At 33.5% G+C, this 213,258-nt stretch overlaps 22 protein-coding genes across 39 annotated transcripts; 9 read left to right on the top strand and 13 right to left on the bottom strand.

The window, feature by feature from the left end:
- The first annotated feature begins 8,772 nt into the window (after nucleotides 1-8,772).
- LOC110667440 (NAC domain-containing protein 37) lies at nucleotides 8,773-13,181 on the top strand. The gene is made up of 4 exons (XM_021828275.2): nucleotides 8,773-8,896; nucleotides 10,785-10,961; nucleotides 11,178-11,449; nucleotides 12,414-13,181. Exons 2-4 carry the CDS (start codon nucleotides 10,796-10,798, stop codon nucleotides 13,011-13,013), a joined length of 1,038 nt encoding a protein of 345 aa, XP_021683967.2. The 5' UTR covers nucleotides 8,773-8,896; nucleotides 10,785-10,795; the 3' UTR covers nucleotides 13,014-13,181.
- A 5,443-nt stretch (nucleotides 13,182-18,624) lies between these two features.
- Nucleotides 18,625-20,886, bottom strand: LOC110667444 (histone H3.3). Its single transcript, XM_021828280.2, has 5 exons — nucleotides 20,746-20,886; nucleotides 20,527-20,603; nucleotides 19,262-19,338; nucleotides 19,066-19,156; nucleotides 18,625-18,975 (listed from the first exon to the last, which is right to left on the bottom strand). Exons 2-5 carry the CDS (start codon nucleotides 20,596-20,598, stop codon nucleotides 18,805-18,807), a joined length of 411 nt encoding a protein of 136 aa, XP_021683972.1. The 5' UTR covers nucleotides 20,599-20,603; nucleotides 20,746-20,886; the 3' UTR covers nucleotides 18,625-18,804.
- Nucleotides 20,887-27,186: 6,300 nt separating this feature from the next.
- Nucleotides 27,187-28,240, bottom strand: LOC110667443 (histone H1). The gene is made up of 2 exons (XM_021828278.2): nucleotides 27,997-28,240; nucleotides 27,187-27,906 (listed from the first exon to the last, which is right to left on the bottom strand). Exons 1-2 carry the CDS (start codon nucleotides 28,138-28,140, stop codon nucleotides 27,442-27,444), a joined length of 609 nt encoding a protein of 202 aa, XP_021683970.2. The 5' UTR covers nucleotides 28,141-28,240; the 3' UTR covers nucleotides 27,187-27,441.
- A 3,092-nt stretch (nucleotides 28,241-31,332) lies between these two features.
- LOC110667439 (uncharacterized) lies at nucleotides 31,333-42,712 on the bottom strand. 13 transcript variants are annotated; one of them, XR_009144830.1, is made up of 13 exons: nucleotides 42,440-42,712; nucleotides 41,125-42,155; nucleotides 40,967-41,056; nucleotides 40,417-40,881; nucleotides 39,800-39,914; nucleotides 39,552-39,716; nucleotides 39,184-39,440; nucleotides 38,903-38,996; nucleotides 38,749-38,801; nucleotides 38,587-38,664; nucleotides 38,102-38,167; nucleotides 32,918-33,009; nucleotides 31,333-31,778 (listed from the first exon to the last, which is right to left on the bottom strand). XR_009144830.1 is itself a non-coding variant. In XM_021828273.2 (11 exons), exons 1-10 carry the CDS (start codon nucleotides 42,663-42,665, stop codon nucleotides 38,602-38,604), a joined length of 2,559 nt encoding a protein of 852 aa, XP_021683965.2. In that variant the 5' UTR covers nucleotides 42,666-42,712; the 3' UTR covers nucleotides 37,438-38,167. The 13 variants fall into 13 exon arrangements, 3 of the variants coding, with proteins under 3 accessions (XP_021683965.2, XP_021683966.2, XP_021683964.2); XR_009144829.1 differs by lacking the exon at nucleotides 31,333-31,778 and adding an exon at nucleotides 32,560-32,820; XR_009144832.1 differs by lacking the exon at nucleotides 32,918-33,009.
- Nucleotides 42,713-73,483: 30,771 nt separating this feature from the next.
- LOC110655946 (6,7-dimethyl-8-ribityllumazine synthase, chloroplastic) lies at nucleotides 73,484-83,969 on the bottom strand. Its single transcript, XM_021812456.2, has 8 exons — nucleotides 83,599-83,969; nucleotides 83,393-83,511; nucleotides 82,507-82,602; nucleotides 82,302-82,397; nucleotides 82,094-82,172; nucleotides 74,530-74,576; nucleotides 74,385-74,444; nucleotides 73,484-73,722 (listed from the first exon to the last, which is right to left on the bottom strand). Exons 1-8 carry the CDS (start codon nucleotides 83,726-83,728, stop codon nucleotides 73,684-73,686), a joined length of 666 nt encoding a protein of 221 aa, XP_021668148.2. The 5' UTR covers nucleotides 83,729-83,969; the 3' UTR covers nucleotides 73,484-73,683.
- Nucleotides 83,970-84,495: 526 nt separating this feature from the next.
- Nucleotides 84,496-87,556, top strand: LOC110655945 (uncharacterized). The gene is made up of 6 exons (XM_021812455.2): nucleotides 84,496-84,655; nucleotides 84,751-84,834; nucleotides 84,921-85,008; nucleotides 85,909-85,997; nucleotides 86,822-86,933; nucleotides 87,112-87,556. Exons 1-6 carry the CDS (start codon nucleotides 84,617-84,619, stop codon nucleotides 87,333-87,335), a joined length of 636 nt encoding a protein of 211 aa, XP_021668147.2. The 5' UTR covers nucleotides 84,496-84,616; the 3' UTR covers nucleotides 87,336-87,556.
- An 848-nt stretch (nucleotides 87,557-88,404) lies between these two features.
- LOC110655944 (GDP-mannose 4,6 dehydratase 1) lies at nucleotides 88,405-89,795 on the bottom strand. Its single transcript, XM_021812454.2, has one exon. It carries the CDS (start codon nucleotides 89,704-89,706, stop codon nucleotides 88,585-88,587), a length of 1,122 nt encoding a protein of 373 aa, XP_021668146.2. The 5' UTR covers nucleotides 89,707-89,795; the 3' UTR covers nucleotides 88,405-88,584.
- Nucleotides 89,796-93,891: 4,096 nt separating this feature from the next.
- Nucleotides 93,892-99,729, top strand: LOC110655942 (zinc finger CCCH domain-containing protein 30). Its single transcript, XM_021812452.2, has 4 exons — nucleotides 93,892-94,253; nucleotides 97,680-97,889; nucleotides 98,050-98,174; nucleotides 98,259-99,729. Exons 1-4 carry the CDS (start codon nucleotides 94,194-94,196, stop codon nucleotides 99,508-99,510), a joined length of 1,647 nt encoding a protein of 548 aa, XP_021668144.2. The 5' UTR covers nucleotides 93,892-94,193; the 3' UTR covers nucleotides 99,511-99,729.
- A 2,527-nt stretch (nucleotides 99,730-102,256) lies between these two features.
- Nucleotides 102,257-105,221, bottom strand: LOC110655943 (peptidyl-prolyl cis-trans isomerase Pin1). The gene is made up of 2 exons (XM_021812453.2): nucleotides 104,807-105,221; nucleotides 102,257-102,643 (listed from the first exon to the last, which is right to left on the bottom strand). The coding sequence occupies exons 1-2, from the start codon at nucleotides 105,039-105,041 to the stop codon at nucleotides 102,519-102,521; spliced, it is 360 nt and encodes a 119-aa protein (XP_021668145.2). The 5' UTR covers nucleotides 105,042-105,221; the 3' UTR covers nucleotides 102,257-102,518.
- A 2,412-nt stretch (nucleotides 105,222-107,633) lies between these two features.
- On the top strand, nucleotides 107,634-111,211 carry LOC110655941 (peptide methionine sulfoxide reductase A5). The gene is made up of 4 exons (XM_021812451.2): nucleotides 107,634-108,076; nucleotides 108,252-108,364; nucleotides 108,447-108,591; nucleotides 110,653-111,211. The coding sequence occupies exons 1-4, from the start codon at nucleotides 107,648-107,650 to the stop codon at nucleotides 110,848-110,850; spliced, it is 885 nt and encodes a 294-aa protein (XP_021668143.2). The 5' UTR covers nucleotides 107,634-107,647; the 3' UTR covers nucleotides 110,851-111,211.
- Nucleotides 111,212-114,361: 3,150 nt separating this feature from the next.
- Nucleotides 114,362-115,062, bottom strand: LOC110655856 (auxin-responsive protein SAUR50-like). Its single transcript, XM_021812321.2, has one exon. It carries the CDS (start codon nucleotides 114,938-114,940, stop codon nucleotides 114,641-114,643), a length of 300 nt encoding a protein of 99 aa, XP_021668013.1. The 5' UTR covers nucleotides 114,941-115,062; the 3' UTR covers nucleotides 114,362-114,640.
- Nucleotides 115,063-129,845: 14,783 nt separating this feature from the next.
- Nucleotides 129,846-136,263, top strand: LOC110655940 (probable small nuclear ribonucleoprotein F). The gene is made up of 5 exons (XM_021812449.2): nucleotides 129,846-130,001; nucleotides 130,199-130,286; nucleotides 130,383-130,420; nucleotides 131,019-131,083; nucleotides 135,980-136,263. The coding sequence occupies exons 1-5, from the start codon at nucleotides 129,996-129,998 to the stop codon at nucleotides 136,047-136,049; spliced, it is 267 nt and encodes an 88-aa protein (XP_021668141.1). The 5' UTR covers nucleotides 129,846-129,995; the 3' UTR covers nucleotides 136,050-136,263.
- Nucleotides 136,264-137,156: 893 nt separating this feature from the next.
- LOC110655939 (uncharacterized) lies at nucleotides 137,157-140,485 on the bottom strand. Of its 2 annotated transcripts, none has more exons than XM_021812446.2 (3): nucleotides 140,266-140,485; nucleotides 138,356-139,229; nucleotides 137,157-137,616 (listed from the first exon to the last, which is right to left on the bottom strand). In XM_021812446.2, exons 2-3 carry the CDS (start codon nucleotides 139,213-139,215, stop codon nucleotides 137,442-137,444), a joined length of 1,035 nt encoding a protein of 344 aa, XP_021668138.2. In that variant the 5' UTR covers nucleotides 139,216-139,229; nucleotides 140,266-140,485; the 3' UTR covers nucleotides 137,157-137,441. The 2 variants fall into 2 exon arrangements, with proteins under 2 accessions (XP_021668138.2, XP_021668139.2); XM_021812447.2 differs by having other exon boundaries at nucleotides 138,356-139,222; nucleotides 140,266-140,478.
- Nucleotides 140,486-142,744: 2,259 nt separating this feature from the next.
- On the top strand, nucleotides 142,745-145,915 carry LOC110655937 (endoglucanase 24). The gene is made up of 7 exons (XM_058138325.1): nucleotides 142,745-143,040; nucleotides 143,193-143,473; nucleotides 143,567-143,850; nucleotides 143,940-144,377; nucleotides 144,580-144,727; nucleotides 145,151-145,317; nucleotides 145,391-145,915. The coding sequence occupies exons 2-7, from the start codon at nucleotides 143,227-143,229 to the stop codon at nucleotides 145,721-145,723; spliced, it is 1,617 nt and encodes a 538-aa protein (XP_057994308.1). The 5' UTR covers nucleotides 142,745-143,040; nucleotides 143,193-143,226; the 3' UTR covers nucleotides 145,724-145,915.
- A 1,130-nt stretch (nucleotides 145,916-147,045) lies between these two features.
- On the bottom strand, nucleotides 147,046-147,742 carry LOC110655936 (uncharacterized). The gene has a single exon (XM_021812444.2). It carries the CDS (start codon nucleotides 147,709-147,711, stop codon nucleotides 147,187-147,189), a length of 525 nt encoding a protein of 174 aa, XP_021668136.2. The 5' UTR covers nucleotides 147,712-147,742; the 3' UTR covers nucleotides 147,046-147,186.
- A 580-nt stretch (nucleotides 147,743-148,322) lies between these two features.
- Nucleotides 148,323-152,967, top strand: LOC110655935 (RNA demethylase ALKBH9B). Of its 2 annotated transcripts, none has more exons than XM_021812443.2 (6): nucleotides 148,323-148,608; nucleotides 148,836-149,432; nucleotides 150,758-150,843; nucleotides 151,752-152,062; nucleotides 152,232-152,303; nucleotides 152,402-152,967. In XM_021812443.2, the coding sequence occupies exons 1-6, from the start codon at nucleotides 148,437-148,439 to the stop codon at nucleotides 152,673-152,675; spliced, it is 1,512 nt and encodes a 503-aa protein (XP_021668135.2). In that variant the 5' UTR covers nucleotides 148,323-148,436; the 3' UTR covers nucleotides 152,676-152,967. The 2 variants fall into 2 exon arrangements, with proteins under 2 accessions (XP_021668135.2, XP_021668134.2); XM_021812442.2 differs by having other exon boundaries at nucleotides 148,324-148,608; nucleotides 148,833-149,432.
- A 5,290-nt stretch (nucleotides 152,968-158,257) lies between these two features.
- Nucleotides 158,258-159,772, bottom strand: LOC110655934 (WEB family protein At3g51220). The gene is made up of 3 exons (XM_058138573.1): nucleotides 159,599-159,772; nucleotides 159,302-159,518; nucleotides 158,258-159,065 (listed from the first exon to the last, which is right to left on the bottom strand). The coding sequence occupies exons 2-3, from the start codon at nucleotides 159,443-159,445 to the stop codon at nucleotides 158,559-158,561; spliced, it is 651 nt and encodes a 216-aa protein (XP_057994556.1). The 5' UTR covers nucleotides 159,446-159,518; nucleotides 159,599-159,772; the 3' UTR covers nucleotides 158,258-158,558.
- Nucleotides 159,773-164,456: 4,684 nt separating this feature from the next.
- On the bottom strand, nucleotides 164,457-166,544 carry LOC110655933 (pentatricopeptide repeat-containing protein At4g31070, mitochondrial). Its single transcript, XM_021812440.2, has one exon. The coding sequence runs from the start codon at nucleotides 166,467-166,469 to the stop codon at nucleotides 164,592-164,594; it is 1,878 nt and encodes a 625-aa protein (XP_021668132.2). The 5' UTR covers nucleotides 166,470-166,544; the 3' UTR covers nucleotides 164,457-164,591.
- Nucleotides 166,545-175,302: 8,758 nt separating this feature from the next.
- Nucleotides 175,303-178,748, top strand: LOC110655932 (uncharacterized). Of its 4 annotated transcripts, XM_058138131.1 has the most exons (5): nucleotides 175,303-175,731; nucleotides 176,741-177,599; nucleotides 177,673-177,733; nucleotides 177,904-177,963; nucleotides 178,058-178,748. In XM_058138131.1, exons 3-5 carry the CDS (start codon nucleotides 177,689-177,691, stop codon nucleotides 178,232-178,234), a joined length of 282 nt encoding a protein of 93 aa, XP_057994114.1. In that variant the 5' UTR covers nucleotides 175,303-175,731; nucleotides 176,741-177,599; nucleotides 177,673-177,688; the 3' UTR covers nucleotides 178,235-178,748. The 4 variants fall into 4 exon arrangements, with proteins under 4 accessions (XP_057994114.1, XP_057994115.1, XP_057994113.1 ...); XM_058138132.1 differs by lacking the exon at nucleotides 176,741-177,599; XM_058138130.1 differs by having other exon boundaries at nucleotides 177,673-177,963.
- A 3,445-nt stretch (nucleotides 178,749-182,193) lies between these two features.
- Nucleotides 182,194-183,917, bottom strand: LOC110655931 (uncharacterized). The gene is made up of 3 exons (XM_021812437.2): nucleotides 183,741-183,917; nucleotides 183,156-183,604; nucleotides 182,194-182,936 (listed from the first exon to the last, which is right to left on the bottom strand). Exons 1-3 carry the CDS (start codon nucleotides 183,823-183,825, stop codon nucleotides 182,418-182,420), a joined length of 1,053 nt encoding a protein of 350 aa, XP_021668129.2. The 5' UTR covers nucleotides 183,826-183,917; the 3' UTR covers nucleotides 182,194-182,417.
- Nucleotides 183,918-186,691: 2,774 nt separating this feature from the next.
- On the bottom strand, nucleotides 186,692-187,546 carry LOC110655855 (snakin-2). The gene is made up of 3 exons (XM_021812320.2): nucleotides 187,319-187,546; nucleotides 187,166-187,220; nucleotides 186,692-187,070 (listed from the first exon to the last, which is right to left on the bottom strand). Exons 1-3 carry the CDS (start codon nucleotides 187,400-187,402, stop codon nucleotides 186,889-186,891), a joined length of 321 nt encoding a protein of 106 aa, XP_021668012.2. The 5' UTR covers nucleotides 187,403-187,546; the 3' UTR covers nucleotides 186,692-186,888.
- Nucleotides 187,547-206,682: 19,136 nt separating this feature from the next.
- On the top strand, nucleotides 206,683-209,284 carry LOC110642838 (naringenin,2-oxoglutarate 3-dioxygenase). The gene is made up of 3 exons (XM_021795014.2): nucleotides 206,683-207,235; nucleotides 208,193-208,621; nucleotides 208,802-209,284. The coding sequence occupies exons 1-3, from the start codon at nucleotides 206,876-206,878 to the stop codon at nucleotides 209,102-209,104; spliced, it is 1,092 nt and encodes a 363-aa protein (XP_021650706.2). The 5' UTR covers nucleotides 206,683-206,875; the 3' UTR covers nucleotides 209,105-209,284.
- Nucleotides 209,285-213,258: the final 3,974 nt, after the last annotated feature.

The raw sequence follows: 213,258 nt of genomic DNA, 5'->3' as shown, positions 1-213,258 counted from the left end.
TATAGAAAGCAGAAAATATTAAACGGGTGTATGCCACAAGTAAGTTTCACAAATAAAAAGTTCTATTATCATCACATACTGGCATGTTAGTAGATTAATTATAACTTATTAACGTTCATTTTCACTATTAATAACCTGTTTATATATGGATTGGATGAGCGTGGGAGAATTAATGCTTAAGATTCAATGCAGTGTGATTAAGTTTTGGATAAAAAGACAATTACATGATTTTTTGTTACTTTCATCATTGTATCAATTTGACAAAACCAAAAGAGCACAAATGGGATGGTTTGCGAAGCCCAAAAGTTTTAACTTTAAGACATTTTTCCAATTGATTATGCTCGTTAGGGTGGTTTTTATTATAATAAATTGGAGATGATTAAGCTCATGACTTCGAGGAAAATTTTTTTAAATGCAAGCTTGTGGTTATATTTAGGCACACGTTGGTTTCAGATATACACTGAAACCAAGCAGATATTGGGGCCAGAAATATGTGTAGGAGACCAATTGAAGCACCAGTTATATAGAAATAATTACAATAGCTATGTGGACACCTCATAGAGGAGTAATTATTCTATTTTTGCTTTTTGTGGCATTAATTAGTAATGAGACAACTCTATATAATGATAAATGGGATCATCCCATCAGTCTCGAAAAGAAAAAGAAATTTTCTCTTTGAATTTGATATGATTATGTATAATATATACAGTTGATGAGTTTGCATGAGTAAATTTGATTCTGATGAACTAAACATGACCTCATTTTTTTTCTAAAATCTATTTAGTTTGAAATTAATTATTGAAATGTTTTTTTCTAATACATGCAAAGAACAAATAAAATATTTGAATCAAGACCAAATAAGAATAATTAATTAATATCCTTAATTCGAAGAAAAATAAAAAGAATAACTATTTAATATAAAATTATTATTTCATTTTCATATTATTTCATGGATCTTAATTAATCAACTTTACTTCACTAAATTTGATTTGTCTACATCAAAGTTATTGCACCAAATCAATGAAAACTAAATAAATCATTAAAAAAAAAGAAAAAATTTCAAATTTTCGTCAATATAGAACTAATTTTTATTAATGTAATATTTTTCTATTGCATTCTTTTCACCTCTTCGGCCCTATTTTGCTGATGTTTACAGCAGCTCGTGGCTTGGGTTTGTCAAGAAGCATGATGGCATTCAAGCAAGAGGATGGATGCGTCGATTTCCCTAGTGGCCGCTTTGTTCTCGGCTGTTATGTTTTCAGAGGTCTGCTACTATTTTGCCTTTTCGCTTATTTTGTTAGGTTTATTTGAGATGTCTTTAATTTTGGCTTTCAGTTTACGGTTTAAAGACTCTGGTTTTTTGTTACTGTCTCGGTGCTCCATATTTTTCAAGTGGTTCTGTTGGAGCATTCTTTTTTTATCGATTTTTTCATTTAACATACATTATTTTAGGATGGATATTGTTTTTGGGACTGTGAGGTTAATTATTTAAACTCAAACTGAAGTAAAACAAAGCAGAAGGTAAGTAATTAACACAAGTACAAATAGCATAAATGCAAGTAATTAATGTGCCTTAATTATATCAATCATTATGCATATGCAAAAAGTTTGATTTGATAATAAGAAAGTTCCTTGACTTGAAAGATCATAAAGGAAAAAAAAATGAGAAGCTACAAGAATCTAACCTTTTCACAAACCAGGCAGAAACATGTCTCATGAGGAGGGCAAAATGTATATTTCTAGAACAAGAGATCACGTAAAGAGCCCGTGTCTGCGCAAGTGAAACCCACGCAATAGGTATGCATCTAAGTTGTTAATTCCTACACGTTAATCATTGATGTGAAATTTGGACGCCGCCCCCTTCACCACCCCACCACCCCCACCCCCCGGTACTCAAACCAAGCCTTAGAGATTCATCCATCACTGGCCTAGCTAGACCTTCTCGTTCTTGCACGACCCCTCAGCTCACCTGTGACCATCATTGGCACCTATATATTTCCCATTCTTTCTCAATCAATGGTCCATCTCAGCCCCATTCTTGCTTTAGAATTCTTGTTCAAATGAACTACCTCTATATATCCATCAACATCATAATCTTACTTTCTTACTGTGCAATATTCTCCTTGCCATATAGACCAATCAACACTTAGCACATGACATGTACCCATTTGCGTCGAGTGGGAATTAATTTTTTAGTACTTATCATAGAAATGGACTATTTGTGTCAAGATTTAATAATTTAAAAGAAAATTAGGTTTTTATGACCGACTTATAACACATGTATAACTGGTATAACATGAATATGCCTTTTGGAGTTTTTGCCTTCACGTTAATGTCTTTAGTTCATCATGGAAGCAAGGTTCATCTTTTGGAAATCATTAAAAATCTGGAACTCTCTGTAGCTTTATTTTATTCCTTGTTTCTTTTTGTGTTTCTCTAGCTTCTTATTAGGTTTATTTGGGATGTCTTTAATTTTGTGTTTCCCTGAAATCATTAAATATATATATATATTTCTTCCTTGTTTCTTTTTGTGTTTCTCTAGCTTCTTGTTAGGTTTATTTGGGATGTCTTTAATTTTGTGTTTCCTTGAAATCATTATATATATATATATATATATATATATATATATATATATATATATATATATTTTAAGGAGGAGACAAAGGAAGTGAATATTAAAATCTGAATCTATCAAGTGAGTGATATGCTTTTAATCACTAGATCAAGTGAAGTTAAGCATTTATGATTATTAACAAAATTAAAAGTGCCACTCTTTGAGAAAGTGTATATACATTTGTTGCAATTCTGAATCAATAACTTGCCTTCTCAAAATATGATATATATCAGAATATATATCGGCTCCAAAATTACATGATGATCAATCATCATCTCATAGAATGACAAATTTATAGTAAAAATTTTTTTGTCTTCCTTTTTTCTGATTAATTCCATCAATCTAGAAAAGGGTACAAAAGAATATTTCTATCAAAATTGGTCAAAATAATTTTTTGTTTGTTGTTGTTTTCAATCATAGTCTTCTTAGTGTTTGATATTAATAGAAGGTCTAGAAAAGTAATCTATTTAATTTCATTTCAATGGGAATGTTAGAATTAATGCCTATAAGAGGGTGTAATCATAGTTCATGTCCCCTTTGAAAGAAGCTTGTGATTCACACCTCAGAATAAAACTGGAGTGCAGATGAAGAGTAGTTTTGCTAAGACTCTCCTAATCTCTCTCTCTATAAATATATACACACTTTCATGGTGATTAATTTCCATTCATCAACCATCATTTTTTTTTTGTTTAAAAAATCTTAACTAATTAACATAAAATTAATTGTAAAGGGTGTTTATAATTAAGGTGATAAAGTAAAGATATTGAAGAGAAAGGAAGGGTTGGAGAAGGGTCTGTGTCAAAAAGGGTTAAGATCCTAGCAGGACCCTCAAAGGATCTCCTTTACCTGTTTACGCTAACTCTTCCAGTCTATCTGTCTCCATATCTCTTTTTTTGTTTTATATTTTATGAATTATACAGGGAACAGAGAGAGAGAGCTTGAAGTTTAGCTCCCTCACCGCCCCAGCTTTGAGAGGGTGGTGGTGGGGAGTGGGGACCACTTAAGGAAGAGTTGATGACTTCAATGATGCGGTCCGCCGCATGATCGGTGGCCAAAGCCGACCACCACCACCGTCCTACGTGTACTACGCGTCCACATCCTTCCCAGCCATATATATTCTTCTCCCCTCTAGTACCCAGCTAGTGTTTACTTTAATTTCTCTTCTCCTGATGAATTTCCACAATTACCCATCCATTTCCATATGCACCTTATGTACACATTCACGGCTTACTGCTGTAATTGTGTAAGCAATTAACAATCCTGTCCTGATGATAAAGGTGAATTAGTTTAAAATAAAAGCAAGTGTGAATATTCGAGTTTATATATAAAAAAAATGTAAATATTCGAAGAGAAAGCAAATGAAGAAGACAAAAATGGATTATGTATCCAATTATTTGAGCAGAACAAGAAGAAACATACAAGGGAAAATAGTTGGAAGCGAAATTAGCCAATTAGGGATTGAATTAAATGACACGTGCCAGAAAGCTTATTAATTCCGAAAAACACAAATGATTTTAGATGCAAACGAGTCAACAAATTGTAGAAGCCGCAGACCAATGAGAAAGAGCTGAGCAGAATTCAGTTCAAATTGAAAAATTAAATTGAATCGAATCAATTCAATTCAATCGATTTGATTTTAAAATTTTATCGATTTGATTCAATTTTACATTATAAAAATTTTAATTATTTCGATTCAGTTCGATTTTGAAGAGAAAAAAATTAGTTAAATCAAATTGAACTGAATAGTAATTTATATATTGAAATTGAATTAAATCAAATTGAATCGATTTTTGAATTGATTTATTTTTATAGGAAATTTATGAATTATATTTAATTTTATATATATATTAATTATTTAATTTCATTGATTAATAGTTATTAGGTTCAAACCAAAGTTAAAATTAGATCAAATAACTTGAAAATCAAGACTAAATTAAAAAATCAATCAAAATTTAAAACTGATCGATTTAAATCGAACCGAAACGAAATAGAACGATTCGATTCAATTTGATTTTTCACCCATTTCGATTCAATTCGATTTCTAAAATTTAAATTTAAATTTTTATAATTTAATTTGATTCGGTTCAATTCGATTCGATTTAAATCGAATGCTCACTCCTATAAGGAGCCTATCCATCTCCATGGCCAACACCTCACCTATGGCTATACCACAGCGTGCACTGTTCCCTCAAATCATTCTCTGTTTCTCTTTTTGCGGCACTTATTGTCCCATTTGTTTGGATTCGGATTTGGATTATTTCCATCTCTCTAAATTCTAATTCCCAAGATTTTTCTTTAATTACCTTTCTTTCTTTCTCTGATTATTACTGTTTGCTACCAGCCGATTACCCCTCTAGCCCCTATCTACGACATGTGTAAGATAAGAAATTTCAATTAACAAATTATTAAACTTTAAATTAAATATAATACAAAATTAAAATAAAATATTTTTATAAGGTAAAGGGAATAAAATCAAAACCGTGCTTATATAAAATTTATTCAAAATTTTATAATAATTAATAAGTCTAATTGATTTTAAATAAAATTTAAATTTAAAACTTCACAGTTTTTTTAAATGATTAATTCTTTATATAATTGATGTCACAGTTTTGTAAGTTAAGGCTTCTTAAATTGATATGCAACTCTCCATGATTGATCTCTAGGTGGATTCTTTATATGATTGCTTCTCAAGGAGCCAAGTGGGAGGTATTTTGTAATGCTTAATTTAGCCAACCTTGATTAAGATTTGTCAAAGAAATTTTCAGTTTTCTAATCCTTAATATGATATTGAAAGGTATTGATCAGTAAAAAATCATATATTAAAAAAATTATAAATATATTACTAAACTAATTAAAATTAATTGATATTTTCGCTTTTATATACTTGAAATGATTCACTCAGTTGAATTTGAATATTATTCCATGCTATGAAATAATTATTCTTACGAAATGTAAATTTCACAAATTTAAGAGAAACCTGTTTTATATAATAATCACCACAAATTTTAAAATTCTAACCAAAAGTTGAGATCCTGAAATAATTATTCTATTTCATGTTATTTTATGAATAAAAAACGAAGCGAAAAAGGTGAGTTGGCAAATCAACAAAGCCCCACATATATTATTTATTAGAGTTATATTTGTGGATTAGACTAAAAGGTTTTTGGCAATGATTTTATTTTAAACGAATTAAATACATAATACATTACTGGTGCAACGAAATTAAGCAATCATCTTCTCTATTTCATTCGTCAGCATATGCTAAGATGGATTAGTGCTCCAAAAATCTACCTTGTGGCGTAAGCAGAAAGAATCACCATCCAAACTCTAGTGTCAGAGATATTTTAGCTACAGCCGACCATCAACTAATTCCTTTGTTAAATATAATAATAATAACTATATTTTATATATTTTCACTGAGCTCGGCCTTCCAAAGTTATATATATACTAAGTAATTTAGCACAGTGAAAAAAAAAAAAAGATAATGCCAAGAAAAATAATATTTTTGTGATCAAATGGTGAAGTCATTTTGATTGAAAGAACAAGTGGGGTTCCTCATCATCAGACGCTCTGCCCTCTCCCATATAGTTTTGTCTTTTACTTTGTTTATCTTCTAAGTAAAGTACAAAACTCATTTCCAATCACTGTCAGCCACGTGGACTCCACTGTTCTCCTCAGAGTACGTTTTCCCTGCTTTCCTACGTATTTTAAAATTTCTCCTTCCCAAATTTTTACCGACAAATCATTCTGAGGCCGTAAAATGTAACTCCCAAATTACTAAAGCGCCCCTGAAAGCGACTCCTGAGACAAGCTCCATGTGCTGACGTTAACGTACGCTGTCAGTAAGATTGGGTTTAATGAAAGTGGAAGGGTGTTTTTGGCAATTTAAGTCTCTAGAAAATTGCAAAGCCGGTTAAGAAGCCATGTGAGCCGGGGGAGAATAGCTCGGCTTACACGGGCTGTCGAGGGCATTTGGAGGCAAAACGTGGCGGCAGATTGTCTCGTTGCACCAGCGTGGCAGCTGTGTCAGGAAATTTGAAAACGAAAAGTGAAATCGCGAGATAATATCGCGAAATGATATGAATGAAATAAAAGTAAAAGTAAAAGTAAAAGGAGTTTCTGAACTTTGCCATTGCGGCACGTGACAGTAGATGAAAAACTGCACAGAGATCAGTCGTCTTCGCCGGTCCAAATTACCACCGGCGATTATAGAATCGAATGAAAAGCTCTGCTTTAAATGGCATGGGATAAATCTCAATAATAGAAAAATCATCATCAATTAAATTATAACTTACTCTTATATATGAATTAATCTGTCAATGGTCACTCTATCTAATGAACAAATAAAAACAGTGTCTCAACCTTCCAATAAATTTCATAATATCTTATAAAAACTTTGTACTTTGCCTATATTGGAGTTTCATCTTTCTTATTGAGTTATCATCCAAGTCAATATATTGACTTTTTTACGCGATAATTGGTATGAATAAGTGAATAGTAATTGATTATCTAGCAATTGATGGATTGTGTTAGTGTTCATTGGTTAGAAATTAGGATCCAAAGAAAAAGGGAATTGAGTTTCCTCAAATTTTCTTTTATTTTTGTCATTTCTTAGGCATCTTGTAGATCCTCCACTTGATTTTTTCGTATAAAAAAAATTTGATATCGAAAAATTTAAAATTATATGAAATATTTGTTGAAAAAATATAATTGGGATATTATTTAGAGAGCAGAGAAATTGAGAGAATTAAGAAAATATTAATAAATCCATAAATGTGAATTAGGTCAGTATTTATAGGTATTATTTTTTTTTTATTTTTTCAAAATACTTCAAAATATTAGAATGGATAAAATTATCATTTATAATTTTATTAAAAAAAGCCATTGATTTCTTAAAAAAATAAGTAATTTTATAGTGAAATGGTGGTTTATGTAAGCAAGTTATATGGAATGAAAAATCACTACAAAATTAATATATAAATAATTATGGTTATTAAAATCAGTGTAAAAAAACTGCATGTTGTTATACTTTTGTGGGATTCGTATATATATCTCTACGATATTAATTGAATTACTATTTTATGTTGGTTATCCTATGTGAAATCATAGATGTTTTATATAATTTCTTCGGTGATAGTAGAAGAGGGATAGCTTCTCTAATTGTACTATGTGGCACGTGCAGATTGGACCATATTATTATTATTATTATTATTATTATTTAACTTGAGCTAAACTGTGGGTTAATTATAGTCTATTTCAAATCGGAGAGAGATCAAAACTTTGCCCTTAGGAATCCTGGTTTCAAATTGATTCAGAATCACAAACCAATCAATAATCTGGAGTCCGAATTTGATTGGTTAAATTCTAATTAATCCAAACACAGTCTCAAACCAATCGATGGCACGGATCTAGTCCAAATGGCCAATGGTACTAACAAGTTTTTTACTTTTATTTTGCTGTCGAATTGGATATTTTGACATAAATATCATGTAATTTTTTCTTTTTCTTCAAACATATTAAATAAATTCATTCATTAATTATAAATTAATTCAAATTTAAATTAATGCAAGTGCTTTGCTTTTTTTTTTATTAATTAAATTTGAATTGGGTTCAAAACTCATAATACCATAATTTTAAAAACAATTTAAATACTATTAAGTCCAAATTGATGGGTTATATAGGAAATTTATAAAATGCATTCATTGCACTAAAATTTAGTGCATCATAGTTTTTGAATTAAGCTCAATGTGAGAGAATATGTACTTAGTTATAGTAAACATATTTTTAAACAAGTACTAATTTAATCATATAGTAAAAAAAAAAAAATAAGTGTTTTATTACTAGGTTATAGTGTAAAATAAATTTATAGAATATTTTCTGTGTATATAAAAATAATATATATTTTTTTAAAATATAAAATCTTTTTATAATATAAAAAGTAAGTTTCATATCGTTATAAAAAATAATGCATGTAAATTGATATCCCTGTTAATCTATAGATAGATGATACGATACGAGAGAAAGGACATGAGAGAGAGAGAGAGAGAGAGAGAAAACAGTGACGTAAGGGGATGGGGACAACCATCAACCCATGCGCAATTGAGCGGTCCTCCTTCCCCTTCTTTTATATTCTCTTCCATTTTGCTCTTCTAACGAAAATTTTCTTCCCTTTTCTTCTTTCTTATTAATTTCGCTTCCTCATTTCGTCTCCTTTGTCTTCCTCTTTATTAATATCTTCTCTCCATTAAAACACTCCAAGACGTACCACTCCAGCTTTCTGAGGTAAGCTTCGCACTTGCATGGAAAATTCAACTTTCATTAGAAAGAGTTTCATTAAAAAATATTGAAGATGCGTGCACATTTGCTTTTTTCTCCTTCTCTATGGCTTTCAAATGGGAGGTTTTGCAGCAAAATTTTCTCATACTCATCCGGAAAAGTAAATGGATTTTTTCATTTGCATATTTTGATCAATGGGTTTCTCTCAGGAACTTTTTTGCTATCACCTCTTCTTATCTATCTATACTATTACCAAATATATATATATATATCAAGAAAGAGGTAGCCCTAGCACATCCCTTACGTAGGCATTAACAGAAAAAGAGTCAAAAGATGAACAAACACCTGAAGAATAATCAGAAGAAGAGACTAAAATTTGGTAAAAGATTGTTGGAAAGTTGATTTCTTTGCTATGATGAATATAGGTAAACTCTCAAACTCATCATCCTTCCTCACTGTCTGTGCGTTCAAAGAGTAGTCAGTTGATTTCTCTCCTTCTTTCTCTCTCTCTGCCACAGAGAAAAGCACCTAGTCACTAACACCTTGACAAGAAACCCCCACCCCTAATATTGGATGAGTGTTACAGGTCATAGAGTATTGATCATTTCTTGATTTAATTTAATGGTAGGATAAAGAGGAATATATTGGCATAACTAAGTATTTTTCATTTTCTTTTTTGGGTCTGTATTTTCTTTTCCTCTTTTTCTCTCTGAGCGAGTCTATCAGAGAAAGAATAAAGAGGTTGAGAGGGGCAGTTTCTGCCATGGAAATTCTCGACAAATAGACAAAATGGACAGAGCCCGTTTCAGCAATGGGACGCAAACTCTGCAAGAGCCTTAAGAGTGCTTTTCTTTTTTCCTTTTAATATCCATCTCCATTTTCTTTTCAGGCTTGATCCAATACAACTTAGTGTCCCTCTTTTTCCCTTCCCTCTCTTCTTCGCCTTTTCTCTTTCGAGAAACGCATGCTAATTTTGTGCTAACGTCATCCTCTCATCTCTCTCTTTCCAAGACCCAAATATAAAACACTAATTTCCAATTCTCTAACAAGTTTATGTTCTTTTTCTTTTCTCTACTTAGTTTTCTAGCATTCAGCATAATTAGTATCAGTTTCCAAAAAGTTCTTTTTTTTTTTTAATTTGATTTTTTTCTTTTGCCATTATTTTTTTCTAAGAAAATTATTTGGGTATGTTAGTTGTGCTGCTACATATAGTGTTTTTTTTTTTTTTTTTTTTAATTTTTGTATCATCATAATGGGAACCCCGTTCTTAATGCATCATTCCTACCATTCACCAACAGAAGACAACATCATTAGCACAAACCTCTAGTTGTCCCTTTCTTGAGACCTGCACAAATAACAGAGGGCTAAGTTCCTCCAATTTCCTCTCGGGTTTTATCAAACAAATATAATACAAACTCTCATGATTCACTTCTTTTGTTTTTCCCATCATTTTCACCTTGTTAATTAATTCTTCTTCTTCTTCTTCTTTTATCCCTATAAAAATCCATCATTGTACGTGAAACACTGTGTTTTCTTCTCGTTTTCCCTTTATAACACGCGCTAATTTCCTTGCATAGATAAATAGTGTGACTGTTGCTCACCACCAAATCAGTTGATGATTATTCGTGATAAAACTTGTCACCTTTCTAATTGGAGGTTCCTTGATTTTTTTCTTTTCTTTTTCTCTTCCTTTTACCATTTCACTATTGATGATTTCTAGCTTCTTTCTTCTCATCCCATCTTTCTGTTTTTCTTGTAGTTTATATATATATATATATATATATATATATATATATATATATATTTATATTTACAAGTTCACTCACATTTATTATAATTTGAAAGATGATACATGAAAGAGCATAGTGATGGTAATGGGGTGAATTTGATGCAGGACCAGCTGCTATGATGGAGTCAATGGAATCGTGTGTCCCACCTGGATTCCGGTTTCATCCCACGGATGAGGAGCTTGTTGGGTATTATCTGAGGAAAAAAGTGGCATCACAGAAGATCGATCTTGATGTTATTAGAGATATTGATCTATACAGGATTGAACCATGGGATCTACAAGGTATATTTTTGCTATTTGTTTTTCTCTTGTTTAGGGTTATATTGATCGCGTTAGGGTTTAATACTGAATGCACTGTGCATTTGTACTTTACTTGTAATCCCAGATACTATATATAGCTTCTTTCATCACTATTTCAGTTTGTTTATTTGGTCATGTTTGGTATCAAACTTTACATATCTACCATAATATAAATGTGGAATGTTTTGCGATGTGCAGAGAGATGCCGGATCGGATATGAAGAGCAGAACGAGTGGTATTTCTTCAGCCACAAGGACAAGAAGTATCCGACAGGGACGAGGACTAATAGAGCGACCATGGCCGGGTTTTGGAAGGCAACGGGGCGAGACAAGGCAGTCCATGACAAAACGAAACTGATTGGCATGAGGAAAACCCTTGTTTTCTACAAAGGAAGAGCTCCAAATGGGCAGAAAACTGACTGGATCATGCATGAGTACAGGCTTGAATCCGACGAGAATGGTCCTCCACAGGCAAGCATGATCTCATCGTTATCATCCTTTCTTATCATTATTTATTAATCTCTCTCTCTCACTCACTGGCTTTCTTTGACCTAAATATGGGGAACTCCCTCTCTCCCATCTTTTAAGAGTCTATAAAAGAAATTTGTTAGGAATCCATTACTATATATCAGTTCATGTATAAATTCTAAAAGTAACACCTGCGTCCCTCTCTCTTTCTTTTTCTAAGGGACAAGATAATTAGCAGTTGAAAAATTCTTCTTGGCAACAACCTAACACAACCCACATCCATTCTCAATGGGTGAGATTCTTTCTTTTCAATTTACGACAAATAAATTAAAAAGAAAAAAAAAACATTACATGTATATATTGCTTTCCATGCATTAGTGATTGAGTGTTAAGAAATCATTCAACATAAAAGATAAACAATTGGGGTGAAATCATAAGAATAATTTTAGGTATCTAATCCCCACAGTGTGAGCAAGGGAGGTCGGTATTTAAACTTTAAATCTTTTTTATCTTAAAAGGTTATAATTTCATATTAAGAAATTACTCCATCAAAAAGTTTGAACTTGTAAGTGAGAATTATAAAAATAATTTAAAATCTTTGAAATCTAGCACGGTGTCATCTCTAAGTCAAAAGTTAGCTTTCTTGTTCCAATTCCTTTTCTGGCATGAGATTGTCTCTCTTTTCTGTTCGTTTTGTCAAAAGAAATATTCCAATTCCCCTCTCTTCTGGTTCATCAATTACCTTTGACTAACAGAATTGCATACCCACCAAATTAACCTCTCTTTATAAAACAACAAGAAACTTAAAAAGTCCAAAAGAAATTTCATGCAAAAACCTTTCTATAGTTTAACGAAACTTTCTGAGCTTGTCAAAAACTAGAAATCAGATTAAAGAGAGAGAAAGAGAGAGAGAGATTTTGATATCTATAAATGTTAATTATAAGGTTTTTGGTTTAAGTTATTGCAGGAAGAAGGATGGGTAGTTTGTCGAGCGTTTAAGAAGCGAACAACTGGGCAAACCAAGAACATTGAAGGGTGGGATTCAAGCTACTTTTATGATGAAGCAAGTGTGGTTAGCTCAGTAATTGATCCAATCGATTATATATCGAGGCAGCCTCCGAATTTCATGGCACAGAGTTTCTTGTGTAAGCAAGAGATAGAAGCAGATAACTTAAGTTTTATGCGGACTGATAATTTTGTACAGCTTCCTCAGTTAGAGAGCCCATCTCTGCCATTAATAGAGAGGCCAAGCTCGATCTCTCTGATATCGGAGAACAACAACAACAATGAAGAAGAAGAGCAAGCTAGAGGATGCAATATCAACAACAGCAGCAATAACAACAAGAAAGTAACTGACTGGAGAGCCTTTGACAAGTTCGTAGCCTCTCAACTGAGTCAAGAAGACAGATACGATGGTGACAATGCAGTTCCAAGCTTTGGGGGAGAAAACAGTTCAGACATGTCATTGCTGTTATTGCAGAGTGGTAGAGATGATGAGAAAAAGTTTAATGGATTTTTAAGTTCAAGCTCTGACTGTGATATTGGAATTTGCATATTTGATAAATGATGCAGGAGGAGGAGGAAGCTGATCAAAAAGAGGTTTCTATTTGTAGTAGTATAATTATTATATAATGGTATTCTTGTAAAAATGTGGATGTGCATGAGTGGAAAATTAATATATATAAATATATATTCTCTCCTTCTCTTCATGGATGAGAATATCAATATTCTGATACTTAATTGTTTGTTAATTGCTAAATCAGAAACAAGATCGACGTGTCTGCCTAATGAACAGAAAGATATAGAAGAAGGGAGAACCCTCAAACTAGTGAAGCACATTCCCAAGCATAAACATAAAGGAAGGCTTTGATTTCTTCAACATATATATCTCAAACACAAATCTCTCTTAGGATAATTCATTCATTCACAGAAATTAGAACTTTATTTTTTATTTTATAAGCATTTCTTTTATTAATAAAAAATTCAGGAGAAATTTAACATGCTTTGCTCGTCTAAATCCTGATCATCAGGTCTCTCCAATACAATCAACTTAGAACAAAACATGCCAAGTGAAAAAACCAAGAGTACATGGAAATTAGAACTTGATGCATAGTGCCTACTGGCCTACATTCTCATCAGAACAGCTTTTGTTATCCCTAATGATGTGTCTATACGCTCATCTCTCTTGCCTATCTCTTGCAAGTGATGAATACATATAGGGTGATCTAACCATGCTCAGTAATACAAAGCGTAAAAGTATCAATGACCAAATAAAATTTGGTGATCCACTATGCCTAATTAGTAATAACTCTTCTTGCCAAATTGCAATAGTTTATGAGTTGATAGACTAGTTGACATAACTATTAGAAGGAATCGACGTTTATGAGTAAGAGAAGAGAAAGCTTGAATTTGAACAGAATTTGATAATGTAGAAGTGGAAGAAGCATGGGAATTCGTAGGTGTGGGCTTGGTGGGCCAATGGGTTGTCTGGCATGCGTTATCCTGTTAGGCATGCTTTGTCTCTATTAACATTTTTTTTTAATCGATGCCTTAGCTTCACATGCATCACTAATGAACTGTGGAGTAAGAACTGATCATTTCTTTAATTAATTAACTACTCCGTTATTTATTTCCAAAAAAAAAAAACTCCGTTATATATTAGTCTTGAAATCATTAGGTCTGATCATATGGGAGAAATTTTTATTTTAATCCTCTTTTTGACTAAATTAAGCATGAATATATATTTTTAATTAAATTAATTGTGAATTAATTATTTTTAATTAAATCGAAATATGAAAATATATAGAACCTGAGACATTCTGGTGTCTAATATTGGTTTTTTATTTTTATAATGAAAAAAAAAATGAATGGAAAGCTTTCTATGTTTATATCCAACGATTCCTATAAACAATTGTTTTTTTGATTTTCAAGGGTATGTTTGTGCGAAAGATTCTTCTGATTGGAGAAAGAGCTACGTTTGTGAGATGGCCTTTTCACACTGGGCAATAGGTGGACCACTGACGGTTCAGATTAACTTTCTAATATGGGTCCACTACATATGGTTGGCTACGTTTAATAATTCTTGTCATATTTTCCGTGCCTTCATCAAAATTGAACAGCAACTCTCCTTACTGACAATATCAAAAATTGCCTACATCTTAACATATTTATCTATCCAAACCCATAAATTATATAAGTTTGAAAATAATAATAATAATAAAAGTATGCTCGACATAGTTGTTGAAGTGATTGAGGTGAGAAAGGAAATTGGAAGAAGCTTCTTTGATTTCAACTAATTGATAGATGTAATGTAATAAGGTCCTTCCCATGAATTGGATCCCCCACAAGCAGGACCTGCTTCAGTGTCAAATGTGATTAAAAAAAAGTGCAGAGTCTAAAGGAAGAAAAAAAAAAAATTCACACTTTCAATATAGAAATGGCTACACTCTTTACTCCATTAATACTTAGGATTTTTTTTTTAAATCTGATTTATTATTAATTTAAAATATAAAATATATGGTGAGACTTAATTATTAATTATATGAATCTCATATATTTATACCCTTGATCATAATAAATCGAGTTTAAATAAATATTTTATTATATTTATATCATAATACATTTCAATAGGACCGAGCATTATTGAGTTTGAACCGAATAAATTGAATCGAACTGTTTTAATTCAGTAATTCAATTTAATTTTTAAAGAAATTTGGTTCGGTTCAATTTTAAATTTTAAGAATTTCGATTATTTTGATTTGATTCGATTTTGAAAAAAAAAGTTGATTAAATCGAATCGAACCAACTTACTTTATTGATTTTTAAATTGCTTTATTTTTATAGAGAATTTATGTATTATATATATCTTTTTATATATATAAATTGTTTAATTTTATTAATTAATGATTATTAAGTTCAAATTATGATCAAAATCTGACTAAATAACTTAAAAATCAAGACTAAATTAAAAAAAAAACCAATCAAAGCCCAAAAACTGATAGATTCAAATTGAACAAACCAAATTAGGATGGTTCGTTTTTTTTTTATGCATTTCGATCAATTTAGTTTCTAAAATATGATAATTCAATTTTGACGATTTAATTTAAGTCAATTTGATTTAAACCGAATACATAACCCTACATTTCAATAATAGGCATCAAAAGTTATATACATTTTCTTCAATAGCCAATAAGAATGCGACACATGGGTAAGTAATTGCCTTTCACGAGGAATGATTATGCCACTTTCGTCCCCTTAAAATGATTCCAAGGTTAATAATCTCTATTGAGAGTGAGGTGATTGATAATCAAACTAAAAATAGACATTGCAACCAAATATAATTAGTGTTCTTCTTTAATTCAATATTACCACCACATATCACGCAGCCACCTTTTTTAGGTTACTTTTTATTCAAAAACAAAATCACAAAACTAATTAATTCATATTTAGACTTATCAATTTTAGAATTAGAGGCTTTATTTTTCTTATATGTATTATTTCTATGTTATCGTCATTGCTTTTCTAGCATAAATATTATAAATCTAATTTTAAAACATAAATGATAGCATAAAAGATTCTAATAGGACATCAAAATAATTTAAATTACCTAAAATTCTAAATGAAAATAAGATTGAAAGTTTAATCTAATTATAAAACAATCCCAAAAAAATGTAAAAATAAAGAAATTTAACTTTGAAAACCGCTTTAAACAGGTACCTGACCCATATGTGTTAATTGTTATGGATCGGAGTTGTAAGTAATAATTTCTTTCTATATGGATGAAGGGAACTAGGGAAGGTTCCTCATAATCTTTTTATGTCCAATCCATTTATATATTTTTAATGTCAAAATATTTTCTTCTAACTTCATTCAATTTCCCCCAGTGGATCCTTTGCCGACACCTCCATGCGGAAAGGTTCTAATTAATTAATTAGAAGAGTGAATTAAATGTGACTTTTTACTTCATAAATATTGAAAATATTGGATACAGCAATAAAATTCACTATATCTTTAAGGAAAATTTTAGAGAAAGCATTATTGAGAGGGATAATCATGAACAACGCAGAGGATTAATCTTCAACGTAAAATGTTGTGTTAAGGTTTTGAGTATGTACATGGGCGAGAAAAAAAGGATGAGAACATGGATGGCAACCAATTAGTATAATGGTTGACCGAAACAAGCTTCTTTTTGGAGAACAATCATGCCAATAATGGCGCGCATTAAGGGCAAGGCAGCCACTCTCCATCTTTTTTCTGACCTTTTCATGCAGACATGAACCTCTCGTCTATCCGCACTGCATACAAATTTTTAATGAATTATACAACAATAACCAAAAACAAAATCTCAAAAATATTACTTATATAATTTTTTTTTAATTGCAGAAAAAGAATTATATTTAGTGAGATTTGAAAAGGCACTTGCTATTTCAACCAATTTTATTGGGAAATTATTATTTTTTTAATTATTAAAATGCTGCAAGAGGAACAGCTTTGCACAATTTGCGCATGGAGAGGAGCCTGACTACACTTGCTTCTTCTTTTTTTAAATCTAATTTCAATCTCCTTCTTGACATTTTTTCTTTAAAAAATGGAAAATCTCACGCTTTTCTTTTTTTTTTTTTTCCCACACATATCTATAGAGTCCACTCTTAGATTCTGTTCCCATTAATACATTTTCAATGCGGGAGTAAGGTGTTTAAATTCCGAGGGTAAATGTAACAGGCTAAAATTTTAAGATTGAATTAGAGTCAAATCAATATTTAACGACTATACTGTAAATATAAATTAATTACACTATAAAGTTAATAATATATTATTAAAATAACAATAATTTATTATTAGAAATAATAATTTACTATATTTTTAAAATAATTATTAAAATAAATTTAATTAGATTTTTAATATAAATATTTTTTAAAACAATATTTTAAAATTTTCAATTGAAATTTTAGATTTTAAATAATAATATTTTATACTATATTATAAAATAAAAAATTAAATAAATCAAATTAATACAATAATAAAATAAATTATTAACACAATTAATTATTCAAGTCATAAAATGAATAAACTCTCAATTTTGTTTACTATTGTCATGGTTATTAATTCTTTGATATTAATATAATATAATCTAAATTAATAAAATAAATGAGCCGGTCCAATCCGGTTCTGAAAATAATGTACGGGAAACAAGCTATTAACTAATGTCCTGCTTTTCAGGTTTCCATTGAGATCTCAGGAAAGTGTGTTACGTTTGAGAAAAAGAGTAGCAGTTCTGGTACCCATATACCTGCATTACAAGCTATTTGTGAAACCCTCGTGCAGTTATGCTTCACTCTTTTGTCTAAAAATTGTCACTAAGATGGGGTCTTCTCTGCAAATCTGCAGGTGAGATCGAGATGTCCTACGATGAGGATGAGAACAAAGATCCCTTTATTTTGATGGAATTAAAAATTCTTACTTTGGAACTGCCAAAGGGCAGCAAGCAAATTTTTTCACAAGATTGTAAAAGATTGAATTCGTAGTTTTCTTGTTTTAGTGGAGACTAAAATTAGCGAAATTCAAGAGGATAAAAGTACTGCTAAGCTTGAGCTGGTGGTATTTGGCTGCTCTGGAACAAAGATTGACAAGTTAAGGTGTTGAAAAATGGCATTCAATTTGTCCATGTTAAAAAAACAAATTCTGGTTCATTAGTTTGGCTCTCTGCTATTTACGGGGGCCTTGCCCCCAACATTCGGAGATAAGTGTGGGGGATACTTGGCGATATTCAGCAGGGTTGCACAAGGCCTTGGTGCTTAGCAGGAGACTTCAACTAAAATATTAAATTTCTCAAAAAATAAATAAGAGGTTTAAAATCTCTTGAAACGAGACGGTATTGGTAAGTCCATATGCCTTATAACATATCCCAGGGCAATGTTTTATCGATGTCCATAAAATAAGTCCATTTGGATATGAATATGGATTTGCATTTATATATGTTTGAAATGAAAATCATAAACTTTCAACATGATGTGAAATTCAAATAATCCATCATCTAAAATGCACAAATGGAAGCAAACTCCCACAGCCACGAATTCTTCCAAGGAGCAGAAAATGAAAAACAAAAGACAGAACGGGGGCCCTATGCCACACAACTAGACCAGTCAACGAGGCAGACATGAAATAGTAGAAAGCAAAGCTTAAAACAACAGAGAATATATGATATAGGGGAATGATAATAACATAATTGTCATCTCAAAGAAGTGAAATTATACAATTAACAACATTCAGTAAGTAGACTGGATCCATATTAGAATAGCACATTAGAAATGAAAGTAGCTATTGAACAGTGACCTAAATGAACCAACAGCAATTAAAATTTAGGCCCTTTCCCCGCGAATTCGCCTAGCAAGTTGGATGTCCTTAGGCATGATAGTGACCCTCTTGGCATGGATGGCACAGAGATTTGTGTCCTCAAACAAACCAACAAGGTAGGCCTCTGCAGCCTCCTGAAGTGCAAGGACTGCATGGCTCTGAAACCTCAAATCCGTCTAAACAAAAAGCAGAATAAATTAATGCTCAAATTACATAGACAAACAATCAAATTATTAAACTATAGTGGTTTCTCTAGAAATTAGTACTTTGAAGTCTTGTGCAATTTCACGAACAAGACGCTGGAAAGGCAGCTTGCGGATCAAGAGTTCAGTGCTTTTCTGGTACTTACGGATCTCACTATTGAAAAAATGTAGAGATACACATTAATTTCAGAATAGATAAAATTCAAAAGAATATTTTAAACAGGGCACAGGAATCATATAGTGAAGATGAACCCCCTACCGAAGAGCCACGGTACCAGGGCGATAACGATGAGGCTTCTTGACTCCACCAGTGGTAGGTGCAGACTTTCTTGCAGCCTTCATTTCAATACAAGGAACAAATTACAGGATAGTGAATTTTCACCATACAAATCATAATTACCCTTATATAGCTAATGCAAAAAAGATAAATATAAGTAATTTCTCTTTCTCTTAATAGATAACACTGATTGCTAGAGTTTGAAACTGCAAACCAATGACATGATCAGCATCTAACACCCTGGTAGTGGAATACACTTGTTAATTAGTAGTGCAACATGTGGGGATAACTGTGAATCATATGACTCACCAAAATAATGCCTGGATTCTTTCACCATGAGAGTGGTTTAAATGTGCTTCACTTTGTTAGCAATAACACAACATAGAATAAGAAAAGAACATGTGCTCCAGAATAGAACTGCTATTTGCTTAGATGTGCTTCCCTATCATGAGTTTCTGCACAAGACATACTGGACAACAGCCACCACTAAGTAAAACAGGAAGGGAAACTATCTTTTAAGTAGTGGTATAAATGAGAAACTCAAGTGAATTATCAAAATTATGACTAAGAATAGACAACAGAAGTGTAGGAAAATTGGGTGGTGTCGAGTTGGGTAGTTTTTGCATTTCAGGTTTCTAAATTTTGCAATTGTAGTTGATACCATTGTTGTTGCAGTTTGAGAATGACATAACGTGCTTACATGTCTGTGAGAAATGTGGGCAGGCACTATAAATCATGCCTAAGTTTAAAGGAACTTCTAATATTTGGAGGCTAGAATAATGAAAAGCATCACGTGTTTGGCCACACCTGAAACTTGAGTGGCCTGCTTTTCTTTTTTTTACTATCCCCTTAAGTGAGAAAAGGAGAACCCAGGAAAAAAAAAAGGGCACAGGTGATTACTAAGGAAACTCAGAATACGCCACAAACAAATTATCTACATATATTCTCACAAAATTAATATAAAAGCCACAACAGACAGTTCAATGTACATCAATTAAATTTCTGTTAATCACTCATGAAAATATCATGAAAATAGGTTTCAGGAACCTAAAAATTTGTAGCATTTCAAAATAAGAAGGAAAAAAAAAAGGTCATAAGGAACTTCAAGAAGGAAACCAAAATCAAACCCTAACAAAATGAAAAAAGCACCAAAATCACCGCATAACATAGATATGGACTCCATTTACATAGAAGAGCAAAAAATTAAAAAAAAAAAAAAAGATACATAAAGAGATAGAGAGACATGCCTTAGTAGCGAGTTGCTTTCGGGGGGCCTTCCCGCCAGTAGATTTGCGAGCGGTTTGTTTGGTACGTGCCATTTCACCTGAAAATGTAAACCACAAGAGCAAAGCCCAATCAAATTACGGAAAATTGGAGAATAATTGAGCAAACATTCTACCATATCAAAGATAATACACTGAAAATCGATCGTTCTAGGGTTTGTAGTTACTTCGGAGTTCGGATACCTAGAGAACAAGTCTTCTAATTTCGTATTTCGAACGCGGCGAGCGGCGACCTTGAAGGGAAGGATGAGCGGGATTGGCTTTCATAGGCTGGATTGGTTTGTATGAAACGACGTCGTGGTAAACGAGGAAATAAAAATATAATATACCTAATTTTAGTATTTCTTGCGCTTCCCTATTTATGAATTCTTTTATAAATATGAGAAATGATTCTTATATTTATGTGAATAAATAAATAATAATCCCAATGAGTTGCTATTTTTACTATACTAACTTTTATTTTATTTTTTTCTTCAAAAATAAAATAGTATCATATTAAATATATAAAATTCAAAATAAACACGAGATTTACTTGCAATTCTTGAGTCAATGATCTCTATTTGTTAATATCCTCTCTTTATCTTATTTTAATTTTTAGTTAATAAAAGTTGGATAAACCTTCCTGCATTGCTTAATTATGAATTTTGTTTTGAAACACATATAATCATAAGTAAGAAAGTTGTTTTATGTACAGCCTCGTTATGAAGGGAAAACATTTATACCTTAGAAATTAAATTCATTTCCCTTTAACTTGAGTAGTATCAATATGCAACATTTCATTATATTTGTTAATGAAATTCAATTATGATGATGCAATTTAATAGTATGAATTACCAAAACAAGGGAAGTATTCAATAATTATGGTTAGAAATATTTTTAATTAATGTTTATATGATCACTCTTTCATATTATTTTAAATTCGATAAACACTGTTGATAAATCTTATTTTAAATTAATTCTGACGATTCAAAATTGGAAAAGAAGATTCAAAGTTGAGTTTAAGCAATTTAATTCACATAACACTTTTCTATATTCAAACTATATATTTTTTTTTGGTCGATAATTAAAAGTACATTTCATAAATAAGAAGTATAAATTAAGTCCATTACAAATAAGTCCATGACCAAAAGCAAAGGAAACCTATCTACCCTGTAATCGTAGCCCAAAAAACAAACCCACAAGCCCCAAACAAAGACCACCCTAGGCTAGAATGGGTCTAAACAATTTGACCCAAATACCTGCAATATTAAGCATGATTAATTATTAAATACATCAAAAATATTAAAAAAATATTTTATTTTTCATAAAAAAGTGTGCTTTTTTTAAGAGTGAGTCCTACATGTTTGTGATAGATAATATATATATACACCAAATGTACTTAATAGTTTCTCCACTAAGCATCACTCATCCTTAACTTCAAGCATCGTTGTAGTAGCGCTACTCAATAGTAACATAGAGTAAGGGCATTTCCAGTTGTAGGTTAAGCAAGGAGAAAGCTCCATATCGCAATCAAGCAAAGTTGCAATGAACAAAACCATCAGGAAAAAGCCAAATAGGCATCCTATCAAAGCATAGAAGACCTAGCAGCCATGGAAGCGAAAGAAAATATAGAAGATCAACATATAGGAAACTCATAAAAAGGCTGTATTTTTTGACTTAGTTGATCATAAATTTAAGATACAAGATATATAGTTGGACTCACCAATATTGTATCTTGTTTATGGTAGTTATCCATAGTAAATTAAGTCTAAACAAGAATTTTTCATAAGACTTGACAGAGCTTTGACACTCTCACTCTCTCTTACAGTTGTTGAGGGATCAGGACACCTTCAAAGATCATCATGAACATCCCCAAAATGACCAACCTTGGTAGGATACCGTGGATCCAACTATAAAACTATACACCAAGGAGGAGAAACAGAAAATAATGTCTCTCTCTGACACATATTGAAAACAAACCCACACATATACATCTCAAAAAAAAAAAAAAACCAAAATGAAATATATACATATATATAACCCACCGAGAGAAGAAGAGAACAAGACCCACTTTTTTGAACCAAAAAATCCTCTAGAAGACAAGAACAATCACTATTAAGAGCTGGAGAAAACTCTAGAAAACTAGAGAGAGTTTTTCTTAATAGGAATTCGGTTGTGCAAGCCAAGGGTGCGTTTGTTTTTTTCTTACAAAAAAAATTGTTCAGTTGAATGTTGCGTTTTTAATAATTTTTGCTACTCTCGCTTTTGTTTCTAAATTGAAAACGGTAAAGAAAAAACAAGAACGGAGCACTAAATATTTAGATTCTAGTTAGTATTTATTAAATATTATGAACATAATGCATAATTTATTTTTTCCCAAATATTTCTTTATTTCTCACTAGTTTAATAATTTTACATTTAATATTAGACTATAAAGTTTTTATAGTTCAAGATTTTAATAAATATTTATTTTAAAATATTAGAGTTCAAGCTTTTCAAAATATAGGTATTATACTTTTTAAATGGGGAAATTACAAAAAAAGTATCTTGTAGTTTCGCACAATTTTTACTTCAGGGTCTGAAGTTTAGTTTATAACAAAGTGATACTTTATGGTTACGCGTCGTTATCCAATGAAGGCATTTTTACTAACGCCATTTAAATATGCTGATGCGGCATAAAACATAATATTATAATATTTTAAAATAATTTTTATTGTTAAAAATATATACAAATAAAAAATAACAATAGATTCCATTTCAAGAACTTCACGCAAGCTCAACTACCCATACTCCAACGACGTTGCCAGAGTCTCCATTTCAATTCAAGCCCAAGAACTCTAAACTCTGAGAAGTGAGCTTAGCCATTTCCAGATGCGGCCTTCCAAATTTTTGAACAATTGGCAGTAGTTGCTACCATTACCTAATATCCCTCTTTAAGCAGATTGTGAACTGAAGATGGAAGGAATGGAACCATAGAAAAATGAGCGAAGCAATGATGGAAAGATTGGAGCTATGAATTGAAAAGTGCTTGACAGAAGGATAGGAAGGGATAAGTTTGAGGTTTTAAATGAGCTTTTCTACACCACAGCTATCACGACCCAATTTATGGGCCGAATTGACATTAGGACTTGGGTTAGCATAAGGCCCTCGAAGCCCGTAGTAAGTCTAACTATTCCTAACCCAATCATAAAGTCCATAAATATAGTCCAATTTAAGAACACAAACAGACAGAGTCTGGCCATGAATTAGACTATCCAATGGGGAGCAATAACTCAACCAACCTGTAAACACAAAATATCATAATCTGAGGAGCTCAACTCACCCTCACAATCCTCAAAGCAGATAAATAATCGAATGGGAGCTCAACTCCCTCATCCAAAAGAATAATCATCTCATAGATCCAATCATATCCATATGATAAGTTAATAACACCAAAAGATTAAGTTATGACAATCCTAGACAAGATTAATATACTACTGGTACATGCGGAGTTCTAGAATATGAATCAAGAAAATAAAAACACAATTAAACTTCTTCTGGTAAATCTGCAAGAAAGTAGGTTATTCTCAAAAAGTCCACCTGTCACTTGAGGAAAAATAGTTGAACAGGGGTGAGCGTTCGACTCATAAAGTAAAATATTGATTTTAAATACAATTTCTATAACTATCTAGAACTAATGCATTACCGGATATGAAATGCAGCATAGTCACATTGTATTAAACAATTCAAGCAATATTCGCACAAAAAATAGTTTGGAGCACACACACATGCCTATGTATTACATTAATATGTATACATATAAGAGTTGATCTTTTATACAACTCTCTTAATTCTAACACCTGCCAGTGAGGTTAATTCAAGCCGGACTTTCGCTTAATAATCTAAGTGCGGGGGTCAGCGAGATCAACTCAAAGCCATACTCACCCTGACTTGTCAATATATAAGGATCGGGTCCCTGTAAGTCAAGCTCCAGCTGTGACTACCCGTCTTACCCATATCCATATCCATATCCACACCACATGCATGCCAATGCATACACACAGCTCCAAATTACTTTAAGGCAACATTCACAATAATTTCATCAATAAGATATACAATATAAGGGCATGCCTAGCATATATATATATATATAAAAGTGAAAACATGAGCATGTCTTGAATATATAATAATATTAAAAGTATAAATAAAATCAATATTTACTCACAGAACAACCGGAGATCATTGAGGTGGCTAGGCGAAGGAAGAATGTTGACTCGGATCACCTAAACAATTATATCCTAATTCTATGTCGAAAATCTGACAGAAAATTTTTTTGCTCCTAAGACATACCCAATTTGCAAAGCAACTCAAACAACACTTCTAAACTGAAGGGCCTCAGAGCCACATCACAACAATATTATACGACCCTGCTGGGCCCACCAAACTAGCCAAAACTCAAGTAACTATACAATTCAGTTATAAAGTTTAAAATTAACATTTTGCAAAAACCAACCAAACTGACCTAAAAAAATCTGTAAACATGCCCCACAGTTCTTAGCAATGCTATTATACTATTGCAAAAAGAATTACAATTTTCTTACTATCCATGGATATTTTATGAATTTTATTCTAAACCTAGTATTAGACAAAAAGAGTAATTTAGAGATTTGGTTTACCTACACCAATTCTGACATGTGAAACACATATAGGGTGTCTAAAAATGGTGGAAAATACTATAATATTAATCCCCTTCTGAAGCAAGTCCAGTAACTTGTCTGTCCAGCCCAAAAATGCAGTCCTGGTCACTAGTAGAATTTCCTTAAAACGATAACACCTATGTGAAACCCACAACACCAAGAGTTAGAATATAATTTATATTTGATTAAACAAACTCATTAAAGGCTCGAAAAATCACTGCTAAGCTTGTAGGACTCACCAAAATTTCGGTGTCAAAAAAATTTCAAATTGGTGTCGTTGCAAAGCTCTCAACGAGTAGAGCATGTTGGTGGTCTTGAAATCTCAGTGGGGTTCGCAGTTTGAGAGAAATCTAGCACAAAAATCAAAATAAACTAAAACTTTTCAGGCTTGATTTAAACAAATAGCCCAATGAAAATTGGCAAAATAAGTATCTATGGAAAGCTCTCGAAGAGTAAAATACAAAAGAAACTGGACACAGTCCAATTGATGGCCTGATCGGCTGGAATCGGCCTAAGAAGTTGAAACGTCGAGCGTGAAAGGAGGAGGTTTTGGGCCCATTTTTTGGTCGGCTGGAGGGGCAACACCGGCAAGGGAGGGTGGCTGGAGGTGCACTAACATGTGGGGGAGGTCGGGGAAGGGTCGGCCGGCAGTGGGGAAGGGAGGAGAGAGAGAAACAAAAAAAAAAAAAGAATAGAGGGAGGGTGATGTGCACAGGAGAAGAGGGAGGGGAAAAAAAGGAAGGTCGGTTCGATTCGGTTCAGTTTGATTAGATCGGTTTGATTTAAGATACTCAAAATTTTATTTTTGCTTTGCCTTTGGACCAAAAATAAAGCTTGAAAATTCTGAAAAAATTACAGAAAACTCGAAAGAATTTATAGAGTCTAAATATATTTTTAAACTTGTCACGTGGTTTTTAAATTAATTTTTAAAAATCATTAAAATTAATTGTCTAAAAAAAATAAAACCTGATTTTGAAAACCTAAAAAATTCAAATTAAATATTATAGTATTTAATATATTAAAATATCATAATTTACACATAAAATAATTATTTAAAAATTTATGGCGTTACAACAGCTAGTGCAGTCACTGAAATTCGATAAAGGGTGGGTTATATGGCACAAAACATAAAGAAATTGGATGTGGTGTATGTGTGTACATATATAAATAAATAAATAAATATATATATATATATTTATAGAGAGAGAGAGAGAGAGAGAGAGCAAATCTTCCATTTTTTATGAGAAAAATAGGATAGAACGTAGTGATTATGTGGCATCATGTGGTGAACTAGATAAGGTCAAATCTTCATCTATGTGAGAGAGGATACCATCCATACTAGTCATATCACGTCCTGCTAATGTATCAGGGGCTATGCACATTGAGAAGGAAAGGAAAATACGAAACATCTACAAGTTCAGTCGGATTAAGTGGTTGATCTAACATGTCTAACTCCACCTGTTATATTCAAATTGAGCAAAACTGTAGCCGCAAAAGAGGTGCCCACATAATCCTCAATAATAATAGTCATTTGATGAGACGAATCCAAAGTGGTTATAGCACCTGTTTCTTTCTCATTTTGCTTTTATTTATTCCACAAGCTTTCTTTTGAAAATATTATAACTGTGCGAAACATTTCACCTATATAAAATGAAAAAATATACACACAAATACACATAGTGTAATCGGGCATTTTTCTCTAGATGTCAGGTCAAGAATGGGAAAAGTAAGATCAATTGAAGAGTCAAGGCCACTAAAAGATTCTAAATCATTATAAACCAAATCCAAAGCAGACTCCTAATCATCCGCATAGCAAACTTCTAAGAAGTACATTTTCATCTGTCGCTTTTGAGTTTAGAAAGATGATAAACTGGACTCGATCCAGTTCAAAGGCCTGAAACGGCCCTGTCCAAGTCGGTACCAAACAAGAGAAATTTTAAGAACCATAGATGCAAAAAATTCCTGACGATAACAGGCAAAACAGGAGAAATTCTTGCCATAGATGCAAAAATCCTGATATCATGATCATAATCACAGATTGCGAACTGCGTGCGCAAACACAACGAGGAGGCTCCACGTGGCACAACAGACTCAGCTTTCACACAAAGCACCCTAATTTTTTTGCACAGATTATAAACACACACGTACATATCCCTTATTTACGGAAGACGACACAACCCTAACACTAATTATTATCATCGTCACTCCCTAATTTTGTTTACATCTAAGAAGCAGAAGCAGCTATTGCAGTTTTCTTGATTCTCTTGGCAGCAGGGGATTTGATTGACTTGGGCTGTTTGGGTTTTGCAGTGGTTGATTTTTTTGCCTTCTTTGCTCCCACTCTCTTCGCTGCTGGCTTCTTCGCAGCTTCAGTTTTGTTCGCAGATCTTGTCTTTCTAGTGGTGGGACCAGCTATTGTTTTGGCTTCTTTAGGTTTCTTTGCTCTGTTAGCCTTTTCCTTTGGGACCTTTGCTGTGCTGTTCTCTTTCTTGCCTGCCTCTGATAGCTTATAAGAGGCTTTGATCTTGATCAGATTTCCTCTGGCAGCAGAGTTCTTCAATTGTAAAGCTAGAATTTTCTTGAAATTTGCAGGAAGGACTGCCTTGTGCTTCTCTTCCATGTACTTACCTATGGCGTACGGACTCGATCCACTCTTCTCGTTTAAGGCCAACAGAGCCTCTTTGATCATCTGGGGAATCCACAAATTAAAAAGATTAAAACATAAACCAAGATTCTCTACAAGTACGTAGAAATATATTAACCAGAACATATAACATACCTGAAAATATGGAGGATGAGAAGCAGTTTTGGGCTGTTTAGGCTTCTTCTCCTTCACTGGCTTCTCCGTCGGCTTGGCCTCCTCCTCCGTCAAAGGCGGCTGCTCAACGACAGCCGCAACCTCAGGTTCTTTGTCGGCAGTCATTTCAACTCACAGAGACAGAACAAAAGAAGAAAATGAAAGCACACAGAATTGCTTAATGGAAAACCACTCGAAAAGGAAAGACCAGTTGCTTTATTTATAGCGAGGGAATGTTCTGTTAGAGAGTGTTTTGTGATTGGTTGATTTGATGAGTTCCAGATTGCCAACGTGTACAAGGAGAGATCTATGACGTACACGTTGAGCTCAAATCGTTGTTCATCATGCATTTTTTCATAGTGCGTCGCTGTGGATAGGATAGTGCCTAGGTTTTTTTTCTGGTTTTCTTCATGAAGGATGTGTTTTTCGGTTGGATTCGTGGATAAATTTTTCTGGGGTTTTTAGGATTTTTAGAGTAGGAGTATGTAGAAATTGAAGATCAGAAAGTGTACAATCTATGATGCTAAAATAGGATAAAATGGTTGCCATTTGGGTATAATATGAAGCTTTTTGAGAAAAATAGTTGTTGTTTTGTTTGTTTTGTCTCAATTTTGTTCATATTTTGAGTTTTGAAATTCTGTGGTAGACGTAGGCATGGAAAAAAGAATTTTTTTTTATCACAATAACAGAATAATTATTTAATTTTACAATACATTAAAGCCATTTAAGATTGTGTTTAATAGTGTATAATATAATATAATTAAAATTATAATATAATGTAATTGTCATCACATTTTTTAAAATAAAAATATAAGTAATGTGGTATAATAATAATTTTTATTGACAACAATAGTAATTAAATGGTGGTAGTGGTAGCGGTAGCGACAGCGACAGCAGCAAGGTGAAGTAGTAGTAGTGGTAGTGACTAGATGATAGTAGAAGTGACAGTAGCTAAGTGATAATAATGGTAATCCAATGATGGTAATAACAATAATGATAACAGTATTGTGGTTGTGGTAGTGGTGTGATGGTTATAGTGGTGCTGATAGAAAAAGAGTAATGGTGATAATTAGGGGTGGTCACGGTTCAGGATTCGCTAGTTACGGTTCCTGAATCGTCGATTTAAGTTTAATGAAATTATGAACTTGAACCAAACCGTTATGGGACGGTTTGGAAGACGATTCCTGAACCGTCGGTTCTGGCTCGAGCTTCGATTTAAAATGATTTAAAGGACGATTCGAAAAATGATGGTTCAAAACAGTTTGGAAGCGGTTTAAGGGTGGTTTCAGAATAACTTAAAGGAAAAAATTAGAGAAAAGTTTTATTGATTTAAAATTTGAGTTATATTTGTAAAAATATTTTAATTTTTCTTAGAAATCTTTCAATCAAAATAAAATAAAATAAAAAGAATAAAAATAATTTATTTTTAAGAAAAATTTAATAAGTAAATACTTGAACTTATTAAAAAACTAGAGATGAAATTAATTTAAAAAAAAATTAAAAAAATATGTATAAACTTAATTTTGCCTATGTATCCCTTTAGAATTTAGAGGAATCAAAATTTTCAATTATAAATTGAGAGAAAGGAGATTGAGGTGGTTTGGTCATGTGAAGCGTAAATATAAGAAAATTCTAGTTAGACAAGTAAAGCACAATGGGTTAGAGGATAGAAAGAAAATAAAAGGTAGACCTAAATTGACTTGAAGGAGAATAGTACAATACGACATAGAAGCATTACACATTTCCAATGATTTAACCCAAAATTATTTAGAATGAAGAAAGATAATTCATATAACCGATTCCAATAAATTTTTGGAATAAAAACTTAGTTGAGTTGAGTAATACTTGCCTTTTTTAAAAAATTATATGATAATTGATAATTAAAAAAGAATAAAAGAAAAAAAATTAAAATAAAGGGTATTAAAAATTTTATTGAAAATATAAAATAATAACAGAGAGTAATTGAGATAGTATTAAAAATTTTAATGAGCATATAAAATAATAAAATAGGAGAATTATAAGAGTAATAAAAACTAAAAGGAGTGTAGAAAATAATTATTTAAAAAATTTGAGAGAAATTGAAAGAATATTAAGAATTAAAGAGAATGTAGAGAATAATTGATATATATATATATATATATATATATATATATATATATATATATATATATATAAATTATGAGTGGAGTGAAGTATTTATTGAATTCTTTTGTATTTAAATCACCGATTTGATTAGGTTTGAAACCGTCAGTTCAATCCGATTCAGAACCGTCGGTTCACGATTTCTAAAAAATATGAACCTAAACCAAATCGTAGAAGGACGGTTTCGATCCGATTCGAAGCCAATTTTGATTTTGACTTATTTTGGTTCGATTTTGACCGAACTAGTTTCGATTCGGTTCCAATTCGAAATCAGACCATGGCCAACCCTAGTGATAATAGGAGTAGTTGTCGAATAAAGCTAATAGTGATAACATTGACAATAAATAAAAAAATTAAAATAAGTAATTATGATTATATTAATTTTTTTATATAATGATCATTACGTTACTTTAAGTATAATTAATTATATTATATAATTGTTATTTTATTTCGTCAAAATTTTTTTGTTATCAAACAATATAATCAAATATATAATATAATTAATTACATTATAATTTTAATTACGCCATACTAAATGATCTAAAATTATAGTTTGAAGGATTTTGTCCATAAATATTTTATTGTTCAAATAACACTAAAAAGTGTTCATTAGTTAAATTATAACACTAATCATTCTCAAAAGAAAGTAAAGTTTAACATTGGTAGAAGATTTTAAAAAATTAAATTATTTTTAAGGATAAATTATAACACTAATTATTCTCAAAATAAAGTAAAGTTTAACATTAATAGAAGATTTTAAAAATTAAATTATTTTTTAAGGATAAATTACTGTAAAATCTATATATTTTTTCTAATATTTACGACTTGATCACCTTATTTTAAAAAATAGATTAAAAATTTTCATTTTTGATATCATCAATAATTTAATCCCTAAATTTATTCTTAATTAATTTAATAATATAGTATAATGAGAGAAAATATTTTCCAATGACTACCCTAATTCTCATAATATTAAAATAAACGACTATTTAGTTTTTAAATATTACCATTATTTATCAAATGTTCCTTTCATTCTCTCTCTTCCATCTCCCTCCCCTCCGTCTCTCTTTCCATTCATATCTCTCTCTCCAACTCCAGTCCCTCTGCATCTACAAAAGAATTCCAATAAATCACGAAATTCCAACAAAAAACATCATCAAATTACAAAATATGCAATGAAGATAAATCTCCATCTGCATAATTTCATTTATAGAATTTCAACCATAACAAATCAACAAATTACAAAAACAAAAAATTTCCCATCTGTAAATTTCAATTACAAAATCAAAGAAAAACAAATTGACAAAGGAGATTATGAACAATTCGAAAGCCCATCCCTCCACCTCGATCCCGAAACAGCCACCCTCTCCGCCCTTAAACACCACATACAAACAGGCTTTCTATAAAGACTCCTACTTGTGAAGTCCCGTCCATCAACATTCAACGCACCTTATCGCAATATCACAAATGGAGGTCACGGAAGACCAAAGACCTAACAATGCCCTTCAAAACCATATTTAACAACCTGGTCCTCAATTCAAGTCGCACTGCCAAATACCGTATGATGACATACAGCTACGAGTGATTGAGACATGGAAGCAAGAATTTGAAAGTGATTGATGCTGCAAGGGTAAAGGAGATATGGGTAGTTAGAGCTTGAGATTGAGGTGAAAGTGGTGAAGGAGTTGGAGTTTAGGTTGATGGTATAAGTGCAGGAGACAATGGAGAAGGAGCTAGTGTTGATGTTACAGTGGGTAGAGTTAACAGAGAGGCAAGGGAAGCGGAGGAACACTGAAAAGAGAGGTAAACTTTTTAATCTATTTTTTAAAATATAGTAAACTCGTGAATATTATCAAAGCTTAGGAATTATACAATAATTTATCTCTTTTAATTATCAATTTATTGAGTAATCATTAATTTATTGGTTGTTCACAAATGCATACACGCATAAAAATTTTTGAATTGAGCTAAACCAGGAGTCGAAATACCTATACGTCTTTAGTTGGCCAAGAATATCCCTGATACATACCTAACTACAATAAAGAATTGGTTTTGATTTTTTAAAATATTATAATTTTTATTATTTAATCAACCAGGGAAAGGTAAAAGAAAAAGGAAATAAAACATAAATAAACAATAAAATTTAATAATTAAAATTCATCTACAGACAAAAGAAACTAAAATAAAAGTCATCTCGGCAAATAATCGGCGACATTTGCGCCTGCAGGGGTACATTTATCTTCGACGCCTTCAAACGGATAAAAAGGGACGGATCAAAGCACCATGTTTAGAGCTTCAATCCAGCAATTTCATTTTTGCAATGTAGAAGAGAATTATTATATAAAAACCAAGTCAATCATATGCTGAATAATACTTGGTGAACATATTAAGTTGAGAGGCTAATGAATCGAATTTAAGTTTGCTCTCTTTCCAATAATTTCAATACAGATTAAAACAGCGGATATACATGCAATATGATTTGTTTCCAGTATAATTCCACCCACCTGCTCAGCAGATTGGCTTAGATTAAATTACAAATTCATCATTTTCAAGAAAACACAATCTTTGTGGCCTAGCCTAGTTTCACATAGTGATGCGGCTAAAAACATATCACTTATCTGATAGATTCAGATTTAAATTCCCATTCTTTCAAATTCTCCAGTTCTAAAAAAATGAAAAAAAGAAACTCCTAAAAAATTAAAAAAAAAAACTCTTGTGATTGGACATACATATATGCTGTAAGACTGAAAGTTCAGCTTACTTAAATATATCATGAACGTTCTCTAAGAACACCTTGCCTCCGGCGAACCAGCATGTCTCTAACCAGTACTAAAACAATCTTCAAGGCATTATCTAGATCACAACGGTTCCAGAATTAACATCAAGATATTTCTTGAAGGGCTAACCTAGAAAATACTTTGTTCATGTTTAGTATACTGTGATAAAGCTTAATGGAATTACCAAACCATGTAATCCATAATATTTCTCCATACCAAGCCATAGAACTGAATTAAACACATTTAATTACAGCAAAGCCATCAAACCAGAAAAACTAATCGACTAACAAATCAAAATTACATAAAAATCAATTACAAATGCCAATACCACTAATCTGTCATAACACAGATCACCCACCATCTTTAACAGTAACAAAGCCCGAAGACAATAAAACAACCAGCTAAGACATACAAAGAAACATAAAAATTGCTGCAACTAATTTAAATAAAAAAAAAGTACATACCACCCCAAATTTGGGTAACCAAGTCAAAGACACCTTTTGGGACCAGGGCAATTAACTAGAAAATAAAAGAATTGTTTACACTTCTGAATTTCAGCTTACGCAAAACTAGTAGGATTGCTTCAAACCCAAGAAACTGTGAATAAAAACCATAGTGACTTTTTAATTCAAATGATCGCGGGTGATGGTAATAATTGTAGTCACAATAGTAACAAGGATGGCGGTGGTGGGGCAATGCTGGTTATGGAATAGCAGAACAGTGATAATTGTAGTAGTAGCTTGTCAATGCAGTGATAATGAAGATGGCAGCATCATCAAAGAGTGGTGATTATGGTGCTATAGCAACAGTAGCAACATCAAAGATATTATGGCAGCTGAGTGGGGAGAGAAAATAATGATAGCAGTGCTGACGATGTTAGTAACTGCAGAGGTGGGATCTAGAAAAAATTTTTCCTGGGGTCAATATATAAAAAATTAAAAATATAAAATAATTGGACCCTACGAAATCTAATACCCTTAAAACAGTAAAAAATTACATTACTATTAATATTATTAAATATATATTTCTTTGTATAAATAACAAAAAATCATTATTGTGATACCATTTTATAATAATGAAGTTTATTATTGAAAAATTATAGTATAATTTTAAAAGTAAATAAATTTTTCAATACACAACATACTTTTTTATTTCAATTAATTTTAAATTTTATCAAAAAGAGGGTTTAATGATTAAATTTGTTGAAATTATAAATCTCACATCGGAAAAATATAAACATAAAAGTGTTAAATATAAATTGTTAGATTTCAACATTAACTTAGCTAATTATTTTAATGTGTAAAGTAATTTAATTACTTATATAAATCCAAATTAAAATAAATTAAATTGTAATTTAATCAACACTCTCTCCAAATTTAACATGGTATCAAAGCCGATGGTTCGGCAAGAATGAGTATGAAAACGGTGGTCGATGATTCTCGTAGTGCTCTGACACGTGGATGGGAAGAGTCAAGAGACTCCTGATAGACCCAGTGGAGCAGGAAGGCACTCTTCTAGAGAAGAGCAGATCGATGGAGATGAGACTCTCGGTACATGTGATGGCAGAACGCGTGATGGCTCTAGCATAACTCTTAGAGGCGCATGCTCGAATGAGTTTGGTGGAATAATTAGGACTCTTGGTAACACCGTAATACTTAAGTTAAGAAGACTTCCATTTGAGGGGGAGCAAGCCCAAAAAATCCAATGTAAAAGAGATTTAAACTTGAGGGGGGGTTGCTAGAAATATACAAGCGTGAAATTCTCACATTGGAAAAAGATGGGATGAGTGAAAGACATATAAGTGGGAAGAAGCTATAAACCCATTATCTTAAGGTTTTGGGTTGGATATGGTGTCAAGCTTATAAGTGTGTTCTTTCATAAGACAGATCAAGAATTCTCCCCAGACGCTTTGGGCTCAATTCATAGAAGTACACATATATACAAAAGAATTTTAAAGAAAAAGTGGGGTCAATTGACCCCTCATTTTCTGCATTGCATCCTCCAATGGGAGTAACAAAATCAATGAAGGGTAGTGAACCCAGTAGGCAAAATATTTAAAAATGTTCCTGTTTTATGGACAACACAATAATGCAACCATCTTTTTCATCACAACCATAATGAAAGACAAATAATAAATCAAAGGAACACTGAAATCAGGAATGTAAGCAAGTGAACTTAAGCTAATGAGGTTAGACAGAATGCAGGATGGGTTAAACAGTGTAAAGAGTGAGATCGAGTGGAAAAACACAGTTTGAGAAATAAAAAGAGATGTTAAGTGACAAAGATTGAAAGCCTAGGAGAAAGAATTGAGCAGGAGTTTTAAGAAAGAGAATGAATTCAAGATTTAAACAATTTTCAGATTGAGCAGGTTTATGTCTAGCAAGACAAGACAGAGTAGCAGGTCAGGGGTGGACAATGAGAGAGAGAGAGAGAGAGAACGAGTAAAGGCTAGCATTCAGACAGATCTTGATAGTTTTAAATTAGATTAAAAATAATAAGGCAGTCTGTCTTGAACCCACAACCTAAGATTCAAAAAGGAAGACTAACCAATCTTCATAAAGTATATATAAGTGTGTATAAATTCATGCACCAACACAAGCATGATCAATAAAGTCATTTAACAATAAAATTTTAGTAATGCTTAGACCAAAAAATGAAATTGATTAAATAACCAAAAAATTGTAACCGGTTTTTTCAGTTTGATTTTCAATTTCTGTTCACTCTTTCTTTGAAATCCATAATCTAAGCTGTTTCCTAAACAAAAACTGGCCGCCACCTAAAAAAGACCGCTTCAGGATTAAACTTGGAGTAGAAACAGAATATTGAAGGATAGTATACTCTATCACTCTGTTAAACAAGCCTAACTCTTCCTTGCTATCAGAATTATTTCCCCAATTTCTAATGATATAGAAGAGAAGTAAGTTGATACTATAAGTCATTCGCATAAACTGATGCTTGCTCCGTGAAATAGTCATTAGAGTGTCATATGCCCAAGAAATAAAGAGCTTAATCTTTGCTCCAAGCCAAGCAACATTGCGTCAAGCAATCTACTAATATCAAGCACTGTGCCTGGAATCAAAAACCAAATGTGCAGAAAAGAAAGAACTAACCAATCTACTAACACCAGTGCTAGTCCTGTATTAATATATAATATGTGTCAGTCCACGCACACAAGCTCGCACACAGATACAAAAGGGCTCCAAAAAATCTATTAATACCAAGCAATGTGTCCTGAACCTACAACCTAAGGTTCACAAAAGAAAACAAGAACCATCAACTTTTAACAAAACTAGTCAGGCAGTGAAATTATGTACGTGTGCTTACGAATATGCAAATTCACACACAACCACAAACATAATCCCTTTTTCATGAGTAAACCAAATTGAAAACCTGAAAAATCAAAAAATTCAGAATGAAAAACCAAACCAACCAATCAGACGAGTATCATAATGCCCAAGAAAATAAATGAAAAGCTTGATCTTTGTTTGAACCCAAGATACCTCAATGCAGCAATTCCTGTTGATCACCTTGGCTGTGAATTATATAGTCGAGTCTTATAAGAAACATGAAGATCAACTGATAGCTAGCTACCCCTAACTCCTAATTAGGTTGTAGAGTGGATAGTAGAATATTGAAACATAAAACAAAGAGATCAAAAAAATCAACCAAACAGGTTAATTTTCTGGTTATTCCTCCACATTTCATTGGCCGAAGTTTGATTAGTTAGAATCCTTACTTCTTGGTAATCATGAATTAAAGGATCCCTTCTGCAGTATCATACCAATAAGCAAAATAACAGGTCCATACCACAACCAAAATGCTTGAAAGAGAGATCAAAAAGATCAACCAAAGAGTTTGATTTTCTGGTTGCCGAACCAGGAAAATAACTATCTAGTTTTCCTCCACATCACATAGGCAAAACCGCCAAAGTTTGATTAATTAGAAAATAATAACTTCTCGCCAATCATGAATTTAAGGAACCCTTCTCAAGTATCAAACCATTAAGCAAAATTACAGGTCCATACCACCACCAAAATGCTTGAAAGCTTTGACAAGCACTTAAACCATATAAGTTTAGATGGCCTAAACATTTTACCATCAAATTGAGTTACTTTGCTGGCACACCAATGTCATTTCCCTATATAACAATCAGAATAAGATGCAATTTACCCCTAAAAACAATTCCTCAAACGAGTCAAGTCTGTCTCACAAGATGTCCCCTAATCAAAAGATTCTGTTTAGAATGTATCATAAGAATCTCTCCCAAAACACATAAAACTTGATTTGCTAAAACACCAAGTGACATAATGAACCCTATCAATTATTTATGCTCCTCAGATACAAGAATTTGAAAAATGTTTTTAAAATCTTAATTTTACTAGGGGCCTATGCACCTTAAAAAGCTTTGATTATAGGTGCAAAATGGTTAATGAAGAACCAAAATATACTGTATGCGACAAAAGATTCCAAGCAATACTTTAATCAGATATCAACAGAGATGACATCAACATCAAATGGCCCCCTCGTAACTCAAGTAACCATTAATAAACATTAAGCACAATTCCATACCAATTCATTACAAACTCAGATCAGATGGTAGGTCTCAGCTTTTATAATTCATACATGTTAGCCATACAAGCTCTAAACCTTTTTCATTTTGTCACAAAAATCTTCAAGGTAGTCTCCACAATGCCTCCATCAGCATGTTTAATATTTTAACTTCTGCACCTCTTTTCACTGTGAAACCACTGATTTAAGATTTTTTCTTCCATAAAACAAAGTCACCAATCTGTTTTACTTCAGCTTCAAGAATAAGGACTCAAAAATAGATTATCTGTGATGTAGATCATGAAGATGAATGGAAACTGGTAGCTACAATTTAGCAAAATTTATTCTGAAAGTCCTCAAGCAGTTCAAAGTTCAAACCTAGATCACAGGGCAAATGCCTACTCCAACCTCCAAAATACAGACTGTTCGACTTAGTCTATGTCCTCTGAAGACATAACCTAAACTAGACATTTAAAAACTCAAAACATTGCACCATATAATTGAGAGAGAGAGAGAAAGAGAGAGAGAGAGAGAGAGAGAGCGATAGAGAGCAATGACTGGGAAATTCACAAGGAAAAACAAAGAAATCATTGAGAAGATAAAGAAAAGGTGACTTCAACTGATTTTTCTTCAACAGCAAGCCATTTTCTGTGACCAACGAAGCGCATCCTGCTTTCCAAGTCAACCTATACACAATTAAAGTTAAAATCTTTAAAACAACAGTATTTAAGTGTTTACTTTCAGAATAGAAAATCTACGAGTCGTTTGGCATCAGTTCTGTTTTCTGTTTTTGGTTTAGGGTTTCTTTGGCATTGATTTTTGAAATGTTGTTGAAAAAAATATGTCAAAAATACTTATTAAAGAACATCACATTTTTATTTTAACTTAAATTTGACACATTTTAGTCATAACAACTTCAAAATAGCAAAACAGTTATTTCAAACTTATTTTTTCAATAGCATCTAAAAGGGTGCTTTTCCAGAAAAAGGAATCTCAACCTCAATCCCAAACAAGCTCTTAAGGTTTTTTTGGCAATTGAACAACAAAAACTAAAAACAGAATGGATACCAAACAAGCCTTAAGAGTGCAAGAAAATTGGTATTACCAAATGTTAAAGCACCTAATAGTAGTAACCACCTCCGTATGGACGATCATTCCTGTAATAAGGTGGATATGCACCATACTGCAACATGAGCAAATAATAACATATTATAAAACTGTCAACAGTTGGACCCGAAATGAGAAAAGAAAGGGAATGATTACTTACTTCAGGACCATAGGAACCATGTGGGTAAGGATCATTGCCTGCATCATAAGTATCTAAAAGATAAAACAAAAATGATTATAAATATCACAAACAATACACCATATACGATAAACCATGCCAAAGGAAAGCAACAGTAAGCATGAATTATCCCTACCATAATAATGTGTTCCATGCAATGAAACAGCTGGATCATTGTAATCTAATCGGGGACGGAGCCTACTAGGTTGTGCATAATCAGGATCATGGTCCTAACAGCAAGAAAAAAAAAAATTTTACCTCCCAGAAATATTAAGGGAGGCCCCAAAGACAACAGGAACAAAATCTATACAAACAACATCAACTGGAAGTCAAAAACAGGAAGAAGACAGAGACAACCCAACTCACTGTCAAATTTAAGCAACCAAAAGAAAAGGCAAAGAAGATAAAATAACTTACAGTCATGAAAAAAGGCCGCTTCATCCCATGTGCACCATCATCGTAGAAATAAGGGTCATCACAGTGCCTTCCAACGTAAGGTCTATCAAAGGCTTCTTCTGCAGAAAATGGTTGCCTCCTAGAGGAAGCATGGTTCCCATGCCTTCTATCAGAGGCATCAAACCAAGGTCTATTGAAATTATACCTTGATGGGCCAGCAGCAGTAACACCTCTTCCAGCAGGGTGATAACCACCTCTTAGAGGACCTCTTCTTCCTCCTAATTTTGTATAATAGCATACATTAGATTGCTAATACAACCTAAAGTTCATTTGTGCAGATGTGTGCGTAGCACATACATTATGTGCAGGGAGAGAGAGATCGAGAAAACCTCGTCCAAAGAATTGCCTCCCATTGAACATGGCATTTCGGTTATTGAAATCATATTCATTGGGACCCATTCTAGTAGAATGACCATGTCCTCGTTGATAGAAACCCCTATCACGCTGGAAATTTGCCCAGTTGAAGTGGTGTCCACCCCGCCCAAAATTCCTTCCTGTTGAACAATGGATAACAAAATTAAATGGAAGTAACTTGCAAATGATAATAAAGATTCCCATCATCAAAAATAAAGAATACCAAATCTTGAAGAGTTTCCAACGCCAGCACGATCAATCAGAAAACCACCACACATTCCACCCTTCACAGCCTGAGTTTTAGGCATAGGATTTGACAGCCTTGCTTTGACTCTCGTCTGCCAGTACATGACAACACAATGAGCTCAGTTCACACAGCATCCACTTGATGCTAGTTGAAATATTTATCATAAACCCATACAAATCCATATTGGAATATAATTACTTTTATTTCTGACAAATTGTGCTTGATATTATAGGTGTCTACACTAAAAATATGAAGGATACACTCAATTGACATTACAACACAATGCGCACAGTTGCCAAGCATGCTTTATTGAAGTCTACCAGCATTAGGCAACAGAAAGAAACGAAAAAGAAATTAGCAAGAGTGACAAATGAAAAAGAACCCTTTACCACCTCTGAACTCCTATCTTTTTCAAGATGTCCAGAATTTAAAAGAAAATGAGACCAAAAAAATATAAGAGATTTTCCAGGTAAAATAACTTATGCTATAAAGGAAAAATGAACATAGGAGAAAGAAAAAAAGGAAAAGGAAAAGGAAAATCCTGAAAAGCACTTGAAACCAAAGTAACTGAAAGATCAAACCACAGAGCAAACCTTTGAGTTCCCATCACCCAATTCTTTGTTGTTTATTCTCTCAATACATGCAACAGCAGCTTCATGGGAAGAGAAATCAACAAACCCAAAATCCTTCCTCTTGGCAGTTGACATATTTCGCGCCAGGACAATTCGCACTATCTCCCCGTAGCCTTGCAAATGCTCTCTAACACGGTCTTCATCCCAGTAAGGAGGAAGCCCATCAAGAAATACCGTCTTCACATGAGCCATAATTTCTGGATCAGGCTCACGTATAGGTTCAGCAAATGCTACTTTGGCAGTTCTCTCCGAATGACCAAATATAACATCTGGCTTCTGAAGCCTCTTGTATGCATGCATGGCATCAGCATGGCAAGAGAACTCGAGAAATGCAAAACCACGGCTCCTCCCTTCATGTTGAACATCTGGGACAAGAGTGATGTTCTCAACACCTTCAACGCCATAATCTTTCAACTTTTGTCTAATCTGCAAATCAACATTTTATCGGGCATCGATGAACAAATGCAGGAGATAACCATGCAGTCATGCACCACATCTATGAGATACTTACAGCTTCCTTTGTCCATGTGTTGCATATGTTGCCCAAAAACAAAGTATCATTGTCCTCGCTTGGTGCTGTCCCACACCGCTTTCCACAAATCTACAGACATAAAGAGTTAGAACAAAACCTAAAATTACTTGTAAACAAAACTATAAGTAGATTGATACCACTGGGTTTTTCATTTCGGACAAAGCACGTTTTGCATGCTCCTTGTTTGCAAATTTCACAAATGCATATCCCTTACTCTTACTCATCGAAAGATTCCTATGCAAACGAACTTCAACTACCTCACCAATCTTCTCAAAAACCTTTCTCACATCATCTTCTGTGGCTTCTCTATCTAGGCCACCAACAAATATTTCATACTCTTTCTTTATCTTGCGTTCCTTAGCAATAGCTGTTAATTCTTTGCGTTCCTCTTCTAGTGCCTCAGCTTCTTCAACAGGCTCCTCTGGATCATCTTCTACAAAGTCATCCTCAACATGATCTTCAAAGTCCACTCGATCACCATACTCCTCATATCCCTCATCAACACCGTACTCATCCTGCACAGGTTGAGTATCTTCTACCTGCAACTCACCTTTGCTATCTTCTTCTGTGTCAACAGCCTCAATTTTGTTCTCTTCCTTATCATCAAATGTTTTTGTCTTAACCTCCTTCACTTCCTCTGATTTGTCTGTACCACTGGGTTCTTCATTTTTAGAGACCTCGGCAATTTCATGAGAAGGCAAGTCCACAACCATTGCAGTTTGCTCCTTTTTGGGCTCTCCAACAATTTCTGTTATTGATTGATTCTCCTCTGCAGATTCAATTACAGACTCTTCCAGTTCCATTGCAGCTTTTCCCTTCGCTATGGATTCTGCAACACTCTCAAAAGGTTCTCCCACTTCATTAGTAGTTTCTTCCTTCTTTGGGGATTCTCCAACATTTTCAGTAGCACATTCCCCATTATTCATGGAGACAAAATCCTTCGCATCCACCATTTCCTCCTTTGTTCTTTCTTCATCTTGATCCTTTACAGATTCATCTGTCTTTGATGACTGGCAAGAAGCAACTTTTGCTGCAGGAGTTTTAGTCTTCCCAGACGTTTTCCTAACAACCTTGACTACCTTCTTCACTACTGTTTTCTTGCGTGGGGTAACTTTTGCTTCAGGTGTCACCAAAGTTGCATCATTAGATGCTTTTGTTTCTTCAACTACTACAAAAACACACACACACAAAAACAATAATAGATAAAATAAAAAAAATAAAAAATATATATATTGCATGAAACACAGTAACCTCAATGAAAAGGATATCAATCATCAATAATTAGTATAATAGCCCTCAAGCAATATAAATTAGGGTCTATTTCCGACCTAATGCTGAAATTATATAATTTTTTTCATGCTTAAATTGGAGATTCAAAACAACTGCTCAATTAACCATAATAGCATTTCTCTAAACATAGAAATGCCCTAAAGCTATACAATTCAATCATACCTGTAGACTGTTCAGGTTTTGAATCGGAACTGATGATCGGCAAGGGTGAGGCTTCGTTGTTCTTTGCCTGCTTCGCTTTAGCTGCAGCACCGCGCTTCGTCTCGGCGGTTTTTGGAGTGGTTGATTCCGTCACAGGATCAGGTGTGGTTTTGGTGGCGGATTTCCTCTCCGTCGTCGTCTTTTTAGGGGTCACCGATTTGGTAGCGTCTCCATTCCTAGTCCTCATGTTCGTATGTCGTTTATGACTGATTTTCTTCACTAGTTTTTCTGATTGCAGGCGACAGGTTATATAGGAGGAAAAGCGGAAGAGGTGCATACAGTGGATTGAGGTAACGAAACGTTGTCGCTTTCAGTGCTGTTTGAAAATGGTCGAATAATGAATTAAAAAAATTGAAAATTAGTAATTTTTATATAAAAACTAAAATGAATGGATTCCAATAAAAAAAATCGAATTAAATTGAAATATTCAATTTCATAATTCGGTCCTCAATCCATATATTCCGTTCATTTTATTGTTTATCAGAAAATTTAATTTTTATTTTGACCAATAATATAATAAAGAAAAGAGAAAACAATTAAAAAAACTTATATTTTATTTTATAATAAAAATTTACCAATTAAATCTTAAATTTTTTATCCGTTAAAAAAATTATTAACTTACATTCATAGAAATGTCACATAAAATGTAACATTTTTAATTTTTAAATAATTATTTTATATATTTTTTTTATTCTAACTCAGGTATTGTGGACTTTACGTGTATACTTTCATTTCATAGAAATTCGATGGTCGCCCGGATCTGTAATTTAGGGCTGAGCAGATAAGCTGCTGTAACCATTTTAGAACCGAGTCAAGATTATAGGCTACTCTACCATTTTCAGACGTTCTGGACGCGTTTCAGTTGTCAGATTTGATATAGGTAAACTCGAACTCTACATTACTCAATTTTTGCCATGTATTGGGTTAGAATAAAATTTATAAAATATTCGTGGATGATAAGAAAATTACGATTCTTGTTGCAATAGCGTTATAATATTGTTAAGGACCGCGGGGCAGGTTTATAGAATTTTTAAAGTTAGTTTGGATAATTTTTAAAAAATATTAGTTTTTAAGTCTTATAATTGAGTTATCTGATATTGTGATTATTGCTTAGTTTGGAGGGCCCAGTATGGGCCATATAATGATGATGAGACATGGATTGAGTTTAAAAGTGTTATTTTAACCATTTTGTAGGTTGGATAGGTCATAGGTATAGGGGATACTCTGCCAAATTTTCAGCACAATTTAGAGTGTTTTTGATCTTTTCTAAACTTGTATTGAGTCAAATATATTAAATAATTATAATAAAATTGTCAGGTGAGCCGGGACAGCCTTCCTCTCTGCACAGCCGCCGCAGTGACATTAGTTCAAGTTTGTGAGTAAAATATTAATTTTAATTGTAATATTGAAACACCCTAGGCAAATCCCACATTGGCAAAACACGGGAGAAATGCTGGGTTTATAAGTTGGTGGTTCGTAACCCCTAGTAAAGCATTTTAAAACCGTGAGGGCTTCGGCCCAGAGCGGACAATATCACTAGTGGGTCAGGCGATTACATTTGTGGTATCAGAGCCGCTCCGCGTGCAACCTTGAGCGATGGTGGGGCAAACCTCAGCGAGGACACTAAGTCTCATAAGGGGGATGGATTGTAACACCCTAGGTAAATCCCACATCGACAATTAATGGGAGAGATGCTGGGTTTATAAGTTGGTGGTTTGTAACCCCTAGTGACGCGTTTTAAAACCGTGAGGGCTTCGGCCCAGAGCGGACAATATCACTAGTGGGCCGGGCCATTACATTTGAACTTTGTCACGACCCAAAATTCTGAACCATGACCGGCGCATAATTTAAGTATTCTTAAATCATGCAAGCCTTAGCAGAGTATCTTGAATGAATATATTGTCACTTACTAATCCCAAAAATAGACAAAATCCAAATAAACAAAATGCTGAATAAACATCATAAATATCCCATAAGTAAACTGCGGAGTCTCTACAGATTTCAATAAAAACTTAAACTGTTCAATAAACTAAACTAATTATTAGCCCGAGAAAACATGAATTCGGGCATACCATGAGAACAAATCAAAGTTGTCCCTCTCTAGAAAATGGACTGAATATTTGGATCAGCTGCAGAATTCTACTGATTTGAAACAGATAACAGACAGAGAAAATGTGATTTGAGCTAAATGCTCAGTGAATGATAATTATAGCACACAACAGAATAGGAACAGGCAGACGCTTGATTAATTTCACAATAAATTTTCTATTCAATAAAATCATGCTCATACTGTCAAAATCATTAATAAAATAACTTCATAAATGTCACACTTTACCCCTCTATAAGGCATAAAATGATCCTGTAGAATACCTAATGAACTACCGAACTTCACCTACCGATAACTCATTAAGTACCCTACAAGGGATTTTAAAACAATTTTCTTATTTTTGACAAGTGGTGAGCATTTTCTAATAAGTACTTAAAACATTTAGTTAAAATTAAAACTAGTTAATATTTTTGGCTCATTTTATTTTTACACAAATTTTATAAAAATTTTGACAGAGTTCCCTCTGTATTTTGAGAAACCAATTCTTCAAATACCTGTAAAAAGCATTTCTAAAAGTTTTTCTCAACCACTACTTTGATTTCACAATCAAACTCAATCAATTTCACAATCATTTCAATAAATTTCTCAAGTTCAAAATTCAATCATCCTCAGCATACTAGCAATACATTTCATTTAAATTAAATAAAATAGTTGTACTCATATTTCATTAGAGACAACACAATTTATGTACATTCTTACAAAAATTTACATCAAAAGAAATACAAACTAAACTTTATTACAAATTTTTAGGGTATAAACTTCATACAAATTTTTGTACAAGCTGCTCAAGACCCATTTGCACGTCCATACATTTATATGCAATACATACATGAAAAGAAATATTTACAATTAGGGTATAAATTATACCCGATGACTTTAAGCTGATAGCTCTTCACACCTCAGCAGCTCAGTCTGCTGCTCCTCTAGTCTCTGTATCTGCGACAGCAATAGAAGCCATCGCTGAGTACTAGGACTCAGTGGTGCACAACATACTAAAATAATCTTTATGCAAAACTTAAATCACATTTATTCAAAAAATTGGCTGAACATAAGAATTAAGTACAAATCACGCATTGTGAGATTTTAAATGCAAACCAAGTTCATTTCAAAATATCAAAACACATTTCATAAAACCCACAATTAGATCATGCCATTCGAAACAAATAGAATCTCAATAGCCAGAGGCTAAGAGAAATCACATCACAAGGCTAGCTAGCTCAAATATATGGATATCCATTCACATCCTCTTCTACTGGCACACCTCAACACTTCTCCAGAGAAGGAATTAAAATTCGAAACTAATTACCTCCACTAGTCGTGCTAGTGAGGTGTTCAAATATATGGTCATGACACTGTGGTTTCAAAACTTATCTTAACAATTTGCTAAACATTGTCATTTCAATATACATAATAACTTTCAACAATTTAAATCAAAACATCATAAGAATGCCATAATTCAATATTTCACATTATTCAAAATAGTATGCAAAAGATGATTATAAAAAGTATACGTTGTGCACAAACCTCAAGCGAGTCGCCTCTTGGCCTTGACTCGGTTTCTCGGGTTTTTTCCCGGTATTCTTTTCAACTGAAATACACAATTTTACAATGTTTCAGTACTAGAACTTAACATAAATCCAAAATAAATTTAGCTTCACATTTACCTAGTTCTAACGTGTTAAATTCGACGTTCACGAAATTTTTGTGTTTCGGGTTACTATTCACTGCACTATTCAAGTCAAATAGTTGACTTTCTAAGGCTTAATAGGTATGGAAACTCTAACTTCACCCACATACCACATTTTGGTCACTAAACTTGTTGGTTTTGGTTGTTTACTCAAATCCTAAGTCTTTTAGGCAAATTTGGTAAATTTCAGTTTCGGAGTCCTAAGTTGCACTGTTCCATTGGTCACTTTATTGTTGGAATTTGGCAAAACTTTCTTCATAGAAAATGTTCCTTATTGTCTTAAGTTTATTCTCCTTTTTAAATCACTCCAATTGGAGTTTTGTAGCTCAAGTTATAGCCAAAATACAGTTACTGTTTACGTGCACTGTTCATGCTGCAATTTTTGGTTCTGGCAGATTTTTGATCCAACTTCGTTCAATAATTTGATTAAGTTAAGTCCATAATTTGGTCTAATTTCCTTCATACGAAATGTTCTACTATGTCTTGGGTTTCCATCGGTTCAAGATTCACCTAAATCGGAGTTTTCTAGAGAGAGTTACAGCCATTGAAACTTTACTGTTCAAATGGCAATTCTGCAGTTTTGCAGGTTCAGTAACTCAACTTTGCTCAATAATTTGATTAGGTTAATGGTATAATTTGGGTTGGTGTTCTTCATGAAAGTTTTAGATCTATATCTTGTCTAATTACTGGTAAAATTTCAGATCATTTTGACCTTCCTAGCTCGAGTTATGACCAAATGAACAAATACTGTTCATTTGGTTAGTTTGTGCAGTGGCAGACTGCTCTTAACCAACTTTGGTCAATTAGTTCACTAGGTTTTGGTCAGTTTTTGGGCATGGTTCCTCAATGAAAATTGTGTCATTTTATGTCTATTTTCATCCCCAATTGGTGGCATATCAATTGGACTTGTAAAATTTCCGTTTTGGTCCTTCAAAGTTGGCTTAGTCATGCTGCTTTACCCTACGAATTTGACTTCCATTCTAACAATTCCCACACATCTCCTTTGGTCATTATTGACCATTTTTTCACTTCAGAATAGGTCAAACATGCCATTTACTCATTTTTCCAAATTTTGCCTCAAAACCCTAGGCCTCCAAACCCTAATCACACTAAAATGTTGCATTTATTCACATTTATGCATTTCCATCTTACTACCATTCTCATGCAAGTTTACTAACACATTTAAATCCATCAAACCATACAAAATCATACTCCCCTTCAACAGAACAAAATTTCAGTTTGGTCCTCCCCCCATATTTTTATTTCATTTTAAGTTTATTTACAAGCTCTTGATGCCATAGAAACACTAATTAAACAAAAAAAAATTGAAGTTTATATTACTAACCTTGAGCAGAATTTTCTTCCTCCTTTTCTTCAAATTTTTCTTCTTTCTTTTCCTTGAATCCTCTTTCCTAGTTGCCCAAACAAAGTCTAGTTATGGTAGGACAATTTTCTATGGTTGGATTTTAGTTCTTCAAGCTCAAAAATGAGCTTTAATGGTGGTTTAAGTGAGGGAGAGGGTGAGGGAGAGAGAGTGACATTTTGAAAAAGAAGAAAACTTATGTTTTATTTATTTTTTTTATTTTCTTTCTTTTTATCTATTTTGCTTATGGAAGACCACAAAATCTAATTTAATAAATAAATTAATTTATTTATTTATGGCATCATGCATGAGGTCATGCATGATGTCATCACCTTTTTACTTTTTCATTTTCCTCTCTTTTTTTTTTTCTATTAGTTCTTTAATTTAATTCTCAATTCTGAAATTTTCTTTTCTCCGTTTTTATTTGACAGTTAGGTCAGAAGTCAGCTCTCGGGGTCATTTGACCAAATTGCCCCTCGTCGGTTCATCCCGGTTTACAATTAATTCCATATTTCTTCCGGCTCCCTGACCTAATATTTGACTGGCTTAACAGATCTTTTTCGTGATTTTCTCTTTTCCACTGTGTTTATAAGGGTCCTAAGGACCGCAACGTCACTTTTTACGGTTCGAAATTTGAGTTTAAAATGACTTCGCAGTCATTCCCGAGAAAGTCACCTATCGCTGTGACTCTCGGCTCGTTTAACTTCTTATGTTCTATTTTTCTTGTTTATACTTAACTAATTGGACATTACTAATTATTTGTGTTTATAGCTTCTCTAGTTGTCTTGAGTGTGGTTCTAATCCCCTTAATTGTCCGGACCGACACCGGTCACCGAAACAGTGAAATATACCAGGCTATGCAATTAGGGGTGTTACAATTCTCCCCCCCTTAAATAAATTTTGTCTCGAAATTTTACCTGGTATCAATCTCTGAACAGCTGTGGGTGCTGTCTCCTCATGTCCTCTTCTCATTCCCAAGTAGCCTCCTGTCCCGAATGATGGTTCCACAGCACTTTTACCAACGGTATCTGCTTGTTTCGTAGCTGCTTCACCTTATAAGCCAGAATCTCTATGGGTTCTTCTTCATATGTGAGGTCTAGATTTACTTCAATTTCCTCTACTGGTAGTACATGAGATGGGTCTGATCGATACCTCCTCAACATAGACACATGGAAGACATTATGTATCTTTTCCAACTCTGGAGGTAGTGCCAACCGATATGCCAAAGGACCCACTCTTTCCAGAACCTCATATGGCCCAATGAAACGAGGACTCAGTTTCCCCTTTCTGCCGAATCTCATAATTCTCTTCCAAGGAGAAACCTTGAGGGATACTTTCTCACCCACTACATACTCAATATCCCTTCCTTTCAAATCAATGTAGGACTTCTGACGGTCCGATGCAGTCTTAAGTCGATCTCGGATCACCCTGATCTTCTCCTCAGTTTGCTGAACAATTTCGGGTCCAATCATCTTTCTTTCACCCACATCATCCCAACACAACGGGGTTCTACATTTTCTGCCATACAAAGCTTCATATGGAGGCATTCCAATGCTTGATTGGTAGCTGTTGTTGTAAGCAAACTCAATCAAAGGTAAGTGTGTATCCCAACTGCCCTCAAATTCAATCACACAAGCCCGTAGCATGTACTCCAAAATCTGAATTACCCTCTCAGACTAGCCATCTGTCTGTGGGTGGAATGCAGTATTGAAGTTCAATCTAGTTCCTAGGGCTCTCTGAAGACTACCCCAGAATCTAGAAGTGAACCTAGGATCTCTGTCTGATACGATGGATACTGGCACTCCATGCAGTCTCACAATCTCATCAATGTACAACTTGGCCAATCTTTCTAAACTGTAGTCCATCCGAACTTGCAGAAAATGAGCAGACTTGGTCAATCTATCAACAATGACCCAAACCGCATCATGACTCTTCTGTGTCCTCGGAAGTCCCATTACAAAATCTATCGTTATTCTTTCCCATTTTTATTCTGGCACTGGTAGTGGATGTAACAACCCAGTTGGTACTTGATGCTCTGCCTTTACTTGCTGACAAGTCAGGCATTTGGATACAAACTCTGCCACATCTCTTTTTAAACCCATCCACCAGTAATGCTCCTTTAGCCCTCTATACATTTTTGTGCCACCAGGGTGCATGGCAAAAGGAGACTCATGTGCTTCCTTCAAAATGATCTGCCTCAATTCAACATCATTAGGAACACACATTCTGCCCTGGTGTAGCAATAGACCATCATCTCTTATTGATAATTCTGGTTTCTTGCCCTGCCGGACTTCTTCCAACAGCTTCTGATACCTTTCATCATTCTGAGCAGCCATTCTGATTTGATCAATCAACACTGGTTATACATGCCATGCAACTGCTGTCTTCCCATCATCATTAATCTCTAAGCTAGCATGCAATGATCTTAACTCATGTACCAAAGACAAAGGAGTAACCCGTAGACTTGCCATAGTCTTGCGACTTAAGGCGTCAGCCACAACATTAGCTTTCCCTGGCTGATAGTCTATCAGACAATCGTAGTCTTTTATCAACTCTAACCATCTCCTCTGTCTCAAATTCAGCTCTTTCTGGGTGCCCAAATACTTTAAACTCTTATGATCTGTGTAGATGTAACACTTTTCCCCATACAAATAGTGTCTCCAGATCTTAAGAGCGAACACAATGGCTACAAGCTCCAAGTCATGTGTCGGATAATTCCTCTCATGCGGTTTCAGCTGGCGTGATGCATAGGCAATGACATTTCGATCTTGCATCAATACACAGCCTAACCCATTATAAGAAGCATCACTATAAATTGTATATTCTTTACCCGGAGTAGGTAAAGTCAGGACTGGAGCTTCAGTCAAACATTTCTTCAATTTATCAAAACTCTGTTGGCATTTATCCGTCCACTAAAATTTTACATCTTTTCGGAGTAACTTAGTCAATGGAGATGCCAACATGGAGAATCCTTTCACAAATCTACGGTAGTATCCAGATAAACCCAGAAAACTGCGAATCTCTATGACATTTCTGGGTGGCCTCCAATTAAGGACAGCTTCAATCTTACTTAGATCTACCTTGATGCCTTCTTCTAATACTACATGCCCCAAGAAAGATATTTTCTTCCAGCCAAAATTCACACTTCGACAATTTGGCATATAGCTATTTCTCTCTCAAAGTCTGCAGTACAATCCGCAGATGTCTATCATGCTCTTCTGCATTCCTCGAATAGACCAATATATCATCTATGAATACCACAACAAATTGGTCGAGGTATGGTCTGAAGATAGTGTTCATCAGATCCATAAAAGCAACCGGAGCATTAGTTAACCCGAATGGCATAACCAAAATCTCATAATGGCCATAGCGGGTTCTAAAGGCAGTTTTAGGAATACTTTGCTCTTGTACCTTCAGCTGATAATAACCTGATCTCAGGTCAATTTTGGAGAACACAGCTGCACCCCTCAACTGATCAAACAAGTCATCAATACGGGGCAATGGATATCTATTCTTTATTGTTACCTTGTTCAACCGCCGATAATCAATACACAAGCGGAGAGTGCCATCTTTCTTCTTTACAAACAACACTGGCACTCCCCAAGGTGACACACTAGGGCGGATAAAGCCCTTGTCAAGCAATTCTTGCAATTGCACTTTCAACTCTTTCAATTCTACTGGTGCCATTCTATATGGTGTTATGGAGATTGGGTCCACACCAGGCATAACATCAATTTCAAACCGCACCTCTCTTTCTGGAGGTAATCCTGGCAATTCATTAGGAAATACATCCGGAAAGTCACATACAGTAGGGATGTCTTTCAGTGCTGGACTCCCCACTTGGGTGTCCATCACATGTGCTAAGTATGCTTCACACCCCTTTCTGATCATCCTTCTGGCTAATGCAGCTGAAATGATGTTTGATGGCAGTAAATGCCTCTCCCCATGTATTACCACATCACCGTACAAAGGGAGACCAAAAGTGACTGTCTTTAGTCTACAGTCAATCATGGCGTGATGCCTGGCTAACCAATCCATGCCCAGGATAATATCATACTCTCTAAAGGGCATTTCAATCAAGTCTGACAGGAAAACATGTCCTTGGATCACCAAAGGACAGTCTCTATAAATTCTATTGACCCGGACCTCTTGTCCTAATGGACTAGTTACTAGCACTTCAAAATCCATTTGCACACATGGAACAGCAAGTGAACTGACTATGCTAGCACTAACATATGAATGGGTTGAACCCGAATCAAACAATACAAATACTTCTTGATCAGAGATAGAGAATGTACCAGCTACCACATCAGAAGTCTCTTCCTCTTCTCGCTGACTCATTGAATAAACCCTAACTGAAGCACTCCCTTGTGTCGACTGACCAACTGTGCCCTGACTGCCTGAAGCAGTGCCTCTACCTCTGCCTCTTCCTCTGCCAACAGACTGTGACCCTCTGGGAACAGGACTCTGAATAGGTCCCTCGGCAGTAGTAGGAGCTGGACCATATCTCGAAGAGGAAGCACTAGTGCAGTCTCTTGCTAAATGACCCTTGTCTCCACAGTTAAAGCAGGCTCCAGTGGCCCAATAGCACTCCCCCCCATGAATCTTGCCACAAGTCTCACAAGGGCGGGTAGAATGTGAACCCCTGCTCGACTGCTGACCAGACCTAGGGGGTCTCTGTCCAGAAAATCTGCCTCTACCAAATCTTCCACCTCGACCCCTGCTGGGTCCACTATACTTCTTTTTCTTTCCAGAGGTACCACCAGAACTCAGCTCTACTGACTTTTCCCCCTTGTCTTTTTCTAATTTCTCAGCTTTCTCTGATTTTTCTTTCACTGGGGTTGCTTTTGATTCAATTCTCTCCAGTTCAAGTGCTTGAGACATAAGTTCTGAAAAATTGCTGTGTTGAAATCTCACAACTTGCATCCTTATGCTGGGCTTCAAACTCGTCTCAAATCTCTTGCATCTTGCCTTGCTAGTAGTAAGGAGACTCCCCGCATAGTGACTCAGGCGGGAGAACTCCCTCTCATACTCTGCCACTGATCGATTTCCTTGTTTTAGACTCAGAAACTCTTGTAACTTCTGATCAACATATGCATCTGGGATGTATTTGCATGCGAACTCTCGATGAAGTTGTCCTGTGTCAAGATCGTGGTTCAGCCAAGCTGTGGGGGATGGTCTTCCACCAATCATATGCATCCCCTTGCAGTAGCGACACAGAATACTCAAACTTCAACACATCTTGGCAGTGCAGCTTCTTAAATACTCTGTCCATTCTTTCAAGCCATTGCTCTGCCTCTAGAGGGTCCACTGTACCCTTGAATTCTGCAGCCCCATACTTCAATAACTTGTCATACTGTCTGGCTGGAGGCAGTGGTTGTGCCACAGGTATCTGGGGTGGAGCTTGAGCAGGCATACCTTCAGCCATTTGTTGAAACATCGCAGCCATCTGCTGTGCAAACTGTGCAGGAAACTGCGGCATTTGTGAGGCTGGTGCTACTGATCCACTAACATTCTGTAAAGCTGGGGCTTCTCCTTGCGCCTCAGCTTCAACAGACTGTTCAACTGAGCGATCCCCTTCTTCCATTTCAGTCTGAAGTTAGGGCCTCTCCTGAATAAGTAACACATGGAGATTTCCCTACGTTAGTTCATATTTATAATGTAATGCATTGTATGTAACAAATATGGACATTGAGCAGTTGTACTTAACAAAGAAAGACACAAATTCTCAAGTTAAAACATACTTCAAAAATTTTGCTCTGATACCACTAAAACATGTCACACCTTACCCCTCTATAAGGCATAACATGATCCCGTAAAATACCTAATGAACTACCGAACTTCACCTACCGATAACTCATTAAGTACCCTACAAGGAATTTTAAAACAATTTTCTTATTTTTGACAAGTGGTGAGCATTTGCTAATAAGTACTTAAAACATTTAGTTAAAATTAAAACTAGTTAATACTTTTGGCCCATTTTATTTTTACGCAAATTTTATAAAAATTTTGACAGAGTTCCCTCTGTATTTTGAGAAACCAATTCTTCAAATACCTGTAAAAAGCACTTCTAAAAGTTTTTCTCAACCACTACTTCGATTTCACAATCAAACTCAATCAATTTCACAATCATTTCAATAAATTTCTCAAGTTCAAAATTCAATCATCCTCAGCATACTAGCAATACATTTCATTTAAATTAAATAAAATAGTTGTACTCATATTTCATTAGAGACAACACAATTTATGTACATTCTTATAAAAATTTACATCAAAAGAAATACAAACTAAACTTTATTACAAATTTTTAGGGTATAAACTTCATACAAATTTTTGTACAAGCTGCTCAAGACCCATTTGCACGTCCATACATTTATATGCAATACATACATGAAAAGAAATATTTACAATTAGGGTATAAATTATACCCGATGACTTTAAGCTGATAGCTCTTCACACCTCAGCAGCTCAGTCTGCTGCTCCTCTAGTCTCTGTATCTGCGACAGCAATAGAAGCCATCGCTGAGTACTAGGACTCAGTGGTGCACAACATACTAAAATAATCTTTATGCAAAACTTAAATCACATTTATTCAAAAATTTGGCTGAACATGAGAATTAAGTACAAATCACGCATTATGAGATTTTAAATGCAAACCAAGTTCATTTCAAAATATCAAAACACATTTCATAAAACCCACAGTTAGATCATGCCATTCGAAACAAATAGAATCTCAATAGCCAGAGGCTAAGAGAAATCACATCACAAGGCTAGCTAGCTCAAATATATGGATATCCATTCACATCCTCTTCTATTGGCACACCTCAACACTTCTCCAGAGAAGGAATCAAAATTCGAAACTAATTACCTCCACTAGTCGTGATAGTGAGGTGTTCAAATATATGGTCATGACACTGTGGTTTCAAAACTTATCTTAACAATTTGCTAAACATTGTCACTTCAATATACATAATAACTTTCAACAATTTAAATCAAAACATCATAAGAATGCCATAATTCAATATTTCACATTCTTCAAAACAGTATGCAAAAGATGATTATAAAAAGTATACGTTGTGCACAAACCTCAAGCGAGTCGCCTCTTGGCCTTGACTCGGTTCCTCGGGTTTTTTTCCGGTATTCTTTTCAACTGAAACACACAATTTTACAATGTTTCAGTACTAGAACTTAACATAAATCTAAAATAAATTTAGCTTCACATTTACCTAGTTCTAACGTGTTAAATTCGACGTTCATGAAATTTTTGTGTTTCGGGTTACTATTCACTGCACTATTCAAGTCAAATAGTTGACTTTCTAAGGCTTAATAGGTATGGGAACTCCAACTTCACCCACATACCACATTTTGGTCACTAAACTTGTTGGTTTTGGTTGTTTACTCAAATCCTAAATCTTTTAGGCAAATTTGGTAAATTTCAGTTTTGGAGTCCTAAGTTGCACTGTTCCATTGGTCACTTTATTGTTGAAATTTGACAAAACTTTCTTCATTGAAAATGTTTCTTATTGCCTTAAGTTTATTCTTCTTTTTGAATCACCCCAATTGGAGTTTTGTAGCTCAAGTTATAGCCAAAATACGATTCTTGTTCACGCAATCGCTCATGCTGCAATTTTTGGTTCTGGCAGATTTTTGATCCAACTTCGTTCAATAATTTGATCAAGTTAAGTCCATAATTTGGTCTAATTTCCTTCATACGAAATATTCTACTATGTCTTAGGTTTCTATCGGTTCAAGATTCACCTAAATTGGAGTTTTCTAGAGAGAGTTACAGCCATTGAAACTTTACTGTTCAAATGGCAATTCTACAGTTTTGCAGGTTCAGTAACTTAACTTTGCTCAATAATTTGATTAAGTTAATGGCATAATTTGGGTTGGTGTTCTTCATGAAAGTTTTAGATCTATATCTTATCTAATTACTGGTAAAATTTCAGGTCATTTTGACCTTCCTAGCTCGAGTTATGACCAAATGAACAAATACTGTTCATTTGGTCAGTTTGTGCAGTGGCAGATTGCTCTTAACCAACTTTGGTCAATTGGTTCACTAGGTTTTGGTCAGTTTTTGGGCATGGTTCCTCAATGAAAATTGCGTCATTTTATGTCTATTTTCATCCCCAATTGGTGGCATATCAATTGGACTTGTAGAATTTCCGTTTTGATCCTTCAAAGTTGGCTTGGTCATGCTGCCAGCAGCATGACCATTTACCCTACGAATTTGACTTCCATTCTAACAATTCCCACACATCTCCTTTGGTCATTATTGACCATTTTTTCACTTCACAATAGGTCAAATATGCCATTTACTCATTTTTCCAAATTTTGCCTCAAAACCCTAGGCCTCCAAACCCTAATCACACTAAAATGTTGCATTTATTCACATTTATGCATTTCCATCTTACTACCATTCTCATGCAAGTTTACTAACACATTTAAATCCATCAAACCATACAAAATCATACTCCCCTTCAACAGACCAAAATTTCAGTTTGGTCCTCCCCCCATATTTTTATTTCATTTTAAGTTTATTTACAAGCTCTTGATGCCATAGAAACACTAATTAAACAAAAAAAAAATTGAAGTTTATATTACTAACCTTGAGCAGAATTTTCTTCCTCCTTTTCTTCAAATTTTTCTTCTTTCTTTTTCTTGAATCCTCTTTCCTAGTTGCCCAAACAAAGTCTAGTTATGGTAGGACAATTTTCTATGATTGGATTTTAGTTCTTCAAGCTCAAAAATGAGCTTTAATGGTGGTTTAAGTGAGGGAGAGGGTGAGGGAGAGAGAGTGACATCTTGAAAAAGAAGAAAACTTGTGTTTTATTTATTTTTTTTCTTTTCTTTCTTTTTATCTATTTTGCTTATGGAAGACCACAAAATCTAATTTAATAAATAAATTAATTAATTTATTTATGGCATCATGCATGAGGTCATGCATGATGTCATCACCTTTTTACTTTTTCATTTTCCTCTCTTTTTTTTTTCTATTAGTTCTTTAATTTAATTCTCAATTCTAAAATTTTCTTTTCTCCGTTTTTATTTGACAGTTAGGTCAGAAGTCAGCTCTCGGGATCAATTGACCAAATTGCCCCTCGCCGGTTCATCCCGGTTTGCAATTAATTCCATATTTCTTCCGGCTCCCTGACCTAATTATTTGACTAGCTTAACAGATCTTTTTAGTGATTTTCTCTTTTCCACTGTGTTTATAAGGGTCCTAAGGACCGCAATGTCACTTTTTACGGTTCGAAATTTGAGTTTAAAATGACTTCGCAGTCATTCCCGAGAAAGTCACCTATCGCTGTGACTCTCGGCTCGTTTAACTTCTTATGTTCTATTTTTCTTGTTTATACTTAACTAATTGGACATTAGTAATTATTTGTGTTTATAGCTTCTCTAGTTGTCTTGAGTGTGGTTCTAATCCCCTTAATTGTCCGGACCGACACCGGTCACCGAAACAGTGAAATATACCAGGCTATGCAATTAGGGGTGTTACAATAAAACATATATATATAAGAAATTCATTCAATAAAAATTTTATGGTATAGTGCACCAGGGTGATGATACCCCACATCACCAAAGGCCAGATGGTAAGCGCACTACCAGATATTAGATACATTCCTCCTCCTTCACAGATATCAATGCATATGATACTAATGCAAACCATAAACTGCAATGATGCATGACTCGACAATGCAACCTAATACAGTGATAGTCCACACGGCGGGGCCAGATAACAGAAACAGATACTGGGCACTGGTACCAATTCAAAATAGAAAATCAATTTGTACAAATCAATCAAAATCAATAAAAAATTTCAGATAGCAAATAATAACTGATAGTGCAATTCCAATAGTGTATTTCAATAGTTTCAGAGAGTCAAATCAATCTCAAATTAATTCAGTTTAACACATTGGTAAATTTTATAGTCAAATATCAATCAATATAAATACATTAAAGGTCTATTTCCGAAATCTTAATAGGTCTAATGCAGAGATAATTGACAAAATTAATTATTTAATCAAAATCGAAATAAAACTCAATAATAAAATGGTGCCATGTACTATAATTACCACTCACCTGTAACCTCCAAGAGAATAGTTATTTTCAATGCAAGAGAGACAATTTCAATTGACTGATTGAATATTCAAATCTCCTACACACCCAAAATTTAAAAAACAAATATCAAAAAAATAATAAAATAAAATAACATATACATATATATACATATACGACGGGATGGGACGGACGAGAGGATTTGTGGTGGAGGATTTGTGCATGTGGGGGAATGGTTATACTGATATATACATATATATATATATATATATAACAGTCAATTATTGTCCAATAATAATTATGATCAACCCAATTCAATATCAATTATCAAAAAAATAAATTTATAGAGTAGTTGTAACAGATCAATAAAAGAAAATAAAATTAGATTCACCCATTATTGAACAAGGAATGAGAATTTTTACCTTGAAAATAGAATCGAAGGTGATGAATAGAGAAGTAAAAAAATATACGGATTTTCTGCGCACATCATATTATAAATGGTAAATTTTTATATTTATATATATATATATATATATGTACATATATACTAATAATTTAAAAGATAATGAAACTACCTGTTGAGAGTATTTGATAGAAAAAGGAGGTGACAAATAGGTTTTGAGAGCAAAGTTTAGCAGAAGAGATGATTAGGGTATATATATATTTCAAGAGTTCTATTAGGTGTAGAATGGGATAAGAGTTATTATTGAACTGGGTTGTTCAGATTGCAGATATATATTTAATTTCAAAAATAATATATATATATATATATATATATATATCTAAAATTAAATAAATATATTAAATTATTGTTAGCTAATTAAAATAAAATAATAACAAATAATAAATATATATGAGTTTTCACATACTTCCCCTCTTAAAAAAAAATTCAGTCCCCGAATTTGAATAGACAAAATTCTAACCTGAAGAATCAAATAAGTGAGGATATTTGGCTCGCATTTCAGATTCTGCCTCCCATGTGGCCTCACTACTTGAATGATTATGCCACAAGACTTTGATCAAAGCCACTTCCTTAGACCGGAGTTTCCTAATTTGTCGATCTAAAATCTTTACTGATTGCTCCTCATATGACATATCATCCCTAAATTGCATGGTTTGAGGTTGTAAAACATGTGAGGGATCAGGTACATATTTCCTAAGCATAGAAATATGAAAAACTGGATGTACATGTGCAAAACCAGGTGGAAGGGCTAAACGCTAAGCAACTCTCCAATTCTCTCCAAAATTTCAAATGGACCAACAAAACGAGGGCTAAGTTTCCCCTTCTTCCCAAACCTCATGATTCCTTTCATAGGGGAAACTCTCAGAAATACATTATCACCAATCATAAATTCTACATCTTTACGCTTAGGGTTAGCATAACTTCTCTGTCGACTTTGAGCAGTCAAAAGTCGATCACAAATTAGTCGAACCTTCTATGAAGTTAATTGTATCAACTCTGGTCTAGTAAGCCTTCTTTCTCTAACTTCATCCCAACAAACTGGTGACCTACACTTTCGACCATATAATACCTCATATGGAGCCATCTCTATACTTACCTGATAACTGTTATTATAAGCAAACTCCACTAAAGGCAAATGATGATCCCAATAGCCACCAAAATCCATAACGCATGCACGAAGCATGTCCTCTAATGTCTGTATGGTCCTTTCTGACTGTCCATCCATATGAAGGTGAAAAGCAGTACTAAAGTCTACTCGTGTTCCTAAAGCTTCTTGGAATTTCTTCCAAAATCGAGAAGTAAACTGAGTACCACGATCAGAGACAATGGAAACTGGAACTCTATGAAGACTAACAATCGTGTTTATATACAACTGTGCAAGTTTAGCAAAGTCATATGTAGTCTTCACAGGAAGGAAATGAGCAGATTTTGTCAATCTGTCCACTATCACCCAGATTACATTGTAACCATCTCGTGTACTAGGTAAACCCATAACAAAGTCTATGGCAATATGCTCCCACTTCCACTCGGGATGCCTTAACCTGCTGACAAGTCAAACATTTAGCAACAAAGTCTGCAATATCCCTCTTCATGCCACCCCACCAATAATGCTCCCTTAAATCACGGTACATCTTAGTTGAACATGGGTGTACTGTGTAAGCAGAATGGTGTGCCTCCTCCATGATTTCTCTTCTCAACTCATCAACATTGGGGACACAAAGTCTAGTGCCATAACTAAGAACTCCATCATCATTCAATATGAACCCTTGAGCTTGGCCTTGATGAATACTATCTATAATCACACACAGCTGAGAATCCCTCTTTTGAGCAGCCTTAATTCGATCAATCAAGATAGGCCTAACTCGAAAATGTACTAAGAATGATCCAGCTATGATTTCAAACTCTACTCCCTGATCTAGCAACTCATGTAATTCACCAATCAAAGGCCTCATCTTGGTAGATATATGGGCTAAACTACCAGAAGACTTCCTGCTTAGAGCATCAGCCACCACATTAGCTTTTCCAGGGTGATACTGTATGGTGCAATCATAATCCTTCAGCAATTCTACCCATCTTCTTTGCCTAAGATTAAGATCACGTTGGTCAAAGATGTATTTGAGACTTTTGTGGTCAGTGAAGATTTCACAAGTCTCACCATACAGATAGTGCCTCCAGATTTTCAAAGCAAAAATTACTGCAGCCATTTCCAAATCATGAGTTGGATAATTCTGCTCGTGTCTTTTCAACTGACGAGAAGCATATGCAATAACCCGTCCATGCTGCATCAAAACACATCCTAAACCAATCCTAGAAGCATCACAATATACTACATAACCCCCTGATCCAGATGGAAGGGCTAACACTGGCGCTGTAGTTAAACGAGTCTTAAGCTCCTAAAAACTTTTTTCACAAGCCTCAGACCACTGAAATTTCACATTCTTCTGTGTCAACTTAGTTAAAGGTGTTGCAATACGAGAGAAGTCTTGAACAAATCGTCTATAATACCCTGCTAAACCCAAGAAACTACGAATCTCTGACACAGTTGTGGGTCTAGGCCAATGAAGCACTGCCTCAACTTTCTTCTTATCAACGCACACCCCATCCTTAGATACTACATAGCCTAGGAAAGCCACACTATCTAACCAAAACTCACATTTTGAGAACTTGGCATATAGCTTGTGTTCTCGTAAGGTCTGAAGGACAATTCTCAAATGCTGCTCATGCTCCTCCTTACTCTTTGAGTATACTAGAATGTCATCGATGAATACTATAACAAATTGATCTAAGAAAGGCTTGAAAACTCTATTCATGAGATCCATAAAAGCGGCCGGAGCATTGGTAAGACCAAAAGACATTACAAGAAATTCATAGTGTCCATACCTAGTCCTAAAGGCCGTCTTGAGTATGTCTTCTTTCTTGACCCTCAATTGATGATACCCAGATCGAAGATCAATCTTGGAAAAATACTTTGCACCTTGAAGTTGGTCAAACAGGTCATCTATGCGTGGAAGAGGATACTTATTACACACAGTTACCTTATTCAATTACCTATAATCAATGCACATTCTCAAAGACCCATCCTTCTTCCATACAAATAACACAGGAGCACCCCATGGAGAAACACTAGGGTGAATAAACCCCTTATCTAGTAGGTCTTGTAGTTGCTCCTTCAACTCCTTAAGTTCTGTGGGTGCCATATGATAAGGTGGCATAGATATGGGCTCAGTTCCAGGAACTAAGTCTATACCAAACTCTACCTCTCGCTCTGGGGGTAAACCTGATAAATCTTCTGAAAACACATCAGGAAACTCCTTAACCACTGTAACATTCTCCAAACCTGCACCTTCTACCTGAACATCTCTAACATAAGCTAGATACCCTTTACACCTCTTTCGCAATAATCGTCTAGCACTCACTACGGAGATAAGATTACTAGAGGCTATACTGCGATCTCCCTGAAATTGAAATTCTGCCTCCCCAGGAATTTTAAAGAGTACAACTTTATTATGACAATCCAATGAAACTTGATAAGTTGCTAACCAATCCATGCCTAAAATCACATCAAACTCAAACATATCCAACGAAACAAGATCTGCAGCTAATTCCCTATCTCTAATGTGCACTATACATCCCCTATACACCATATCAGTGTCTATTGCATCCCCCATAGGTGTTGATACAGATAAAGGATACTCTAACAAAGTAAGTGGTGTACTAAATCTCATGGAAAAGTATGGAGAAACAAAGGAATGACTGGAACCAGGATCAAACAGTACTCTAGCATCAAATGAGCAAATAAGAAGTGTACCTGTCACTACTGCATTAGACGCCTGAGCATCCTACTGAGTTAAAGTAAAAACCCTAGCTTGACCTCTACCACCAGACACCTGTCCCTGAGTTTGAGCAAATCCTCTACCACCAGAACCTCTACCACCCTGACCGCGACCACCAAAACCCTGACTTCTACCACTATACTGTGAAACTGGTTGAACCTGAAAGGGAGCAGAATGTGTTGCTTGACCAGCACCCTGAGTTGTCTCACTAGTAGGACAGTCCTGTCTATTGTGTCCCAGCTGTCCACAACCAAAGCATGCTCCAGTGACCCAATGACATGTGCCCTTATGTGGCTTACCACAATGCTGACAAAGAGTGGTAATAGGCTCAGTGCTAATCTGGTTATACCGAGCATTCCCTGCATGTGTCCTCTGCTCACTCCCTGACTAACTCCAGATTGATGTGCCCTATTGCCAACTATAGACTGAGAACCCTGCTTATTATCCTGATAAGAACCCTAATGACTCTGTCCTCTGTTAAATTGATTACCTTGACTATCTTTCTTAAACCGCTTGCGCTGCTCACGAGCCCAACGTTCATCATCATACATCTCCATCTGTCTAGCCTGATCAACCACCTCCTCATATTTAGGTAGTCGTAAAGGAGCTACACGATCAATTAGCCTGTCTCATAAGCCCCTTTCAAACCTGCGAGCCTTCTTCTCCTCATTTGGAATCAAGTGTTTACCAAAATGGGATAATTTGGTAAACTTCATCTCATACTCTATAACTGTCATTTTACCTTGCTTTAAGGATTCAAACTCCAAAGCCTTAGCCTCTTGAACACTAGGAGGGAGAAATCGCTCCAAGAAGAGAGAGTGAAACTCAGGCCAGAGGATAGAACCTTCAGGTCACCCATTCTTCTTAGAGATATACCACTCACGAGCAACTCCCTTAAGCTGATTTCCTGCCAACATCACCATCCTAGCACTACTGCAACCCATAGTGTCATAACACCTCTCCATGTCATATAGAAAATCTAAGGGATCAGCTAATGCATCCTCTCCAGTGAACTCCATTGGTTTTAGCTTGAGAAAGTCTGTAGAGTCAAGGAATCGAGCCCTATCCTCAGCTGGTGTTGAAGTAGAGCTAACCACTGGTTACTGTGGTTGAGTTGTAAGGTACTCAGCTATAGTATTAACAACACGATTCACTACATGCAATCCCGCTGTCAGATCTGCCACAGTAACTTGACCAGCCCTAGGTGCTTGAGTTGCAATAGCTAATTGGAATGGTTGTGCCCCAGTCTTAGCCATAGGTGTCTGTTCAAATGTCTGATTAATAGTTTGAGATGGTGCCTCCCCTGTTGGATCAAGGTTTGCACCATTAAGACCCTTGGCCCTAGTTCTCCTCTTACGTCTAACAGACCCAGGCACCTATTCATTTTAATAAACAAGCATTAAATTTGAAAAAGTGAGCCAAATTAAGACAGGTAAGAAGGTACGAAGGACGCAGACATCTAAAGCAATGATAAACTGAAAAGACGTTAAGGATCCTATGCTCCACAAGTTTACTAGACCTCAACCGAGCTCTGATACCAACTTTGTCACGACCTAAAATTCTGAACCGTGATCGACGCATAATTTAAGTATTCTTAAATCATGCAAGCCTTATCAGAGTATCTTGAATAAATATATTGTCACTTACTAATCCTAAAAATAGACAAAATCCAAATAAATAAAATGCTGAATAAACATCATAAATATCCCATAAGTAAACTGCGGATTCTCTACAAATTTCAATAAAAACTTAAACTATTCAATAAACTAAACTAATTTTTAGCCCTAGAAAACATAAATTTGGGCATACCATGAGAACAAATCAAAGTTGTCCCTCTCCAGAAAATGGACTGAATATTTGGATCATTTGCGAATTCTCTTGATGCAAGCAGGATATGAGATAGAAAATGTGGTTTGAGCTAGATGCTCAGTGAATGATAATTATAGCACACAACGGAATAGGAACAGGCAGACGCTTGATTAATTTCATAATAAATTTTCTATTCAATAAAATCATGCTCATGTTGTCAAATTTACCGATGTGTTACTGAATTGATTTGATATTGATTTGATATTATTGACTCTCTGAAACTATTGAAATACACTATTGGAATTGCACTATCAGTTATTATTTGCTATCTGAATTTTTTTATTAATTTTGATTAATTTGTACAAATTGATTTTCTATTTTGAATTGGTACCTGTGCCCAGTATCTGTTTTTGTTATCTGGCCCCGCCGTGTAGACTATCACGGTATTAGGCTGCATTGTCGAGTCATGCATCATTGCAGTTTATGGTTTGCATTAGTATCATATGCATTGATATCTGTGAAGGAGGAGGAAGATATCTAATATCTGGTAGCGCGCTTACCATCTGACCTTTGGTGATGTGGGGTATCATCACCCTGGTGCACTGTACCATAAAATTTTTATTGAATGAATTTCTTTTATATATATGTTTTATGAAGTTATTTTATTAATGATTTTGACAGCATGAGCATGATTTTATTGAATAGAAAATTTATTGTGAAATTAATCAAGCGTCTGCCTGTTCTTATTCCATTATGTGCTATAATTATCATTCACTGAGCAGCTAGCTCAAACCCCATTTTCTCTGTCTGTTATTTGTTTCATATCAGTAGAATTCTGCAGCTGATCCAAATATTCAGTCCATTTTCTGGAGAGGGACAACTTTGATTTGTTCTCATGGTATGCCCGAATTCATATTTTCTCGGGCTAATAATTAGTTTAGTTTATTGAATAGTTTAAGTTTTTATTGAAATCTGTAGAGACTCCGCAGTTTACCTATGTGGTATTTATGATGTTTATTCAACATTTTATTTATTTAGATTTTATTTATTTTTGAGATTAGTAAGTAACAATATATTCATTCAAGATACTCTGATAAGGCTTGCATGATTTAAGCATACTTAAATTATGCGCCGGTCACGGTTCAGAATTTTGGGTCGTGACAAAGTTAGTATCAGAGCTCGGTTGAGGTCTAGTAAACTTGCGGAGCATAGGATCCTTAACGTCTTTTCAGTTTATCATTGCTTTAGATATCCGTGAACTTGCGGAGCATAGGATCCTTAATGTCTTTTCAGTTTATCATTACTTTAGATATCCGCGTCCTTTGTACTTTTTCACCTGTCTTAATTTGGCTCACATTTTCAGATTTAATACTTGTTTATTAAAATGAATAGGTGCCTGAGTCTGTTAAACATAAGAGGAGAGCTAGAGCCAAGGGTCTTAATGGTGCAAACCTTGATCCAACAAGGGAGGTACCACCTCAAACTAATAATCAGACATCTGAATAGACGCCTATGGCTAAGACTGGGGCACAATCATTCCTTTGTTTCTCCATACTTTTCTATGAGATTTAGTACACCACCTACTTTGTTAGAGTATCCTTTATCTGTATCAACACCTATGGGGGATGCAACAGACACTGATATGGTGTATAGGGGATGTATAGTACACACTGGAGATAGGGAATTAGCTACAGATCTTGTTTCTTTGGATATGTTTGAGTTTGATGTGATTTTAGGCATGGATTGGTTAGCCACTTATCACGTTTCATTGGATTGTCATAATAAAGTTGTACTTTTTAAAATTCCTGGGGAGGCAGAATTTCAATTTCAGGGAGATCACAGTATAGCCTCTAGTAATCTTATCTCCGTAGTGAGTGCTAGACGATTATTGCGAAAGAGGTGTAAAGGGTATCTAGCTTATATTAGAGATGTTCAGGTAGAAGGTACAGGTTTGGAGAATGTTGCAGTGGTTAAGGAGTTTCCTGATGTGTTTCCAAAAGATTTATCAGGTTCACCCCCGGAGCGAGAGGTAGAGTTTGGTATAGACTTAGTTCCTGGAACTGAGCCCATATCTCTATGCCACCTTATCGTATGGCACCCGCATAACTTAAGGAGTTGAAGGAGCAACTACAGGACCTACTAGATAAGGGGTTTATTCACCCTAGTGTTTTTCCATGGGGTGCTCCTGTGTTATTTGTATGAAAGAAGGATGGGTCTTTGAGAATGTGCATTGATTATAGGCAATTGAATAAGGTAACTGTGCATAATAAGTATCCTCTTCCACGCATAGATGACCTGTTTGACCAACTTCAAGGTGCAAAGTATTTTTCCAAGATTGATCTTCGATCTAGGTATCATCAATTGAGGGTCAAGAAAGAAGGCATACTCAAGACAGCCTTTAGGACTAGGTATGGACACTATGAATTTCTTGTAATGTCTTTTGGTCTTACTAATGCTCCGACCGCTTTTATGGATCTCATGAATAGAGTTTTCAAGCCTTTCTTAGATCAATTTCTTATAGTGTTCATCGTTGACATTCTAGTGTACTCAAAGAGTAAGGAGGAGCATGAGCAGTATTTGAGAATTGTCCTTCAGACCTTACAAGAACACAAGCTATATGCCAAGTTCTCAAAATGTGAGTTTTGGTTAGATAGTGTGGCTTTCCTAGGCCATACAGTATCTAAGGATGGGGTGTGCGTTGATAAGAAGAAAGTTGAGGCAGTGCTTCATTGGCCTAGACCCACAACTGTGTCAGAGATTCGTAGTTTCTTAGGTTTAGCAGGTATTATAGACGGTTTTTTCAAGACTTCTCTCGTATTGCAACACCTTTAACTAAGTTGACACAAAAGAATGTGAAATTTCAGTGGTCTGAGGCTTGTGAAAAAAGTTTTCAGGAGCATAAGACTTGTTTAACTACAGCACCAGTGTTAGCCCTTCCATCCGGATCAGGGGGTTATGTAGTATATTGCGATGCTTCTAGGATTGGTTTAGGATGTGTTTTGATGCAACATGGACGGGTTATTGCATATGCTTCTTGTTAGTTGAAAAGGCACGAGCAGAATTATCCAACTCCTGATTTGGAAATGGCTGCAGTAATTTTTGCTTTGAAAATATGGAGGTACTATCTGTATGGTGAGACTTGTGAAATCTTCACTGACCACAAAAGTCTCAAATACATATTTGACCAACGTGATCTTAATCTTAGGCAAAGGAGATGGGTAGAATTGCTGAAGGATTATTATTGCACCATACAGTATCATCCTGGAAAAGCTAATGTAGTGGCTGATGCTCTAAGCAGGAAATCTTCTGGTAGTTTAGCCCATATATCTACATATATCTACCAAGATGAGGCCTTTGATTGGTGAATTACATGAGTTGCTAGATCAGGGAGTAGAGTTTGAAATCATAGCTGGATCATTCTTAGCACATTTTCGAGTTAGGCCTATCTTGATTGATCGAATTAAGGCTGCTCAAAAGAGGAATTCTTAGCTGTGTGAGATTATAGATAGTATTCATCAAGACCAAGCTCAAGGATTTATGTTGAATAATGATGGAGTTCTTCGTTATGGCACTAGACTTTGTGTCCCCAATGTTGATGAGTTGAGAAGAGAAATCATGGAGGAGGCACATCATTCTGCTTACACAGTACACCCAGGTTCAACTAAGATGTACCATGATTTAAGGGAGCATTATTGGTGGGGTGGCATGAAGAGGGATGTTACAGACTTTGTTGCTAAATGTTTGACTTGTCGTGAGTTAAAGCGAGAACATCAGAGACCATCTGGGTTACTTCAGCCATTGCCTATTCCCGAGTGGAAGTGGGAGCATATTGCCATGGACTTTGTTGTGGGTTTACCTAGTACATGAGGTGGTTACAATGCAATCTGGGTGATAGTGAACAGATTGACAAAATCTGCTCATTTCCTTCCTGTGAAGACTACATATGACTTTGCTAAACTTGCACAGTTATATATAAACAAGATTGTTAGTCTTCATGGAGTTCCAGTTTCCATTGTCTCTGATCATGGTACTTAGTTTACTTTTTGATTTTGGAAGAAATTTCAAGAAGCTTTAGGAACACGAGTAGACTTTAGTACTGCTTTTCACCCTCAGACTGATGGACAGTCAGAAAGGACCATACAGACATTAGAGGACATGCTTCGTGCATGCGTTATGGATTTTGGTGGTTGTTGGGATCATCATTTGCCTTTAGTGGAGTTTGCTTATAATAACAGTTATCAAGCAAGTATAGAGATGGCTCCATATGAGGCATTATATGGTCGAAAGTGTAGGTCACCGATTTGTTGGGATGAAGTTAGAGAAAGAAGGCTTACTAGACCAGAGTTGATACAATTAACTTTAGAGAAGGTTCGACTAATTTGTGATCGACTTTTGATTGCTCAAAGTCGACAGAGAAGTTATGCTGACCCTAAGCGTAAAGATGTAGAATTTATGATTAGTGATCATATATTTCTGAGAGTTTCCTCTATGAAAGGAATCATGAGGTTTGGAAAGAAAGGGAAGCTTAGCCCTCGTTTTATTGGTCCATTTGAAATTTTGGAGAGAATTGGAGCAGTTGTTTACCGTTTAGCCCTTCCACCTAGTTTTACACATGTACATCCAGTTTTTCATATTTCTATGCTTAGGAAGTATGTACCAGATCCATCTCATGTTTTACAACCTCAAACCATACAATTTAGGGATGATATGTCATATGAGGAGCAACCAGTAAAGATTTTAGATCAACAAATTAAGAAACTCTGATCTAAGGAAGTGGCTTTGATCAAAGTCTTGTGGCATAATCACTCAAGTAGTGAGGCCACATGAGAGGCAAAATCTGAAATGCGAGCCAAATATCCTCACTTATTTTATTCTTTAGGTTAGAATTTTGTATATTCAAATTCGGGGACCGAATTTTTTTTTAAGGGGAGAGGTATGTGGGAACCCATATATATTTATTATTTATTATTATTTTATTTTAATTAGCTTACAATAATTTAATATATTTATAAAAATATATATATTTTATTGGATGGTTTGCTTATATATATTATTTTTTGAAATTAAATATATATCTGCAATCTGAACAATCCAGTTCAATAATAACTCTTATCCCATTCTACACCTAATAGAACTCTTGAAATATATATATATACCCTAATCATCTATTTTGCTAAACTTTGCTCTCAAAACCTGTTTGTCACCTCCTTTTTCTATCAAATACTCTCAATAGGTATTTTCATTATATTTTAAATTATTGTTATATATGTACACACACACACACACATATATATATATATATATATATATATATATATATAAATATTTACTATTTATAACCTGAAGTGCGCAGATAATTTTTAAATTTTTATTTCTCAATTCATCACCTTTGATTATGTTTTTAAAGTAAAAATTCTCATTTTTTGTTCTATAATGGGTGAATTTGATTTTATTTTTTCTCATTAAACCGTTACAACTACTCTATAAATTTATTTTTCTTCTCTTTGACTATTGATACTGAATTGGATTGATCATAATTACTGTGAAACGATAACTTTGAATTTATATATATATATATATATATATTGAAAGCGTCCTTGTTCATCCAAGTCCCCAATTGGAAGCGTCCCTGTTCGTCCTATATATATATAACTTTTATCCCCCCTGTTCGTCCACGTCCCTGCGTGTGTGTCTATATATATATATATGTTATTTTATTTTATTATTATTTGATTTTTTTTTAATATTTTGGGTGTGCAGGAGATTTGAATATTCAATCAGTCAATTGAAATTACCTCTTTTCCATTGAAAATAACTATTGACTTGGAGGTTCTAGGTGAGTGGTAATTATAGTACATGGCACCGTTTTAGTCTCTTTTAAAATTTATTGGCATTAAGTTTGTTATTAAATGAAATTTTAAATCAATATTTTAACAATTATTTTATATGTGATTTTCTAGAGTTTTATTTTATTATTGAATTTTATTTCGATTTTGATCAAATAATTGATTTTGTCAACTATCTCTGCATTAGACCCATTAGGATTCGGGGAACAGGCCTTTAATGTATTTATATTGATTGATATTTGACTATAAAATTTACCGATGTGTTACTAAATTGATTTGATATTGATTTGATATTATTGACTCTCTAAAACTATTGAAATACACTATTGAAATTGCACTATCAGTTATTATTTGTTATCTGAAATTTTTTATTGATTTTGATTGATTTGTACAAATTGATTTTCTATTTTGAATTGGTACCTGTGCTCAGTATCTGTTTCTGTTATCTGGTCCCGCCGTGTGGACTATCACGGTATTAGGTTGCATTGTCCAGTCATGCATCATTGCAATTTATGGTTTGCATTATTATCATATGCATTGATATCTGTGAAGGAGGAGGAAGGTATCTAATATCTGGTAGCGCGCTTACTATCTGACTTTTGGTGATGTGGGGTATCATCACCCTGGTGCACTGTACCATAAAATTTTTATTGAATGAATTTCTTTTGTATATATGTTTTATGAAGTTATTTTATTAATGATTTTGACAGCATGAGCATGATTTTATTGAATAGAAAATTTATTGTGAAATTAATCAAGCGTCTGCCTGTTCCTATTCCATTGTGTGCTATAATTATCATTCACTGAGTATCTAGCTCAAACCATGTTTTCTCTGTCTGTTATCTGTTTCAGATCAGTAGAATTCTGCAGCTGATCCAAATATTTAGTCCATTTTATGGAGAGGGACAACTTTGATTTATTCTCATGGTATGCCAAAATTCATGTTTTATCGGGCTAATAATTAGTTTAGTTTATTGAATAGTTTAAGTTTTTATTGAAATCTGTAGAGACTCCGCAGTTTACGTATGGGATATTTATGATGTTTATTCAGCATTTTATTTATTTGGATTTTGTCTATTTTTGGGATTAGTAAGTGACAATATATTCATTCAAGATACTTTGATAAAGCTTGCATGATTTAAGAATACTTAAATTATGAGCCGATCACGGTTCAGAATTTTGGGTTGTGACAAATATTGATATTATTACATGTTCAAGCATGCCCTTGCATCACTTATAAATATATATCTATGTAATTAAATACTAGGCACGTTTTATATTGCATTCATAATTGTTGAAGTGTCATGAATGTTTGTGGTAATTTGGAGTAGTGTGTGTGTGTGGCGTGCGTGTGGTATGATATTAGATATGGACAGGACGGGTAGACGCGACTTGAGAGACACTCGCTGGGACCCTGTCCTTCGGGGTAGACAAGGCTTGAGAGACACTCGCTGGGACCCCGCATTTGATTTATTAAGCGAAAGTCCGGATTGAGAGACACTCGCTGGCAGAGGTTGGATTAAGAGGGCTGTATAGGGGATCGACACGGCTTGAGAGACACTCGCTGAGACCCTGCATTTGGTTTATTAAGCGAAAGTCCGGCTTGAGAGACACTCGCTGGCAGAGGTTGGATTAAGAAGGCTGTATAGAGGATCAGCTCCCATATATGTATTGCTTAACAATGTTAGGTGTATGAGTGCTTTAAATTACCTTTTTACTGTTGTGATATGAAAATTAAGACGATATTACATTTCACTCCACATGGTGCATTAATTTTAGATAGCTATAGAGATTATGGTTAAAATTGATATTTTACTCTCTGAGTCCAACGCTCACTCATGTTCACCATATTTTTCCAAGCTACGAGAGGAGACCTTTTTCAGAATAACCTGTTCCTTTCCTTGCAGGTTATGAAAAAATTACCTAACTGTATTATTATTATTATCTAAATTTCTAATTTAGAACTCCGCATGTACTAGTAGTATGATTAATCCTGTCAGAGATTGCATGAATTTAAGTTTTTGTATTAACAAATGAAAATTTTTTATGAGTTTTAAATAGTTTGTAAATGATGTAACAGGGTTGAGCTGGACTCTCTTAATTTTAGTTTCTGATAATTACTAAGTGAAGTTAGCTCGAAATAAAATTATAACAGTTTAATTTAAATTATTTTATATGCATATTGAGCCTAAATTATGGGCCTGGTCATGAATTTGAAAACAGTAAAGCTTACTACGAACCTCGAGGGCTTTATACCGGCCTAAGTCGATCCTCAATCCATATATTCCCTTCATTTTATTATTTATCAGAAAATTTAATTTTTATTTTGACTAATAGTATAATAAATAAAAGAGATAACAATTAAAAAACTTATATTTTATTTTATAATAAAAATTTACCAATTAAATCATAAATTTTTTGTCTGTTAAAAAAATTATTAACTTACATTCATAGAAATGTCACATAAGACATCATGTAGATGATATATAAACATCACACAGTTACGGTTAATATAAGTAATTATGAAATAACAATTTTTTTAATCACAGAGTAAAATTAATAAGAATTAAAAAATATAAAATATAATTAATATTTTTATAATATAGAGTAAAATTATAAAATTTTTAGAAGTATTTAATTTTTTTTTGACAGATATCCCAGTAAAAGAAAAGAAATGGATATCTAAGATGATTTATGAATTTCAATTTATTGCAATCTCAACATATAAAATAAGCTTTTCAATTGGCATTCAGTTAGATTTATTGAGTAATTATTTTTTTCTATTTTAATATAATTATTCGGTTTGATTTAAAATTCTAAAAAAATATGCACAACTCTAAATATGGCAACAAAAAAATAAATTAAAAAATAATTATAATTAAATATACTTTTAGTTTTGAATGTGATGGTCATTCCACTAATGTCAAAATAAGTAATTATAGTTACATATATTTTTAAATATAAAAATCATTAAAATGAATCAAATTGTAATTAATTATATAATGTAATTATCTTTTTTTTATCAAAATATAATTGTCATTTTATCATAATAAATATATAATATAATTGTAATTTTATTACACTTTAAATTACGCTCTACCGTACACGGTTTAATTTCATTCAATCAATCAAACAATGCTAGATTTCATTTTAAGGATAATAAAGATATGTTTACTTGAGAATTTTTTTTTTATTTTTTTAAAAATTTCATTTTCATTTTTTTAGAAAATAAGAAAAAATTTAGAAAATGCGCATCTATCAAAATAAAAAACATTTTCCTAATTTTAAAAAATAAAAAAAAATCATAGATTTAATAAATAAAAATAAATTATTATAAAATATATTTAAAAACTTATTTTATTTTTAAAAAATTTTAATATATTATTTATTTTTTTATAATAATATGATTAATTTTTTTGTTGTGATAAATAAATACTTTCTTAAATAATTATTAAAATTATAAAAACTCTTTTATCTTTTTAATTTTCTTAGAAAATTTTTTGAAAAAACTGAAAATAAGCAGAAGAAATTCATTGTGAAATTGAGAATTCCATTCCAAAAATTCAATTTATATCATCCAATCTCATGCCTATTAGAGCATCTGTACTGCCGATCTGTTCCCTCGTAATAAAGGAAACAATCTGAATTGCCTTGGCGATGTCTAAGTATCTTTCTGCATTGTTTGACAGTAGTTTAGTCCTGCATTTCATATTTTCTTCGATACCTAACTACCATTCCAAAAACAATGAATGAAAGCGTCTGGCATAGCATACCGGACGATAGAACCCAAATGGGGTAATCTTCAGGAACCTTGTGAGAATTTAAATGTCATTAAATTAAGTGATTAACAGCCACATAATTCTTATTTAATGTGTAAGCAAAAGCCAAAGCGATCCAACTACTAGCAAAACACAACTCGGAATATTGAGGATACCTTTTCAATGTTACATCAAACTCTCAATCCAACAATAGTTGAACAGTTCAAAGGATGTCTACATGAACAGTCTCAGGAAAAAAAGGAATAGCAACAGTATTACTAGTTCAAATGGTGCTCAAACAGGGATGCCATCTCAATCTGCAATATAAGCCAAATCAACCAAGCAAGAAGCAAATCATCCAGTGAAAAAGATTGAAAATGGAATTTTATTTTATTTTCTTTCAATCACTTGACAGTTTAGGTAAATATGTTAATGGCAAATTAAAACATAACTCCAGGGAAATAAAAACCACAAACGTAAATAGATACATATCATAGAGTGGATGTTCAAGACAGTGTTTAAGTCCAGATATAGTATCTTATGGATACTAAATTGGGTCAATAAGTACGGAATGATTCCAACAAAGCGAACTGCAATATTCACTTGCATGTATGCATGTACGTTAGCATTAGATATATGCATTCACTGGTTTCACAATAGCAAGCAAGCCAATTCCTAAACATGTGACAAATTGGAAACTACTACACGTGTGCAAGTATAATCATTGATGCGTGAACCTAAAGGACAATGGCCTTGACTTATTGACCAGGTAATGTTTTTTTTTGTATCACAGCTAGCAGAATTTCATCGCAACACATGCACAAGAACAGTGAGACTTCTCTCCCCACCTTGCCCCTCAAGACAATTTATAGAAAAACTAAGTTAAAAGAAGCACCAAATTACAAAATGTAGAGAAATTAACATTAAATAAAGTAATTACTTAGCTAAAATCATTAAACATTACTTCACATCAACTTACAGCTGTTAGAGCACCCTCGGCACCCTTATTCCCAGACTTGCCACCAGCTCGATTTAAAGCCTGCAGTTGTTATGACATGCAACACTCTCAAATCACAGGTGTGAAGATAGTTCATTTATATAAGATTGCTTTTACCATAACTTACCTGCTCCATGTCATCACAAGTTAGAACGCCAAATATGCATGGAACTCCTGCAACATCATAAATAAATTAAAACTTTTCACCAGGATAAAATTTGTGAGTGAAGCATTGAAATGATCAATGGTCAATGACAAAGACAGATGACAACAAATTTTTCAAGATCATTTGTTAGCTTGCACTACATACTGTATCTCACAGAATCACAAACTTGGAGAACAAGAACGATCAGAAATATTGTTTAAATTTTAGTTTAGGGATATTTTGCATTCCCCATAAGCAATATACTAACCAATACATTTAATTTTCATGTTTCATTGCTACATAAGCTACTATTATACTTGGACTGAGTTTAAATCAATTCAGAAGTATGTGATATTTCAGCAGCTTTCAAATGGTTGGGGTGTGCTGTGTTGGTGATCTAGAGGTCTTGTTGGTTTATGTTTGAGCTATTGTTCTATGTCAGAGGTACTGTAATTTTAAGCCTGTCTCAATCTCATAGTTAAAGTTTCTAAATACAAACACTAAATATCTTTATTACAGAACATTACCCTGTTAGATTTAGAGATCTGAATGCAGTAGAGATAAATTAAGAGATTCTTGGCAAAGGTTGAAGCTATCTTTAATTATTTTCAGAAATTCTAGTCCTGTTGGAAGTTGCATTGCGATAAAGCCCAAACCCCCCACCCCTGGCGGGCGGGAAATAGGTTATCTAGGAATAAAAGAAATGCCAAGGTGTATATTTGTGTCTGTGAAGTGCTAGAGGAGTTTTTATCATTTCTATCTTTAATTATTGTCGACACCATATTTTGGTCGATCCCCAAAATCAATAAAACTTCGAAACCGATCCCCAGTACTAAGTCTCCCTGTGACAGCTAATCACATTTCCGATCCCTCTTTGATAGACAGTCACATTTCCGATCTCTCCTCACAAAGAATTGAATCAATGCTAAGTCCTCACATCAGTCAAAGCCTTACCAGTCTATTAAATCGCTCACCGATCTCTCAAACCCATTGTCGAATCTCCGGACCAGTCAAGTATATTCCTGATCTCTGTTGACAAACGAAATGAACTGACACTAGATCTTTTCTTACCAGTTTTATTGCCGATCTCCCTTTCAAAAGTTTAAGAGCTAAGGTTTTGGTCCGGTTTAATGAGGATTCCGATCTTAAGTGTTCAAGTCAAATTTCCAATTTTAATCAAGTCCCGTTCAGCATTTCTTCCCTACCGATCTCATGCTTATTGTGCTTTCCGATCTCTTACGCTTAGATTAATAATTGCATTTAGTTCTTGTTTTGCTATGCTCAGACAATCAAATACTTAGGCAATTCAGAGATTTTCCAATCACATCCAATCATTGAACAAAGAGCGATTTCATTTCATACCAACATTTGTACAAGTCATTCGGCTGGGGGATCACCCCCAGCCTGATCTACATTTTGCTCATTTTCTCTCTCACCCTCGGCCTCCTCTTCGCTTTCCTCCTCGCCTCCGGGAGCCAGGTCGGCCATCCAAGAGAAGTCCTCCTCTGGGTAACGCTTCTGGAGCTCGGCCAAGAGATCCTTGTGAGCGTTCACATAAGCACCGGCTATTCCTGTCACCATCTCTTCATCTTTTGCCTTAAGCTCCTCAGTAAGGTGAGCGACCTGAGCAGCTTCGTTGGCCCGGAGCGCCTGGACTTCTCCAAGAGCATGATCCCTTTCAGCCAGAACATGAGTCTGTTCGGCCAGCTTATCCTCATAGTACTTCATACGCCCCTCAATTTGAGATATGTAATCCTGAGCGGATGAGAGTTGGGATCGGAGGGATGCCACTTCTTGGCTCTTCTTCTCGACCTCCTTACCCAGGCGGTGAGCCTTTTCCCGGACTACGTGCTGGTTCACCAGGCACTCTACATTCAGACTCATGGATCGGGTCAGGATGTCATCAAGATTGTCCGGAGACAGTCTGTCCCGATCCTCCCGAAGGCAGATAGAAGACCCCAAGACTTTGGCAAAACCAGGGTTCTCCCGAACAGTCCGGTTATTCTCCAGGGAAGCGATCAGCACTTGAGCGCCACGAGAAGGGGGCCTCGCAGAAGGTCGAGAAGGACCCCCTTCTGTGCTTGGAGCAACTGGAGGAGGTCGAGGCGGCTCTTCTCGTCGAGGAGGAGATCGGACAGCTTCTGCGATCGGCGGTCCCGAAGGTCGGGGCGGGCCTCCTTGTGTCTCCCCAGGTTCATGACCGGGTGTTTGAAGCAGTTCCGAACGCTTCATCTCTTTCACCTTCCGGGAAATCTCTCTTTCTTTCTTCCGCTTCCTGGAACCCTCACCACCCGCCATACCTGCACAAAAAAGAGGTCAGTGAGATCGCTAAGGTCCTGAGATCTGAGATGTAGAAAATACCAATGCCGAGGTCAGAGAGCGGAAGTTCGCGATCTTGGCCGGTGATCAGCTGTATGGTCCAATGGTGCAGCTCGGCAGTCACCGCATCTAAACAGGAGAACTTCTGAGTGGCCGCCTGATTCTTCAGTTCCATCACTATTAGGCTTTCCTCCTTGTTCAGGGTAATACGCTTCGGAATCAAGAGCCCCTGGTGCCACCAACTACGGGGGAAGTCCTCAAAGCAGGTCGGATTTTTGCTCCTCAGAATGAAGAAGCGGTTCTTCCAATTCTTAAGGGAGGAGGGCAGATCGGTAAAGAGCCCACAATGAGGCTTCGCTTGAAAAAACTAGTGCTCATCGTCCTTTCGGCGAGTTAGCCTGAGCAGTTCGGCGAACACCTTAGCCGTAGGACTAATTCCCTTAGCTCGGCACAGGCCTCGGAAGGCTACTAAGATCCGCCACGAGTTAGAGTGAACTTGAGCAATGCACACTCGGTGATATTTTAGGACCTCCTTGAAGAAGTCATCCAGAGGGAACCGAAGACCAGCCTTTAACTGTTCCTCGTATACCATAACCATGTCATTCTCTTCAAAGAAGTGATCGGCTCGGTGATCACCGTTACACCGGATAAGTTCGTACGAATCAAGACGTATATTATACTCCTGGCTAAACGATTGCAGATCGGATTCTTGCAAGATCGATGGCAGCTCGTCCATAGGAAGATTCTCCCTCCCTGAAGAAGGTACAAGCCTCGATGGTGCGTTTCGCCCCCGAGCTGGAACGGAGACCCTAGGAGGTTCTAGTCGTGCGCTTGGCCCGACCACCTCTTCTTCATCAGACGACCACGAGAACTGAATGGAAGGAGGGCTCGTCGCTCTCTGACCCTCGGCGTCGCTCATTTTCAAAAGAAATAAAGAATTTAAATTAAAAGAAAGATCAAAGCCCTTACCGGAATCTGATCGGCGTCGGAAGAACTTGAGAAAACGAGAGGATTTTGGGTTTGTTCGCGAGAAACTGAAAATGGAATAAGAGAGCAACTGGCTAACCCCGCCCCCTATTTATATTCGTCCGAGCATTTAATGCTCACGATGTTCCAGGCACTGCATCGGTTAGCGGGACTCGCCAGCTGTTCTGACACGTCTCACGCATATTCCCAAGATTCCATAAAGAGATTGGTTAATTATAGAGCGGCAGATCCAGGTGTTTCGAATTACGGATCGGATAAGTGTCATTCAGGTAAAGAATCAGATCGGATAATCATATTAGAGCTCGGAAAATAATTAATAAGATAATAATTGACAAGATAAAATCTTTATTTCCAAAAGATCGGATTACATCATTTGGGCAATCTCAAGAGATCGGAATACATTTCCAAAAGTCAGATTACATAATTTGGGCGATCTAAAGATCGGAATACATTAGAGATCTGATTACATCAAAAGGCCGATCTCTAAAAGATCAGCGGAACATCCTATCTAAAGAGGCCTGTGTCAATAGTCAACATTGTGACTGATCCAAAGGGGTGTCACCGACCAGAACCGAGGCGCTGTCGGAACACCCAATGTGGAGGGAAGCCGCTGTCGGAACACCCAATGTGGTGAGAAGTCAAATAAACTTGGAAGAGCAACCGTCAAGGGTCGGCAGAACATCAACAATTTGCTCGGTCAAAATCAGTTCACCGATTATGCCAGTTGAACGACTCGAGATCGATACAATCGAGGTCCGCAATCCAGATCGGTTAATTGATTTAGTTCTCTCACCATCATCAGATAAGGTCATCACGATTATTCGATCACCAGGGTCATGAGTTTTGATCGGGAATAAAAGGTCCATCGAAAAGATCAAAACCACAATCCTGTAGGAACAACTAGCAGCTAGGAATAACTAGAATAGGAAAGTAAAGAAGAAAAGAGGAAAATCAGATGGAGAAAGTTTTGGGTCAGGGGGTATATATAGGGAGAAATCAAGCATTTATTGCTGAGCAGAAAACGAAGTGGACGCTTCGGGAATTGAGGGGAATTAATGCTTTGACCGGACCGGGCCTGGTTAAGGGAAGTATTGGAATAATAGAGATCGGAAGAGGGAAGATTGGCATGAAAGATCGGAGAAGGACCATGTTAAGAAGATCGGAAAGGAAGAGAGAGAGAAAGCGAAGGCGCCTCTGCCGTCACCATAATCAGAGCCGAGGTAGTTAAAGCATTGCTGGTAAAATCTCAACCGCACGCGCCCAGAATCGCCACGTTTCGACATGCGCTGTACATCCTAATCTCCACCGTTGATCCAACTTGTAAGGCGAGCTCGAGCCCTTGGATCAAAGAAGAAGACGACAAAACCAGCGCCTTTCACTCCTAGCCCTCGATCCCCGGACAAGAGAATTTGGGACCGTCAGATTAGAAGAAGAAAATGACAAATTTTCTAAAGAGGATCTCAGCCGTCCGTTCTGATCCTCTGTAATTCCTGAGCCTCAGATCATGTCTTTCAAATCGACCCTCCATCTCCTCAAAATAGATCCACGACCCTTCATGGGAGCACCGGTTCCTATAAATACTGCATGAAAACTGTTCAAGGGGACGGAAAAAAGAAAGAAGGTTGTTACTATAGTGGAAGAACTCAAATTTAATTGATTATTACTCGCTTTCATAAGAAGAGCTTTTGGAACCGATTTCTGAAGTGTTTTCTTAAAAGATTTTGAACACTGGAACTTTTCATTTTCAGCTCGTTCATTATCCAGTAGCATTCCCATTTTTCAGTTCCTGGTTATCTGTATTTTTATTTCCGTCGTCCATGTTCAATCTCATTTAAACTCGGGTATAATTCTGACTCGATTGCATTTAGTGAAGTACTCTTTGTTCCAAGGCGGACCTTAGTCTCCTGGCTACCAACTTGCGATTTTATTACGTTCTGTGATTCTGTAGTTAGCTCACTAAATCCGACTTCTTACAGGTCAGTGTTCATATTGCCATTTTATTTAGTTCTTGTTTTGCGTATTTCCTTTTTTCTTTTTCATGCATGTTATTTTCTTTAAGGTCATATCACACTTGAAAATGCAAAGGTAGGTCGTGCTTCAGTTGGCTTCTACATCGGCCAAATCATATTTTTGTTGATCTTTATTATTTTGGAACGCAAGTCATCTAGTCCTGAATAATATATAAGTGGTTAGGATAAAAATAGGTAACTGTATTTTAGGGGTCTCTTTGAAAAAAGAGGGTCTAAATAACACGTCAGGGGAAATAGCTAAATTGAATCGCTAGGCTGACGTAGAAGATAGGCCGGCATAACACCATAAGACGGAATAAAGATCAAATCTCAGATGAGTAAAATGGAACAGAGGGAATACTGGTAAGGCGACCACATGGGAGGTCGGTAAAATCCAGTCCGGCATCCCTTATTTAGTCACAAAATACCAATAAGTTAAAGGAAGCCTTATTACGACCCTTGGCATCTTTAAATACTAGAACTCTTAAACTTAGGCTCTTAAGATATATAGCTGTGATCAAATTTCGAAGAGATCGGAGGAGAGTTCTTATCCGGTCTCAATTCAAAATTTTAATAAATACTTAATAGAGATCGGAGGAGAGTTCTTATCCGGTCTCAATTCAAAATTTTAATAAATACTTAATAGAGATCGGAGGAGAGTTCTTATCCTGTCTCAATTCAATTTTAATCTAACGAGTATCAGAGGAGAATTCTTATCCGGTCTCAACTCAAAATTTTAATAAATATTTAATGGAGATCGGAAGAGAGTTCTTATCCGGTCTCAACTCAAAATTTTAATAAATATTAAATAGAGATCGGAGGAGAGTTCTTATCCGGTCTCAACTCAAAATTTTAATAAATATTTAATAGAGATCGGAAGAGAGTTCTTATCCGGTCTCAACTCAAAATTTTAATAAATATTAAATAGAGATCGGAGGAGAGTTCTTATCCGGTCTCAACTCAGAATTTTAATAAATATTTAATAGAGATCGGGGGAGAGTTCTTATCCGGTCTCAACTCAAAATTTTAATAAATATTAAAGAGTTCGGAGAAGAGTTCTTATCCAATTCTTAAATTAAATTTTAATAAAATATTCCTTTCAAATAAAATTAACATACAACAGTAACTCACTAAGGTTGTCTCATTTACTTATGTATCTGGGTGATCCGAATTTAGTGAAAAATTAAAATTTACTTTTGACAAAAGGATTAACATCTCCATCCGAGCCCTCCTAACTAATTTATGAAAAACGCGAAGTTAAATCTACTTGCCCTTATTGAGGGACGAGGTGGGGTGCCTAACACCTTCCCTACCCGTTTACGGATACCGAACCTAAAATCTCTGTCTTGAAGTGGTTTCATTTCAATCTATTTTCACAAATGGTTTTCTTTAGTTTCCTTCAAAACTAAGGTGGCGACTCCTCACTCTTTCCCACTTCGGTGAGGGTTCGTTCAGGCGACCGCAAAACTCCTTGCGACAATTATTTTCAGAAATTCTAGTGCTGTTGGAAGTTGCATTGCGATAAAGCCCAAACCCCCCGGCGGGCAAGAAATAGGTTATCTAGGAATAAAACAAATGCCAAGGTGTATATTTGTGTCTGTGAAGTGCTAGAGGAGTTTTTATCATTTCTACAGGTAAAGGACAAAAAAAAGAGGCTAATTAAAAATTGCATGCCACCAATGTCACCTCTCTCAAGTGTGCACCTGTGCCTAGGCTCCAGGACCCATTTGTGCACTAATATGCTCTGCGCTTTTAAAAAATATGGGTAATGGGTGTTACAGATGCTTCATTAAAAAGAAGTAATCAAAAAGCTAGGGCCAGAGCTTTTGAAACCCTGGTCAATAGCCCAAAAACACATTCCAAAACCACACCAGCATATGAGTCCATGTTGGCAAGCAAAAAACCTCTGCATAATTTGTCTATACATTAGATACATTCATGTAAACTTTATACCAAATTATTTTGACTAAATAATTGCAGATAACTTATATGGCATTCCTCATCATAGTGTGAACTTGAAAGCGTTTATAAACAAGAACACTAATTATTCTAAATATATGAGCAAAAATTGGTTAAGCAAGCAAATTGACAATCATAAGCTAAAATATGGCTAAAATTTATGTGTTAGAGACATGGAATAGTTGTACTTTAATGCTACTATATCATGTACAGGCAGAAAGAGTGAAATTATTAGAATAATAATAAAAATAGTATAAACTAATAATACCAACCTGAATTTATACCAGCTGAAAGTACTCCAGATGCTGCTGAATTGGCAACCGCATCATAGTGGGTAGTATCACCCCTTATCTACTAACCATAAAAGCTACATGAATTAGGGACTACCATCACGCTTGTACTTGACAAGAAGCTAACCTTATTGCCACATCTAGATTTACCAAATGTTAAAATCATTATGAATATAAGGAGAAATCATACCACAGCTCCAATACATAGAATTGCATGATAATTTCGTGACTTCCCAAGCCTTTCAGCAACAAGGCCTATTTCAAAACTGCCAGGAACCCACACCACCTATCACGAGACAATCAAGAAAATAGCTGTGAATATTTCAAAATTTTCCAATGAAAAGAACCTATAAGAAAAGAAAGGATTACAAAACTCCCTCTGAACAGTTGCGTACATCAATATCCTCTTCTTTGACTGAATATCTCTTGAAAGTTTCCAAAGCTCCTTCCAAAAGCTGCTTTGTCACAATCTCATTAAACCGTGCTACAACCTTTCATGCCATTACTATAGAGTTTCAGTAATGAAAAGCAATTGAGATAGTTATGACAGCAAAACATATAATTAAATAGCCTAAAAACACCATATGAACAAAGATTCTTCGCAACCTAACGGTATCATTGCATCAGCAAACACCAAAATTGAGGAACTCTACTCTAGTTGGTCTAATTTTTTTCATTTGGAGACACTTTCCTCGTTTTAAAATAATAATATTCAGTTCTTGTTGACAATGGGATTCAAAATGATGATCCCATTAGAAATATAAATCTGATTAAAAGCAGTTTGACTTTGCAAAAATTCAATTCTTTTTGTGCAATAATGATGATCCACTGTCAAAAATTGTCCCTTTAATATTTATGGTGTTAGAACAACCTTGATTCCTCACTCATAAAAGAAGTTACCCTTCTCAGTTTCACAATTTTCTGCACATAGATACCAGATACGCGCAGAAAATTATTCACAGTAGTTCTCTGTGATTAGTCTTTGCCTTGTTTGTGCACTTCTGTGTCGTACCTAGAAATCTTAATTGTAGACAATTAGAGACTTTGTATGAAGCGACAAACATGATACATCCAATTTCCCAAACTAGAAGACGAAAATAAGCAAAACAAAAATTGACGGTGCAAGTTGCAAGATGATAGAAATTTGATTCTCACGATAGCAATAGCAATAGCAATAGCAATAATCTCTTATCCTATAACCTATCAAAATCCATTTCGAAATACTTTCAATTAAATTTGAACTCTAGTGATTCCGCAATTCGAAAACGATAGGGAACTGACCACAGCAAAGCGAAGTCCCTCAGCTCTGGTGAGGGATCCAACCAAATGCCTAACCGCCGCCGTTTCCACAAACGAAGAGCGTTGCTTCTGCCTCTCAAGGGCAACGCCAGTCCCAAACCCTGAACTTGCAAATCGAAGATGAACACTGACCATTCAAACCATAAAGACTACAATCTAAATAGAAAATAGTACTAATAGCAAGTAACCTGGCATAGAAGTGGAAAAGGATGAGAATGAGAGGCTTGCTGGTCGGTGAGGAGGAAAGCCAGGTTGGTGATGAAGACGAGTCGAAGATGAAGATACCAGACGGAGACGCGAAGCAGCCAATGAAGCCATTCTGCACTTGGAAAGAATGTAGAAAACGCAAAAGAGGTCGCTGTGAAATCTCAGTAGTGTTAATAAGATGGGAACTGGATTGTTGCCGGTTCAATATTGGAGCTTTGAGCTTTCGATTTGTAGCAGAGGCCGGCCGTTAGGATTCAGGCAGGAGGCGCTGGAAGTAACTGTGCTTTCTAGATTTGAGCATAAAGTTAAGGGGTGGCGTTTGGAAAAAGGGTAGGAATATTTTCAAGCTCATTTATTGTTTAAAAAATTATTAAGTTCTAAATATATTTTATCTTATTTGTTCCATTTATTTTAGGTACATATTATTTAATATTTAAAATATTTAAGAAAATAAGTTAATAAAATATATATTTTTAAAAAAATAAAAAAAAAATTTTACAAATTTATTAATTATTTCTTATTTTATTGTTCTATTCAAATATTATCAAATTTTCATTAAGAGATTAAAACCTTGATAATGTTGACGACTATCAATAATATTGCAATTTGTAAAAATTGTTTAAACATTGATTAAAAATTTATAAAAACAATAACGCAATAATATTGTTTATCTATCTATTTTTTTTAAATAATTTAAACATAACTATTAAAATTTATAAAAATTGATTAAAAACTATAATACACATGAATTATAAAATTTTTTTATTAAATTAAATTTAATTATTTTTAATTAAATTGTTAAAATTAAAATTAATAATACAATTTCAATATTTATTAAAATTAACAGGTATGCATTTTGCTCTTTCTTTTGGACGAATAAAAAAGTGCCAATATTCTGTCTTTTTTAATCCTATTTTCCGATGCTTATGGCTCAAAGAGAGTTGTTCTAAAGTCCATATTGTTCTGTTAATTTCAACATTGAATTGCAGAGTAGCAGTTATGGGGGCCTCAGAATCCACTGTCTCGAGTTCGCAGCAGGTAGCTTTCTGATTTCACTTGTATATCGAAGATAAATTGCGTTACTGCTAACTTTACTTTTATTAACACTGCTCTTTAACTACTTTCGTTTAAAGGCACTGGCCGATGAGATCACCACCGTTTCCGAGCGATCGCAAGGCGTCGATCCCATTTTGGAAAGGCTTAAATCCCTTCAAATTGTATGTTTCTTGCCTTTCAATTTTAGCTAACATTTGCTCAAACTTTCCTTACTGATTCCAACTCATTTCATCGGTTTTAACTCTAGTCAAGGCCAATTCTGACGTCGCCTCCGACGGAGGAGGGCAGCTTGACTGACATTTTGATCAGGAAGCCGTCATCTTCATCAGCTCATGGTAAGTCCCAGTCAAGCACTCGTCTTTCTCTTTTTCTGAGTTTGAATTTAGGGTTTGAAATGAGGATTTTTTTTTTTTTTTTATCCTGCTGCTCCCATTCTCTTATGTTTCATCTCGATTGACTTTGCTCGCTTTCCAATCGTGTACCAGAAGCAGAATTGCAACAAGAACATCAAACAAATTTTTATTGTTGTTCCAGTGTGCTTAGGAATAATTTTAGGCTATAGCATGTGTTACAGAATTGACATAAATGTAAATAAAGCGTCAGTTTAACATGGTTTTGATTATTAATTTTAAGTCATTTGTTTAAGGGTTTCATTTTGCACCTATGAAATGAAACTGCTTTTCTTTTAACCAGTTATTTCTTTGTTTACAGCTTATGCACTGTGATTGCTGCCACTACTAGGATTTAAAACTAGGGGGCAACTGTAGTGTAATAATGGGAGTGGTAACTCTCTTTTGCGCTCATGTTAACCAAGAACTTTAAAAAGTTCATTTCAGTTCTGTCTCTCTTTATAACACTTCCTGGTCTAAAAGCCAGGTACATTTCATATTGGAGGAATACAGAGAGTTAATAATGAATCACGCGCATCAGAAGAAAATCACTGATCATTATACTTTTTTCATCTAGTATTTTTCCTTTCCTTTGAGTAAAATTAATGTTCCAGAAAGTTGAATGAGTTGAATGATGGCTGTTTAATTTGGTTTTCATTTCAGTATACAGTCTTAGTTCTTATATTGTTATATTAGTTATTCGTTTAAAGTTTGTTGCTTTATGTTTTTCATCTCCTTTTAAAAGAAAACTTATTTTTATTGGCTGATTTTTCTATGTTCTTTACCTTTACTTTTCTTGTTTTATTCTAATTTTTCGATGTGCTTTATTCGTAATGGTCAATGTAGCTACTGTGAATCCAAAGGTGCTACTGGAGCTCTTCTCAATGTATCGTGAATGGCAGGACGAGAAGGCCCAACAGATTAGCAAGAAACAGGTTTACCATTTCTGTCATAAATGGATAAATGATGTTTGCTGGAGAACAGTTTGTTAATGGTAGTAATGTTTTATGCTTTGAAGAGGCATGGGATGGATCAGAAGATTGGGGGGCCTTTATTAATTCATGTTCAACTTAAGATCTGGATTGGATTCTGACACTAGGATACACTTGCCTTGTGAACATGGACATTGAACTTAGGTCTATTCTAAGGCAAGAAGAACTTAGATATGAACCAAGATCACTTATAAGAGCTTTTTAAATTGGCTTCGCAACTATTCAACTCTTACATTTTGGTTGTATTGATGACCAAATGAGACAAGTAATAAGATATTGTGATAGTGTCAGTAGGATAAAAATGTGTAGCGTCAGTTGCTCTTTATATCTAGTTAACAAATAACAGTGTTCTGGTTTGGCTTCAACTACATTCACACCTCATTAGCTTGATTCTTACATATATCAAGATCTGTTCCATGGAGGACCTGATTCAAGTGACATAAGTTTGAGAAGCTTATGATTCAACCACCTAATCTTTTTTCCCTTTCTATGAGTAGATATTATAGTGCAATAACAGGTTAGTATCTGCTGGAAAGAAGCTACTCACAATATCTGCTGGAAAGAAGCTACTTACAAACTGAAACAGTAATCTATTTTTGCAGTTAGCACATGAAAATTGGAAAGTCTATGTTTGGAAATCCTTTTAGTGGGTTGTTTTATTTTGAATTGGTAATAGTTATCAAGCAATGCAAAATTTTTGGCTAATTAATACTTTAGGAACTAGTAACTTAGGGTATGTGCAATATAATCTGCTGAAAAAATTGCAGGAAGAGATTGAAAATAAGATAGAAGTTGCGGATGCTTTGGCAACCAAACTTCATCAACGGTTTAATTACTCAGTGTCAGCAATGAAGACTACTTCACAACATCTTTCAGAAGGTAATTGATTGTGTATCAAATTGTTATAGATTAATAATAGATTATATAATCAACATTCAGAAAATTTTCCTGTCAACTTGGCTCACCACAGTTTGATGAAGCCACTCTTGGTTTCACAACTTGTATTTCACAACTTGTATCAAGACGTTGTTTGCACTCACTTTGGAAATGCCTGCAGTTCATGCACTACAAGTGGAGATTGGGGAGCTGAAAGGGAGGTTGACTGAGGTTATCAGCAATTGTGATGCATTGTGCAAAAGAATTGCTATGGAGGGGCCACAATCTCTTCGGTCATCTGTTAAGCCATTTGCTGTTGCTACTGCTGACTCAGATATCAGCTGTAAACCAGCTTCCCAGTTATATCTAAAAAGATCACCTTCGAACGAAAACAAATCAGACTAACTTTCACATTCTAACCCATTCCATTTGCTTGTATATAGTCATTCCCTAACCCTTGCTGGTTCACTTTGGAAATGAAGGATGTAAAATCCATTTCATTTCAAATTATTTTTATATAGAAGAATTGTCACTTTTTATATCTTATGTTTTCAATATAGATTGAATTCATTTTAAATTATGAAACCATTGTGAAAATTTTATAAATGCTACAATTTTTAGATTTATTTTTTATTTTTTAGTTTTTATTTTTGCAATTGCTATTAATTTTTCATAAATAACTTTTTACTGCTACTTGATGATGACATTATGCTCAATTTCTAGCTGCTGCATGATAAAGTCACTATGCCCACCTGATATGAACTCAGATCTAGTGTTTCTTTTCCTGGTTTTATAAAAGGTAGAACTTTATTGGTTGGAGAAAAGCATCTTGCTCTCCCCGACATGAACTCAGATCTAACTGGCTTTTGCAATCTCTCCTAGAAAAGGTTAAACCAAAGAGAGGAATAAGAAACCCCCACCTTGTATTATTAAATTGGCAGATGAGTGAACGATGAACATAACCACACATTGATAAGATCTAGTCGTTACAACTCGAAAGCACTGGATACTACATCCGTGGGTGACATGTGCCCAGATTTTTCCTTGCTTTGGCACGTACTTTTATTTTTTAAAGAATCCATTGGCATGTAACGTGACCGGATGAGACGCCCGCCGTGTTGATTCTGACACCAACTTCGATCACTGCCCAAACTAAACTGAATTTGTACAAAAGCTTTCCAAAATCGAATACAACTAGCCCAAAGCCAACGGTATCTTCAAATTGAAATTGGTTTTCTGTTGAAAAATATCATTTGAAAGTATATTTTCAGTTCGTTTAAAATCTTTATCAAATTCATTTGACAAAATGTTATATATTTTTTCAAGTATAATTCTCTCAATCAAATATTAGCATTTGATAAAATTCTAATTTTAAATTTTCTGTTCATCACCAAGAAGTGGAAGGTTTAACAAGGGAGAAAACGAATTTGGAAAAAAAAAAGGACAATATTAAAAGGATCTAACACCGAAAGAATTTGATCCCAGAATTTTTCTCTGCACTAAATTTGATTCCAGATGATAAAACAACTGAACATTAAAAAAAAAAAAAAAAAAACACTGATAAATTTAAATTGTCCTCCCTTAAAACAAAATGAAGCTGTCTAAATGCAAAGTTTTGGTGACATTATCCCAATAAACTCATATTGCTACATCATCAAGGCTGTTGCTGGGCATCCATATATCCAGCATCAACCAGCACCTTCTCCCTCTTAGCAAGCTCAATGTCTTCATCCACCATCATCTTCACCAGCTCCTCAAACCCCACCTTTGGTTTCCATCCAAGTACTTTCCTTGCCTTGCTTGAATCTCCTTGCAAATTGTCCACCTCCGCTGGCCTAAAATATCTCTTGTCAATCACCACATGATCCTTCCAATTCAAACCCACATACCCAAATGCCACCTCCAAGAACTCCTCCACCGTATGCGACTCCTCCGTCGCCACCACGTAATCATCAGCCTTTTCTTGCTGCAGCATCATCCACATAGCCTCCACGTAATCCCCAGCAAATCCCCAGTCCCTTGACGCCTGCAAATTTCCTAGAAATAGTTTACTTTGCAATCCTATTTTAATCCTCCCAACAGCTCTTGTAATCTTCCTGGTAACAAAATTCTCTCCTCGCCTAGGCGATTCGTGGTTGAATAAGATCCCATTACATGCAAACAACCCATAAGCTTCACGGTAATTAACTGTGTACCAATGCGCCGCGCATTTGGATGCTGCGTATGGAGATCTTGGATGGAATGGAGTTGTTTCCGATTGGGGAGGCGGAGTGGACCCAAACATTTCAGACGATCCAGCCTGATAATAACGGATATGACTTCTTCCCGTGGCAGCTATATGAGATCTGACGGCCTCAAGGAGGCGGAGTGCCCCAGTGGCCACCACATCAGCGGTGTAATCAGGAATTTCGAAAGAAACAGCAACATGGGATTGAGCAGCGAGATTGTAAACCTCGTCTGGAAGGATGGTGTCGAGCCAGCGGCGAAGCGAGGATGCATCAGTGAGATCAGCATAGTGTAGCTTCATACGGGCCTTGTGGGTATTGTGAGGATCGATGTAGATGTGATTGATACGCTGGGTGTTGAAGTTAGAGGACCGACGGATCAGACCATGAACCTCATACCCCTTGTTAAGGAGAAATTCTGTCAAGTAGGAGCCGTCTTGGCCGGTTATTCCGGTGATCAGAGCTATTCTGGGTTTTGGTGGAGCTTCAGCGTCGCCATTGACGGTGGGTGTGGCCGATCCGGATCTGGTTGTGTTGATGTTGGTTGCCATTGAAAATTAGACCGTCCGATCTGGGAGGAATGAATGGGAAATGGGCAGTAGTAATATTGGTGATTTGACTGAAGAAATTTATAAGAAATTGGAAAGATAACGCGGTTTTCCGCTAATGGTTGTGCACTTGGTCTATTTGGTCATAAATCGAACCAAATTAAATTTAAGAACGCATGAAAATTAAAGTAATTATCAAAAGAAAAAGATTAAATTATCTAAAGTAAAATTAAATTAAATGAAAACTTTAAATTACATATCGATTTAATAATTTGATTCAAATTAAACAATGAACAAACTAGACTGTATAGTTGACACAATTTAATCATAATTATTAATCATAATAATATTCATATGAAATTCATAATTATTAATAATTATAATAAAATTATTATATACATTTCATTATCTAATTTTTGTCTTAATGGAAGGATTGCCATGACAAAGAATGTCAGAATGCTCAATATAATGGAAGGAAGGAAATTAAAAAAAATATATTGATTTTTCTCTTGATGTGTATCCTTTACTGATCATTTTATAGTTACTTACAGTTGCTCTGTCACTGAATTTGACTATTTAAAAATTAGTAATGAGATTAATTAAACATAAATTGATCAAATTATCTTAACTTTGAAATATAAAATTAATAAAAATTTTAAGACTCATTCACTTGTGAAAAATTAAAATAATTTTTTTAATTATTTTTATACTTGTCAACTTTTTAAATACAGAATTAAAAAAAATAAAATCTTAAAAATTAATTAAAATTTGAAAAAAAATTTAAAGTTTTTCTTTATAATACAATTTTGTTTTTTAATTGTTTTCTACATGAAAAATAACAGATTTTATATCTAAAATTATAATATTTTATATAATTTAATTTAAATAATTATTTAAAAAATTTATTTGCAATAAAAAAAAAATTAACCATATTACTTGTAAAATAAATGGCTAACATATATTTAAATTTTTTAAAATAAACTAAAATTTTAAATATATATTATAATAAATTTTTATTATGATGATATATAAATAATTTTTAATTTTTCAATTAAAAATTATTTCTTATTACTAAAATGTAAAAACATTTTTTTGATATGTTTCTGTATTTTTCATAAAAAGTAAAATTTTTAATAATTAAAAACTAAATAATAAATATATTTTTTGTTACGAATAAACATACCACTAGTATCCCTTAGGCAAAAATTTTTGCCAATAACAATATCATTAAAACGTCATAATAGGATTATTATGGCATTATTAATTACTTGTCCTTTGTTCTAATAATTTTTACTTGTCCTTACTCCTTATTCATATGTATTAATAAGGCCAATCATGACCGGGAAATAAACTTGGACTTATTAATTTAATAGGGAGCAATCAGTCCTAGATGTTTTTCTTTTGTCCATTTTAGAATGAGTTTGCCCTTACATTTATAGCAACATTATAAAAAAATTATCATAGTTACTTAGTTTTGGCTTAATATTATTAAAATTAACTTTAATATTAATCAGAGACCAATTTATAGAAAAATTATAAAAATAAAATTGACTTTATTTTAAAAATTAATTGCACATGATACATTTAGAATGGTGAAATCATAATTTTAATTTTTAATATGAAATTATTAAAAATTTATAGAAAACGTAACGTTGTTGACACGGCAGCACATAAAAATCAAACATTGAAATGTCGATATTATGTTTTTAGTGCTTGCCACACGCTTCACCACCCTCAAACTCAGCACTTCAACACTTTCTTCTATTGCTGGCGTACGCTGGAAATTGGAGGCTTGGAGCGCATGTTATCTACAATTTATCCGGTAAACTGCGAATTACCTATTTCCAATCAATTTACTCTTCCATCTTTCTTTTCCTTTGAGCTTTTTATGTTTATTTTTTTAATATTCTTCACATTTATATTATTTCGGAACAGATTCATAGTTTTCGTTAAATTATTTGAATTTTATCTATTTATTTTGTAGTATTTATTGTCTATTTTTTATGACAAATTGTTATTTCCTCGTCTACGAGTATCTACTTTCAGTTTCTGTTTTATCATGAAATTACTAAGCAGCACAAATAATCTTGATGGTTATCAAATTAGACTTGTATGAAGATCGTAAGGTCAACAGTAATAAATTAATATTGAATAGAAGCACTTCTTGTTGAATAATTAATTTAAATATTTTATCAATACAATTAGTTTATTAATATCAAGATAATTTATATTATATTTTGTATAAATAATTTATTTTAAAATTTCTCATAAAATTTTGAAATAGTGTAAAATTACACTTTACATTTATATTTTATCTCTATTTAATTAAAATTATTTTTTATTTTCTTTAAAAAAAAAAGCTGGTTCAATTTGAAAATACCTGTTTCCCTTTTGTCGGTGGATTTTTTTTTTCCATTTTATTAAAGTAGTCGGTGGAATCATATCTTGCATGCATTATTTTCCAATAATTACAAAAACGTTAGGGAAAAGTATAATTTTATATGCATGAGAATGTTTTTTTTTTTTTTTTAGGATTATGTTTTTTTTTAATACGTGAAGTTTTTATTTTGTCTAGAAATATAAATATATATTTTAACTCCAATTTAATCAAATGATTAAAAATTCAGAATTTGTAACTAATTATTTTTTAATGATTCCATCATTTTATCCAATTTCTTATGTTATAAAAATAACTTTGAGTACTATTAGAAAAATAATTTAATGGTTAAATATATAATATAAAAAAATAAAAAAATTCAAATCTTAATAGATTTATTTCTTTAAAATATATGTTTGGCTAATTGAACAATTACAGGTATATAATTTATACTTCACAAAACAATGAGAATGTAACCATTAAAACCTTGGCCATTAAATATTTTGATAAGGGATGGCAGCTGATCAATAATTTAATTTAATATATTTATATTTTGAATTAATAATAAATATAAATTTTTTTCCCATATTCTATTACTAAAACAAGTAAAAAAAAATATAAATTGGGGTTAGAAAGTCTATTATATGCTCTTGGTGTATGTACACTCTTATTTATATAATTTTGAATTCTACACTCTTAAATCTAGAGAATAATTGTTTTTTTTTTTAGTAACTGAGTATACTATTTTTTAGCATACTAAATGCACTATTTGGAATAAGGTGTGACAAAAAATAATGAAAAAATGAATTTATGTAATATGTATGAGCAAAATATAATAAATTTATAAAGAAATTCGAATCATATGATTTTAATTATATGCAATTGAATATATTCAAAAGAAAAATTATAAAATAGAAAAAAATTTAAATCCTATGTTGAGGGAAGAAGAGCTTTAAATTACATAAACATACTTTATTTAGTAATCCTTTCGTTATTTGTAAAAATAAATACAAAACTACTAAAATTTTTTAGGAAATACACATATTAATTATTTATTTTATTTTATTTTTTAATCTATTTTTTAGTAGTAAATTCAAATATTACAATGCCTACTTTTTTTTTGAGACAATATAGTATCATTAAATTAAAATTTATTAAATTTATTATTTTATTTTATAGATAAAATGATATTTTAATTTTAAATTTTCATTTAAATTCCATTCATTTTATATAAAATATTTTTTATATTTTTTCAATGTTTAAGAAAAAAAAAGATAATAGAAAATATTTTTTGATAAAAAAAATTTAAGCCATTTAAAAAAAATAATTTATTTTTTTTTTAAATAATTTTTTTTAAATTTTTATAATTTTATATATAAATAATATAAATATATATTATTAATTTAATATTGTAATTAAATAATAAAAAATATTTTTTATATATAAATTATTTTTTATGAAATAATTAAAATTTTAAAAATAAAAAATTTTATTTAAACATGGATTGTAATGTTCTCAAAGTAAAATTATTGGGATCGAAAAATATGGTATATTAATTAAAAATACTGAAATTTTATGAAACGATTAGGAGTTTTTATTTATATATATAATTGACCTTTAAAACAATCATTGGGTATGCTATCATAAATTACTAACCGTTTAATCATTCCCAGTAGCTCTGTCAACGGCTAAGATTTTTTGTGTACAATGGACACAACCACACTTTATCAATCACAATTCTAACCCGTACGGACCCACCAGCTCAGCCCTATATTGGGCAGCGGAGCGCTGCACATTCAGAAAAATAAAAATTTCACTCAATAAATAAAAGGTGAAGGCAGCCAGAAAAGGGACGTTTCTAGGGTTTTCTTTTCCTCTTCTTTATAGAGACGCGTCTTCCGATCGTCCTCTTCCTCCTCCTCTTCTATCTTTTACAGTCCTCGAGCACGCAAGTATAAGAAATCAATTTAAATCTTTTTAGGGTGTTAAATCCGTCTCGCGTTTTCAGTGATAAAGTTTTTGAAATATTTTTCTTCATTAGATCTGATTAAATTTGTCAGTTACTGGAACCTATTTGTGAAACTTTTTGATTGAAGCAATCAATCTATAAGATATGAAGCGACAGAGGAAATCGAACAGGGTAACGTGGGCACCAGGTGTTAATCTTTGTCAGGTATAGCTGTGATATTCTTCGATAGAAGTTTGATTTTTTTTTTTCTTCTTTATCTCTTCAAGCTTTTGATTTTTAGTCGATATACTTTTTTCTCTTTGTTAAACGAGGGCTTAATAATTAGTTGATTAGAGTGTTTTTTTTTATTTAATAGTTTATTAGAGTTTAATTATTTAGATTATTGATATTTTTTTTGTTCAATTTAGCTATTGGATCTGGTTTTAGGTTCTGTTCGCGATATTAAGAGATTAGGGAAATTGATTACTAGTGCAATGGAATAATGCAGTTGATGGTATGGTTATGTCGTTAGAATTCCTCCTTTTAATTTTTTTTTCTTTTTAAGAGGTAAATACAAATTTATTAATGGTGAATACCAATTTCCACCGTTCAATTTATAGATCCAAGTGAATTGAACGGCGAGAATGGTGCTATAAGATATTATAATCTGCTTGGCTGTGTGAATCAATAGGCGAGTTGTGCTATTTTTTTGAAACATTCGCAGTTCGCGATGCAAGGCGGGAAATTTCATTCAAGCTTCTCAAATCTTTTTTCCAACATTCAAATCTAAAGTTTCCTTGAAGAATCTATAAAAGTTTTGGCCTTCCAAATCAAAGAAAACCCTGTTAAGGGTAATTAGTAGCTCCATAAGGTTCTAGTTGACTACATATTTTAAAATATGAGAAGATTGGAAGTGATACAACATCGATCAAATGGATGAAGTATGATAACCAAGAAACTTAAATGCTTTAAGGGCCATAAGTTTATAGGATTGGCTTTCCTCTTACTTTTTATCCATTGAAAAGAAATTAAATTTTACCATACCAGGAATTTTAGCAATACTTTCTCATACACTCTTTGAAACAATTTCTCTATTATTTGTTTAAATCTTATTCCATGTAATTGGAAACTTATTCAACAGGTTAAATAGAGTTTGCTATTAATTTTTTTAATTAGATCATGTGAGGATAAACAACAGTGATTGATTAACTGAATAGAAAACCTTAAATTTATTTAAGGAATTTAAATTAATGTAACAAGTAAAAGAATTATAAATTATAAATAAATTTAGAATTTTCTTTAAAAAAATTATGTAAACTGTGGAATAGGTTAAAGGTTACATATGATCAGATTTGAATTAATAATAAAGGAAGTGTATGAAGAAAGTGTTGCTAGCATTCCTCTTTACTATAATATTGAGGTATCAAAAAATAAAAAATAAAAAATGAAAAGAAGAAGAAGAAGAAGAAGAATGAATAAGATTGTGGTAACCTTAGAGCAATCTGTCCCTTGCAAATGGGAAATCAATGTGCAATTAAATCAAATGAGAGTTGTTCCTTGTAATTTCTTTAATTGTTTCTCAAATGGTAATAAAATCTTTTAAAATGTGCTAGGTCCATTTATACATGATATTTTCATTCAAGACTTCGATAAAATGGATTTGTCAATATCTAATTAATGTAGACTAATATTCACAAGCTTCTAAAAGAGAAAAGAAAATATGAAGAAAAAAGTAAAAAATGAAATGAGGTGGAGCAGAAGAAGAGTATGGGTTTAGATAATTATTGTACAAGTCATAGCTATATAAATATCTCAAGTCATTGGTTTTTAAAATTTAATTCAGATTCTAAATTTTCTTACTTTAAAGAACGCTAGCTAAAGATTTTGTCCTGTTGGAATCATTTTATGAAGAATAATTACATGTATGTTCCATGTAGGATGTTATTAACAGAATGAAATGATAATAAGAGTTGCAGTGGAAAAACCTAAACTCTGCCAATTATAGTACCAAGCATAAGCAAGTATTACTTAATTTAAATGTGAGTTTTAGCTCCCTTCCAAAGTGTCCTCAGAATGACTAAAGGATCAGTTGAAGCAATTAGTGTTTACTCTAATTCCTGCAAACATGGTGCATCTAAACAATCAGTGTGTTTGGGAACCTTCCTGACACTGGCTAATCAGCTCATAAGGATGCTGAAACTATATGTAACACGGTCATTCTTTGCTTCGCGACTGACTACTTGTCTGGCCATCCTATCTTGTCGTAATTTAAGTAAAGTTGAAGAATTATTTGTTCCCTTACCTTTTTATTTGGTTATAGTTCGAAATGGATTTGTTGGTTCATCATATGAATGTCCAGTCATGGCTGGAGTTGGAGAATAGTAGTTGAACTAAAAGACGAGCTGCGACTTAACAAAGAATCAATAGAACAAGAAAATATTTTTGTAGGTTAGCTGTGATGGTCTTTAGGCAGGGAGAAACAGAGAATCAGGTTTCCAAGACATTTTCTCATTATATTATTATCTTTTTTCTAATTGAATGTATAATATAAAATTTGTGGACTACAGTAAATGATCTTTAGAGACAATTAGATTTCAGGTAGAAGACTATCAGGATTTTCTTCCATATGTTAACCTGGATTCTATTGATTTCTCATCCAATGCAAATGTTTTTGGGCATTATTTATAGTCTTCTAATTAAAGTTTGTTGTTAGTCATTTAAATGTTAAGTTTATTTTCTGCTTCTGAGTTTGAATTCTCTATTGCATCAACTCAATTGTTGGTTATAGTACTAAACAAGCTAAAAGAAGTTATTATGAGATTTATTGTGATAGTTATGACATTAGAACGAGGGAGAGGCATTCAGGATTTTGTCAAGCATAGAACATCTAGAAAATGCTGTTGATGTATAAATTGAATATTGCTATTTCTTGGTGCTGTATTGAATCTTGAAAGTCATTGATTCATAATAGGAAGTGTAAATGTTTGAGATTTTAAGGTGTCTGCTTTATGCATCAGAGCATATGTGTGGTAACTTCCTCTTAGATATATAATGATGATCTAAAAAATAATCAAATGTTAAAGTGCTTACTGTGTCACAGCCAGATGTTTTGATTATGCATTTTGAGCACAAGGTGTTTATCATTATCTCATTAACCATAAGATTTGTTATTCTACAGTTATAGGATATTCTTTATTGGGTTATATGGTGTTCTTAGGATTTTTTTTTTTTTTTAAACCTTCGAGTTGTGACTGAGTTATTTACTTAATGCTGCAATTACTTTTTTTTTGTGTTGTCATATTGGTATTGCCTTATTGTTGAAATTTCAGACGTTTAGAATTTGAGTTGACTTGAGACCCATCAAAGATGCAAAAAATAATTTTTGGGAATTAAGACTGCTGTAGTTCTTGAATACTGTGTGAATTCAAAATTTTTCATACCATTTTGTTCTCATTATTATTGGGGCATACATATGAGGAGACATATTTATTGGTGGACTAGCTCTCTTGTGAAATATTTACTGTGAATCTTATGTACATCTCTTCAGATTTTTTGAGCATGTTTGCACATTATTCTCTTTATATTTTTGGTATTATTATTTGTCTACTTGTACAAGATGCTAAATAGTGGGATTTTTTTGGCTTCAAATAGGTAAAACTGTTTCTAACTGAGGATTGTCCTTCTAAAATTGGCACACAATCTCAAGGTCATCTTCAAAAGAAGTCATCATGGATATTGCATCATTCAAATGGTGATGAATTCAGTGACGTTCCCCCTGGGTTTGAATGCGGTCATTCTTTGAATCTTTTGAAAAAGGAATCATCTCTCATCCCTAGGATTGAATGGAAGTGCCCTCCAAAAGTAAGCACATGGTTCTTTTTCTCCCCCTCTCTTGAATTGAACAGGTTGTGAAATTCCTACGCATTGATATTGTGATGGAAAAACTATACATTTGTGACCCTTCAATTGACCTCTACTATTGAGAACTGTTGGCTTACTTTTTAATTTCCCCTTGAAACAGCTTGTTATGTGTCACAACTGGCATGTCGCAGCTGGTGAAGAAAGCCGGGAGGCAGAGGCTCAAAAACTGAGGGAAATGGAAGTGCTTGAAGCAGTTTTTCTGCGCCCTTCTGCAATTCCTCATAGGTATAATTTCGCACTCTTGTTAATTTATGTGCTAATAATGTTTATCTGCCTTTAACAAAGCCTTGCACATCCTTTTACATATAGTCCCTCAATTTCATTGGCCATAGAAGGGGAACATTATGATGATAGCCACACTCCCATCATCCCTCTCACTCCTATTGAAGAAGAGGCAGTGGCAGACTTACCATCTGATTTATCTTCACCTTTGAACACTTCTGTAAACTCCCAGCCATCAGCATTGCCTCAGGATTTGCTGCTGTCTGGAATCCTAAATCTTGCAGAATATAACAACCTTGCTCAAGAGCCACCAGCCAGTGAAAAACCAATAGTTGGAATATCACCTGATATGGACGCTGATGTAGTTACAGCTGCCTCTGCTGCAGCAACTGCTCTGATGAAAAGCCTGGAGAAGGGAAGCTTGATCGATACTGATTTGCTAGTTAAAATCTTAAGTGACCCAAAAATGATTGAGAAACTGATCAATAACTGTCAAGCACCTAGCATTGTGACCAGTGCAACCATGATTACATCAAAGCCAGTAAATAGAACAATACTCCCATCACGCCTTAATCCTGCTATGACTTCGGCTCTAACGCCTGCAGAAGGAAACTGGCATAATCTACGTGGTGGGTTGCAACCCACATCGAAGCCTCCCCCATCCTGCCTGAAATCTACCATACCTACAGCGCCAATCCCTCCCAATGGATGTTTGCACTCTGCACTTGATGAGATGCTACCACCAGTCACTAGGATGCCAGCACAACCGGACACTGATCCAACATCTAGATCAAAGCAGGTTGCTCCATCTATCACTTTATCCAGGCCAGAATCCATCAACGTGTCGGCAACTAGGCCGAGGGTAGCAAACTTGTATTCTTCAACTAACCAGGTGCAGTCTACAGTGAGTACCGTGAAACCCAATCCTGTACCCAATGTGGTACTTCCTTCTTTAGGCATGATGGCTCTTCAGCCGAATGGTGCTCCGCAAACTAAAGTAGTGGCCATGAAAACCAATCCTATAAAGGATTTCAACTACATTAAGAACCTTATTAGGGAACATGGATCGGAAAAGAAGGAAATGCATGAGCGAAATATGTTACATACTGGCCTTCATCATGAGCACTTTCAAAACCTGGAATTTGCACAAAATATGAATCAGAGAGAAACGATACCCAGGTTTCAGAAGCCGTGCATATTCTATAGAAGCTCAAGGGGATGCCGGAATGGCTCTAATTGCCCTTACCAGCATGATTTGTCATTCCAGTTTCAAACTGGTGGCTCAATGGAGGCCCCTGGTGCTAAGAGAATGAAATTGGGTGGGGAGATTACAGGATGAACGTAACCAATTGTGGTTCACTTGGACTTGGCCTGAGGTGTAAATAGTAGGGGGCTTTTGAACACCGTTTTGGTATAGGTTTTGCACACGAACGGAGAAAGGGAGAGAATTGATATTTCTGAATTTTGAAATTCTTTTAAATTTTTAAACCCAACTCAAAGTAGTTTAAGGCAAAACTGTGGTTTAGATTTGGAATTTTGAATTCCAAATGCTTCCTTATTTGATTTTTCTAATGTCAATTGAATAGCAGGGAAAGGGAATTAATTTTAAAATAGAGGCTTAGGGTTTAAAAGTAATAATAATGAAAGAAGTGATTCAGAGACTACCAAAGGCATCTTATTAATGGAACATGACTAATGAACTGGTTCGAGAAGTTGACTTGGCTCATTCCATTGACACTGGAGAAGAAAAGGACGTGGGAGTCGCGACCAATCTTAACATCAATGAATTGGCTTGGCCTAACCTAAGTTTTTCCTGGCCCCTCCTAATCCTATCCAGTGATTTGTTTGTCAGAAAACATAATTGCATCGCCTGGAAGCAAATAAAAAATTAATCTCAAGTGTGCATTAAGTTAAAATTTTAAAATATTTTAATAATTGTACAATTCAAAATATTATTTTTTCTTCTTAAAAGAAAAAAACCACGTCAAATGTATTGTCTCCACTGGTGACTAAATTGACAGCAAAGTCATGGGAGGATACGAAAGGAACATAATATGCTATGGAAATGGCTGACATTATTGTTGCGAAGATGAAGAGCTAATGGCTTCTTATCCTTTGTTTTGATTTGTTTATAGCCTTTGATAATTTGGGATTTTAAACTTTGTTACGTTCATCTAATTGAAACCCATCTAATCTATAACATCTTTTATTATAGTTTTCAAAGGTCAAAAAAAATCTCATAAACTATTAACCTAACATAATAAATATATAAATTCCAATTCCGCGAGTTCTTTGAATCTTTTGCAAGGGAAGATCCCAAATTAGTAATATTCTTTTTCATATTTTGAGTTGAAGATTTAATTTTCAAGAGGTCAAATTTAACTGTCATGGGATTGCAAGTATTGGATCATATATTCTCCAAAAATGTCGAAGGAAGGGCCATCATATTGAAATACGTAAAGGGTGAAAGAGCACATAGCATCATTTTATACCATTATGGAATTCCAGCTACATCCACCCCAAAAAGCAGCTTTCACAAACTAATATGTATAATTCAATGCCCATTTGTATTCGATTTAGCTCGATCAAACCTATGCATTTATCAAAATTGAAAGAAATGTTTCCCGGATCAAATAATGGTTGTTAGTTCAAGTCCAAAATATTTCTTGTGTGTTTCACCGATTCAAAAGCGTAAATTCCATTTTTAATGCCGCAAATAGAAGAGAGTGTGCAATATTGCGGATGTAAAAATTGTATCTAATTTGATTAATTTCTTTTATTCATCCTTTTCCATTTATTTTCTTTCCCTCTAAGAAAATGAAGTCGAATACGTTTTGGTTTTTCAAAAAAAAAAAAAGTGTAGAGTTGTTGGGTTTGGGATTGTGGGTCTATTTGAAAAAGAAATCGCACAGACATTAATTTTTGAGGAGGGCCATTCAAACTCCACACCGGCTCTACCATTCAGTGGTAGCCAACTACTACACCGGATGGTTAAATACTACCATTATATATAACTAGACAATGGACTAATGAACTTGAATATTGCCAGATATTCAGAGATCAATTTGACATTAATGCCACAGCCAAAATGCAAAGGCATCGATAGAAATTGGGGTTTGAACAAGGAGAAAGGAAGGGAAGGGAAGGTTAACATATGTTACAGCTAATCTGTTCTTTAGACACATCCAAGCACCTAGTTGAGTTTGCACAACTGAAAAGATGGATTTGGCCATAGGTTTTATGCCGTCCAAACTTCTTCCAGATGCTGATTCCATGCATGTCTCCGTCCCCTCTCTAAACTTTCCCTGTCACATGTTCTCTCAAGCTCTCTTTTTCAGATTGCCCTAAAGGCTTAGCCGACGTGGCTCATCTTTCTCACTTCCACAAATAAGTTCTTTGGAACTTTGTTTCCATTGTGTTGTTTTTATACCGCCTTTAGGTGAGGCTTTGGTCTTCTATACCAAAACAATAAAAAAAAACAGCAAGTTGATATTTCTGTGTCATTCTATGCAGTTGAGTATATTCGGATTCACAAGGATAGGTCTCCTATTCGCTTTTGCTGCAGCTCACCCATTTCTATGCTCGAAGCTGTATTTAACGTTCTCATTTACGGTAAAAGTTCCGCTCTACTCGCAATGGCAAGAGGCTTGTGCAGTTTCATTGCCCACAAGATCATCAACGCATTCCTTTCTGTTCATTTCTAGAAAAAATTTATAAAATTATTCAGTACACGGTGTTCCATATACTCAGAATCCTATAAATATGGATACTGAATTCTGCATGGATGTGAAAAAAAGTGCCCATACACAGGGACCTAGATAATTTCCTATTTCTAAACTAAGTTTTGCTATTTTTGTTGTGATATTTATTTTCATATGTCTCATCCCATGATCATTTCAACTTCAGAGAGAGAGAGAAAGTCAATGCATGTCACGAACATCAAAATTGCAGAAGTTTTACATGGTTGTGCTTTAAGATTGTTTTTTAATTAGAAAAATAAGCTCCCATACGTTGAATTATCCTGCATTTGTGTCCCGCAAGTAATAAAAATCCTGACAAAATTACATAGTAGATATAAACAAAGCTTAAAATAAAAGTCATTATTATAGTCAGTCAAATTATCTCAAACCACAACCAGAAATTTTCAGGGGCAATGTAATCCCAAGCATTCGAATCAGACTAGTGCAAGCGAACAATGCATCAATAAGTCAATATCTCACACAATAAGAACCCAAGAAGTAGCACCACAATATGGTGGTATTAAGTTAACTGAAAGCAAAATGCAATCTTGTCATCTGTTTGACAAGTACACTGAAAAATCATTGGATATATTCAACACTTCTGTAATTAACCAGTTCTCATAATAATGTGCACCCCACTGTCAGTGTCCACGACGTCACTTATCTCACCAATCTTAAGAGCATATGTTGCATCTTCAAAGGGCTTCTGCATCTGGCCTGGACCAAATGGACCTGTGAAAATGTTTGCATACAGCTTCATTTAGACTCAAACAGAATAACACTTATCATTTTAGAAAATTAAATCATCTGAATCACATCATAGTTCAAAATATTTGCAAGACTTAAATATAAGGAGATAAATTCCATTTACAATTTACCCATATGAACTATCAAAAGGTCATGGTTAAAACTTTAGACTTCAGCTTGGGGGTTATACATTTAGGCCACCAGGATGGGGTCCTCCACTGTGTAACTCAATCTTCAGATTTAACAGCCTCTCAGTAAAGTACACAATCTTTAAGTTTCTTCCACTGGTTCCCATTGCACATGCACAAACTTAATGAAACATATCCTAATGCCTAAGGGTGAAGGAAAAGTGAGGACATTAAAAAGAAACTTTAAAAAGAAACTAAGTTATTTTTATTTAGTTCTTAGTTTTGATAATTTTGATTTAATTCTTCCCATTTAGGAAGATTTTTTCCCCAAATTTTCAGGAGTTTCCTTATTTAGAAAGTTTCTTACTTCCCATTTAGCATTGCTCTAGAATTTCCTAGTTGTGGATTCCAAATCCTGATAGCAAAAGGATTAGTAATTAATCTCTATATATACAAATGTAACTAGTTAGATCCTTTTTAGGCTTTTAATAATGGAAGGTTTAGCATTTGGATTCAGTTTTAGGCACTTATGCCTAAGAATCCATCCTTTGCATTTCCTCTTTCTCTCTCTCTCCTCCTTTTCTTTCCTTCATAATCCTACTGCTACAGTATCACAGGTAGTGTTTACAGCTTCAAGAATACACACCAAATTCTTCCCTTTCTCACTCTAATCAGCTCCAATTCAGTTTCCTAATCTTAAAATCCTTTCTCCTTTAATTCTAACTCTAGAACTCATCAATTAATATATATTTGCCAACCCCAAAAGCACTGGAAAGCTGGTTGCTGAATCTGTCCTCCATCAAAACTAGGATTTTATAGAAGAACGGAATACCCCAAATATATTTTATTCTAAGGGCTGAACAAAGGAAAAGAAGAAAAAAAGGAGGAAGAAGGGAGGGGTATAACAAATATATTGACAATAAATGTAAATATGATATGAATAAAATAATATAATTGTATTATTACTAACAGCTTGAATTAACATAAAAGAAAAATTTTAATGCTTTATTCACAATTTATCAGCCAACATTAGCATGAAGCCTGGCTTTTCTTTTCAGAAGTAAGAACAGAAAGAAAAGGGTTGAAGAGGTAAGAGAATGAGAGGCTCTGGAATGTTTGCTTATGTATTAGGACCATGAAGCATGCCAAATAATCTTAAGATCACCAGTTGCACAAAGAAAGACTCAAGAAATGCACATATTGATATTAATAGAGATTAATATTAAATGCATTTATCATCCCACATAAATGCATTGTATATTAATAGAGATTCAGAGTAACAAGGATGAACAACCCTTTAGTTCAAAAGAAAGGGAAAGAAAAAGAATTGGAGGTTTATCATAATTGATTAGAGTATCACACGCTTTGAAACTAAGTATCACCAAGTAAGCTCCTATTTGCCATTGATTATATTGATGAGATCATCGCAAGAATCAAAGTCAAGGCATCCACGGATGCTATAAGTTGCATTCATTGCAAGTTTAAGGACGCACTATACAAATTACAAAATTTTCTAATCATTCAACACTGGCACAATAAAAAACTATTGAATGTTAACTCAGAAACTCATTTTGCATCTTAAAATATTTCTAGAGTTAAAAGCAATAGCAAATTCGAGCTAGGTATTAACTAATTTTACAACCATATACATCCTCACTCAGAAAAACAACTTCCTATAACTGCATCACACTAATCGACGCATTAAGCCTCGGCCACTTCAGCTCAGAGTCAAGACTCAAGCCAAATGAAAGTAAAGCTTGCAAATTAACATGCAAATAATTCTGAGTTGAAAAATCCTGTAAGCCAACAGAGATTTGCAGGGAAATAATACTTATTGCAGAAATTCAAAGGTTAGACAGTGGCTTGTCATCCATAAAACCCTAATTGTATAATCCTGCAGCAATGTTCACACAACTTACCATATAAAATTGAAGCTAAATCTGGAGATGTCTAAACTAACATGTGTTGAAAGACACAACACTAACGCAAAAATAACAGAATAAAAGAAAATTTGACAAACCGAGATCGCCGCCGCGCTTGGCGGAGTTGCAATCGGAGAAACGAGAGGCGATGTCCTCAAACTTAGCCTTGCCAGAACTGATGTCGTCGCGGAAGACTTTAAGCTGAGAGACTGCAGAGTCTCTGGTGGTGTTCTTGATTACGCGACCTTCAGGATCCTTCCAGGACGCCTTCCTTCGAGAGCCCTCGTGCTTTACGAGTATGTGAGATGCCCTGACCTGATCGGCTGACGCCATTTTCGACCTCTTCTTGCTCTTTTCCCTTTCTCTTGCTCTCTCTCTTTCTTTGGTTCGATCTGCAGACGAGATCGAAACTTTCTTCCTCTTTCTGTCGGACTCTATTTTTACGATCTTTGGATTGTGCTCTCAAAGAGTCCAACTTTATGTGCTTTCCTCACAGAGGAGCAGCTATGGATGATGGTGTGCGTAATCTTATACTAGTCAGATTAATGTTTCCAACTAGGGAAAGACACGTGATCGAATGATTAGTCTATCTCCAGATGGCATATCGTGGTTGGATATTATTCCACACGCATGTTTATTTTTTTTTAACAAAAAAAAAAAATTTGTGTTCCTCTAACTTTTTTTTTCTTTAATATTTAAATTTAATTAACCTGTTTAGATTTAAAATTTTAAAACTAAAGTTTAAATTACAGTTTAGAATTTAAAATTTAGGATTTAAAATTTAAAATTATTTAAGGCTTAGAATTTAAGATTTAAATTTTTAGGGTTTAAATTTTTAAAATTTATAATTTAAAATTTTAAAATTTAAGGTTTAAAATTTTTGAATTTAAAATTTAAAATTTTAAAATTTAGAATATTAAAGTTTAGAGTTTATATTTTTAAAATTAATTTAAACTTTTAAGATTTAAAGTTTTGAAAATGGAGGGTTCAAATTTTTAGGGTTAGATTATATATATTATATAGAGAAAAAGATATGACAGGTTAAACATGTATAATTGTGTTATGTAGCATTACTCTTAAGAAAATCATTGAGAAAAAAAAAATACTAAATGCACTTTGATGCATCTACATACTTAGTTTATAATAATATAATTCTCATTTTGGTTAACAACATAACTCAAATCTTCGTAAGCTTTTCAATCAATAATTCTCAACACTTTTAACAAAAAAAAAAAAAAAAATTTACCATGTAATGCATCAAATATATTTTATAAATTATTCAACATTCATATATTTCTTCTTCATTTATTTTTTTTCATTTTATTATTTTTTTTTTTTTTAAAAAAAAAAAAATTTTTTTTTTTTTTTAAAAAAAAAAAATTAAAAAAAATAAAAATAAAAAAAAATAAAAAAAAAAAAAAAAAAAAAAAAAATATATATTTTTAGTTACTGGATTAAAAATATTAAAATTAAATTTATTTATATAATTTTTTTTTAAGAAAGTGGAGAATTAAGTATGAGTTATATTAAGTGACAAGGGATTTATATTGATAAATTTTATTCTAGTAATATTGAATTCAACTTTTAATAGAAATCAAATGAAATAAGAAACTTATAATAATTTATTTAAAAATAAATTTGCATTGTCATAATTTGTATATAAAATATTTGAAAAAAAATAAAATTGATAATTCTCAATAAAAAAAGTATAATTGTGATTCAATTTTGTACTGTTCATTGTTTAAATTTGAATTGAATTGTTAAAATAAAAATAAATATTAATAGAAAGAAAAATTTATAAGTGAATTTAATTTATTTTGTTATTCATAAACTACATTAATGATATCATGTCATATAGTGATAAATAAATTTGATCATTCTTTGAATTGTGAATAATGTGAAAAGAAAAATATTTATAGATTAAGTTTACACAATTATATTTTTCTAATACTAGGGCATAAAATTAATAAAAATTAGAAAATTATTAAACATAATTGGAAAAAAATTGTGACTTTTATCATCATTAAGCTTTTATATTATTGGTTTGAAACTTATAATTAAAAATGAAATATTAATTTATAAATAATATTATTATAATAATTATAAAAAATGCATTTTATTTTTAAATTAATTGCTATATATGCTTTATAAATTTATATTTATTTAATTTATAAAAAATATAATTAAAATTTTATAATTTGTGTAAAGATAAAAAATAAATAATAAAATATCTTTAAATCATTTCATGATATTTCTTTCAAATGTGGTTCTGTATGCAGCTGAACTTTTGTATTTCAACCCTTGTCAAGATTTTGATTAAAAACAAAAAACAATGTTAGGAGTCTTTCGCAAAACTATCCTTCACTTGTCATTGTTCATGCTTCCTGGTCTGCTAACAGGTGTTCTATTTCAGGGCTGGATTTCAAGCTCACCGAGCCCCTTGTCCATGGTACTGGCAAAACATAGTTGTACTCTTTCATGATTAACAAAATTCCTTTTCTGATAAAAAAAAAAAACAAACTATTGTTATTATTATAATCTCAATTTAATTTTGAAAATATCTTTAAATATTATATTACACCCTACATTAGGAATTCAATAAAAATTGAATCTACCTGCTTAACCAAAGGAGGGTTAAGTAACTAGTGTAATTACTGGGTAATTTTTTTATATTTCAGTAATAGTGTTATACATATACATATATATGAAATTTGAGAGATTTAACTTCAGCTCTTTTTTATACATGTAATAAAAAAGTTAACGTTAAAAAGTTAAAATTTAAATATATTAGTCAAGATTAATAAAAATTAAATTTAACATATTTTGATAATAAAAAATTAAATAATTTTTGAAATATGTTTTTAATTAAATTTAAAATAATATATTTTAAAAAATAATAATTTCCCCCGATCATAATTTAAACAGAGCCCAAACTGAGGATGCACAAAGCCAAGGTGAGGAAGGACGTTGCCTATTGGAATCCCGACACGACCATCCACCACCATTGTTGTAATCGGCTCGCGGTCTATCGGGTTATTCGACTCGACCCGAGACACTATCTCTTAGAGACCCAAATGGCTTTATCAGAGAGGAATGCCATTCTTCATCTTCTGACCCTCGCGCTACTCACAATTGCAGTGACCAATCGAGCGCTTGGTATTCGAATACCAAATCAGATCTCTGATCCCTCGAGGGAACCCTCGGATCAGCCCCTGAAAATCGCTGTCTTCGCTCTCGGTGGCTTCTGGAGATCCGAAGCCGCCTTCGGGTGTGCTAATGGAGTAGTGCGAACCACCGTGGGTTATGCCGGCGGATCCAAATCCAATCCCGAATACAGGAGCTTAGGTGATCATGCTGAGTCCGTACAGGTTCTCCTCCTCTTCTATTCTTGTACTCCTTTCTGTTCCCGGTACAGCCTTCTCATTTTCTTTTGTGATCAAGTTTTAGGGCCAATCCTCATAGTGTCAAAAGGATTTTTTTTTTTCCAGTGCTAGAAAGGGCGCCTATTGAATTTTACCTTGAATCCTGAATTTTTCTTCGCAGGTAGAATATGATCCAGGGGTGATAAATTTTAGGCAGCTTTTGGAGGTTTTTTGGTCTAGTCATGATTCAAGGCAAGTGTTTGGTCAAGGTCCTGATGTGGGTAACCAATACAGGTATAAGATCATGACTACAACCGATGGTTTGTTGTTTAATGTCAGAAACATTGCTTCCCTGTGGCCTGTGTTATATATACAGGTCTATTATTTTTACTAATGGTACTGAGGAGGCCAGATTAGCTGCCGTTAGCAAAGAAAAAGAGCAATTGAGGTCAAGGAGCAGCATCGTGACTACTCAAATTCAACAGCTTGTAGCATTTTATCCTGCAGAACCTGAACATCAGGTATTTATGGTTTTTCTTATTTATGTTTTTCTTTCTTTCTTATTTTATTTTATTTTATTTTTTTAGTTTGTTGCTGTAGGACACTCTTTTAAGTATTAAAATGCCTCAAGGTTTCTTGTAGTTTTATAGCTGAATTTCCAATTTTGAGTCATTTGAAGATTTTGGGTTACTCTAGTTCATTTCAGTTGCTTAACATTGATTTGTTTCAGTTTCATCAACTCAATTTTTAACTCATGTTGATTTGTGTAAAATCTGAAAACAGAATGGACAGAAGAGCAATGTTGCATTTACGAGTATCTGCTACATTGGATTTCTGTTCAATCTTGTTTACTTGAGTACTAAAGTTTCAGTAAAATAGAATTTGGACAACCAGTTTGGAGTAAATCAATATTTAGTGAAGGACCAGAACTTGAGCAGTAAGTTGGGTGACAAATGATGCATTTTGACCAATAAGTTTTTGAAATAGAAATTACAGCCATATCAAATTGTTATGACTAATAAGGAGAATAAGGGGCTGTGATTGTACGTTAGAATAATAGAATAGTCAGGATGGCCAGTTGTAGTTAGCTGAAGACCCGAAAGTTGTTAGGAAAGTTGTGATTGGGAACTGTTGTAGGAAGGGCTGTTAGCTGTATAAATAATTGCTATTGTATCTGAAGGAGATCATTCTAGAAAATATCAAGAATCTATTCATTTTCTCTCTCATTTGCTCTATTCTCTTCTTCCTGAAACTCTGTTTCTATTATTTCTGTTACTTGAGATCCTGTTGTTAGAGATTCTGCTACGTAACACAAAAGTTTTATTTGCTCACTTCTTTGAACCTGTACCTATAATATGAGCACGTTTAAATCTTTTCACAATTCAAACAGTGAAAAACATTTGTTTTTTTACTCTTAAAGCAATGCCTGCTGCAGGAAATAGATGATATGTTCAACTGAAACTATAAAATCCATAATAGTTCTCTTTCTCTTCTTTTTTTTCCCTATAATCTTTAATTTTTCAGCATTATGTATTTTACATTTTACAAACTCAAATTTCATAAAACATTTATTGAATATAAAAGGACATAAAAATTGTGTTAATTCTTTTTTAGTTGAATGTTAATTGGTTATAATAATTCCTAGTTCTAATATGATAGTATCTGAGTTATTCCATGGGACTTGAGAAATCATGAGTTTAATAGAATTAGTATTATTGAGCGGGAAATGATTGTGTATGTGTGCATGCACACTCACACCATATTTATTTATGGCACAAAGTGCAAAGTTTCTTGTAAGCAAATGCCCTTGCAAAAATAAATAAAATTAAAGGAAAAAGAGGAGGATCCAAAATGAGGTTGAGGAGAAAGAATTGAGGAGCGTGAATAATGGGAAGATTAGTATTGGGTAAGCAATTCTAAGGTTGGTAGAGTGGTCAGATCCACTAATGGCAATGATTTTTTCAATGACTTTCTGGTGCATTGACACTGGATTCTGGCAGATCGGTGCTGGGTTTTCCTGTGAGGGTTCTAGATGATGTTGGAGGCAGGTGGGGTGTGCCTTGTACCTGAAAGCAGCCGTGCACCTACAGCTTTGTTGCACACAAAGTTTGCACGGACTCTAGGGCCTGGTGCATCTTGTGCCCTAAGCATGCCTTTAACAACTATGTTTTGACCCTTTTCATTTTTCAGCCAAACATTTTAATTTTTGTAGATTAAGCCATGAGTAACTATTAATAGTACATTTTTAGCAAAACCTAAGTTTCCATTTAGAAAAATCTCAAGCTAACTAGGATTTAAATTCCAAGTTGGACTTTTAATTTTGTCTAGAGCTTCAATATATGTTTGTCCTTCTGACAAAATTCATATACTTGCATCAGAGAATTCTTCATCAAGACAAACAAATCTAATTTCCAAACATTTTTTAATTCCTTCGTAAAGAAAATTTTCCTAAAAAAAAAAAAGAAATCTCATTCTACCAATAGGAGGGAAATAGAGAACATCTCAAAATGCTGAAATAGATAAACATGCTAATGAAATTAATGTACTGAATGATGAAATTTCAAATGTTTGGTTAACTGCAGAAATTTGAGCTCAAGCGTAGGCCATTTCTTCTTCAGCTGATGGGAAACTTGCCTGAAGAGGAGCTTCAAAGGTCAAGTTTGGCAGCTAAACTAAATGGTTATGCAGCAGATCTCTGTCCTCCGAAGATTCAAAACCAGATTGATGCGAAGATCAATCAGATTGTTAAGAAAGGTTGGCCTGTTTTGAGAGGTGTTTAGATGGCTTGCTTAGAGTAGATTTTTTCGCAAAATGCTTCAATTGACAGAGCTCCTTCCTTGAGTGCCCCCTTGCATGTTATTATTTATATCTAACTGTCGGGTATCGCAAGTTACAACTGATAGAAGCAGACAGATCTTGGGTACACTTGAACAAGAACAGGATTATTCTTTTGTTACTCAAAATCTCAAATGAAATAGTCTTTAGCATATCCTTTTTCTTTTTTAGGAGAAAAGCAGTATTGAAAGTGCATAAGAGTTGTTTGGAAGGATTTTTTATTTTATGCAGTATTGTAATTGAATTTATTTGTTCACATTACAGATTTTCGTTTGGATATCACGAACCTAAAATAGTTGGTGCAAATATGAATATTGTCTTGAGATCATGCCATTAATAAATGTCTCCATGATATAATTTGATAATCTGACGCAGTGTCACTGAAACCAGGAATATAGCATAATATTTTTTATCGTCTGATTTATTATTTTTTTTTTACCCTTTGTTTAGATTGAGTAAAATAAAGAGAAGATAAATGAAATAAACTTTGATTTCCTTCGATTTTTTATTGAAAAGAAAAATGAAGAAAAAGGGAAGAAAGGATGAAAAAATTGCATTTCTCAATTTCTTATATTTGATTCAAAATATTTCTTTTCAAAAGTGGATGAGAATGGAAGGAAATTGTTTTATTTTTTAATAAAAATTACTTTTATGTTAATACAAATATCATTTTTCCAACTCAAATTTTTCTTCCGTTCTAATAATATATTCAAATATCATAAAGGATATTATTTCTTTTTCCTTTTCATTTTCTCTACTCAAATTCTCTTCATTTTCTCTACGGAATTAAGATCCAATCAAATGGCAAGTGCCTCAATTTCACTGAGGGTAAGTAAAATTATCAACTAAAAAGAGGTCAATTTTTCTTATAAGCGAAGTTGAATTAGCACAACTAACATGCATGTATGTGTTCAAAATTTTTTAGGAACAAAAGTTGTTTAATAACTTGTAATTAAGCTAAATCTGAACAAGTTTAGTTTAGCAATAAAATTGGCTTGAAAAATGAAAAGGATTTGAATAAAAAATGTAAAGGGTCAAGAATGCACCAATAATTAATAACAATAGTTAACAAATGAAGCTACCAGCCAACAGGTGATAAATAGTACTCCAAACAAGTGAAGAACAAGAAGCAAACCATGTACACATTGGAGTTTGCTTTTGTGAGAGAGACACTGTTGATATTTTGCTTTGGTGAATGAAATTAAATCCCTTAGTCTTAAGATAATAATAATAATAATAATAATAATAATAATAATAATAATAATAATAATAATAATAATAATAATAATGTAATTAAGGATTAAAGAATAGAATTATTGACAAAAAATATATAATCAAATTATTAATTTTGAAATAATAAAATTAAAAAATACATCATAAAATATTCTCAAAATTTATTAAAATGATATATGTTAAGAATTTAAATCCCACATTGGGAATAAACAAAAATTAAATGATGAATATAAGTAGTTGGGTTGCGATATTGATTTAGCTAGTCATTTTGATATGTAAAGTAATCTAATTATTTATATAAATTTGAACTAAAATAAATTAAATTATAATTTAATTAATACTTTATTTAAATTTAACAATATAAACTGAAGGTTAATATCATTTGAAATTATAAATAAGGTACCCATGGAGTGAAGTTCAACAAGTGTTGTACAACTGATCACACACCACCAATTTTCCAACAATTAATGTTCAAAAACCAAACAAACCAATTTGGTGAAGGAAATGACAACCATGAAAGAGATGTTCATCAAAGAAAGCATATATATATTGAACATGATAGAAGGAGACATTTATCAAATCTTGCTTAGTTGATGCTTAATAATTCCATCCAACCAGCACCAAAATAAATATCTTCTCTATATTTTATTTTCCACCTTGGGATTTTCATTGGCTACTATATTTGAATCATGAAACAAACTGAAGGTTATCATTTACATTAAAAAATAATAATAATAATAATAATCAAGATAGATGATTACACAGGAAAACAAAATAAAAGATGAGTTGATATATGAAAGTGATTGGGCATACGGTAGAGTTATCCCTAAATGTGAACCAAATCAATAATCAAGCTCTTTGAAATATAATAATAATAATAATAATAATAATAATAATAATAATCATAATATGTAGCGTGTTTTGATGTTCATCATACTGTTTTCACATGTGACCTTTGTCTCCATCTGTTCACACTTATTAAACTTTTATTATTATTATTATTATTATTATTATTATTATTATTATTATTATTATTATTATTATTATTATATACACGTACTCCTGAAGTGTGAATTAGTTATATTTTTATTTATAAATTCCAATCGGATTCTTATATAGAAAATATTTTGAGAATAGACATCAAGTCCCACTTCTGATTAGCTATATCGGAATGGCAATTAGATTTTGCAAATTTTCATTTCCTATATTTATATTTAATTTATTTGAAATATTTTAAGAAATGTTTGGTAAAGCAGTCTTGAAAATATAAAGAAAATAAATATAAAAAAATAAAAATTAAAAATAAAAATAAAGAATAAGGATGAAATGCTAATAAAATATATGTAAATAAATTCTTATAAATTGAAATTTATCTTAATGACATTTGTAAAAATTGTTCTTCATTTTCTTCTAATATCTTAGTTATTAAAATATTATTTGTTTAGTTGAAGAGAAAATCTTGATTGAACATTATATTCTATTTGTATTAGGAATTAACAAGTTTGATTTTTTATATTTGTGATATTGATTTATATATATTATATGACTATGACTTTTTATTTTTTTAATATTAATTAAATTATAACTATTATCATAAAATTTTTATTATAATGAATTAAGTAGATGATTTTATTTATGGTGGAGGCGACTTTGGTTGCAATCATACTGCTGCTATACTCGGTTCCTAGGAATTTACTGGTGGAATCTTATCCAATCATTTTTTTTTTGTTATTACTATTGCTCATGCATAATTGGTGAAACTATATATTCCAATACGTCAATATCACATAAGATGATAAGAGCAACAAATGTCTTTTCTTTTTTTTTTTTTTTTTTTCCCCTTCTCCAGTGTTAGCACTGCACAAAAATCTGAAGCTGAAACTGGCATCTAAACACATATGCAGCAGATGAAAGGAGATAAACTTGATTGATTTTTCTTCTACCCTTTTAAAGTTTAAAGGTTAGGTTATGAGTACATAACAGAGGGTCACTTTCACTTACACATAAATGTTAAGTAGCAGAGACATGAGGGTAATGTTAACGTGCATAATGAAAAATGTAAGATGGATTAAATTCAACCTTCAAATTTCATGTGTTAAAGTTACAATTTTTAAATATTATTAACTCTTTTTATATTTATTAGATGGAGACATTTAAGCTTGACTAATATTTATTATTGTGTAATTGAACATACAGTGTTACGGTTCATTTGGCTTCTTTGAATAGTGAGAAACGTTTCATTATATTAATCAATTCTTTGAGAAACATATGCAGAACCTCCAATAATTAGGAAAATTTTCATACATGATACTGTACATGCACATTTAAACTATAGGTTAAACAAATGCTTAGTTCTGGTTAGGGTTACAATAGATGAAGGTATACATATATGTATATATATATATATTTCTAACAAAAATGAAGAAGGAGCTTCATCTTTGTTGTACATATATCTCCATCTCCAGACAACCCTATTTCTTCAGCACTTGTCCTTCCATGGTCTTATCTGATCATCGCTGTGAGGGAGAGAAAGACAACTTCTTCGCAAGGAATGGTAAGACCCATGTCATGTTTAAACCCAAACTCTTCTTCAGCTCTTTGAAGCAAACTCTGAAACTCAGGATGATCCAACCATGATATCGGAATAATATATCTGCTTCTATTCTCGCCAACATAGACAGCGAAGTGACCTTTCGGTACATCATCAGGAAGTCCTTGTTTCTTTCCAAAACTTGAGCATCTCTTGAGAATTTGTTTGAGAGCTGCTGTTTGGGGTAGCTTTTTGGATTTTCTTATAGCCATATTTGGTGGTAGGGGAAACGAGACAGAGGTGAAAGAGATAAAGAAAGGAGTGCAAGTGGTGGGGAATGATTGAAGGGGTTTGAGAGGGTATTTATGTGTGTGTGTCTTGTTTGCGCGGGGGGGGTGGGGGGGTGTGGGGGGTGGGAATGGCGGTGGGTGTGGAGAGGGCGGAGACGGGAGTTGGGGTGGGAAATCTAGATATAAGAGAGTGATTGTCCTGTATTTATGTTACAAACAAAGACGTCTGATATGTAGAGGCAAAGAATAAACCGAGGGCTTGTTTTTTATTGAGAAAAAATAGGAGGAAAATCATAGAAAAAGCTAAAAAAAAGGCAATATATAACATTTGAAAGGAAGAAAGAAAAATTAAAAGTTCAATTCACTTATTTTGTAAGAAGAAAAAGGAAAAAAAGTAAAAAATTGTGAGATTTATGTAGAAAATGATCAAGTAAAATATTTTAAGCTATTTTGTTTTCCATTCAAATTAAACGGTAAATAATGAAAAACAATGTTAAATTTTATATTTTTCATTTATACTCTTATTTCCCTCTAATAATTATTTTTTAATATAATTTTATTTATTTAATATGAATATATTAATAAAAATATTTAATATGAATATATTAATAAAAATGTAATAATTTTCTCTTATCATTTTTTTATCAAAACATTGAAAATAAATAAATCACTTTTTTATTTATAAAAAATTTATAAAAAATAATAATTTTTATTTTCATATGGATTTTACTTTTCTTATATTCTACTTATTTTTCCATCTTTTGCTTTTCTTTTTATAAAACAGGCTACACTGTATACAAGGGCAAGGAGGTTCCAACCCCATTAATTGGGGCTTATCCTACCTTTGTTGCCTCCTCTAAAGACATCAAGGACCATTTTTCTCTCTTTGCTAACTTTTTGTAACATTTGTCTCTAATATTGCTGAACTCCATTGGAATTGGGAATTTTCTTCATGTTTTATATACAATTTTATTTGTATCTATTGGTATTTTATTAATACTTTTATCCATTCACATATATATTTATATTTTCTAATAATATTCATGATACCATATATAATACATAGAAAAAATGTGACGACCGAACCCAAAAAAGCAGTTCAATGACGGCGGAGAGTGGCATAAGAGATTAAACTCTTGGCAAGCTTCTAGAATGGTGAGGCTATCTAGGGTAGTAGAATGCGAGGTACAGGAATGAATCGAATCATAGGATACTAATCACTAGAGGCACCTTTTGGTGGAATGGCCTAAAGAGTTTGAAAAACTCTGGATTAAGTGTGCTCGCTTGAAAGAAATCATAAAATAGGTAACCTTCTTGTAAGTTCTCCATTTCACCTATGGAACAAAATTGTGAGGCTCAAGATGTAGTGAGCTAAAGTGGATAATTCCTCTAGTGATTGGAGCAGAAGCGTTATAAAAAACTTATCAATATTCAACTTATCAAGAATTAGAGGCACAAATATATAAATTTTATTTATTTTATATATGAATTTTATCATTTTTTTTTATCTTTTTAACTCATTATTTTTCAAATCTCTTTTATTAAAATATTTATGGATACAAAATATTCAACTAATATTCTATTTTTAATTGTAAAAAAATTAATATTTACAGATAAATATTTTCACATTATATTAAAATTCTATATATTTTATGAAAAATATATTTTTTAAATTTTTTTCGTATTTTTAATTATTTAAGATTTAAAAAAAAATCAGAAAAAGAAAATAACTGTTTGGAAAGGAAATTAAAATTAAAAAAAGGGTCCATTTTGCAGTATCCATTTGAAAGCGTAGAGATTTGGCACTGGCAGAGCGGAATAGTGCCTGGCTTTATTAAAGCCAGTAGAGTCAACACACTATAGTCCTGAGAGGTCCATTATGAGGAGATTGATTTTTGAGATGGGAAGATCATTGAATGTTATAAAATTAAGGATAACATCCAATAGGCTATGGTCCCCTTTGTTGCTGATGTCGTTTCAGGGTCATCTCAAGAGACAGATTTCTGGTAATTATGGACCACTTATTTAGGAACAGGAGCGGGATAGAGTTCAGGCCAACTACATTGTACTAGCACTAAATTTTAATCTCTGCATCATATTTGGCATATTAATTGACGTCTGGGAGTTTCAATTAACTTCAGCTTCTCATATACAAGCAGGGAAATAAATCCTTCAGCTTAGTAGCGCAACATGACCCTAATATTTGATGGTACTAAGCAAAATTAAAAAATAATTTATTAATTATTCATATTTATTTACAATTAAAATGTATTTTGTGCTTATACATATTTTAAAATATACTATGTAAAATTATCTAAATTATTACGCTCGAATAATAATAATAATAAATTTACTAAATAATTAATTCAATCTATTTTATTCACTAATTTATTAAAAAATTAATAATTTTTTTTAAAATTAAGAATGAATGATGAATAAAAAATATTTATGAACTTAATTAATGTGAAATAATAAATAATATTTAATTATGATTTATACTTACTAGTTGAATTCATAATTTTTAATACATAATTTTTTATATATGATATAAATATTTATATTTTAAAAATAATTTTAAAAACTTGTAAATAGAAAAAAAAAATTAAAGGGATAGGAGCCATGGGCTTTTTTTTTTTTGGCAGCTTTCTAAAGACAACTCACAATAAATTGATTTCCAACTTTTATCTAGGGTCTTATTTGGTTCAAAATAATATATTTTTGTGCATTTTTTGGAAAATTATTTTCTAAGTGGGGAATAAATAGATTAAAAATGTAAAACTTCTTAGAGGGAAGTGCAGAAGATGATCTTATTTGATTTATATTATCAAACTAATTTTTCAAGAAATATGTTATTTTTTGTAATTTAAAAACAAATTACTTCATGAGAAGTAAATTTGTAAACTAAACATATTTATATTATACTTTTCAAGCAGTAAGTTCTTTAGACGTATACTTCCTGAAAAAGATACTTTCCAGAAAATAAAATATTTTAAACCAAACAAAACCAAAGATATAATTTAAATGTATTTGATTGATATGTTAAATTCCTGAAAAGTAATAGTATATTAAAGAAAGTCACGATAGAAATGACATAAATACCTCTACTCTAAATGTAAATATAATATTTAAGAAAGTATAAAATAGAAAATAGGATAATTTATGCCAGGAACTTGGATAATATGGCAATCAAATAAGCTTGATTTTTATATTTCACAAGAACTTTAAGTTTTCTAGCCAAGTTACTCTCAACTAAATAAGACAATTAATTCAATTAAACGTTAAAAAATATTGGCGTTTTAGATTTAAGTTTGAGACACTTGCATTTTCAATACATTATAGTTTTCAATATATAAAAATTTTTCAAAAATTCAATTTAGATTGTGGGGCTAATTATTATAATTTTTATTTGTAATTTTAAAATTTTACAGGAGATTTTTTTTTATTTTTTAAAATTAGGTGGGATTCCTTGAATTTGAACATATCCAACCCTTAAAATTTTATATAAATTTAAGTTTAATTGAAATCAGGTTTATAGATAGGATAAAAAAACATACCAACACTAATAAAAGAACAACATTGATTAATAATTAATGATCTTACAAATCAAAAGTTGGATAATGAAAGAGTGGGGCATTACTACAATGTAGAGTAACTGAAGAGGGTGTGCATAGACGCTTTCCTGAAGCGAAATCTTCTTGAACGTGACCAGCCCAAATTGCCATACCAACTGTCCCCACTGAGCGGCCAAATTTGTCTACTCCCTGAGTCATATAGTCGATGATTCAGCTATTCAACTTGGCTGGGCATAAATTTAGCTGACAAATTCGATCGATACAGCCTTTTCAATTCCATCTACAACAAACAAAGTAGGATCCGTAGCTTTTACTCCTGCTATAATATCATCCCAACTTCTACAATTCCAATAAAATAATATCTTTTATGATCAGTTTCTTTCAATGAAATGAATGAGATATCTATTTGTCACGACTCACGAGTTTCCTAGTTAATCGGTTGGTTCTAACCTTTGCATATTGTTAGGTAGAATTTCGAGGTTGATAGTTTTGATAAAAAATATTTCAAGTTTAAGTGTTCTTAGTAAATAGAGGAAATTATCTAAACACTATTAAGGTAAATTATAATTTGATCCTTAAAATTTAATGAAATCTATATATTAATTCTTAATTGAACGTATATAAATGGGAAAGTGTTTAAATTATTTTTTTAATTATAAAATAATATAATTAATATAATAATAATAATTTTTTTGATTAATTTCTGATAAAATAAAATAATAATATTATAATTAAAATAATAAATATTATAAATACTGAGACTATTTTATTATAAATTTTGTATTATAAATTTATAATATTATTTTTATTATAAGTAAAATAATAAATTAAATTTAAGAACCTGAACTAATAAATTATTTTATATTAAAAATAAACTTAAGGACATGTTAATTATTGTTAGTATAATTAATGGTAAATTGGACAAAAATATTAATTTATAGGTTTATTAAAATATCAAATATTAAATAGGTAAATTTTAAAAATACAGAAACTAATATATATATTTTATTAAAATTTTGAGACTAAATTATAATTACTCTATTTCTATCGGTTACATTTGGACAATTTCCCTCTTTACTGTATAAGCTCAATAAATTTTTTATCAAAAAAATTAATTTCAAGATTCTACTTGAAAGTAGTTTTTTTTTTTTTTTTTTTTTTTTAATTTACCCATTAAAATAAGCAGACTTTGAGAAATACAAATGAGAGAATGGACCCATCACTGTAGACGCCGAAAAGCTCTGAAAGATAACCAGAAGAAGGAAATTTCTTTTGGTGGATAGTTACCCTGTCAAATGATTACCATGTGAAGCCATGTTACCCTTGCCTTGAAAACTCTTTAGTAGAGACAAATCAGTGAGGCAATGCAACGTTAAAATTTTCAATGGGATATACAAAACAAGTGCAGGATGGAGCAGAGGCCTTCGCTGCCGATCATACCTACAGTATGCTGCCATATTAATTACAAAGCTGATGAATGAAGTGATGATGATACTTGCACTGTAAATCATATCTTTCAACTATTTCCCCCAAGGAAAATCTCCTACTTCATTCAATTCTTAGGTTAAATGCTTATCTTGATTGTAAATGTCTCGCCTTCAGTGATATGAATTTTTCAGTTCCCAAGACTACAAAAGGATTAAAATCGTTGGGCAAGAATCAACAGTAAAATCACAAACATTCCACTAGATAAGAGACAGATGAACATGCCAATCAACTTCTGACAATTTTCTTTGCTAGCATGCCAAGAGACACAGAACACAAATTGTGCCTCAAATCTTTCTCTAAAAAATGCTATACAACGATCTATTGTTCATAAAATTTTCCCAGAATGCTTGGCCCTTTAACGAAGTAGTAATTAGGAAACCTAAAACAAACTCTAAAAAGAAAGTAGATAGTTGTGGGCTATTAAAGAAGATAGTTGTGGGCTGTTCCATATGCTTTACATCTAATTACCATGAACAATTAATTGTCTTCCAAGATTTGAATTTGAAGATGAAGCTCCAAAACTAATCCAGCATGATCATGTTCATTCATAAATCACCAGCAGAGACTGTTAAAGACAGTTGAGGACCTTGAGGTAGCCCATCTATCACATTCATTTGTCTTCTCAGCTTAATAATATGTGCTTGCACCTATCACATTTTATATATCACCAGAAATACATCTTGACTAAATTGAAGTAGCCTATCCACAAAACAATACAAGCAGACAAGAGAAGCACAAAATTGAATGCATGCCACTCAAGTGGCGTTATCATTTATAGTATGTGCCACTAGAACAGCTTATACTGTACATCCATAACAAAGATAAGATTTACATCAAAATTTCGTTTCTTCCACAACTCAATGGATTAGGCAGCAACATAGCAATAATTAGGCACATCAAAATATTGACTTTCATAAGAAGAACAAACCACCATGGAAAGGATTGGGCGTTACTTTTTTAGGGTTTATCATCTTGAAAAGTCCGAACTTGAAAAAAGATAAATAGAAAGCAGCATAGAGAAAGAAGATTGCCATAGCTCCATTTGATAGATGATACAAGGGCCTATATTCTTTGATAAAAAAAAAATCACAATTTTCAAGTAAAAAAATGCAGCAATGTCATTCACAACTACTGATAAAACTGTAAGCATAATTGCCAAAAAATAACAAATTTGTTGAACAGGTTAATTAGAATCCTGACATGCTAACGTGCTAATGAGCTGCTGCAAGTTTCAAAAGCTCATCTGCCTCTGAAAAATTCAAGAACCTGTGACTCAGCGGATGATCTTTGGTATCTCCTCTCTCCTTTTCATTCATATTTTCAACCGGAGCTACAGAATGTCCAATCAGCAAATACAACCACAGAAATTTTAGTAAGCGAAAGTTTTGACACTATAGCATTTAAATTACAGCAAGATACCTTTTTTTTTTGGGTGGAGGGGTACATAAGAAGGTTTTGAGGCAGTGGGTGTAGAATAGCCTTGAGTCGTGATGAATCACTATTTTTAAAGTATTAATTGCCCCCATTAGATTGCTGCAAGGTCACTATTTTTAAAGTATTAATTGCCCCCATTAGATTGCTGCAAGGTTATGGCCATATACTTCCATGATACAATAAAGCCTGAAATCTGTAGACAGCAACTCCTGAAGATTTCCTTTAAGAACTCTTTATACGAACTGAATTTAGAGCGACTAGAAGAAAAGAAGAAGAAGTAAAAGTAATATATATGTCTGGATTGAAAAACTCATCCATATTTGCAAAGAATGAAAAATTATAGCATATTTTCTAGATAGACACATCTATCTATCTTCAATAGATATAACTGTTTGTGTAAAAGATATATCTGTTTATTAACAGATACCTATAAAAATAGTTGTGACTGTTTGTATAGAATATATATGTTTGTTTATTAATAAACACCTATACAAATAGTTATGACTTTTTGTATAGAATAGACATATCTATTTATTAACAGACACCTAGACAAACAGTTGTGACTGTTTGTATAAAATTGACATGTCTGTTTATTAATAGAAATATCTACTTGTTAATAAACACATCTGTTCGTAATTTATTCACGAAAATTACAATAAGATAATTATTTTATTTCACATATACGTGCTAAGTCCCGTAATAGAATAATATATATATTGAATTATATATATATATATATATATATATATATAATTCTATACATATTTCACTCTTGTCATTCCTTCACTTTCTTATATTTTAATAATATAGGAATTCTTTCTCTCAATATTGTCTAACATACAAGCTATTTATAACAATCTCTCACTTAGTTTGTATTGTTAGATCCTATTATTTCATGAATAATAAAAGTATTTTTCGATTTAAACTTTTCTTTAATGTAAGTATTTCAAAGTTTTAAAGAAATCATAGTGGCCTTAGCTTAAACCTAGATTCTTATTAAATAGAACCGAAAATACTACACACACGAATCAATTAGTTCGACTTAAAAAGTTCACCAAAATTTTAGCACGAATATGGCCTTGTGCTACCTCCTAGCTATTTTCATAAACATTTACAAAAGTTATTCTCATTTTTGTTGAAGCGGCACCACTTCCTATGTTCATATATGTGAAGTTTCCTTTGTAATAATTTTAAACTTCATTAAGAGTATAAATACTCATCCTCATTCCATTAACTTAGTACACTGAGTACTTAATTACAACATTTACTAATGACTTGTTGTTACCCTTTAAACTTTATTTAGTAATAATACTATAAAGAAGGGTTCTCATTATTAGTAAATTTAATGAAATATTTTTAATCTTAATCCAGCACACATATTTTTTATCATATCTCTCGATAGTTCTTTTATAAACGGATCTGCTAAATTATTACAAGACTTGACATAAGTAATAGTAATAATTCCATCAGAGATTATTTATCTTACATACTCATGTCTTAAGCTAATATGTCTAGACTTTCCATTATAAATTTTATTATAAGTTCTAGACATTATTGTTTGACTATCACAATATAAGGAAACAGCAGGCATCGGTTGTGGCCACAACTTGATATATAGTAAAAAATTTCTTAGCCATTTTGTCTCCTTACCAGCTGCTGCTAGAGCTATAAATTCTGATTCCATTGTAGAATGGGTTATACAAGTTTGTTTCTTTGATGCCCAATAAATAACACATCCTCCTAAGGTAAAAACCCAACCGGAAGTTGATTGATTATCATTAATACTAGTTATCCGGTTAGCATCTGTATAACTTTCTAACACATTTGAAAATTTATTATAAAATAAACCAAAGTTTATAGTTCTTTTTAAATAACAAAGAACTCTTGAAATTGCTTTCCATTGTTCAATGCTAGGCTTACTAGTGTATCTTGATAACATACTGCAAAAGCAATATCAAGTCTAGTGCAATGCATAGCATACATTAAGCTATCAATTGCACTAGCATACTTAATTTGAGCAATTACCCTGCTAGAATTTTCAGTTAATTTGGAAGAAACATCATATGGAGTTTTTGTTTCTTTGACTTTTAAATGATTAAATTTATTTAATATTTTCTCAATATAATGAGATTGGTAAAGAGCAAAATCCTCACTATATTTTTTTTTTTACTTTGATACCTAAAATTATATCTACCTCTTTTAAATCTTTCATTTTAAATTTGAGGTTAGATACTTTTTTGTATCATTCACAACTTCCATATTGGTTCCAATTATAAGCATGTCATCAACATAAAGAAAAATTATCACACTAAAATCATCTATAAACTTGGAATAAATACATTTATCAGCACTATTATATTTAAAGCCATATTCCAAAATTGGAAAATCAAATTGCTCATGCCATTGTTTCGGTGTTTGTTTGAAACCATATAAAGATTTAATTAATTTACAAACTTTTCTTTCATTCCCTGGTAGAACAAATCCTTCTGGTTGCTCCATATATACTTCTTCTTCTAAGTCACCATTTAGAAAGGTTGTCTTAACATCTATTTGATGTACATATAAATTATATATTGATGCTAAAGATAAAAGTACTCTAATAGATGTTATTCTAGCCACCGGTGCATATGTATCAAAGTAGTCAATTCCCTCTTTTTGTTTAAAACCCTTTGCAACCAATCTGGCTTTAAAAGTTTGAATCGATCCATCTGTGTTATATTTTCTTCTGAAAACCCATCTACATCTTATTGGTTTGGAACTAGGTGGCAAATCAACTAGAACCTTTGTATTATTAAATAACAATAAATCCATTTCATCATTGATTGTCTCTTTCCAAAAAGCCACATCCCTTGTAGTCATTGCCTCTTGAAACGTTTTAGGATCATCTTCTACATTTAACAAAATTAGTATTTTGTTAACTACAACTGACCTATTGCCTTCTATTAGAAAAACAATAGCCTGAGAAGATATAAAATCTGGATGTAAATTCTTTTCCTTTCTAATACATTGACTTCTTCTAATTTTATTAGAAGAATCTAACTTTCTTTTGTTGCTAGAAGTCGATTCAAAATTAATATCAATACTAGAACCATTGCTTTGACTTGAACTATTCATGGGCTCATGTATAGGGTCATTATGAAATTTATTTTCAATAAATTCAACATCTCTAGATTCTACAATTACATTTGAGTCTAAATTTAAAATTCTATAAGCTTTGAAATTTTCGGTATAACCAACAAAAACTCCTTTCAAAGCTCTAGGACCTAATTTAGTCCTTTTAGGATCTGGAACTCTATAATATGCTAAACAACCCCATACTCTTAGATTGTTCAAGTTAGGTTTTTTATTTTTCCATAATTCATATGGTGAAATCTTAAATTTTCTAGAGGGAATTCTATTATGTAAGTGACAAGTAGTAAGTAAAGCTTCACCCCATAAGTTTGTTGGCAAATTAGATTTCACAAGCATAGAATTAAGCATATCAACTAAAGTTCTATTCTTTCTTTGATTTGCTGTTATTGCCATAACTATTACTGTTGTCTGTTGCTTCAGAAAACTTTCTCTTACTTCTAGAATTTTTCTTTTGAAAATTCTAACTTCCTTACACAAAATTAACTTTTGTAATAGATTTAGAGATAAATTTCTTATCATGATTTCTTGTCTCTTCTTCAATGCGCAAGTGTTTCTGAATCTGTTCAAGAGAAAAATCTTTTGTGGTATGCAGTAATTTCTTCCTATAATCATTCCAACTAGGAGGAAGTTTTGCTATTATTCCTCCTACTTGCAATGATTCAGGAACTATTACTTTCAAATCTTTAAGTTTTGAAGCAAAGATATGTAACTCATGGACTTGATCCATAATAGATATATTATCAACCATTTGGAATTCAAAATATTTCATGATGAGAAATTTATCCATACCTTGTTTTTCTGAGTTATATTTGAACTCCAGTGATTTCTATATTTCCATTGAAGACTTAACAGAAGTAAAGAGATCATATAGACTATCTGACAAGTTATTAAGAATATGACCTCTGCATAACAATTCGTCTTCTTCACGTTTGTCTTTATCTGCTTTTACTTGTTCAGAATCTTCTGGAGTTGATGGTGAAATGGCAGGCAGACTTGGATCAAGTATATAAGAAATCTTCAATGTGGTGAGTAAGAATAATATATTTTCTTTCCTGCGAACATGGTTGGTCCCATCAAAACGATCAAGTTTCACAAACTCTTGATTCATCATGGAAACAGCCTTGGACTCCATTGCGATTAATACCTTAAAATTGTTGAGGCAGTCGGTGTAGAATAGACTTTGAGGCGTGATGAATCACTATCTTTAAGTTATTAATTGCCCCCACTAGATTACTGCATGGTTATAACAATATATCTCGAGGATACAACAATGCCTAAAATCTGGAGACAGTAACTCCTGAAGATTTTCCTTAATAACTCTTTATACGAACTGAATTTAGAGAGACTAAAATAAATGAAGAAGAAATAGAAGTAGTATATATGTCTGGATTGAAAAATTTATCCATATTTATAAAGAATGAAAAGTTATAGCACCTTTTCTCGATAGACACATTTATCTATCTTCAATAGATATAACTGTTTATGTAAAAGACATATCCGTTTATTAACAGACATCTATATAAATAGTTGTGACTGTTTGTATAGAATAGACATGTCTGTTTATTAATAGACATATCTACTTGTTAATAAACACATATGTTCATAATTTATTTATAAAAATTACAATAAGATAATTATTTTATTTTACACATATAAGTGCCAAGTGCCATAATAAATAATATATATATTGAATTATATATATATAATTCTATACATATTTCACTCTTGTCATTCCTTCACTTTTTTATATTTTAACAATATAAGAATTCTTTCTCTCTATAATGTTTAATATACAAGCTATTTATAATAAGTACAACTTCAAATGTTGATACCTACAGAATTGCTACTACTGGAAATCAACATGCGACATCAAGTAAATCAAGGAAGTACCATTGAGTCACTGACAACTACCCACAAGTCCAACTGTTTATCACAGACATCATTATGGAAGACATGAGTAATGACAATTTCGAATTCACCCCAGCCACATTCTGACAACTCAAAAGGAGGTGAATTTACCACTCTTGTAGGGTTATTGAAACTGGGATCCAATTGGAATACAACTCACTTTATCACCACTCCAAGATCTTCATTTGTTGGCCCAAGTACATAGACTGTCCACCTACGTGACTGAGACCTGAACAACAGAGAGGGAATTAGTGACACCCATATAAAATATATTGCAGAAGTGGATTTCAACGACATCAGAAGAAAGCATTTACTCACTGGCCTTTCAACCAAGGTAAAATGCAATTGTTCGCACCACAGGAACACTTATCTCCACATCTTTAACTCTCCTGTTTGCGACCTAAATAAGAGGGAAAAAAAAAGAAACATACCACCAAGAAGAGGATACCAGTGTATCCTCCTTATCTCAAAAGAACAAATGTCTAGAACAAATCTCATATTCCAACCAAGCGCATTTTCATATATATTCTAGTTCCCGAGTTAATTATCAACAAAACATGCTATAGATGAGTGAAAACAACTATCGAAGCATACTGATACTAAACTCACTCACAGTTAGGCAAAAAATGAGCAGCATCAGCAGAACAATTAAATACAATTTTCACTATTATTACAAAGAAATGAGCACATGGGTATTTGGGTATAGATGAGAAAGTGAGAAAAAGGATATTAATTTCTCATTGCTATTTTCAATGACATTGCAAATTTTGATGCGGTAAGGCTTGGCGGCAGGTCCATCATCTTCCGAAAGGAAGTCGGCAGGTGCTAGTTTAGCCGATAATGAGGTTACGTTAAGCATCTAGTCGTTCGTCAACCGCAACTGGAAAGCATTCGATTAGAGTTCCTGCTTCGAAAATGCAGGATTCATGGACTTATCAGGGTTCTAGTCTACTATTAACTTCTACAAAATTCAGGGTTAATATTTTCCGAAAATTCCAAAACAAAATTTTATATGTTTAACTTATGAAGCTCCAAAACCTTCAACATAGTTAAAAAGTCAATAAGAACGGTTCCCATCATTTTTAAAATATTATAAAAAAATTTTGCTTCAGAAAAATAAAAAATTAAATTTAAAATAAAATATTATTCACTAAAAAAAAGTCTTACAATAGACTAAAATAGGTTGCTATTAGTAATCAATTTTATAATCAATTTGTGATTTAGTTTTTTTAGTAAAATAATCAATTTTTAAAATTTTAGCAGCCGATTCAATAATCGATTGCTCAATCGATAATTAATTGCTAAAATCGATTGCTATTAACAATCGATTTATAATTAGTTGTTAAATCAATTGCCAATTGATATTAGAAAAATCTTAAATATACGATTAGTAATTAATTTTAAAATCGGTTGCTATTTGTAATTGATTAAGAAATCGTTTGCTAAAATCTATTATTAATAGTAATCGATTTTAAAATTGGTTGCTAACAACAACCAATTTAGAGAATCGATTGTTAAATTAAAAAATTATTTTAATTGACTCTTAAATTAGCAATTGATTTGTAATTGGTTGCTATTAGCAAATGATTTACAATTGGTTACTATTAGTAACCGATTTACAATGGGTTACTAAAATCGGTTATTATTTGTAACCGATTATTTATTGGTTGCTAATTAGCAACCAATTTTTGTAATAAATTGCTAATTAGTTGTTAAATTTTCCCTCAAATATTTTTGTCCTATTTTTTTTTATTTTATTTATAACTGATTTGTGAATTAATTGTTAATAGTAACTAATTTTTGCAATCGATTAAAATCGATCGCTATTAGCAACTTATTTTATAGTTGATTTTTTTTCCTAAAAGTTTCATTCAATTTTTTTTTATTTACAACTAATTTACGAATCAGTTGCTAATAGCAACCAAACAACCGATTTTTTTCCTTAAAAAATTTTGCTATTTTTTTTTATTTTGATTTATAACTAATTTATAGCAACCTATTTTTAAAACTTATTTTTCTTTTTTTTTTATTTTGATTTGCAACTGATTTGCGAATCGATTACTAACAAAAATAGATTACAAATTTGTTATAAAATTTTCCCTTAAAAAATTTTTGCTCAATTTTTAAAAGAAATTAACAATAAAAAATTAGTTATTATTTCATTTATATAAACTACTATTTATTTTTTTTCCTTATTACTAATTTTTCTTCCTCTCGACTCATTCTCTCTCTTTCTTTTTTTCTCTTTTATTTTCTTCGTTACTTTTTTTTTATTTTCATGTATTTTATTCATCATCTTTTCTTTTCTAACATATTTTCTTCATCATCTTTTTCTTTCTCATATTTTTTTTATCATCTTTTTCTTTTTTATTTATTTTCTTCATCATCTTTTTTTTCTCATTTTTTTATTTAATTTATTTTCTTTGGTATAAAATAAAAATTTTTGCACAAATATATTTTTTGTTAGTAAATTATTTATAGTATTATTTTTTTGCAAATTTTTTGTTATATATATATATATATATATATATATATGTATGTATGGGGTAATTTTTTTGGTAATTTATCTTATAAGTATCTTTTTATATTTAATTTTTTGTTAATATTTTTTTATAATAGTTATTATTAGTAATTTTTTATAATATTTTTATATTAATTTTTTAGCACTAATTTTTCATTAATGATTTATTATTTTAGTAATTTTTGAAAAATTTATTTACTTAAATTATTTATTTATTATTTGAAAATTTTATTTTGTTATAATTTTTTTTAAATTAGTAACTGACTTTTTGGTTGTTAAGTTAGTCACAAATAGTAACCATTTTACATAATAGTTGCAAAATTATAAATTAAAGGTGCCAAATTTTTTACAATTAATTATATTTCAGTTGCTATTTAGTAACTGTTTTCGATTGCTAAATCAGTTGCTATTAGTAATCGATAGTTTTTTTTTATTAATTTTTTTAATTTAATTAATTTAATATCCGATTTAATCGTTGATTGCTATTGCTAAATCGATTTTATAATCTATTTCAATTTAGATTTTAATATAAAATATTATTGAACATATGAAACATCCCAATTATATTGTTTCTCACTTTTATAATCCATTTCAATTTAAAGATTTTGTCAATTTTAATATAAATAATAAAAAATTAAATATTTTTTAAGAAATATTTAAAATTTGTAAACATATAAATATTTCGTAAACATTATGCTCTTCTTTTATAAAAAAATTATATTTTTCTTAATTTAATTTTTTGTTCAACAGCAGTCCTAGGCCCAATCAATGTTAACTGGGCCAGAGAGGCCTCAGTTCAGGAAGTCATGCAGCCTAACACACTGTCGTTTAGTAGTACTATAAAAGAGCTTCTAAGATCTGAGTCCATCAGCTGCTCCTTCAAACGCTTTGCTCAAGTGCTCGAGGAAGGAGTACCTGCCGCTCAAATACGCATTTCCCGCACCGCCCACTCTTGGCCTCTATCTGCTCTCTCGCGCCCTCCATGGCTGTGAGTACTTGTTTTGATGGTTTTGTTTGGTTTTGGTACTTGTTATGATGGTTTTGTTCTTTTTTTTTTTCCCCCTTTTTTCTTTATTTGCCTTAAGAGTTCCCAAGAAAAAAAATGTTTATCTTCTTTTTTTCAAATAATGGAGGAATAATATGATCTGGGTGGTCGGTTGAACATTTGTATGTGGAATTTGGCAGACCATACCAGTTAATCCTAAGCCTTTCTTGAACAATTTGACTGGCAAGACTGTTATAGTCAAACTCAAGTGGGGAATGGAATACAAAGGTAAAGATTTCTCTTCTTTATTTTATTTTTTATTTTTTGTAATTTTGTTTCAATGTTATTTTTTTACGCTTATTTTTGGATTTCTTGCCCTTTCAGGTTTTCTTGCTTCCGTGGATTCTTACATGAACCTACAGGTGCTGCCTTATTTACAAGTTTCTTAGTTACTTACTTGAACTATTGCTTGGCTTATTGGTTGTAGTTTAAGTGTAACTTTACCTGATTATTGAACAACTGGCTCAATTGCATCAAAATATATATTTTAGAGCTCATATGCATAAGCTTTGCACAACGTAGGCTTTGTTTGGTTAACAATTGAATGGTTGAGACTTGAGAGCATGTAGATCTGCAGGGAAAAGGGTCACGATTGTAGGGAACCATGGAATTTATCAATTTTTCAGAAGCCAAAAACCGAGAGAAACACGTATTTACAACTGTTTTTTGTCTTACACTTTACAAAAAATAGATATAATAAACAAAAGTAGATCATGTGAATTCAACAGAAGGGGGAGAAAATGGTTTTTCTTGTTGCAATAGCCTATTGGCAGGGAGGAGAAGGGCCCATATAGCCAACAGTCAAGCAGATTGGGATCAAGTCATAGTTGACTTGGGTTCAGTAATATTTTAGTATCTACCTTGTGTAACCCATTTATTGGAATTGAGTTATTTCAGTTGTTTTTCCTTGTCAGTATCCTTTGTTTCTGACCTTTTCTAACTGATGAAATATGATTGCAGCTAGGCAACACTGAAGAATATATTGATGGTCAATTCACTGGAAATTTGGGAGAGATTTTGATCAGGTAGCTTAAACTAAACATATTAGTATTAATGTGCCTTGTTTTACTAAGACAGGTGTTGTCTTGGTGTGAAAATTATGTGCCAGGCATGGATGTTGACCTAAATTTTATTCAGTTGCTGGGAAGATGGGTGGAAATAGAAGTTTTGAGGTTTAAACTGTTTTAAGAATCTGTCATGTTCTTTTCCATTTCTCCACCTTCTCAACAATTGGATGGAAGGTTATAAGTTAACAAAGTTTTATGACCATTGGTTTTCTTCTGTTAATAGGCCTCATGATTAATTCAGATATGTGGATCCTGCATAATTTTTTTTAACATCCTATTAGAATTTTGGCTAAGTGATCAAGTTCTTCATGACCTGCTATAAAATATTTCAGGGGTTTACTGGACTCAACTCAACTCAACTCAACTCAACTCAACTAAGCCTTTATCTCAAAAATTTGGGGTCGGTTATATGGATTCGCTTTCTCCACTCTAAACAATTTTGAGTTAAATCTTCAAAAATGTGTAATGCTTCTAGGTCATATTGTACTACACTCCTCCGAGTCAATTTAGGTCTACCCCTTTTTTTTTCTTTCTATCATCTAACCTAATGTGCTTCGCTTTTCTAACTGGAGCTTCCGTATGTCTACGCTTCACATGACCAAACCACCTCAATCTCTCTTCTCTCAACTTATCTTCAATTGACACCACTCCTACCTTTTCTCTAATACTCTCATTTCGGATTTTATCTAGTCTAGTATGGTCACTCATCCATCTTAACATTCTCATCTCTGCAACTCTTATCTTAGACGCATACGACTCTTTTAGTGCCCAACACTCACTACCATATAACATAGCCGGTCGTATGACTGTACGGTAAAATTTTCCTTTCAATTTATTGGGAATCTTACGATCAGATAAAACTCCCGTGGCATGTCTCCACTTCAACCATCCGGCTTTAATCCTATGACTAACATCCTCCTCACATTCCCCATCTGCTTGAAGGACTGAGCCTAGATATTTAAAGTGATTACTTTGGGACAGTACCGCTCCATTCAAACCAACTCCTTTCCTATCACCAGTTTGGCCTTCACTGAACTTACAATGCATGTATTCTGTCTTCGTTCTACTTAACTTAAAACCCTTTGATTCTAGAGTACTTCTCCAAAGTTCTAGCTTTCTATTGACTCCTTCTCGTGTCTCATCTATCAGAATAATATCATCCGCAAACATCATGCACCAAGGAATACTCTCTTGTATATGTTTCGTTAATTCATCTAAAACTAATGTAAAAATATAAGGGCTTATGGCTGATCCTTGGTGTAATCCAATTGAGATCGGAAAATCTCTTGTGTCCCCTCCCACTGTGCACACAATAGTAGTTGCTCCTTCATATATATCTTTCAACACTTGTATGTACCTAATAGATACCCTCTTTTGTTCTAACACATTCCATAAGACATCTCTTGGAACACTATCATAAGCGTTCGCCAAATCAATAAAAACCATGTGTAGATATTTCTTCACATCTCTATATTTCTCCATCAAGCTTCTAATGAGAAAGATCGCTTCCATAGTTGAACGACCAGGTATGAAACCAAATTGATTGAGAGAGATAGAAGTATCACGACATAGTCGATGCTCCACAACTCTCTCCCACAACTTTATAGTATGGCTCATGAGTTTAATTCCCCTATAGTTTGAGCAATTCTATATGTCTTCCTTATTTTTAAAAATAGGTACTAAAATACTCTTCCTCCATTCATCAGGCATATTCTTTGAGTTTAGAATCTTATTAAATAATTTAGTTAACTATGCCACTCCCATATCTCCCAAACACTTCCACACTTAAATTGGTATTTCATTGGGTCCACAGGTTTTACCCATTTTCATTTTCTTAAGTGCATCCTTTACTTCTAAAGATCTAATCCTTCTAGTATAATTCACATTCTTTTCTATTGTTCTATAATCTATATTCACGCTATCACCATTTTGACTATTATTAAAGAGATTATTAAAATAATTTCTCCATCTTTCTTTAATGTCCTCATCTTTCACCAACACTTTTCCTTCTTTATCCTTAATGCACCAAACTTGATTGAGATTTTGACATTTCCTTTCTCTCATCCTTGCTAATCTATAAATATCTTTCTCCCTTTCTTTAGTTCCAAGTTTCTCATATAACTTTTCAAAGGCCTGTGCTCTTACTTGACTAACTGCTTTTTTTGCCTCTTTCTTTGCTATCTTGTACTGTTCATATGTCTCATTATTATTACATTTAGATAATTTCTTATACCATTTCCTTTTTTTCTTCATTGACTTTTGTACTTCCTCATTCCACCACCATCTCTCTTTTGAGGGTGGTCCATGTCCTTTAGACTCTCCAAGTACTTTTCTAGCTAATTCTCTAATCTTTGATGCCATCTGTATCCACGTATCATTGGCCTCCATATCCAGCTTCCATACTTCAAACTCGAGAAGCTCATTTTTGAACTTCACTTGCTTTACTCCTTTGAACTCCCACCACTTTGTTCGAGTTACACTATTTCTTCTGACCTTACTTGAATTGTTCCTAAACTTGACATCCAATACCACCAACCGATGTTGACATGTTAAAGCCTCTCCTAGAATGACCTTGCAATCCTTGTATAGAGCTCTATTTGTCTTCCTGGTTAAGAGGAAGTCGATTTAGCTTCTATGTTGCCCACTTTTGAAAGTCACTAAATGTGACTCTCTTTTTATAAAGTAGGTATTTACTAATATTAGGTCGTATGCCATAGCAAAATTCAGGATGCTTTTTCCCTTACTCATTTTGACTGCCAAAACCAAAACCTCCATGAATATTTTCATACCCTTGTCTATCACTTCCTACATGTCCATTCAAATTTTCACCAATAAAAACATTCTCTTCATTCGGTATGCTTTGCATTAAATCATCCATATCTTCCCAAAACCTTTGTTTCCTCTCACTGTTTAGTCTATTTGTGAGGTATAAGCACTAACTATATTTATTGTTTCTCTTTCTAGTACTAGTTTTACTAGTATAATTCTATCTCCTACTCTTTTCACAGCTGTTACTGCGTCTTTCAATGTCCTATCTACAATTATGCCCACTCCGTTCTTGTTTATCTCCTTTCCGGTAAACCACAGTTTGTACCCTGAATTGTCCACTTCCTTACTTTTCTCTCTTACCCATTTAGTCTCCTGAATGCAAGTAATATTCACCCTTCTCCTTTCCAAGGTATCCACAAGCTCCATTAATTTTATTGTAAGTGATCCAACATTCCAAGTACCAACCCTGATCCTCCTCCTATCCTGCACCTTCCTAATTGGTCTCCTTCTATGATATCTTCTATTGTTTTCTATGTCTATCTTGTGTTCTGTTCCACTATTTGTTCTACTATCTGTCATATGAACTAACTTCTTTACCCACACTCGTCCATGATGTGGGAACCCTTGCTCACTTAACACCACACCCGGACGCTAGCATGGCGCGTCGCTTTCGGTGAACCCCTTACACCCTTGCATATTTCTCGATACATCCGGGCTCCGATGTAGCGCATCGTTAGTAAAGGACGCCCCAACGTTTATATCATTTGAATCCATATCATAAAGGTGTGATGAAATTTTTATGCTGGTTGTCACCAACCACAACCCTCCTCCTTTATCCGGACTTGGGACCGGCTAAACGCAAACTATTTAGGCGGAGTTAGGGGTTTACTTTACCATTGGCCATAAATTAAATAGGCCATTTACCTGTGGGAATTTGTTAGTTAGTTAACTTTATAGTTGTTGTAACGGATTAGATTCCCTTTATTTCTTTTTGTTCTTTTCTATTCCTTTCATTTACACAAATCAAGAATCACAAGTTAGGACTGTAATCCCCATGTCCTAAAGGCAATACTTGTGCAAGATAGAAAGTTATATACAATACAAAGAATGTACAAAATATAAAATGTTGAGAATAACTCCCAGTACAAAAATAAAAAGCTTTATGCTATCAATAATAACAGACAGAGGCAGTTGCTGTCTCTCAAAAGTCCCATGATTCTTTTCCATCCATGCTACGTACTAGCTAGAGGGTTCAAGGTGAAATTTGCATCTCTCTACAAGCAAAACCCCTTCTAAGCCTGCAACTCTTCCTCCATTATCCTTGCTACTAGATAAACTTCTGTTAATGATTAACATTCTCCCATAACTTTCTTATCTGGTTGCAATGCAAGATCAAATGTTGGACTGATTCAGATGTGCATTTACAATGAAATTCATCTACAGAGCCAAAATTTCCCTTTTCTAAAGTCATAAATAGTAAAAATTCTCTACCAAGTTATTTCTCTATAATTTTTGTAGTTCACTTGTCTTTCAAATGGGCCTACCATGGAAAAATCCCAGATCCTCTCTCAAGGCTTCCCTAACTCTGATAATAGGGTTTCATCTCACCTTTTAGCCCCCTATCTAAGCCAAATCCTTGATGTAGGACAGCTTGCAAAGTTGGTTGTGTAGGCTAGCTTTCTTTCATTAATTGAAAGACTAGAATGAGTAAAAATTTAGGTGAACAATCATGGTTTATAAAAGAATGAAAAGTGAAATTAAACAAGAAAGACAATATTTTGGGGTTGTTTGCAATGCAAGTTAGGCACTGTGAACTGTAAAAGTAATTTGTCAGATTTAGTTTCCTTGATGGCATTGTTGTTTTTTTTTTTAATATATATTTGAGGCTTATGCATACAAACAAATTTTAATTATAGAGAGTTTGTTAGACCTCTGGCTTTGCTCCTATACTATAAAATACAATATCATTGTGAATATGTATCTGAAAAATACACGACACATCCCGTCAATGTGCAGAGTTAAATGCTGCATGATAGTTTCTAAACAAGAGTTACAGGGGCTTTTTTTTGTGTATTTCACTTGCAGATGCAACAATGTTCTGTATCTTCGTGGTGTTCCAGAGGATGAAGACATAGAGGATGCTGACCATGACTGAGGAATGGACTTACAGTCGTTGAATTATATAACTGTAATCCCATGTGAAATCTTTACTTGGTTAAAATGTTATGTTCAACGCATGGACGCGAGTGATGGCTTGATTGTTTAGTCATGTCGTAATATTACTAGTTAATTTTTGTATCTCATTTCAAGACCGTCAAGGCTATTTTCAATCAACTTTAAAATAGATGGAATATCTATTAGCACTTTCAGATCTCTCTCATTGTTTTTGGCATGAAAATGTATGAGAAGTATACGTGGGATGTTTATTTCCTTGGTTATTTAAATGGCTTAATAGCCATATGTACCATGAGAAAAATTTATCTGAATTTGGAGTGGTGGCTTAGGTGTATTGTGTAAGCTACAAGGACAAGTGGTCAGATGAATAAGGCGCAAACCGTGAGCAACAAGAATGTACAGTTTTTAAGAATGAGTTATACCTAAGTGGTCTATTCTCATGCGGTTGCTAGATAGCCTATTCTTACATGGTGTAATTTTAGGACTTATGTCATACAATGCAATTTTGATGACTCATGGTGCTCAATGATTTGTATCAATTGGTATGTAAATCTTATGTATTCATATCAATTAGTATGTAAATCTTATGTACTTATATATTATGTATTTTGTGTTTTGAATGTGCAAATTTCCCAATTCAATTCGACAAAACCTTTTCACACAGCATCGGTGTAAGGATTCTGTTATATATTTGGGCGAGCTTGGGAATTACAATACTTTTTGAAGCTTGGCATTGTAATTTTATTCTGAAAAGTGATCTGAGTTTTATCCAAAATTGAAAAATCGGTAAGTTACGACCATATGGCAACTCCACGCATGACATGCGCTGTAAGCGCCAGGAACTTTGAAGCTAGCAGATTTTACCATTTCCAAAAATGAAGGGAGAAAGCATAGGCGTCTCCTGTTACTAAGGGAAAAAGCTGCAGGCACTGAAAAAATTATCCAGATGGGTATCCCATTTTATTACCGACCTGCAAAACGATCAACGATGTTTAACTTAAAAAGAATCAAATGAAAAGCTTAGCTTGTGTAATGAGGCTAGCTCATTCAACACAATAGAATTGATCCCAAACAATTACAACAAAGATGCACAAGTCATCAACTATTTGATTAATAACACAAATTTCCATTCACACAGAACAACTGTTTTGATTAATGCTTTCTGGCTTGGGTTTTCCAACAGCACAAGAATGGTACAACTAAACATGTTCACTGAGCTCTTCACAGTACTACAATTTGCGAAAAGGATCCAAGATGCTCAATTCAGCATCACTCAATTCCCGACTCTTCTCCGGGTGATTGGCAATTGGGCTTGCGTGAAATATCCATCCACCACAAGCCACCAGAAGGTTGAATAAGATAGCCCAACAAATCATAAATTTGAAGCATTCAGCGCCATTACCTTGCACTGTTCATTCATTGCCAGGAGTTGGGCCTCCTTCTTGTCAAGGAGAGCAGTCAACCTCACATTCTCTTCCATAAGTTTCTGAACTTCAGCCTCTTTCTGCATTTTCTCACCTTCCAACTGAGTTGTCTTTGCAACTAGCCTGCTCCATAAAAATATTAGATTTTAAAGTAATCAAGCTTAAGAAGTAACTGGTGGAGGAGAAAAGGATGCAAAACTAGCTTTGACCAGAGAAAGAGAGAGATAGGGGAACTTAATTGTTTCTTGGGCTACAGAGAAAGATATAAAAACGCAGACATCACCACCAAGGACGCATACTAAACCTATTTCAGATGTGGCACGGGAACCGTATCACAGTTTGGCTCTAGGTTGACAAGTAATCAATAGTCAGCATGAATTTTGGATTTCCCAAACAAAATCAAATATAAAAGATGTGAATAACTTAACAGGTGCATGAAATTATACATGGACGGATGTTGACTTCACTATGGTTCCAAGGAGACCAAAATTTAACTACATTTTTGGTTAAGCCATGGACAGAGACAATACCATAATTACTAATAGTTAACAAAAATGCATGACCTATGAAACCAAAGGATTTAACATTAGTATCAGTTGATTATGCCATCACAAGGCAGGACGACATGTGTTCATCCAATCCTGATAGAAGGTGTCATATTATTAAAGTTTTGAAATTTTCATCTCTGTCATGCCTATGAGCAGTTCACCTAGAGGTTTAGCAAAATTTGCTTCTTTTTCAGTCTTTGCAGGAAAGGCTGGAGAAAACATAAGCATGCTTCCTTTTAGCCTTACGGAGTAAACCCTTAGAAAATTAAGAAAACAAGTACTCCAGAGCATTATTACTAGTGAAATTTACTGACCGTTCAAAAAGCCTCTCAATAGTTTGAAATTGCTTCTCCGATGAAAGAAGTGTCTCTCTTACACTAATGAGACTGCTAACATATGATTTCAACGACTCAAAATCCCTTTTAACACGGCAAAGCTCTTGTTCATTTTCTGCAGCTCTTTGCCTCTGCCTTGATGTTTCTTCAACCAAATCCTCAACCCTCTGGCGCATCTCATTAAGAATACTATTTGTTCCAAGGGCAAATCTCTCCATCTCCTCTAATTTTGAAGACATGGTCTCAATTTGGATTGCCTTCTTCCTAATTTCTTCCTGACCAAATGTTACCTTATCTTTCTCAATTGCAGTTTCAGATTCTGCCATTAGAACTCTTTTCACAAGAGCTTCCATTACAACAGTTACCATCTGCACAGACTGGAGCAATTCACCAATATAAGCTTCATCTTGTTCATCACAACTACCATGCTGCGCACCAAGTCTAATCCATGTTTCATCATCTGGACTGTCAAAAGAAGAAAGATCAACAGTCCTTGACCAACTAGAAAGGGGTGCACCATTCTTGTCAACAAGCCCCACTCCTTCTAATTCTTTGATGCCACATGATGTATGAGCTAAATCAGGAACAGCCATGATTCTTGCTTTTGATTTTAGGTAGGTCAATAATGTTGCAGTGGTTTGCACTCTTCGCCAAAGAACCTCCAACTCTTTCTTCACATCTTCATCAGACCCCTTTATACAAGCCTTTACCTCCATAAGCTTCGCTTGTAATGCATCCACTTGTGACTGTCCTCGTTCCATCTCCAACTTCCACAATTCATGAGTTTCATTTAGCTGAGACTTCAAATTTGACATATCAACATCTTCTCCCGCCGCCATGCCCTTCCTAAATCCTAAGTCAGGGAAAACATGTGAGAACTTCAAATTTAAAGTAGCATAAACCAACAACAATTCAAATATCAAAAACCAAACACAGGGGACGCATAAAACCTAGCAACTTAGAAAAAGCACAAAGCATCATAAAACACAGCTGAATTAAGAATATACATGGCAAGTAGCAAAACTAGTGCAGAACAGAGAATTTTGAAGCTCATAAAACATCACAAGGAGCAAGAAGATTCCTTAGTAGCACTCTCAACAAAGGTCCCCACGGCTAGAAAATAGCAAATATTTCCAAAAAAGGATAATATTTTCTAGGCATAGGTTTAAACAGACAGTCGAGCGAGATCCCAAAACTCAAGCTTTATCCACGGTACACACTCTAATTGTTCATTATCCTTGAAATTGCTCGGACAAAGAGCAACATTTACCTAATCTCAAAACAAAATAGTTACCATTGCCTTCATATAAGTCTCGCAAAGCCAAAAGCCAACAATATTCTCTAGTAATATCTAAAGACACAACAACGAATACCAGGGAGTTTCACCCAGAAAAGAACTCCATTCCATCAGAGAACAGCACAAAGTAAAATACCCAAGAAGGATTTAGGGGGAAAAACTAGCAAAACATCATAGAAAGGAAAAAGGTTAATTCTAGTTCAAAGCTTCATCCTTTCTCTAGAGGGAGACAGAAGGGGTGGGGGAACACAAGAACAACAACAAAGGGTAGCTTGATCAGAGATTTGAAAGCTCAATTTGACGATCCAAACTAACAAAGCACAAAAAAATACAATTTACAAACACGGATAAACCCTAACTGTAGTTGAAAACACGCCAAGTCAAGAGCAAAAAACACGCATTATTCCCAAATCAAACCCCTAAATCTAAAACAGAAAGACAATAATCGACAAAAACGGTACGGTTACATGCATCAAACGACAAAAAAAAATAAAATGGAAACTGAAGAGAAAGCAGATATTTTAGAAGGGTAAAACTTAAAAATTAATAATAAAAAAAAAATTGCGAAAAGTGATTGAGAGAGTAACGAAACCTTAGGTTCTGATTGGATGGGGTTGAAAATTTCGGGCTCCCGCGGGATCAGAAGCATAAGCAAACAGGGACCATGTAATAGAGAGAAAGGAAAGGGGAAGAAGAGAGTTAGCTGAATAGCTGGGCAGGTTTGTTGTCGTCCTCCCTCTTTCTTTGCTTTTCTGCTCCTTACCTCATCAATAAAATTACAATAAAATATTGATAACTTTTCTTTTGTTATCTCATTACACACTTACACTGTAATTATATATATATATATATATATATATATACATCATAAATCCATTTTTCTTAATAAAAAGAGAATAAAATTATTTTTTCCTCATTTTTTCTTCTTATTTTCTCTGCTTTATTTTTCTTCCCTTTAATTGCTTCCCAAATAAATTATTAAACAATCTTAAAATTCAATATATTGTACGAAACTAAATAATTTTTTTATAAAAAGTTTAAAATTACAATCTAAATCCCTCATGAAAAGAAAATGTTACAGTACTCGAATCACAAACTTATGAATTTCGTAGTCCATTATGGGAGTGTAGGACTGTTAGTAGTCTTAAAAATTAAAATAATTAATTTAAAATAGTATAATGAAAAATTATATGCATTATGCTATGTTTAGCAGAAAAAGAAATAAACTCAAAACCTTCAATCTTCTGTAAAACAAATACATTAATATTTTAAAAGAAATAAATAAATCGATCAAGTTGAGGGTTTTCTATAGCTACTTTATTAAAATTAAAGTAAGTTTTATTTTATTAATAACTACCATTAGTTAATAAAATTATTTTTCATATTATAGATAAAAGAATAAAGTAAAAATAAAATAAAACAAATAAGCATAAAAAAGATGTCATTTTGAGATATTTAGTATCATAAAAAACCAGTGTTATCTTGACATCAAACGAGTATCATTATATGTAATTATGTCTGAGGCTCCGAAGTAAATTTTTATGCACAGTCATATATATATTAGCCATCGACTGTGAAAAGGAGAAAAAAAAATCTCATTTGTTCATTAATTGCTAGGGCATGGTAAGAAGATAAAGGACATCCGAAATCAGTTGCTGTGGTAGTCCATTTCATTATGCAAAATTAATCATCATCCTTCTTCATGCTCATCATCAATTCCCTTTTTGTGCGTCAAATAAGTTCTTTTGAGTGGTTTAATACAATAACTTGCCTAGAGAGAGAAATTTCGCTCATTTTTCTCTTGGTTACCTTGCTTTTGTTTACTTTCCTGTCCTAAGGCAGGGAAGCAGCTGGTTTTATTCCAGCCTAAAGTGGGTGGCTTTCCCTGTATAAATGTGGGAGTAAATAATTTGTTTTTTTGTGTTGTTTTCTACAGATAAGCAGGTATTGGTAGAGCTCGCTAAAATTGATCTATTTGTGGTTTTGTTATGCTGATCTTGGAGTTCAAGGAGGAAAACACATACAGGGAGATTAGACAAAATACAAGAACAAGGTTTGTTGAAACTTTAGTTAAGATTGTTGGTTTCTAGGTCCAGAAGCTTTACCTACTTCGGTTGGAGGGGCTTCAGCATGTTTAATGTAGGTATTTCCAGGGCTACAACCTTCTGCTTTGTTGAAGGTATTCCCCAAAGATTACATGAGACTGAGAATGCCGAGGAGTTCTACTGCGTCACTATCCCGGCCATACATACGGTTTTTGAACTGGTGGAGATTGGAGGTCTTTGCTGAACGGGGTTGAAACCAATGGACTGTTTATATAAGGTCTTTCTGAGACTCTTGGATGTCGTTGCTCCCCTTCTCGACAATGGTCTAACTTCTTGTTGTTAAGAGGAGCAGCAACGGTTCTCCTCCCATTAATTAAGATTTAATTTTATTAAAAAATATTATAAATAGATAAAATTTATATAAAAAATGTATTTTTAAAAATCAAGTAAAAATCTTGCACATAACTATACTTTTCCTTATATATATATATATTAAAAAATTATACATATAGATATATCTATGTATGTAAGAAATTCTATAAGCTAAACATATTGATTGAGAATTAGGGGATTTGGACTCAAAAAAAATTCTAATTGTGAAAAGGTCTAAAAAAATGTCTTTTTTTTATTGGTTTCCTACTAAATTTGAAGTCTAAATTTTAAAATAACTTTTTTATATAATTAGTTTCAATTAAAACTCAAAAATCTTGAGAACAATTATAATATTAATAAATTAAAATTTATTATTAAAAATAAATTTAATACCATTAAATTAAAATTGGGATATATAGACTAAAACTCTAACAAATGTGAAATTTATAAATAAATGGGAGAATTTACCTTTACATACATTAAGCCAAACTAATCAATGATATGTATAAGTGGAGAAAAATATCCGGAGTTATCCGTATACCCAAAAATCAAAGATTGTGAAAGTTTCTAGTGAACCACATATGTTAATTTTGGCGTTACGGCCTGCGGAAACAACCAACGAGTATATTCCTTTCTGAGCTGCAACAGAAAACGACAAAGCGACTCAATCTTTCCATTTTGGGTTTTTCCCAGTTTCTCTCCTATGGAATACGACAAGCCTCCTCCCTCCTGGCCCTAGTCCTTCCCATGACAACTCGTCTTCGTTCATTAATGGCATCATTTCTCGGCCACATCCTGATCCTCCACCTTCACGTCCACATGGCCCCACAAAGAATCCAACGGCAGCGTCCACCCATGCCTCCATTTCCACTATATTCCAAATTCCAGCATATATAAGAATGAGGAGAACTGGAAATCCTACCAATTCCTAGCATTTCGTATCCCACAAGGTAAAATTCATCAAAATTCCACTACCATTTCTTCAAGAACTGAATCTTTCCTTTGTCCATTGTAGTTTCAATGGCATTGTTTCATTTTAACATGAAAATTACAAGTCCTCTTTTGTTATTTCATCTCTCTGTTTCTTTCTTGGACAAGTAAGGCATTATTTGCGGGAAGCAAATCTTGGACCTTCTATGGAAGGTAAACAAGCAGAGGATAAAAAATTCAAGGAATGGGAACAAGGAGAGGATGCAAAATTCAAAGGATGGGGTTGGTGTTTGCTGGTGTTTTTAATCGGAGCAATGGTTGCAGCAGCAGCTGGTCTCACAGTTTTGAAGGGTTTTAATCACTTCAAGAAAAGTTCAGGTCACCATGGAGCCATTAACAAGAAATATGCAGATGTTCTTGAACTCGCCTTGCAATTCTTTGATGTACAAAAATGTGAGTAATTAGCTCACTCACTCTGTATGGAAAAATATTCTTCTTGATTTTTTTTTTTATCATTTTTATTGGAGCGAAGATTTCGATGTGCAGCTGGGAAGCTAGAGAAAAACAGGATTCCTTGGAGAGGGGATTCAGGGCTGCAAGATGGATGGCAACAGGGATTGGATTTATCAAAAGGAATGTATGATGCTGGTGATCTCATCAAGTTTGGCTTCCCTATGGCTTTCACTGCAACCATGTTGTCCTGGGCCATCCTTGAATATGGAGAACACATGAATACAGTGAATCAATTGGGGTATGCTCAGGAGTCGCTGAAGTGGATCATTGATTATCTCATCAATGCCCATCCTTCCCCAGATGTGCTCTATATCCAGGTGGTCCACTTGGTCCAATCTTTTATTTACGTGAAATTCATGTTTTAATTGTTTTTTAGAAATATCTTACTAAAATTATTTCCTTAAAGGTGGGCGATCCTGATGTGGATCACAATTGCTGGCAAAGACCAGAAACCATGACAGAGAAAAGGCCGCTATTACAAGTTAATACATCTTTCCCAGGGACAGATGTAGCAGCAGAAACTGCAGCTGCAATGGCATCAGCATCTCTTGTATTCAAGAAAATCAACTCCTCTTATTCTAATTTGCTTCTCACGCATGCTCAGCAACTCTTCAATTTTGCCGACACTTATAGAGGTTCCTACAGTGAGAGCATCCCCCAACTGCAGAAATTCTACAATTCCACAGGATATGGAGATGAACTCTTGTGGGCAGCTGCCTGGCTTTACCATGCAACTGGAGATAAATTATACCTTAAATATGTAACTGAAATGAATGGAGAAGAATTCTCCAATTGGGGAAATCCAACTTGGTTTAGTTGGGATGACAAGCATGCTGGAGGTCAGGTATCATATCATAGTTCTCAATCAAAAACTTATATACGTGTATATGTGAAGTTCTGATCTAATGCTTCTCCACTAGCTTCTTTTTATTTGACGTAATGGAAATTTGTGTTGAGAACAAACAATATTGCTTGCAATGTCAAACATGGTAATGTCATGTGGATTGAAATCAACTTTGATGATGCTTTTCGGTTTTTTGGAGCAGGTTCTGCTATCCAGGATAAACATGTTTGGCGTAGAAGGGATGTCAACGGAGGAGAATCTTGAGCTTCAGATGTATAGAGAGACAGCTGAGGCCTTCATGTGTATGCTTCTTCCAGATTCACCTACGGCCACATCTAGCAGAACAGAAAGTAATTTGATGTCCTATCCCCTACTACTAATGTTATTCTATTGATGTAGAATCACAAGTAGCATTCGAAGGGAAAAAAGAAAATAAACTCCTCAAATTTTCAATTGTCAATGTCAATAATAATATAAGTTTTTGTAATACAATATTAATCCTAATACTACTAAGAAAATAAGAAAATACCAAACCAATCTAACAAGAAATATAAAATCAACACTAACTAGGAAATTGTAAACAATAGAATTCTTAAATAATTAAAAAAAACTACTTTCTAATTAAATTTCCTAATTATAATATAAATGTGAATAAAAGATCTTAATTTTACAATAGAAAATTAAATAAAAATAATTGGTGAGTCTTCTTTTTCTTGACTGCAAACAAGCTGCTCATTGTTTCGCTTATTGACAACCTTGTGCTGTAAATGCAGATGGCCTGATATGGGTTTTAAAATGGAATTCTCTGCAATACCCTGTGGCCTCTGCATTCCTAGCTGTTCTGTTTAGTGATTACATGGTTGCCTCCCATATTCCAACTTTATATTGTAGCGGGAAATTCTACAGTCCAGCTGATCTTCGCAGCTTTGCCCTCTCACAGGTATGCAACTATATATAAATTAATATAGAAATTGCTTCGTCACACGATTCCTGATTACTTAAAACACTTGCAGGCAGATTATGTCTTAGGAAAGAATCCAATGGAGATGAGTTTTCTTGTTGGGTATGGAGAAGACTACCCTCAGTATGTACACCACAGAGGATCATCAATTCCAGTTGATGCCAAAACTGGGTGTGGAGATGGATTCGAGTGGCTTGACTCACCCTATCCTAATCCAAATGTAGCAGTTGGAGCTCTAGTTGGAGGGCCCTTCTTCAATGAAACCTATAATGACTCTCGAAACAACACAGTACAAGCTGAACCAACTACGTATAACAGTGCTCTCATTGTTGGCCTTCTCTCGGGCTTAGTCTCCACTTCTTTGGTGGTTCAGTCTTTCACATAGCAAAATGCTTTTGTAAATTGTATAGGAATGCCTCAGATGATGATGGTTCTTTGTATAGGCGTGCCTTTAGTGGCGCTTAGCTTAGCAGTTAGCAGTTGAATGCCCAGAAATCATGTAAAATTTGGATTTGCTTGCAATTGTAAAACTGAGAAAAGTGTGATCTTCAAATAATTAACTCAAAGACACATTTTTTCTTGTAGCATTACAGTGAAATTTTCGTCCACCACATCCTTCTCAAGAGATTTAAAAAGCTTGCTCGCGAAGATGAAATTGCAAACGGAATTTGTAGGCACGAAACCCTCCAAAATGGTAGCAGAGAAGATTAAATTGAAAGGTTTGCCATGTACGGAAAAGATGTTAAAGTTTTGCCTAAAAGAAATGAGTCGATTACCTTCTTTGCTTCAAATCATTGACAAAGAAACTGCATTTCCACTTTGAAAAGAGGACCTAAATCTTACCAATATTAGGTCAATCTTAATCACATCGAGTTGTGGTCTACCAATAGCAGAGGGGTTATTTTCAGTTGCCAATGCCAATCCCAACAAAATGCAAACAGGGGATGCCAAAATGCAAAAAACAGGGGATGGCATATTCACTGCATGCTTGTAAGTTATTGATTCTCTCTCCATGGCTAAGTGTTCCAATTTTCTTATAACAATAAGTAAATCTAACTCTAAAGAACACACAACTGTAAAGTTTATGTTGACGGGCAAAATGAAAAAAAAAATTTCACAAAATATAATCACTCAGTCATAAGTCTCAAATCCTAGTCCCAACATAAAAGATCAGAAAATACTATATTTATATTTTAAAGTGCAAAAACTTTTAAATCGAATCCATGAAGACATAACCAAAACTCATGCCACATAAATTACAAATTTTAAGTGCATTAACATCATACAGCTGCTACAGAATGTCCTTTTTTTTTTATTCTGTGGCCAGTTGCCTGCAGCTGCCGAAAAGGGTGCAAAACTAGACACAAAGAACCAGAGGATGAGAGAACAAGCAGAGAAGGAAAGGATTTCACTTATCATTATGAGGTTACTGGAACTGATTTACGGACATCCTATCAATTGTAAAGCTGTCCGATGCCGTTTCGAAGGCGTTGAATCTCCTTCCAATTATGGAGTATCATCTGAAACGGCAGATTGAGGTAAATTATTATTGCTTTACTCAGTCTGGTTATTGTCTATTCATTCTTGCCTTTGATAATTCTTCTAAGATTCTGGAAAATATGTGTATTCAAAATTTTAAGGGATGAGGAATTCAATTCCGGCTTGAAACTGTGAATAAAAAATTCGGAATTGGAATAATGCAGTAAATAAAATGAATAGAGAAATGCTTTATTAGTTTAATGCTAGTTTAGATTCAGTTACAGAATCTTTAGAAACAAAAACTTCAGAGAGGGAAAACAGCATTCATCATCCATTTCATAACTAAAGCTCAGAGGGATTACTGGAACTTCACGAGCCCTTGAACATGTTGGTAGGGGATAGAGGAGGAGTATCCAACTGGTAAAGATTGAGAGAAGGTCCCACAAACCTGAAGAGTATCCAACCTCCGATTACAATGAAAATGGAAGCATAAGCAAATTTGTTGAGCCAAAACAGCATTCCCTTCTCTCCAATGTAAATCTCAAGTGCCTTCTCTGAAAGGCTCATGTCCTCCCACTTCTTTGGAGAATCAGGAGCAGCCTGTGCCTTCACCGGTTCTGCACTCTGCTTTCTGTTTCTGTTCCTCTTTCTTGAGCCTCTTTTGAACCTTATCTCAACAGTTTCTGGTGGTGTTATGATTGATGGAGCTGGCTGTGGAGGGTCATCGTTGCCTCCTGTGGTGTTGGTGGAATTTAGTGTGAGAGATCTTCTCCGACAAGGTACGATAACCGGAGTCTGTACTATTGTTGTTATTGTTGAAGAAAGGTTTTTGAAGACGGGGATGGTTGAAGGAAGTGGGTTTGAATTGAGGAATTGAAGAACTTTGCCCTCCATTTCTTCCTTTTCTATGAAGAAGCAATTGTTCGGCTATGGTTCGTCCTTTTATCCTTGATCAGCTTTCTTGTCTTTGATGCAGCCGCGCCCACATCTCTTTTCCCTGATGGCCAATCGTTTGTTGCCATGTCATTGCACTCTGGCCCGTTACTTGTGAGAAATTATTTGGTTTATCAAGAACGAATTTCCGATAATCAATTTTTATAACGACACTCTTTTTTTTTTTTTAAATCCTATAATGACAGTATTATTATATATATAATAAATATATTTTTAAAAATTTTCATTATCTAATACAAATTTTTGAGCCATCAAGACCCAGTTTAAAGTTAAATCATAATCTAATTAACATTTAATCAAACTTTAAATCCCAATCCAAGTTGGCTATAAAAGAAATTCAATCAAATAAAAGTTTATCCGTTAATTTTATTAATATTTTATTTTTATTTATTTTCTTTTTATTACTATAATAAATTTTATTATTTTTCCAAATAAAAAAAATTATTAAGCAAGTATTCTTTTTTTAATTTAGACACTATAAAGTACCAAAATAGCCCCAGCATGATTCCCGGAATGACATCGGTGCCCGTTACCTTTATAGTCACAATTTGTTCTTCAACTCAACACGAATCAGAATTTGAAGTTTGAAGGAAGCTTTACTTTCTGTTTTTCTAAATAAGCTCTGCAATAAATCTCTTATTCGCTTTCCGAATAGTGACTCAGCCATGACCGATCTCGATCGAGTCAGAAGGGACGATCCTTTCCTTCTGCAGTATCAGCCGTCCGATCTCCGAATTGCGTCGGAGTTCCTCACCACGTGGCTCCCTTTTCTCTCCAGAGATCTCTGCCAACACTGCACCCAAATCCTCTCCGATCGCATCCGCTCTCTCGAACCTGGTACTCCCTTTTTCAATACCCTAATTGTCTCTTTGTTTTGTTATTGAAGGGGATAATTTAACCTTGATTACATATTTGATTTCAGTTTTTTTTTTTGGCTATATTTAGATGTGAATTTTAGGGTTGAAGTAGAAAGTATTTCTGTTGGGAGTTATAACTAGGGTTTTGCTTTTTTTTTTTTTTTGGTTAATTTTCAGTATCTAGATTTTTTTTTTTAATTGTAGAAGTTGATGCCGAAGCAGAACCTTCACATTCAGATACAACAATAACGCCTGTGCCCCTAAGCAATAGTGAATCGCATGAGAATTGTTTGGATGATAACTGTGACAATAATTCATCGGGAAGTTGGAAAGATGGAGATGGAGATGATATGAATTCCTTGGGTAGTTGGAAAGATGAAGCGAATGGGTGGTCAGAATCTGTTTCAGAAGCTTCTACTAGTGGAATCCTTGGTGCTGCACCTTTGGTTGAAGCCCCGAGCCACCGGATGTCTTGGGCTGACATGGCACAGGAAGATGAATTTGAGGAGGAACAGACGGATTTGAACAAGCGGATGGTTAATACAAGTGCTTTGACTGGGGAGATGAAGATATCAAGGGATGTTGAAAAGCCCAAGTTGTCGAGAGATCAAAGAGAGTACATCAGGTTTATGAGTGTGAAGAGGAAGAAGGATTTTATTTGTTTGGAGAGGGTCAAAGGAAAGATTGTTAATATTCTTGAGGGACTTGAACTACACTCTCTTGTTTTCAGTGCTGTAGAGCAGACAAGAATAGTTAATTATGTGCATGAACTCCAAGAGTTGGGGAGCAAAGGAAAACTGAAAGGTTGGTTGCTTTGCACTCTATTTTATCTTTCACATTATTTTTTAAAAAAGTTTTAGTATCGTAATGTCCATTCTTGTTATCAAAAATAAACTAAAAGGGGATATGCTAATTACCCAAAACTATTTTTTTGTGCTTATCTCTGTTTTTATATAGGGTTTCCTTTCCAGATTGGTCTTTATAATTGAACATGATTGTCATCTCTCTCTCTCTCACTCTTTTTTTTTTTTTTTTTTTTTTTTTTCTATACGTGCCAAATTGAATTGGTAAAAATAAAGTTGGAGGTAATGCATGTTCATGTTTCATATCACTATGAAAGATCACCTTAGCACTAATATGCTTAACATTCCTTCACCCTGTCCTTTCCCTTGTTTATTTACCTATTTGTCATAGCTATTATTCTCAATATATCTATATACAAAATGCTTTTTTTGCCCTTTTCCTTGTCACCAAAAGGGTGGTCTGGTGATGGTTTGATGGATGTTTAATAAAAAGTTAAGGTGGCAGCCATTATTTTCTATCTGTGTTTCCATTTAGGCAGTGAGACAAATTTTAACTTTTCAATATTTTTATGGGGTGTATCTTATGTCATTGTTTGATGATTGGCTGTGGCCGAAGAGTTTTAAATAGTTAAATTGCAAATGCAGGTGCAATGCTATGTGTATTTACAAGTTAACTGTTTTGATTTTCTACTCTACTGATTTTTTTTTTCTTTTTTTTGCTGACTTCTGTGTCTGTCAATTGGCTATGATTTACTATAATTTGCAGTGCTATCATTTGTTTGCAAATGGGTGGGTGTGTTACTAGCCTGTTTGAATTTTATGTCTCACTTTCAAATCCATGAGTCCCAATTAGTCTACCTCAACTTGACGGGTCTCATTTGACCTAGGGTTGTGACTTGTGAGTGGGTTTCACATCTAAAAACATAGCACAATTGGATCATGGAATTATTTTTTTCCAGAGTATAGACTCTAGCATGATTGTAGCTGAGCTGAAGTGATCTTTGTTCATAATAGGCTGTAAACATTTAATAAAATTTTGTTGTAACATATAGAGTTGGTGTTGCGCGTACTCTTTCATGATTTGGCTATTTTACTGTTGATTGAAAAATGCAAAGTTGTATCACCTTGTTGTTAGTAAATCTACTTTTCATGTGTTTTCTCAAGATATTTGCTCATTTTTTTAGATGAGGAATATGCATAACTTCCTCTTTTTCAAAATGTTTGCCTTTTCATCATTTTGTGAAATGAGTAGGATAAAATTTTCCATCAGCTGATATTTCATTTTCTTACTGATTGAATGTGAAATATGCTGAGATTTGCTTGCAGAGAGAACATATACAGCCCCACAGAAGTGGATGAGGGGCAAAGGGCGCGTAACCATCCAATTTGGTTGTTGTTACAATTATGCAACAGTAAGTTCTGACCCTGTCATATATATATATATATATATAGAGCGATTGATTGCTTATAGTAATTATGAAGTATCTTTATGGAAGCTAAAAGCTTGCAATTGTAGCTATAAGAATTGCTGAATTGTATTATTTGTGATCCAATATTCAAAAACCAGGTGATTTTAATTGAGCATGTGAATTGAGATTGAACAGAATATTAGATGAAAATTACAATTTCATTCAACTTTATGATTCTTTTGATTTTTCAAATAAACTAGATTCCACTCTTTCTGTTGCTTTTTGTCTATTCCTCCTAGTCCATTTATTTCTTTTCCTTTTTTTGTTATTTCTCCCTCCCCTATTTTCCTTTCTTTTTCCCCCTCTATTTTATTTCCTCTATTTGTTCTTCCTTCTCTTCAAAGAAAAAAAAAAGGGACAAATGAATTAATAAGAAGTGACAATGGAGCTTACTAGTAGGCTAGTTCTAGATTATCTTTGACATTTTTCCATATTTTAAAGATGACAAAGGTGGTGAAAACATTGCTATTCTACTTTTTATACAATGTATTTAGCGAGCACACTAGATAATGGAAACTGAATTTTTTGAAATTACAAAATTCATAATAGAAATAGCAATGGTATATTATTCTTGTATTATATTTATATGATATGTAATTTAAATTCCAATACTTTCATAAACAAATTAGGATGATAATGTGTTTACTGTTTATTTATGTGTTTAATATATGCTGCTGCTTTTTTTTAGGAGATGTGCATATTTTTGTTGCTTATATATATATATCATTTCTAACTGATTTGAGAATTTGTACCAATTTGTTTTGATTCTCAATTCAGAAATTATGATCTTGATTCATGATTCAAATCTCAATTTGACAACCAGGCTTGAACTTTCAATATTATGTTGGCAGGACAAAAATGGTAATCCACCTGGCATCCTCCAGAATGAAATTGTAGATCCTATACCTAAGCTCTTTAAAGTGATCATTAGAAGGCTGATCAAGTGGCATGTTCTCCCCCCGACTTGTGTACCTGATAGTTGCATTGTTAATATTTATGATAAAGGGGACTGTATACCTCCACATATTGACAATCATGATTTTGTTCGGCCTTTCTGCACGGTGTCATTTGTTAGCGAGTGCAATATAGTATTTGGAACTAACTTGAAGGTTGTGCGTGCTGGCGAGTTTACTGGATCAATTGCAATCCCTCTACCTGTAGGGTAAGTCTCCTCGCAATGCTTTACAGCAATCCTATTTCCATTGATTGCTTTTTTCCCTTTCTCCTTTTTTAAACCTTTCGTCATTCAATTGTTACCTGTTATGCACTTGTACTCTATGCTTCTTGTTATGGAAACAAAATCTTAAGGTCAACATATGTTATTTCCCCAGATCTGTTCTTGTGTTAAATGGAAATGCAGCTGATGTGTCTAAGCACTGTGTGCCTTCAGTTACATCAAAGAGGTATGAGTTGAAACTTAATTCTCTGTTTTGGTTCTGCTTACTTTTTTTTTATGACTTTTGTGAACTTAATTTTCTTCCATCTTTTGTATTTCTTATAGGATATCTATCACATTTAGAAAAATGGATGATGAAAAACGGCCTATTGGCTTTGTTCCAGAGCCTGATTTGCAGGGGATTGAACCACTAGCATATGACATGGACAAAACAAAGAGGTTAAAATCTCCCATGTCTGAGCCTTATGGGAGAAGGCAGACAATTGGGAAGGATGGAAAAATGGATGCTAGAGGATTTGGAGAGAATGGTTCCCAATCAGAACCTCGTTACTCAACTCGAAGTAGACGAGGGTCTGCAAATAAGTGGAGGGTCAGGTGATGGATGAGATCAAACCATTCTGCTGGTTAGTGTAATTTTCAGATGTGAATGGCTTAGATTTATTTGTGGGCATATTCTGGTCTTATATGGATAAGTTTGTTATAGAGTTTCAGTGTGTGAAAGAGCTAAGAGAAATGGCATGTGGGCATTTATATATCTATTTACCTCTGTAAAAGCGTGTCAAATGAATTCTTAGTTGGATTCTTACTTGAGCTATCTACAAGCATTTATGATTGGGATTGAGACCAATATTCAAGAGTATGCTTTTACTATAAAGTTGTTGAGTTGACTATATGCAATTTTGTGCGACTGGAGAACTTTGGAGTTTCTCGTTAGGTTCTGCCTGATGCATGCTTTAATTGCTACTGGTTTTCGTAATGGCATGATTGGATCTGCTAGCTTGAAACTCGTGATTGGAGTTGCCTGTTTGAGGCTGCTTGTATGTGATGGGTTTGCTTTTCGGAAATGATAATGAATTAATCCATTGTGCGAGTGTATTAACACCTCGCCATTAAACTATGGGATTCTATCTGTCTATACACGTTTAGATTTGTAGAATAGATGTTAAAGTTCAAAGTTGTTCTTTTTTTGCTTGTTGATGATAAATATGTTGATAATTTGTTAGTTTCTCGTCTTCAACTTGCTTCCAAATTTAGCAGATATTTCCATTAATTTGAAACCTGAATGGAGCGCAAATAAATGTAAATGAAACTGCTACAGTAATGTAGTTTTGATATCAGATAATGTGGTACAGTGAAACAGACCGCCATGTAAGGGACATGAGAGGAGGTTCTTCCTTAGGTTTGACCTAGCCTGGTGGTTGGCGTCTAATGAAACAGTAGATCCATCTGGTGGATCTTTTAGCTCAAGCAATTTGGTTCCATGAGGAAGGTTCAACTCCATCTTGTGAGTCTGTCTTTATCTGTTGTTTCTTATTCAAAGGAAATAATTTTCCATTTGTCTATTTTAGTTCTTTTTATAGCAAACAAACAAGATGCATGTGTTTTCACGGCTGGCTGGGATTAGTTTTAGGTCCATGTTATCTTTGAGGCTGTGGTAGTAGCAAACAGTAGAACTTTGTTGGATATGGGATTGGCTTCATGTCTATGCATGCTGAATCGAGCTTCGTATTTGATCTTCTAAAAATATTTATGCCATTCTGTGTCTTGTGAACGTAAACAAGATATTATAGATAACTGCATAACTGAATAATTTGTTTATATCTTTGATGGATGGTAACTAAAAATTTTATGTTGGTATAAATAAAGTAGAATAGGAAAATTGAGACAAGTTGTGGGTAGAAGGGATTTGAGAGGGACAGGTTTTTTTTTTTATTATTTCTTTTTTAGTATTGATATGGAGAATTGAAACACATTTTTTAAATTAAAATCGATTGAGTTAGATCCGTACTTATGTATTTTTTTATTTTAATATATAATTTTTAATATTTAATATTTCATAAATATCAAAAAAAGAATTATATAAAATTTTTTATGTATTATATTATTTAAATATTTTTATAGAATATTTAAAAAAATATTATAAATTTATGTAAATATAACTTAATAAATGTTAAAGTTTTATTTTAAATAATTAAAATTTAATTAATTAATTATATTTATTTATTTATATTAATAAGTATTATGTTTAATTAATTTTTAATGATTTATTAATTGAATGATTGATTCACTAATTGAATCACTAACTCATTTTAACTCATTCACTTGGTCTTTTTGCCAAGTCACCTTTGGATAAGGAGAGATTAAGATTCATGATTTAGAGATATGAAGAGAAAATGAGATGATCACCCGAAAGAAAGGAAATTGTAATTACTGAGGGCTGCCACGCTACGCTACTAGGGTCTAGGGTACCTCCTCATGAGACGAGCAGCTATCGCTCTGAATTTGGATGGATCATAGACACTCACTAGAGCTCACAATTCTTAGTACAATTCGTTTATACAATACAATACTACACATAACTAAATAAGTTTGTTTAGAATAAATAGATTTAAATGAGTCATTCTATTTATAATATTTTAAATATAAGTATTTAATCAGGTTAATTCACTTAATTTTATAAGACACGTAATGATTTATTTATTCAATAGAGTTAATAAGTTAATTTATTTATTTTTAATCTTTGTGCATTTAAACTAATTATGACAATTTTATTAATAATTAAAAATATATTTTTATCCTTAGTATCTTATAATTAACTTGTACCTTTTTTTCATTTTCATGGCATATTTGATATTAAAAGAAAATATAAATTTTGAAAAATATCATAATTATCTTTAATATATATATATAAGTAAAATAAATTAAAGGTGTTAAATAAATAAACTATGTAGATAACTAAAAGAAAAATTGAACTCACACATTATATTGGTTTCATTATAACTACTTAATTTATAAATGAATAAATTGTAAGGGTTTAAAAAACAAAATCATATAGTCTCAATGTGTGTATAAAAAATCTAAATATTTTATTTTCTTCATTTTTTCTCACCTTGATAACTAATAAATATATTTGTGGCCCATTTTAGGACTTTTTTCTTTATGCTGTGGAATTTTTTTTTTCCATAGAAGTTCTAATTAATCACAATTATTATCTTAAAATAATAATTTGTCCATTCATTTTAAACAAAAATTGCAAAATCATAATTTAAAGATTTTAGGAAAAATAAAATAAAATAATTCTTAAAAAAAAGAAGATATATTAAAAATTAATTGAAAATATTACCCATTCACGTCTGAAAAAAGATTTAGAAAGAGATTAATTTTAATGTAAAAAAAATAAATAGAGAGATTTTTCGTAATGGTAGAAAAATGAAAAATTAAATAAATACCACATTAGAATTTTATTTGTGAAAATGTGAATAATCAATTAATTTATCAAAGAAAAAATTATTTATAATAATGATGGAAATATCTTATATTTTTATATACAAAAGAATTATATTGATCAAATCATATCAAATCATATGAGGACAATTTGATCTGATAATTAAAATAATATTTAAAAAGTTATGATATTTGTCATTCTAATTGTGGAAACAGGTTTGCCCTAAATAACATTTTTTAATAAAATTTTCATCTCAAAATCTGATTTATATTAATTTATTATAATAATAAACAATTAAGCTCGAAATAATATTATATTTATATTCATTATCATATAAACCAAGAGACCAAGTTACTTGAATTATTCCTTATCTCATAAACAAAAACATGAAAAGAAGACAGATTAAGCTATATAATACAAACAGGAACAATTAAAGAAGAAAATTGGAATAATCCGAATTCAATCAAAGAAGTGTAAATTAAATAATTTACATTTTTCTGTAAATTAATTTCATGCATATTAAGGTTACAATCTATATATCATATATATACTATCTCACACCTAGTAATTCATTGTTACAATATCACCCTCAGACCACTGAAGCTTACACAGATATAATTAAAGCATAGAAATACCCACGCATGCACAAATAGCTCATAAAACTGGGACTGGCATGATCATTTCAGTGGTGGAATCAATGGAATTACTGGAAGTGGAGCGCCGGACGCGGTTCTCCTCCTCGGTCACCGCCGTTTTCTTGATAAACTCAATGCAATCAGCCACTGCTTCGCTGTGGTGAGGGTCATTAGATGGGTGGCAATAAGATCTATTTACAGGTGATCCCCCATTACTATTACTGGCCTTGGAGAGAGCCGACAACATCATTAAGCGAAAGACAGCCTCCCGGAAACGCTCAAGGAGAGTCATCGGAGACAAACGGTGGTGATTATTCTTGATGGTGGTGGTGTTGGTGGGTCTCAGCCTGGGGATGCAGAGATGGCTGCTCTTCATTATTCTCTGAGGGCTTTGTTTCTCCATGTTTGATGATGAGTTTGGGTAGTTAAATTGGTTCTTGGTTCTTAGTCACTATATGAAGGAGACCTGTATGAGAATCTATCAAATAAGACAAGATTTGTGGATGCTTATTTATGTTTGGTGTATAGAGCGAGAACTTGTCTGGCTGCATCTCCATCATGTGGCTGGTAAAGCTCCAACTAAGCTTACCATTAAAATAATTTTCTATTTTTACTTTATTTTCCCCTTTTGTTTGCATTAATTACGTGGCAATAAATTTCCTTTAATTTTTTATATTATAAACAAGAGTAATTCTTACCTATCCAATGAATATATCCAAATTATGATGAATTTTAAATGAATATCTATATGTAATTTCTTATCAATTGGGTGTTTACATATTTTAATATAAATAAGAAATTTTTTATAAATAAATATATATATTATTTAGTTAAATAAATAATATCAATAAGAAATAATCACAACATACAAATAATATTTACCAACTTGTTAACTGCTAACATATTAAGTTAGTAAATGCATGTCTTCGGCTTGGTGAAAAAAATAAAATAAAAAAAAAGGAAGCCATCGGCCCATGGCTAAACATAAGATGCTGAGTATGCGTACCACGTAGATAGTGCGAACAAAAAATTTTTGTCTGGATTGATAGGGTTCACATGATTACATGTGCATGGACACATATTTTTAATGAACACGTACTCAATTATTCCTCGCTTCTCTTATTCAATTCAGCCGACTTACCGACTCCTTGCAAAATAATGCTTAAAATATAATTTTTTTTATTCTGTTGATTATAGAATAGAAAAGAGAGAAAAAAAATTAATAATTATTTAAGAAATTAAAATTTAATAAATTAAATATTTGAGTGTGACCTTTTTTTTTTAAATTTTATGATTTGTACACCTTTTTATGAAAAAAAACTATTAATTTATTTTATTGTAATTTCAAAAATTTTTTTAAAAATTTTTTAATTTATAAATTTCAATAATTATATAACTAATTTGAAGGAAGAAAACATTATTCACATTATTTACATCCTAATAAAAGCGTAAATCATTTGAAAATTTTACTATTAATATGAATTTTAACTTTCATCTATCAATTATATATGCTTGGGTTATATTATAACTGTTAAAAATATAATATAGAAATTTCTTATATATATATATATATATATATATATATATATAGAAATTTATGTAAATATATGCGTGTAAAAAATCTAATATTATTTTTTTTTGTTTTTTTTATTGAATTTGCTGTCGGTTTGTTTGTTCTTGCTAAATTTGCATAAAGTGAAGAGTCTTCTTTTCTTCTGTCTCAGCAGTCAACCAATACCATTTAGATGTGATGTGTGTCGCGATGCATACAACCAGACCTAGGGGAGTAGAGATTCATATTCGAATTTCATCATTTATTAAGTTTGACATTTTAAAGCTCATTCATCATCTTTAAAATTATAAGATCAATTGAAATTAATTATATTAAAAAAAAAGATATTTTATCAATGAAATGAAAATTATTGAAAAAAAAAATACTATATTGCACATAATTAGTATATTAACAAAATATATTTTAAATAAATGGAATCTAAATTGAAAAAAAAAAAGAAAAAAGAGGAGTTAAAGAATGTTATTAATAGTGAATATATGTTTTAGCTCAATAGAGAAACATGAAACCATTGGCACAATACAAAAGAGTCGCATAACATTTTTCTTCTTATAGGTCCAATAGCGATCATTTGAGAATTCGAGTTTACAAAACCTTTTTATTTGTTACAGCCAAACTATGTGAAAGGCAAAGCAAAGGTCATCCAAAAGAATTTTCTTGAAAGTGCTATATCTATGGAAAGGGAAGGTCTTGTATATCTATAGATTTACTAATAAACTCGCCCAATACCCTCTTATGTGACAAACTTTCATCATCTATATATGTAATAGTGTTCTCCCCATATATGGAAATTTTTTCATGTGTTGTTACCTGATGCCAGTGATAATTTCATCAACTTCTAGGAGATTCAACTTCTTGGTTTGCCTTCTTTCTTGAAATTAGCCACCCTAAAAGAGGGACTAGAGACTTTTTCTTCATGGTCTTTTTAGTTGAGGGTCTCTCGAGCATTTCCTCTTTGGTAACAATGACCTTAGCCAATGAAGGAGGGCTAGCAAATTTCACATATCTCTTCTTTCCAAAATCATTAGCTTCATCATCATCATCATCATCATCATTAGTTTGGTTCTTCATCTCCATTTTGGTTGCATTTTCAATGAACTTAAGGTCTTCAGTCTCAGGATCATCAATAATAATGGGTTCCTTCTTAAACATTTCCCTTGCTTTTAGCCATTGAAGCTCTCTCTTTGTTTGTTCTTGTTCTTCTCTAAGTGATCTTATGCAGTTTGCCATTAATTCAGCTTCTTCTCTTGCTTTTTGGAGGCTTTGTTTCGTTTCCTCAAGCTCAGCTGTTAAAGCTCTCATTCGGGACTGGGAGTGCCCACTTTCATTTGCCCGTATCTAACAAGAAAATATGCATTTGTATATCAGATAATTAAAAGCTTTTAATTAGTCAGACAATTTTGTGCATTTATATGAAAGCAGTGATTATTGTCAAGAAATTTCTCTGACTCATTGATGATCTCAAAATTCTAACAATTACAATACCACAAAACCAAAGCTCGTTGATGAGTCGAGAATACTACTACATCTCAAGCGAACACAACTAGGAATTATATATAGTTGAAAAAACAAACCTCTTTGAGCTTGTTGGCATAAATCTCCCCAGCTAAAACTCTTTCTCCGAACAACATGATAGCTTCTTTAACAGACTGGAAAGGTGGTCGTGTATCAATCTCTGCTCGTCCCATGACCACCAATTTGCCCTCTTCCTTGTCCATGCTTAGCAGCAGTATTACAGGGATCAAGAACGAATGCAAGTTGTAACAAAGATTGAGTTCCTTTTAATACAAGCTGCAAAAGGAGAGAGAGCCGATTGTTAGTTTAGTAATGTGGATGGTGATTTGTGCTTACTTAAAAGGAAGTTTAATTACATAAAATCATGAGGTTTTTATTTGTTTCTTCGCGTCCACTTCACTGGAATGTTGTTATTTGAAGTGGATCAATGGATGGTGGTTGGACTTGGACCGTCCATCTCCATATTTTGATCTTGAGTGCTCAACACCATCTCTTGATTAGGACTTTCCTCCTTACTACTCAAAAGTGGAGTCACAGTCATTGTCACAAAATTATATAAATTATACACTATGTTTGTTTGTGTCACGATCCAACCAATGGGCCGGATCGACACTGAGCCTAATTATTCTTCAACTCAACTCTAAGGCCCGTTTGGGCTCAATTTTAAGAATTCAACCGGACAGAGTCCGACCATAAAATGGACCATTTAACGGGGAGTTTTGACTCCCCGACCTGTAAACACAATATATAATAAATTGGGGGGCTCATCTCACCCTCCATATGATCAAAATGTCATAATTCAAATGGGAGCTTAGCTCCCTCATCTAATACCATCATGCATATAGTTAATAATTTTACAGGTCCAACATAACTTTTATAATACAGGCCCAAAATAAAAATAAGTGCTTCTAATATATGCGGAGTCTAAAAATTTAACTCAATTGTACAAAATATATTAAATACTATCAATGGACCTGTGAAGAAGAAGAGCAGGTTAGCCACAACAAATAATCTCCCTGTAGCCTGAAAAAATAGATGAGCAGGAGTGAGCTTTCGACTCAGAGAGTAAAATATCAATTTTAACTATAATCTCTATTGCTATCTAAAGCTAATGCACCCTGTGGAGTGAAATGCAACATCGTCATAATTTTCATATCATAACAGCAAAAAGGTTATTTGGAGCACTCACACACCCAACACTGTCAAACAATACATATATGGGAGCTGATCCCCTATACAGCCCTCTTAATCCAACCTCTGCTAGCGAGTGTCTCTTAAGTCGGACTTTCACTTAATAAACCAAATGCAAGGTCCCAGCGAGTGTCTCTCAAGCCATGTGTACCCTGAAAGACTGGGTCCCAGCGAGTGTTTCTCACGCCGTGTCTACCCGTCCTGTCCATATCCAATACCATACCACACGCACGCCACGCACACACACTGCTCTAAAATACTACAAACAACATCCATGGCACTTTAATAATTATGTATGCAATATAAAACGTTCATAGTGTTTAACTACATAGATACATATTTATAAGTGATGCATAGGCATGCTTCAACATATAATAATATCGAAATTACAATTAAAATTAATATTTTACTCACAGACTTAATCGAAGTCACTGTGACGGCTAGGCAGAGGAGAAAGGCTTTCCTGGCTCACCTGATAATTTTATTATAATTATTTAATACATTTGACTCAATACAAACTAAGAAAAGACTAAAGATGTCCTAAGTCATGCCAAAAATTCTGCAAAATCTCTCATACACCTAGAACTTACCAAACCTGCAAAAGGGCTCAAAATGCACTTCTATATCCACAAATCACACATCCACAACTCAATCACATCACATAGCCCCTCCTGGGCGCATCCAAACAGTCAACAATCACAATGTGAAAAATTACAGTTTAGTCCTTATAATTAAACCCTTTTTGCAAAAACTACCCAAATGAACTCTAAAAATTCTAAAATTTTGCCCCGCAGTCCTTAGCATTATTACTAAGCTAATACAAAAAGAATTATAATTTTCTAAGCTACCACGAATATTTTATGGATTTTTAATCAAATTCAAGCACTAGATAATTAAGAAAAAGTAAGGTTCAGGTTTATCTATGCTGATTCCGACCCCGGGAACACGTTCGGGACGTCTGACAACAGTGGGGTAGCCAAAATTTTGACCCAATTCTAAGACTTTTTCAGTAACCTGTCTGTCCGACTCGAAATTTACAAACCTGGGAAACCGTTGAATTTCCACGAATTGAAGGTACCTACACGAAGCCCACAATACGGGAGTTAGTATATAATTTTTACGAAATTTTCTAAGCTCATTTAGTACTCGAAAAAATACTACGAAGTTTCGCAAGACCTATCGAAAAACGGTGTCGAAAAATTTTGAAATTGGCATTGCCGCGAAGCTCTCGACGAGTGGAGCACTCCGGTACTCTCGGTTTTCTCGTGGGGTTCACGGTTTGCGAGAAATTCAGCCCAAAAATCGAAATGGGCTAAAACTTTCCGGACAAAAATTGGACAAACCGCTTGATGGATTTTAGTGTTCTTGGTGTCTATGGAAAGCTTTTAAGGTGTAGAAGAGGTTTGACACAAAACCTGGTCCGATTGGTGGCCGAATCTGCCAGAATTGGCCTAGGAAGATGAAACAACGAGTTGCGTGTTGGGGCGTCTTCGGGCTCATTTTTCCGGCGCCTCAGGCAACGGCTGGCGAGGGGGACAGGCTAGGGTGGCGCACCAGCGAGCTGGGAAAGCTGGGGTGGCGGTGGTGCAGCGAGAGGAGGAGAGAGGAGAGAGAAAATGAGAGAGAGAGAGTGTCGGGCGGGCGAGCGAAGGGAAGAAGAAAAGGAAATGGCCGGTCAGATTCGATCGGTTCGATCTGGTCCTATTTGATTCGGTCAGTCCGATTCATGATACAAAATTTTAAATTTTTATTCTGCTTTGGGACCGAAATAAGGCCCAAAAATTCCATAAAAATTCTAGAAAACTCAGAAAAATGTGTAGAGTCCAAATATATTTTTAGTTTTACCACGTGGTCTTTAAATTAATTTTTAAAAATATCAAAGTTTTATATTTTTAAAAAATTAAACCCGATTTTTAAAATCTGAAAAATTTCAAATAATTTTCTAAAATTTAAACAAAATAAAATATTAATGTCTATCCATAAAATAATTAATTTAAAAATTAGGGGTATTATAGTTTGAATGAGAGAAAGAAAATAATGGGAGGAAAAAAAAACAATAATTAGAAAGGAAAATAATTTTTTCATGTTTTTTCACTTTACTTGTGGATTAGACAGGAAAATAAATTTTTTTTTCATGTTTTTTCACTTAACTTGTGATATTTATGCTCAGTGTTTTGGGTTCTGATTTAGTGGGTTAACTTTAGTGTTGTAAATTATGTTTTTTCTGGAATTATTAATTAAAAAATTTCTTTATAAAAAGAAATAACCTTTTTAATATTTTATACATGTTTTGATTTAAAACTAGGAGGAAAAATATTGAAAGAACAATTACTTTTTAAATAATAAAATAATAATTTTACTCTTAGATATTAAAAAGAATTTTAAAAATATAAAATATATTTTTATAATTTTAAACATTTTCCTTCCACCTTATCTTTAATTTTAATAATCCATTTTTCAAATATTTCATACTCGTAAGATTAATATAATGGGTAAATTCAGACCCTGTTAAGAAATTTTTTTTGGAGGGAAAAGGAAAATAAAAAGTGAAAAATAAAAAATAATTTTTTTTTATTATTTTCTTTGCTCTTGTTTATAGAAAAGTAAAATAAATTAAATAAAAATGAAAATAAAGTTTTTTTATTGTTTAAAATGGGAAGAAAAAAAAAAGAAATTATAGTAAATTTTTAATTTTATTTTATTTATTAAAAAAAACTTTAAAAGAGGGATAATTTTACTATTTTTATATAAAATACACTTTCCTCTCAAGTTTTTGTTTTTTTCTCTCCAAAATAATAAAAGGAAAATAAGAGTTTTTTAAATTCTCCCTTTAATTTTTTTTCTTTTTCTAAATAAATGAGAATATTAATCATCTTTGATTTTTCTCGCATTATTTTTCTTCTCCTTCATTTTCCATACATCCAAATAAAGGCTAAACTAAAAAAACAATTAGAAGTATACACTTTTATTAATTATTAAAAATAAATAAATAAAGGATGCCTTACCTTGTCCAGTGTGAATTACTTGTTTCAATCTGTTTGCATCTGAAGGAGAAAGGTGAAAAGAAATTCAATCTGTGTGAATTAAATACGTCCTCATTACTGAGCCAAACTTCTTATTTTTCTTTTCCATTGACAACAGTGGTTCCGGTACCTGATCAACTTCCTTCCAACTGCACGCCCGCTTTCACAATCTACCATTAGAAGTTACTCTCACACATTTCTTTTGCATATGTATGTCCCTTTCAGTTGAACCAGAAATAAAACAATCAATACTTAGATTGAAGGGTTTGTGGAGTTTCATTAAGCTATTGAAATAATCTTTAATTTTTTAAGCGATCAGCTTCGCTCACTTATTAATGCCTAGATTTCTTGGACGAAATTAGTGGCTTTGATATATCATCCACAATTATCAATGGCATTTTTTTTTCTTGAAAATATATATTTAAAAATATCTTTAATTATCAAAAGTTTTTAAAAAATTATTTAAATATCATCCACAATTAATCAATGGCATTGGTTTATTTATTGTGATTAAGACTCCAACTCAAAATCTTATGTATATAAAAATCTTTTATATATATATATATATATATATATATATATATATATATATATATATGACTGAAATAATTCATCATTAAAAACATTTTTTAAGCTAAAAAAATTCTTCAATAATTTTTTATTAATATTTAAATAGTGAATAATAAATATATGTAACAAATATAGTTGAAAACATATGTAACCAAATATTTTTATCTGGTTGAACAGCTTCAAACCCTCCCCCCACAAACACAGTTTGAAATAACTCCGATACCATCATAGTCCATGCCAGTATGTTTAAACATCTCAGAAAAGGATTTAGCTTCATTTAACCGACCAGCATTCACACACCCAGATAAAATTGCATTCGATACAACCACGTTAAAGCAGCACAAAATATATATATATATATATATATATATATATATATATATATATATATATATATTTAGCTTCATAAAAGTGCATCCATAAAAACTGATTGTGTCCTAAGAACTTATCGGATCATATCAATAAAATTGACTTGCTTATACATAAAAAAAAAATTAAAAAAAAAAAGCCACAAAACCTGATCACATTACTGCGGTGGACAAGCGTCACCAACCTGACTATAAAACTAAATTGGAAATGAAGCAGAGTTGCCTATTGAAATCTGGCTAAATCCATAGGTTTTATTTAGTCCCTGTGCTCTCATGAATCTCCTCACGTCTTCTACACCAGGCCAGTTTTTTGATTCAGCGTAAATCAAACTGAGCAAAGTATGGTTAGCAGCATTCCCAGGTTCTGATTTTATAAGGTGGTGTGCTAGCATTTCTGCAATTTCAAATCTCCCATGAGTTTTACATGCTGACACCAAAGAGCTCCATATTGTTGCACTAGGTTTCAAGGGCATTGTTTGCACAATATCAAAAGCATCATCGATTTTCCCAGACTTTCCAAGAAGATCAATTAGGCAAGCATAATGTTCTATAGCCAGTGGGATTTTTCCTTCTTGCTTCACATTATCAAATATCTGTTTTCCCTCTTTGACAAGGCCAGTGTGGTTGCAAGCTGATAAAATGGCAATTAAAGTAATTGCATCTGGTTCCACCATCCTGTCTTGCATCTCATGAAAAAGATACAAAGCTTCCTTACCATAACCATGCAAGCCATAACCAGCAATCAATGTACTCCATGACACTGAATCTTTGATATGCATTTCCTTGAAAATTTGATGCGAAGCCACTAGACAGCCATACTTTGAATACATGTTTATTAGTGCATTCCCAATAAAAATATCAAAATTCAAGCCACATTTCACAATGTATCCATGAGTTGCATTTCCAAGCTCAAGTTCTGTCAGATTTGTGCAGGCAGTGATTACTGCCAATAGAGTCACGGAATTTGGTTCAATTCCTTCTGCTCTCATCCGCTTAAAAAGATTCATAGCTTCAACACTATGCCCACTTCGGGAATAGCTCCCAATAATTGAACTCCAGATCACCACATCTTTGACTTTTGATCTCTCAAAAATAAGCTTGGCAGGGTGCATTGATTTCCCACTTTTGCAATACATATGAATAAGAGAAGATAAAAAATGGTGATCCAAATCGAACCCCTGACGAAATGCATATCCATGAATTTCTTTTCCATGCTTAATACAACCCAGCTGAGCACATGCTGGTAACACCGCAATCAATGTTATTCTATTAGGTTTAACCCCATTCATTTGCATTGCTCGAAAACAATCAACGGCCATACCATAGTCTAAATTTGCAATGCACCCTGATACCATCGCAGTCCAGGAAACCTCATTTTTCACTTCCATTCGATCAAACAGGCGCAAAGCCATGGACAAGTAACCACACTTACAATACCAGTCAACTAAAGAAGTTAACACAAAAGCCTCCTCCTCGATCCTCTCATCAGCAATAACAAGAGCATGAATGGCTCTTCCGAGTTTCAAATCCCCTAAACGTACACAAAGCGATATAAAACTAGCGAGCAACTCGGGTTTCGGTACAAAACCACATTTATACATTTCCTTAAACAATTCATACGCTTTGGTGATACGCCCCTTTTGTACACAGCAATTTATGATAGAATTCCAAGATATACTATCTCTCAAAGGCATTGTATCGAACACTTTAAGTGCAAGTTCAACATCTGAAGATTTAGCATAAAAGGGCATGAGAGCATTAGAAATAACGGGATCATACACCAAACCTGATTTAAGAACAACGCAGTGAAGTTGAAGGCCATAGTTATGGTACTGCGAAGAAGAGCAGGCTTTGAGTAGTGAAGGGATGATGAAGGCGTTTGCATGGACACCTGCGAGACGGAGCTCTTGTCGATACAGTGCAATTGTTTGGCCATAGAGTCCTCTTGAGATCAAATCTCTGATTTTGCAGTGGACAGTTGAAATTGATTCTGTGGATGCTAGAGTTGATGTGAAGCGTCGGCTTAGACGATACAGGGGTGATATAGATTTTGATTTTGGCCACTTCAATTTCATGTATAGAGTGAGACATCGAGAAGAAGCGTGTGCTGTTCTATGGAATCAGGAGTCAGCATTACTATCATTATAGGTGAGCTCAACTTAACCCATGGGCTTGGTTTCGCCCAAGGGCTATGCGCAAACCAGCTCGAGAATTAAATCAAATTGAAACTAAAACATTGATATCATAAGCACTAAATTAAATTAAAATTGTGTTAGTATTTTAATTATTTATTAAAATTTAAAATTTAATTAAAAATTAAATTCAATTTAAATCCAATCAAATTAGAAATTAAAATTAATTATATATATATTTTAATATCTTATAAATACATGTTATATAATCTATAATTAATGACCATATATATAAATAATTTTATTATTGTTAGAAGAAAGAATACAAGTAATGAAGGAAATGATTGTGTATTTGTCTGTGTCTTATTTACAGAGATATTACATCTATTTATATATGAGAATATGAGCTAAATTAGATAAAAATAATAATTACTGTAATTATGCTACACAAATCTCCTATAATCATGCTAATTGCTGTAATTATGCTAACACCCCCCTCCCCCATCAAACTCAAGGTATTAATACAGGTGCCAACTTGAGTTTACTTAAGAGATCCTGAAAGCGAGCGAGAGGATGCGTTTTGGTGAATATATCAGCGGTTTGGCTGACAGAGGAGAGAGGAATCAAACATATAGTGCCATGAACAACATGATGACGTACAAAATGACAATCAATTTCGATGTGTTTGATACGCTCATGAAATACATCATTATGAGAAATCTGTATGGCACTTCTATTATCGCAATGAAGCATTGTGGCAGAAGAATGAGTGACACCCAAATCAGTTAATAACCACCGTAATCAAAGTAATTCAGATGTAGCATCAGCAAGAGCACGATAGTCAGATTCTATGCTAGAACGTGTAACAACAATTTGTTTTTTGCTACGCCAAGAGATAAGAGAATTACCCAAGAAGAAACAATAACCAGTTGTAGAACAACGATCTGTCAGATCACCAGCCCAATCAGCATCAGAGTAGCCAGATAATACTAGGGAGGAGGTAGCGAAAAAGTGTAAACCATGAAAAAGAGTACCTTTGATATAACAAAGGATTCGAAGTACTGCAAAGAAATGAGTTGAGTGAGAAGCAAACATAAACTGGCTGACCAGATGAATAGCATATGAAATATCAGGTCGAGTAACTGTGAGATAAACAAGACTCTCGACAAGCTGTCGATATAAAGTAGGATCATCAAGAGGTGTAAGTTTGCAATTAAGCTCCAATGGGGTTGATACTGTTTTGCTATCAGTGATGCCTACTCGAGAAAGTAAGTCATATGCATACTTGGCTTGAGATAGATAATAGCCATCAGAATTTTGAGAAACTTCAAGACCCAAAAAATAGCTGAGAGAACTCAGGTCTTTCATTTCAAAATGCTGATTGAGATAATATTGTAACTCTGAAATACCAGATGAATCATCTCCTATTATTATCATATCATCAACATAAAGCGACAGAAGAACAATACTACTGTCAGTTCGGCGAGTGAATAATGTAGAATCATGTGGACTAAAGAGAAAACCAAGTTGAGCAAGAGTGGAACTAAATTTGGCAAACCAGGCCCTGGGAGCTTGTTTTAATCCATATAAGGCTCGCCGAAGTTTGCAAACCTTATGAGGAGAATGATAACCAGGAGGAGGATGCATATAAACCTCTTCTGTTAAATCACCATGAAGAAAAGCATTTTTGACATCCATCTGGAAAAGTTTCCATTTACAAACTGCAGCAATAGCTAAGAGACTGCGAATAGATGTTAATCGAGCCACTGGAGCAAAAGTTTCTTCATAGTCGATACCATACTCTTGAGTGTACCCTTTGGCTACTAAGCGAGCTTTATAGCATTCAATAGTTCCATCAGAATGGGTCTTGATTTTGTAAATCCATTTGCAACCAATAGGGGTCTTGTTTGGTGGAAGATCAACTAAATCCCAAGTATGAGTTTTCTCTAAAGCCTGAAGTTCGTCAGTCATAGCTTGCTGCCAAAGAGGGTCAGTACTTGCCTCACGATAAGAACGAGGCTCATGAAGGGTTGCAATAGTAGAGTAACAGTGAAAATCAAAAGGATAATGAAGAGTTTCTCTTACACGGGTAGAACGACGAAGAGTAGTGCTAGGAGGAGATGCAGGCACAAGTACTGGATCAATAACTGGTGCAGATTCAATAGGGGCAGGTGTAGTTGGGCTAATATTGAGCATATCACAATCACCTGGATCAGGACTTGGAAACAGCTCTTTGGAGGAGTCAGTGAAAAATAGAGAGTCAGTATTGACAGAGTGATGAAATTTGGAAAGAGAAGAGAACATAGTATTGTCCCAAAAGGTAACATGACGAGAGATGCGTAACTTATTAGAAACAGGATCCCAACAACGATACCCTATGTGTTCAATGCCATAACCAAGAAAACAACATAGGCGAGCATGGGGTTCTAATTTGGTATGTTTATGAGGTTGTAAAAGAACAAAAGAAACACATTCAAAAGGTTTAAGGATGGAATAGTCAGGAGGTTGTCCAAACAACTTTTCAAAAGGAGATAAATTATGAAGAACCAAGGTAGGAAGACGGTTAATAATATAAACAGCATGAAGAGCTGCTTCTGTGACACCCCTTACCCGTCTATAGTATAGCCGAGTAAAATATGTCACACAGTTTACCAAAACACCCTATTTTATTTCAATCATTTTTATCCTTTCTAATTTATTTTTTTCATAGTTATGAAGTACAATTTGTGAAATATAATTCATTTAAGTCATTTATTGAAATTATAATTTATTTGAGGTTCCGCAAATTTGATAGAAAATCAGGCAGAGTACTGGCTAAAAATGGATAAAACAGTTCTTCGAAACCTGTGAAAAATACTTCCAAAATTTTTAATCAATCCCAAACTCCATTTCATCAACAAAATCTCAATATTTCTCAAATATACTCTCATTTCTCATTCATTCATTTCATATGATATTCATATAAGAGTCATAAATAAATATTCATTTTTTCATTCATAAACACAATTTTCATTATTTACATCAATACCCAAAATACATTACATAAGTCTTAATTAAGCATGAGAAAATAAAAGTTAATTACAAAATACTAAAATAAAACCTAGTGTCCTATCAATGCACTGATGTTGGTGAGGTGACACGGACACTATGCAGTCTGAAGGTTTCACCGACCGTGGTCTCTGGGCTCTCGATGCATCTCTCGGAACCTACGCGTGGCAAAAAGCAATGCGCTAAGCAATAATGCTTAGTGGTACCAATAATAAAATGAAAAGAAATAACAGAAAGTAAATATGCAGTACATGTTCTGATGTCTTATGCAGACAATTTTTTTTTTATCATTATTAGTAATCTTATTTATTATGTACTTGTTCTATTCATTATTTTATTAAATTTGTTCACTTTCATTTTTGTTGCTCAAGTAACCTATACTGGATGACTGGACTGAATAAACGGGTAAACTGGCACTGGGTATCTAGTACCTCGGGCCGTTACACCATCGGTCACATATATATCTCCCGGTGTGCAACAGAACAGCTAATGAGCTGTAATAAATATTAGGCACAAGGCTAAGTATCAACACAATGTCAGAATGGCTAAAAGCCATAAAATCACAGAATGGAATAATGCTATGTAAAGTACTGCTAACTGAACCCTATTGGCATGCCAACCTATCCAAACCAATCTTGCTAGGTGTACTAGGGCATGTTACACTTTTAAACTTTACAAATCTTGAAATTTAAGTTTAGGTATTACTATTCATTTCATTAGTCAACTAAAATGTTGACTTTTGCATAGACAATAGGTACATTGGTTTTAATACTCCTAACATACCACATTTTGCATTCTAAAATTGTTGGTATTGGTTACCAATACCATTTCTAAGCTTAGTATTAGCTATTCAAAATTTTCAGATTTCAAGCCTCATATTTACTATTCCATTGGTCATTTATACAGTAGGAATTTGGTAAAATTGTCTTCATGAAAGTTGTTCCTTATTTTGTCTAGTTACATTTCCTTCTTTGAATCACTCCATTTGGAGTTTTGTAGCTCAAGTTATAGCCTAAAAACCATAACTGGCCGGATTGGACGAAATCCAAAATTCTGGGCAAAACTGGTTCTACCAGATTTGGTAACCTAAGTTTGGTTGGTAATTTGACTAGGTTATGGTCAGAATTTAGATTTGTGTTCTTCATGAAAGTTGTAGGTCTATGTCTTAGCTTTCTTTTGGTAAAATTTTAGGTCAATTAGACCTTTCTACACTGAGTTATGACCAAATGAATAAATACTATTCATTTGATTATTTTGCCCAGGCAGAATGCAATTCACCCAGATTAGGGCAATTTTTAGGTCAACTTGGTTTGGTTTTCTGAGCAGTATTTCTTCATCAAAGTTGTGCCATTATGTGTCTAGTTTCATGTCCAATTGGCCTTGCACTAATTGAACCTATACAACTCCATTTATGGCTGTCCAAACCTGCTGGACTCCCAACCAGTCTTGCAGGTCACCAAGGGCAGCATGCCTAAGGCCAACTCCAACATTCTTACTCACTTCAATTCCTCCTCACACACATTCAAATGGTCACTAATTGACCATTACAAGGTTATCATACTATTACATGAGCAAACCCTAATGTTGTTCATGTGTCCACATTTTTTTCAAGTTCTATCATGCATTCCACTTGCATTCCACTTATACAAACATATTTAATCACTCATCTCATACCAAGAGCAGCTTATAACCACTTTGCTATCAAGCAAAATCATCAAACCCTAACTAACCTAAGCTGCTGAAATTTTAAGGGTGCACACACACACATTTTTATTTCATTTTCTTACATTTCCTACTTATTTCATGCCATTAAACATGAATAAAATCAAAGGTAGTAAGAGTTTGGACACTAACCACTTGGAGCAGAATTTCAAGCTAACAAAACCTCCTTTTTCCTTCCTCTTTTTTCTGCCTAGTGGTGATTTAAGGTGTGAGGAACAAGTTTAGTGAAGAGCTTGAGTGGTTTTATGGTGAGATTTGGTGGGGATTGAAGCTTTGGTGGAGTTTTCATGGAGGAAAGGGGTGGAAGGGAAGAGACACGACTGGTTTTTGGTGAGAATGGCTGATGGCTTCTTTTGATTTTTGTTGTATCCTTTATCCTCTTTTTATTAGTTAATTTAAGTGTTAATTAAATATGATTGGTGGGTAAGTGTTTAATGACATCATATGATGTTATAATTGGCATTTTCTTTCATTTTCTTTTCTTCTCTTCTCTACTCATTTTCAATTTAATTTGTAGCAATATTTATTCACATTTTATGTTATAATAATTATTTACTTAACTGGACAAGTCGGCCAAAAATCACCTCTGGAGGCGAAATGACCAAAATGCCATCTGTTTGGCTTAACAGACTAAAATTATCTGTACCGATTGAGAAATTTTTCTAAGCATTTTCTTGGCATTCTAATGCCATAGGAACCTCAATGACCCTTCTCTGGAGTCCCAAAAATTATTTTATGAATTTTCCCCCCGAGTCTAAGGCTCCTAGTTGCGAGAACCGCAACTTCCCACTGGGTTACCCATCGTTAGGGCACCGGCTCATTTAACTTGGTTGTATATTATTTCTAAAATTTTTCCTAAATTTTCTTATTAATATTTGAGTTAATTATAGTTCCTCACTTTAGTTTAAATATTTTTTCAGACGTTCTAGCTGTCCCGACCGACACTGATCACTAGAACAGTAGAATGTACGGAATTGCTACAGGGAGGGTGTTACAGCTTCTCCCCAAAAATTTTCTGGACATGAGGCAGAAAGAAGAATAGTACGTACAGAATCAAGAATATGGCGATGCTTGCGTTTGGCTCGCCCATTCTGTTGAGAGGTGTGAGGACAAGAACGTTGAACAACGATGCCTTGTTGATTAAGAAATTGAAGTAAAGAAGAATCCCGATATTCTATGGCATTGTTTGTTCTGAGAATTTTAATGTCACAAGAGAACTGAGTTTTAATCATTTTTGCAAATGTGATGTAAATTTGTGATAAGTCAGATCGATGTTTCAAAAAATATATCCAAGTAAACCGAGAATAATCATCAATAAATATCACAAAATAACGAAAACCATTTATTGAAGAAATAGGAGAAGGACCCCAAATGTCAAAATGAATTAAACCAAAAGAAGTCTCTGAAGTAGTATTATTATGAGAAAAAGATAATGCAGGTTGTTTTGCAAGCTAACAATTTAAACAATTAAATGACTCAAACTTAGTAGATCCTAATAATCCACGAGAAATTAAAGGTTGAATTTTACTGGCAGAAGCATGACCAAGACGAAGATGCCATTGGTGAATAGAGGAATTAGGGATTATAGCTGCAGACGCAAATCTCTAAGGAAGATGTAAAGATGCAAGCTCAAATAATCGACCCACTCTGCGACCCTCCCCAAGAATCTGTCCCGTTTGTGGATCCTGTGCCTGAACACCATGGGAAGAAAAAATAACATTTGGTCATTTTTCACACAACTGACCAACAGAAATAAGATTGAGTGCCAAATTAGGGATATAATAGGTGTCAGGGAGATGAAGATTTGAGGTAGACACATGACCAGTAGGTGTGATGTTCATTTTAGTACCATTTGCAGTATGGATTGGTGGTAAGGAAGATACAGGTTTTGCAGAAGATAAGAATTTAAGATTAGTGGTCATGATTACAACATGCAGAGTCAAAAAGCCAATAAGAATTACCCGGAGTGGCAGACATGGCAGCAGGAGAATTAGAAGAAATAACCTGTTTGAATAGTGCCTCAAGATCACTCTTGGTGATGGCAGTAGAACCCTTAGTAGCAGCAACAGCAGTGACAGAGGAAGATCCAGGATGCCCTCCTTTTGGTCTTGGAGGACGTGTGAGACAATGTTCCAGAATATGACCGTAACCATGACAATATTTGCATTCTATAGTAGGACAATATGCAAAAGCATGACCAATTTGATTACAGTTTTTACAGAGTTGATTGCCAGATTTCTGATGTGAGGATCGAGTAGTTGCAAAAACAGTTTCAAATTAAGGAGTTTTATGCAAACTGAGACGAGTCTCTTAAAAAATAATCTCTTGAATAGCAATATCTAATGATGGGAGTGGATTTCGATGTAGCAGGGACGCTCGAATGGCCTCATATTCTGATCGAAGAGCCATTAGAACTTCAATGAGATGAAGATGATCTTCACTGATTTTGGCCTGAGATATTTGATTTCAAATGAGTTGGACCTGGATAAGAAAATCATTCACAGATTGACCTGCTTCTTGTTTCAGATTATGAAGAGTAGTCCACAACTAATAATAGTGGGCAAGTCCAGTGGTTTGATATCGATTAGCCAAAAAATCCATATTTCTTTTGCAGAGTCATAATTAGCAAATTGGATGTGGATTGACGAGACAGAGGTATTACGAAACCAGGTGATGATCTGATGATTTTTACTATCCCAATCCTCAAGACGGTCAGCAAATTTTGCATCAGTTTCATCGTTCTCTCTTGTCAGCGTAGTGATATCTCTAGTAACAATACGCCAAAGTTTGCGACCTATCAAAAAATTTTTCATTACGTGAACCCAAATATTATAGTTGGAATCAATCAGAACTGTTGCAATAGGTTTTGAAATATCAAATTTCTCCATTGATAACAAGATGAGGAGAAAAAAAAAATGGTATAATAACAGGAATGAACGAATGAACCAGAACAGGTTATAGAGAGAGAAGAGAGACCCTAGAAACTAGAATAAAAGCTTTACGGTTCTAATACCATATTAGAAGAAAGAATACAAATAATGAAGGAAATGATTGTGTATTTGTCTGTGTCTTATTTACAGAGATATTACATCTATTTATACATGAGAATATGAGCTAATTTAGATAAAAATAATAATTGTTGTAATTATGCTACACAAATCTCCTATAATCATGCTAATTGCTGTATTATTCTACACAAATCTCTTATAATCATGCTAATTGCTGTAATTATGCTAACAATTATAATTAATTAAATGATATAAAGATAATTATAAATTAATAAAAAAATTCTTAATTTATTTTTTTTAAATAATCTCATTTATTTATTTATAATTAATAACTACACTTAAATTTAAAATAATTAAATGAAAATTAATTTGTTGTTTTAATAATTATAGAAAAATACTAGTATCAAAATTTAATTATTCAGAATTCAACTATCATTGCAAATCAAAGGTTGTAATTTATTGGAATATCACTTATAGAAATAAGTCTCATATTGATAGTATAAAATAAACTTAAAAGAGTATATTAATATTAGCAAATTAAAATAAAATAGTTTAGATTATTCTGATGATAGAGAGCTTAATTTTAAACCTCATTCAATCTATAACCTGTTAGTTTGATATTCAGAGTCTTTGAGTCCGTAAATCTTAACATAATTAATAATTATTAAAATTTTATATTAATATAATATAATTTAAACTGATAAAAGTATATATTTTTGATTTATTTTAAATAATAATTAATTTAAAAACTCAAATGATAATTTTGCTGGACTCTTATGATGATGGAGTTTGAACTGGAATATTAAAGAATTAAATTGAAATGAAATTCAATCAAAATACTGCAAAACTAAACCGAACAAAAACAAATAATTTTGCCATGTTTAATTCAATTCCGGTTTTTAACAAGAACCGAAACCGAACCGGATCCAAACACCTTTCCACCCATGGGTTCATGTACCGACGATAAAAGGCCTAATATCTAATTTCTCTGCTAAAATCCCCGACTCCTCAGGGTCTGAGAATCTTCATCAACCAGGAAAAAGAGAAGGAAAATTGTAGTGGAGTTGCGAGTATCAGCCGATCATGTTAAATCCCTAATAATTCTACTATCAAATCCTCACATCACCTCCAAATTATCTTCGTAAATCAACCGGGAAACCGCTCAAGACGTCAAGGAATCATGCTACTCTCCTCTGTGAAAAGCTTTGCTTATTTAGGTAGAAATTAAGTAGAACCAGAGAAAAAGCCCTCCACTGTGAAACCCTAGAGAGCGAATTCGACAAGGGAGTGCTTGTTCTCTGAAGGAGCGGAGTTGGGGTTTTGTTTTTTTCACTATCCCCCTCTCAAGTTTAGACTGCTTGGCGACGCCATGAGTCCTATTCAGAATTTTGAGCAACATTCTAGCCATTTAGCGGAGCTTGACCTCCGTACGCTCTATCCGTCTCTCTCATTTTGTCATTTTTTCTGTTTGTTTAACAAGAAATTGGAGGAAGTGAGAAGAGAATAAATGTAATGTACACATCGCGTATTTTGATATTAGTTGAAGAAAATTTGCTAAACAACATGATAGTTATTTGAGGTGCATTAAATGGCCATTCAACGTCAAGGTTGTTTTTATTGTCTTACATTTTCTCAGTAATCAAATGGAGCTGACATGTTGTGTATTATAAAATGATTGCCTCCTAATTGCGAAACTAAGCTAATCTAAGCTAAATAAATTGGACTGTTATGCTTTTTTTTTGGACTTTTCTTATTGTTAAAATTTTCCAGAATTATGGGGTTAATTCATTGTGGAAAAAACTGAGGGTGTTTTCTGAAAATATCTAACCTTTTTTTCCTGGTTTAGCTGTAATAATTGCTGATGTTTTCCAACTTTCCAAACTTACATAGACAATGGAAAATATTTTTTGCCCTATATTTCTCTTATTTTACATGTTTCCCAATTGGATAACTCATGCGCATATGTCTTGTATCACATCACAGCCGCAGCAGCTCCTCTGTCTGTCACTGCACTTCATCACCGTTGACTTCACTAACATAACGACCTCCTGTTATTATTTTTCAAGCATTTACATTTCTAAATCATATTCTTATAACATTTCTTCCCATTTTGTCGATCTAATACCACACACAACGTGAATTGAATGATAGAATGTAGTAGATAATAGGAATCGAAATGAACTCTGTTTTCCTGTTTTCCAATGATAAACACAAATTATAAGTGGAAAAGAAAAATTAAAATATAAGTTTCCATGATGAAAGACGCCCCAATACACAAAATAATGGTATTTCTCAGTTTTCTACATTTTCTACCCACCAATTGCGGACTATGACATGAGTCATAAGCATTCTACAAACTCTCTTTCTCTCTACTAATTAAATATGCTAAATGTGATACTTTGTCTTGGTAATTTTCCCATTTTTAATTTGAAACAGCAATTCAGACAAGGCTACAGATGACAATGGAGGTACGTGATGGTCTTGAGATTGCCCACAGAGCTGAGTACTTGAATTTCCTTAAGTGCTACTTCCAGGCATTCTCAGTCATTCTTTTGCAAATTACAAAGCCACAGTTTATAGATAATCCTGAGCACAAGCTTCGGAACTTTGTTGTTGAAATCCTCAATCGTCTCCCTCACAGTGAAGTTATACGCCCCTTTGTTCAGGACCTCTTAAGGGTTGCCTCTTTGTCAAGATAAGAGAACAAGCGAAGGCTTATCTGGAGATGAAGGGAGAGCTTACAAGTGGTCTCAATTTGATCAACAGCACTAACTTGGAATATTCACCTCGACCTCTCCCGAAAAACGTCACGTAACCTTTGGACATGACCCACCGACCCATATATAGTGAGACTCTGATACCAAATGATATAAACTTGCCTAACTTCATCTTAAAAGCTAACTTATAAGGGGAGTTTTGCAAACCCATATATATAACACCCAAGACCTCCCTGCAAAATCGATGTGGAACTTCTCCCAAAGAACGTTGGGGAACCTTTGTACATGGCCTTTGTACATGGCTCACCGAGCCATACATAGTGAGCTCTGATACCAAAAATGATATGAATCTGCATAACTCCACCTCAAAAGTTAGCTCACAAGGGAAGGGAAGGTTTGCAAACTCATATATATAGCACCCAAGAACTCCCTGCAGAATCGATGTGGGACGCATCAGGAGGGATTTTTTGTTAAAACTAAGTGACTCTGAGGGTGCTAATCTTGCATATTCTAATGCCCTCAGTATTTTTAAAAATTTGCCAAAAGGATGGATAAGCTGGGGAAACTATTGTGATATGGTATTCATTTTTATGTGCTTTTCATGTCATCACTGTTGATATATATGTACTGATTTGCTACCTGACTTTCCAGGCTTTCAGAGAAAACCATGATGAGATTTGGCTGGAACATGCTGTTAGTTGCTTTCTTCAAGGTATGAAATTTGGTGTTTCCAATTCCAGAAGCCATCTAGCTCAGGTTCTGTATCTTCTGAGTTTTGATACTCCCAATGAGCCCGTGGGGAGGGCACTTGATAAATACTTGAACCAAATACCCCACTGGGTTTGGCTTTCTTGGATTCCACAACTATTTCTTTCCTTGCAGAGGGTAGAGGCACCCCACTGCAAACTTGTTTTGTTGAAAATTGCCACTGTATATCCACAGGTAGATTTCTACCATTTGGTTAGTTCTTTAACTAAAATGATATATGCATTTTTTCTCATAATAATTTTGATATTTTCCCATGTACAAATTCCAGGCTTTGTATTACTGGCTTCGTACATATTTGTTTGAGCGTCAAGATGTTGCAAATAAATCTGAACTAGGCAGACTAGCAATGGCTCAGCAAAGAATGCAGCAAAATGTGTCTGGGTCTGGTTCTCTTGGAATATCTGATGGAATGCAAGGGTACAGAGTCATAGTGGTTCCACTTTAACCGGAGACAATCCAGTTCACCAAGGCCCTCAATCTAGTAGTGGGATTGGGTCTCACAGTGGTGGAAACTCTCATGGGCAGGAACCTGAAAGGTCTACAGGCACAACAGTTGAGAGCAGTGTCCATGCAGGGAATGACCGACCTTTGCAACAAAATTCTTCAACTATCAATGAAAGTGGTCAGAATGCATTAAGGCGTGGTCGTCTGGGATTTGTTGCTTCAGCTGCCAGTGCTTGTGATGCTGCAAAGGACATAATTGAGGCTCTTAGAAGCAAACACGATAATTTGGCTAGTGAACTTGATGTGATGATTGCCATACTAGATTTCGTTCTGCGATCAAGATTCTTGTATATGTTATGCTTGTATACTTTTGACAGGGAACAAAAGCTAAAAAAAAAAAAAATGATTAGTGTATTCTTTTTCGCTCTGTTGGTTTGATACTTGCAACTATGTCCTGTTGGTGTTTGATTATATAAGATAGGGGAGAATGGCTTTTAAAGTCATGTTTTATTTTCCATATTATGTCTTCATTGTCATACATGGTTTAGGCTAAATTCCTAGTTTGCAGGTCCTGCTCACAGAAATTGGTTCACGTTTTGTCACTTTGCCGGAGGAGAGACTTCTTGCAGTGGTTAATGCACTGCACCATCGCTGGTACAAGTATCCAACTGCTACTACAGAAGAAGTTCCTCAATCTCTCAAGAAGGAACTTTCTGGAGTTTGCAGGGCTTGCTTCTCTGCCGATGCTGTGAGCTAGCATGTTGATCTTGTGAGAGAATACAAGCAGGATTTTGAACACGATCTGGATCCAGAAAGTACGGTTACCTTCCCCGCCACCCTTTCAGAACTCACTGAGCGTTTGAAACATTGGAAAAATTTTCTTCAGAGCATTGTTTAGGACACGTTTGCTGCCATCTTGAAGCTTGAAGAGGAAAGCAGGGTGTTGCGTGATTTCAATGTTGTTGACGTAGAGGTTCCTGGACAATATTTTAGTACTCAGGTATTTTTATGTGTTTCTCTTTTACGCCACTTTTTCATATGTGATATGGATAAGTGGATCTGGGAGCTGATGCTAATTTATTGCTGGAACTTTTGCCAACTCATCAGTTGCCTTTTGATCCTTTTCTAATTTCTAGCCTACATAACTGATTGGGTTTTCATTGTGTTAGATCTTTTAATTAGATATTCCTGTTCTTATGAACTTAATCAACCAATTCCAGGAAATTGAACCAGAAAATACGGTTAAGTTAGATGGGGTTGGAGCTGATATTCTTATTGTTAGAAGGCATGGAAGCAGCTTCCAGCGCTTGACTTTGATTAGCTCTGATGGCTCACTACGCCATTTTATTGTTCAGACATCTTTGACACAACCAATGCCAGAAGTGATGAACGCATATTGCAGCTTTTCCGTGTTATGAACCTGATGTTTGATAAGCGCAAAGAATCAAGAAATCCGCACATAAGTATTCACACTCTAATAAAATCTGCCTTTACAATTCTTTCCCTCGACTTCCTGGGACATGCTATTTGATGAACTATGATAAAGCTCACAGCCTCACAGTGGGACATATGATAAAGCTCACAGCCTCACAGTGGGACATCAAACATGTAGATCCCACCAAGTTTCTTTATTTATTTACCGACTGAACTGTGCAATGCGCAGACGAGCCTATCTAAATTGTTCTTGTGAGTACAGTTTGTTGCATGAATAGGTTCGCATGGTTGAAGATGATTTAATGTACGGGACTTTCCTTAAGGTCTATGAGAACCATTGTGCAAGGAATGACAGAGAGGCAGATCTCCCAATTACCTACTTCAAGGAGCAATTAAACCAAGCTATATCTGGGCCAATATCACGTGAGACTGTTGTAGATCTTCGTCACCAGGCTTATAATGAAATAACAAAAACTCTTGTGACTGACAGCATCTTTTCTCAGTACTTGTACAAGACCCTGCTGAGTGGCAACCATATGTGGGCTTTAAAAAAAATTTGCCATCCAGTTGGCACTTTCAAGTTTCATGTCGTTCATGCTTCAAATAGGAGGAAGGTTTCCAAATAAGATACCATTTGCCAAGAACACGGGGAAATTTTTCCAAACAGATTTTCACCCTGCATATGATGCCAATGGAATGATCGAGTTTAATGAACCAGTACCTTCTTGTCTAACGAGGAACATGCAGGCATTCTTCTCTCATTTTGGAGTTGAGGGGTTTATAGTGTCTACAATGTGTGCCGCAGCACAGGCTGTGGTTTCACCTAAAGTGAGTTTTTATTAAGAACTCAATTTGATCAAAAGTAACCTAAATGGATATCTTGCTGATGGTAATTTTCATAAATTTTCACTATTGCAGCAAAGTCAACATTTGTGGCATCAATTAACAATGTTTTTCCGTGATGAGCTGCTGTCTTGGTCTTTGGTAAGACCACTTGGGATGCCTTTGGTGCCTGCTGGAGGGGGTAAAATGAATCCTGTTGACTTCAAAAATAAAGTCACTTCCAGTGTTGATCGTGGTATCAACCGGGTCAGTGAATTGCTCCACAGTTTCTCTCCGAAGAGTAACTTCATGAGAGCAAGTTGTGTTATGAAACTGAATGTTCTGACACTAAACTATTTGTTTTATGGAAATGACAGTGCAAATGTGCGTCCCATGTTCACGGGCAAGTGACCTCTGATCAAGTGTATTTACTCGTGAACACATGCGCACTGATGAAAATGATGTGCATATATCACTGTATGATGCATTGGTGTCCAGTTGCTTCTTGTGCGTAGGTGAAAGTTATCCATCTTCCTAAGCATCAGCAAGAGAATACAAATATTTAAAACATATATTGCCAATGTTAAAAAGTGGTCGCCCAAAATCTGCAATGAAATATTTGTGCCTGCCCCACTGTAGTATTGGTATCCAGGCACCAAGAGATAACCCCGTCATGGAGCAATTGGCTGCTGATATTCAAACTGTAATTTTATGGTTTTTGTTTTTACTTTATGGGTTGAGTGGTATTAGTGGCCAATTCAATGCATTGCTACTTCAAATATCCTCGCCTCTAACTTGTGATTTTTGAAACTCTGTCCTGCATACAAGAGGAAAACACGGTTGACCCTCAACAATCGGTGCAGCGGGGTGTCACTGAGCTAGTTGAAGCTGCCTTGACGCCAAGGAACTTGCGCATGATGGATCCCGCATGGCATCCCTGGTCTTAAACTGTGTAAAAGAGCGGCAACGGCTTTGTAATGCCAATTTAGCAGTTTTCCGATTGTAAATTTATGTTGTACACATGTAGAACGAGTGGAAATCACTGCTGGTTTATTTTTTTAATTAAGCATTGGAGATGGTGCAATTACATCAGCCTTCAAACTTTTGGTGCAATATTATATCCACTCTGATGCTTAAATTAACTTGTACTAAATGATTCTAAGCTGTGTGAAATTTTTTCTTTTTTTTTTTTTTCATTTTTTTTTAAGATTTCGAAGCATCAAGCCACTCTATGCTTAAATAATAAACTTGTACTAATGATTCTAAGCTGTGTGCAATTTTTTCTTTTTTTTTTTTTTTAAGATTTCGAAGCATCAAGAGAGCCTGTGCAAGCAGTTGGTCTTTTTTTTTCAATTTTAAAATTAAAAATGACTTTTTTTTATTCATGAATATTATAATAAAATATTATTTTTTTATTTTGATCCACGAAAAGAAAATTTGACACTGATTTTATAATATTGACTAAATTAATTAAAACTAAAATATTTAGTTAAAATTAAAACTAAAATATTTAGTTAAAATTAAAATACTCAATGTTCCTGCTAAACTTAACTACAACTTGAGAGGGCACCCGCCAACTTTTTACCTTTTCTTTTAATAAATTATATTTTTTAGAAAAGGTTAACTGGAGTTTTTTTAATATGTCAATGATGTAATGGAGTTATTCAAAAACAAAAAATAAATTAAGAATTAAGAAACAGTGGATATCAGAACTAATCTTTGATAATCAAATAAAAACAAGTACAGAGAATTGTTCCACAACCACTTCAATTTGTGATCTTTCAATAAAATCTCACGCTTAAATATTTCGTTTCTAAGTCTTTGAGTGTCAAAGAAAAAAAACCTATCAAGAAACCAATTCAAGGAGCAATCCCAAAAGAATGTGTCGAGTTAGACACAACGACCCAACTCACTTCAAGCTCATTTCTTCAGTTTTCTTCTTCTTCCTTAGGAAAGCGCAGATGCCTCCCTTTGGGAGTTGGCAAACCCTTCAAGCGCAAAACACTTGGTGTTGAAATAGCAGCCGCTGCTACTACTTTTTCTTCTTCAACAATCTCATCATCACTACTGTACCTAAATCTTGTATGCTTCCCTGTGAACTTAGCAGCCGCTGTATTACTCTCACTAAAATTTATCTTGCCAATACCTTCACACAGTGCATCAACCAACCCTCCATCACCATCTTCATAATCATAAGGATCATAATAATCTTCTTCTTCTTCTTCTTCTTCCTCATGGGTGCTTGCATTAACCTGATTGGACCAGTTAGAAGCACTGCCATCATCTTTTGTCAATGACTCGTCTACTTTGCAAGTGGTCACCACAGAGAGGCATTCTGATGATGCATCAGTGATTTCAGATTTCTCAGAAAAGTCCAGCATTAAAGACCTCGTTAGACTCTTTTGGGATTCAAGGCAGTCCTTACCATGAAAGATATCACTCGCCACCTGCAAATTTAGCCATCAAGAATACATCACCGACTCATCCAACAAGAAACCAGATAATAATTTTCAATTTCGTATATAAAATAAAACGGCCTTTCAATCAGATATTTAAAATATAGATCTTCTGGATTTAATAAATGTGCAAGAACCCAATACTTTTTACATTATATGGGTACCGAATAAGAACAATAACCAAGTATAATAAAAGTAAAATGATCAAACCTGACAAATATGCAATTGTTCTTCAACTACTGGCAAAGGATTAGGGCTGTCAATGCTTCCATCAGCTTCAGAGAGATTAGGGACTTGTGGGGTATTAGCAGGAGTCGGAGCAAGAAGTCCCATTGGAGAACTAACAAATCCTTGAATATGGAGAAAGGGACGGTTCTCTAGTGAGATCTTTGAAAGCTCTGCCTCTTCTTCAACCTTCTGCAAGAGGCTCTTCACTTGACCCCTAAGCAATGCCTCACCAGAACCGGGTGTATTGTTGTTCTTTACTCTATTGCTTCTTTGCTTGGCTATGGCTGATGATGGGGTCCCTAAGCTACCCATAGCAAGTCCAACAATTGGGGAATCGTTAGTTATATCAATAAGTGCAGAGCGATCTTGTTGTTGTTTTCCACTTCTTCTTGTTGCTTTTGAAACACCTTTCTCAGAATCTTCAATCTTCCCTGAAACACCATCACAGAAAAAAAAATAATAATAATCTTTTTTTGCTCAATTACATCAAACAAAAAGAAGATCGATTCAAAGAAAGTGAAAGATTTGGATCTCTCATGAATAGAACAAGAAAGCATAATCACTCACTTGAAATGGAATTATTGTTGTTGTTGTTAAGAGCAGCCAGAGTCTGCGACCTTGTGACTCTTTTCGTTGATGATGGAGTCTCCATTGAAGATAAATTCAAGATAAGAATGAAAGTGAGAGATGCGAGAAAGCAAATTCAAAGTGAAAAGAGAAAGTATGTTTTTTTGGGGGGGGCAAAGTTTAGAGGGTTTATAAAAGGGAAATTTGAGAGCGGGGGATTAAACGGTCATGTGACCGTTAGAGCGCACGCAAAAGCACATATTCACACGTTAACGCCAAAAATAGAAATAGAGAAACTAGCCGTTAGGGTTTTCCCTTCGATAACACTTCTCTCGGGTTTTGTATTTGCACAGTTCTTAGTTTGAAACTTTGGATAATAATAATAATAATAATAATAATAATAATAATAATAATAATAATCATGTTATTATTGCCGGAACTTTTTTTTTTTTAACAAATAAAGCATCTTTTGTTAAATACCCAGCAATAATTTTTTTAAAAAAAATTATAAACTGATAAAATTAACTTTCATTAACTTTTTTTTCCCTTTTCTAATTAGTCTTCAAAATTTTATTTTTTTTATCATTAACAACTTTAAATTTACTGAATAAAAAAATAAATTAAAAATTTTATATTTACATCAACTTTATTTATTTCACTGAAAATAATTTATATATAGAAAAAATTATTTTTATAAAAATAATTTTTTAAAAAATATCTTTTATAAAAATAATTTTTATTATTTAATTTTTATATTAAATTAATAATATATATATTTATATTAGATACGTATAAATATTTTTACATAAATTTAAAAAAATTGTAAAAAATAATTTCACTTTTTTTTAATTAACATTTTTTATATATTTTTTTTTCATTTTTTATCTTTTCTTGTATGGGTTTGATAATTGGCCCAATACACTAATCCTAACTCTATCTGCAACTAAAGCCCATTAACCCTAAGGCCTTAAATATTAATTCCGGTGCTTTTTTTTAAATCATCTCTGGCTATCCTTATCCAAAGCTTTGTTTGGCGGACAGACTATCCCGCATTGGAGAGAGTTGTGATGATCGTCCAGAAATGAGTTAATTACATTTTAGAGACAGACCCATCATCTCCTTGTCATTCCACCTTCTCAATGAAGCAGAATCCATGCAAAAGAGTCTCACAAAATGGCAGCCACCCGACCTGAGCCCTCTTCTCAATGCTATACTGAGTTATCGCACGTAAGTTCTGGTAGCTGTTTCTAAGACCATGACCTGCTTACGTTCCTGTTGAGAATATATATATCCCACGTTGAAAATAATAGAAATGAAAGGGTGAGTATAAGTGATTGAGTTGGATCAGTGACTTAACTAAAATAACTCAAGCACTTAAAATTAAAATGAATTAATATATAATTTATTACAATTTAACTGTGCCCTTATAGATGCACTCAAGGAGAAATTATATATATATATATTCTTTTTATTTCTCTGACCAAGAGTCAGTTTGGATCGAAATAGGAAGAATTTCCTCCAGCTCTTGGTATCAGACGATGTATTGCTTTAATCCTTTCTGTTGAAAGTTTATTTTTCCCCTCCAAAAAAATGTAAATCTGCTATATTTTTTCTCATTTAATTCAAATGATGTTAATTTTTTTGATAAATTTTCGATTCCAAAAAGTCACTTCAGAAGGCATTTATCAAATGTAAATCTCCTATATATATTCACTTTTCTCTCCTAATTCAAGAGCAAAGGATGAAGCCCAACTGAAATCAATATGGTTTCTCTTCATAGAAAGAAGGATTTGTGATGAAGATTTTGATGATGGTGGAAATTCCATTAAGGTTATAAAATTTTTTAGAGATTATTCAATGCTTTTGAAACACATGCTTCTCCTCTTGCTTCTCCTCTCACATATGCATAAAGCATACACTTCTTATTTAAAGAATAACTAAAATTTTGTAAGTGGAAGGTGCCATTTTTAGTGCACTGAAATATGTTTTAATTTCTCAAAATCATTAATCACAAATGTGTAGAATATGAGAAACAAGAAACACAATTAATGAACGAAAAGTGAAACTAGCAAGTTTCAATGGCCAGTGTTCCACGTAGATTCTTATATGGATAATGTTGTTTCTGTATGACTTGATTAATCTTTTGTGCCATTCTGATTCTAAGTTTTGTAATGGCTCATTCTCTCTGTCTCGAGTGACTTGCATAGTGCAATACTTTTTTTAAATAAGCGATTCACACACTGCAATTGATAATTTAATATCTACATACTTGTCTTTTTATTTTTTAGTAGATGATTAAAAAAAGTAAAAACTCAACCTAAGTTTATTAAGTGAATGATATACATTCAATCAATATATTAAGTTAGACTAGACTAACGCTAATCTTTCTAAAACTTTATTTTCCCCTTATTTATGTATAGTTTCATTAATTAATTTAATCCAAAATTCAGAGACTTATCATTTAATTTCTATTTATCTAAGTGAAATTTAAGATGGAGCTCATATAATAGAGTATACTTTTAATAAAATCACTTAGGAAAAAATTTAAATTTAGTGTGCATAAATTGATCGAAGAAATTTTATAATAATAAATGCAAAAAAGAAAAATATAGAGAATTCTGCACCCACATGGTGAAATATTTTTTTTACAAAAAAAAATGACTTCTCCATTTTTAATATAATAGGCAAAGTTCTAAATTTTTTAATCTCAATTTTTACAACCTTTTCCAATTTATTCTCAAAATGACAATATGATATAATTTAGTACTTAAACAAGAATTAAGCAATTTAAACCCTCTAGTAATATGGACCAATTTTCACTGCCTGCTAAGATCGAAAATTTGTCTAGTATAGAAAAATCTTATTACATGGCACTGCGAGACTGCATGAAAAAAAAATAAAGCAACACTTAGATACTTCTTGATTTAAAAGACATCAAAGGCCAGCTATCATGAAAATGAAGTGAGATAGCATCATCTCTTTATTATTAATTTAACATTAAAGAAAAGAAAATCATAGTACAACCAATAATATTAATTTATTTCACAACACAGACAGAAGCAAAGAATAGAAGAATTGCAGGGCATATTAGTTTTGTCCTTGGTAGTGACTAGCAATTACTGCCCGAAAAGCACCCATTAGATGTGGTTCAAGGACATTTGCGAACTTGTTTACGAGTGGTAAGGTTAGCATAGCAAGGACAGAACTCAAGGTTGCCATAAGTCCCGGGAGGCACACATTTGCACTTGGCGCAGCAGCTCCCACAAGCCCTTTGGCACAGACGGAGCCTTTTTGACATTTTGCACCTTCCCTCGCATGCCACTCCACAATCTATATATATAAACGTTTTTAAGAATACAAAGAAGAATCAAGAGAAAGAGCTATATTTATAGAGTGGGAAATGGTCTCATGAAAATTACATATACCTATGGTCTGGCTTGAAGGGGCATGTGCAGGCTCATTTGCTCCATTGATGCTAATCTACAAATTAACCATATTTTCTTTCTTTTCAGGCTTTGTTTTCGATCCAGGAAACAAAAGTAAACATTAATGTAAGTGTGGAGATGTATTAGTAATACCTTTTCTTGAGCTTCTGCAAGATGGAGGAGCAGAAGAGAGACAAGAAGAAGTGAAGCAGTAACGGTGTATCTCGAAAATGCCATATAAATATGTAACGTACGTAGATAGGAAAAAAGGAGAAGAAGAAGAAGATATAAGAAACCAAGCTTGAATGCGAAATGAAGAAGATGAGAGGAGAATTTATAGCGAGAGAACAGAAGGTTGCTTGGCAAGGACGGGAGGTTTAGGTCTCTTGGAAGGCCAAAGCTGCCAGACTGGAGACCGCGTCAAGCGTTAAAGAAATTCTCATATTAACATTTGTGCTTTAGCCACTTACAGAGTGGAATGCTGATTTTATCTTCAAAAATATTTGGTGTGTGGAAACTAAAATATTGTAATAATTCAAAGTCAATTCTCGTATTCAGAAGGGAAGAATTTAATTTTTTTTTTAAATTTAATTAAAAAAAGTCCATTTTAAATGAAATAAAAATAAGTTAATTTACTCTTTAGTTTAATGGGCATGAAAATAAAACAGGGCATGCACATGTTTCTGTTCCCATGGATTAGTTGGGAGTGGAGAGTACAACTCAGATCCAGTAGAGTGGGGACTGTACCTCAGTGTGAACAGCCTAAATAATGGACTGTATAATTATAATCAAATTGATTTGATAAGATTTTCATGGTACTTCTTTATTCAACAAGATTCTCGCTGTCACTGCATTTTGAACCTTGTCTCCCTTTAATATTTGATTTCTTGTGCAAATCATTTTTTTTAATCACTCATTCTTTCTTTCTTTCTTTCTTTTTTTTAATTAGAGACAGAGAGGAGAGTTCATCTTGAGTCTCTCAAATTTAATATATATATATATATAATAAGTTTTTTCCATCCCTCTTCTAATTAGGGCTTTATTCGCTATTTTTAGACTTTCTCTTGATAGTTCATCTCTTAATTAGAACTCTGATAGTTATACAAGAAAAATGGAGTGAACGCAATCTTAGATCTTTTTCAAAAATTTCAAGTTCTTATAAGTTTCTTGTATTTTTAATAAATGTCAAAATTAATTTTCAAACTAAATAAGAACAAAACTTTCTAATTAATGTCAAATAGATTTTTTTTAAATAAAAAAATTAAAATATTATTTTATTTATTTTTAATAATAAAATATTTAAAAATAATAATTTAAATATTAAATAGTTTTTATTTATCACAAAAGTTTTTATTTTAATTTAAAATAATAAATAATTTGTAACATTTAAAAATTAGGAAAAAATAATATTTTATTATATACTTAATTAAAAAGTGAAAAAACTTATTTAATTCAAAATTTAATTTTGAATTTATTTAGTTCTCCTAAAAATAATTATTTCATTTTTTTATTAATTTATTTAAAAAATATTTGATTTAGTTGATGAATGCAAATGACAGCTAATATCCATCCAAATAATTAAACGGTTGATAAATCATTAAAAGAATAGCTACCAACTTATATTAGCGTATTAACTGCATATTATATTAATTATAAAATTAGATTGCCTATGAACTGAAGTGTATTTTTTTTATTTGATAAAAATAACCTTTGAATCACGTTCTTATCACCTATTAGCTGTTGTGATGAATGTTATCTACAAAGCTCTTCTACTGAATAATATGTTACTTTTGAAATCCCTCATCCTTTGATTTCCAAATGGAGACAAGAAGGGTATTCTCACTTGCATTTTAGAGTAGTAAGACTTATCCTCAGTCTACATGGAAGACGTGGGCTCCCAATCATACCAAAATGAGGCCGGAAGCCCTTACCATACGTATAAATTACTCATGCTATGCCTATTCTCTTTCCATAGGTACTCTCTGACTGTGCCCTTTTGTAACTTTATACGTATGATAACGGGACCGTCGCATCAAATATCATAACAAAGACATTTTTGATACACAAGGTCCTCTGACGAGGCAAGTGTAGAGCATACGTATCTCTGGTTACATAGGTATAATACACATTCTAGGGTTTTCAGGAGAAGAAGGGGGAATTAGAAAGCCATTGAAGAACAGAGGGTTTTTTATTTCTTAGAGGAAAACTTGGAAAAACTTGATTACAAACTGAACTGAGAATCTCCTTATATAGACTGGGAGACTCTAACTTTTATAGGCAACCGGGTAGCAACCTGCTATTGACACTCTTAAATAAAACACACAATGATACACTTATTACATAATAACATGACCGACAAGCTTTAACTTTAATCATGGAGTTATTGACAGGTTGAGAGTCTGGTAGTCAGAATCATCTAAGTCATCAATTCCAAAAAAGTCCTTGGGCCATTGTTCATATTATGTGGGAGAAGATGGGTCAGCATTCTCGATAGATTCACGGACTTCAATGTCCATTGGATCTTGGGAATCCTGCCAGATTGGATTAGATTAATTTATTGGTTCATTTTCAAGGGATTGGATGGGTCCAAGGGATATGCAGTTCACATGAGAAAGAGTCAAATGCTGGTAATTATTTATCTCGCAGAGATGATCAACCAGCTGTTTTCTTAGAGGTCCCATAGCATCTTTTTCCATGATTGAACCATCATACGTTCTCCACTCATATTTAGAATTTTGAGACCAGAGGAGTCCATCAAGCCTTCTGAAAAAGGGCCTATGCATGATAAACAGGGTTTTGATAGTAGGCCAAGTCTTGATGGGCCTTTCTTTAATTCCATGGACCTCTATGAGCCGTTTGAGGCTATACTGCCATGCGAAGATGGGCTTGAACTATTCAAGGAACCTGAACAGGAGAGTTCTGTTTGTATTGTTGAGTGTATATTGGTAAAGTGCTAGGAGAGGAAACTCTATACCCATAGAGTATAGAGTGATCATACACCATAGGAGCCACAGTTCCTTGAAAATAAGATCCCTGTTAGGGTGGATGCTGAAACAAATTAAAAAAGGGATTGTCAGGGATGAAGAGAGAGGAAGAAAGGAGTAATCCCCTCAGAGTATTTTTTGCACTCAAGTAGTGGAATAAATGATCCTTAATTGAGCTATTTTGGAATGGGTTTATTGGGAGAGCAGCCTGGTGGGAAGTTATCTAGTGTGGGAATAAGGAAACCAAGGGTATTTGGAGAGGAGAAAGAAGCCGTTAGGATTAATGGAAATGTAAAATGAGATCTGAAGAGGTGAAGTTCTCTGGGTCTAGAAAGGAGGTCTGAGATTAAATTGTGCTTTCCTTTTATGTGTTGGACAGTAAATTTATACTTGGCAAACCAGCCCTTTAATCTTAATAGTTGTGGCTCGGGGAGTGATTTGTTCTTGAAATCCAGAATCTTTGGGAAAGATGAGTTGTCCATGATTACAGTGAAATAATGTCCAATGAGATGAAACTTGAACTTCTTGATACCATTTTTGACAGCTACGATTTCTTTATACACCGAGTGACAATGTTTTTGGGAGTCTAGGAAATCACCGATGGCATGGCCACAGATGTATTTTTCTCCTTGGACCTCTTCGATAAAGACAGCACCCTAGTGGGTGTCACTGGCATCAGTTTGGAGTGTGCGATGTCTTGTACTGAGAATCTTTAGAGGTGGTAAATTTGAAGCCATTACTTTAAGGGCTTTGACTGCCTCTGTCTGTTCTTTTCCCCAAGGAGGTGTAGTTTTCTTGAACATCTTTGAAAGTTTGCAGGTGTGTGTGGCAACATGAGGAATAAACTTCTTGATGTAATTGATAATGCCTAGGAATTGTTGTATTTGCTTTGTTAATAAGTCTCTGTCAGGAAACTTTACCAATTCTTCTGCAATATGGGGCCCTGGCTGATACCTGCCATCTTTAAATTGCATCCTAAGGAAATCAATATTAGATTGTGCCAAAAACTCTTCTTTTCAGACAGCATTATGCCATAAGACTCCACTATGGATTGAAAAGTGGTCAAAAGTGCTTTGTGAGCTGTGACATCTTTTGAGAACAGTAAGATGTCATCGATGTAAATGAGGGCACTGTGGGGTATGGGCTCAAATATCTTTGTCATGGCTTTCTAAAAAATAGAAGGAGTTGTCTTTAGGCCGAAAGGGAGGATGGTCCATTGGTATTGGGCCGTGGGAATACAGAATGCAGTTTTGGGCCTATCCGCAGGTTGGATGCCCAGTTGCCAAAATCCAGCTTTGAGGTCAAACTTTGAGAATATGTGGGCTTCATGAAGCTGGGTAAACAGGGCTTCAGGCTTGGGTAGTGAAAATTTGTCATCTTATAAAAAATGATTAAGAGGTTTAGAGTCAATTATGAGCCTCTTTTTGCCCCTTAGCCTTTCAGAACGTTTTTTCACATAAAAGGCTTGACAAGCCCATGGAGAGGATGTGGGTTCTATTAGGCCATGTTAAAGTAACTACTTACATTCTTCTTTAGCTAAAACCAGATCTGCTAGATTCATTCCCGGGTGTGAGGCCTTAGTGGGGTTTACGTCTTCATTCAATTTGAATGGTTGATGGACAAAGAACTCTGAATTTTTCCACAGAGGGTGATGGTGGTGAAACTGTGCATGAGAATCTACGCAGGACTTCAAGAGAAGTTCCTTGTGTTCTTGGAACTCCATTGAGGCATCTGCTAATGAATACAGTTTAGGAACAGAGGTGAAAGGTTGGAAGTATCTTTTGTATTTCAAACCCTTTGGTAGAATCTTTAAATGTTTTGCTTGTTGATATAAATCAAACCCAATCAACAAGTCTTTATCAAGGAGGTCGATCCAATGATTTTAGTCCAAAGGATGCAGGTTGGAAAGAACTGAATACCAATGGTTTGTTTGGTAATCAGGTTGGTTTTAAAAATATTCCCATCTGTTGCGTTGAAATACTCCGTGTGCGGGACCCAATATTTTGGAGGGAGTATGGTTGGGTTCATCATACTCTTATGAGCTCCAGTGTCAAGAAATCCAATAACATTTATGGGCTGCTCATATTTACTGGGTAGGATATGTAACGGGACCAGAGAAATAGGGATAGTGTTTAGGCTGTAGGTAGGGTGAGAGGACTGGATATTTTGAGCTAGGTAAAATGGATAATGGGCTTCAGCGTCAGATTCTGAGCTATCCGAGGATGGAGATTGGGCCTGGTTGGTTTGTGAAGGGATTTTCCATGTTGGCATCTCCACTGACCAAACTGCTCCAAAAAGATGTGAAATTTCAATGGACTAATAAATGCAAGTAGAGTTTTGATGAGTTGAAGAGATATCTGACTGATGCTCTAGTCCTGATTTTACCTACACCGGGTAAAGAATATACAGTTTATAGCGATGCTTCTCACAATGGGTTAGGCTGTGTACTGATGCAAGATCGAAATGTCATTGTTTATGCATCACGCCAGCTGAAACCACATGAGAGAAACTACCCGACACATAACTTGGAGCTTGCAGCTATTATATTCGCTCTGAAGATCTTGAGACATCAATCTGTATAGGGAGAAGTATTATATCCACATAGATCACAAGAACTTGAAGTACTTGAACACCCAGAAAGAGTTGAATTTAAGACAGAGGAGGTGGTTAGAACTGATTAAAGACTATGATTCTCTGATAGACTACCAGCCAGGGAAAGCTAATGTGGTTGTCGATGCTCTGAGTCATAAAACCATGGCTAGTTTGAAGGTTTCTCCCTTGTCCATGGTACATGAGTTAAAAGCACTACATGCTAACTTAGAGGTTGATGATGAGGGGCAAATGACAGTTGCATGGCCAGTAAAACCAGTATTGATTGATCAGATTAAAAAAGCTGCACAAACTGATGAAAAATATCAGAAATTAATGAAAGAAGCTCAAGATGGCAAGAAATTTGAATTTGCTATGAATGATGATGGGTTATTGCTACACCAGAGCAGAATGTGCATTCCTAATGATGTTGAATTTAGACAAATCATTATAAATGAAGCACATGATTCATTGCTAAGCACCCTGGTGGCACTAAGATGTACATAGGGGTAAAAGAACATTATTGGTGGAATGGGATAAAGAAGGACATAGCTGAGTACGTGTCTAAATGCCTAACTTGTCAACAAGTGAAGGCAGAGCATCAAGTGCCAGCTGGTTTGCTACATCCATTGCCAGTGCCTGAGTAGAAATGGAAAAGGATAAAAATAGATTTTATGATGGGACTTCCGTGAACACAGAAGAGTCATGATGTTGTATGGGTTATAGTGGACAGATTAACTAAATTCTCTCACTTTCTACCAGTAATGATGGATTACAGTCTGGACAAATTGGCTAAGTTGTATATTGATGAGACTGTGAGATTGCATGGAGTGCCAGTGTCGATTGTGTCAGATAGAGATCTAAGGTTCACTTCTAGATTCTGGGGTAGTCTTCAAAGAGCCATAGGAACTAGATTGAACTTTAGTATGACATTCCACCCATAGAAAGATAGCCAGTCTGAGAGGGTAATTCAGATCTTGGAGGATATGCTACGGGCTTGTGTGATAGAATTTGAAGGTAGTTGGGATACACACTTGCTTTTGATTGAGTTTGCTTACAACAATAGCTACCAATCAAGCATTGGGATGCCTCCATATGAAGCTCTGTATGGTAGGAAGTGTAGAACTCCTTTGTGTTGGGATGAAGTAGGTGAAAGGAAGCTGATAGGCCCAGAGATTGTTCAACAGATAGAGAAGAAGATTAAGCTAATCAGAGACAGACTAAAGGCTGCATCAGACCGGCAAAAGTCCTATGTTGATTTGAAAAGAAGAGACATTAAGTATACAGTGGGTGACAAGGTATTCCTCAAAGTTTCTCCTTGGAAAAGGATTGTGAGATTTGACAGAAAGGGAAAACTGAGTCCTCGCTTTATTGGACCTTATGAGGTTTTGGAAAGAGTGGGATCCTTAGCATACAGATTGGCACTACCTCCAGAGCTAGAGAAGATACATAATGTCTTCTATGTGTCCATGTTGAGGAGGTATACTCATATGCTGCCAGTAGAAGAGATTGAGGTGAATTCATACCTCACTTATGAGGAAGAACCTATTGAGATTCTGGCATATGAGGTGAAGCAGCTAAGGAACAAGCAAATACCATTAGTGAAAGTGCTGTGGAACCATCATTCAAGCCAGAAAGCTACTTAAGAACGTGAGGAAGATATGAGGAGACAGCACCCACAGCTGTTCAGAGATTAACCTCAGGTAAATTTTGAGATAAAATTTATTTTAAGGGGGGAAGAATTATAACACCCTTACATGCATAGTTCTATATATATATTACTGTTTCGGTGATCAGTGTTGGTTCGGACAATTAAGAGGCTTAGAACTATATTTAAGTCACCTAGAAAAGCCTTGATTAAAAATTAATAGTGATTACCAGAAGGTTAAATACAAATAAGAAAAATAGAGCATAAAATGTTAAATGAGTCGGGGGTCACAGCGATGGGTGACCGTACGGGAAAATGACTGCGAGGTCAATTATAACCCTAATTTCGTACGGGAAATTATGACACCGCAGTCCTAAGAATTACTGCGAAGCTAGTGAAAATGAGAAAATCACATAAAAGAGTTGAGAAGTAGGTCAAACAATTATATCAGGGTTTCAGAAGAAATACATAATTATTAGTAAACCGGATCAGACGGGCGAGGGACAAAATGGTCAATTCACCCTTAGAGGTGACTGTTGGCCTAACCGTCCAATAAAATGTGAGAAATTAAAATTTCGAAATATAGATTTAAATTGAAGAAGTTATGGAAAAAAAAGGAAAAGAAAAGAAATTAAAATAAGAATTATGACATCACTCCCCATGACATAAGCATGACTCCATAAATAGATTACCATTTCATTAATTATTTGACTAAGTCAAAATAAAGGATAAAAACAAAATTAAAAAGGAAATTTGGTCATCTTCTCTTCCATTCAGCTGTGAGCCTCTCTCCCTCCCTTCTCTCACTAAAAACCTCCATAGCCATATAATTTCAAGCTTTTAAAGCTTGAATTTCCCTCATCAATCCCATAAATTTCTTACATAAACCTTGTTCTTGAATCTTGGCAAGCATATTGAGAATCAAAAAGGAAGAAGAAATTGAGGAATCAAGGAGTCCAAAGATCCAACAAAGATGTTAATTATAAAACACTTAATCTCTCTTTAAATTTATGCATATACACTTGAAATAAAGTAGAATTTGAAGAAAAATGAAACAAAACCCATTATATGGGGAGTTTAGGGAATTTCGTTCACTTTAGGGGGAAATTTAATTTGATGGATTTGATGAAATTAGAAGTAGAAATGAGCTTGAATAAGTGTGTAGATTATGTTTATACACTTTAATTGTATGAATTGAATCAAGAAAAAAATTAGGGTTCTTGATTTAGGGAAATTGGGAGAAAATTTAGGAGTTTTTGAAATTGACCAAATTGACCTAATTGAGACTCAAAATGATCAATTGGGGCCATTTAGAGTGTGTTAGAATGGTGAGAAGTGAAAATGAATTCAAATTAGTAAGGGTCCAATTCTGGACAGCTAGACCTTGGTCCACTTAGAGGACCAAAACTGCAATTCTGTTACTCCAGTTGGTGTGAGGTCAATTGGAGATGAAATTAGACACATAATGCCATAATTTTTGTGTAGAAACATTACCCTGAAAATGACTTTAAGTTAGTTAAAAATTAGGTCAAACTCGGATTAGGTACACTGCCACTGTGCAGAAATGATCAAATGAACGGCCATAACTTGGTGTAGAAAGGTCTAAATGACCTGATTTTTGAACCATTAGAAAACTATGACATAGTACTACAACTTTCATGAAGAATACAAATCCAAATTCTACCCATAACCAAGTCGAATTGTCACCCAAAATTGGGTCACCAAAACTGCCAGAACCAGAAATTTTCCAGAATTTCTGGGTTGTTACCAATCTAGCCAGCCTTAGAAAAATAAGCATAACTTGGGCTATAAAACTCCAAATTGAGTGATTCGAAAAGGAAAATAAAGTAGACACAATAAAAAAATAACTTTGATGAATGACACTTAGTTAAATTTCTATAGTAACTAAACCAATAGAACAGTAGAAAACAGTGATTCAAAACTAAAAATTTTCAATTTTTCTTCGGAGGCTTAGAAATTGAAATGACAATCAATGCCAACAAACTTAACTCTCAAAAATGTGGTGTGTGGGTGTAATTAGAATTAACATACTTGTTAAGCTTGAAAAAGTCAATATTTTGACTTGAATAGTGCAATGAATAGCAACCCCAAAATACCATGTAACACCCTCACTGTAGCAATTCCATTCATTCTACTGTTCCGATGACCGGTGTCGGTTCGGACAGCTAGAACGTCTGGAAAAATAATTAGACTAGAGTGAGGAGTCATAAATAACTCAAATATTAATAATAAAAATTTAGGAAAAATTTTAGAAATAAAATACAACCAAGTTAAATGAGCCGGTGCCCTAGCGATGGGTAACCTAGTGAGAAGTTGCAGTTCTCGCAACTAGGAGCCCTAGACTCGGGGAAAAAATTATAAAATAATTTTTGGGACTCCAGAGAAGGATCATTGAGGTTCTTATGGCATTAGAATGCCAAAGAAATGCTTAAATTTTTTTTTCAATCGATACAGATAATTTTAGTCTGTTAAGCCAAACGGAGGGCATTTTGGTCATTTCACCTTCAGAGGTGATTTTTGACCGACTTGTCCAATTAAGTAAATAATTATTATGATCTAAAATATAAATAAATATTGTTAAAAATTTAATTGAAAATGAGTAGAAAAAAAAATAAAATAAAATATAAATTATGGCATCATTATTGTGTCATTAAAAGTCCTCTACCAATCATATTGTAACACACACCTTATAAACTAATTAAAAAGGGATAAAATGAGTTAAAATGAAAAACAACAATCTGCTGCCCTTCTTCTTCAACCAGCCGAAACTCTCTCCCTCTCTATTCTCCATGGATGCTTTTACTTCTCTCTAAAAGTTCCTTGTAAACACACCATAAAATCACTTGTTGATTTCACAAAAATTGCTCCTTGCAACTAAAACAAGCCTAAGGCAGCAAAAGAAAAGGAGAGAAAGATTTTTCTTCAAGCTTGGGTTGACACACACAAAGGTTAGTGCTTTAACTTATAGTTATTTCTGTGTTTTATGAAAGAAATTAGTAAATCCTACAACCAGGTGCCATAGGAAATTATAGATGAGTGAAAATCTGGAATCTGTACAGTATATGCTTGAACAATAAATTTTAAAAATTCATAACTAGAGTTAGGGATCTCAGATCAGGGTGATTTTTATGTCAAAAGAAACCATAAGGAATGTTCTAAAACTTTGTAGTTTTATGGCATACCTGATTCTAATGTTAGGTTAGGGTTTGAGGACAAAACATTTTAGTGCTCAGATTTGGACTCTGTTCTGCTGATTTCCTGCAACAGGACAGCCACCTTCAATAAATCATAACTAGAGCCACAAAACTCGAAATGATGTGATTCTTGAGTCCTTGAAACGCTTATTGAATGCTCTAAAACCTTGTAGTTATGGCCAAGAGCTAATTGTGGTAGCTGCTAGTTGATATTTTTGCATTTTCTTACTACTATCCTGCATGTACTGGATTCTGGACAGGTTGCACCTTTTTAGTTAGTTCTGCAATTTCCGATCTGATTTTGATGTGATTCCAATTGGAGATTGAGTTAAACATATGAAGGTTGATTTCTGGAAAATATGGTCTTGAAATCTTGTTTCTATAAATTATGGTGATTATTTTTGCACCCTATTTCAGATAATCGATTGTAATCGAGTGCACTATTCATTCTAGTAACATTTATATTGCATGAGCTAGAAATTTTAGAGGAAAAATGATTAAGCATGCTTTGATTTAATGAAGTTACATGTAGAAATTAATAAGGTGGAGGCCCATTTCTGGTCTAGAAATGAGTGACATGAGGAAATTGAGTGAATGGGCTGCCCTTGGTGACCTGCAGGACTAGGCATGAGTCCAGTAGGTTTGGGCAGCAATAACTTGAATTATAGAGGTTCAATTGGTGCAAATCCAATTGGACATGAAACTAGACACATAATGGCACAACTTTGGTGAAGAAACCATGCCCAGAAAACCAAACCAAGTGGACCAAAAGTTTGCCCTAATCCGGGTGACCTGCAGTCTGCCTGGGCATAATGACCAAATGAACAGTGTTTGGTCATTTGGCCATAACTCAGTGTAGAAAGGTCCAATTGACCTGAAAGTTTACCAGAAATAAGATGAGATATAGACCAACAACTTTCATGAAGAACAAAAATTCAAATTCTGATCATAACCTAGTCAAATTGCCAACCAAACTTAGGTCACCAAATCTGGCAGAACCAAATTGCCCAGAAAATCTGGGTACAGGTCACTCCGGCCAGTTATGGTAAAATGACCATAACTTGAGTTACAAAACTCCAAATGGAGTGATCCAAAAAAAGAAATTCAACTAGACAAAATAAAGAACAACTTTCATGTTGATCATTTTTCCAAATTCCCACTGCAAAAATGACTAATGGAATGGTAAACCTAGGGCATGAAATCTGAAAATTTTGAATAACATATGATAAGCTTTGAAATGGTATAGGAAATCAATACCAACAAAAATAAAATGCAAAATGTGGTATCTTGGTGAACTTAGGTTCAATAAATTTATTATGTATTAAAAAGTCAACAATTTGAGTGAATAGTAATGTGAATAGTAATACAAAGACACAAAGTATAATAACTAAATTGGTAGAGGAAATTAAGGTATGAAATTTGGAATCCATGAAACATTCATGGATTACTTGGAATAGAAATAGTAATTCACCTAAATGACTTAATGAACATTTAAGTTATGTGAGTATATAGTTAAAATTTGTATTCCCATTACTAGTAGGTCTAATAAAACATGAGTGATACCACTTGAATATGAAATAAAATTAACCTAGATGGATTGTTGAGTATAAATGGGATGAGGTTTACATTAGGATCTTTGTTTCCATTACAAATAAGATAATAACACCTTGTATGAGTTATGAATCCATATAAATATTGTAATGAATAAATGAATCACATGAAAATATGAATGGAACATTAGTTTTCTTTATAAGGGAAAGGAAGAACGTTTTGAGTACAATGGTATATGAACACCATTGTTATGAATTGTGATCAATATGAATGATGTAAGGAATGTATGAATATTATGATGAATGTATAAATTATGAAATTTATCATGAAATAATGAAGTCATAAAATACAATATATTAATATTTAATGATATTATGTGCCCTTGTATTGCCTAGACATGTGTGTCAGATTGGATAGTTTGGCATGCCAATAGGGTATTGTTTTAGCAGTACTGCGAAAGGCTTTATGCCTGTATTCATGGCTTTGTGCTCGTATTCATGGCTTTATACCCGCATTCATGGCTTTATACCAACATTCATGGCTTTTATGCCCGATTATGTGTTATCATGGCTTTTTAGCCATACTAACTGCATACGTGGTTGACGTTCTGCGTCCCATGGTATGACGGCCCGAGGCAATCATGCGGTGTCCAGTACAACGACTGTTATCGCTTTAGTCGACTTTGTCGTAGGTTACTTGGGCAGTGTAATTTATTGAAAAAAATTAAGACTATTAGTAATTAAAAATATTAAAAATCAAATAAATGAGTTAATAAGACTTCAAAAGAATTAGTTAGAATTATGAAATGATCCAAACCACATAAAAATTATTAAGTAAAATGATAAAAGAGTTGCAAAAATAGGTATAATTTAACTAAATATTTTAAAAGTACCTTCTATTGCCATATGAATATAAACTGAGTATTTTTATTAATTCTGTGTATTGTACATTATCACTGTGAATTTAGGAATTAAACGCTTCCAAAGCGGAACAAATTAGAACAAAAGATAATTATTATTAGACACATTGTATTAAATTAAATTGATTCTTAAATATTCAAATTATGCTTCGTTCTTTCTTTATTTGTATATTATTTCCTTGTTATATTATTGCACCACTAAGCAGCAATGCTTAGCGATATGGGATTGTCTCCTTCACGCAGGTACTGAAGCTAGAACCCAATGGACGTTTGACTGGAAATTTTGGGAGTTCTAATATGAAGAAGTGTCTGAAGTATTCAAGGTTGTCACCTCCTCAGCAATGCATATAGATAGGGCCCATATAGATTATATTTTATATTTTGTATAAAATGCTTAGATATTGTATTGTAATGTATATTATGAACAGGTAATTAATAAGAATGTGATGTAAATTAATAAATTAGCTTTTTCATATGTAATTAATTTATATATCATGAAAATTATGAAATTATGTAAATTAATAAAATTTGAAAATTTTACTTATGTGATTTGAGCATGAATGAGATTGTATGGATTTGAAGACATATTTGAAATATGTAACCTTAATAATATTAATGCAAAGGACCAAAACTTAAATTGTAAATAATAAGTTATATAAATAGTGTAATGAATAAATGGATCATGCTAATGTATGAATGAGACATTAATTCTCATTATTGTAGAAAGGAAAAGTGCTTTGAGTACAATAGTATAGAAGAATAATTGATATGAATTGTGATCATATAAATGATCAAATGAATGTATAAATTATAATGAATGCATAAATTATGTAGAATTATATTTTAAAAATTTATATTTCCGCTAGGAATAGAATTGAAATATTATAAATTATTATTGGGGCTTATAATGAAATAATGAAATAATAAAACAAAACATATTAACACTTAATGGTACTTATGTGTCCATGTATTGCCTAGACACGTGTGTCAGATTGGATAGATTGGCATACCAATAGGGTATTATTTTAGCAGTACTGCGAAAGGCTTTATGCTTGTATTCATGGCTTTATGCCCGTACTCATGGCTTTATGTCATGGCTTTTATACCTGATTATGTGTTATCATGGCTCTTTAGCCATTCTGATTGTATACGTGGTTGACGTTCCACATCCCATGGTATGACGGCCCGAGGCACCGCGGTGTTCAGTGCCAATGACCCGTTATCTAGTTTAGCCAGCCTGTCATAGGTTACTTAGGCAGTGAAATTTATTGAAATAAGTTAAGAATTAGCAACTAAAAATATTATCAATTAAATAAATGAGTAAGAATATTTAAAATAAATTAAATTAGTTATTTAGCAGAAAGAATTGAAATGAATTGGAACGATATTAAAATTTAATTATTATGAAAGAATTGAGCGCAGCTGAAGATGAATAAATTAGAACAAAGGATAGTTAATACTAGCAGTATTATATGAAATTAGATTAAATTTCAGAGTATCCAAATTTTGATCAATTTCTTTTTTTATTGTATTTTATTTTCTTATTATATTATTGCACCACTAAGCAGCAATGCTTAGCGCGATGGATTTGTTTCCTTGTGCAGGCACTGAAGGTAAAGTCTAACGAATATTAAACAGAAATTTTAGAGTTCTAATATGCATAAGTGTCTAAAGTATTCAAGGTTGTCACCTCCTTAGCAATACATGTAGATAGGGCCCATATAGGTCATAATTTATATGTTGTATAAAATGCCTAATTATAGTATTATAATGTAAATTATGAAAATGTAATTATAAAAATAACCTTTGAACCACGATCTTATCACCTATTAGCTGATGTGATGAGCAAGTGTTATTTTTTATTTATTTTTATTTTTTAGTAACATTAAGCATTCCTAATCCGATTTATACACCCAGCATCAATTATGACATGTTGGGCTTGCCGTAACTTTATTAAAATATTTTTTTCTGGTTATTATATATTATAAAAAAAATACTTTTTTATTATAAAATTATAAAATTTTTTCTTTATTAATAATAATTACTTTTTATTATTTTATAATTAATTTTAAAATTATTTGATTATTATTTATTTATTTTAATAATAAAATAAAAAAATATAATATAATAAATTAAAATTATATATTTATTTTAATAATAAAATTAATTATATAATATATAACTTTATTAATCATTTTATATAGTAAGAGTAATAGCTAGATAAAATTTTACCAAACACTTTGATATACATTAATTACTATTAATTATTAATAGATATTTATATTCAATAGTTAAATTAAATACCCTAATTAAATGAGAATTATTAATGAGTAATTAAACCACTTAAATTTAGATATAATGCTCATTAATTAATTTAGTTATCTATTTATCCAAAACTTTTTTATTTATGTACTAAAAACTTTTAATAAATTTTTAATTATTTAAAATTTTAATTTTTGAGACTGGTTATTCCTTTATACATACGTGTGTGATTACAAACGAATGATGATGAAAACAATATATATATATATATATATATATATATATATATATATATATATATATATATATATATACATGGAAAGCTAAAGCTGTTAATATAATATTTTAACTAAAAATTTAATTAATAACATTAAAATTATTTTCAAAATCATGAATATTAAAATATTTTAATGATTTTTAATTTAATAATATTAACATTATTTTAAAAAATAAGAAATGAAGGGTTAATTAATCAACTAAAAAAAAAGTAAAATACTTTAAAAATTAAAAATTTTTGTTAACGAAAATAGGGAGAATGCTTAGCAAAAAAACTAAAATAAAATTTACGCAACTACGCCCATATATTGCTTCGGCGTAGTTGGCCCGGTTGGGTAGCCACGTGAACGACTACTCGGAGGACCGCACTAATTAGGTGATGAAAGTCACGTGACTCGACTTAACTCACCAAATAATCTTTACCAATCTAGTTACCTGTGGGGTTGTTTAATCACGTTGACTTGTTAGGCGGTTGATCAAACCTTTTAAATACAATATCTTAATATGAAATTATTTTTGTTTATATATATATATATATACATATTGTTTTTAGAAAAATATATAAATTATTTTTTTTTAATATGCAAGAATTACATTAACATGGTCCATTGGGTCAATTACATGAGATTTAAATACAAATTAAACCCATAAATCTCAACACCATACAAATTCCCAAACCTAAAAATTGGAAACCCTAAATAATCTAGCACAAAAGAAACAAAACCAAACCAAAATAACTCTGTAGCACCACCGAACTGCTAGAGTCAAAGCTGGAGCGGATGAGAGGGGAAGAAGACCATAAGCAACAAATCAGTAACAAGATTACTTGAAAACTACTAGTTTCCAGAAGCAGATCACCCAATCATCTACATTAATAATACTAACAAATCCAGCCAATAGCAACGTTTAAGGAGGAGAAGGCGACCTTAAACGTAGAGATCCAAAGCGTTTCAGTCTCTCTTAACCTTGGGTCGATGTCAACTGGTGGACTCCTTTACATGCCCCTCTCCTATAATAAAACACCTCAATTGGCTAGAGCAGCAACAAATGCAGACGTCCACACATATAACTCATCTTAAATCACGATATGTCATTATAATGCTCGATATTTTAAGTATTTGTTCCTGTGACATTTTAAAATATGTTAAAATATTAATTTTGTTTAGAGCTATTTTTTACCTGATTTAAGAATAAAACAATCTCTTAATCAATAAATTCAATTTTCATTTAATATTTTTAAAAAATACCGTTCAATTATATTTATTTAATATTTTGAAACTATATATATATATAAAAAAAAACCTGAATATTAATGTAACAAATAAGTACTATTATAATATTTTTTAAAATTGTGAAGTAATTGAGTTTTGTAGCTTTTAAAACCTAGCCGGTATAATAAATTAATGAAACTCACTGTTTCTTTAGTGACTGCAAGATACAAAAATAAGATTTTGTCCCGCTTGGGCAAGTCAATGAGAGGTGGGTTAGTTAAAAAATCTTTTAATTCATTAAAAGCTACTTAACATTCTTTGCCCCACTTAAATTGCATCTTTACTTTTAGTGCTTGGTAGAAAGGCAAACATGTTCGAGCTAAACAAGGCATGAACCGCCCTAAAACTGTTATCCGACCATTCAACTTTTGGATCTCTTTGATGCTTTTAATTCATTAAAAGCTACTTAACATTCTTTGCCCCACTTAAATTGCATCTTTACTTTTAGTGCTTGGTAGAAAGGCAAACATGTTCGAGCCAAACAAGGCATGAACCACCCTAAAACTGTTATCCGACCATTCAACTTTTGGATCTCTTTGATGCTTTTAGGTGGCTGCATGTCCATGATAGGTCAGATCTTCTTTGGGTTTGCTTCAATTCTTCTTTCTGATATCATGTATCCTAGAAACTTGCCGACCTTGACCCCGAAAGTACACTTTTCTATATTTAAATTTATACCAACTCTGTTGAGGATGTCAAAGGCTTCTGCAATATCTCTGGCATGGTCTTCCATTCTATTGCTTTTAATGATCAAGTCATCAACATAAACTTTCACTGTTTTCCCAATTAGTTCTTCGAACATTTTGTTTACTGAGCACTGATAGGTAGCCCCAGCATTTTTTTAGACTGAACGGCATCACCTTGTAGCAGTATACCCCCAAATCAGTGATGAATGCGGTCTTCTCTTCATCCTTTGGATCCATCTTAATTTGGTGATATCCTAAAATGGCATCCACCAATGAACAAACAGCATGTTATGAGGTCACATCTGCATTGATCTATTAAGGGCAGCGGGTAATGATCCTTAGGTCAGGCCTTGTTGAGATTAGTGAAGTCAACATACATTTGCAATTTACAATTAGTTTTTTTAATCAAAATCACATTAGCCACCCATGTTGGATATTTGACATTTCTGATCATTCCTGCTTTCAGTAATTTATTTACCTCGTCGATCACCACTTGCTGCCTATCTGGCATAATTCATCTCTTCTTTTGCTGGACTGGCTTGAAGGTTAAAATAATTTTAGAGTATATTTTTACATGGACATAATATATTTAAAATAAATAAATTTAAATTATTTTTTAATTGATTCAAAACATAATTAATAAGAGAAAAAGCTTTTATTAAAAAAAATCTTTATCAATTATACTAATCTTGTTGGATTTCTCCAGCATTTAGTGATTACTCAATCAATTGATAATTAAATTGAGACATTTGGCAACATAAAAAATAGAAATTATGAATAATTAATAGTCACAATAGTCAGTATTTAAATATTATAATTAAATGTTAATATACAACATATACAAATCTATGATCATTTGTTATGGATCACAATGGATTAAATTTTTGCGGGTACTTGATTAGATTGAACTCTAATAAAATGAATTTTAAGTACTATATAATCAGATTTAGGACATGTTTAAATTTGATAAATAATACTTGAACGAGTTTGAATTCGAGTTTTACATATTGGGTATCCGTTATTCAAACTAATTTATATAAATATTTAATTAAATATAAAATATATTTTTTATAATAATATTTATAAATTTTATATTTTATTTTAAATAAATAAAATTTAAGTATTTTATAGAAATATGAAATTTTAAAATATAAATTATTAATAAAAAACAAATTTTTAGATAGATTATTATTTAAAATATAAAAAATTAAATGAATTCAGATATTTTTGTTATAATAATAATTGAGTTTGAGATAAATTGAGTGGTTGATAATAAATTTTAATCAATAAATTTAAATTTTAAAAAATTAATTAAATTTGAGTTAGAGTTTATTTTTAAGGGTATTTACCAATTGCCATCCATCGGTGATGCCAATTATTGCCAAAATGCAGCAATAAAAGACAATTCATTAATTGCCACAACCACTTGTACGTGCAAGCTTTACACCCCTAAACTATTATTATTGTTACTCCATTTGTTTCTCTCATGCTTAGATTATACGCAATCTTTTATATATGTATATTTGGATTTATGGTACAATATTCTTATATTTAAATAAGGTGGTAGAAGAGATATTGATTGGAATTAAAAACTTATGGCTTTGAGAAGAATCCCTGTTAGGATCCACAACCTACTTAATTAATGTTAATTTCCAAAACAAATTAAATAGCTATTACTTATTTCTTTCTTTTTTATGGATACTTATGTCAAATTTTTAACCAACGATAAGAACTGAATTTTCTTGTTAATTTATCAGATAAAATAAGATAAACCATTAATGAGAAATTTTTAAAATTAAATGGAATTGGCTTAATTGAACTAGGATTCCAATCATAGAAAAAAAATACTAGAAAAATAATTTTTTTTCTTTTTAAAATGAATTTTTTTAATTATTTAATCTTGATATGAACACGAATATTCTTTTTTTTTTTCTTTTAATAGAAGAAACACTGAATATATGGTCTTCTTGTAATATCTGATCACATCACTGCAATATAAAAATTTTAATTTATTTATAATATTAATAGATTAATTATAAAAATAAAATTAAACCCATTACCTTACAGAGAGATAGATTGGCAGATAAAAGAATGACCTCATACGTCATATCACGCGCTTAGGGAGGTAGTTGGGCAAGCTGCCACATTTTCCTCCACCCTCCCCCGCTAACCTGCTGTCTCCAAGCCCCATGATATATATACACAACCTCTCTTCTACCTATAATCACAATTCACAAATTAAAGAATTACCTCTCCCCTTCTTCTCTTAAACGCCAACCAACAAAATCATTCTCTTCTAACCATTTTCAATGGCTCCTACGACTCTTACAGCCCTCGCTGAGGAGAAAACCCTGCAGGAAAGCTTCGTCCGAGACGAAGATGAGCGTCCAAAAGTGGCTTACAATCAATTCAGCGACCAAATTCCAGTGATTTCATTATCTGGGATAGATGATGTTGGTGGGAAGAGAGCTGAGATATGCAAGAAAATAGTTGAAGCATGTGAAGACTGGGGGATTTTTCAGGTCGTTGATCATGGTGTTGATGCTAAGCTTATATCTGAAATGACTCTTCTTGCTAAGGAGTTTTTTGCCTTGCCGTCGGAGGAGAAGCTTCGTTTTGACATGTCCGGCGGGAAGAAGGGTGGCTTCATCGTCTCTAGCCATTTACAGGTATTAACTTTTCTTTTAAGCCTTTTTGATGGTCTGTACTCTTTAGTCAGCGAAAAGGGTCAAGAACATGCATACATGATACTAAACGTATGTCGTTTTCATCAGAAAGACGATGTTCAAGTTATGGCTTTGACAGGTAGATGCGCCCGTTGTTAATTTTCCAACTATAATTAATTATATATTTATATTTATATATAGGGGTAAGAATTGTGAAATTCATATATTTTGCTAATAAATTTTGCATTTCCATTTAAAGAAAAATTCTAATTATTTACTCTTCGGTTTTTCTTACAATTTTTTATTCCCCAGTTTCCACCGTATTAAAGAGGAAAATAATTTCAAATTTTAAGAACTTTAGGTCGTTGACATATTTCTAAGATTATAATTCGCTAATGCTGTTAAGATTTTATATGAAATAAAAATTAGAATGTTCTTCTGCGGTAGAAAAATCCTTCTTTCCTTGCATGCATACATATTGAGGTTTATGTTATATTGATATACTGCTACACAATATGATATCCTTTCTTCCTTGTGATTTTTTTTTTTTACCACAATTAATTTGATAAAAGAATTACATCAAAGCATTGTTTTCTTTCTTTGGTTTTTTTTTGGAAGTAGACAGACATGAAAGCTATTAGGGGAAAAAATAGTTAGACATGGAACGATATGCACCGATACTGTTAAATAATGGAAGAGAGAGAGAGAGACAGACAGACAGAGAGACGTAATTCTTTAAATGTTTCAGTACTGTACCGCCCTGACAATACTATTTAATAATAATGATAATGCAACAGTGAAAAGACATTTTCAATTACTGTACTCACTGTGCTTAAATAATGGAATACAAGGAAAATCAATCTCCGACCCTAGATGATTAACTTGATCCAAATGCTTTTTTTCAAAAAAAATTAAAAAAAAAAAAGGAAAAGAAATCTGAAGCGTAGTGTTTTTGTGCAGGGAGAGGCAGTGCAAGATTGGCGTGAAATAGTGACATATTTCTCATACCCACTTCGCACCAGAGACTATTCAAGATGGCCCGACAAGCCCGAGGGATGGAGAGGAGTGACTGAGGAGTACAGTGAGAAGTTAATGGGACTTGCTTGCAAGCTCCTGGAAGTTTTATCAGAAGCCATGGGGTTAGAGAAAGAGGCCTTGACTAAGGCATGTGTCGACATGGATCAGAAAGTTGTAGTCAATTTCTATCCAAAATGTCCCCAACCTGACCTCACTCTTGGACTCAAACGCCACACTGATCCAGGAACCATCACCCTCTTGCTCCAGGACCAGGTGGGGGGTCTCCAGGCTACCAGGGATGATGGAAAGACTTGGATCACTGTTCAGCCTGTTGAAGGTGCCTTTGTCGTCAATCTTGGAGATCATGGTCACGTAAGTACAACAATTATTTCCCATTTTACTTTTCTCTCTCTCCCTAATTAAATTATGAAGTGAAAAAATAAAAAATTAGTGTTTATGGTATTGCTACGTGTAACAATGTGTTCCAATACACTTGAGCAATTGCCTGTTTGACCCAATGGAGTTGCTGGTTTTGCTATTAATGTGATGCAGTACCTAAGCAATGGGAGATTCAAAAATGCGGACCACCAAGCAGTGGTGAACTCGAATTGCAGCAGGTTATCCATAGCCACATTCCAGAACCCAGCACCAGAAGCAACAGTTTATCCTCTGAAGATCGAAGATGGAGTAAAGCCAGTGCTAGAGGAGCCAATTACATTTGCAGAGATGTATAGGAGGAAGATGAGCAAGGACCTTGAGCTAGCCAGGCTTAAGAAATTGGCTAAGGAGAAGGCATTAAAGGACATTGAGAAATCCAAATTGGAAGGCAAACACATAGAGGATATCCTTGCTTGAAATAATTAATTATTATATATGGCTGCAGCTACGTTGTTCGGTTATATTTATGTTTATGTTACTTGTGGAGTCTGTTCAATTTGATGAACAATGTATTTTGGTGAGGCCAAGCATGTGGCTTAGCTCTGCATCTCTACGCTTATCGATATATAATAAGAAATCTAACTAATTAAAAACAAAGTCAATTCCCAATTTTCGTACTGATTTTATTTTTAAACTTAATCAATTATCAATTATCTCAAAGTCCCACGTATGGCCACTATATGGAATCCTGCAAAATCCAGTTTTTGTGTTAATTATTAATCGAATTTCAGGTTTACGTTCTCATTTTCTCCTGAAATTTCCCAAGAATCAAAATTATCCACAATAATATTAATGATGAGAAAACTGGAAAGGGTTTCAGAGCAATCAAACTGAAGAAGTCAAGATGATAAGCTAACAAAATTTGGGAGAAAAACTTTGATATGCTGAAAGGACAAAACAAACCTGCCAGGAAATTATTATGCATTTATTATGCCAGCTTTTTATTTTATTATTTTTTTTTTAATATGTAAACTTTGCATGACCAAGCCCATCGGACAAGAGTGCTAGAGTTTTAAAACAGGAAAACAAGGTTCATAACTAACCCCAACAGAGACACTTAGCCCAGAAAAATCCAGCCCATTAAAGCAAAACTACCAAAGACCCTTTAGCACGTTGGAGACCAAAATAACCCAAGCTACCAGACAGCATCACTAGGGATCTTGAAACCCACAAGCAACCAATCGATCTAAAGATACCATAGTAACTTTGCCGGACACCCAAAATTAGAGCTAGCACAATGACTGAATGAGGAAAAAACAGAAGCAATAGGCAAAGTAAAGCCGCGTACCTTCCTAACGTGAGCTGCGGTAAAAAAAACTCAGCCTTCTGCCGAACCATGAATACAATACGCTCTCCAACTACAACATCCACTAGCAGGAAAAGACAAGCTTAACACACCAAGGTCTAAGGCATTTTGGTCTGTCATAGCCTTGTGTCAGTCTTAAGGCGCTTTAGTCGACGGACTCCCTAATATACCTCCCTCTCCTCTTAAGCCAACAATACATGCCATACCAAACTCACAAAGCATCCCATCCTGCAAGAAACCAGCACACAAACAGATCTCCAAAGAGCCTTAGCCATAAACAGCAATCTGTCAAAAGTATAAAGCAAAATGCCATATATACAATCGAAACCCACCTAAAAGGAAGGGTAAGTCTTTCCTTAATTTATGTACTGAACTAATAATGTGAGAAGTGCTCAGAAGTCAAATGTGAAACAATTGAGAAAGCACCAGAAAATTCCCTCACCGCTCTCTCAACGTCTCTTACTTTTTTAGTAAACAAACACTCAAGAATTGCAGTTAGACTAGATTTCTACTTTCTCAATAAGCATTGTTCTAAATTTTGGAAACATTTTTAGGTGACGTTTGGATTGAGCACATCCATAGAATTCATCAAAATTCATAAAATCTAAAATTTATGGTTTATATAACTGTCTAAATTAATATAATCTCCTCATTAGATATGTAAGGAAATTTTTAGAATAAGAAAAATATTTACAAAATTCAACCTTTTATAAGGAATTTTAAAATCCCTCATTTTGAAGGATTTTGTGAAATCCATGGATTTAAATGGTGAATTTTAAACTAACCTATGAATTCCTTAAAATCTCTCCAACCATATGTTACGTTACGTGTAAAAATCCAATGCTTAAGAATTTAAATAGTTTCAGTTGGACCATATAAACATTTAAATTATAATATATAAGCTTAATTTGAATATCCACAATATGTCATATTTTATATTCTTTACCTGAAAAATTAAGACTTTAGGTATTAAATATTCAAATATTAACACATATAAGAGTGATCACGACGGTCTGATTTTAAATATGAATTAAGCTGGAACTGGTTCGGTTAAAATTGGAACCGACTTCTAATCGAATTGAAACTGCTGTTATGCAGTTTAGTTTAGATTTATATTTTTTAGGAATCGTGAATCTACAGTTTCAAATCGGATTGAATCTATAATTTTGAATCGAACCAAATCAATAGTTTAAATATAAAAAATTCAATAAATATCCTACCCCACTCTTAATTCATTAATATAAATCTTATATTCTCTACATAATTATTCTCTATAATTTTTTTTAATTCTCAATATTTTCTCAATTTCTTTTAAATTTTCTAAACAATTATTTTCTACATTTTTTTTAATTCTCAATACTTTCTTAATTATCCTACTTTATTATTTTATACGCTCACTAAAATTTTAAATACTATTTCAATTACTATATTATTATTTTATATCCTTAATAAAATTTTCATACCCTCTACTTTAATTTTTTTTTCTCTTTTATACTGTCACGACCCAACCTATGGGCCGGACCGGCACTAGGACCTGGGCCAGCCTAAAGCCCCCGAGGCCCGTAGTAAGCCTAACTGTTCATTAACCCAACTCTAAGGCCCATTTGGGCCCAATATCAAGAAAACAAACGGACAGAGTCCGGCCATAAAATGGACTTACTAACGGGGAGTTTTCGACTCACCCGACCTGTAAACACAATATATAGTCAATTGGGGAGCTCAGCTCACCCTCCACATACTCATCAACATAATAATAAATGGGAGCTCAGCTCCCTCATCCAATCCATCAAACATAACTTAAAATATTAAGTTTACAGGTCCAACATGATAATAATATTACAGACCAAATTCAAATAATTACTGCTAACACATGCGGAAATTCTAGGAGTAAATAAAATTACACAAATATCGATAAACAACCTGCGAAGTATAAAAGCAGGTTAACCCAGAATAAAATATCCTCCTGCGGCCTGTAAAAATTTTTGAACAGGAGTGAGCGTTCGACTCAGAGAGTAAAATATCAATTTTAACCATAATCTCTATAACTATCTAGAACTAATGTACCCTGTAGAGTGAAATGCAACATTAACAACATTTTCACATCATAACATCAAAAAGGTAATTTGGAGCACTCACACACCCTGTAGTATCAATCATAATATATGGGAGCTAATCCCCTATACAGCTCTCTTAAATCCAACCTGGTGCCAGCGAATTACTCAAGCTCGGACTTCCACTTAATAACCAAATCGAGGGTCCCAGCGAATTACTCAAGCCGTGACTACCCCTCGAAGGATCGGGTCCCAGCGAATTACTCAAGCCGTGATCGCCTGGTCCTATCCATAGTCCACACCACATCACACGCACGCCAACGCACACTGCTCCAAATTACCACAACAACATTCATGGCACATTAACAGTTATGAATGCAACATAATTCGTGCCTAGAGTTTAACTACATAAATATATGCATATAAGTGATGCATGGGCATGCTGAATATATAATAATATTGAAATTACAATTAAAATTAATATTTTACTCACAAACTTGACGACAAATTACTGTGGCGGCTGGGCGGAGGAAGAAGGCTGTCCCGGCTCACCTGACAATTATATTACAATTATTTAATACAATCTGACTCAATACAAACAAAGAAAAAGACCAATTACGTCCTAAGTCGTACCGAAAATCCGGCAGAGTTTCCCCTATACCTAGGACCTACCCAACCTGCAAAAGGGTTCAAAACACACTTCTATACTCACAATCCATATATCCACAGTTCAATCATATCACACAGCCCCTCCTGGGCCCATCAAATCAGTCATCTATCACAATACGCAAAATTTCAATTTAGTCCTTATTATTGATCATTTTTGTAAAAACTGCTCAAATAAGCTCTAAAAATTATAAAACTCTGCCCCGCGGTCCTTATAAATATTACTAAGCTATTGCAAAAAGAATCGTAATTTTCTAAGCTACCACGAATATTTTATGGATTTAAGCACTAGAAAATTACGAAAAAGTAAGGTTCGGGTTTACCTTTGCCGATTCCAACTTCGGGAACGCGCTCGGGATGCATGACAATGGTGGGCTAGCCAAAACCTCGGTCCAATTCGGAGACTTTTCCGGTAACGGGTCTATCTGGCCGGAATTTCGCAGACCCGGTCAACTGTCGAATTTCCGCGAATCGAGGATACCTACACGAAGCCTAATAATAATATATAAAAAAATCAGGGGTGTTACATTCTTCCCCCCTTACAGAAA

This window comes from Hevea brasiliensis, chromosome 16 (genome assembly GCF_030052815.1).
Source record: "Hevea brasiliensis isolate MT/VB/25A 57/8 chromosome 16, ASM3005281v1, whole genome shotgun sequence".
NCBI classification, from domain to species: domain Eukaryota; kingdom Viridiplantae; phylum Streptophyta; class Magnoliopsida; order Malpighiales; family Euphorbiaceae; genus Hevea; species Hevea brasiliensis.
The sequence above is the reverse complement of the archived record's forward strand: the minus strand, read 5'-3'. Positions and strand labels throughout refer to the sequence as shown.

Coding starts and splice junctions, on each gene's coding strand:
- LOC110642838 (XM_021795014.2), top strand. CDS start 206,876: ATGGCTCCTACGACTCTTACAGCCCTCGCTGAGGAGAAAACCCTGCAG. Junction 207,236..208,192: donor TCGTCTCTAGCCATTTACAG/GTATTAACTTTT, acceptor GTTTTTGTGCAG/GGAGAGGCAGTGCAAGATTG. Junction 208,622..208,801: donor ATCTTGGAGATCATGGTCAC/GTAAGTACAACA, acceptor AATGTGATGCAG/TACCTAAGCAATGGGAGATT.
- LOC110655939 (XM_021812446.2), bottom strand. CDS start 139,215: ATGGCGGCGGGAGAAGATGTTGATATGTCAAATTTGAAGTCTCAGCTA. Junction 137,617..138,355: donor ATTGAGAGGCTTTTTGAACG/GTCAGTAAATTT, acceptor TTTATGGAGCAG/GCTAGTTGCAAAGACAACTC.
- LOC110655946 (XM_021812456.2), bottom strand. CDS start 83,728: ATGGCTTCATTGGCTGCTTCGCGTCTCCGTCTGGTATCTTCATCTTCG. Junction 82,173..82,301: donor TTCTATGTATTGGAGCTGTG/GTATGATTTCTC, acceptor TATGGTTAGTAG/ATAAGGGGTGATACTACCCA. Junction 74,577..82,093: donor TTCAGCTGGTATAAATTCAG/GTTGGTATTATT, acceptor ATGATGTTGCAG/GAGTTCCATGCATATTTGGC.
- LOC110655944 (XM_021812454.2), bottom strand. CDS start 89,706: ATGGCAACCAACATCAACACAACCAGATCCGGATCGGCCACACCCACC.
- LOC110655855 (XM_021812320.2), bottom strand. CDS start 187,402: ATGGCATTTTCGAGATACACCGTTACTGCTTCACTTCTTCTTGTCTCT. Junction 187,221..187,318: donor TTGCAGAAGCTCAAGAAAAG/GTATTACTAATA, acceptor GTTAATTTGTAG/ATTAGCATCAATGGAGCAAA. Junction 187,071..187,165: donor CCCTTCAAGCCAGACCATAG/GTATATGTAATT, acceptor TTATATATATAG/ATTGTGGAGTGGCATGCGAG.
- LOC110655933 (XM_021812440.2), bottom strand. CDS start 166,469: ATGAAATTGAAGTGGCCAAAATCAAAATCTATATCACCCCTGTATCGT.
- LOC110655931 (XM_021812437.2), bottom strand. CDS start 183,825: ATGGAGACTCCATCATCAACGAAAAGAGTCACAAGGTCGCAGACTCTG. Junction 183,605..183,740: donor CAACAATAATTCCATTTCAA/GTGAGTGATTAT, acceptor ATGGTGTTTCAG/GGAAGATTGAAGATTCTGAG. Junction 182,937..183,155: donor AACAATTGCATATTTGTCAG/GTTTGATCATTT, acceptor CTAAATTTGCAG/GTGGCGAGTGATATCTTTCA.
- LOC110667443 (XM_021828278.2), bottom strand. CDS start 28,140: ATGACTGCCGACAAAGAACCTGAGGTTGCGGCTGTCGTTGAGCAGCCG. Junction 27,907..27,996: donor CTCATCCTCCATATTTTCAG/GTATGTTATATG, acceptor TGGATTCCCCAG/ATGATCAAAGAGGCTCTGTT.
- LOC110655932 (XM_058138130.1), top strand. Junction 177,964..178,057: donor TTGCCACTGTATATCCACAG/GTAGATTTCTAC, acceptor TACAAATTCCAG/GCTTTGTATTACTGGCTTCG.
- LOC110655942 (XM_021812452.2), top strand. CDS start 94,194: ATGAAGCGACAGAGGAAATCGAACAGGGTAACGTGGGCACCAGGTGTT. Junction 97,890..98,049: donor AATGGAAGTGCCCTCCAAAA/GTAAGCACATGG, acceptor CCCTTGAAACAG/CTTGTTATGTGTCACAACTG. Junction 98,175..98,258: donor CCTTCTGCAATTCCTCATAG/GTATAATTTCGC, acceptor TTTTACATATAG/TCCCTCAATTTCATTGGCCA.
- LOC110655943 (XM_021812453.2), bottom strand. CDS start 105,041: ATGGCGTCAGCCGATCAGGTCAGGGCATCTCACATACTCGTAAAGCAC. Junction 102,644..104,806: donor CAAGCGCGGCGGCGATCTCG/GTTTGTCAAATT, acceptor ACATTTTCACAG/GTCCATTTGGTCCAGGCCAG.
- LOC110655940 (XM_021812449.2), top strand. Junction 130,287..130,382: donor GTGGGGAATGGAATACAAAG/GTAAAGATTTCT, acceptor TTGCCCTTTCAG/GTTTTCTTGCTTCCGTGGAT. Junction 130,421..131,018: donor ATTCTTACATGAACCTACAG/GTGCTGCCTTAT, acceptor ATATGATTGCAG/CTAGGCAACACTGAAGAATA.
- LOC110655935 (XM_021812442.2), top strand. CDS start 148,437: ATGACCGATCTCGATCGAGTCAGAAGGGACGATCCTTTCCTTCTGCAG. Junction 149,433..150,757: donor GAGCAAAGGAAAACTGAAAG/GTTGGTTGCTTT, acceptor ATTTGCTTGCAG/AGAGAACATATACAGCCCCA. Junction 150,844..151,751: donor GTTGTTACAATTATGCAACA/GTAAGTTCTGAC, acceptor TTATGTTGGCAG/GACAAAAATGGTAATCCACC.
- LOC110667444 (XM_021828280.2), bottom strand. CDS start 20,598: ATGGCACGTACCAAACAAACCGCTCGCAAATCTACTGGCGGGAAGGCC. Junction 19,339..20,526: donor GAAAGCAACTCGCTACTAAG/GCATGTCTCTCT, acceptor ATTGAAATGAAG/GCTGCAAGAAAGTCTGCACC. Junction 18,976..19,065: donor AAATTGCACAAGACTTCAAA/GTACTAATTTCT, acceptor CTTTTTGTTTAG/ACGGATTTGAGGTTTCAGAG.
- LOC110667440 (XM_021828275.2), top strand. CDS start 10,796: ATGATGGAGTCAATGGAATCGTGTGTCCCACCTGGATTCCGGTTTCAT. Junction 10,962..11,177: donor TGAACCATGGGATCTACAAG/GTATATTTTTGC, acceptor TGCGATGTGCAG/AGAGATGCCGGATCGGATAT. Junction 11,450..12,413: donor ACGAGAATGGTCCTCCACAG/GCAAGCATGATC, acceptor AAGTTATTGCAG/GAAGAAGGATGGGTAGTTTG.
- LOC110667439 (XM_021828273.2), bottom strand. CDS start 42,665: ATGAGGACTAGGAATGGAGACGCTACCAAATCGGTGACCCCTAAAAAG. Junction 41,057..41,124: donor CCGAAATGAAAAACCCAGTG/GTATCAATCTAC, acceptor TTATGTCTGTAG/ATTTGTGGAAAGCGGTGTGG. Junction 39,915..40,416: donor TGGGTGATGGGAACTCAAAG/GTTTGCTCTGTG, acceptor ATGTACTGGCAG/ACGAGAGTCAAAGCAAGGCT.
- LOC110655941 (XM_021812451.2), top strand. CDS start 107,648: ATGCACAAAGCCAAGGTGAGGAAGGACGTTGCCTATTGGAATCCCGAC. Junction 108,077..108,251: donor ATCATGCTGAGTCCGTACAG/GTTCTCCTCCTC, acceptor TTTTCTTCGCAG/GTAGAATATGATCCAGGGGT. Junction 108,592..110,652: donor CTGCAGAACCTGAACATCAG/GTATTTATGGTT, acceptor GGTTAACTGCAG/AAATTTGAGCTCAAGCGTAG.
- LOC110655934 (XM_058138573.1), bottom strand. CDS start 159,445: ATGGACAAGGAAGAGGGCAAATTGGTGGTCATGGGACGAGCAGAGATT. Junction 159,066..159,301: donor ATGCCAACAAGCTCAAAGAG/GTTTGTTTTTTC, acceptor TTTTCTTGTTAG/ATACGGGCAAATGAAAGTGG.
- LOC110655936 (XM_021812444.2), bottom strand. CDS start 147,711: ATGGAGGGCAAAGTTCTTCAATTCCTCAATTCAAACCCACTTCCTTCA.
- LOC110655945 (XM_021812455.2), top strand. CDS start 84,617: ATGGGGGCCTCAGAATCCACTGTCTCGAGTTCGCAGCAG. Junction 85,009..85,908: donor GTCATCTTCATCAGCTCATG/GTAAGTCCCAGT, acceptor TGGTCAATGTAG/CTACTGTGAATCCAAAGGTG. Junction 86,934..87,111: donor TTCACAACATCTTTCAGAAG/GTAATTGATTGT, acceptor AAATGCCTGCAG/TTCATGCACTACAAGTGGAG.
- LOC110655856 (XM_021812321.2), bottom strand. CDS start 114,940: ATGGCTATAAGAAAATCCAAAAAGCTACCCCAAACAGCAGCTCTCAAA.
- LOC110655937 (XM_058138325.1), top strand. CDS start 143,227: ATGGAAGGTAAACAAGCAGAGGATAAAAAATTCAAGGAATGGGAACAA. Junction 143,851..143,939: donor CAGATGTGCTCTATATCCAG/GTGGTCCACTTG, acceptor ATTTCCTTAAAG/GTGGGCGATCCTGATGTGGA. Junction 145,318..145,390: donor GCAGCTTTGCCCTCTCACAG/GTATGCAACTAT, acceptor AAACACTTGCAG/GCAGATTATGTCTTAGGAAA.